This window comes from Parambassis ranga, chromosome 15, assembly GCF_900634625.1.
Source record: "Parambassis ranga chromosome 15, fParRan2.1, whole genome shotgun sequence".
In the NCBI taxonomy this organism is placed as follows: domain Eukaryota; kingdom Metazoa; phylum Chordata; class Actinopteri; family Ambassidae; genus Parambassis; species Parambassis ranga.
In genome coordinates, this window is record NC_041035.1 from 19,469,405 (window position 1) to 19,755,369 (window position 285,965).

Here is a 285,965-nt window from a genome sequence, read left to right on the forward strand (position 1 = left end):
TCAGTGAGTGCTTCAGTTTTTTCTAGGACGGCCTGTTGCAGTTTATTTTCCATAACGTTTTCTTTCCTTCACTGAAGAGCTGCTCACATTTGACAACAAGTGAGTCTCCCACTGAGCATTTAATTCCAGGCGCTCCTTAGCTGAAGACTCTTTGAGTTGATCCAACATCTTTTCCAGTGTCTCGTTGTCAGCAGGGACTTGGATGAACTCGGTTCGGATCGTTTGGTTTTCTCTGACCTCGATGTCCAGAGATTCTTGGAGCAGGATGAATCATGGATCATTTTTCAGTTTTTTCAGTTTTCTCTCAAGCTCAGTGTTAGTTGTTTCCTCCTTGGCCAGTTTCGGCCCTCAGCAGGGAACTTTTGATTTTTAGCCTGCAGGAGAGCTGGTCTTTGGCTCTGCAGGAGTCTAGAAGTACAGTGTGGATGTGTTTTTAACCTTGAACACCGGCTTCACTTCTCAGCCCCAGAGGTTGGTGCTTGTTGATAACCCACCTGAGCTGCTGGTGGTAACAGCAATCGAAATAGTTCAATAAACGTATTAATTAGTGCTGCTTTATATTCCTTTTAGCCTGCTCTTGTCCACTCTCGATGACACTGACCAGGCTCACAAACACACGGTGGAATACCAGACACCACTCTGGCAACAAAGCCCTCTTGGATTCATGCCTCCACGAGAAGGAAACCTCCAGGGGTGGGAAACAGATCGCAGGCATCCAGGAACACCCCACTTCCCCTCTGTAGCTCTGAGAATAGCAGGATCAGTGATGAGCTTATAATGCTCATGCTGCATGCTAATACATATTTACTTTGCATTCCGCACACTGTCGCACTAATTCACACACACACACACACACACACCCATCTTATCCAATTACTGTCAGAACAGGACTTACTCTAATGAATTATTCATAACTCAATAAAGATGCACCACAAAGGTTAGCATGTTAATCAGAGTCTGCTCCTCTGAATCCCTTTAAATGATAATTTCTTGAATTCTGCTGACATGATTGCCGCCATAATTAAGTTGCTTTCTGCGGGGGCAGAATTGGGGCACCAGTCTGTGACTTACTGTGATTAGAGTTTAATTCCAGCTGCCCTTAAAGCCGCACGTGGAATTTGAGTCTCATCAAAAAACAAAGAAATTAAAAATAGTTTAGAGGAAAATCTCCCTACAGTCTAGCTGCATATCATTTGCATGTTCCAGTCCGTGTGTAATATCGTTCCCTGTTATAACCTTGGATGAATCTTTTACTCGTCGGAGACAAAGAAGCTGCAGGACTCACACTTTCACTCGTTCTTATTCACACCGACAGAGCTCCTTTGGCAAATTCTCAAAGACACCTTGCAGTGACAGTGAGGGAATGATAACTGTCTCCATCACAGTGAGAAACGTCTCGTATATTTTGAGACTTAAAGTCTGAGCTCCATGAAATTTTTCCGCTTAAATACAGCAGCACGCCTGAAAATGTATGATTATTTTAGCTGGATGGAAACAGATGTGAGGAGCTTTAAAGCACATTTCTTTTTTCCTCACATGCACCTCATCCAGCTGCACCGCCCACTGTCCTCCGCATCCAAGTTCACATTGTCTCCTGTGTTAATCCTTCAGAGAGCAGGGATGATATGACACACATTTAAAAGAAGCTGTTTTTGAGCGCATGCTACAGAGATGAATGAGGTCAGAGGCGCCTATAGAGCCACTTCAGATGTGACAGCTCTCAGTGGATTCAGATGAAAACCTGCTACAATCTGAGAAGGAATTCTGAAGTGATGCATCAGGGTCATTAGAAGCAGGGAGGCTTGGCAGGTTTGTTATTTGGATCAATGAGACAGAAGCCAAGAAAAAAGCCTGTTTTAAAGGATCGTATATGTGATGTTTATGATAAAGGAACATGGTTGGATGATTGGTCATCCGATCGTGGGACAGATACAGCCACAAAATGCTGTACAAACTTTCAATTAGGAGTCAGGAGTCCGACTCCCCCTGACTCCATGAGCTGTTTTGTTTTCACTCACTGAACACATTTAAAGGTACGTAGGAGATTTCATTCTGATGCACGTTTTGTTAAATTAGTGTAACTTCTCTTTACAATCCGATAGCAACCAATTAGTTTGGCAGTTTCGCATTAAAACGAAGAATAAGAATCATCTGTGGAAGCTATAAAACGCTAAAAACATCAGCCAATCCTCCGGGTGGACCCTGCGCGGAGTATTGGCTGGTTGTCACTCTCTTCCTGCTCTGCGTGCACCAGAGAGGTACGTGCATGATGGCCGAAGTCACAGACCGCAGCTCGTCTTCAGGTGATGCGAGTCCATGTGATTGGGAGGCGTGGCTTCGGGGTGAGCTCCGAGAGAAAGGGGCGTGTGTTTACTTTCCAAATCTGGCCGACTCTCACTGAGTTTTCAAAATCTCCTACCCTACCTTTAACAAGGAGGAGCGCCATTTTTGGTTACTGTACTTTAGCAAACAAACATGAAAGTGGTGTCAATTTTCTCTTTTCACTTCCAGCAAGAAAGGGAACGAGCCTGTTTCCCTCCTCTGTCAGTCTTTGTTTCATCTCTCCGACAGTTCAGAAGTTACTCGCCGTCTTCTTCCAGCTCTCTCATGGTGCTTCTTCCTTTTCAGATAAGGATTGTTTACAACTTTAATAGTTGTTTTACTTGAACTTTTTTTTCAGCCCTGTGGTCATGAATAAAAGTGTCTCTACACCAGCTCATTCAGAGGTTATTTACCCAGCGATGCACTGCAGCATGAGTGGAGAGTGTCAGGAATCTTGACATTGATGGATGTACGAGTGATAGCATAGGTGAGAGAAGAGAGCTTTGTCATATCTGAAGTGTGGCTGTTTGTGAAAAAGGATACTTTAAAATTCATTAAAGTTCCAATCCCCAGCAGTCTACACTAATTGCATCTCAGGGGGTGCACAGCAGTGGATGATTATATGTGTGCCAGCAGATGTGCTTTACTAAAGACTGAAGGCTGTTCTGCTCAGAGATTACCTCTAATAAAACCCTGTGGAACCTATCAGCCCTTATTAAACCCAGAGAGACAGACAAACAATTGGAGAGAACTGCCAGAATCTTGACCTATTTACGGACACTCCGACCAGAAATAAGAGCAATCTACAGTGACACTACATGTGAGAAACTGCATTTTGCTGTTTGTTCAGCAGGTTTATTCATGGATCGCTGTGTCCCTGCATCACAGTCTCTGCAGACATGTCCCTATCAGTCACAGAAAGCTGTGTGAAGTCTTCCTTTTACAATGCCCATGGTGTAAAAAAAAGGGAAACACACTCTATTACAGTGTCAGACTGAAGCACAAATGAGGAAGAAAACTATGAATGAGCAGCGCACGAGTGAGTCAGCGTGTGAAGTGCAGCATGATTAAAACCTTCTCCAGCACTCGCTCTCATCGCTCATGTTATTTGACAGTGATCTGCTATTTGGAATCAACCTGTAGGCACACAGAAACGAGGTCAGGCACAAACAACGTCGCTGCTGTTTTTCCACGCAGTGACATTTCTCTGTCGGAAAAATGAGACAACCGGTGGAAGACGAGCACCTCGAAATGTCACAGGAGGCACAGGCAAAATAAAAATCAGCAGAGTGAATGTGCTCGACCACTGCAAGGCTTTACCACAGAGATGTGTGGTGCACATTCCCCAATCATTCCCTGTAAAAATAAACATGTTAGGAAAGGATTAGTAGGATCACAGTGTGTATAGGCACCGGCACAAATACATGTAACCTGTGATGTTAGGGTGTGAAGCTGCTGGGGTGATAGAAATGTGCATGTGACCTGTGCTGCAGGTGAAAAAATCATCAATGCTTTCTATGATTTAATCAAATGGAAGCTTTACTGGTTTCCAGGTGTACATTCAGATGAACAGCTAAGTGTGTTTACATGTGTAAAATCACACATATAAACATAAAAAAACAAAGATAACTGTCTCCATCAGAGACAGACAAAGGTATTCATTTACAAATGTAGCTCTTAGCGTACTTTCTGTCCCTCTCCTGACCAATCACAGCTTAGCATGAAATTTAAAAGTCTCCATCTCCTCCCCAGCTGTCTTCTGATCGAACCCAGCAACCCTCCTCCTTCCTCCACCCCAAGCTCCACCAGGTCCACGCCAGTTCAGGCCTCCGATCTCCTGCCCTCCAGCTCTCCACCACCACCAGGTCTAGACCCCCGGGCAGGTTTTCTGATCAGCAGCAGCCTCTCCTCTTGCGTTTTCTCCCCCTTTTCAGCTGTGGTCTTCACGACGGGGTCTAGGACGCCAATGCACATTTTAAATTTTGTACATAATAAATCTTTTTCATTCAGTTCGCTGAGTCTCTCATGATTGAATTTCTATTTCTTTAGCCTTATTAGTCAGAAATCACCAAAAACAGGAGACATTTCAAAATAAAAGTCGATATATTTTAACAGAAATTCGTGCTAAATGTGCACAAGGTTTCACTGCATTAGAGGAGAAAGTATCTGAATATTTGCGAACATTAAAACCACACAGAAAAAGTAAAAGCACACATTCCTCACAAAAACATGTAGGTCAGAAAGCATTTTATTTTGAAAGCCTAACCGGAAGCGCGCCGTGCCCCTGCTGTCTGACTTGACGTTGGTACATTGACCCACTTTCAGTGAACGCGCAGCCTCAGGTCGGTTTGAAGTGAGCGGCGCGCGGGGAGCCCGTGCGGGTCAGGACCTCGCGCCTCACTTTGGACCTCACTGACTCTCGAGCCCAGGACGCGCGCGCGCGCGCAGCACCATGCTGGAAAAGCCAAGTTTGTCCCCGCGCGATGAATCCTGCCAACGAAACCAGGGCGCACAGGAGCGCAGAGCAGCAGTACATGTTCGCAGTGGGCACCTACAAACTTCTGGCGTTCACCATCGGAACCATCGGACTGTTCGGCTTCTGCAACAACGTGATGGTCATCGTACTGTTCTGTAAATTCAAGAAGCTGCGCACGCCCACCAATTTGTTGCTGGTCAACATCAGTGTGAGTGATTTTCTGGTGTCTGTCATCGGGATAAACTTTACATTTGTTTCGTGCGTCAAAGGCGGATGGATCTGGAGCCAGGCGACGTGCGTGTGGGACGGCTTCAGCAACAGCTTGTTTGGTGAGAGTAAAAAAATCTGTGTGTTTCTGTTAAAATGATTTAATATGACTGTTTGTGGGTGTTAACAGAGGAAGATGAATGCAGCCTGATGTGAAGCAGAGGGGACTTTTTTCTATTCATTAACCATTATATGAACATTTTTTTTAGGATCGCAGGTTCATGTGTGGCTCTTGTGCGCACACTTTAAACGCAGCCATGACGCTCTCCCCAAAACGCAGTAATGTGTAAGTGAGATGTGACGTATCTCCCAGCATGAGTTAAATATTCTGATGCTGCTGTCCAATTATTACCAGCACAAGAGTGCTCAGGAGTGAAGTGTGATTGAACACTTGCACCACTGTAGGAAAAGCAGCTCATGTGTGTGTGTGTGTGTGTGTGTGAGCTCATTAGAGCGACCCTTCAAGCCTTTTTGCTGCTTCCTCAGCACCCAGAGATGCCCCCCCCCCCCCTCACCCCACCGTCCTTTAACTGACATTGTCTTCTTTGCACATGATCCATAGGAAACCCGCAGCACGGCCGCAGCGTTGACTTTGTGTTGGTCAGATATGCATTGCAAATGAGTCACACGAGAACCTCTTCAATCAAAAAGCGAACAAAGTTGTTGTCAGGTTTTTGTTGATTGGAGGATGATGGGAGGAGAGGGGGGTCTGCTTTCATCGCTGGGATGACATTGAGCAGAAAGGATGTCCCGCTGCGTTGGCCCACACTCACAGAGGAGCAGCACAGACCCGGCAGATTAAAGTTACACACACCTGCCCCTCCCTGCTTTGTCAGTCGCTGTACAGGACCAGCAGCTAGAAACGTCTCCTGTGTGACACTTTGATTACCAAAAAAAAAAACAAACTCAAGGTCACGGAAGTGACGTCAACGTCACAAGAGAGCCCTGCTGCAAGAAAAACTAATCCCATAGTTCCACCGCATGTGTCCTCTAGTCCTTTGGAAGTAAATGTCATCTGTGTGTTATTACTCAGTGGACATTGGTTAGAGTGTAGGGACACACACACACACACACACACACACAAACAGGTCAGTGGGGCTGCAGCTATAAGCCCTGGCTGCTCTGTCAATGAGCGTCTGTCCGGCTGAAACCTGAGCTGTTACTGTGGCTCAGACTCAGCACATAACCTGAAGCATCGCCCTCTGTGTGTGTGTGTGTGTGTTTATCTTCCCAGTGAATCAAGAGCATAATGAGTTAAAGACAGAGCTGAGAAAGGTACTGGAGAATGTAATTGCTCAGATGTACGGGTTGTATGAGCGTGTGTGTGTGTGTGTGTGTTGACTGAAAAGCTGCAGAATCCATTTTCGCTGCTCTGGCTGGCAGATGTGCTCTTTGACCCTGAGGCCACATGAACGTGGGAACAGGAATGATGCACAGGATGAGCTGACAGCAAACTCTGTGTAACGCAGACGCAGGTCTTTGAGGTGTGTGTGTGTGGGAGTCAAGTCTCTCTCTCTGTGAGTTTTCAAGGCTTTGCAACAAAATGATTGAATGTGAAGTTCAGCACCAAGATGTTCAGAATTCTTTTTATGATGAAACTCCGTCCGAAGAGACGCTGAGTAGCCGCTGACCCAGATCCTGCAGCCAGTGCTCTGCATTACTCAGCGTTGTCTCTCTCTCTCTCTCTCTCTCTCTCTCTCTCTCTGTTGTTGCTGCCAGGCATTGTCTCCATCATGACTTTGGCAGCCCTGGCTTATGAGCGCTACATCCGGGTGGTCCATGCCCAGGTGGTGGACTTCCCCTGGGCATGGCGGGCCATTGGCCACATCTGGCTCTACTCTCTGGCCTGGACGGGGGCTCCTCTGCTCGGGTGGAACCGCTACACTCTAGAAATCCACCAGCTGGGCTGCTCTCTGGACTGGGCGTCCAAGGACCCAAACGATGCCTCCTTCATCCTCTTCTTCCTCCTGGCATGTTTCTTTGTGCCAGTCGGTGTCATGATCTACTGCTATGGGAACATCCTGTACACTGTGCAAATGGTAAGACCCACTGATTAGTATTGATCATTGTATTTGAATATGATAACATAATATGTTTCAGATCCTTCCGTCACTCAACACTTCAGCTGACTCTTCAACTTTACTTTGCAAATAGCAAATCAGCTGAAAGACGTTACAGTGACACTTCACATCCTTTTAGGTCAGTGCCTCTACCCCTCACAACCACCACCGTTCTCCTTTCAGTCCACTAGGGCTGAACGATTTTAAGAATAAATTGAATTGCGATTTTTTTCTGGCAAATATTGCGATTTCGATTTCATCCACGATTTTTTTCAAATCATGTCAAACATGTTTCTGTGTAAATGACTTCAGGTAGCTACTCTGTCACTTCTCAAAAACTATCAGTAGATCTAAAAGTAAACTCTGATAACGTGCACTCAGTATTAGTTTTAATAAACATGAAAATTTAAATAACAATTACAGAACAAAATAAAGTTTTATTTCAAATAGGTTAAAAAGAAGACTAATGTAGTTCTGTAAAGTATTATTCAACAGTCATTTAAACAGACTGAAGTGTGCCTCCTAAGGTTAAACAATAAATACAGTATTGAGACTTAAGTAACTCTTAAAGTTCAATGTGATTTAGAACAAATGATCAAACTTTAATGGGAATCATGTCTAAGGACAAACGGAGCTGCTGCTGTCACCTCTGTCCACCGTTTACTAGAGTCCTCATGGAGCCTCTTCATCAAATGCCTGCGTTATTGTTTGGTGACGTCATTAGCTGCTGCCTCTGTCTGCATCTGATGTACACACACACACACGCGACACACACACACACACACGACACACGCGACACACACACACACAGGTGTAGAAGAGCTGCTGACGGCACAACAGCAGCGAACCTGAATATAAGGAGCTGGTGATGTTCAGAGAGGTGGGCGCGTACGTGCTCGTAGCATTTACACGCGGCCCTTCCACTGCGACTCACGTCGTGCACGCACACAGACACAGACACAGGCTTAGAAGACACGCCGCTGCTGCCGGCAGAAACAGCACCGAACATAAAGGTGGAGTTCATTTTAGGGACCAGTTCCTCCGTTTTCTTTTCGTTTTCAGCCGTAGCATTTGACAAAACAAAACCTGATTCAGTTAGGAGCAGTGCAAAAAATCGCGGCTTTGACGATCTCAAAATCGCGTCATCTGAGATCGCGATTTTCGGTCTAAAACGATAGATCGTTCAGCCCTACAGTCCACATACTTAAGATGTCTTCACTGCCCACACTTTCACCAAGATCTCACCCACTAATGACACTTCAACTACAATCATTTCTCAACTTTTTAAATGGCAGTACATCCTTTCAGGTGTTGGGACTTCAGTGTTAAGTAGAGTAGTGCCATCAAAACCACCGCTGATCATACACACTTCACTTTGGGTGCTTTTATCTTTCAGCTTCTGTGCAAACACAGCACTGTTTGCAGTCGCACAAAGACATTTTTACTTCACACATCCACTACTTTTACTTTTGTTCGAGGAGTACGTGAAATTAACACGTCAGACCCTTTCAGATTTGACTCCTTGTCCTGTCCTTAAATTGACATTTAAAATCCATCCAGTGATTACGCTCTGTTCTGTCCGCCATTTTAACTTTCAGCACGTTTCAGCCGCCCCTTCAGCCACTCTTTAAGTCCGTCAGTATGTCAGTAATGGCACTACACACACACACCCAGACACACACACACAGTGACCTCAGAAAATTACTTTTGTCCAAAGTCAGACAGATTCAGACTTTTCTCACTTTAATGAAAATTCTTGACCTTAACCGGCGCTGCCTTTCACACCTCCTTTATCACCAGCTCTATTATCATATATTCCCCTGTGCCTCCAGGACTCGTCCTGCACAGAGGAAATGATTGTTTCTCATGCCGGCACTGAATCACATCTTTAAGAGATGTGATAAATAAGTGAGAGTTTGTGTCAGTAGCTCCACGTTATCTCTTCTTCTTTTAAATCTGTTGGTCTGCATCACAACTTCTCTCCTTAAATATGCAGAATTCTGCAGGAAGTACAAAATGATGCTTCCTCAGGGCTCCACAAAAACTCTCTGAACACTTCAGACTCCTGAGAGATGAAGACTCATCCCTCTGACGTCACAGCGTTTCAGGAAAATCTTCAAAGAGAAGTTCTCTGAACCCTGCAAAGTATTTTCAGTCAGTGTAGCAGAGTCTGAAGCTTTCACCAGATCTGACTGAAGAAATGAAGAACAATTGATCATGAACGTAGAAATGGAACATAGAGAGGCCTTTTGAATTCATGAATAAAAATAGACGTCTTTAGTGATTCAGTCAGCTGCTGTACTCTGTCTGTGGACACGTCCCTTTCACCACATTAGCTGAAGGCTATGTCTGATCTGCAGTGTCAGGACACCGTCTGTTACTGAGATATTACCATGCTGTTTCCAGTGTGACCCAGCTCTCTGAGGGAAAGGGGGGCATCATCAAACCAGGAAGAACCTGGTAAACAAACAGTACAAAATAACAGCATGTAGGCCCTGATAAGTAAACAGGGACTTTCTTGAAGGGACTCGTTTGTCAAAATGTCAAAATAGACATCTTCACTCGACTGTTATGTGTTTATACTAAAACTCAGATGACACTTGTTACACATGATCACACATTAATCAGTGTAAACAATGTGCTGCCATCCACTGTTTAATCTGGGTAAAGCATGGAGTGAAGTCATAGTCTAAAACAGATATGACCAACAGTGTGTCATCTGCATAAGGACGTATAATTTAAACAAAAGGGAACCGAGAATTGGACCTTGTGGGACACCATATGGAATGGAAGCTCTGCCGCTGAGATAAACGGAAATAAAGTATAGAGCTGTTTCTCTGAGGCCGACACAGAGCTCCAGGCTAGGTGAAGAAGAACTGGGTGGTGCACTGTGCCGAAAGCTGCGCTAATGTCCAGAAGAACCTTATAGCACAACAGCTCTGAACCAGAACTCTCTTCTCCAAAGTTATCAAGTTATGACGACTGATTCCTTCATGTTCATACGCCCCCCTCCTTGGTCCCATGGCATGTTATATGTCCAAATGATCAGCAGGACCCTCTCAGAGGATCCAGGTTAGTCTCTCTGTGATGAAGGATTGCAACATGTCTCACCTCTTTCCCCCCTTATTTTCTGCAGCTGCGCTCCATCCAAGACCTCCAGACGGTCCAGATTATCAAGATCCTGCGCTACGAGAAGAAGGTTGCCATCATGTTTTTCTTGATGATTTCCTGCTTCCTGGTCTGCTGGACACCCTACGCCATCGTGTCCATGTTGGAGGCCTTCGGCAGGAAGAGTATGGTCTCTCCCACGGTGGCCATCATCCCCTCCTTCTTTGCCAAGTCCAGCACAGCGTACAACCCTCTCATCTATGTGTTCATGAGCAGAAAGGTGTGTAGAGGGACCGTGTGTGGTTCAGCCATCACATCGCTGTACTTTAAGTGTTATTATATATTTTCCAGCCTTAATACGTAATGAGTGTATTCATTAAGTGTGTAGGAGTGAAACTCTCACCTTAGTTTGCTGGCTGGTGTCTTGTGTGTTTGACAGACATGAGTGAGTAGAGGCTGCCTTTTCCTCCCCGTGTTAAATACCATCCTTCCCTCTGCTTCTCCTCCCACTTGTCCTCTGTCACAGTTCCGCCGTTGTCTGCTGCAGCTGCTCTGTTCGCGGCTCTCTTGGCTGCAGCGTAACCTCAAAGAGCGCCCCCTGGCTCCGGTGGAGCGCCCCATTCGGCCGATTGTGATGTCTGGTGGATCCTGCCACGGCCGAAACCGACCCAAGAAGAGGGTGACCTTCAGCTCCTCCTCCATCGTCTTCATCATCACCGGTGACGACTTCCGCCAGCTGGACGTGTCCTCCATGGGTAGCGGAGAATCCACGCAGGTGAACGTCATTCAAGTGAGGCCGCTGTGATCCACAAAGACTGGACTTCTCATAATAACCCACCACTCAGTATGCCTTAGAGGACCTAACCATGCAATTCCAAGCCAAAAATACTCCCGTCTGACCTCCCTGGATGTTTCAGCGTCCGCAGTTACAGGCTTGTTGGTGTAAATATCCACCTGTCGGATCTCAGCTAAACCTATTTGAGTGACATCCTCATCTGACATCACGTGGTGAAATAAGTTTTTGATGATGTAGTTAACAACTAGTTGTGTGTATCTCACACTTATTTGTCAAATATGCCATACAGTGTATGTGACTACTGTAGGACTGTGCTGAGTATTTAGAGGTCGGTGATGGATTCTCTTATTTATTTATTTATTTATTTTGGGTTGGTTGGTACCCAACTGCAAGTGTGTAAAATGGAAAACAAGCCTTAGCTTCTTAGCCACACACCATACCGCACAAACTGACGTTATTGTGTATGAATCAATAAAGAGATCCTATTTTAAGCTACCTACTTTATCTCATCTCATTTCAAGCTTAACGTGCAGCGTGATGAGAGCAGCCACTGTGAAATAGCATCTGCAGGAGTTATGTGTACAGGCGAGTAATTAGATAAGAGGGGATGAAACTGGGACCTTGGTGCGCTTTAAGATGCTCCTCTTATAACCTCCTGGGCTGTCAGCCATAAACAGGCCTGATGAATGGATTTCAATAGCTGATAAATCCTTTTTTATGGACACTGCTTTAAATGAAGTGGAAGTACCTGTACAGAGACGACATATAGCACACACAGAAGACGACGACTGAATGATACCAAGTAATATTTGTCTTAGCATGCACCAATCAGCTGCTAGCGTAGCGTGCGTGTAGAGTTTAATTACCCAATTTAATACGTTCATTTCACTACAGGAAAGGCTTGTTATGGCTCAACGTTCTCTGCAATAAGGTGGAAGAAAATCTAGTAGAGCCTGTTGGCAGCTGAAGGTATGTACAGATAGAAACATAAACCTGCTGTGTTTCCTTTTAAGAAGACACTTCAGGTTGCTTGTTGTCAAGTTTTGGAACTTCAGCTGAGGTAGGAGGAGAGTTTGATGCATTTACAGGTCGAATGCTGGAGATATCTGCAGAACTGATGGGGCAGAAATAATAAAATGTTGCTATACTTTGTGCACACAGCGTTCACACTGTCATAGCTCCTACAGTGAGCCGAGAGCCTCTGTGTTTTTTGGGGGAGTTTTCGTGAGCTCCTAAATTATCTTCACAGTATCATGATGACGACGCTGAGCTGCAGAGACAGCGTGAAGCACACAGACACACACAGCGTGAAGCACACAGACACACACACAGACACACACACATACAGCCATCTTTCAGAGGAAGATAAAACAAAGACAGGATTAATGATATGCATGGTTTGGCTCCCATCTGTGGGAAAGTCTGCGTGGCAGGAAATTCTTTTTTGGTTTATTTGCAGTGCTGACATAGACCATCCAGACCTTCAGTGGTATTTGTACCTAGTGAGGTTAAAATCGATCATTTTACACTAACTACAAATCCTGAACACAAACCCACACATGAGCGGTTTGTTCAAACAAGTCTTTCATTTTTCTGACAGCAGGCTCCATGTTTTTGTGAGAAATTCAGCCAAAGATTAATATAAATGAGCTGAGGTCATTTTTTTGCAGCTCTTAACAGTAAAGCAGCTGCATCCATATGCACCTTGAGCCTGAGTTTAATACTGACATATGTACATTAAAACTTATTCAATGACCTGAAAAAGCTGCAGCGCCGGGCTCCTTCAGTCCAACTGTCATCAGTTAAACTAATGAAATGATGTTAGGACTTACCATCAATTATTATCACTGGCTTTCATTTGTGTAGCAGTATTAATTTGCCTGGCAGAGTCTTCAATGTGAATTAGACCATTCCATCACAATCTAATTAAACGTGGACCCCCCTCAGTTCTCTTTGGCGTGTAGCACTCGGGTCTTGGCACGGCCCTGTCGGTGCTCAGGATGTTCAGGATGTCCTGAGGGCCACCAGCCTGTTCCACATTTTCTCAGCAGGGACGACGAGCTTGTCGATATCAGGAGGATTTTTAATGAGCAGGTAGGAGCTTCCAAAAAAAGCTCCTGCAGCACAGAAGAACAGGCCGCGGTTTATCACCTGAGAACAAAGCAGAAAAACCTATGAATAAAAACAAACCCTCACCGAGTGGATTCTGGTTTGTTAGTTTTATAAACATGAACTCGTTTCTCACATTCACTGCATATCTGTGGTAATACTCCCTTTATTTTTTCATTTTTTATTCCCTATGCTGCTGTTAACTGTGTAATTTAACATAAAAACAGACATCAGATCTTATTGGCTCACCAGAAATGACTGCAACATTTGACCCAACGACCCAATTTGACTCAACACAGGCTGTTAAATCCTCCCAATATATGTGGAAAAATGTGAGAACAGACATGCAGAATGCACCGGTTCTCACTTATTGTTCTTAATTAAGATTTTAAAACGTGTGCTGAACAGCTCCTGGGTAACCTGTGTGTGATGTCATCATCAATGGACACTTTCAATATTAGTTGATCTTTAAGAACACTTGTGTCACTTTGTGTTAATTTATTCATAATCATGAAGGGAACTTTTTATCTAGTTGTGTGACCTGTAAACCTTTACTTCAAATCATCCTCCACAGTCCTTCCTGCCTCTTATTTTTCTGTATCAGCGTCACCATGTATCATTATTTTGACACCCTCTTCAATACTGTCCTTTTCTTCTTTCCTCCATGAAGGTCATTTTGCCCTTTGCCCACGCATCCCTACGGGTTTAGACGATTTACAAGAGCGGCTGTGAAGGTCCCTGCTGCCCGTCTGACCATTAGTGCAGCGGTGGCCACATCAGACAGTTCAGCACAGTGCCAAGGACTAACTGCATTATCATCATCACAGCGTGAGGAATCAGAGACACTTCTCCATGTGGCAGAGCCGTGTGTTTGTGGGAGACTAAATCAAAAGTTGTGATGTGTTTACCCACCAAGAAATCACCTGACTTTTATGTGTGGTGCTGTTAATAATGCAATTACAACACACAGATGTTCTAAGGTATAAAAAAGTAAAATAAAGAGTATAAAGAAGCTTACTTTGTTCTGCCAGTGCCAGCGCTCCACAGCTTCATGGTATCTGGTCCTGGTGAAGGTGACCTGGAGACGGTAAAGGTCGGATATGATGTAGATGTGGTGGCAGACGCAGTGAGGCAGTCATTGTTTACTGCAGTCATACTGACCATTGTGTAAAGAGGAATTATAGTCTGTGGCAGGAGGAAGTGGAGGATGTTATCCACATGTTTCCTGAAGAGGAACCATTTGGAGTTGACATGCGCACGCATCTACCAAACAAAAACAACATGTGTGTAGGTGAAGTGAACCATCTGCTCTGCATGTTATAGTGACAATAAATACATCTGTCTGATCTCTAGCATCTCAGCAGTACATGAGCCAGGACGGAGCGCTGCAGGACTTTTAATGGACAGAACCTGAGCTGACGTTCTTATGGCTCTGAACAGCCCGTCCAACAACTACATCAATTATCAGGCTCACTGTAACGACAACAGTTAAATTAGGTTAATTAACAATCAAGAAGAGTGTACGGTGACTGCTGGACTGATTCTAATTGAGTCAACTGTGTTGTGAAGCAGAAAGTCAGCATGCAGAGGCATGCTGTTTTATTTTATAGTTTTAGGCCTAACTTGCTGAAACATAAATGATGATGAGGTGAGAATTTGAGGTATACAATGGGGTGTTTTTATACAAACACACACAGGAACGTCAATAGCTAATGTGGCAAAAAGCTGAGTGTCAGCATCCACCAAAAAAATCAAACACACATGTAAAAATCGATTAAATATTGATCATCTTTCGTGTATTTGTTGTCAGCATTTAATCAGAAACAGTCATGATAATGAGCCTTTTGTTCCTTAAAACAAAGAGAGGCTACAGAAACCTTTTTGTTTAAATGTTGCCTATTATTATCATTACATGGGCTCTGATAACACACAGACATGTGTTCTATCTATGGATGATAGGAGTGTTCTGGGGCGGAGTGACGTCTGTGCATGTCCTCTATACTGTTCACCTGAGTATTTGTATAATAACAATAACCCGAAATGTTAGGGAACAACCATCACAGTGAGAGAAGACAATTGGGACTGAACATATTTTGGATGTTTGGTTGAATCCATCCCAGGTGAGCACATGAAAAATATCAGGTTCTATTAAATTTAATAATATTATCTATATTTTTTTAGTCAATGATCTTTTTCACCACCATTTCCTGTTTGGAAGGAACTAACTCTCTTACTTCAACGTAGTTGTACATAGCCAGGTCTGCGATGGCGTGGTCGTCTGGAACCCTCACTCTGGTGTACTCAGGCAGGACCGCACCTGGACGGATAAACACGTCAGCAGCCAGGTTTTCATTTGTTTTATAGGCTCAGTCTCTCCTTTAATGCTTTTAAAAGTCACTTACTAAAGTCCTCATTAAACAGCTCCATTATCTCATCAAAGACAATGCAGTCCTCAAAGCCCTGCGAAGCATGAATGGATCAATGAGTCTCCGTGTGTCTGCGTGTGTTCATGTCCTCCGTTCGGTGTTACTTACAGCGTTCATCCCCTGCCCGTAGAAAGGCACCACCGCATGGGCTGCGTCGCCCATAAGGACGCATTTGTCTCCAATGTGGTACGACGAGCATTTGACAGACACCATGGCCTGTGCCGGCAGTCGGAAGTAATCTCTCTTGAGAGTATCGCTGCAAAGCACAGGCGGAAATAAAACAATTACAAACTGTGCATTATCTGTTAGTATTTTATCTTTTGTCGTCTGTCGTATCCTATTTTACTACTAACTGTACCTGTGCTGTTGCAATAATGCAAATTCCCTATTGTGGGACAAATAAAGATGTTCTTAATCTTCTTATTCTGAGCTATGCAAATTGACAAAGTGACAAACCACAGGCTGGTTTCTGCTTGCTGCAAAAGCATCTGTCACATTTGTGAATATGCTGAAACACACACGCTCCCAGGGCTGCCCTGCCGAAGTTAAACAGCCACACAGAGGCATGAACGAGTGCGTTCAGCCGTTTACGCCTGAGCACTCTGAATAAAGTCGGCCCGGGGACAATGTGAGTGAATGAAAGCCTTGAACGTTTCTACACCTCATGCACCATCCATCTCTCCGTCACCCGAAACATATGGTTCACCACAAATTAAAACCTCACTGCAGAGAATCCATGTGAAGTGTACGTCTGCAATTTCACACTTGACGGATCACGGCCACGGCTTTGTCGCTGGAGTCAAAGGGATGACGGGAAAGGAAAGTGTTTTTTTTGAGGACGGCTTGGAAGAGATGAAGGGAGAGGAGTGGTGGGGGGAGGAAGTCACTTACGCTCCTATTAGTGGTATGGCATCAGGGAAGTATTTCTGGAAAAACGTGATGACTTCATCTCCTGTGGTGATTTTCTCAAAGTCTTCAAAGGGCATGAAGAGGGTGCAGGTGAATGTCTTGTCCTACATGGTGAGATAAACAGAGTGTGACACACAACGACAGTATACAGGCGACCGCGAGATCCCTCACAGTGTAACTGTCATACAAAAGTATGTGGACACCCAGACACCATCTGAGTCTGAGTTTCTGTTTCTGTATACTGTATTTGTAAAGTCTGATAAAGGGCGATGAGGTCACATGTCAGGTGGCCTTCAGGTCAGGACAGACAAGTTCTTCCACAACAAACTGTGAAGATCATGTTTTCTTTTTTTTGGGGCCGACAAACACACATCTAATTCCTCATTATCTGCTCGAAGGCTGCAACAATGAGTCAATAAATGGAAGTTTGGTTAATGTTAGACTAAATTATCAATTAATCATGGACAATCAATCAATAATGCAATCAATCAAAAGCTGCAGTATTAACATTTCCACCTCTAACAGACCAGCTAACCCTGCATGTGGTGTCCATTTACTTTTGGTCACACACACACACAGTATATATGTTAATATTTTAATGAGTCTCCCTGCTGAGTTCACTACAGAATCTTTCCATTTTCCGTGCAAATGTGGTGCCGATATCCTCCCAGACACAGCGATGGATGAAGGTGCACTGAGGTTGTGGGCGTATCATTATCTGCACATCTGAGCAGGTGCCATCTATCAACATCACAAAGTCCTCCCTGCAGACCTTTTAGCACTCTCTCCGTTACCATGGCACTCACCGCAGCGGCCATGTTTTTGTTTTTTTTTTTGTCTGTGTTCCTGGGAACTGGGGCAGTGAGTGACGGCGCAAATGCACTTCAGAGTCTGCTGCTTTAACCTGGTCTTACTTAGGAGATGGGGACTGTTGTGCTGAGTCAGCCAAGCAGAAAAAAATCATTGTGGGATTAAAAAAGGACAGCGGAGACACAGAGAGAGAGGAGGGGGGTGACAAAGGGAGGCAGAGACGCTGCTGCTGGGAAAGTAGGATAAACCTCAGGGAGCTGAGAAGGTTTCTGATGAGCGAGCCGTGTCTGGATGTCAAGTGAGCCTAATTAACTCTACGAGGACATCCCAGAGGTCAACGTTTTTTTTTTCTCTGCTGATTATGTCCTACTGATTCCAGGAAACATTGTAAAACTCACCATGTTCGGCAGGGCGATCATCATGAATGTGTTTCGTGGCCAGATGTGCAGATAATTAGGCTTCATAGCAAACTGTAGGAAATGATGATGACACAAAAATGAACCACAAAGTTAACGTTAATGAGCCTCAAACGGCAGCATGTCACCCAAACAGCAGCATGGCACCTCTCCGTTGAGGGGGGGTATGGTGAGCTCCATGTAGCCGTGAGGGATGTAGGTCTGGCTGTAGTTGAAGCGGCTGCGACGAAGGAACTGCTTGCGGAGGGCAGAGAACGCTCCGTCACAGCCTACAATCAGGTCTGCATTGATCTGCTCCTTAGACCCATCTGACCTGAGGAAACAAACACAGCAAAGTGATTTCAATAAAAACCGAGCTGACAGCGTTTCACGCCTCGCCTCAGGGCCCCTGACATCACAACAAATACCTGAGATTTTAATGAGCAGAGGAAACATTTCAGTCACAGATCTTCATTAAGCTGGAGGTCTCAGCGCCTCCACACTTGTCACCCCGGCTGGCACTCGGGTTTGTAAAATTGCTCCCTTTGTAGCAGCTTAGCTGCAGAAAATGTGGTGCGCCCTCAGGCTCTATGCTTCAGACACAAATGTAACACAAAAGCTGGGTCTCTTTCTCACATTTCATGTCTCCTTCAGCAGAAGTTCACCTAAACAGTGGCTTGGAACTATAATTAAATAAAGTGAATCCAGAATATTCATACAGTACTTTTATCTATCTACAATCTATGATTAGTTTTACACCTGGACGCTTTTTATAGAAGAGTCTAATGAGCTGCTTGCTCTGTAATCTGTTGTCATTATGCTACATGTAAACACAGTAAGCTGTCTGCCTGCTGCCTTTAAACGCTGCTGGAACCAGCAGCAGTCAGTATTTTCTATGTCATTTGAAAAGTGCCTCATCTCCTTTAATGATCCTTTCAGAACACATGATGATGTTTAGTGCTGCCAAATTGCTCTCCCGTTATTTAGACACCAGTGAAGAATGTAGCAGAGGGTAATTTATTTTCATTTATTTATTCTTCATTATTCTCCTGTAACTGGTGCAGGTCACATCCTGTATGAGGCTAAGCAGAAAGAGTGGTACCTGGTTTCCCAGCTCCTATGTTGCATGTACATGTTATTAAATTCACAGTATGAAGAGTACTGAGGTCATGTACACCTTCATCTGAACATTTCCTGGCTATCAGAGTGGTATCAGGTGCTCCGTGTACATTTAATTATACAATCTAAAGAGAGCAAATATAAGCTGTCATAGTCCGACCACAGTGGAGGGGCAGAGACGTGCCCTGGATGTTTAAACTGCACGGCAGGGTGACAAGTAAAAACTTGATTTACTTGATTTGACTGGCAGCTGCACCACCCACACATTTTCAGCGTAGATCTCAAAAGGACATTTTAGATAAAATGAATGAATTTAACTAAAAGACTAAACTGAGTTTGTGCCTCTGGATGCTGTGTTAATTATTCACTGCATGAGAGCACAAATCCCCACAACTTAAAAGAACCTGGAGGTGTTTTGAGTGTTAACTGGCTTGTAAATTGTGTGTCATATTTACCTCAAGGACAACCTATTACAAAACAGCTACACAGCTACATGTTTATCACATCTACAGACCTCATGCACCTTTGTACATGCAAAGGAAACATGGCCAGTGAATGTGCAGGTAAAAGGAGGAATCTGAACAAACATGATCCGCCTCTCAGGTTCCCCTCATTGAAAGTGGGTGCACATGTTTAATATCAGTAACTGTTTACCTGACAAAGGTCATCAGCCCCGTTTCAGCGCTCCAACCCTGCAGTTTGTGGTCGAAGTTCAGCTTCGTGTTTGGAAACGCCTCCACCGCTGTGAGGGTCAAATGTTACAGTGAGAGCACGTTCAACATCATATTTAATCTACAGGTTAACTTTCGCAGTTCTAATATGTCAACCCCACCGCTGAGGGTGAATTGCATTGTTCCAAGGTACGCAGTGAGCTTATCTGGGTGTGTGAAAACCAAAATCTCTTCCATAATCTCTTTATCTCTCAATGCTTTGGCTCCAGGAGCCTGGATCGTCCTGATAACAGTGGCCACTCTACAATCAGCCTCTGTTCTAGCACGTGCAGTCTAATTAAAGAGAGATCCCTGCGTTCACACATTTATCTCCAAACATACAGTGAGGCACTTCATTAAATATCAGGCAAAGACAACCACATCCCGATGTGCTCAGAGAGGTTACAGGCAGACATGAGGCTGACTCACAGGGGGTATCTGCAGTGGTTCAGGCTCAGCTCGCTGGCTAAAAGCCTAAATTAGGACATCTGTGGAAAAGACAGTGTATGGCCTTTACAACTTCTGAAAGAAAAACACTTTCTTCTTCTTCTTCTTCTTACACTAAGGGTGGAAACCATTAGCAGTAAGAGGAGCCCTGCATTAAAGACAGGTGTACCATTAGCAGCACATCAGACCCACATGCTAACCTTCTAACATCATGTTTTCATCTAGCCAAACAGTAGCTTTGTTGTTTCTGCACACATTAAATGAGACTGCTTCCATCATTAACTGTGTATGTTGTAGTACTATTCTCTACAACAAGGTTACTACACTGAAGCTACTTTCAGCCTGCTATGCTATAACTGCACTTTTTTATTTATTTAGTTATTAAAACATTTTAGGAGACGTGCGATAAAGTTATTTTTTATATTATTTATATTATTATATTATTGAAAGTTATTCCAAGCAGGAAACAGGCAGGTTGACTGAGCGCGCTAGTGTTTGTTTTTAGCTTTTAGCCTAGCTAGATTAGCATGGAGCCTGCTTGCCTCCCTCTCTCTCGCTCTTTCCTTGGCTGTGTCTCTTCTCCTCACATATTTATTCAGTAACTAAAATTGAGTGAGTGCTGATGTACAGTTTCTAAAATTAGCTACGCAGCAGGACAGAATAGCGGGAAGAGAGAACTTAACTTCCGCTTCCTGGAGATCTGAGGCCGCGGCCTCCAGCTACACACCAACGCTGCTAACGCTGATAATTCTTCTTCGCCTGTTGTTGACATTAGGGCAGACTAGAAGCGACATTAGCTCAGTACACCACCCAGCGGTACAAAGTGGCATTACATGAAGGTGCAGGGCGCGGCGAGCTGATTAGCATGCTTACTCTCCTCTGATATAAAATAGACGCCTAAAGCATCACTGCTGTCTCTTCATCCTCTAGTAAATAGTGTATTTAAGTATTTTACATTTTATATATTACACAGTTAGCACTTCTTACCTGTTAGCAGCTCTTTGTTCAGATTGGCCCTGTCGACTGACAGGATGTACTGAAAGGAGAAGAATTTGTCATGAAGTGTAATTTTACAGGTTCTGTGGCTTCTGTAAGTGTGTAAAATGGAACAAAAATGTCTTCCTGCATTCATGACTGATATCTTATATATTTGTTGTTATAAGTCAGGCAGCAACATACAAACCTCCATTTATTTATACACTCGTGATGTGATCATCATTTGGTGAATCATTGAGTTACATCGGCTATCTATATGTGTGTGTTTATGAGTGTGTGTGTGTGTGAGAGAGAAGTCCAACACAAAGTCTAGGAAGCTGCAAAATGAATTATTAATCTGTGGACTGAGCATGTGTACATGAGGCAATACTTGCAGAGTGCTTACTATCAGCCAAAACAACACCAGCATGCAGGGAGCAGTGGACACGCTGTCATTTAACAACCCTCCAAGGCAAGGCACGGTTTATAGCACCATTCATTCACCAGGCAATTCAGAGTGCTTTACAGAGGACATCAAAATCACAGAATAAAAAAGGATGGAAACAACATAGAAATTAAAATCATAACAAAATAAATGAGAAAGATTAAATGGAAAAAGTGCAGGTAAGACAGCAGGCATTAAATAGCTAAGATTAATATATGTAAGAATTTACAAGTGTTTTCAGGCCTGACTTAGATGAAGGTTGTTCCACAGAATAACTGAATCCTGCTTCACTTTGTTTGGTCCTATGTTGTGATCAACTGTTTGTGAGAATTTGGATGCATCATTATTCAGAGGTACGTCATTTCAGGCCTTAATCAGTGCAGCCTCGGTGCTGTGGTGTGCTCGAAATCCACAAAAATGCACGAATTTGTTAAAAAACAACCTTTTCAACGATTTTCCCAGAAAAGGAGGGTTAGATATTGGCCTGTAATCATTTACAGCTGAAGCATCCAGGTGTGATTTTATTCTTTAGAAGAAGTTTAATTACTGCAGTTTTCAGGGCCTGAGGAAACTGCCCTGCCTGAGGAGAAGTGTTTACTACTAAGAAAAGCAGTTAAACAGAAAGAAATACTGATTATATTCAGAGCCAGTTACATCGAATTACCTGACACAAGCCATGCTATGTGGCATAGCTCTCTTAAAGTCCAGTTATTTTTAATTTGCTGTAAGGATAGTTTGTCAGAGGTGAAACATTTACCTGGTCTTTCTTGCCATAAGGAATCGGGGACTGCTTCCCCTTCAGTGAGTGGATCATCCTTGCATGCATGGGGATTCCCTGGGAGACGATCTGAGCAAAAACCAAACATCACATCTTAAACTGTAGGATAAACAATTATATATATAACCTGCAGCATCAAAGCTGAGAGGTAAAGTGAGTGAACATAGGACGCAGCACTAAAGGACAGCCTGCTGTAGGCTGACGGAGTCATCTGGCCTTCAGAGTGTGTGTGTGAAACCTGGCTACAGGTGTAAAACAGAGGGGCTGCTGCAGAGTTCTCAGGCCAGGCGTGCATAACATGCTCAATGTACCAAAAGTGGACCAACAAACAAAAAAAAACACTGCTGACCTCACACGTCAGGTGAAACATCCTGAGTGGGCTGTGAGCAAATAAAACATGGTGGCACGGTTGGTCTTATATTTACAGTTTTATCCCTAAAAATCAACCAGAAATGTTTCCAGCCTACACTTCGGTCCGTAATGTGTGGTACACACTCAACATTTTTACCTTCTCCTCCATTCCAACATGTTTCAGAGCCTGCCGGCCGCGGTGGGACAGGGCCAGGTTGATGCTTCTCCCCTTCACTACTTTAGCCTGTCGGATATCTGCCCGAATGATGCAAAATGTTCAGTCTTACTCTTGTAAAAATGTTTTGTGACAGATATTTACTTTAAAAACAAGCTGCTTTACCTTCTCTGATCTCATAGACTTCCACATTAAATCCTCTTTTGGCAAAGAAGCAGGCGTTCAGAGCGCCAACCTAAGGAGTGAGAGGTCATCATTGACTTACATGATCATATATAGAACATTATACTGTGACTCAATTCACAGATACATTAAAATACAGCCAGAAGGTTTTGGGGAAGTGCAGTGGGGTCAACAGATCAAGAGGGAATTCAGTGAACTAATAATTTACTTTCATTTTCTGCTCTTACCAAACCACCGCCCACCACCGCCACAACTTTCTTCTTGGTCGGTCTGCGAGTTGACTCCTCCATTTTTCTGAGGGTTCTCTCTCTGGGTCCGGCTCACTCAGCAGTCCTGTTAACAGTGATTTGACAGGACTGCTGGGTTAAGATTTAAAAGAGGAGGAGCACTTACAATCTCAGTTCCCCTTTCCAAGCAGGCGCAAGCAACTGATAACAGAACAAACAGAGAGAGCGTCAGACAACAACCTGAGAGGTCCAGAAACTTGAACCAGGGGGTCATAAGCCATAGGGGGAATAAATTTACATTACTCTCATGGTCTCAGAAACTTTTGACATGTCTGACAGAGTTTAACCTGTGCACACAAAAACAACTGAAGATGTATTTGGGAGGGTTCACTCTTATCTAATCAATCACTGCTCATGATGTTTACAGGGACACGTAATGATTGTCATATCAATGCACAAGAAAAGACATATGTCGCCATCTAGTGGCTATGCTGTGCAATGACAGCATTTTCAGCCACTGCACATGAGCACACAGGTTAATTATATTATTATTATTATATATTATTATTATTATTATTATTATATGTTAAATATAGTGTTGCAATTATCAAAACAATAAAGATGATCCTTTACATTATGCTCAAGAAGAAAGTGTTAAAGAGAAGGGAAACATCATCCTACTATAAGGATAAATAGTGTTTTTATCATTATTTATTTTTAATAGTGTTTATTAAGTTGCTTATTATAATTCCGTGCTTGTATCTACATCAGAGCTTATGGGACAAAAGGCTTGAAACCTGATCTGACATGCGAAACGTAAAAGGAAATCCACAGGCAGGATAAATAATCGATATTAGAATCAATGACACAACAGATTTTTTTAGACACGGGTTAGACAGTGTGACGCTCTCCGGCAGTTTTAACTTTCAGCATATGGTTATTTTAATGCTGCTGACATCATCTACTGTGTTAATGGCAGAATTCATTACTGTATTCATAACCTACCGCTGTAAATGACGCTCTGTTCTGTGATCCATTGCTCACGTCTGGTCAAAGATGGCGCCGTAAAAAGCCAAGGTTTGTTTTCCATGGGTGTAAAGTATGTTTAAGTGCATTAACCGATCGGCCCAGTTTACAAGATACCTCAAGTCAGCAGGCAGCGATTTCCATCTGAACCAAGATTTTAGGTGAGTGTCATCAGACATTTGTTGTAACTTTACTTAAAATAATTAAGGTATTTTATGCTAATCGCTAGGCTAGCTAGCTACCAAACTAATGTTAGCGGCTCGAACCGTTAAAGCCGGTTTGTTGACCCTGCTAACCTGCCTAGCTAAACAGAAATACTTAGCTGTGATGCTACACACGGTGGTAAAATGATTCGTATCTGAGGATCTTGTGTAACTCGCTGAGTTTTAGTACACTTTTCAAATGTGCGGAAATAAAGATTGCCACAGATCTGGACAGGACACGCCGGGTGCGCACGAAACGTTTGCTAACTTTTGGAGCTTATGTTGCTGATTGCTAACGCTAGTGACTTCAGTGAGGGGATTATTTTACGTCCTTACTGTGGCTTATCCGAGCTATCGTCTGAGTACTGCGTTTGTAATTCATTTTAAGAATACATTTATACATTTCATAAAGTTGGCCATTACACCAGTGTAGCTGGTTAATCGATTTTAATTTTAACTGATCATCCAAATTCGTGTCGTTTTTACAGAAACCAGAAAATATTTAATCTGATATTCACACATATCATTAACCATGTGATCGCCAGCAGCCATCGATCTCATTCAGTGATGGACTTCATTCATGTGAACACAGTCAATAGCTAACTTGTGCCAAATCTCACCGAGGACTCTTTGTGTATAAATCATTGTGTGTCTAAAGGGATATTGGATCTATCCCCAGCCACCACATCAGGTTAAACCAGAATACAGATATGTCAGAAATGCACTTCACTTTGATTCCCTGTGCTGCAGGCTGGTGTCATCCTTGCCACTCAGAATGACCGAACCGGCTGTGCAGAGGGTGGTCAGTGAAATAATTCGCTCTCCAGAGGACAAGCGGGTCTACAGGGGCTTGGAGTTTTGCAATGGCCTGAAAGCTATGCTCATCAGTGACCCGACGACGGACAAATCATCAGCTGCTTTGGATGTCCACATAGGTAAAGGGCTTTCTTGAAGTGCTTTAGCCAAACTAGTATTTCCTATTTAATTATTTGTAAGTAAGTAAGAGAAAAGATATGCAGTTAAATCTGCCTAATAGGTCATAGAGATGATTCACATTATAGTCCAAACCGTGTGTGTCATATCATCCGTCCCAAACTTAGAGTAAGTATTGCTAGATGTCTGTTATCAAGGATTCATGTAGGATTTAAGTTTTAATCTTCTCTGAATCAGCACGGACTAAATGATGAAATCTGTTGTGAAGCCATTACTCATCTGGGAGTGTTCCCCTCTTCCACCCTCTGCTTTCTTACTCAATCATCTGGCAGTGATGGAATGATGTCTGAATTCTGAAGAGCAAAGAGGATCAGCAGGACTGAATAAAATAAAATCTGTGGCCACTTCCTTTAAATTGACAGGTTCATTATCAGACCCAGCAAACATCTCAGGCCTCGCACACTTTTGTGAGCACATGCTGTTCCTGGGAACACAGAAGTACCCCAAGGAGAATGAGTACAGCCAGTTCCTGAGCGAGCACGCCGGAAGCTCCAACGCCTTCACCAGTGGGGAGCATACCAACTACTACTTTGACGTGTCCCATGAGCACCTGCAAGGAGCGCTCGACAGGTACTGTGATGGTATTTTTTGAACAAAGGATTCTGTGTGTGTGTGTGTGGAGGGGGGGGGGGCAGGCTCCATAGTATCTTTGTCAAATGAAGGCAGATGTTGTCTGTTTGCCTAAGTGGCTTTTTTGTTGTCAGTATACAGTGTTCCCCTCGGGAGTGCAGGTGTTAATCCACCAGAGCCGCCAGCTCATTGTCCGCCTGTCTTTGGTTACCAGAGCCAGCCTCATCACTGTGCTGTCTTTTGTAACCATCAGCATAGTTCCCCCCCACCCTCCACCCTCCAGGTTTGAAACCCCAGGCACAGGGTGAGACCGACAGCCTCACATGTCAGCTGTGGCGGAGGGACGGGACATTCGGGCGGTCAGAATTGAACCTATAGGGATAAGCTTACCTAATTACAAATGAATGATGGTCTGGCAGGCACCTGCTTCTGTGGCATAGGCTACCGGTAATTGTTCCCCATATGCCAGTGAGTTATGAAGGCCATCTGGACCTTAGTGGCAGGAAAGAACAGTGCAGAGGAAGCTGAAATATTGATGATGTTGTCTTTTTATATCTTTGTGCCTGAAAGGATCATTCTGACTATTTCACACCTCACTGTCTGGTTCCTTATTCACCTCGGTTGTCTGTGTAGCTGTTGATGTTGTTTGTGACAAACGCTGGGATGCACTGAGCTGCATGGGTTTGAGTGTATTACAGGAAATCATTAAACACCTTCCAAAGGTCACGGTGCAGCCGATTGTAAACAACCAGTTGCTGTCAATAAAGCTACATTTTGGTCGCAGGTGTTTTGTTGTTGGATTTGTCTTTGTGTCTTTTATCGTCCGCAGCACTTGTCAGCTTGCTCTTTCAAATTTGCATGGCAGTTGCTTCAGCCTAATAGGGATGCAAATTGATTTTCATAACTTCAACCGAATGTTCATTTGCGTGTCTGCAAACGGACCAATGAAACACAATTATAGAGCTCAGCGTTGGTAAAAATGATCAGGTCCCAGGTGTGTGTTATTGCAGTAATATAAGTCTGAAGCTCGCTTGTCTTTGTGGAATCTGTAGGTTCGCCCAGTTCTTCCTGTGCCCGCTGTTTGATGAGAGCTGCAAGGACCGTGAGGTGAACGCTGTGGACTCCGAGCATGAGAAGAACTTGATGAATGATGCCTGGAGGCTGTTTCAACTGGAGAAGGCCACCGGCAACCCGAGCCATCCCTTCAGCAAATTTGGAACAGGTAGAGACCGTTACAGGTTCCTGCCACACCTCATGTAAACACTGACGTCTGACTGCTGTCTGCTTTCTACATCTTTGTAATATATTAATAGTGTCCATGTCTCACCGAAGACATGATTATTTTATGCATATTCAGCTTAAAATAAACTTTATTAGTAGCTTTTGTGAGGAACATGTTTCAGGTGGTTCAAGTAATTTCCTTGGACAGGGTCTCGGAGCAGCTCTGGCCCAAAATAACCACCTGATGGCAGTCTTGAATTATATAATCTTCATTCCAGTTAAGAATAGAAGAGGATCAGAGAGGCCTGAAAGCCGTCCACACTCAGCAAGACCAGCATAATCTCACACTCTTCATTAATAATCACACGACTTTCCTCACAACTGCTGACATGTTATACTTTAAAAACAGGAAGTGACAGCTGGTGCTGTGAAACCACACGTCCGTTCACCACCATGGCCGTTCGTTACGTCTGTAACCTGGAAGCATGAGATAAGAGATACTGATCACTGCATTTATTTATTTTTTCTTCAAGGTAACAAATTGACTCTCGAGACACGGCCGTCCAAAGATGGCGTCGACATCCGCCAGGAGCTGCTGAAATTCCACTCTACGTATTACTCCTCCAACCTGATGGGACTCTGCGTGTTAGGAAGAGGTACGGCACAGATCTACTGTTCTTCAAGCACTGTCGGTTACCCAAGAGGGGAACAAACAATGCAACTCATGTATGTCTGAGCCCTGGTCTGTGTCATCACACAGATCGTATCAGACACACAGGCTGAGCCGCTCACTGCGGCAGCACATTTTTTTTTTTTTTTGTGCGTATAGATGGAAAACAAACATGTGCTGATCGTCATATGATGATCATTCATCATGAACATCCCCTCACGGTCATCTCTCAGTTCAGCTTCAGTTTCCATGTTAAATCTGAATGGGTCACAGCAGCAACCTGACTGAGTTATTTAACTGCTAAAACAATCAGCATGGGGGCAGGGATCATGATCATGAAGCAAGATGGTGGCAAGACCAACACGCCACACTTTAGTTTTCTGTTTGGTTCGACGCCTGTGATGTGAACGATGGTCCTGATCCTGATGTAAATGAGTGTTACCTAAGCACCCCCCACCAAACCCTGCAGATGTCTTTTAAACAGATGATAGCGTTTTCTCTACTGAGTCACTATTGACCTTATTCTTTGCACTATGGGGCCCTATGTCTCTAAATTCTGAATATGTTTAACCATTTCCTCTCAGAGTCACTGGATGAGTTGACGTCCATGGTGGTTAATCTGTTTGGTGAAGTGGAAAACAAGAATGTGCCTGTCCCTGAGTTCCCTGAGCACCCCTTCCAGGAAGAACACCTCAGAGTGAGCCATGCCGTCGGTTTGTCTGTCATTCTTGGACTTCTTGTGACTTTTTATTGTATGACTATATCTGTTTTTGTCACAGCAATTCTACAAAGTGGTACCTATCAAAGACATCAGGAACTTGTATGTGACGTTCCCCATCCCAGACCTACAGAAGTACTACAAGTCTAACCCGGGTCATTACCTGGGACATCTGATTGGTCACGAAGGGCCTGGAAGTTTGTTATCTGAGCTGAAATCTAAAGGTACGAGTGCACAGAGCTGCAGGCTACACGCGTATATGATCGAATCACTGCTCTTTAAATGTTGGGATCGACGTGCACATCTAATTATTATTCTGAAGCAAACGCTCAGCACTTTAAGCTGCCGGCCTCAGGAGCAGCGCTTTTCTGATTCAGTGAATTGGACAGGACAGAATGTTTTTCATTACCCAGGATGTTTTATTAAACTTTTTTTTATCAGGTTTAATTTTCCAACTTAAAGTGGAATGGAATTTATACTCCCTGCTAAGTGAAAGCTATTGTCATAATTCCTTTACAGGCTGGGTGAACACTCTTGTTGGAGGACAGAAAGAAGGAGCCAGAGGATTCATGTTTTTTATCATCAACGTGGATCTGACTGAAGAGGGCCTCTGTGAGTAGGCGCTGCACTCCTAAAGCTGGACCTGTATCCACCAAGCTGCTCACACGTGTGATGAATGTAAATAATATGCCATATATAACCTGTGTGTCACTGCAGTGCACGTGGAGGACATCATCTTCCACATGTTCCAGTACGTCCAGAAGCTGCGCACTGAGGGGCCTCAGGAGTGGGTGTTCAACGAGTGCAAGGTAGTATATGATGAAGTCCTGTCTGACAGAGAGGTCAGAGGTCAAACACAGAGACGACACAGGCCGATGGGTTAATGGAACATTTCTGCCGTTACCTCCGTCTGTCTCTGCAGGATCTAAACAAAGTGGCTTTCAGGTTCAAGGACAAGGAGCGACCCCGCGGCTACACGTCCAAAGTAGCAGGTTTACTACACGTACGTCTCCTCCTCCATCTGCAAAGGTTGTTTCCAGGGAGATGCGGCGCAGCCTGCTGCGTCTGTGTCTGCTGTCGTCATCAGGCTGCCCGGTGCTGCTGCTGTTGACTTTATTTGGTGGAGGCACAGCCGGAGCAGAGCTGTCGTCTGGTGTTTACTGCATGTTGCTACTACTGCTGCACAAATGATCGGTGCTGGCAGAGTGAAAATGGCAGAAAATACACGTCTTCGTACCTTCAAGGTTTTTTTTGGGGGCGTGTAATTAAAATGTAAATGAGGGAACAAAAAATGAGATGATATTATGAGTCCCCCTGACATTTTTCCACTCGCGTCTTACACTGAGCTTCTCCACCTTCAGAAGTGCGGTGCTAATACCTTTGTGTCCTGTGTGTGTGTGTGTGTCTGCAGTACTACCCTCTTGAAGAGGTTCTAGCAGCAGAGTATCTTTTGGAGGACTTCAGGCCCGATCTGATCGAGATGGTGCTGGACAAGCTGAGACCAGAAAACGTCAGGTCAGTGTGACGGCATCATGCCTCATATATATATATATATATATACAGAAACAAAAGATGAGGCTGTCTTTGCATATTTATGAATAAATACATGAAAACAGTTCACACAGTCAGATTTCACCGTTTGCATTATTTATTGATCGCTGCGTCGTATCCTCATGTGGCGTGGCGTGACTGCCGCCTCGCTCACAGACAAAAATACGATGAAACAGCTTTTCAGCTTTCTGCCTTTGGAAAGAAATGCCAGGCGGCTTTACGGAAGTGATTATCTCTGCAGTCTGAAAATAGGCATGGAGATGGAAACCTGTGCTGAGGAATACATTATCAGGTTCAGCGCTCAGTTGGAAATCCTGGGCGTCTCATAGGATTCTGTTAAAATATGAACAGTATGAATAATATGAACGGCGGTCAGTCCATAAAAAAACATGTTTAGCACCTGTTAATGGACATTTAAAGTAAAAAGCTGCTGTTCAGTTGCCTGTTATCTGAACGTCTTTTTGGACAAACATCCCCGTCAGCCTGCAGGCTTTTTTTAGAAGTGCTGATCCACTCGAATAACTCCACTAAAATGAAGCCACGTTAAGCAGGATTTTTAACCCTAATTCATTTTCCTGGACACTGCTGCCGTGTCGGACCAAGTGCAGACTTTAACTAGTCCATTCCTTAATGCTCCCAGAAGATGAGATGGTGTGCATATATTGGCTGACACTGGCAGCCTCTTCCTTCACACAACAGGCTGTTGAACCCTGGAGCGTCGCCAGCTCTGCTTTAAATCCATGACGGAGCGTTTCTTTATGTATCAATCTCATTTCAGTCGCCGGATGTGAGGTTGGGTCACATTTAAAGTGCCAAAAATTATGATTTTTTTTTAGCACCAATTAATATGATTATTTGCTGTGTTTACACACACGTCCTGTGGACTGACTGGCGGCTCTGTTTGTCTGTTTTCAGGGTTGCAGTGGTGTCGAAGTCATTCGAAGGGCAAACGGAGAAGACCGAAGAGTGGTACGGCACGCAGTACAAACAAGAAGCCATCTCCGAGGACACCATCAAGGTGAATGAACCTCCAATCGAGCCGCACACCATCATGCATATGATTAATGAGTCTTATCAGCGCAGCCTGAGCTCTGCCGCTCACTGGCTTGTTTTCCCTTTGTGTTTCAGAAATGGGCAAACGCAGACCTCAACGGCAAGTTCAAGTTACCCATGAAAAACGAGTTCATCCCCACAAACTTTGAGATCTACCCTCTGGAGAAAGACCCTCCTTCAGTCCCTGCTTTAATCAAGGCGAGTGTTGCAGCTGCTCATCAAAGTGCTGTCAGTCCTCGAGCTGTAACTGCAGCAGACTTCCCTGCTTTGCTGCACATTGTTCTTATCCTCTTCTCTTTCAAATGGAAATGTGGTGTTGTGATTGAGACATCAAGCATTTAGTAATGTTGCTGGCATCATGTGGAAATCAGAGGCGCTCATTAACAGCAGTACACACATTTCCCTGCCCCCTTCTCTCTGTTCAGGGGAACTCTGTACTTTTATTAAAATAAGAACTGCTTGTTCGTTCCTTCCAGGACACGGCAATGAGCAAGGTGTGGTTCAAACAGGACGACAAGTTCTTCCTGCCTAAGGCATGCCTCAACTTTGAGTTCTTCAGGTATGTCATTTAAAATCAAACTACTGAAAGCCACCGTAGCAGCAGAACACAGCTTCTTTAACCAGTTAATGAGATGTTATGCTACCTGGGTGTTTACATATATGATACAGCATATGTAGAATCCTGCTGGTGCTGTGAGGGGAAACATGGAGGCCAGCCTCTCTGCAGCTGTTTGGATGTGTTGTATGACCACTGCCGTTTTCTCTGCAGCCCGTTTGCGTATGTGGACCCGTTGCATTGTAACATGGCGTATTTATACCTGGAGCTCCTCAAGGACTCCCTCAACGAGTATGCATATGCAGCCGAGCTAGCTGGCTTGAACTATGACCTTCAAAATACCGTCTATGGGATGTATGTAAGTATTCAGAATCCCTCCCCATCGACCTCACGCCGCATCCCCAGACCTCCCGTCACCCATGTCCTCCTCTCCATCCTCAGACCGGGCTGCTGTGGCTCAGCCGGCCCCGGGTGTGTGGAGGGTTTTAGGAAACAAGATAAAGAGTTTTGTATTAATCACATACTTTATAACAACCTGAGACTGTTATGTAGTAATACAGTTAGAAAAATGTGGAGTATTCACTAAAACCTTCCCACCCAGGACCTGGCAGGTCTAGCCTCCATTCTGTCTGCTCTTCCTCTTCATTCTTCATCCGTGCTCCTCTCCCTCTTCATCCGCCTCCTGTGAACCCCTCATGACCTCACAGGTGCTTTGTTTCATTGCGTTTGTAAGGCGTAGATGTAAATAAGACATCAGGCGAAGCAGAACATGCTGACAAAAGTGAGGTGAGAGCAGGGGGCATGTCAGTTTTTATGGCGGGACTCCGAGCCGGCCATGTGGCTGCATATACATACTCTTCTCTTTTTTTTGTGTGTGTTTCTCTCTTTGATAACCACTTGATACCTACAAAGACATTTTTGTTTCTTTGTCCTTTCTTCCTCTCATCAGTCGCTACCTTTACGCAGACCCCCTGCACTGCAACATGACCTACTTGTTACTCAGGTTACTGAAGGATGATTTAAAAGAGTATACATATGCAGCCCGCCTGGCCGGGCTGGTGTATGGCATAGCCTCAGGGATGAATGCCATCCTCGTAAGTAAACTGTTTTGAAGAAAGTGAAGGGTCCACTCTACGAGGCTGGCTTGGCTTACGCTCACTTTGATTGTGTGAGGTGCTGTCCTGTTTGTCCAACCTGAAGCATTCATTAATCTGTCCTATTGCTGGTACTGCATTCACTGAACAAAAGCTGTAAAGTCCTAAATGTTATTTCCATGGACCCCCCCAAGGCTCTGAGCCCACCTGAGCACTAACAACCACAGAAAATGTGACAGATTTCACATCTTTAATGGCAAAAAGTGTTATTTCTGTAGCGTCTTGAGCAAGACAGGGTAGACAGGACAGAGAGGAAGAGGAGAGCGACAAACATTTGTCTATAAAAAGGTGAAAAATGTAAAATTAAAACGTGTAAATTAAAGTTAACAGCCTCATGCCCCACCTGTGAGTCTGCTTTGTTCTCTTCAGAGCAGCGCTCTATGGTGTTAAAATGATTCATTTAAAGTTGATAAATTCAGACTCACTTCCAAACTTTGTATTCAGGTTGAAGCAGGAAATAAATTAGAAATGCTAACACCCCCCCCCTCTCCCTGCCTGTGTAAGCAGTTTTTGGTCTGCATATTCTGCTGTGTCTATTGTTAGAGTCTTATATCGCACCTCTCTCACAGAGCACAATGAATGACTGTTTACAGTCACGTTTCTGCTGATACATTTGCTGCCGGGAGCACATCTGGATCACTTCCTCCGTCAGGCCTTTGTGTGTGTGTGTAACTCACCCGTGAATGGGACTGATCTGCGGTGGTGGCGCTTTGCTCTGATCTTTCAAGTTTTCCTCTCTAACCCTCTGCACCCTCTGACCCAGTAACCTGCATTCATTAGCTGCCCTTCAGCGCTGTGGCGGCGCGCCCTCAGAGACGCCCTCTGTGCGGCTGTGTGAGGCGAATTGATTCGAGTCAGCAGTATCGGTGTGGGCTGGCCATTTGTCAAGGTTAATGATGTTTGGGGAGATTACTTTTAACAGGTGTCACTGCAGGGAGGGTTCCGGACTGGGATGGGTCGCACAGCGTACAGGGACATTTCTGCTGAATCATGAAGGGCCATGAGGTGTGCATGACTTTGCACAACGGAGGCTGAAAATAACCTCGGCTCTTATTTGAAACGGGTTCAGTTTTATCATTATATGAGCACTTCTTTCTTTCACCTTCACATTAAAGACCACAAACAAGCATGAAATAAACAAAATCAGTCCGTACACGCTGCCGAACGGGAGCTAATGAATGCAGAATCCTTAAATCAGCGCAGGCCCGCGTGTCTTTCATGCCTGAAAGCCGTTTCCTTCTGTGTGTTGATAACCGGCTTCCTATCCTGTGTTGCCGTTCGCTGCAGCTGTCTGTTAAAGGTTACAATGACAAGCAGCACATCCTGCTGAAGAAGATCATCGAGAAGATGGCCACCTTTGAGATCGACGAGAAGCGATTCGACATCATCAAAGAAGCTGTGAGTCAGAGTAATGATGTGAAACTGTGTTAGTTTTTCACTCCTCCAGTTCTTTGGGTGTTGAACTTTGCCATCTCCCTCTCTCCCTCTCTCTCTCTCTCTCTCTCTGCAGTACATGAGGTCTCTGAATAACTTCAGAGCGGAGCAGCCTCACCAGCACGCCATGTACTACCTCCGTCTTCTAATGACCGAGGTTGCTTGGACCAAAGATGAGCTTAGAGAGGCTCTCGATGGTGAGACGCTGCTCTGAATCTTGTGCCTGTTAGCCTCCTGTTTCTGAGTCCACTCATGTACAGAGTTTAAAGTACTTCTTTATCTAGAAGTGCGAGGTCCATCCATAGTTAGTGGCACTTGACTGTTGTTTGAAAGTGGATGTAATGGTGGTCAGATCTAGCAGAGCGGCTCCTGCTCTCCTCTCACCTCTCTTCATTTGAATGCTGGTCCTTTCCTCCAGCGAACGCCTCGCCTGCTGCAGTCGTTCCTCTGCAGCGCCCGTCTGGAGCCTGAAGGACGGACTGTTATATTTTTTACCACCGAGTATCCTCAGACTCACATGAGTCTCAATTAAGCTGCAGGGTCACGGTCTGTAGCTCGGTCACCTGGGCCTCCAATTACTGTGGCTCGCTCTGTTATCGGTGTTCTTTCCCCTCCTGTTGTCCCCTGTCCGGGGTCTGTGTGGGACGGCGTCAGGAGTGTGTTGGTGTTGCCGTAGACAAACAATCATTTAGATGAAGTGTGTGTGTGTGTGTGTGTCCCTGTCGTGGCTCTTGCTTGAATCTGGGTCAGACGTTGCTTGAATTCCGATCGGCTGGCCCTTGTAGGGACAGACTTGATTTCTGTGCATGTAATTGAATGCTCGAGTGTGATTTTCAGCAGCTTCCATGACTGTCTGCGTGATGGAATCTCAGCAGTTCTTCTTCCTTTTACTGATTCAGTCTTGATGACAGCTTGGGAAAATTGCTCTTTGATTGATTGCTGTTGTCTGTGATCTGTATTCCAGATGTAACTCTCCCACGTCTCAAGGCCTTCATACCTCAGCTATTGTCACGGTTACATATTGAAGCCCTTTTCCATGGCAACATCACCAAGGAGGTTTGTTCACTGCCCTTTTTTTTTTCTTTTACTGCTATCTCAGTAGAATTTAAGACCCTTCATTAATATAATAGATTTGCAGCAGCTCCAACTTTCCCTTCAGCTTTTGTAGCATTTCTTTTCTTCATGAATATAAAATACACCTCGTGTCATACAGAGCTTTCATTTTGTCCTCCAGCAGTATTGCAAAAAACATTACTGTAGAAAACCTGCCACTGAATCACAGTTTATACGAGGTCCCGCGATCGCATCGCCTCCCTCCGCCTTGGAAATAATGACGGCGTCACAGTCTGCTGGAGGGAGAACTCAGCGGAGGGAGCGATGATCCATTGTGTCATCGCCGAGATACGATGCAGACCTGCTTTCTGTATCACCACACAGAGATGTGGTATTATATTATATGTGGCCATGTGTTAGAGGAGGAATGATGTTTTGATGAGAAAAGCAGGTTTTAACGGTCAGAACTTAAAAAAAAAGTTTCCTTAAACGATGGAGGACAAGCTGTAAGTCTGTCTTTTGTTTTCCCCTCCTTCCTGCTGTCTCCACAGTCTGCTCTGGGCATGATGCAGATGTTGGAGGACAAGCTCATCGAGCACGCTCACACCAAGCCCCTCCTCCCGAGCCAGCTGATTCGCTACAGAGAGGTGCAGGTTCCAGATGGTAGGTCCTCTACTCACACCAGTTAAGCTCTGTTAATCATCATCTGCCACTCATGCCTGTCTCCACGGTGACCATGCACACACAGTGTCCTTACCCAGCGCGCTCTCTCTGTCGTCATCTGTGACGCTGTCTCTTGCGTTTTTAAGGATTAGATTCAGTTCATGAACATAACGGTCAGTGTGTGTGTGGGGGGGGGGGACAACGTCACTGGACGAAATATGTACACACCTCACACACGCACACAGAGCGAGGTACCTGTGCTGCCTTTCTGATCTAATTAGGAAAGTTGAATGAAGAAAAGCAGAGCGCTGCCGGGCCACCTGGAGACTTCCTGTTTCTCTGAGGGATTTTCCAGGCTTGGCTCCAGACGGTCAGTCAGATGCAGAGCAGCAGAGGGACATGAAGCTGACCTCTGACCTGTGGTTTAATCAGCCGGGCTTGTGTGAATTATGAAGGCCTGCTATCAGCCTTTATATTGATGAACAGGCTGTTTATGACCGAGTCAAACATTAGAACGTGTTCTGTGTTACTGCAGCAAAGGCAGTTCATGTTTAAACCATTACATCACACCAGGCCTCCACAGTTGCTCCTCTTGGTGTGCCACAGTTGTGTTCAGCTGCAGAACGCTGACAGTTTGACACTAACACTCTGAGACAAAACACACACTGACTCTGAAATCTGCAGACGTCACATTCATGCTTTGATTGATCGAAGGACCGAAACCTGCCTGAAAGGTCTGACTGGTGCTTTTTCCTCAAGTTAAAACTTTTAAACATGCTGAGGAGGATGTGGAGGGGAGGCGCGCTCAGTCAGCATGTGCATAAAGACACACCTACCCAGCCGGTCCTCCATTTTCCTCTCACTCCAACATACTGTATGTGTGTCTGACGTGTTTGTTCCTGTGGCTCTCAGGCGGCTGGTACGTTTACCAGCAGAGGAACGAGGTGCACAACAACTGTGGCATTGAGATCTACTACCAGACGGACATGCAGACCACCCACGACAACATGCTGCTGGAGCTGTTCTGTCAGATCATCTCGGAGCCCTGCTTCAACACGCTGAGAACCAAAGAACAGCTGGGTGAGCCCACAGAACGCACAGCCATGCACTGCCACTACCTTCAGGTCCCTCGTCATCACATCACATGTGATGGAGCCAAATATGGAAATAATATAATTGAGAGTGTAGACGTAGTAAATATTAAAGTGGCATTAACCCCTTTTTTTATAGAGCGTTGTGAACATATTGTGCTTCCTGCTGAGCTCTCCCCCCTCTCAAACCTCTTCAGGCTACATCGTGTTCAGCGGGCCTCGGCGTGCTAACGGCGTCCAAGGCCTGCGCTTCATCATCCAGTCAGAGAAGGCGCCCCACTACCTGGAGAGCCGCGTGGAGGCCTTCCTCTGCACCATGGAGAAGGCCGTGGAGGAGATGAACGAGGAAGCCTTCCAGAAACACATCCAGGCGCTCGCCATCCGCCGCCTGGACAAGCCCAAGAAGCTGTCCGCCGAGTGCGCCAAGTACTGGGGAGAGATCATCTCTCAGCAGTATAACTTCGACAGAGGTGAGGCCTCCCCGCCGTCCACGTCACCTCTTCAGATACAGGTTCTCTAGAGCTCTCAGTGTTTGGGTGAATCCCTGAGGTGAGCAGGAAGCAGCTGAGCCGCACATATCGGGATCGATTAAAGCCCGAAATAATCTGCAGCCATAGCACACCTCTCCTCTGCAGCACTCTCCTGAGTGCTGTAATGGATTGTAATGGGCCAGATTCACTGGTAATCTTCCTAAAGCCCTGAGTGATGGCAACACTGAAAGGCTGCCAAGGGAGTGGTGGTGATTACTGATACTAGCAGTGTTGGAGGAGGAGAGAGTGAGGGCGGCTCACACGACCAACGCCAAGGACACACAAACGCACAGCACGCTCCGTTAACGACGGATCAGCAGCAGTCACTTTTTTAGAGACTGCAGTTTGTTGCTTAGCGACAAAAACACGACGTCATGAATGTGATGAATCTGATGGGAGCTGAAGTCTCAGAGATCAGAAGAAGCTGCGGTAAAACTTCGCCCATCTTTGACGATGATCCTGACTCTTCTTTTCCTCGTGTTACAGATAACCTTGAAGTGGCGTATCTGAAGACTCTGACAAAGGAAAACATCATGGACTTCTACAGAGTGAGTAACTGTGTGTCATGTGATGGTGCATCTGGACCGGACAGACAGCGGGCGCTCACAGACACGCCACAAGATGAGATTAGTTAAAGGCTTTCTTTTTAAAAACATATAATGTCGATGTTATCTAACAGGAATATTAGAGGAACTGGTCCCCTGAGGGTCGTTTCTCCTCCTGATTTCTCTCTACAGTGTTAGATGATGATGCTGATTTGACTTTGTGGTTGACATTACAACAATAGCCCCACATTTTACAGTATAAACAAGAATCTCTGCGGGTTCTGTCTGATGCCTCTGTAAAAAGACGAAGACAGATGTGATGTTTTAATGAATCATTTTCATTGTCATTTTTTATCTAGGACACAAGTTGATGACTTGGATTTTTTTCGGATCAATTTCTAGTAGTAAACTGTGCTAGTATTGATGTATCAGCATCATTTGATATATGTACAGTTTGCTCTTCACAAGGAAGTTGCTGCTGTGGTTGTTTCTCAGAGTGCATGCTGGGAAATTGATCCGATTCTGGTCATTCAAATGTAATTATATCAGTAAATAACAGATATTTCACAGCCACACAGGTCGGAGGTGACCCGCTTTTGATTAATGAGCATCATCACCCCGACACACAGCATCACCTGCTCTGACTCGTGTGTGTCTGTGTGTGAGAGCAGACACACCGGGTAGTGCTGTGTTCAGTCTGCACTCCGCAGCTTTCATCTCCGCCGGCCTCCTGCCTCCTGCTTCTATTCATAGCTGTGGAGGTGACACAGAGGCGGGACGCTCGCAGCATATCAGCGGCCGTAATGACAGCCAGCCAGCCTGTTTCAGGGGGGATAAAGGGGCCAAAGACACACGGCTGCAGAAAGAATTGGCATTATCTCAGCCCGGCAGAAACCATTACAGCCCCCATGCAGAATAAACCTAATGCATTTCTAATGTCATATCAGCAGCAATCGCAGAGGCTTCTTTTATTATGATTATTTTTTTTGGGGGGGGGTTTGACGCCGTCTGACTGCAGACGAGCCGAATCTTCAGTCTAATATAATCCTCCATCCGCAGACAGTGATGAGACCTGACTGTGGAGCTCAGTCTCCACAGGGCTGTCACAACTGATCCCAGACTCTGCAGGAGGAACACACACACACACACACACACACACACACACACACCTCTTAATATTTAACACTGCTGAGTCACTCCACAGAAACTATAGGAAGAGTTACAGTGTCAGTCCTCTGCCAGCCTCTATGCTTCATCTGCACATGTCTGTCTCTGTTTCCACAGCAACGGCTGACGGTCGACGCCCCAAAGAGACACAAGGTGTCCGTGCACGTCCTGTCCAGAGAGATGGACTCCTGTGAGTGTCTGAGCTGGCTGTGTTTTAGACACTCTGAGTTGATTCAGTGTCATGCTGACCTCTGTGTGTGTGTGTGTGTGTGTGTGTGTGTGTTCCAGGTCCAATAGTGGGAGAGTTTCCTGCTCAGAATGACGTCAACCTGGCCCCGGCTCCTTCCCTGCCACAGGTAACGATCCATTAACTTGACTGTTTCAGCTTCAAGTCCGTCTGTGTGTGAACGCCACTTTTCATTTTGGTATTTTTTTTTTCCCAGCCCACGTTGGTTCAGGACATGACGGAGTTCAAGAGAAGCCTGCCGCTGTTCCCCCTCGTCAAGCCTCACATCAACTTCATGGCGGCCAAACTGTGAGCGAAGCCGGCAGGTCGACACCCAGTGTGACCACCACCTATAAACCCCCCCCTACCTACACACTCTCCTCCTGTCATCTGACTGAGCCTGCGTGTGTGTGTGTGTGTGTAGGTGCATGTGAATGTGTGCACGTGTGGCAGGCTGAAGCCACTAGATGCTTGGAAACAAAAAAAAAAAGTAAATCTGCGGTCACAGTTACACTCACACACATCACAACACTGTAGGCTGTCGTAGAGGAAATAGAAACAAAAACAGAAGTTCACGTGCAGAAGCTTCAGATTTATTCGGGTTGCTCAGAGATGCTGCTTGGCGGGTGGGGTGTGGCGGCTGTGTTGTGATGAACTGGGGGGCTGAAAAACAGTAGCTCCATGAAGGTCTTCTATTTTTATTTGTAGGACTGGTATGTTGACAAAAGATGCACTCGGTCAAAGTGGAATATTTTATTCAGATTTATGCATTTCTGAAGCCTTATGATAATTCTGGTTTTAAACCCTGGTGTGTTTTTGGAATGTTTCTGCCTGGTAAAATGTTGGGACCCTTTGAGGAGGAGCTGTTTTTAAATCACTGAGCAGAGAATCGTGTTTTTATTTTTTATTGCATTTTACAGTAGAGTGTAATTCAGACATCTCAGGGGTACGTCCATGCTGTTTGTTTGTTTTTGTTTTTTTTTTAGTAATAAAATGCTTGTATTGGTCTACATTAGTTCTCTGTTCACTGATCAATAATGGCTGTAGAGCTGGACAGTGTTTGATCCTTGTACACTCTGTGAGAGTTCCTGCAGCTTGTGCCTTCCTGGGGTGGGGTTGGGTGGTGGTGGTGGTGGGGGGGAGCCATCCATCAGTTTGGTCTTGATTCAAAGCAGAATCCTGGAGAGTCTATAACCTCCCTGCTCCCGGCTCTTACAGCCTTAGATGTCAAACGAAGGAGGAAAGCTCCAGCAGTCTGGACTCTGTTCTCTGGTTTTCTGAATATATGCACTCTTTACTCTCACTAAGCAATAATCCTGCGTGGGGAACAGCGTGAGGCGGGATGAGCCGTGGCTGGGTTCCACTCCTCTCTCCCAGCAAGCAGAGAGGCCCGTCGGTGTTGGTGGAAGCGTAACCTGCTCTCTCAGGTGCTAAACCAGCTTTGCACACTGCTGGTGGAGCTGCCAACCCTCCGAACCACAAAAAAAACAAAAAACACCACCTTGTTTCTTTTTCAGCCCTCCAGAGCTGCTCTCAGGCAGAGTCTCACACAATGCTGCAGGGGTTTTCAGAGTGCTGGCACTCACCCACCACACTCCTAATGTCTTTGACCGTAATTATTACTATCTGGCCAAAAGTATGTGGACACCCAGCCAATGCATGTTTGCAGGAGTCTGATGAAGTCAGCTGTCAAGTTTCTTTTAGCTTCTTAATGCTGACAAACAGGCAAAAATATCTAAGTCTCCATGATTTGCTCTGAAGCTGCAATAATTAGCCAGTGAATGTATAATTGGAACTATAATTTTCACTTGATTGTCCATAAAATGATGGATGAACATATTGATGGATTGTCTGTGAGTTACTAAGCAATAACGCAGCCAACCATCAGTAGACTGCAGCATAAAGATTTCCAAACTACATCATGGTGTCAACATACTTTTGGTCACATGGTGTATTTTCTTTTCAGTAATGCATGAAAGCAGTGAAACCACAAACAAAAACCACCTGAACTTTGACCAAATTGAAGCTGTTCTCCGTCTTCTCCTTTCCACTACTGTAAAAAAAACGTTTCACTTCAGCTCACCGAGCTCCCGCCTCACGCTCTGAAAACCTCTGCTTTTGAAGGGACTTTTGGGAAGGGAAGTGTACCGGTCTGCTTTATCAACACGCTTCTTCAGTGCTTTCCAGCATTTTACTACCAGATCAAAACCATTTCGGCTTTTTAAACGCAGCTCCTCTTTGAAAAGAGGCAACCATTATCCTTCTGTGGTCAAAGCCCAAAGACAACCAGCAGCAGCAGGAAGCGTTTCACACCCACAGGCAGTAGCTCTGCAGATTTTCACTAGCCTAACATTACATATCAGGGTGATCCATGCACTGTTTACCTACATACTGAGTGGATTAGAGGCCGTGATTGGCTGATTGGGATACAGGGCCGGTGAAGAGTGCTTTTGTTTTTTTGTCTCCTGTGTGTGTTTCTTAATTAATAAACAAGTGAATGGATGTGTGTGTGTGTGTGTGTTTCTCTGCAGTGTCAACACATCAACATTTTGGAAAAATAACATTTATTCACAGAACTGATACCGTACAGTGGAAGTCTAAAAGTCAGAAGCAACACAAGTCACGCTTTAAACGTCTCTTTTGGCAGAGCTGGGGGGGGGGGGGCATCATGGTGGTGATTATGATGAATGGAGCTGCTGGCACGTTCACATGTGCAGGATACATAGTCCCAGTGATCCAACATATGAAAGTCTCACGGCAACACATGAAAAGGACCGTGATTTAGAATCAGTTCCCTCAATCAGAAGCCGCGTTTTCATCCTGAAATCCAATTTGTAGATCGCTTGTCGTTTGGGTGAACCGACCCTTTAAATGACCACAGCCCAATGTGCAGCGTTGAGAGGGAGGGGGAAAAAAAACAAAGATGGCAGAAAAAGAAAAAGTGCTGCGTTGGAAGTTGTGTAAAAACAAAACGCCGTCCAGGCAGGAACAACATCAGGTGGAGGCGGCATGAAGAACTGAAGTCTGGTCTGTGGTCAGTTTATCAAACGCTTCCTGTAGTTTAGTGACTCAGCTGTTAAACACAGTTTTATTGTTTTCTCTTTAATACATTCCATTCATTAAACATTAGAAACCCCTTCAAGTTGGGGACGACTCGAACCTGCAAAATAAACATTATAAAACAATCATTTATTATAATTATAAAACTCTAATTACACATGCCCCGCATTAAAATACAGTAAGTTTACAATAAGTATTAGTTATGTGATTGTTGAAGCGCGTCCTCGCTGCAGTCGCACTGTTCCTGGGACAGATGTGTGTTAATAACGTGTGTGTGTGTGTGCGAACATGCTCCAGTCTGCAAGTCGTGTCCGTGTTCACCATCAAAAAGCGCCACAAGTTAAAAAAAACAAAAAAAAAACAGCATGTAGTGGCGGCTCCTTGCGTGGGTGTGATGAGTCACTCCGGAGCGGGTGAGAGGGGTGAGGTGTTTGGGAGGAGGATGATGATTCTGAGTCCACTTCCTGCTCACTGATAGTCCTTCCTCACCCCTCGGCAGAGGTGTGACGATCATCCGTCCCTCTGTCGCTCCTCAGGCCTCCTCCTGCTCGGGGAAGTTGAGGATCCTGCGGTGGGCTTGCCTCAGGTACTGCTGCTGTTTGAAGTACACCTTAAACGCCCCCTTGATGGCCACGAAGGCGATGCCTCCCTGCGAGGACAGAGAACACACAGGGTGTGTTGAAAGACGGCTTAAAGACAGATTCAGCTCAACACATCAAAGCTTCCTCCCACTGCTGGCTTAAGGGGGATCTTCTCTAATTTCACACCGACTATCAGACACTTGACAGCAACAGCAGCCTCATAAACACACAAACAGAGCGGCGTGGCCGCTTCCTGTTCAGCTGCGAGCTCTGGAAAACACCCACTAACTGTAACTCGACTGTTTTCCTGATGGATGGCGAGGTGCAGCTTTAACATTCTACCACCTAAAACATGTCTGAGGGTGGCAGCTTGCTCTCCTTCCTGCGCAGGTGACCAGTTCTAAGTCGGACATAACACCCAGCTGGTGCACTGCATTGCTTGTATCACTCGGTCAGCTCCTGCCTCCACCTACCAGGATGGTCCTCTGCAGGTTGGAGTTTACGCTGCTGAACATGAGCTTGCCCACGATGGTGGCGATGGTGGGGAAGACCAGAGCGCCGCACAGGATCCGCGTGGCCGACACGTGGTCCGCCAGGGGGCTGGCCTCTGCGGGGATCCGAGGAACTGGACAGCCGATCCCTGCAGACACAATGACGGAGATGGTTCAGATATTTGTTTGTGTTGTACAGGTGATGAAAAAAGGGCGGACTGCGTTTAAAATGCACAGTGGTACATCATCATCATCATCATCATCATCATGTCCTGACCTGGGAAGATGCTGTTGAGGATCTGCAGTTTGTTGGAGTACTTCCTCCACAGACGCAGGACGTAGTCCTCCCAGCGGATCATCTTGCCGAGGATCAGCATGACGGGGATGGTCGGCAGTCCGATGAGCAGGAACAGAGGGTCGGCCCGCTCCATTACATCCAGGCCCTCCTTATGGCCGACCACCTGGACACACAGAGCAGAAGACAACTGCTCGACTCTTACTCGTAAATAAGAAAGGAGGGCCTGTATGCGAGTGCACGCTCTGGTCTTACCTGCATGACGGTGACGGCTCCGTATGTGACAGCCGTCCAGTAGATGGAGCCCACCATGATGCCAGCAGCAGCAAAGGGGCCAGCCTTAGAGATGAGCCTGTCAGCCAGGTCCAGCACGTAAACCACAGGACCTGAAGGAGGGCAACATCGGTCAGAACCGACAGAAAGCGTTTTCAATAATGTGCTTTAACTTGTGTAAAATCATCCTCGTGGTTCCTAATACTCCAACAGAAAACACCAGGATGTACATGTAAACTAAACATGTGCTCAGTAACGGTTACACCCGGTGAAGCCTCGAGGCAGTGGAACACCTTGACAGACAGGGAGGAGCTTTTCTGAGCAGGTTCCACCCAGATCAAAAACTAACCGGGGCCGATTCTCCACAGACATGTAAGAGGGATTAATCAGAAGTCCAAACTCTCCATCAGAGCGGTGACATCTCCGTCTGGCACCAGGATCACATCTCTGCTGCTTCCTCCTCTCTGGCATTCCAGGCTGGCTCGAGGGAAATCATGCAATATTTACAGGAAGGCAACCTGATTTCCTCAGTCAGACAGACCCATCCACAGCCTATTAATACCCAGCCCAGGAGCCAGAGGAGGGAAGGGGAGGCAGGGTGAGGACGCTACCAGAGGGACCGAGCCACTACACAAAGCACCGGGCTGCTGAAGAACTCCACAAAGGCTCTGAATACAGGATGAGGTCCTGAGCACAGAGCAGACCGAGCTTCAGGGCCACAAACAACAGTTTAGGTGTTTTTGAGCACATTTTACTGTAACTTCCCATAAATGCCGCATTAATCACTCCCCTAAATGGCACATTAGTAGTTCACAAAGTGGGACGTTTCTCAGTAATTATGAAGCATTAAGTTCAGAAAGGTTTGGAGAGAAGCTTCTGTTAGTTTCACATTCAAACAGGCGACTGGTCGTACTTGATCTGCGCTGCTTACACAACCAGGACAGACAGGTTTTATATTCAAATAATAACTTCCAGGATGAGGCGTTAGTGGAGTACAAACTTCCTCTTAGAGCTAATAAAGAGCAGGACTGTTGATCTTAGGTGCAGAAGGACTGAAGGTGGTAAAACAGGATGTGTATCAAATGACCCTAGCATGTGGAGTTATCCGAGTTATGATACAGACCATGGTTAGGTTTAAAAAGTCTCACTTTGTTACAAACAAATTGATTTTTGAGTAGAAATAAGACACAGCTCACCCTAAAATCTAAACGATTTAGGTTTTTCCTCGGTCCATATTCTGCAGAACTCAAACAGTAGCAGTTAAATCCCTTCTTACATTTAACATTGAATCATTCAGCGATGCGAACTTTGTCACAGTTTGATTAAATCTGGTTCAAAGGTCGTCACAGCAGGCGCTCTGAGAGGACGACATTTATAGATCAGATTCTTAAAATAGTGATTTTGACACGTCTGCTTTCGAAATGAGGCGTATTAACACAGTGCTGCTGAGTCACTGGTCTTTGTGAAAGCGGTCTGCTCATGTCAGCAGGGGATTGATAAATATATTATCCTCTTGTACAGCAAGTGGGGGAAACACACACACACACACACACACTGTCCTTGTAGCACATAAACCCTCCATCGCAGGCTGCATTCAGACGTGTGCAGATTTAGTGCAAACACCTGAGCAGATGCATTTGTCAGAGGAAGCCGGAGCGGTGACACTAAACATTTACATGAGCCTGCACATCAAGTGAAAAGAGCCACAGATTTCTAAAATACCTCTGCAGATATTTTAGGGTCAGTTCCGACATAGGACAGACTTTATTAAGCTGTTTGTGCAGCGCAGCCGCTGTGAGGCTGTTGCCCATAAGTACCTGCCACAAGCTGTGCACAATTCAGCCCCTGTTAGGAGCGCACCTATTCCTACAGCTGAGTACATTCAACTCTGTATAAACCTGGAGGGATGTGCAGCATTTTAAGAAGGCCAGGCTGAAGGGCTGAGGGAGGAACCCGAAGCGGGAACGGCACATTTATCACATTTAGAGCTACTTCACTCAGAAATATCACACTAACAAATGTTAGTGCAGCAGCTCTCTGCCGTCCTCTGCCAGGCGCCTGGTGTTTTCCAGAACTTCTTTTTACTGCACCTGTGTTTGCCGAGCAGACTGCTCTCTCAGCGCCTGAGAGCATTAATACGGTACATTTTGATGACAGCATTGGAATCTCTTCCGCTTTCTTCCTGCCTAAGCATTACGCCATCGCGGCCGGGGGGGGGGAGATCTGGGTCGCCCCTTAATGGCCGCTGGCAGGCTGGAGAAGTGAGCGATTCATTTCAGCCACTGGCAGCAGATTCCATAATTAAGATAATTAAAAAGGGGGGAGGAGGAAGGAGGGGAGAAGGAGAAGAGAGAGAAAGAAGCCCCTTTAATAGTGGGCACGCACATTAGCACAGTGTTCCAGCTGGCTTGTTTACGCTCTCTAGGAGTGTCAGTAAAGAAGCAGCAGCAAGGACAGGCCGTCCTCAGAGTTATATTGCCTGGCAAATCAGCATGATGGGCCGGCTTTGGCTCTGCAGCAGGTGCTGGTGGGACACCGGCCAGAATAGCTGCCCTGCTCTTTAAAGGTTACTCTGAGGTTTTACTGGATTCCACCTCACCAGCGCCAGGAGTCAGTGAAAACAATCAAAACCTGGGTTAATAGAAAAGGCTGAGCTGTGGCTCCCAACCATCTGATCCGGTGGCGGGGGTCCGACCCGGGGGAGGCAGGAATGAGTAATGCCCGTCAAGCTGGTAGAAATGAGCTGGGCTCAGCAGCAACCCTGAGAAAATAAGCACCGTGGCGGCTTCGCAGCAGTGCTCCCCGTCTCTACCTGTCCCCAGATTTAGCTCCGTCGCCCCAAACTGAAAGCTGTCATCACAGTGTCGTCACCAAGCTGTGAAACTGCTATTATTCCAAGGGTGCTAATTAAAGCTGCTGCAAATACCTCCACTCATGAAGCCAAACCACGAAAATTATATTTGACGGGGAAAGACGTATTCTTACTTTAAGTGTTCTTTAGGTGTCTGTGCAACATGCAGACCACAACTATGAGGTATCATTGTGTCCGTGTAACAAAAGAGGAAAAGAAGGACGGGGCTGGGACGGGAACACTGCAGCAATGATGCAGCAAAACAGACAGCACTGTACTCCTCCAGCTCACTTTGAAGTGCACTAGTGCCCTGCAGTGTACCCTGCAGCCTCAGGCAGTACTAATACAATCTACAGTTGATACTGCTCTGTATTCAAAGGTAAGAGTCCAAAAACCTCAGCACGTATAAAACAAGGTTCAGAAGCAAACCCCCTGGGAGCCGAGCTGTGAACGCAGATGTTCGGTTTCGGTGCCGTAAATTGCAAATAAATATGACTCTGAAGGTGAAACTCCACGTAACAAACCCGAATGGTTTTGCAAATATCTCCAGACTCTGACATCACACAGTCCCAGAGATGCAAAATTAGCAAATCACCATCCAGATTTTTTTTTTTTGCATGTGCAGCTCAGCTGGAAAGGCTTATGTCAGAGGAACATCCTGTCCTCCAGGAAAGGTCACATCACAGTACAGAACTCTAATAATGACCGAATGTGACGTTCGGGCCACAGGCAGGGCGGCTGCAGATCCATGAACTCAACTCACGTCCCTCCGCTCATCTGCTCCGTCAGCCTTTGATGGGCGGCTCCCGTCGGCTCCTCCTGTGACCCAGTTTCACTCCCACACATCATCCCTGCACTGCTCCCTCTCCACACCGCTGTCTGACACTTCCTAAAAGGATTAGGAAGGAAACGCAGACTTCTCACAGCCTCTGAAGCAAACACAACAGGCGCAGTGCATGTGACCGGCTGCTGGTCCACTTTCTGTCCAGATGCTATTTACATTTTGGAACAGAAGGGGCTGTCATAACATTTCCATCACGTGACTGATATGCCCAAAGGAATTTATTGGAACAATATCTGCAGACTTTAACCAAAAATAGCAGCAAATGACAAAAAAAAAGTTTTTTAAATGACGCCTTCCACATCATTCTCTGAGCAAAGGTAAATAAAGAAGTGTCCTTTCAAAATAATACCCCGTTCACACTGGGGAAAAAATGTGGCTTAAGCAGGCTTCGGCCGCATCCAGATCAATCCAGATGTGTTTTTTTCTGAGTGTGAACACCTCAAATCCGGCTCTATCCAGTTTGATTTCAATCCGGCTAGATCCACCTCTCGTGGGTGGATCTAGCCAGATTGAAATCAAACTGGATAGAGCCGGATTGGCTCAAATGTGGCTCAGGTGTGAACGCAAATGTGGCGAGCGAATCCGGCTAGTGACATGCTACTTCCGGTTCACGGGGCACGACACGGGACAAAAAACCCGCATGACGCATGCACATGCGCGGTCCTACCGCGGCATGAACGGACTCTGTATATTACGAGGCGCCACCTAGTGGTTTGGAGGACCGCAAACACTCTGGATGAAGCCGGATTGAGTGCGGACACAAGTGTGTGCTAGCCAGATTTGAAAATAGGTCTGAACGCATCCAGCTTAAAGGCTGTCTGGGCTCAATCCTACTCTAGCTGGAATGACTTTCTCCAGTGTGAACGGGGCCTAAAAGACTAGTCATTCCATTATAACAGAGTAGGAGTATCTGAACTAATGATAAAAGACCACAAACTCTGAAGAAGGCCCTGGGAGTAAAAACAGACAGTCTGGACCTTGAGTTATTTTTATGCCAGCCTTTCTATAAAGAGCGGGACAAAAAAAATAAAATCATTGTCCACAAAGTCTTTGTAAGGACGAGACCGGGCTGAAATCATCACAGCCTCAATGCACGAAGAACCTCAAACTCACGGCACTTATGTTAATAAACATCTTTGAAAACTCCAAATTTTAAGGGATTTTAAAACTTAAACATCGCGCATGCATTTGTTCCGTCCTCAGTTTACCATTATTTTAAAATCACACAGGAAGTAGAAGAAAAGGTGAATACCTAACTGAGAGACATGCGATTTACCATGTTGCCTGGCAACAAGGCAGGCATGGCTTCACCTCAGTTGCACTGAATCACAACATCTATGTGCGCCGATTCATTTTGCATTTATTGAAGCAGAGCGTTCTCTGGCATAGACACAAACAGACCGACGGACACCCGAAGTCGCTCTCGCTGCCAGTCCCACATGCACTGAATGACAGGCAGGCGCAACACGGAGTGGAAACTGAAGTGGAGACGTCATCGCAGCACCCACATCGTCTCCCATGACGAAAAACAACCCTGATGAAGAATCTTCATCGTATTAAACATCACATGTGTACTGAGGGCTGAACAGCCTACAGCATCACAGTGTGTACAACAGTATTTAGTTGATTTTTCTCATCGGATCTTAAACAAACTGAGAAAATCCCACCTCAAACTCTAAATAATCTTAGCACATAACTCAAGCTTTCCATGTTCCTCATCTCCAACAGATGCTTTTTTAACTTGTGTACTAATAAATGTGATACTTACTAATGCGAACTGTCACTTAGCACTTACAAAAAGTGTAGAGTTGAAAAGTAAGAGTTGCTACAGCACAGATTAACAGTCCTGTTCGAGACCTGTGAGCCAATTAATCTTAACTGCAGAATGACAGCAGTGTGACAGACATATTTACAAATAGCCTGACTGGCTTCCAGCCGATAATCAGCTCACAGATGCAGACACACACACTTGAGACCTTCTGCTTATACCAGCGTGAGTGAGTGACAGCACAGCCTTGGTTACTATAAATATAGATGAACCCGTTTACCAACCGGGGCCTGCCCTCCTGCAGGCTAACATTGTCTTCAGTCCAGCTCCGGTCTCAAATTGCATCTTCTCTCTCGGATCTAACGGATAACGGCCAGCCGAGTGACTCGTGGGCACTGTGAACTATAAACTGAACCCGCCCAGGTCTTCACATGGGAGAAAACATTGACACTAAAACCGCACTTATTAGTTTCTCTGTGACAGTCACGGTCGTAAAAATGCATCTGTGAAGTTAGAGAAACTGAAAGTGAGCAGGTCCTGACCAAACACGCACGGCTCTGTGCGGCATATTTTTACTAACCGAGTCATAGCTGTTGGGAACAAAGGCCGCCCTCGTCACTGTGACGTGTCCGGATAATTGAGGCAGCTGCTTCTCTAAACTGTGGCCGGTCAATCAGCCAGAAGCTGAGCTGTGTAACAAGTGAGCGTGCTTCTGTTCCCCGTCATGCTGAAAGGAAATATTTACCCAGATCACCACAGAAAACTATGCTGGCTCTGGAGTAAATAAACAAGCACTCAGGCAAGACAAACTGAACGTCTCTCAGAGCTTAGGGCACAGTGCAGGCAGCAGCTACCAACAGAACCCTCAAAGAGGAGCTTCACGACTCCATTTACATCGACATACATAGACGACCAGCTGAGAAGGAAACTTCCCAGAACATTTGAGAGCACAGTAAATCAAATTTAGACTCAATATTGAACTGTTTGTCATTCACATAAACAACAAACGGAGATAGAAGTTGTGTTCACTTGTCCTGAAGCCTTTAACCTGCCTTTGTGCTGCCCGCTGTGAAATGCAACGCACCTAGTTTAGGGAAGACGATGAGGTATTCTGCGTTGCACTGTGGGCAGGCCACACGTGCCGTGCTGTTGCCCCGCTGCTTCTCGTCCACCCAGCGCTGCAGGCAGGCCTGATGGACCCACTTGGTGGAGCCGCGGCAGCGACACGGACGCACCCACTCCGCCGTGCGGTCATCCTCGTCTGTGGCGAAGCACACCCAGCAGCTCCTGAAACCAAACACACACAGACAATGAATGAATGAGAACACAACCAGTGACATCTGATGGAAAAAATGGTGGCACGGCTGTTTTTCAGCATTCAGGAAACACTGATCAAATAGCACCAGGCTGAATGTAGATAAACACAAGGACAGCATCACTCTGGAGCCGGCAAGCATGAAACCAGCCAGGATCAATACATAAACCCTATGGGCAAATACGCTGTCATGCTGACTGCTTGTCATGCATATGTGACAGTGCAGTGCACAAACAAACAGACCCTTCAGGCTGTACATGTTCAGGGGGTTATATTTCAGAGGTGGAACGATCTACATCACACACACAAGTTCAGGCTTTGCCTTTACATGAGGCTACATTGTGTGAAGAAAAGGTCCTGTTTAACATGTGCGGTGCAAGCAGGATTTGGCCGCATCCAGATCAATCCAGATGTGTTTTTTTCCGAGTGTGAACACCTCCAATCCGGCTGAATCCAGTTTGATTTCAAGCCGGCTAGATCCACCCTCGAGAGGTGGATCTAGCAGGATTGGCTCAAATGTGGCTCAGGTGTGAACGCAAACGTGGCTAGCGAATCCGGCTAGCCACATTATTAGCCATATTACGAGGCGCCACCTAGTGGTTTGGAGAACAGCAAACACGCTGGATGAAGCCGGATTGAGTGCGGACACAACTGTGTGCTAGCCAGATTTGAAAATAGGTCTGAACGAGACCAGCTTAAAGGCTGTCTGGGCTCAATCCTACTCTAGCTGGAATGACTTTCTCCAGTGTGAACGGGGCCTAAAGGACCGGCAGTCTCTCTCGTGTGCCACATCCAGACAAACGCCTTGTTCTGGACGCCTGCCAAACCACATTTCAACCCCCCTCCTGTCACAGGTATCCCAACACATCCTCCCTCTACTCCCAGGCACAGAGAAGGGCCTTCTGAGTAAAACTGTTCCTCCACCTAAAAAAAAAAAAAAGGGGGGGTTGTGCCACTCAGGAGGTTAGGCCTGTCTTCTGTGCCGTCATCCAATTAACCGGACTCGTCTTGCGAACATTGCTTCTCCCCTTGTCGTCCTCTGCTACACGCCAACTCCAACATCTGGGAGGCAATATAATATGACATGCAGCTTCCCTGACCTTACCACAGTACATCTCCAACTGTGACATTGTATGGCTTTTCAATGATTAATCAGCAGCGTGCGACTGGCTTTTTGAAGGTTCACCACCCAAGTGCCTCGCTGCAGGAGGTCAAGCACACAAGAATGTAAAACAGTCCAACTTATTTTAGCTGCCATCTACATCAGACAAAGGCTGCCGCAGGAATCCACCCAGCTCAAATGAAAAATAGGAACAAACATCTTTTTTTTTTGTCTTGTTGAAATTAGGAAAAACAGCCAAACTGCCAACTCTCATTCATACTCATTTGGCCTGGGACTCGCCTGTTGCTAGGAGATCTGCTAGTTCAGGGGCTGGCTGCTGCTGCTGCTGCCCTCGACCCATTTTCAGCCTGTGATATTTATGTTCTCATTTTCATAATTACACTGAGCCTTCAACAGGTGGCATTTCACTAGATGAATGGGGGAAAAAAAATGATTAGCCTGCACGCCTCCTATAAACCTCTGACATATATTAAAAAGGGGGAAACGCGTACTTTAAGAGATTGGTTTTGCTTTTCTCTCAGGCTGGGATTTTCCATTTTATTTTATGGATCACTCAGATTAAGTAACGTTTGTTAAAATTGAAGGGCAGAAAATGGGCAGATTAATATTCATGGATTCCACATTATTCAGAGTCCAGACAAGAAACCTGCTTATTCAGACCTCTGTATACACAATCATTAATATATTCAGCTTCTAGTCATTTCTCACACTTTGCAAACTATGCTCTTTATCATCAGGGAATGCCGGCATGCAGCAGCATCCTCTTAGAATCAGTACCAGAACAAGACCATGGCCAGGATTCTAAGAGGAGAATAAAATGTTGTGTAAGTGTGTCACACGTGACATCAGTCTAACTTTTCTTGTTCTCCTCCAGCAGCACTTCCCCACTTCACCATTCAGCCACAGAGCTTGACTCAGCGAATCCCACCAGAACACCACGTACATTTCAACCCCCCTGGTCCCACAGCTGAATAATGGATGGCAAATCTGAGGCCTTCTGTCATCGTCATACTGAGGGGCCTGGATGTGCTCCGTTACTGGTGCCACAGGAGAGTAGAGGGGGTCCTCTGTCACAGCCTGGATGGTCAGCTTGGATTATTTGCTCAGGTTGCTGCCTGCCTGCCTGCCTGCCTGCAATGAATGATTTTCCAATACTCCCCTGGTGCTGAATAAAACATGACAATGCAGGAGAGGAGCGTTCAGGTCGAGGTGCTCGGATGACACGTCCGGCTAAAGGGCCACAGTGGGAACATGCGGTGAATCAGAGTCTGATGGCGACACCAGGCCTCCATCCACACCCAGGTCTACAGTTCTTACTGAGCACACAGTGTAACCACCTCCTCCTCTGTATTTTCCTGCCCCATACTGTTTGACATGCGTCTGATACAGTTAAGTCTAAAATATATCGCGTGGTGCACGTCTTACGCGGTGGATGGGGGGTTCCAAAGGCAGTGTGAAGCGACTGGAACGCTATAAAACATGAAAACGAGAAGCAGGGTAGAGCAGCGGACAGACGTCTCCACAGGAGCACGACAGCCGAGAACAAAACCCAGCGCTACCCTAGATTCGCTGGCTCCTGTTCCTGTAACCCAGCCCCGCAGCATGACAGGATCCAATACAACAGCACCGAAACGCTATCCTCTGTGCGAAACCTTAATCTCCAGCTCACTGTCGCCTCAGCCCTGTTTAACAGAACACTGTGGCAGACAGGTCCACGGTGCACATGCATAAAATGTCCGCTGCATACAGAGAATTCCTGTGCACATAAAAAACACCCATGGTCTGTATATCGGCAGATGTGATGTGACTAATCCCGTCCTGTTCACATATTACTGCACATTTATACACAAGAAAAACCAACTTTACAGATCACAGGTGAAACATTACCCCATTACTGCTAAACCAAGAACTGGAAGGTTTCCATCAAAACATCCTTCAAGAACATAAAATCCAATGATGGAGTCTGACCTGAACTTCACTGAGGCAAGGTGACCTGCCGTCTCAGCCCACTTATTTACACGTTAACCAGACAAACTCAAGTGGGGCTTTGCCGTTTTCACAATGAGCTTTAATCCACTCTAATGCTAACCGACTGCTTTGAAACTTCAAGGGTGGGCGAGCGGCGGTGTGTATCATCCTTTTGATTTCACCAGTTATTTTGGAAAAAAACTTCAAGCTACCAGGATCAAAAGAATATTCAGCAGTGAAGGACTGCAGGTCCTTTTGAGCTTGGCGGCGATCATGTGTTCCACCTCAGCTGTGGTTATCATTCTGACAATTGAAGAAAGCGCATACTGTCACATATACGTAGAAAAGTGGGGTCTTGTGGCGCACTCTGACGGAATACGGAATGACAGAGTGATTGACACCCTGTACAAAGATGAGTGCGACAGCGTAGCTACTTTCTCATCGTCTCACAAGTCAGGCTCCTGTTCTTTGAAAAAGTGCGTAAGCCACCCTACAAAGGCTCCTTTCACTCAGCGACAGTCACGTGACTGTGGGAAAACTGGAGGTTCCTCTTCACAAAGGCAGGAGCAATGGATTCTGGTCCACAAAGATCTTAAAAAGTGAGGTTAAGGCCCAGGAGAGCCTCTCCATGTCTGACTGTTTCAAGTCCCAGTGAGTTTAATAACAGCACTGGGTGTTTGCACACATTGATTCAGAAAGCTTTGTTTACTGCTGCCTGCTTTAATGAGCCTTTGGCAAAAAAAAAAAGGTGTCAGCTGCCACAGCAGCAGCAGCTATAGAGCATTTTCCTCCACACAAGGTAAAAATAAATAAATAAATAACAGCATGTCTCTACATCAACCTCTAAAATTACCACTTTGCTGTCTGACATTTCTAAACAGCATCATTCTCATTTAACCCGTTGGTCACAGAGACATTTATCCATGATCATGTCAACAGTGTTTCACAAGGGAACTAAGTTTGTCCACTGAGCTAACCAACAACAAAACTGTATCCTGCGGCTCCATTACACATAGCAGCACAGTTTTGGACATTGCGACCTTTGTATTATGTTAACACGTGCACAGGAGTCCAGGAAAAAAAAAGGCGTTTGTTTATGTTTTCATTGGCCTACGTGTGGCTGCTTCGCAAAATTCACAAGACTTTGACCAGTGGCGGCTTACGGTTTACTAGTCCAAACTGTCTCTAATGAAATGTACAGTCACATGGCTGACATCACTTCCTATTCACATGTAATTTTGTCTTAAATATCCAGGTGATAATTCTGTGCTGCCTGTAAAATTTACCAGCATGAAGAGCTATGAAGTGTTAGAACATCGTTGTGGTTTGAGTAACTCAAGCCTGCTAGCTAAACCACGCTGGCTGTGTCATTTGGCAACGAGCTTTCACTGAAGTCAGTGCCATGAATCACAGTTATTTATGCAAGCTGCAGATTACCAAGGCAAGGCAGGTCAGATGCTGACCAGCTATTGATCGCCGTTTCTGGAATATGTCCATAACCCATTACATAACAAAAATTAAGAGATTAGAATAATGAATACTGTACATTTCTAATCAAAATGTATTTTCAATTTTGTGTTTTGGTCTTTCTGTGATTGAACAACAATACAGACAAAATAACAGCTGAATAATTTGATCAAAAATAAACAGACATTTGAGCCAAAACAGTCTTATACTCGTAAATCTAAAAAGAAAAATCCATTTAAGATCTAAAATAAACTAAAAAAAGAACATACTTCGTTCAGAAACACACTATGATTGATAATAAAGAATAAAACCCTATCTGCAGAGTCAATCGGTATTAGCCTTTATGAAATAAAGCACATATTTATCAACCAATTCATACCGAGAGGGTCGGCAATCCGGACAACAAAACCAGGCAAGAAAAGAAAAGCAGGGAGGTGGTGCGAGAGCCAATAAAGGGGTCCGTCTGGATTGAAATGTGTCTCCCACATCTATTTGTGAAACACTGCATTGCAGGGGCAGTTGGCTGCCTGTGGCAGGCCCCGATAAGAGCCTGTGGAGCCTTATGTTTGTCAGCGATAGAGGCTGGGTACACAACTGTCTAGAAGCGAGGGGACATGACATACATCTTCGTGCTATCGGCTCCTCAAACACCGTCAGGGTTATTGCCTCTGCCACACAGGCACAGCACGCAGCCAAAGCACACTTCACAAACCTCCCATGCCCGTCCTTTCTTTATGCTACTGTACCATGCACTGAGGAAACAGTCACAACGTCCAAAGTTCAATATTGACAGAAAGTAAAGTGCCAACAAATGCCTTCTAGTGCGTACTGCAACACCTATCGGAAGGTGGTGACTTTGTCGATGGAAACGGCACGGATACGTGCTCTGAACCAATGTTCAGATGTGCTCACACACAGAGCACATTGTGACATAAGCCATAAGATCCCAAAGAAGTCTGAGGTGGTTTCATACAGGTAAAGTCACAGTATTTTATTATAACTCCTCCTAATAATTCATGTCAAGATGTATGTAACATCATCAAAATAAAGACTTTTAAAGGCTGATATTTAACTTGCAGTCCATCGTCTGTCCACATGAAGATGACCTGTTAAGTTCCATGTGTGTAACTTGGATGTCTGGGCAACGCTGTTGTTTACATTTGATCCCTGCCTCCAAAATAAGTCACATCCCAAGTTATTGGTTAGATTGCTGCAAGGCACATTATCCGATTTCAGCCATTCAAATATCAAAGTGTTCAGCTTATTGAGGACATTCCGGGTCAACTTCAACTTTTTTTTCTAAATATTATAATATTAAAAATATTAATCATTTTCTGATTTTTTTTTCCTCATAGGAAAAAAAGAGGAGCCTTCAAAACCACCTTCAACTTTGACATGTAACTAGTTCCACATGCTTTCAGCGACAGAGACCGTTCAAACACCATTCTGTTCAGCTCTGTACAGCAAATATGTTTCATTTTCAAAATATTAATACAAATTCAAAAGCCATTTAACATTGAAGTCTATGAGAGAGAGCCCTTCAACGAGGGTCATCTGCCAAATGTATCTCCTCCTACAAATTTCAAGCTACAGACTCCAGTTTAGTCTTAAAACGCTCATTAGATGCTGCTCTAATTTGTAATGCAAACTTGTATTCAGAATTTTCTAATGCCGACAAGACATCTCACTCACCGCCATCTCCACATCTTTGACATCATAGACATAAAAATGATTCTGTGTTGTAGAGCAAGAGCAGAACTTCTTGCGATTCTCACGGTGTCCATATTTTTTGTCTGAAGGCTTCGGTTTGGACAAAAACAGACGTTTTTACATTGGAAACGCATTAGGAGGGGGACAGAGAGAGCGGCAGTTAGGGGCAGGTGATAAAACATTCAGGTTGGCTGGATACAGGCAGGTAGGGCTGTTACCATGGTGACAGGCCAACACACACACACACAACATCCACATTCAAACCACACAGCCTGTGCTTCTTATAGTCTTATGGTATTATTCCAGCCTCAGACCTTTCATATGGTTTATTCACAGGCTGTTCTTTAAGGTCAGTGACTTCATACTGTTCTTCTCTTCAGCCGTTTCTTTTTCATATGCTCGCAATATTAAAACATGAAATGCTTTTCTAGTTTGAATTTGAAGCCTCATTAATAGCAGGTAAGTGCTTTTTTGTCTCCCACAAATACCTCACAAGGTAAATGCAGTTGTTGTCTTTCTGTGTGAAATATGATCACAATCCTGAAAGGTTGATCTGACTGAGTCTCTTTAAATGCTAACTAGTAGCTAACAGGTTAGCTTTGATTAGGAAGATTCATCAATGAAAGTGGTCACTTGGGGTGAGGAAGCTTTACAAAACTATACTGTGAACATAAAGAGTGGATTTTCCTATTGCACAATTTTGGGGGGGTCTGTTATTGTCCGCCATTATGAAACTGTTAACCTTATTTGACAGCATTAACTGCTACAAGACAAATCAACCTGATGAGTGTGACGTAACATTTGTACGTCCTTTAAGTGAGCAAACTTTTTCAAAGCTACTCTGTAGGTATCTGCAGCCCCAAAATGTTTGAAAAAAAAATATAATTGTATGAATTTATCACCCTGTGACATACGGCTGAACGATCTATCGTTTTAGACCGAAAATTGCGATCTCGGACAACGCGATTTTGAGATCGTCAAAGCCACGATTTTTAGCACTGAATCAGGTTTTGTTTTGTCAAATGCTACGGCTGAAAACGAAAAGAAAACGGAGGAACTGGTCCCTAAAACGAACTCCGCCTTTATGTTCGGTGCTGTTTCTGCCCGTCGCAGTGGAAGGGCCGCATGTATACGAATGTATTATAATGCTACGAGCACGTACGCGCCCACCTCTCTGAACATCACCAGCTCGTTATATTCAGGTTCGCTGCTGTTGTGCCGTCAGCAGCTCTTCTACACCTGTGTGTGTTTGTGCTGTGGGGCAGACAGAGTCAACAGCTAATGACGTCACCAAAACAACAACGCAGGCATTTGATGAAGAGGCTCCATATGAGGACTCTAGTAAACGGTGGACAGAGGTGACAGCAGCAGCTCCCTTTGTCCTTAGATATGATTCCCATTAAAGTTCGATCATTTGTTCTAAATCACATTGAACTTTAGGAGGTACTTAAGTCTCAGTACTGTATTTATTGTTTAACCTTAGGTTGAGTGTAAGTTTCTGTGATCTTTGCAAATGCTCATGTGCACTAAAACTTCGAAAATTCAAAATCGAAATCGCAATATTTGCCAGAAAAATCGCAATTCAATTTATTCTTAAAATCTTAAAATCGTTCAGCCCTAACTGACAGCAGATATCCTCTCCAAGTGACCCTTGAAAATTATTTATTTAAATTCAATTTGCAGGGTTCACGTCTCCAACGCGGCTTTTGTTCCCTATAATAACGCACGGCTGTGCTTCTCCACATTCCTCCCTCACAAGTGTTTCTTTAATACATCCTTTGCACCTTTTTCTCCCTCATCGGCTCCTGGAGTTTTTCTTTTCTACAACACAGCACACACATGTTAGTAGTGGATCACAAACTTCTTAACAGAATTATTACAGAACTGACAAATTAGTTATGAGACAACTGATGCAGATGGTCTGTCTAAGATTGCACAATCATATAGTCATTGAATATAGTATTTAAGATCTTATGTAACACATACAAAGCAGTGTCATAATGAATGTTTTTGTTCATAGTACAGTTTGTGATCAGTAGTTTACAGGTTTAGGAACAAACTGCTTTAACTGCTATAGCTTGGGAATCACAAAATGTATGAACGAGATGAGAACAATGTGCATGAAGGTGATATAGAAGTATTAAGGTTACTTAAAATCAGTATCAACTAATATTCAGCAGCTTGTACTGCACAACGACCTTTCACACACACACACACACACACAGACACACAGACACACACACACACACACCTGCTTTAGATAATGACGTCCAGTGACTCATTAACCCAACTGACGGGTGTTTTGAATATATAATCAAACCTTCACAAAGTCTCGGACAACAACGTCTGCTTTACGTAAAGCTGCAATTAGCATGTTAGCATGTAAACTTGAACTCACCTGTCCAGATTCTGCTGCATGACCACTGCACTCTGTTCCGCCATTGTCGCGATTAAGCACAAAAAAATAATAATAATAATAATCAACTATTATCTACACGGTAGAGGGGGGTTAACGACGTTACAGATAAAACATTAAAATGGGACGCCTGTTGATCTGCTGCAGCTGCGGACGCCGTTAAATCACTTGCTAACTAGTTAGCTTCAGGAGCGCTTACTAGCTACGCAGGCCTTGTGTTGCTATAGCGCGTCAGCTGCAAACGAGCCACCTATTGTGCATAAAACTATTCCTCCGCGGTCGCAGCAGTCTAAATTGCATTGATTTGCGACCGATGCACTATTTCCAAGTAAAAATCCCCTCTACAGCTGCTACGGCCTCGTTTAGCGTGACCGTTTGATTCCATTGACTGGCCGTCTCTGAGGCGCCGCAAAAATAGCCATCTGTGCGTAGCTGCGTCATCAAAACAAAGACGCGCACCGCAAAGTACACACTTCCGGGTTGATGGGAAATGTAGTCACTTCCTGTTCCTGTTAAATCCATTATATTAATGTAATGAAACCAGTCCAAAGATGGATCCTGTAGGCGAACAAATACAAAAAATATATATAATCATACTTTTAATTTAAATTAACATATTTGGATTTTTAGTCTAATTAGCACATATTTACTACTTTTGTCAGTTCAGAATATTTTCTACACACGTATTATGTGTTAAACTTTTCTATTCTATAAACAATTTTTAAATAAAATAAACAGGATTTTTATTGCCAACAGTCTCAGAGTACGCATGTGTAGTAGAGGGAGAGAGAGAGAGAGAGGCTGTTGCTGTCAGTCAGAAATATGACCATTGCTGCTTTAACGCCTTGCTTATTCGTGTAACCTCATCTGTAGTCTGTAGCTGTGCAGTTGAGACCTGGATGTGGACATTTTGTTTACCTCAGCAGTCAAGAAAAAGGCTGTTTGTTGAGCAGGAACGCTGCGTCCCCGAGAAAAACTACAATTCCCAACAGCCTCCGCTGCATCATCCATGCGCCGCAGTCAATCAGCTGTTGAGGCAACTGCTGACTACCTCGGCACACAAGGGTATAGCTCGTTTGTCATATCTAAAACCCAGACGAGGCAAACTGAAATATCTTTACAGAGTCCCAAAAAGGTGAACGATACAGGTAATTCAAACTTCACGTCAGGGCAGAGAGGCGACCACGCTGTATGTGCATGCTGTTTTTGTCGTTTGTATGGAGGTGTGTGTGTGTGTGTGTGTTGGGGGGGACACATATGGATTAGAGAAGGGGGATTTCAAGGCAAGACAGCTTGATGAAATGTATATCGGATGTCTTGATCAGAGCGATAAACAGGCAGTGGAAGGGCTCAGGTTTGGGCAGTGTGTGTGTGTGGTGAAGGGCCGCTGAGGGCTGCTGATTATGCTGTTTTGATGACCTTGGAAGCGTTGCTCTTGGAGGAGAAAACACGGATTAACTGCTGGGGTGTGTGTGCAACGCAGGCTATTGCGATTACCTCGGAAAGTCCAACTTGAACTGCTGCCATCGTGGTGCTGAGATGATCCCGGCATGTCATCTGGAGTGTTAATTTCCAAAGTCCTCAGACTGTGACACCCAGGCCTCTCTGCTTGCTGTCCTGCAGCCAGGCTCTGTCAGACTAAAGTCTAAAATGAGAATATTCTTTTTAACCTTGTCATGATTTGACATTGTCATATTCTGCCTGTGCATCCAGCTGTTACACTGCAGCTGCTTGCAAAATGTAAGAATATTGGGGTGTGTGTTTACATTTTTTCTGCCCTGCATGCTCACTGTTGAATTTTTGCATCTGAATATTTATTTGGCTTCATGGTGTTTAGGCTGTTGTTGTTTGTTTGTTTAAGGCGTTGTCTTTGAAATTAAATGAGGACTTTGCATGAAGCCTTCAGCTCATATATAGAACAGTGTTTTCTGTGATATAACATCCATGGCTTCATGTTATTGTACAGTGCGTAAAAAGGCACATACAAGTGGAAATCCGTGGCTGTGCCAATGCGGACCTCGGGCAGAGTCCCTTGCGCTATAATAAAAAAAAAATTATAATGCTGTACACACTCAATCAACTTCATTGCCTTTATTGAATTAGTCTTGTTCACCATGCATTGATGTCATAATAGGTCACTTTACAGTATTGCCGGTATATGTGAGAGCTGTGCGTAAAAGCTGTGATCCAGGTGCGTCACTGTGCTGCATGAGAAATAGGACGAAGTGTGCCTTTTCTTCTGGGAGTCATTTCAGTTTAACCAACCGCTCCGTGGTCGTGTCTCTCTCTGTGTGTGTGTGTGTGTGTGTGTGTCTTTTAACCTTGTTGAAGGACAGCTGTATTTACTGACGTATGTAAATGAACATATAGGGGAGGTCCTTGGGCTAAAAAACACACTGAATCAGTTTCACATTGCAGCTCCGGAGTTCCTGCGTGGAAGGAAAAACGAGACGTGGCGAAATCTGGTGAATATCTGCTGCCATATGCTCCGTGTGTAATTTGTGGGATTTATGAATCATTCTGTAGTCTTTCTTTGTGGAAGTGTGTGTTTTTTTTCCTCCTCTTCTTCTTCTTCTTCTCCTCCTCGGCTAAATGGGTGATCACGCATTCGCTTTGCAGCTGCCTGGTCTCTCTAACATCATTCCCTTGCCGGACTTGTCCCAGTTCATCAGATGCTACAGCAGCAGCAGCAGCAGCAGCCCGGTGTGTGATCTCCTCACTTACAACAACAATAATCATAATAACTCCTCGTGTCTGTTTCCCCCTGTTGCAGCTTGGCAAACCATGCAGGATGATTTACTGATGGACAAAAACAAAGCCCAGCCTCACCATCAGCAAGATCCGACGCAAGTAGACCCTCCTCCTCCTCCCTCCACACCGACCCCGTCATCGGAGCCCACTTCTTCATCGTCCGAGTCCGAGAGCCCGACGACCGGGAACAACCAAGCGGCTTCAGCGCTGAGCAGCAGCAGCAGCAGCAGCAGCAAGGACAAAGTGCCGATGGAGTCGCCGATCCTGCCCGGGTTGAGCTTTCACCACCAGCCGCAGGAGACCGGCGGCCCCCTTTCCTCCCCTTCTTCATCGTTTGGGAGCACTTGGTCCACGGGGACCACAAACACCGTGGACGATAGCTTTTTCCAGGGAATACCCTCAGTGAACGGGACGATGCTTTTCCAGAACTTTCCCCATCACGTCAACCCGGTCTTCGGGGGAAATTTTTCCCCGCAGATCGGCCTGGCTCCCCAGTCCCAGCAGCATCAACAGCAAGCCCAGCAGCAGCAGCAGCAGCAGCCCCAGCAGAGGAGATCCCCTGTCAGCCCCAGTCAAGGCCCCTTCCCCCAGAGAAACGCTTATCAGACCATCATGAACAACAGTAAGGGGTCGTCATCGACTTCCTCTGCCTCCTCGTCCGCTTGGAATAATCACCAGAACGCCGCATGGAGCACAGCCTCCAACCCCTGGAGCGGGCTGCAGGCAGGCAGGGACCCGCGCAGAGCGGTGGGCGTCGGGGTAGGGGTCGGGGTTGGAGTCGGCGTCGGAGTGCCGTCACCCCTGAACCCAATCTCCCCGATGAAAAAGCCCTATAGCAGCAATGTTATTGCACCCCCAAAATTCCCAAGACCCGGTCCCCTCACCCCCAAACCCTGGATGGAGGACAGCGCGTTTAGGACTGACAACAGCAACAACATACTGCCTTTCCAGGTAAATTCATTCCCAGGGTCAGGGACATGTTGTCATTAGGAGTGGGAGTCTCAAATGTATAAGACCTATATGTCAGTTTAGGCTATAACCAAAGGAAAAGGTCACCCTGAACTCACCACGGATTCATTATATTATACTGAATAACGGCGCCACGGTCATGTGGGGCAGACTTGCAATTATCGATATTGTCAAAATGTGGATTAATATCTATTTTAAATATGCGATATTGGCTATCCGGTGACAAATGACCGTGTGGGGATGTTTGCCGGTAGCTGTCAGCAGCTCGTCTGCAGGGAGATCACGAAGTGGAGGTCAAATAAATCGAATGAGACAGCGAGTCCTTAAAGTGTTATTCATCACTGACCGTTGCTATTTTTAAACACTCACAGACACGAAGCCGCAGAAACGGCTCGCTTTGCACCAAGCATTGCACCAAACGGTTAACATTTCTTCCGCCAGCTCACGCTCCGTGGGGTTTAAAGGACACACGGTGCATTCAGGTGCTTCTCGTAACATTCTCAACTTAGGTTGAAAAGACACGAAAAAACGATCAGCGAGTAACCTTCAAACTTCATGTGTTTTGTAAGTGAAACCTGTCGTGTTAGTCCACGAGGAATACTTTGCAAGACTCTACTAATTCTGAGCACTGAGCTAAATAATATACTGCTAAAATAGTTGATTGTTTTCTGTTAATATTTCAAATATTTACACAACTTCCTGATCGGCCTCCTCCTAATTGACAAACTTTCTACAGTCCCTGAAGGCAGCATGCATACACACATTTGATTGGCCTGTGATTGGCTAGTGGGCGGAGTTTAAACCCGAAATGAAAACGGAGGGAAGGTGGAACCCGGAAGTTAGAGAGAGTTTTTTTATAAATGACTATTTACAGAAGAAATATGCAGATATTAAGCACGTTTCTTAAATGTTTTGTTGGAATGTAAACTATTACAAGTGCTGACATTATATGTCTGCGTCTCTGCTGTTTATAAGCCAAACAACAGCTAACTTTATTCAAGGTAAAAACATAGCTAGTGCTTCATGAATTGTCTTGTTTGTGCTAAACAACGCAACTCATGACCTGTTAGCATGTTTGCCATGAAAATATCGAGTTTCTTAGGCCCCGTTCACACTGGAGAAAGTCATTCCAGCTAGAGTAGGATTGAGCCCAGACAGCCTTTAAGCTGGATGCGTTCAGACCTATTTTCAAATCTGGCTAGCACACAGTTGCTCAATCCGGCTTCATCCAGCGTGTTTGCTGTTCTCCAAACCACTAGGTGGCGCCTCATAATATGGCTAATAATGTGGCTAGCCAGATTCGCTAGCCACATTTGCGTTCACACCTGAGCCACATTTGAGCCAATCCGGCTAGATCCACCTCTCGAGGCTGGATCTAGCCGGCTTGAAATCAAACTGGATTCAGCCGGATTGGAGGTGTTCACACTCGGGAAAAAAACACATCTGGATTGATCTGGATGTGGCCAAATCCTGCTTAAGCCACATTTTTTTCCCCAGTGTGAACGGGCCTGCAGTCTGAATATGGGGAAGCACTTTTGGCTGTAGATACATATCACTAGCCTAACAAAACGGGTTTAGCATGACAATGCTAAAATGAATACCAGTATTAGCTTGAAACTGTGTTTCTAGATGATGTAAATAATTGTACTTCTTTCTGGACCACACACATAAGGTTTAGTGTTTAGAAAGCAGCTGCCTTAATTGACATGTTTGGTTGAATAGTTGCTGTTTGGCCTTTTTTCCACATAGATAGCCACTTTTACCTCTACAGAGAAGCCGTGTAAAAAAAAAAAAAAACAATAAGCCTGATACTCCTCCATGAAGTACTTGTTCACCTGATCAAAGAGTCAGCGGAAAGTTAGCCAAAATGTTAACCTGTAACCGTCTACACATGCAGACGAAACTCAGCTCAACACAGGGGCTGAAATTCCAGCGGACTTGAAACGTATATGTCCTTTTGAGGAGATAGTGATTGTGTGTGTCATTCAGGGCTCTCCGGGCTTTATTGCTCATTTTCCTCTGCTCGGAGCCTCTATTTGTGTTCTCTCTTGACCTGGCTGGATTACAGCCAGAGTTATCACCAGGAGACAAGGTCAGGGGGCCATGTGTCATGCTGTATATGTGTTCTGTTTACTGATGTCAAACTCAAACAAATAGCGGAGAAGTAGTGCAAGTTAACTCTCACTCAAGCTTTTTCCATTATTGGGAGTATATCTTAGAAATTGAAGTATTTTCTGTTACTATTAATTAATTAGGTCTGGCAATATATGCAATTTTAATAATCTGCCTCCACCCACTGGAGCCTGTGAGGACTATTTTCTGGCATTTGATGGACAATTAATTGAGAAATATCTGGAAAATAAATGGACTCTGAAGATGACAGTTGCAGTGCCAACTCTGATACTAATATAGTATAAATATATGCCCTTATGTTGCCGGTGCTTCTGTTGATACTTGCTTATATATCGCAGTAAGTATTGCACAGGCCTCTTTCTTCCTTGTGTGAGGTTGGTGGGGTTATCTGACTTTTTGACAAAACATTATCTATGAGTTAGAGAGAGAGGGTTTTTCTCCACTGTGGTACTATTACTTCTCGGCTATTTCTCACACGTAGCTGCTGAACAGTTTACACCCATAATTGGAGAAGAGTTATCACCAGGCTGCAAGGTCAGGGTGCCACATGTCAACTTGCCTGTTTACTGAAGTGAAACCGCTGAGCCGTGCAGCAGGCTCACACACCAGCCCTGCCCTGTCATGTGGACAACTGGTGACAGGTGTACCAGTTGTCAAAGTTTAGATCTTCCTCAGGTATCCTTCACACGGCCCTGATAAACCTCAGGCTAAAATGTTGAGTCACATGTGCTCCGATATGTGCTCATACTCGCCTGCTGCTGCTGGCTGCCACTTAAAGGCCGAGGAATGCGTGGAATTCAACTTAACATGTCGGCGTGAGGCTTAAGACGCGAAATCACATGAGCATCTCGGGAGATACCCTGATGTGAAACGATGGCCATTATTGTGTGGTCCTCTGTGATTGTAATCACATCAGATCAGATCAGGAAGGACGTTGGTAGGCAGACTGACAGGTCGAGTCCCGCAGTCAAATGCTGTGTGATGGTCATGCAAAACGGCAGCAGCTCCGAGAAGTTTAAGGTGTGACCAGTGTCAGTCACATGGGGAAGTTTGCAACTTAGTTTTTCTTAAACCTGCCACTTGTCTCCATCATTGAGCAAAAAAGCTAAATGCATGTGTCTGTTTGTTGATTACAACACTCAACCTCACTGAGCAGACTGTCTTTATTAAAACCAGGTATACATTTATATCCTAAATGCTACGTCTGTTTCTTATCTGCTCCTCTCTCTTGTTTGTGGGTTGTGAGGAAAGATGAGCTGCACTCGAGTCAGGAAAGGTCGACTTCAACCTGCATTCCTCGCTCTGGAAATTTATGTGATGCATTTAAGTGTGTTTGGGGTTTTGAGTATTTAGTATCTTTTCAGGCCATTTTGTCTACAGCGAGTTCTTCGACCCGTGCCCATCACTGTGGTCATCCACATGTGTCAGAGGGGAGAGGCGAGGGAACTAACTAGCTCAGCGTTTTAAGTGTTTACCGTTTGTACCAAGTGGGCAGATTTTTATCTGTGTGGCGCTGTCGGGTCCAGAGTAGGGGGAATAACGCTTTTGAATGCTCAGCCAAATGGGCAACAATAGCTGTGGTGTGCAAACAATGTGGCCCCTAGCTCGGGCAGCGGACACAGGACACAGCTGCCAAGGCTCCAGCCCTGCAGCTCCGGTTAGACACACTCTCGGGCCTTACCTTTGGCACACATGTCATTCTCATAAATTCATTCATGCACAATGGGAATCTAAACAGTTCCTCAGCGGTGAGTGGTGTAACTGTAAAGCGTTTGTTGTAGTATTAATTGTGCTGCTCTCAAGTGCACCAGCCTGCCTGCAAGTAAGAGCAGGACATTTTCAGATCAAAAAACAAAATGACAACAAACGTTATCTCTGCACCCGACAGCCACGTGGCTGAACGTTCGAGGGCTGTTTCAAAACTAAAGATTGACCTCCAGATTATGGGATTGTCTTTCATAACATCTTTACATAATCCTTCAGAATTATGATCATATTTTAGTTCAGTTCCTTCCATCTTTGGATTTATTTCTCAATACGTGACTCATTGATCACTGATTCATTTAGGCTTCTTTTCTAAATTGGAAGAATCCAGACAGATGGGGTTGCTCTGGGCCTGTCTCTTCCTAAAACTGTAGCTGATTTGGATCTAAAAAAGATATATCTCTGTTCACCATCACCCCCTGTGAGCTGGCACATACCTTCTATTATCTCTCTCTCTCTCTCTCTGTTTTTTAAACATGTAAACTTTAGTTGGTCTCATTATTTTTATGCGTCCAGCTAGATAAGGATAAATCCCTGCCTGTTTTGCCTTCTGAACAAAAAGGGGAGTTGTCAGTACTTGCCAGTGATCTGCCCTTCAGCAAGGTAATCAACCAACCAGAATTTCAACAGGGAGCTCTGTGTGCAAGTTCAAGTGTGAGCATCACACTCTGGATGTCTTAATGGGTGTTCCCACAACACGGGAAGAAACCTAGGAACTTCTGTACCATACATGACACTATGTATAATATTTTGTACTTGTGTATGCTGTACGGGGGTGTTAAATATGTCCTCCCCTGTGCTTGGTTTCCATATGATCCTCTGTGGTCACTCTAACCCCAGCCCTCTTCCTGTTTTGCTGTGTTTCTGCAGGACCGGAATCGGCCCTTTGATGCTTTTAGCTTGCACTCTTTGGAGAATTCCTTAATGGATATGATAAGGACTGACCATGACAAAGGTAAACCACACCCTGCCGGTGGCCCACCAATGACTATCGCTGATATTATATGGAGGAATCATTTTGCAGGTTAGGAATATTCATACATCATACCTCATGCTTACAGTATTTTCTTTTTTTTTTTGCTTCATGGGCATTTGATCAATATTTATATATCACCACTTTTTGATTTGCCAATCTCTTAATCAATATCCAGTATGGATCATCATGTTCTGCTTGAAATTGACACGGATATTAAATCAACATTTTGATCCTTACCTGCAAAATCTCACATAAGTGTTGCTGTTTGTGTGTGCAGTGGACCAGAGGTGCTCTCCAATGGTCTTCCGTCTTCATTTGTGATTGTGTGTTTGTGTCATATCAATGTTTCTTATTATATAGATGTAGTTTTTGTGTAGTGGATTGTGTTGTAGTTGTGTTTCTGAACCCTCTCTCCATGCCTTTTTAAGACCACCTCCATGTATGTCTGGACTTCTAAGTCAATATTTTCATAGCATCGGTCACATGTCTATTAAAAAAAACTTCTTTCTCCCAGACGGGGGCCCCGTCAGGTTAGGTGTGGGGGGGTTTTCTATCCTCTTCCATCCTCACATCTTAACAATGGAAAGATTGATGGGAGGGGTACATAATGAGCAGAGCATGTCGTTTCCCATAGCACAGAGTCTGTTTTCCCCATCTTCTGCTGAGCGTGCATTGTTAGAATGATCACTGCGGCTCTGGAAAGGTGTTGTAACGTCCTGCAGGGCTTCCCTCATGATGGGCGGTGCGTTCGTCAATCTCTTTCTGTTTGCTTGTCGTCATGTAGACATTGTGGGGCTGCAGTTAAGCCATCCGACCACACTGCAGCTCCACCCTGCTAGCACACCCACTCAGTGTCTGAGCTTTGCCGTCAGCCATGTAATATGCTGCAAAAGACACCTGCACACACGGCTCTCACTGGTATAATGTCAACTATGTGGCTGCATTTTTAAAAGTAATTAAGACATGTCTCTGTCTTTGTTGCTTTGTGTCGGTCAGTGGAATAAGAAATACAATGCACACTGGGAACAGGTTGTGCGGTGTCACCTGTAGGAGTCTGAGGCTCCAGCCTGAGTCTGCCTCAACTCCAAATTAATCCAAATACAGGCAAAGAAGTAAGGTGGACAGTTGAAGTCTGACCTGGCAGACACCACCTTAATTATGTCAACATTTTAATCTTAATATAATGAAACAAAAGTGAGTTATACAAAAATTCTCCTCCTGCATTTGGCACCAACTACTCACTTCTGGAGCCAGCCTCCAGAGGCCATATGTGGAACTGCAGTTTTTTTTATATTGTCAAATGTTCTCATATTTAGGTGCACCCTTCCCAACATTGTGTCTTTGTTGACCTCCTTCTCCCTTTGAGGTAGCAGAATGTCATCGTCTATTTTCCCAAGCAGCGCTCCCTGGTTGGCATCTAGAGCCCATTTTGAGTGTAAAATGTAGCCAGAAACATGAGAACACTGGCACTGTTAACTGGACAGGTGTGACCAGTCCAACCTGATCCAGCAAAGCGAGAGAATTCACATCAGTTGTACTGTTGTTTTAAACATTATACACTGTTCCTGATGTTTGCTCTCTGTAGTAGTCACGCCTATAATAAACTATCATTTTTTTCTTGGTCTCAGTTGTACTAAGGGTGGCCTCCCATTTCAGGGATGCTGTTGTTCACCAGCGTAAGAACCACCATTCTTAAGTAATAGGCACAGTTTTGCATTCCGGACTCACACCCACATCCATCCCATCACAGACATTTCTTGCATAGTTCTCATTGTGCTTGGAATAGTTGTTTTCCTTGCTCGTGTTTTATGAGTCCCTGTACGTACGCATGTTTTGTAATAAAAGGAAAACACTTGCACAGTGATGCGGATAGGAATGGTGAGGTGACCACACCCGCACCCCCCGTCGCTCTGAACAGGAAGAGGGCGAAGCCGTCTTGATTCTTTTGTTGTTGTTGTTGTTTGGAGAAGAGTCGGCTTCTGTGAGAGAGACACCTTATTCCCGCCGTCCTTTCAAACCTTCTTAAAGCTCTGTATCCCTTTCTGAGAGGGAGCAGGACCACAGGGGCATCTGAACAAACAGACCCTGTCTGAAGCAACACACACACACACACACACTGGTCTGTATGTAGTTTCTGAACTGGGTCAGCTGAGCTCACGTGTGCTCACACACACACACACACACCAGAGATTCTCCCCTCGGTCTGGAAAAACACCACCAGTCTGACAGCCAGCGGTAGTGTCTCACACATGCATACATCCAAATTGTTGCTGACATGTAAATCAGCTGAGACATTCCATGCAAAGCATTGTCACTGTGCACTTTTCTGCCTGCTGTGTGAGGACAGGATGGCTCAGCAGACGCGTGTCTGCAGCCTCTCCCCACACACCATCTCTAGATGTTGTCACTAAGACACTTGAGACGCTCAAAAGTGTTAGTAAGTCCCTTTAGTCCTTGTGGAAGCTGTGTGTGGATCCCACCCCACCCATAATGTCTCTCTCTGAACACACACACGTTGCCTCAGCCGGTCTGACTCACATGATCCTACTCACACGTCAGTTACGATTTCCATTGCCTTTTTGTGTGTGAGAGTGCAACAAAGGGACGGCATGTTGCATTTTTGGGGATGTAGTCAAGGCGAGGGCCGCTCTAACTATAAAGCGCTGCAGGAAACTCTGTGTTGACAGGAGCAGATATCATGGGAGAACATACATTTTTTTAATAATAGTCTAATTAAGCCATAAGAGAGGTTCATTCTTCCTGTAGAGGAAGATATTAGGTCACATCCACTTCAAGGTCAGTATTTATGTGGGTTAATAGTTCGGTCGATGATCCAGTTTTGACTCTCTAGACTCTTCCACCCTTATCGTTAACAACACATGAGAGAATTTCAGCCTTAGAGGCAATGTCTCTGCACTTTAAACGGTCGTGTAATGGCCGTGTAGTGACAGGGTGATGTGTTTATTAGCTGTGTTAAAGGTAAGATCGCACCTTGCTTCCAATAAAGTGCAACCTCAGAGCGCTGCGTTTTTTTGTATTGTGGTGGAAAATTCACGACTCCTGCAAGCATGACTGAGCTAATTTCCTTCAGGCAACAAAACAAGTCCGGGCTTGTTTTGTCTATTAAAAATGATTTGTTTGTCCCTTTTTACTGCACAACTTTGACATGCTGTTGTAAGGGTGACTGTCTCTGCCAAGGAGTGCAGCAGGGTAGATCCTCAGATATTATTTAAAAGGGACATAATGGTTTTATGACGGCTTTTATGAAAATGTGGGTGGTAGATTTGACACGTGTCGGGTGTTATCACCGGATGTGTCCTTAACATTCGTTTTTTATGCTTGACATGGTTAAGATAGGTATGAGGAACTTTGGCCCTGTTGTAGTCGCCTTGTTGAGGGTTTAAAGTGAAAAAAGTAGGCCATTCTGACAAACAGAGGCACACAAAATATCTCTCGGCTTGTTTTCTTACAGACACAAACATCCCTCTCAGGCTTTCTGTGCATCTGTTGGCTGTGTGTCGAATGTTTTGCCAGCATAGTGCTGGAAATTAAAGATCTCTTTGGCAGTAGTCAGCAAGAAGCGCAGCTTTGCAGCACCCTGCTGCCGAGGTGTTTTTTTTTTTTCATCATTGCTGACATTTCCACACCTCACTGTCGGCACACCCACTCTGCTCTCTCCTCGAAGGTGTTATTGGGGGCTTATGCTTGTGTTATAATGTGGACCAGAGGGAGCAAAGCATGGGCCTGAGGAGCAGAGAGGAGGACACATGGGAGGCTGTTAGTGGTGATTAGCAGCAGGGAAGCTAGTGGAAAATATAACATGAACTTGTAGTGTGCTTGATCATAAATGGGGGTTGTTCACCTTCACCAGATGTTCAGACGTTTGTTTGGCTGTGCTCATAAGTGGTGTTTCTCCTTATTATACAACATTTTCACTCACACTATCTGGTATGTAACGTTCAGGATTGGTTTTCCCCTTGAAGAAATTCAGTGAATCTCTTATAATTTAGTGAGCTTTTAGTTAAGTTTCTTTAAACTCATCGACAACATTAACGTCACTGAGAAGCAGATGCTTTTAATAGCACCAGAAAAGGTGCAAAAAAGTCCATCTGTCAGTCACCATCTCTTTACAAGACACAGAACAGGTTCTTTGAAAGCTAATAGTTAGCATACTGGGAGGCTATTTCTGCCATTTTTGTAGTTGAAGTTGTTTTTTTTCAGACCTATAACGTGACCATATGTGTAACTATAACCGATAAATACCCACAACTACCGCAAAGTCATGTGACCTGGGAGTTAACGCTGACAGCTTGAAAGCAGCTGTCATTTAAATGTCATGTCAATAATCTGACTCCTCTTAAAGGCTGTGCCATGGTTACGTTATGTTTGGAGCGCCAGATCTCAAATTCACGGCTTTATGCAACTAATCCATCGTTTACTCCACCCATTTCTACCGAAGCGGTCACAGCGAGGTCATCGTCCAGGCTGCGCATCAGGTCAGGCATGTGAAGGGGGTGGGGGGGGGGGGGGCATCGCCCATTGGATCAGTGCCCACGGGAGAGCGAATGGCGTGTGTCTCCTGAGTGGACACTCTGCTGTGCTGCCATCATGGTGAGGTTGAGAATAGCTCAGGCTGTCTGTGAGGAAATGTCACCAGAACAGCAGCAAGCAGCTCAGGGGGCCCCTCAGGCCCCGCTGCTCAGCTCCTGGGGGAAGCAGATGGCACATGCCCAGAGTTATTTAAAGGCTTTCAAAAGGGGCAACTGCCCCCCACCACTCTCCGTGTCTCTTTAAATGACTAATGTAGACAGAAAGACAATGCGTTTGTAGCAACATTTGCCCTCCAATCAGCAAAGTCACAGCTTTGATGTTTGATGTCTGTAGTCTCCCAGCCTGTAGTGTGTTAGGGGGTGTATTGATCGTTTTGCAGCAGTACTAGGTTAAAGTGCACAGCCTGATCTGAAGCTAAACACAACTTAATCATTCAAGGCCGCTTTAGCCAATCAGAAATTTGTGCTTACACCCTGTAATCTGGTTTGGAGACCCAACAAATAGACCTCCCACACGTTTACCGATACACTGTGAAGCTGTCCCGTGACAGCTGTTGAACTTAGATGACAGCCTGGAAGGAGCTGTGATGCAGAAAATGTAATGGGACGTTCTATAGAGGTGGAAACAGCCCTAAAGTGTCAGGATGGAGGCTTGTTCTGTTGTTAGAAATGGCTACACAGAAACACAGAAATGCAGAAGCTTGTCACCCTCCTCTAGTCCCCCAACTATCCCTCCTGTCGCGGGATTCTGACAGTGTGGAAATCCACATCTGTGGAGCTGCAGGGTGGCTGCCACTCCCTCCCTGGCCTTCTTCTCAGGTCTAACTGCTGGTTCCATCTCAGGAAGTGAGGCTCCCTCCGTGTCCCCACTGTGTATCTTCTGTGGCCAGATTTTGAAACATCTTGTTTGCGCCACAGCTTGCAACATGAAGCCGGGTGGCCCCTCAAAGTCCACGCAACACATCAGGAAACATACACCTGCAGTAAAGCCAGATATCCATTGCAGGAGCCCCCTTTTTAGCCATTAAGCCCCAGGTTTAACTGTCAAGTGAAAATGTTCCTTCATTTTCTGTTTTAAATGACTGCAGCTTGTGTGTCGAGCATAAAGCTGATGCTGGCAGATTTTGACAGAGGCCGTGTGCATCTGTAAATGTGTTGACAGCAGTGTGTCATCCTGAAGCAGGTGAAGCTATTTCTGCATCAGCGTGACGTTTCCTGTACGAACCGGACAATGGAGACAGACATGAGGAATCCAGGATGTTTAGACATCCCTCATCACCTTTTTTTTTTTTTTCCACGAAAACACTGATAGCCAGGGCGCGTGCAGCATGCGCACATTGATACTGTTTCTGAATTCTGAGGGAGGCTTTTGCTCGGGTGTGAGATTATGTGACAACAAAAGAATGTGTGTGTCCACTTCCTTTTTCACTTCTGTTGTCTTTGTTTTTCATCATGGCTGCCAAGATTATATGAATGTCTCCATACAGGCTGTTAATTAACTTCCATGTTTTTCCCTTCTTTGTAATTTTTCTTTTTCTTTTGTTTTTCTCCGATAGGACGCATGGGCCTCAACTTTCATCATCCGGGCGCGGACCACATTATGCCGCTTAATAGTAAGTCACATTTTTAATGTGTTTATGATGGTTTTTTCTTTGTCTAGTGTGTCCACTGCGTTACATACGGCTGCAATGGTCAGGCTCTGAAATCATACATGAAGCAGAATGTGGCTACAAATCATGTCAAGCAGGCAGGAGATGTAACCGTGGTAACCAGGACCAAAATAGCATCAAAAAGCAGGAAAAAAACAAGTGGAAAAGGTGTTTCGGGTCACCAAGTGAATGTAGTGTGTGTGTCTGTGTGTGTGTGTGTGTGTCTAAAATGAGAGGCTGTTACATGACAAACATATGTCCTAGCTGCAGGGTGCCTGTGTGTCAGTATGTGCTGCGTACACCTGCCTACCCTTATGGCCTGGATTCCCTGACACCATAAACTTAGGACAGACCTCTTAGCACTGTGGGAAGCACGAGCTGTGAATAGCACTTCCCAAAATACTTTGACATGTAAGACTAGAGTGTCCCGCCGGCCGGTGTCACCAGCAGTGACAGCAGAGGGAAAGCAGCCCTTTATCCCGTATGTTGCTTCATGGATGCCACGAAATTTTCCAGCCGCTTCTGAGCAGTCTTTGCTCTGCAAAGATATCAAGAATGTGATCAAACTAAATCAGAGACAGCCCTCATTTCCTCATGCTCAGTTTGCCCACGGGGTACAAAAAAAGCAGAGGATATCTAACATAAAAAAAAAACTTCCTCAGTGCAGCAGTTTCAGCATCATCTTGACAACACTGGTGCTCCTTCTTCATTTTGTTCTTTTCATCATCTGTATCCTCGGGATTGATGTTAAGATGTTGTGTCGTGGGAATTACGCTCAGGCGAGCACAGATCTGTCCAGATCTTCCAACAAGTCTGTCAGAGCGGGCTCCCTCCGTCGTAGCCTGTGATGTGTGTCGACGGGGAAGCTTTGGTTTTAACTTTAAAAGAGTTTCACAGTGTGTTTCTACTTCATTTCTTCCCATTAGCTTTGAGGCGTCATGCAGTGAAAACCTGTAAACGCTCCACTTTCCGTGTTAGCACTCGAGGTGAAGAAGAAAAGGGAGGAGAGCAGTGAGCGTAGGTCCTCCTTCCAGATTTATCTCTGCTGTTCACTTGACAGCCTCCAAGGCTTCAAACTCATCCTGCCCATCCTGCCCAGAGGAATCACCAAAGTTTCCTTCAAAGCATTCTCTCCCTCTCTCTCCCAGACCCACTTAGGTTAAAGTTTGTACTTATTCTTAACCCCTCGCTCGTCTCCGTCCTCCTCTCCCTCATTACCCTCTCTCTCTCTCTCTCTCTCACCGAGGCATCCGATGGTTTCCCAGCGTAGCGCTTTCTTCATTTCATCCCGGTTGCTAGGTGACTTTGTTTCTGCCGATGGCCAGACGGTGAGAGGGCAAAGCTGCAGAGGGAGAGACGGCCCAGGTTTTTTGATTTTAGAGCCAGATCTGTTTAATGAAAACATGGCAAGAGAGAAGAGGCTCAGAGACAATATATTCCCAGAGAGAAGCCAGAGGGGCAAGTCACATAATGGAGCCCGCACAATGCAAAGGCCCATATTGGGGGTTCTCTGAGGCATTGAGTCTGAGCTTTGTGACTGATGAGTTTAGAGGAGCAGGAAGGTCTGTTTAGTGCTGAGTTACCCCTCCTGCTGTTTGTTGGCATTTGAACTGTATTAAACCACATTTTGTCTCCATTGTGGTTTCAATTCTCAGCACAGCCAGACTCAAATGGAAAGAGCCTGTGGGAACATTTCAGGGATTAGGCAAGATTTGGTGTTTTCGCATGTACATCTCGAGCTACATTAAGCGTGAAGGTCAATTTTTAAATTGAATAACAGGAAAAAATAACAGGAGCTCTGCCATTTTAACACCAGACCAGGCAATACTAAACAAAAACAATTACCCCTCATGACATGGAGGTCTGTGCAGATTTGACTCACCTTTTCTTTTAGAGTTAGCTCCTAGAGGCTGCAGGTGGAACTGCAGTTTTTGGACTGGCTTCACTTCTCAGCTCTGGAGGTTGTCGTCAGGTGTGAACACAACCTGAGCACCTTTTACAAAGACCTCTTAGCGGGCTGCATTTGCTAATAATCCCTTGATTTGATCCCATGATAACTGGTGGTTGTATGAAGTCGGAATCCTGTAAGACACACTTAATTTCATGTTTGGTGCACTTAATAGTTTCTCACAGCCTTTTTAAAGACATTTGAGGATGGAGGAAGTCACACTGTGTCTGTTATCTGATAACTATAGAACTTGAGATAAGGACACTGGAGTGAGTTTGGGGGTCAAAGTTAGAGCTCAGACCCAGATAAAAGTCCAGGAAATAGTCCTTTAGTGAATTATTTATTATTCTAAGTCTACTTTTGTTAAATTAACTAAGTTGTGGCAGAGAAATGAGAATCGGAAAAGATCATTTTGGAAGCCGGTGCATGTGACCTGTTGGGTGCACACCTTTAAGTCTTTCCATAGATTTACATGGGTTTATCCCTGACATCAGAGCCTGCTCTCCTCTCTCTCTCTCTCTCTGCACGTTATCCTCCTCTCTGTGACAAGCCACGTCCGTGCACTCTCCTTATCCTGTGGGAAGTTTCCACTCGCACCTGGCCTGCCGTACCTGACCTGCAAGCAGCTTTTAATATTTTACCAAGGCCATGATAATGACTAACCTGCTCTGCCTGCAGTCCTGCGTGCGCACCGCTTTATGGCCTCATTTGTGAATATTCACAGATTAGCAGGAGCCGGAGCCATTGCAGGTTCATTAAACTGAGATTACAATCTCTGGCTACAGGGCGATGCATTATGCAGCTAAATATCTCCAGCCATTTGCGTGGAATAAACCTCGCCTATCGCCCTTCCCTACTTGCGTGGCATCAGCGTGCGCCCGTTGCCAGGGCAGGTGGAGCAGGTTTACTGTGGGCCGGTGCCAGGCTGTAATAATCGCTCTCGTCCCATTGCTGCAGCTTAGGTGTGGCCATCTGTGGTTTCACTGTTGCCTTTTAGAGATGTTCCTGGTTTGGTTTATTTCCACAAAACCCATGTCTCTGTATCTCTTTCCTATCCTGCCCCGACCCTCTGTCTCTCCCTGTGTCTCTCTCCTTCCCCCACTGTGCTGACAAGCAGCCCGGAGCTATGGCCGCAGAAGAGGTAACGTGTGGCATTTTCTCTGGGGTTCTGCTCGCCATGCCGGCCGCATCTCTCTCTCTCTCTCTTCAAAGCTGAGGGTTGAGGGGGGGTGGGAGGTTTAGTGTGGTGTCACTATCTGCTTTTTCATCTGTGCTGTGATTGAATGAAATCATATTAATTTTGACACGGTGTTTTCCATGTTGTGCATTTAATCAGGACGGGGGGCAAAGGTCCATCAAATCTGTTCATGTGAATCCTGTTTTGCTTGATGGGGGAGAGAAAAAAAAATCCGACCATTTTCTTTTCTCTCTATTCTGAGTCAGTTGTCTTAACTGTGATGTCTGCTTGGTAAAAAAAAAACATTTTCAGGGATGGACTTCCTTTCCTGAGAGCAAATCTCGTAGCATGTTTGGTTGGAGAGCTTCCAAAATTGATTTTAAAGGTTTCCTGACAGAGTATGCTGACTCAGAAGTGATTCATCATCTTGATGGCAAAGATGGGTGCTTCCACTGTGGCTCCTCTCTGATCTGGTGTGCTTTATTGTTATTAACTCATTCTGTCTTTCTTCAGTGAGGACGGAGGCTGCTGTGTGACATGTGTAAGGTCACTGCAGCAGATCTGTGATAGTTATAGAGTGTGAAGCTCCTGACATGATCAGAGCATGTAGTATTAATACTTAATTAATACAAAATTATTCTGCTCTAATATTGATTACATTACAGAAACACATAAAGGCCAAACGTATGTGGACACACTGACCCACATGACTCTAAAAAGGGAACTATTGCAGGTTTATGTCCACAAACGTTTGGTCACATTTTTTTTTCACTTCTGTTTTACGGATATTTTCATTCAGACTTTGTAGTCGTGGGATGGAAAGCCCCGCTCTAAATGAAAATAAGACCTAATTTAACTTTTTTTTTATACATATATAATCACACACAAAAGTCAAGATGGATGTGTTTAGAGGTAGAAGAAAGGAGGCAGAACTCCAAACTGCTGCTTCTACTTTAACTGTTTCCATGTGGGATTAATTCACCGTCTCTCTCTCTTTTCTTTTCGCACTCTTCCCCCGTTATCCCCGTCTGTCTTCCTGTGTGTCCTTTTGGTTTTTTTCTCTCTCCTCCTGTCCTCACAGGTCGTTCCTGTCTGTTTCCCTTTGAAGACGGTTTCCTCGACGACGGCCACGGCGACCCCTCCTTGACTCCGGGCCTGAACTCGCCAACCCGCTGTCAGAATGGAGAGAGGATGGAGCGCTACTCCAGGAAGGTCTTTGTCGGAGGCCTCCCCCCTGACATAGACGAAGGTGAAGGAGAGATTGTTTTTCATTTACACGTGTAGAGAGAAGTGTTCACGCCACTTCGGGCTGTTTCTGTCAGCAGATACATTTTGTACAGTACGTCCACAGTTAGAAGGCTCCCAGCGCAGTCTGTGTTCTGGCTGTTTGCCAGCAGTGGTTACAGCGACGCTGAAGGGCACCTTGTCACTTCTAGCTGTGTATGTACGCAGCTACTGTTATTAAAAGAACCTGTTGACAGTTCATCAAAGTTAAAGAAAGTTTTTAGTTTTTGAGATTTTCACACTTGTAGTTCAGTTCCCAGTTGGACCCAAGCAGAATCAAACCCTGATTTACTTGAGGTTCACTCTAACAGACCAACAGACACAAAACGAAAGGCACAACTCTGATCACGTGTGTTGTGCAACCTAACCCTGCAACAGTGCTGTGTACTCAGCTAACCATCCAATATTTGCGATGCTGGAAATTCGTTACATCCTCACTGCTCTGTGTGCACATACAGTGCATTCTGTGTTGTTAAATCACATGATCTTTATGGTCAAACATGTGACGGTCCAGTTTGTTCAGTCACATTTGGTCCTTGCTGTGTTCATATTCCAGTCTAACTGTATCAGAGTTCGTTTGGACTCGGACTGAGAATCCACCTTAACTCCAAATACAGGCAAGGAGGTGGAGCATGTGGTGAGTCAGGTGGGCAGTCATGGAAGCAGGAAGCTTGAGCTGTGATTTGGTCCCTGAGTTATAAAACCCTCCATATATATTTGTTACAAGAAGGGCTCTTATCGATAGAGACCAAAACCAGGCTGTAAACATGTTTATTTCTGCTGTAAAGTTAGACATTATAACATGGGAGTCTATGGAGATTTTGAAGCCGGCCCCTAGAGGCTGCGGTTCAAACTGCAATTTTTTAACATTTTCCAAACCTGGAAGTTGCCACTTGGTCTAAACCTCACACAGACATTTGTGTGGATGTGGTCATGCTAATGCCTGTTACCCCTGGCTAGCTAGGCTTGGGAGACGAATCATTCTCCTAATTTAACTCTGAGTGAGTAAATTTCTGTAAATGTCTGTAATTTGCTATCTGAAGCGAATCTGATGCCTCATTTTATTTACTCTGACTGAGCTCGTCTGGCTCCCCTCCTCCAGTTAAACAGATTACCACCTGCCAAAAACCAATTACAACAATTTAGCTAATGTGTGAGGTGCGTTTGAAATGTTGACTGTATGGAGGAGCGCTGGGAACAGTATGGCTGCATGACACAGCTGGGGTTGCATCCAGAGACATATTTTTTCTGCTGCCTTGACAAAAAGATGCAAAAGTGAAGATCAAGATGTGATGACAAAAAGATTAATTCCAGGCTGCTCATTTGTTTATTATTAGGCCAGAGAGGGAAATTAATAAAATTGACTTGTGAGGATCTGTCAAAGACTTAATGTGGGATTTATTCTCACATACTGCTGCTGAATCGATGCACCAAATACCTCAGCAGGCTGAAAAATTCATGAGTTTCCACAGCACGCATCAGCCCAGTACAGACTGGATGTGCCCGGCCTGTGTTCCTGTTTAATGCAGTGGCTACTACTGCAGCAGGAACAGGGCAGAAAATAGAAACCAGGGCTGTCTCAGCACAGAGTGTGGTTCTGCATCGAGTCAGTGGTATGCATATTACACGAACAGACGTGAGTGGATATTATAATGTTTTGTTTTTTTTGTCTTTATTCTTACAGATGAAATCACCAACAGTTTCCGTCGCTATGGGCACCTGGTGGTGGACTGGCCCCATAAAGCTGAGAGCAAATCCTACTTCCCACCGAAAGGTAACCAGCCGGTTCTCACAGCATCATCTGTATTTTCCCACCAAAGTCTACACCAACAAATATCGCCATCTGAGAGCGTTCTAAACACTCGTATTACCGTGAATTCACAGCTCACGCTGAGCAGCCGTACAGGTGTCTGTTTGTGTGAGCGGCCCTCTCATTGAGAGACACACACGGTGTATAATGACTTTATAATCAGCCACCAGGAGTTTAAACCCGAGGCCTGTTTGCTTGAATGAGCACCCGAGGAGTGTGAAAGTTTTTCTCCTTTTTTGCACAGACTCTCGGGTGTCGTTTTCAGGTGGGTGATCACCACCTTCCTCCTCCTCCTCTTCCTCCTTCTCCTTCTTCTTCTTGAGAGCTGCAACATCACTCCCTCTGGCCTGCTAGCTGCAATGTGTCATATTAGGGAAGCTATTAAAGACTGGAAATAACTGACATTCCATAGGCAGATGGTAATACACTGCATCTGGAGGACCTGCAGAAATCCCTGCCAGTTTCTCCCCCACTCTCATTTTTCATCATCATTTTTAGCTCGGGAGGATTATTTTGAATAGACTCGGCTCTACTAATATCCAAAGCCAGGAGGAAAAATGCAGCATCCTTTTAGGGGAATGAATGAGGACGCCGCCATGTAAGGGGAGGAGACATGTGGGACTGGCGTTCTGTGTAGAATTCATCTCTCGCTCTAATTTAAAACTCCTCACACTCCAAAACTCCAAGGGAAACTAAAGCTAAAATATCCTGTTTATATCACACTCTCCATATTAACTGGCAGGGGAGCTTGGACAGATGCCCGGTGTCAGAGTTCTTAGCACTAATAGCTTCAGGGTTGAGAGCAAGTGCACATATGTGTGTGTCGCACTGCTGTAGCGAGTGATTTACAAATGTGGGTTTCACGTCAGGAGGTCATTGGCCTCTCCTCGCCTTCTTCCAAGTTTGACCGAATGGAAGAGAGCTGTCACTTTCCACCCTGCTTCACATTAAACTGCCGACAATATGTGTCTGTGCAGTTATGAAAGTGTTTTGGTTTTGTGGATGACTCATGTCATTGGCTGGGTCTGAATTTAGGGGCAGGGTGAGACTCTTTCGGTGCTTTGAGAAGAACGGAGGCAGGGACCGATGAGGATAGAAGTCAGTTTAGGTTGTGTAATATTCCAGGTGTTTTCCCTTTCCTCAGAGCATCTCCAGCACACCTGGTGTCCTGGATGACCAAGAAAAAAAATCATGCCATAGAAGCCAAAATGGCCTCCTAGAATGCCAGAACATACTTCAAAAATCTGGAGGCTATTTTTTCCGTGACAGTGTAGATGGATGTGTGTGATAGGTGGAGAGAGAGCTGCGACTATGCCACAACATGTAAACAGACCGACACTGACGAGGAGGAGGAGGAGGAAGACATCTTGGCAGGATAGATGGATGGAGACACAAACACACCTGCTCTCTAAAAAAACAACTACAGGCCCGTTGGCTGTTGGCAAATGAAGAGTCGCTGATACAGTGGAGGAAATGAAGTGATGCTAATTTTGGATATAATCCCAAAACCAGAAGACAGCAGGGAGATGGACACACTGCTAATGTATGCAAAAAAATGTTTTAAAGATGTCACTGACTCTGCCTCGTGGCATTATAAAATGCTGCCTCAGTTGTCACCTTTTGAAACGATCAAACGAGTCTGACACACTGTTATTACTGTGTGACGTGAGCATTAGCATTTGCAGCAGTTTATAGCTCCCAGCGCTCCGGGTATGCCACACAAACATCACCCTCTTCCTCCTCCTCTTCCTCCTCCTCCTCCCTGGCCACAGACAGAAATAGCTCCCCAACATTTCAAGCTCATCGCCAACAATAGTGATGACAGTGTTTAGACGATAAGAGAGGGTGTGAGTGACAGCACCAGAGTGCCCACAGATTACTGCTTGTTTTTTTTTGTGTCATGCTGAGAACAATCAGCATCATTGTTTATGATTCCGCTGGTATATTTCTAAAGCTAGACGCTGACATCGCTTGGAAAGGTTAAACAGCTAATGTGTTAATGCAGCATTTACCTGTTTACTCCTCAGCCTGTGTTTTTTTTGAGTCATGTTTCCGGCCACCTGATGAAAGCGAGCGCGGTATTTTTAGCCCAGTTTTGCTTTCCACCAACTCCTGAGGGAAACATGTCTATCCTAAATGCTGCTAAATTTGTCATTTGGTCCTAAGCTTGACTTTTTTTAATAGCCAGCTGCTTGCTGTGGCTGGAAGTAGAAGAGGACGAGAGCAGCGGTGAAGGTACAGGCCGTGAAACCAAGACAAACTGCTAAAAGAGGCTCTGCAGGACAAGCCGAGACAGAATAGGATGACATCTGTGTCCTTGAGTGACACCTTTCGCATTCATTTTGTATTCTAAAAATGCTGATGAATGCAGCTTTAATGTCTCAGTTCAGAGGCTCCTTTTAAATTGAAGATTCGGTGTGAGCTGCTTTAAATTTGGACAGACGTTTTGAAGGGTTCAGTTTTTAAAGTAAGCATCAACTGCAGCTGTGAAGGTTGCTAGGCAACACAAGCAGCTGGCCATGTAAACCTTCATGTTCTACGATGCATTTGTAGACCAATAGTGTTGCCGCTGTGCAACAAACGTGTCCCATTTTGAAGGCTCCTTCAAATCCATCCGTCTGAGCAGCACAGGACGTCCTCCACAGACTAGACCGTCCAATTTAACAATGATGACGCTGACCCTCATTGGGACACAGCTAGCTACTTTGTGCTAAGCTAACTGGCTCCTGTGTGTGAAATCAGGTTTCCAGACATGGCTCCCATGTGTCAAACAAACCTATTAACACCTTAGGAGTTACCTTGCGGGGTTACGTATTACAGAAAATGTCATCATGTCGCTGTTGAGGTAACCGTTTCTCTCCTCTATGAGTCAAACATCTGGCCGCCGTTACAGGAAAGTATCAGTCTTGCATGAGGTCACTGGTCTGTGTGTGTGTGTGTGCGACCCACGAGGCGCGCTACCTGTCGTCTGTCTGTAAACAGCGTTCTTCTTACTGCCGTCCTCACACAGCTGGGAGCTCAGCAGCAAAAGCCCTGTAAATCAGAGGCACGAGCCACTGCAGATCTGCGCTCTCTCCTCCCGCGGCATAAGCCTCTGCACTGCGCAAGGCTGATGGAAGAAGAGACAGATCCTCAGACTAAATATCAGACCAGTAATGTGGCAAAGTGCCCTGTGGAATCTGCTTTAAAGGGGGGAGGCCCTGGGCATCGAAGCATAGCAGTGATGAATGAAGTATCTGTTGATGAGCACACAACAACCTGAGGTCATAAATAAGATTGCTGAGAAGGGGAAGTGAATAATGAAGAAGAAGTTAAGGACAGATTTTGATGGTATAAAGTCCATCTGGACGTCTGTGTGCCTCATTTTGCCCTGACCGGTGTGAATGATGTAATGCTCTTGTTTTTCCTGGCTACTTGCATCAGCTCTCCAACTTCCCATCAGGGTCTGTTATCCTTTCGTCCGTGTCCACAGCCCCTCCCATTTATCCTGAACCTCTATGTTTGCATGGCGGTCATTCATGCCGCTTCTCTTGCTACCTTTCCTTACTCTTTTTTTTTTATCTCTCTTTCCATCTGTCTCACTCCTCTCTCCCTCTCTCTCTCTCTCTCTCCCCTGCCCTGGGTCATGGAACACGTTGTTCCCTCCTTCAGACTGTATGAGCTGCTGGCGAGCTCTGCCTTTTCATGCCTTGCCTCTTCCCCCCACCCCCTGTGTAAGACTGCAGTTGTTGTTTTTTTCTCTGAGGGGGTATGTCGGTGCTAAACCGCATGATTTCTCCCAATGACAAACCCTCTTTATGTAACCCCGCAACACACACACACACAGGTCTTATGTCAGGTGACGATAGGGCACGTGGAGGAAGATGACACAAAGTGCACAAAATGCTCTTTGTATTGAGCGTGTTTCCTGTGTACGAGGGAGAGGTGGTGGCTCTGTCGAGTCAGACTTCACACAGCTGATTGCAATAAGCTTATGTTACTTTTGCACAATAATACATTCATATACACAGACTTCATATTGTTTATGCTACTGTGTTAGCCAGAGAATCAGGATCTGTGTCCTGCATCCTTTGAGGGACGCATTCATTAGAGGCATGTCCTCACAAGACTTCCTGTTTATCACAACATAGCTGCTCCTGTTGCCTAGAAACCTATAAATAATGCAAGTTTAAAATAAATTCATTAGCCAATCAATGTATTCTGACATTTGATGGACAAACCAGTCCCAAGCTTCCACTTATCCACTTATTGTTGCAGCTTTAGAGCAGATAATGAGGATTTAAATGAAAACTTTGTGTGTTTGTCGACACAAAAAAGCTCAAAGAAAGAACCTGCTAGTCCTGACCTCAAGGGCCCCTGATGCCTGAGCTCATCATCACCCTTCACCACACTTTACAAAATGCTTAAAGGGAACCAGAACACTTTAAAATGTTACACAAAATGTGCAAAGCTCCTGATATCAGAGCCCCCAAAATGACCAAAACAATTGTTAATCTGTTTTAAACTAACTCATTTAAGTTGCATGTCATAAATGCCATGACATGTCATGACGGCTCTGGGTGGTGTGATGTCACAAGGACACACACATCACACATGTACAGTCTCACAGTGACAGAAGCCATTGGCAGCTTTTGCTTCCGCACCTGCTTTTCCCCATTTGACCTTTGAAGCTTTTTTTGTCCTACCTTGCTTTTATTCCCTTTATACACTCACACACACTCACACACACAGACAGACGTTTCCACATACCACAGTCGACTGGCTTTGCTGAGTCACCACTTTTTTTCCACTCTCATTTCCACCCATCCGAGCTGCAGCAGCAGGAATGTTAGGAGTGAAACATGACAGTTGCACATTCCTCTTTGCCATTTTCACTCATGCATTTGGCCATGTATGTGTGTGTGGTGTGTGTGTGTGTGTGTGTGTGTGTGTGTGTGTGTGTATAGTTTCCAAAGACACATGGCTTTTGTAGTAGTCTCAACTGACTGCGAGTACTGTAAGTGTGATCTGGTGCACTTGTGCATATGTGTTTCTGCCCATCCCGCCGGCTCTCTTCAGACGGCTCATATTCCCCTGACTCATGGCTGCCGCAGGTGCCGCTGGACAACTAATAATAACTGTGTGCATCTGCTGCTTTTTTGACAGCTTTTCATACAGTTTGGGTCTTGGTTGATCCCCGTAGCACTGCGTGTACACCTCCCTGAATCAGTTTTCTGTCCTTCCTGAAACAGCTTAATAGCTCTGACCTTGAGGATGAGGTCTCTGCTAAATAATTCAGCAGTACAGAGTCTGAAATGCTCTTTATTTCCTGCTGCAAAAAAAAAAACGCACTGCCAAACTCTCTCTACCTGACCCCGAAGATCTGCAGTGTGTCAGCCCTGATCAATTTTGCATGGTTCCTTTAGGAGTGAGGCACTCCCAGCCACTTTATCTGAGCAAGGTGCCAGCAGCAGAGGACAGAAGGCAAGGTCGTCTGGCTGCGTGGAGCCCGACTTGTGTGGTGTGGTGGTCATGAGATTGGAACTTTTACACCACTGTAAAAAAAAAAAAAAAATCCAAACATCTATGAATCCTTTCCCAGAGGACAGAATTTAAAAAGTCATAGTCACAAAGCTGCAACTGTTAAACATGGACGATAGAGTTTCTGTTGTGTGTGTGTTTGTGTGTCGTGGCTGCAGGGGTTGTTTTCCAGATGTTGTCTTTTTCTTATGAATGTGATACCTCCGGCATACCTTGAGGGGATGTCTGTAAATTCATAATTATGACCGTGATGGTCAGAGGTCACTCTGGAAAAAGCAATCTTTGTTTACTTTAATGGGAAGATTCTGGTTATGATGATATAAACTGGTCATTCTGGTTTCTTCTAAAGTTCCTTCCTTCTCTCTTTCAGGTTACGCCTTCCTGCTGTTCCAGGAAGAGACCTCTGTTCAGGCCCTGATCGACGCCTGCATCGAGGAGGATGGAAAACTCTACCTGTGTGTGTCCAGTCCCACCATCAAAGACAAACCGGTGAGTCCCAGCAGTACAATGGAGACGGGAATGGGAAGTGTGACAAGTCAATATGTGCAACATGAAAAGAGCAACCGGGTGAGACGTTAGTGATTAGGCTGCAGGAAGGAGCCAGCACGCTGATGCCACAGGTGCTCCACATCACTTTAATTAGCTTCCTGCACAGTACACACACACACAATTAGGTCTCCCATCCAACTCAAGTGTTTGTTCACACATGTAATTTATTTCTTTTGGTCTGGACCAAAGCAGGAAATTATAATTTAGCTCGACATCCACTCACTGGTGTGTTCTTCAGTGGACTAAAAGACAAAGATGTTTGCCTGCCTCACCGCTGGCTTCTATTGTGGCTTCTCCTCATATATGTGCTAGTTTCTGTGTGAGAGAGTTGACAGTCATGCTCTGTACTGGCTAAATGTTAGCTTAGTTTTCAGTCATAAACAGGCCTGTGATAGACTGGCGACCTGTCCAGCATGTCCTCTGCATCTCACCCACTGACAGCTGGAAGGCTCCACCCCCTCCTGCCATCCTGTGTAGGATAAATCTGGATAAAGTGAAGGACTGACTAAGGCCCCGTTCACACTGGGGAAAAAAATGTGGCTTAAGCAGGATTTGGCCGCATCCAGATCAATCCAGATGTGTTTTTTTCCGAGTGTGAACACCTCCAATCCGGCTGAATCCAGTTTGATTTCAAGCCGGCTAGATCCACCCTCGAGAGGTGGATCTAGCAGGATTGGCTCAAATGTGGCTCAGGTGTGAACGCAAATGTGGCTAGCGAATCCGGCTAGCCACATTATTAGCCATATTACGAGGCGCCACCTAGTGGTTTGGAGAACAGCAAACACGCTGGATGAAGCCGGATTGAGTGCGGACACAACTGTGTGCTAGCCAGATTTGAAAATAGGTCTGAACGCATCCAGCTTAAAGGCTGTCTGGGCTCAATCCTACTCTAGCTGGAATGACTTTCTCCAGTGTGAACGGGGCCTAAATTATGTTGAACCAGGGATCAGTCAGGGCGATATATAATTCACCGTCAGGACACATGACTGTACTAAATGTAGCAGAGCAGCTGCAGGTCCATGTGTCCTTTCCTTGTATGTCCACACAGGAGACATTCTGGAGACTGAATTATAGGCTGCATTTTGGAAGTGGACACGTTGACTGTAGTTACACAGGAAGACATGGGAAGTTAGAGCTGAAGTGTAAAAATATGCTCTAGGTTCAGAGGTATTGTGTCTTACTGCACATGCTCAGTAGTGTGTAACTGTTGAGATGTGTGTGTCAGTATATGAACCTCTCTTTATTCATCCACAGGTCCAGATCCGTCCCTGGAATCTGAGCGACAGTGACTTCGTCATGGACGGCTCCCAGCCTCTGGACCCCCGCAAGACCATCTTTGTTGGAGGGGTGCCACGGCCTCTGCGTGCAGGTAATTTTTTATTTTTTTTTGAACCTCTAAACTGGCTTCATAACGCTGACCGGCATGGAGCTCGGAGGCCGGAGGCTGTAATGAAAGTTCTCCCTGTGAGAAAGCAATCCTCGGCTTGGGTTTCCAGGAAGCGGGCCAAGCGGTCATCATGTTAAGAATTCATGGTGTAATGGAAGGCTCAGTCTTTCTGTTCTTGGGATAAACATTGCTGGCTGATTGATTGCTGATTTCTATGGTTGTTGTCTGGCGCTGACCAGCTCTCTCTCCCTCTCTCTCTCTCTCTCTCTGGTGCTTTCTCTCTTTCCAGTGGAGCTGGCTATGATCATGGACCGGCTGTATGGAGGTGTTTGCTACGCCGGCATCGACACCGACCCGGAGCTGAAATACCCAAAGGGAGCCGGGCGCGTGGCCTTCTCCAATCAGCAGAGCTACATCGCTGCCATCAGCGCTCGCTTTGTTCAGCTGCAGCACAATGACATCGACAAAAGGGTGAGCGAGTTCAACGGCTTCATTCACTCCTCTGAAAAAAAAAAAAGGCCGAAAGAAAGCAGGCAGCGTCTCGACCACAGCTGAGGTTTCTCGCAGTCGTTCCCCTGCCCGAGTCCTCTCCCATGTATCAGAGCTTTCATTATAGCCGGGTTTTCAGCCAACTGCTCCACACAGCCTACAATAACGGAAGGCCGTGCCTGTCTGTGTAATCACTCTGGCCTTTGGCTGCCAGAGTCCCGACAGATGTTTCATGCTGCAGACACTTAGGGTTGGTTTAATTATAGTACTTCCCTATACATGTATATCTACTGCAGCCTGGTTATTTTAGGCACGTCGGCCAATTGCAGATCGTGACCAAGAGAGACTGGTCGTCAGCCAGGAAGCCGAGCCTCTGCAGGGCGGGGTTGGCCCACCCCGCAGCCTCAGCTATCAGCGTTCAGCGGGGGTATATTTATTATGACTGGGACTGGGTGGCATGTGCTTAATGCTCCAAAACAAGTCAGGGTTCACCAGTTATTTGGCAGCCATCTTCTGATTATATGCCATAAATGGATATTTCTATACTTTTATTGTCAACAAAATTCTTTTTGAAGAATGTGTGTGTGTGCACTGCAGAGCCCAGAAATGAGGGCACATTCTTCAGATTCATGAGGCGTGATGGGGAACGAGGATGCCACCGCTGCCACTTCTCTGTGTTTCCTTAGTGGACATCAGTATTTTAGCAGCCTGTGTGTGTCTCTCTCTCTGTGTGCAGTGTGGGGGCGCTCTCCCTTCTGTTGAAGGAATTGATAGCCTTTCATTATGTGGCTACGCTATAACAAGGTTAGCATCCACTTGTGCCCACTCTGGAGGCGTCTCCATGGCGACCGAGCTCTTGTCTCCAGGCTCGGTCTCCAAACTCATTTTCATATGTTTACGACGGGATACCTGTCAGGAGGGGCCAGCCATTTTTCTGAAACCATAGTCCTTAGCTGTCATGGTTTCAGCTGTGTTTCTGTAGCTACTCTCACTGCCAGAAGGGGGAGACAAAGAGTAAGTACTGTTGCTTTAAAATGAGTTAATAACCAGTGTGTTCCCCTGTTAGTTCACCCACACATCAGCTGTCAGGTAGCTTCTCAGAGTGGGTTCAACACTGGCTGTTTGCATGTACAATCCTCCATCAGGGCTGCACCTGGTCTGTTTAAAACAAATTACATCAAATACCTCCTCTCTGTTCTCAGGTGGAGGTGAAGCCGTACGTCCTGGACGACCAGATGTGCGACGAGTGCCAGGGGGCGCGCTGCGGGGGGAAGTTCGCCCCCTTCTTCTGTGCCAACGTCACCTGCCTGCAGTATTACTGCGAGTACTGCTGGGCCAGCATCCACTCACGAGCCGGCCGAGAGTTTCACAAACCACTGGTGAAGGAAGGGGGCGACCGCCCCCGACACGTGTCCTTCCGCTGGAGCTGAGGAGGGGGGAGGGGAGGGGGGGTCACGAGTCAGCTCTGCCCCGGTGAACCCACATCCGACCCCCAGATAACAAAAAAATAAAAAAATAAAAGAACACACCCACCGTGGACCCCCTACAGCCCCACCCACTCCACCCTGCTCCCACAAAAAAAAAAAAAAAAGCAAAAAGGATCCCATGGAATGAACGGGACTGTCCTCACAGCACGCGGCTCTGAACTCACTGATCCCCTCTGACGACGGGACAGGAAGTCCATCAGCTTAGAATTTGCACTTTGGCACAAAATCTCACTAAACACACACACACACAGGACGGTAGGCTCCTTTCAGATCCCTGTTCTGTCGACTGGGTGGTGTGGTACGTCCTGTTTGGACCCCCACCCACCCCCACCCCCCTTTCTTTTACTGAGACAGAGGTGGGGACCATAAAAATATTTAAAAAAAATAAAGTATATATTTTTTGTTTTGTACCTATCTATACATATATAGATAATTTAAATTTGATGTGAAAGGAGCATGCACTTATTTTGAAAAGCTGTAGTTGTAATGCCCCTAGTAAAAAAAAAAAAAAAAAAAAACATAAAACATAATTACCAAAGGCTAAAATTAGATGAATGCATAGGTGGCATAAGATGTAGCAGCTATCCGATAGTGTGGGCCTGTATCGCCCAGAGTAAAAAAAAAATAACACGGCTATACTTACTCTCAATTCTGACTCTGAAAATATTAATACCTCATACGCTCAATCAGATTAGGTTGCTCTCGATCTGTAGGTCTTTATTTTTTTATAATAACCTTATTTTTTAGTGTTATGTAAATGTAATGCTGCAATAGCTTTGCTGCTAAATCCATGGTATGAACAGATACCATCATATTCAGGCTTAGGGTGTAAAATAATAATAATAATAATAACAGCACCTGGTGGTGCCGAATGACGAGCTGTCATAAGGGGGCGCCTTAGGGCAATGATGGATGACTTTATATAGGGTGGGGAGGGAGTTGGGGGGGGGGGGGGGGGTTCAGGTTGCCCCCCCACCAAAACTGCATGTTTATTTCAATCAGGTTGCTGCATGCAATAGACTTTTCAATATCATGTCTACTGTTGGATTCTGCCCATGTTTGCACAGCACATCGTAGACGTACGCACGGACACAAACAGGGAGGGGCCGATCAGTGGAAACATGGCGGCTGTGGTGGCGGCGGCGGCGGCGGCTGTGGCGCCTCGCTGACACAGCAGAGAGTTTCTATAAAGGAGAGAAGTCCCGCTGTCTGAGCTGGGGGGGGGCGCTCTAGAGATGGGTCAGGATAAAATGGAGCCCAAGTTCAATTGGTGATTATGGGAAGTATTGATCATGTTTATTTATTTACAAAATCATCAGTTTAAGGCATCTGCCATTTTAAATTTAACACCTCCACAACAGCAGCAGAACCCCCCCCCCCCCACAGATCTATATCTGAGGACTCCAGCTGCCACCGAGAACAACCCGAGTTAACCATTAACCCATTAGCAGAATGCTAGCTGGGAATGCTAGCATTCTGCTTAGCTGTAAGGTTCAGTTCAGTATTAGCCAAAAAAAAGGAGACATCCTCGGACTCTCTCTCACAGCGCCCTCTAGGTGAACTGCAGCCAGTTTTGCTGCACTGGGCATGAGAACAGGAAGTGGGACGTCTCTCCTGGTGGAGACTTCCTGCACAGACAGGCTTCTACATGGCAACAGGGGGAGGGGGGGTTAAAAAATACAGAAAACAGAGAAACCTTAATAATAATCACAAATCAAGTAAAATGTAGGATTACCATTGACTCTGTCTCTGATAGGTGAAGTACTTTTTTGCAGTGATTGTTGATATAATTGTGCAATTTTTGATACCGTGTGTAGTCTGTAGGTCTGAGTATGCCTAGAACTGTGATTCGCTTTAACTGTCGTCAGTGTCCGACATAGAAGTCCTGTGAAACTTCATAACTAGTGTATGCACACGTATATATGTTCTCTTGTACACACACACACACACACACACACACACACACACATGCTCGGACAGCTGTCTTTCTGACGCACACACACACACACACACACAGGCCTACAAACACAGACTCTGATCTAAAGGAGGAGACGCAACAATGTGAGCTTGAACTGAGGTCTTTTTTATTTTTTTATTTTGATTTTTTTATTCGTTCCACAAGTGATTTAAAAACAAACAAAAAAAAGCACGTTTACGTCCCAGAACGCAACCAAAGAGCTCACATGTTCGACTTTCAGCAGACCACACGGAGCGGCCGGCATCAGACGGTCGGATGAGGAAGGAGGCGGCGTTTCTCTTTTATAGTTTTATTTTTTTATTTTTAGAGGAATTGGGGGGAGGGGTGGGGGAGGGGAGGGGGGGGGGGGGGGGCAGTAAACAGTGAAGCTACTGGAGACCTGATAAACTGAGCCCTGCACATGCTCACATCAAACCAGGGGAGGGAGGGAGGGAGAGGGAGGAACATGCTGGGGTCACCATGTTTATCCAGATTTATATTTTTTTTTTTCCTGCAAAGCTTGAATTAATGAACCTGCTAAAACATGTTGTGATATGGTGCAGGGTGGGGAGGGTGGGGGTGCAGGGTGGGGAGGGTGGGGGTGCTGCAGACTGGGCGGCTCTGGATTTGGGGCGTGTTGCTGGTGGAGGTGGTGGTGGAGGCGTCAAAGTTACACTGGGTTTAGCAGTTTTGTGGACAATCTGAACACAACATTGTGAGTTAAAGCACGCCGCCCTCCCTCCTCCTCCCTCCCTCCCCCCCCCCCTTCCTCCCCCCCCCCCTCCTTGTTTTTAGTCGTAAACTGGTTTCTGTTTCTTGTCCCTGAAAAGCTGATTGAATCTGAGCAGACGATACTTTTGTACTGATACATTAAACAAAGGCTTAACCACCAGTAATAACACAGTAATAACCGTAGTAATAACAGTAATACTAAGCATCCCTCTGGAGGTGGATTGTGGGTGTGTCCTGTGCTGGCTCCTCCTCTCTGACAGACATGTGTTGTGCACTACTCTCTCTGTGTGTGGAGCAGTCTTCAGCGGTCAGCCGGCGTTTTCCTCGGTCGGAGGATGAAGCGTCGCTCTGACTGACGGCATCTTTTGCAATACCTCAATTTTAAAAAAAATATATATTATATTAGGAGAGAAACAGATATTTTCTAAGTAAGTTTATTCAGAGGAAAACAAATATATATATTAATTTAATTCTTCAAGAGAAATGATTTAACAGATGGTTGATTTTTTTTATTTTTATCATGTTTTTTTTTTTTGCTTTTAAGAATTTATTTTTTTGAAAAAGACATCTGAAGGAGCTTTATGACTAATATAATGACGTAGTTAGTGTTAGTGAGACTTTATAAGGATGAGTGGTCGAACCAGGAGGAGGAGGAGGAGGAGGAGGAGGAGCTCTTTAGGAAATCAAACATCAGGTGCTGAGGAAGAAGACGAGACATCAGTTCCCACCTTTTTGTATATTTATAATCAGTCTATGCTGACCAGAGTCGTGAAAGATCTTCTGTTCGTTATTTTTTTAAAGAGAAGTTTTTTATGTTTCCTAAACGTGTGTGTGTGCTCCCTTTTGTTTTGTATAAAAAAAAACAAAGAAAAACCTGATTTATCAACAGAGAGAGAGGAAGAGGAAGAGGAAGAAGAATGTTCTTTTTAACACCAGTGTTTTCACCTGTAACTTGACCTGGAAGCCCCCCCCCTGTCCCCCCAAAGGTGCATCATGGACTGGTGGCCTTCTATATATATTCACGCAAGACTTGAACGAGTCCCATTTTTTTAAGGCTGACCTTGATTCTTTGTTGTAATGTGCAATACTGTTTGTACCGTTTGTAGAAAAGAAGAAAACCAGAAAAAGAGGCAGAAGAATTATTTTCATTGCAAGCATTGTGTGATTCACTACGATCATTTTCTACTGTGTCTTTACCTACTCTACCTGCTAGTACCTTCCAGTAGTGATGTAGCCTTTGTACTGAGAAATTTTCATTATTTTTAGAAAGTTTTTGCTAAAAAAAAAAAAGAAAAGAATTGAAACATATTTACATATTTTCATTTTTTTTTTTTTATTTTTTTTTTTCTTTCTCAACCATTAATAATACTTTTTATTTCTGGGGGAGACTTTCATATCTGGTCAATGTCATTATTAATATTCTTATTATTTTGTATTTTTACTTGGAATAAATTAATTTTATGATGCTAATTCTTTTACAGGTTTTATTTTTGCGTTTGTTTTGAAGCCACGTTTGTAATAACTGTTATAAAGTGTCGAAGCTTTCTGTGTTAACTCGCTGATGTCGCTTACATTAGTGTGAAAAACAAACGGCTCACACAGAGAAACAGGCAGAGTGCTGGGTGCTGATGTTTCAGTGATTCGCAATGTAAACAAATGAATGGGCAATAAAATAAAATCAATAAAAACATGACAGAACGGAGCAGACACACTGTATGTTTGTGATGATGATGATGATGATGAAGAAGACAACAACACTGGCTGCTTACACTTCTGCTTCTGCCACAACAATACCATTAATAATCATAATAATAACAATAATAATAACAGATCTCACATGTTAATAACTCAACAACTTCTCACTACAGTGTATTTACATTGGATTGGATCTTTCTGTCCTATAAATATATTTTTCTCTCATATATTTCTGCCTTAAAAAAGAAAGAAAAAAGAAAAAAAGACATAATTTCATAAAATTGAAGCCACTCTTATGACTGTTAGCATCAAGCTTAGCATTAGCACCTGCCTGCTACACAAATACACACAAAAAAAAATGCTTAAATTACTATACTACTATATTTTTAGGGATGCTAGTGGGCTAACTTACACCCTGCCTTCCTATGCTAGGCTAGGCTAAACTAATCATCCCTTTGTACACGTTACAGCCAGTTAGCTTAGCCTAGCCTAGCCTAGCCTAGCCTAGCTGTGTCAGGAGCTAACAACACAAACGTGATATCGCAGGAGCTAGCTAAGGTAAGTGGAGCGTCCACATCCGTTAGCACTTAGCATAAAGACGGAGCTAGCCTAGTTTAACGATCTTTAATAGACATCGTTTTAATACAGTGCACATTTAAAGTAACATTACTTTAAAAGTGCCCAATTAGTGGGGGAAAAATTATTTGAAGATTTCTTTCCGGATTTATTCTTGTTTTGTATACAAACTACCGAACTTTAAAGAAGCTTGACATCTAGGTAAGCTAATCTAAGCTAACACAGCTCTCACTTTTTTTGTTTGTTTTAGCACTCATTAATTGAAATATTACTTAAATTAATAAGTTATTTTGTAAGTGTACAAAGTTAGCCACGAAGCCAGCAGGGTTTATTAATTTATTTTCTGGTTTTATTCCCTAGCTCAGCAGCTAGCTAAGCTAATCTAAGTTTGATAGCCACAGTCATTAGCGCGGTATCAATCAATCAATTAATCAATCAATCAATCAATAAGCTTATTTCCTTAACCTCTGTTGATTTTAACACCTTCTAGTTTATTTAACTACTCCCACGCATTTTGTATTTCTCACCATTTAATCTCCTTTTTTGTCTTTTATTAAATTTGAATAAGCGTGTTTATATAAATGAAAAACATCATGATGTGGATGATGGTTTTATATGTTCCTCTCTGTGGTGTCATGTATATTCACCTTTGCTCCAGTCATCTCTGAACACTGAAGGTTTCCTCATGTTGTGATCTTAAAACACTTAAAAATAATAATAATAATAATGTTGATAATTTCTCCCACAAACATCCTTCTACATTCTGAAATGTTTTATTTCCTTTCACACCGGTGAGTGTCGAGCTGTGTCTGTCTGCAGTAAAACATGGAGCTCCATGCTGCTAATGCTAACTACAGCTACAGTCTGTAGTTCTTTCAGTTTTCTTTTTTCTGTACTAATAATCTTATTAAACGTTGCTGTATGATGCTGTGAAACTTTGTGGTCTTTGGAGTGACATCCTCTGCTGATGTGCACGACGCTCTCCATCACTGTCATTAACACTCCCAGAGGCTGTTGACCAGTCAAGTCATAACTTCCTGTCTTAGTGGGAAGCATCTGGCAGCAAGTGAGCTGAGTGACTCTGAAGATCAGACCATGTGTGGATGACCAGCTCAGAGCATCTTTAACGCTGCTGCAGCTCTGTGGCCTGGTCCTGGTCTACGGAGAAGTGAAGCGGTGACAGGCTGGAGGCTGGTCTGTGTGCTCTGATCCAACAGACGAGCTGCTGCTGCAGCTCAGCCTGCTGAAGAAGCTCCTGCTGGTTCTGATAGAAAGGCGTCAGAACACACAGAGCAGCACAGTGTGTGGAGCAGCTGCAGAGCAGCCAGGGTGTCCATGCTGACCCCCGTCCACTGCTGGAAGCTCCAACAATGGACGCATCAGGGCTGGAGCCCAGAGAAACAGGAGCGTGTGGAGGCAGCATGATGCTGTGGAGGATGTTCTGTGGGAAACTGTTGGTCCTGCCGTAAGTGGATGTTGGATGTTGTGGATGTTACCTAGCTTAGCATTAAAAATACGGAGTTAATTCAAATAACAAGTTTGAAAGGATGCTTATTGTGCATTCATAAATAGTTAGCATGATGACGCCTTGATGTGCAACCACCCCACCTAGTGGCCATCACTGTTCACAGACTCAGATGAAGGGTTCAAATGTTTGTAGAATTTATTTCAATTCAACGATCATAAACAAAAAGCAGCAACTGCAGAAATATGTACAAGTCTGTGTTTTTAAAATACTTCCTGGTACCAGTCTCAGCTTGGCCCCGTCTTCAGTCACTGACGCTGCTTTAGAGTGCAGTGCTGCTCCCCCCTTCTGGGTTTTTTTTTTTTTTTTTTTAACTCCACCTGTGGAGGAGGAGCTGAACACAAACAGAGCGGTTCCTCTGCTGCAGCCTCTTTAAGGCCGCGGCTCGTGAACGGACTCTCGTTGTATGGTACAGCTCAGGCGGCGGCGTGATGGCGGTCCGCATCTCTTTCTTTTTTGTCGTACAAAAACATGTTCTCATCTGTCAGTCAGGGCGGTGCTGACAGGAGCAGTGCTTTAAGACTTGGTGAAGCTTCGGTGACAGTGTTTCCTGTGTGGCTGTAACGATCCTGACACACTGTGCTTCAGAGAGAGAGGGCGGAGCAGCGTGGCGGTGCACGCTGATGGAGAGCTTTGGTTACATCCTCCGGGCTGTGTTTCACTTATTGCTGCTGGACATGTGCTGTAACGGAAAAGAGGGTGGGGGGGGGGTGGGGGGGGGGGGGGGGGTCTCCTCAGACGCTGACCAGGTCCTGCTCAGCCAGCAGATGAGAGGACTAGCGGTGATTCAGGTTCAGTGCTACTGCAGGGAGTGCATGAAGCTGTCCAGGTTGTACTCGGTGTCGTACTGCTGCTGGTCCCACAGCTCTCCCAGGTTGTCCAGCACAGACTTCATGGAGGTCTTTCCTGAGGTCGACGGCGAGTGCTCGGCCTTCTCAATCTTATTGTCCTGAAACACATCAACACACGAGAAGGTTCAGACAAACGCACGGCGTCCACAGCGTGCACAGGTGGAGGTGTTTTTTTTAAACTTCTGAATATATGTGGATTGTCAACAGTCTATACAAATGTTGCTAAATGCTAACGGTGTGCGGGCGCCACCTTGTCGAGAGTGAAGAGGTTGAGGAGCTGGTCCGTGCCCATGCTCTGCAGGCTGCTGTTGTCCTGGCTGATCACCGTGTTGGCGATGCTCATCTTGAACTTCTGCAGCCCCATGATCTTCTCCTCCAGCGTGCCTCGTGTGATCAGCCGGTACACGTTCACCACGCGTTTCTGCACAGAGCCAACATGGCGGTCAGAGGTTAACAGAATGTATCGGATGTGCCTTCCTGCCCTGTTTGAGTTCACTCATTTTGCGTCGCTGGTTTCAGACAAAGAGCAGCGGTGTCACACAACCCAACCCTGGCCCGAGGCTGTGTTTAATAATGCAGCAAGGAAAGACTGATGATCTACTCACTTCCTGGATTCAGTGTCAGCTGTGAAGATATTTATCAAAGCAAAATGTGTGTGTGTGTGTGTGTGTTTTCCTGCGCTGACAGTACCTGTCCTATCCTATGGGCACGGTCCATGGCCTGCAGGTCCCTCATGGGGTTCCAGTCGTGTTCCACAAACACTACAGTATCTGCACCAGTCAGGTTCAAGCCCAGACCTCCAACATGTGTGGTGAGCAGCAGCACGTCGATGGACGGGTCGTTGTTAAACCTGCGGCGCAGAGAGGAGTGAGACAGTTGGACACAGCAGCAGCACCAAGCAGAGGTGTGCGGCAGAAACGGTCCGCTGACCTGGAAACGATGGAGTGGCGCAGGCCGGCCTGCACGCTGCCGTCCAGCCTCAGGTAGGTGACGGTGGGCAGTTTGGGTTTCAGCAGGTCGTGCTCCACGATGTCCAGCATGCTTTTCAACTGACAGAAGATCAGCACGCGATGCTGCGCCACCACTGCCTCAGTGCCCCCCTCCGACCCTCCACCACCACCCAGACCGCAGTCCAACAGCAGCTGTGGAGCAGAACCAAGTCTTTAGTTCTGTAATATCACACACACACACACCCCCAGCAGTGCGTTACCTGTTTGAGAGCGGAGAGTTTGGGAGCGTGCTGGATGTCCCGCAGGCTCGAGTTCTGACCTGCCAGCTGCTCGGTGATGCGTTTGTACTCTGGATGCTGCGAGGTCAGGACCAAGCTCGGGTGGTTGCACAGTTTCCGCAGGTACTGCAGGGCCTGACAGGAGGCAGATATAAAGGTCAAATTTACAGCAATCAATGACTCCAAAGCAGGACACAGATTCTCCATCAAAGTTTGATCCATAATGGAAATGATTTAGATGTCCTGCAGTCCACTGATCTGCAGGTGGCATTAATGCAAATACAAACAAACCCACAGAGGCAGACTGAACCCTGCACTGGTCCTGCATCGGTTTGAATAAGGAGCAGTTCCATTTTACACCTCAGAGATACACAGGACTCATTTAACCTGTTTATATTTGATGCTGTGATTAAAAAAAAACATCCACCTGGAAGACGTGGCCTGTTGCTTTGAGCTTGGGCTTCTCCTCTTCCTCTGCAGAGGCCATAGAGATGCTGTCCTCCACGCTGGCTTTGGCTCTTGACTTTGCAAAGTCTTCATACAGCTGAACCTGCAGGCGGTGAGAAAGCAGAGGAGGTCATTACATGAAGTCTGTGTCAAAAAGCAGCCGCCGTACCAGAGGAAACACTCTGACACTACTGCAAGAAAAAAGGACAACCACAGGTACCTGTAGAGGGCTCAGGTTGCAGTAGTAGTCCTGAATTATTTTAGGAGGGAGATCCTGGAGGACATCCTCCTTCATCCTTCTCAGAAGGAAGGGTAACACCTGTCGATGTAAGGCCTCCATCGCCAGGACACCTACAAAGAGGAATGAACCTCAGCTCCACGTCGGTATTCATTAAGCAGAAAAACATGGATGTACGCTGACACACCTGCTTCCTGTTCCCGTGAGGAGCTTTTAGCATCCCGGCTGGCCAGGATTGGTTTCCCGTAGCGAGCCGCAAACTGACGCTCCGTTCCGAGGAAGCCCGGCATCAGGAAGTCAAACAGCGACCAGAGCTCCAGGACGTTATTCTGAGGAGGAAAATATTTGTTCTCAGACCAGCCGACATGCGGAGAGAAGTTAAACCTCCACAGGGTGGAGCCTCACCTGGATGGGTGTTCCTGACAGGATGACTCTGAAGTTAGCAGCCAGCTGTTTGATGGCTTTGGAAAGTTTGGTTTTCCCATTTTTGATGACATGACCCTCATCGAGGATACAGTAGTTAAATTTTATATTTCTGAAAAATAAAAGAAGTAAAAGACACATTACCAAAATTTAAAAAGAGAACAGGACACATAAGAACAGGCACTCACCTAAAAAAGTCGATGTCGTTTCGTACAACATCATAAGAGGCAACGATGAGATTGTGTTTTTTCACCTGGTGCTGCAGCCTGAAACAGAAACATGTGACATGTTGGTGACGCTGCTCTCCATCACGGTGCCAGTTTCTGACGACTTGGACTTCAAACACATGATTTATTACACCCTGACTCATCCTTACCGCATCCGCTCTGTGGGAGGCCCGGTATAGTGCAGTGGGTTGAGGTACTCTTTGGCGCAGAACTTGCCCACTTCGTCCACCCAATGTCCGGTCAGTGTGGGAGGACACACCACCAGAGAGGGCATGGGGCTGCAGTCTGCAGCCTTTGTCTTGGCATATTCCTGAGCCCTGAGTGACAACACAGTCAGATCAGCAACATTTTCTGCAATCGAGACACAAATGAAGAGAGAGCATCCGACAGGTAGGAGGGAGTACCTGAGGTAGTGATCGCCTGCCAGGATGCAGATGGACTGCAGGGTCTTGCCGAGGCCCATGTCGTCACACAGGATCCCATGCAGCTTGTACTTGTTGAGGAAGGACAGCCAGTTCACGCCATCCTGCGAGATGAAACAAAGCAGCAGGGCTGAAGTCCTGACAGCACTGAGCTGACCAACCGGACCAACAACAGCATGTAAAGCAGGGCGGCTACACTGATCCGTCAAAGAGACAAACGGCTGCTCTCAGCAGAGACATTTCCAAGAGGAACCAGCACATTTAGCCTGTCTCTGTCTGACACCATGTGCTGGCAGCATGTATGTGGCCAGCCTGCAGCCTTAAAAGCCAAACCTCTTCCCTGAATCTGGCAGAAATATGATCACACGGGACGTGAAGCGCTTTTCCAGCGGTTGGTGTCCCTGTGGACAAACGATGAAGCATCCTTCATCACACTGACACACACCTGCTGGTACTTCCTGAGCTCAGCTTTGATGGGCACCGGGATCTTGTAGTTCTCCAACTTCCTGCCATCGAGCAGCTGCTCCAGGAAGTGGCGTTCTCTGGCTTTCTGGCGGATCAGGTCAGCTGACATGGTGGGGGGGTCTGGAATACCCGCCTAGTAGTCAAAAGGGAAAATATGTTACCTTAAGCCTGGACGTGGTAAATAATAACATCTACTAACTCTTATCTGGGTGTTTATACCTCCAGTGGCAGCAGGCGGATGAGCGTGGCAAAACACTGTGTGGCCATGAAACGGATGCTGTCACTGGGGTCACTCATACGTCCCAGCACAGGGACAACGAGCAGCACGATGTAGGGTACAATGTCCACATCTAGCTGCTCCATGACGCCTGCAGAGACGTTAGTCAAGGACAAAAGTTTACAGAAATAGCAGCAACAAGCAAGAGGCTTTAAGGCTTAGAAGGTATTACTGCATATCCGTTATTATGCTTTATGGGGGGGAAAAAGGATACAAGCTAAGGCCTCAATGGCCCCCTCCTGTTTGGTGCAGTCATCAATAGCAGCTAACCAGAGCAGTACACACTCAAGGAAACTGTTCATGGTCTCCAGTGTGGCAATCTTACTGAGCACGCCCACACAGCGCGCGGCCATGTGACGCACGGCCGTGTAAGGGTGCTGCAGGCAGGTGAACAGATGGGGCAGGAGCTCCAGTAACTACAACAGAAGAGAGCAGCTGTTAAAGGAACATCATGTGAACATTAACACTGCCCCATTACACTGGCCATTCAAGTTCAATCTTTGTTTAGTACGTCAGAGGTCTTACCAGAGGTTTGAGCTCAGCAGCCATGGCTCCAGCCATGACTTCCAGTACTTGTAGAGAGTTGACCAGGTCCTGTGCTGCAGTGTCACCCCTCTCCAGCTGCAGCTGCCTGTCTGAGAACACACAAGAAATCCAGCAGTGAATCAGAGTGCCACAAACATCCAGAGATACAACCTGATATGTGAAAATGGAAAGAACTGTCAGTCTAATATGACAATCATACCAATGCGCTGACTCTCTGTTGCCACCGTCCTCAGCGGCCCCACCGTGTTCTCCCACAGGTATGGCAGACACTGGGTAAGGTCTGCACCAAAGTGCCTGGCAATGGTTGTTAAGGAGAAATCTGCTCCTCGTCTCTGAATGAGAAATGGCTTCTTGCTCTAAAAGGAAAACCCATCAAGAACAGTTACAACAACCTGATGTTTATACGAGCTGAAGTGAAGAACAGGCTCTTTATTAATGCTATGTACCTCATCATTATCAGTGCTGAGGGTGCTGCCGGGGGGAAGCTCTGTGGTCGGAGTCTTTGGAGCTTTAGGAGCTGGACCCCTCTTACTGGTGATGGCAAACGCAGCCCTTTGGTGGCGGTACAGGGTGATGATGCCTCGGGTTTTGTTGACCATGTGATACATGCCATCTTTCTCACCTCCTAAAAGCACGACAAACACAGCATGCAGTCAACTCCAGCCCCGAGGTAAACCGACCAGATGACACCTGCAGGTAGCTGACAGTCTAAAAATATGACTAACCTTTGGCATTGTCCTGTGGGGGGACCGGGCAGGCAGACGAGGGCGTGACCGCAGAGTCCACGCAGGCCGAGGCACAGAGGTTTTTGAGGATCTTGGAGTTGGGGCACGGTGAGCGTGCAGCACACTGCTGCAGTAGCTTGGCTATATAAGAAGCAGCGTAACCCTGGATCAGGGTGTTCTCCTCCCTCTTGACGGCCTCCATCAGAGGCCTGACCAGAGGGTTGAGTTTGTCGGGAAGCACTTGCAGGTTAATCACTGCACACGCGGCGAACATGTGGACGCGCAGGTGCAGCTGCTGCCACTCTGTGCTGGTCTCCAACACGGTCGCCTGAGCCTGCTGACGTTTGCTATCCAGCGCCTGCCACTGTTTGGACTTCACATTCAGACCCACTGTTGACTCTGTGAAGATGGTGGTTACCTAGGAAACAAGCAGGAGGGCAATGCAATATCTATCAGCCTTAGACTTACAGGAGAACTGAATTCAGACATGTCAACCTGCTCTCCATTGACCAAGATTACACAAAATAGTGTGTTCAAGTTAGTGTGAGAAATTCTTGCTTTATTTTAATCAGGTTGTGTAAGATTTACCAGGTCATTGGCTTGGTCAATGGTGAAAACGCTGCAGTTGAGGCGGTCCTGAAGGTCTATTTGGGCATCAGCTAGCAGAGCAATGAGCTGCTTGCACTCGTTCTGCATGCGTGTGAAGGGGATGGCGATCTCGTCGTAGTACAACTGCTCAGACAGGATGGCCAGAAGACGAGGCTGCACCATAGATGACACCACCTGACAATCCTAAAAGAAGAACGTGTTTAACTCTGCATGCCTTGTGCTGTTACATCAGTGAAACTTCAGTGTTCCTCACCTTCTGCAGTGCAGCCCACTCGCACAGCACCAGGGACACCGCTATACGCTGCAGGGCAGACTTGGAGTTGAGGTGGAAGAGCAGCAGCTGGCCTAAAGACTCAGCTGGTCTGATCTCCTGAGATGCAGCGTTGAGCTGAGGGTCGCAGATACACCTACACAGAGCCCCCAGCAATCTGCATTACAGGGAGAGCAGGGGAAAAAACTCAGCATTCATTTGGCAATTTCACTTTCTGTTTGTCAGATCAGAAGTACCGACTTACTTGGCCGACATAAGTCGAGCACGAAACACGACGTAGTCCCTCGTCACTGGGTCATCCGTCACCGTCTCTGCTCCTGCTATATACTCCTGAACCGTCTCCTTCACCTGATTGCCCACCTGACGTGCCTTTGATCCGGCCTTCTCCTGTTAAACCCACACAACGATTCATGATTAAAATGATCGGAAAAACCATGCAGCTACAAGAATGGCAGTTCTCAATTAGGTAGATTAGAGAAGCTTCCGACCTTGGAGCGGGCCTTGACCTCCAGCAACATGTTCAGGTCTATGGGAATGTGAGAGGCCTGCATCATGAGACAGAGCCAGGCACCCATCCACGGGCAGCTGGCTGCTACCACGTACTGCTGGGGGGCCTGAGACAGCAGCTCCATCCACACCTGCGCACAGGGACACACATTAACCAAAAAGTAATAATACAAACTGCTGTAAAAACAAGTGTGTCATCTGACAAACCTTCTGGATCAGCTCAAGGATTTCCTCGTTGCTCTCCAGTATGCAGGACTGGAAGATGTGGCGGAGCATGTCTTGCAATATGGGATTTATCCACACCGCACAACTCTGATGAAACAACATACCAAGAACCGTGCAAAGTCATCAAAATATCCCAATTTATGCTGCGACTGCTCATCAGTTATACTTGCTCAAAGTTACCTGGTCGGCCTTAGACAGCAGTGTGAAAAGAGTTTCCAGCGCCGCCCGTCTTACTGATGATATAGTGTGTCTCAAGAACGGCCAGACTCGAGGAACGAGGACGGTGAGCGACTGCTGCATGCTAGGGAGAAGAGGAAAGTGTGTCACTATTCATAAACAGACTGGAGGAGCCATGCCACCCAACTACCCCTTCAGAGACTGACCTGCACTGTCGGACTTGTGGATACGTCAGCAGTGAGGACAGCAGAGTCATAATACTGTTGGTGGAAGCTGTGAGGTCATCCAGGTCCAAAAGAGCGTCCCATAGTGTGTTGACTATGAAGGGTACCTGAGAGGTGTAGAATGCAGCCACTAATTTAAGATATTCAGAACGAGGACAGCATGATAAATAACCACTCGGAGGCGACACACTTCACACCACTGAAGGAGAGCGTTGACTCTGACCTTACTGGGCAGTAGCTGCACCAAGCCTTCCACCACAGGGATGAGAGCTGCAGCTGCTACAGCCCGGACATCATCATCCAGGTCCTGTAGACCTTCTGTTATAGCAGGGAGCACACGGGGCAGTAAAACCGCAATCAAGTCCTGAGACACAGAGGGACAGATGGACAAAAATCTGAGTGTCTACAGAGACGTCTCACCAGCAGCTGCACATATGCTGCCAGACCAAAGAAACGCTTTCATCATCCATGTTCTCCAACCCTCACAATTTACATTCGGGACCATATGGTGCATTAGTCAGATGCAGCGCTGAACCCTGCTATGCTGATTTAGCAGCGAGAACAGGTGGTACCTGACGGACAGCCAGGGCGTACTTGATGCCCAGCAGGCCTCCATGACGAACTTCCCACTGGTCCTCTTTCAGCAGCTTCAGCAGGACGTCCACCGTCATATAAACACCCGTTTCATTCATGTGCCGGAGAGCCACGCCGAGCGTCTGGGCACACGTCTCCCTCACAGGAGCCACCACCTGCCAGAGGGAGAGGCAGAATAAATATCACAAAAGAAACCAAAGCGGTTCAACTAGTGAAGCGGTTAGCCAACAAATGTTTGTCTAATAGCGACCATCATGATAAAGTGTTATATCCACAAATCCTCAACGTGTTCTGTCCTCTCATTATCACCTGCATCAAGGTGGCAGAGGATGGGTTAACGACTCAAAACGACTCTGCCATGGCTACCAGAAGGCACTTGGCACAAGTCACCATGTTATGAAACATGTGCCACCATAATCAGCATGACATTTTGTAACTTCTGATGAAATATTTTAAAAAGAAATGTAGGAGGAACATTATATAAAAAAGATCCAGTAAAAATACTGATGCATTACAACAGCAATGAGGATGAACATTGCCAAACAAGGCAACTGTAACACAAAGACATCTCACAGAAATCCACCCACAGATCCAGATATTCCCTAAATTAGACTGATAGGCTACATCTCCTCATAGCTATCAGTTATCAGTGAAGCAGCCTCCGTACCTCATCAGACACAAAGTCCCCAAAGCGGTCCAGAGCAAAGACACAGAGCAGCCGGATGACCAGGTCCTCGATCCACTCGTGATGTTGTCGCGACATCTAAACCAAATCATCAGGACACTTAATTAACCTTCTAACCGATGAATAAAAAAACAGAAATAAAAATCTCTTTAAGACAAACCTGCTCTGCTGTGCTTCCCACCAGCTTCCCACCCCCAGCACCGTGAGACTTGAGGATTTCTCTAAGACCTGTGCCTGCACCGTGACGAACCTGCAAACAAAAAGCACCAACAGAGAACCGATTTGTCCGCGTTCGTGGAGATGCGAGTGCACAGCTACAGCTACCAGCCGGCTGATGAAACGTCAGCCTTCCAGCTGGTTGTGCAGTTAACCTGAAAGCATCTTTAACTCAGCTGACACCCTCATCTGACTGAAGCCAGTGCTTTGTTTTTACCTCCCATGAAGGATTGAAGAGGTCATTGCAGAGCTCCTCGCAGAAGCTCTCCAGAGGCCACTCATTAATCTGAAGACAACAATAACACATCATTATATTTATGTCGTTTGTTCACAAAAGAAATCAACACAGTCATTTCTGATTCCTCACCTCCTCTAGAAGACCGGAGTTATCTGGAACATTGTCGATTAAGACTTTGTGCTCTGTGGCTGGTTGGTCAATGACGACGTTGGTGGTTTTTCGGCGTTTCTCCTCAGGTTCACCCTCAAAGCTGTCATTACTAAAAGAGAGCAGCGTCACTTCGTCACAACGTGTGTTGGGCTGAGACATTTATTTGTGAAAAGCATAATGATTTCTACGCAGTGATCGTCAGAGCTGTAATGATCGTACCTTTTTTCATTAGGATCCACGTCTCTGGATCGTTGCTTTGCCACCAGTTTAGCCATCCTCTTAGCCTTGTTCTTCTGACGGCTGCTCATGCCTGGCCGGAACTCCGAGTCGATCAGTTCAGCAGCCTGAATGGTCTGAACACAAAGCGGTGGATGAGACGATGATACAGTTTGCCGAACACAAAGATGCACCCGCACGCTTCATCAGCCGTTCCACGTTACGTTAATTCATTCACTAGTTCAAAACGTCATGAATCACTGCTGGAATGAAAAGGTAAATACGTTCTCCCTGCACCGTCCAGCTGTACGTGACTTTCTGCACGCACAGCTGACAGCTTTGGAGCTTCATAATGAAGATTTCATCACAACTACCCGTATCACACAAACCAGTGAAGAAGAATTTCTATTATATGTGTGGTCTTCACACAACACGGTGAGGAAGCCGAAATACAGAAGGTGTTATTTATGAGGAAAAGCACACATGAATCATAACAGAGAAAAGGATGATTCACCAAAGAGAAGATGGCACAATCGGAACACATTTAACACAGCTTCCCGGGCAGATAACCTGTCCAGACAAGCCAATAGCTGCACAGCATCATAACACGTTAGTCACATATGAGACTGCATGCCTGAGACAACAATACGCTGCCTCCTCTTCAATTAGTGACACTCAGCTTGACTTTCCCCAGGTAAGAAATGACTAAGCCACCATGCAGAGTTCTCAAAGTCAGAGTCCAAAGTAGACCCACCACATGGTTGCGGGAGCTGGATCCAGCTATGCTTTTACTTCCACTGGCTTTGAGCCCGCTGGTTTGGCACGTATAGTCCAGGTCCTCATCGTTGAACAGCTCCTCTGTGTCCATACCGATAGCAGCACCCATGTCCAGGCCCAGCTTCTTCTGAAGCAGCTTCCTCTGGCGCGCAAGACGCTCCTTAGGGTCCATCTCACCTGGGAACAAACGGCACGATGACAAGGAACTTCAGATCACAGTGTACACAAGAATATGATGTAGGTAGTCCTGGTGTCACAAATAAACCCAAGTACAGCATTATAAATATCTCTGTGTCGCCTAGGAGTGCTAAATTTAGTAAACTCGGACAGTAAAGGGAACCTACGATGAGAAGTGAAATCAGATCAGGGAAGCATGACGGGTACATACAGACAGGAAGTTCAACTGGATGTCAAACGATAACAAGCAGCTTTACATATTCAAATCTCTGTTAAAGTCAACACTAAGCGATCATGCTTGTTTCTTGAGTTTAAGCAAGTAGAGACAGGAAGTAAGTGTGGTGCACAACATCAGTTTAACAAATACACACTAAAATCTGTCAAAACAAGAGAGTCAAAAAAACAGAAACTAATTCCAGGCTGTGCAGGTTCAGACGTGTGTGTGAGTTTAACAGTATATAAAAAGTGCCACTACAAACCCGTTTTGTCATCCTGCAGCTCAAACTCTGCCCCAGCAGATCCCAGTAAAGACGCCCCGTGCTTGAGTAGGCGGGAGATGTCAAAGTGGTAAAAACTCAACCGGTCGCAGGAGGAGTCCTCTGGAGAGAGATCCTCACAGGACTCTGCAGGACAAAAAACACAGGTCTGATGAGGTCATAGCTGCGAAAACAAAAGATGTTTTCACATCTTGTTTTCTGATCATCTTATGCCGTCAGCTAGGATTAAAAATATATATGAGTTTATCAGAAAGTGTAATGCAGCAGTTTGGGTACTGAATCAGAATGATCAATATCTTTGGCAAAAGAACAGCAGTTGGTGGCCACAGAGCAGGGTTTAATACTCACCTTCTTTAGGTTTGGGTGTCGGGTTCCACGCAGGAATATTCCTTACAATGGCCTCTACAGCTTGGCCCGCTGCTATTCGAGTGTCCCAGTTGGGACTCCGTAGGTAGGTTAAGACCTAGTAATTGACAAAAAAAAACATTTTTCTTTACAACAATTGTCTCTTCAGCATATGAAGAGAAGGTAGGAGACAACTTCCACAAACTTTAAATTCAGTAGACAGCAACATCCTCATACAGCACGCTGACACAAACCTTTGATAAGAGACTGTTGAGTTCGTGTGGGTGGAGTTTGACGACTTCTCCGAGCTGCTGAGCCGCTGCCTTCCTGGTTACTGGTGTTGTTCCAGTGTCGAGCAGGATAAACAATCGATCAAGTCTAAAAACAACAACAAAAAAAACAACGATGAGGTCAAGACAACACACGCAGTTATCACAAAACCATGGCGCCTCACAGCCGGAACTCTGTAGTGCGAGGGTCTTTGGAATGACTGAAGAATGTTAGGAGCAGGCTGATTTCATTTCACTGGTCACCTGCCTAATGAGCCTGGTCTTTCACCCGGGTCATCAGCTGTCTATTAGTGCAGTAAGGTGGATTAGAGATGTACAGGCTCTGACCCACTCCCCCGGGTACCACACTAATACTTGAGATGAGTGTAATAAAAGAGCAGAAGAAGGAGACAGTTGACAGTTAGGTGTAGGTGAACTTCAATCCAACCATTAAATCGAATCAAAACAACCTGAGCGCATCTCTGAGGTGATGCTGGCATCAGGGGCAGACTGCAGCCATCTGTCAGCCGCACTCAGCTCACTGCCATCAGCAAGCGGCGCCACAGTTCAGGTTAATAACGTTATCATAACATGCTGATCTACACAGGAAGACAGACAATGGTGGCATCTCCGGCTTCACTGACAACTTTTACCAATGACGTTAGTTAAGTAGTATTTACCATCAGGGCGTCAGCAGATCAATGAGGAACAATAATGGAACAATTTTAATCAATGTGCATTTTTTTTTTCCATCCAAGAGCATTGAACGAAGTTCCACCATGCTAGCTTTTACACGCTAACTGCCCGTCGCCATGCCATTCTCCACCAAATCAGAGGGGATTAGCAGTTGTAGCTAGCTAATCGTTAGGGGGAAATCGGCCAGTTTAAACAGGATTATCTTACCTTGATACGGCCATGATCAATTACTGTATCAGCGTCCCGCATTCAACAGACAGCCAGCGGCGCGACGCGTCTCCTCCTGCGCTCTTTACCGTTCCCAGTGAGACAGATAACAGTAAACGAAGTCATTAGCTAGTTAGCAGCTACTGCTAGCTAGCTAGCCGAGGCCCGAGCCGAGTGAGCTTGTGAGCCACCCCAACTCTCAAGTCTACCGAAGCCAGCGAGTTCACAACCGATTCATGTCTTCAAAGTTGTCCCCGTCGTCCCTCTGGAAGCCTCTCCGACAAAATATTGTCAAATATCATCAATCTAAAGCTCGATTTACCCTTCAGAGCTCTTCGCGGATAAATATTTTAACCTGATTAGATTTAAAGAGTTATTTAGTTGCACGTTGAGGGCGACCCAGAAGACTGTTTTTATATGAGGAGCCATCTTGCATTTATTCCTTCCTCCATCGCAGGCGGAGGCTGATTGGCTACAAGCATCAGGGAGAGCCAATCAAAATGCGCGATAAAAGAGGAAACGAATAGAAAGAAATAAAAGGAATAGTTTTATTCTCACACACACACCAGATACATTAATCCACGTTTCACACATTTTTAATTAATAAAATATAATAAAAAAATATAAAATAAAATAAATAAACACACATGTTTGTCTATTTGCTTGAATATGTAAAAATAGATCATTATTTAACCCTCTCAATGGCCTTACAATGTTACACCAATTTATTTATTTGTAATTTATTGATATGTTTCCTGGTGTTTTGACGTAAGAATTTTATTTTATTTCAGTTAACATCACAACTGAACCCTGAGCTGAGCTGACCGTGGTCCTGAAAAGGTTAATCAGCTCTGCACAATCCTCCACCACACGGATCACAAAGTGTTTTAGTGGCATTCAGCAAAGGTTAATCATGCTCAGAGCTTCAGGTAGCTCCTGGTTAGGTGACATTAGGAGGCATTAACATGCTGGGCAGATACACAGAGACTTTAGAGGAAAGCAGCTGTGCTGTGGCACTCACAACAATACCACACAGCACTTCCTAAACATGTGGATATATTTATATTTCAGTAGCTTCTTCTCAAAGCTGAAGTAGAAGAACGTTAGGAGTGACCTTTCTTAGCCTGTCCTCATAATATTTACATCATATTACAGCTGCTGAAGGAGTCTGATGCTCATCCTGCCATAAAGGTGATGATTGAACACCACCTGTACAGTGTGACCTCTGTTATCTGAAGGTATGTCCTTTGCATTCTTGTAATGTGAACTTAAAGCAGTGGCTGTATGGTCTTCTGATGTAAAGTTTGTAAAACTCTGAACTTGTCATGCGACACGGTGCGTAACCAGACGGGCAGGTTTTTTTTAATGTAATGTAATGTGCATGAAAAATGTGGACTGATCTTATCACAACATGAACATCCTGCCTGTTTTCAGAATTTCGGTTATGAAACCTTGTTATGCAATGTCTAAAATAAGCACAATGCAGCGCAGTTTGGAGTGTGTGTTCACATTTAGATGACTGCAAATCCTGTTTGATTCTCAATTACAATTATTCAAACTGAAAAATGACCCATGACGTGTGGATTGTGGTACCTGAGGTGTAGCAGTGATCAGTTCTTGTCACCTTCCATCCTCCGTTCAGCAACAGCACGTTTATATCGTGCACATTTAATCTAAAACTGGCAGGGGAACACAAACTGAGCTTCACATTCAACACGTGTGGAAAAGAGGAGTCCATTTTTAAATGCTTCATTTCTTATTTTTATTAATGGTCTGCAGATGCTCCACATCCCTCTGGCCAGCTTGGAGCAGTGGGTGATTTAAACACTGCTGCACATCCAGCGCTCTCTCTTTTTTACACACACTAAAGAAATGACAAAAAACATCTGAGGCTGATCAAACACACCCACATGACAAGAACCACAGTTTAACAAAGGTTTGTGTTTTATTTAAAATCTATCACAGCAGAGCTTGACAGCTCCGCCTGAAATCAGAAAAGCACCGATTCTTTCTGCATCTACGTTAGGCTTCTTTTTATATATATAGATATATCCAAATGACATTCTTCAAAAGAAAAAAACTGCACATAAATCCCTTTTTGCTTCTGCTTTTTAACCAAGCAAAATAATAATCCCGACGGCTACAGACACACACAAAGTACTTGTGCATTTAATCCTGCCGATACATTTGGCCTCAAATAAATACACCACGTTTGGACACAGAGGAACAAACCATCCCTCTGAGCTCCTCGTAGCAACATTCACACCTGATATCTCAAACATCTTGAAGAAAAAAAAACAAAAAATCCTCATGCCGGCTCTACACAAAACACTGACAGCAGAGCAGGCATATTGCACATTGCACACACCGTACGGTTCAAAGTGCTGCACCGATCTCATCAAGTCTCTTCAAATTAAAAACAGGCTTTATTCCTTCAGTGTTTTTTGTTTTTTTTTTTTAGATCTGTACATCGTATCTCTTCCTCACAAACATGACTAAAGCTCAGAAAAGTCATCTGTCAAAGCACGGAGCAGTGCAGGAGTAGTGCATGCTGACTTGGTAAGCCCTGTTGGGAATGTTAGACTTCGGATCCAGTGAGGCTGTGATGGTTTGAGTGTTGCCGTGTTGGGGGACGGTGGAAGCCGGCAGGCTGCTGCTGCTGCTGCTGCTGCTGGAGTGGCTGAGGTAGGAGGAAGGGCGGTGGTGGTGGTGGTGGTGGTGGTTAGGGGCCAGGCCTGGCTGTGGGGCCTGGCTGTGGGGATACTGCATGCCGGGCCGGTGCAGGTACTGTGCCACAGCGACTGTCTGGCCTGAACTGTGGTACACTGTCTGGCCCGGCTGCTGCTGCGTCTGCTGGCACTTTTGTTTGTTGGCTTCTTTGACATCACTCTCATGTGTACTGTGGGGAAAAAGGGACAAAGAGTTGCACTGTTGATTAGTGAAAAGAATCAAAGCTGTAAGATGACGTGTGTCGCCGCAGTTTGGATCTATACATGGTGGATGAAGCGTCCATGATGTCACGTAAAATGACTTCTTAAAGTAAAAATTCTCTGTTGTGCGACTGTCACAAAGTAACAGTGTTAAGTTTTATCATGGAGGTCTATGTGTATTGGAGGCATCCCCTAGAGGCCGTGGGGAGAACTGCAGTATTTGACACTTCCACACTGGCTTCAGTCCTAGCAGGAGCTGCTTGCATGACATAATATATCATCTATTATCCTGCACGGCATTGTTTATTTTCAGTACATATCAATAGTAACGTCCTGTTTACTGATTGTCGTGATAACGTAGATACACACATGAGAAGCTTCTCGGCACATGGGACCAGGTTCTCCCATGTGTAGCCCGTGAGGTTCTGCAGTCGAGGAGGCCATGTTGGGGACAGGTGCAGGATGAGGCGTGAGGCGGCCACACACGCAGCAGCCACCAGCGAGGGCGCAAAACACAAAAACACGTGATCTGAGGAGACACAGAACAATGGCCTCAGAGGTCATATGGGCTTCAGAAGTAAACAAAAACACACTGTGTGTATTAAGTGTGTGTTTCTGCAGGAGCTTCACACCAGTCATTTGCTTTCTGCGGCAGCTGCACTGGGCTATGAGCTAAAGCAACATGCAGTGAAAACTAGCTTAAATCCTGCTAACTAGCTTAGCAGTGCAGCAATAAATCACTGTTGTCATAGAGTAGTGCACTAAAGAGCCCAATGCTGGAATGTGTTAATGTTTTAGCATTAGCAGATGCTACAAAGCAGCCATAGGTTTCTCTGTGCAAAGGATTGTGGGTAAGTACAGCTAGAAAAGCATATATGAGGTATCATTTGATCTGACCAACTCTAAATGTTTTTAATGTGTTATTTCTACACAAATCCACCATGAAATGCATCGTACCTTGCAAAGAAACCTCCAGGAAGTAATCGGCATACTTGGCCATGTACAGCTTGGTCTTCTCCATGCAGGTCATAGGCCAGCCGTCGTGCAGGTCTCCCTCGTGGACTGCGATGGACAGGTAGTACTCTATGAAGTGCGCGGCGGTGGGGAGGTACAGGTTCCACTGGAAGGTTTCCAGCAGGAGGAGCTCCATGTGCAGCAAACCCTGCTTGGTCACAACCACGTTCATGGAGCTCATGCAGCCCAGGCCGTTCAGCGACTCCAGCTTCGGAACCCGGTCCTCCCTTTCCTCAAACTTGCCTGTAGCATGAAGAGAAAAAAAAAACCCCAGATCTGCGATGATGCCAGTGTGGCGCATAAAGAAGACGCTTGCTGAGCTGCACACTCACTGGCCAGAAGAAGACATGACATTGAGACCACATGAAGCTGCTGCATGGTGACGTCATAGCGGTCCATGAAGAGGTCCAGGAGGTAGACGGCCAGGTGTCTGGCTGCGGGGCAGAGCCGGAAGTGGTTGCTGACGATGGCTATGAGGTCAGCAAAGTAACGCCTGAGGTTGAGCTGAGGGGACTGAGCTTTGTAGGAGGGCAGCTTGAGCTCCTGTTGAAGAACACTGGACATGTCAGATCCAGACCACGGACACACACTTCACTCAGTACCAGTCATAAGATGGGGTTAAACATTTTAGGAGAGATATTTGTTTTAAAATCAATACTCTGGTCCTATAATCACAGCTGGTGTGCAGTCTAAGTGAACTGTGATCTTGTCATGGTGTCTCACTCACTTTGTATCGCAGCGTTTGGTAGATATCTGCAGCCAGTTGTCCTTTCCACCATTGGTCCTCTAGCTCCATTTAACACAGTGCTTTGGAAACCTCTGAAAGGCAAAAACCGGGACAGGAACTCAGATAACTCTTGGTGTGAAGCTGTCCCTGCCCCCTCTTTCTTTTTTTTTCTGACACTTTCAAACTTCGGCCATTTAACTCCACACATCAGAATAGCGGTGGTGGAGGAGGTGGTGGAGGCAGCACAGCCGCCTCCATTCATTGTGTTGTTTTAATGTCATCCGGATGTTCTACGTGAACGTGAGGCTGCTGTCGAAGTGAAACTCACCCACTGCGCACATGTAGTGAATGTTACGGGCACTTTTCTTCAGTCGGAACCAGCCGGACATGCTTTGCTCGCACTCGTTGTTGTAGTGACTGAAGCTCCTCGACTCAGCAGCACGAGTTCAGCAAACACCACTGCTGCGTTCAGGGGCCGCACGAAAAATCAACTTCAGTCTCCAAATCTAACTTTCTGTCGTAAAACTAGGTCTGTATGGTTTAATAAGTTTATTTCATCAACACACATCAGTGTTACAATTAGAAAGGACAAAGTTTGATACAAAAATCACGTGATTTGATTGATTTAATTTTGATTGATTTGATTTTGTCATTATTTTTTTTTTAAAATAGTCCTTATATGATGAAAACAGGCATGTTTTTTTATTTAGTTCCATCATACGTTCATCATATAATCATTCACAAAACAAAGTTACCTTATATGATTTTAGGAAAGAGGCTTTAATGGTTGGAGTAACAAAACATAAAAGAAAATGTAAAAAAATGGACTGATGAAAATACTTCCAAATTTCTAAAAAAAAAAAAAAAAAAAAGAAGACGAAGAAGAAGCGATTAAAATTGTTCTGACACTCAAATTACAGACGGTTTATAAAAGAGTTTACAAAGAGCAATCTGTTCATTCCGCCTGAGTTACGGAAGGAAGGCCACGCCCACTTCCGGGGTCAATGCGGAAGTGTCTTAAAATGCAGTACCGCTATTGGCCAGTGAGGAAAATCCGTCCATTCAGTCATAATGGTGTCTACATATTTTTGTTCTTGTCTTTGTCCTGGTGGTCTGAAAATAATTTGATAAATAAAAAAATATTAAGCCTCAAAGATAAACCTGATTGACACGTTTCTCCACAAATCTCTGACAGGTTCTTTGAAGGCTCAGACACCGCTGTGTGCTCGTTGTTTGGATTCTGTAGTGATAGTAATGTTAGCTGCTGGACTCTAGAGCAGTGGACGGGTGACGAATCACGCTTCTCCATCTGATGGATGAGTCTGGGTTTGGCGGTTTGGCGGAGAACCGTACTTGTCTGACTATGGTGTGGGTTGTTTTTCAGGAACCAGGCTTTGGCCCCTTAGTTCCTGTGAAAGGAACTCTGAACGCTTCAGCACACCTAGAGATCTTTGTGGGAACAGTGTGGAGATGGCCCCTTCCTGTTCCAACATGGCTGCACACCAGCAACAAGTGTTACAGTAGACAAGGGATACTCTGCTCACAGACAGCACTGACACACGTCTGTCATCCATCCATGTGCTATTATCTGTAGCAGTGGCCATGGCTTTGATTCTTGTGGTGTTACAGGTGGTTTATTATTGTTTTGAGGACTATCATGTCCTGCTGAAGGTTTCCTGCTGACAGGGATTAATCATGTCTGTTGCTGTTGCTGCTTAAATGTGTGAAATTAAGGGATATTTTCTGCACTTCGTCTGTCTCTCAGGTCAGCCTGACCCCCCGCCCCCACAACCTACTTTAGACGAACAGTATAAACACATGTGTGTGTGTGTGTGTGTGTGTGTGTGTGTGGATTTGTAATTTTTCTGCATGTGTTTTTCCCACAAAAGAAGCCCTGCCTGTTAAATTTCATGCTGACAAAGTTAATTAAATGAGAACGAGTATAAAATGGGTCAGTTTGCCCCGGCAGCACAGCAGCACTCAGTTTGACCTACATGGGTTAAAGTGACATCACAGCCCCACAATGGTCTCTGTGGAGGAGAGAGACGCTGATGTATAATGCAGAAAAACTCATATCATTAAAACATCAAGTCTATAAAGCATCTATCCAGAACTACAGATGAATTCCACCTGCATAGAGCCAGTAAATAAATACATTTATCAAGTGCTTCTAAAGGATAAAAGTATTCTAGCTCCTCTCAAAGGCAGGTATATGGACAAAAGTATGTGGACAGCCCACCGCTGTCTGTGTGTGCTGATTTTTCTGGTCCGTTAAGGATGATGAAGGGGCCTAAATCCTCATTATTTGCTCTAAAGCAGCATTTATTAGTCACTGAATGCACATTTGGAACTGTTAGTCTGGAAACAGGAACAGTTTCCACTGATGTCTTCATCAAATGTCAGAATTCATTGATTGTTTAATCATGGACAATCAATCAATCAATCAATAATGCAAACACTCCTCTGCTGTAGATCCAGTCAACTACAACAAACAGACCAGCTGAAGCTGTCCACTTACTTTTGGCCACATGGTGCATCTTCACACTATCATCAGCTGTGTCAGAACTATGGACCAGCTGAACAACATCCTGTAGAACACCCCACAGAGAAGCTCCTGAAGCTCGGCTCTGCAGCTCACACTGTGTGTGTGGGTGCAGGGCTGATGCTAACGGCTCTGTGCTGAGCCGGCGGGTAGCCTCGTTCCTAATGGACTGAACCATCTCCCAGGGGAAACAAATGGAGCTCTGGAGGGGGGGAAGGGCGTGGCTGACATGCTTTCAGGGATTCTCCCCCCGGATAGGATCTGCTCAGGAGTGTGAACACACACACACCACGGCTCTCTCAGAGCAGAAGGTAGAGGCTGGACTCACATTCTGGGCTTAGTTTCCTTCAGTGGGGTGCTGTTGACGTCTTCAGTGACCCACCTGGTTTCTGTATCTGAGCCATTGATTTGTCTGATGTTCTGTTGACAGGACAAAGGTCACTCTGCCCACACACACTCATCCACATGATGAACCACTAATGACATAATGACACATACCTGTGCTGGATTATCACTCAGCAGGGTCCAAACCCTCCAAAATAAGAGCCTTACTAACATCATCAATGGTGGGTTAATGTCATTGATGAAGTCCTTTAGAGTCCCAAAGGACGAACTCAAGCTTCACAAGAAGTAAAACACACCTGCTTAGAATAACGATTAGAGACATTATCGCCAAGTGAGCATCAAAAAGGGAACAAAGGCTATTTTTTATTATTTCATGTGAGGCGTGTTTTTAACAGGACTGCACAGATATCAGCTTTAAATTAAAATACAGGCACTAAAATGTCAGCGGTGTGGAGGCTTCATCAGAAACTGACAGCAAATGAGACGAAGCAGGTCAAATAACATTTCACAATTATTTAATCAGGTTAAATAAAACCATAAATAAACCATATTAATACCATAATAACTACAGGAAAGGCCCTCATACAGTATATCAACATAAGGCAGTCGGCCTAATGGGGAACTTATATTATGTAAATTTCTTTATATTGTGTATTTTATTTTTATTTTTAGCTGTTTCAGTGGAATTTGAAATGGTTGTGTAGCCTCATCTATTTAGTTTTTATAGTTTTTTGTATTTATTTATTGTTTGTTTACGCTCAATTTTAATAAAATAAACAATTTAAATGGACGTACTTGTCGTTACTCGATTTGTATCTGTATCATCGTCCATGTTGGCTCATCATTGATCTACAAATGAACTACACAAATAAAGACTGATTGATTGAAAATGACAAGACAATGTCACAGAATCAAACAATGAGGATAATTAATTTGTAGAAATACTTAATACTGACTTAAGGGGGAAATGGTTTAATCAATGTGTTATTTCTACAATATTCTTGGTTGTTTGTCATCATGCTGACAAACGTGAAATATCCACAAAGCCACACAGTGTGTGTGTCTGTGTGTGTCTGTGTGTGTGTGTCTGCAGGCCCGGGACAGGACGGAGGCACCAGGCTAAAGGCTAAAGGAGCTCAGAGGCTATAATCCCCGGATGAAACCATCATGGCTGCCACTCGCTGAGCTGTCAAGCTCTCCACAAAAGAAAAGGTAAAAAAAAAAAAACACACGACACAACTACACCAACAAACTCCTGCTTTGTGTTTTAAATCCACCGCCCGGCGGTTTTTGTTCGCATTAATAACTCGATGCAACATTAGAAAAGCGAGTGTGGTGTAACTTTGTTGCCCCGCTTTGTATTCTTCAAGTTATTCCGTCTTTGTGCGTCACGTTAATTCAAATCAGTCGGAACGCTGTCTCAGTTTTAGCAGTTAGCTCGGATGCTAAATAAACCGCATGTGTGTTGTAGCGAAAGCAAAGCGGCTGTAATGTTTACTACTTGCTGTAGTTTGATCGTAACTTAATTCCCAAGGCAGTCGTTCCTCGGTACAAAGCCGAAGTCTTATCACTTTGTTGTGGTAAAGTCAAACTGCACAATGGCTGCACGATTAATCTGCTGCTAAAAAGTGCTAGCTCAATCTGCTGGAGGTGCATTTGTTATGTTATAATGCTGAGTTTTTTCATTGCGTGTTAATATGTGTAATGTGCGGGTTATGAAGTTGATTATTAAACCGTGCAGGTGAGATTTTAAGCGCAGCTTCCCGCCTCAGGTGGAAGATGAGTGTTGTTTTTAGGTAATGAGTTTAGCCACAGGTAATATGAATCATGATCAGCAACAGGTGGACTAGTAGCATGCAGAGCAGGGCAGTGAATGCACCACGCTCTGTGGGTTAACTGCAAAAACTCTTGATAAAAATCATCCGTGTTGTTGATTGTTTATGTTTCCCTGGTTTTTCAGAAACCTGGAAAAAGCATGGATCCGGTGGACGTTTGCACAGCTAGCTCCACAGGAGATAAAAAACGGCGCGTCAACAAGAAGAATAGTGTTTGGCAGAAACGGCTTCACCTCAGGAAGACTGCTGTTCGGCCCCCAGCTATGCAAAGCCAAGATAAGCAGCACGGACCAAAGAAGATAGCAGAGGAGTGGGAGCGGAGCACAGCGTGGCCTTCATCAAAGAAGAAGCCCCCCCAGGAGACGCGACAAAGTCGGCGCAGGACGAGTGACAGAAACACGCTCAGGTTCACATGCTCGCAGTGCAAGGACGGCGTGGAATACCTTCCCAGAGACTTGGTGAGCCACTTTGAGGAGAAGCACAGAGGCAGCCCGCCGGTTTTCTCCTGTCACACATGTACCTTTAGTACACCTGAGTTCTCCTACTTTCAGGTTCATCTTCTAAGCCACAAGGACACGTTTTCTGGCTGCAGCATTTGTAATGACGGCGTTCAACGCACATGGCCTGAGTTCAGTTCGCACCTGACTATGTGTCACTGCCTAAATGGCAAATATTCATGTGAAATGTGTCCAAAATTCTCCACAGGGGACGTTAGAGGATTTTTAGAGCACATATACGTACACAATTTGGAAGGAACGAATGATCTGCCGCTGCACATAAAGGGTGACAATCAGTTGGGGCCGAAAACAACCACTCAGACCTGTCAGCACTGTGGCTACGAGGCATCTCAGAAATGGTTGATTACAAGGCACATCAAGGCTGTCCATGTATGCCAGAATGGCAGCCAGAGGAAGAAGACGGCGACAGAGGCTCATTCCATAGCAGTGAAACCAAATGACACCATCCCCAAAATAAAGTCCAGATTAACAAGAAGTGCAGTTAGGGAAATGTGCTGGCTGACTCAGGACTGCCTTTCTCTGCCAGGCAGAGAATTCCTGGATAAATACTGCCACCTGTCAGATCCACAAACAACACTAGAGGAGACGCAACAGTTTTTAATGAAATCTGTAGAAACCGGTGACCAGAAATGGACCAATGCTCTTAAAACTGTTTTGTCAAATGTCCCGCAAGATATGAATCTTCACCCGAAGTCGGAGAACGGGCTGATGTCGAATTCATCGGATCTCACCGTCCTCACCGTCAAGAATAAGATAACTGTAGCTCAGAATGGCGCCACGTACGCCAAAAGGTTGAAGATGATGACGTCATCGGACAAGGACGCCGTCTCTCCGCAAAGTGCCGACGATGATCCTCAGTGTGCGGTCGACCTGAACGGATGTCCGTCGGATTTGATTGATCGTACACCCGAACACAAACTGCACAGTGACGTGTTGCAGAATGAGCCATCTGAGCGCGCTCACACGCAGGAAAACAGGGAGAACCAGGAAGTGAAGACTGAACAGGAAATGGAGGGGCCTGTGCACAGCGATGGGATTCATGTTTTCAGTGATTTGAAGTTGGCGACTGAGGGTGAAGAGCAGACAACCGTTCACAAAGCTCAGCCGAAGAAGAGGAGAAAAACGCGACGGTGGAAAAGAAAGACCAGATTCAAAAAGGTGGTCAAGACTTCGCCAGGACTGGTTTTAAAGCTGGTGCTGAAGAAGAATCCTGTGAAGGAGAAGCAGTGGGTGTCACAGAGCCCTTTGTCTGAAGAGATAGATGGCCAACATGGAGCGCCAAGTCCTCAAACAGCAACAGAGGAGGAGGCAGTTCTTCAAAACTTGCAGCCAACAGAAGAAGACCAGAAGAAACAGACAAAGACGGACCCATCAGAAGCCATTAGTTCACCTCAACGGTCAAATCCAGGAGAGGAGTTTAGCACTAAAAACATGATGGAGAGCACGGTTCTCATGCTCGAAGACAGGCCATCGATAGATAAAGAGGTGCAGGAGGATGCAGAGAACTCCGAAGTTGACAAGAGCAGATCAGCTGGTCGGACAAGCCGGACAATTTCAAGGGCTCCATCGGTGACTGATGTAGAGATGTCCCCTGAGAACGCACGAACGCCTCACAATGACACCAAGTGTCATGAGTCAGGAGATGGTTTAGCCATTAACGGAGCAGCGACTCCTCTTTCCCAGCCTGCTGTTATATCACAGGGTAAGACTGAAATGACTCTGTCTACACACAATGGTCAAAGGATTAATGGGATTTTCTTGGCATGCATTTGGTTTAAATGTTGCATTCAGGTGCATTCAGTCATTTTTTTTCCACCTTTTTTTTTGCAGATCAAATAAGCGTGAGAGATCCCTGCTCCGTCGTCTCAGCAGAGCAAAGTGTAGGAGGAGTGGCGGACAGAGAAGTGCCTGCAGACTCGTGCTCAGACCTCGTCAGCAGCGTCCATGTGCCTGCAGGAAAAGCCATCCAACACCAGGCCCCGCCAGCGTCTGGGCGTCGCTGGCAGCCGGCCCCAAAAACCCTGGTGAGGAGCCTGAAATTAGTAGCCATAAATCCCTGTCAGCTGGTAAAGCGTCCAGCGGGAAACCAGCCTGTTGTGGTGCTAAATCACCCAGATGCTGACATCCCCGAGGTGGCCAGGATCATGGAGGTGGTCAACAGGTACAGAGAGGTACAGAGGGTGGTGCTGTCACGCCGGACTCTGCGGGCTCTGAAAGGGTTAGAGCCAGATACAGACGCCCAAACCCAAAACTCTGTCCAGGAGAGGTTCACTTTGAAGCTGAAGTTTCGCCGGCTGAGCAGGAAAAAGTATGAAATCGTGGGCGCGGAGTCCCCCGGCAGGGACGCTGAGGAGAAGAAGAAGAAGTTTTGCTGCTGGTTTTGCGGCCGGCTCTTCGCCTGTCGGCAAACGTGGATGACTCACCGGCAACGACACCTGATGGACTGGAACGGGACAAACTGTGAAAAAAACTCTTGACTGTCGCACACACTGGATTTAAGTTTTGAAAAAAAGCGACTTTGCAATACAACAAAACAACAATGAGAAGAGGTTTTTAAAGTCTTAAGTACGATTGGTTGTTTTTGAGACGAATCCTGGAGGGATCACATTCTCAGGGTGACTTTTTTTACCTGTCATCTCTCTCCTGTTCCGAGTAGCTTGATACAAACTTTTTGTAGTTTAGTAATTATTTGTAAAGCCACGAGGACGTGGCGTCATTAATTAGTCCTTTGTACTGTTTGTATATTTTGTCTACACAATAGCTTTATTTAAGGTGATTTAAGTACACTGTTATAAAATCTTTTATAGAACACTGTAATATGTATATTTGCCATACCATCTGTTTTATGGATCAGTTTATGTACGGGTAGGCTATACAGTGTGGTAGCTGTCATATTTATGTTTTTGGAAGGGGATGCAGAGACCCACAAGTTACTCAGATATACCAAAACTGTGTAATAAGCTGTTTTATTCATTTATTTATGACTTTTAGGTTTATATGCTTCCTTTTGGGCCGTTAGAAGAATCAATGTTTTGTTGTATAAACCTAGAATTCTGGTTAAATATAGTATTAACTGTCATATTTCCTAGCATTCAGTGGGAGCTGATGTCCCTGAAGACACGATTAATTTCCATAAATTTGTTTTTTGATGTGACTGACTCGACCAGAATCATCTCGATTTTTCAACTACATACATGTTTTTTTCCTTCCTCAGTGGGTTTCCTCTCCTTTGACTTGAAATGACGATAATCATTGAATTGCACTATGAAAGGAGGATTTTCGATTTTTCCGTTACCTCACCTTTTCAGGCCCAAGCCTTTGACAATCTCAGCTGTGGCTCGACATTTCCTTATGCAGCCGTGATCCTTCAGTATTCACAGCAGCTCCTCTGTGTGTGTGTGTGTGTGTGTGTGTGTCTGTGTCTGTCAGTCAAGGACCATTGGACAGATGACCCTGTAGAACCCCTGTCTCTTAATGCTTAGATGTTTTATAATTGTACATAGTCCCACTGGAGGTACTGTAAAAATATGACCTGAACATTTTCACCAAGTGCCTAGGAATTATTATTATTATTATTATTATTATTATTATTATTATGCAGCACATGTGCATGAGTATGATAGCATTACATGGAGAATAAATGAAACAACTTGTCAGTTTCCTGATGGCATTTTGTTGTGACTGAAGAAATGAGCTGTGCAACAGAAGAGTTTTATTAAAACAAAATATACAATTTCACACAAGTGCTTATTTTGCTACACGTGTCTCATTTCTCACATTAATTTCAATACCCTGACATTAAAATGTTTTTTAATAACCTTAATGGTGCTACTTCAGCAGCATTTCCACTTCCTGTCCATGTCAGTGTACTAAAACTGGCTGCAATTCACCTAGAGGGCGCTGTTAGAGAGTAGGAGTGTATGGTACAAAAATAATTAACCCCTGCTAACATTTCATTTAATTTTTGGCCAACTGAACAAAACTATTGTGTTAACATCATGAACTTTACAGTTTTTAGCTCCATAGGACCCCACACATTATGAACTAGGCCTGTCCCAAGAGCGCCCCCTTATGGAACGAGAGTCAGTGAGACAGTGGGCCAAAAAAAAAAAGTCAAAAACACATGAAAAATAATGTACAACAGGAAGTATCAGCGTAACGACAAGCAAGAGATGCTGTCAATATTACTTCTGTGATGCTTCCTCTAGGCCTGGTGCATGATGGGAAGCCCTGATCAGCCCTTCCACACCTGTGGAGGTTGACTGCTGTGCTTGTTTTGACACAACACTCATGTTTGGATTAGCACGTAGCAGCTGTGCAACTTCCTCTGAACCGAGTGACTCTGTGATCAGTTCATCTACGGCTTCACAGGGTAGCACAGTTTAGTGGCGTCCTTAGAGTTGTTCTGGCTATCGATCAGCACCAGGGGATTCCTCTGGTGGTTCTCAATGATGTGGGACACGCTGCTGAAGTGCTGCATAAAGAGAAGGAGAGCGATGAGTTACAGGCATGCAGCCTGGCATACTGTTTGGTTCTTACCCACAATCCTCTGCACCAAGGAACGAAGCTACATTACATGACCAAGCTGCGGACATGAGGCAATATTAAATAATAATAACCGCAGCAGAGCGTAAGCCGCCATGTTGGAATGTCACAGTGAGTCTGGGAAATAAAATCCCACAATGCATTGCTCTCACATCTCAGAGACATACAGCTGGCAGTGATGATGCAGAGCGACTGATTGATTTGATTGAAGTGTTTTCATTAAGCTACCTGAAGAGATCAATACTCAGATCAACCGTTGAAGGACGCCAACATGTCTGCCGTTCATCTTTACATAAAACCCTCGTTAGATAAATTAAAAGGAACAGTACCTCCTCGCCTCTCTTCTCCCTTCCCAGTGCGTACTGCTGGATGTTTGGTATGCAGCGGATGGGGATGTTGTACACTCGGCCTTTGTAAAACACCACCAGTGTGTAGGGCTGCTGCGCGTCCTGACCCGAGCTCTTCCTCACCATGAAGGCTCCGTCCTGCAACAGAACGCTCTCACACTCAAACCCAGCTGAAGAAAATAAATGGGAAACTATCAATCAACCATCACTGGTAAGATTCTCACTTTGTTTGTGTGCATTAAGCAATCGTCAGCAGTCTTGCGGTCGCATGCAGAAGCGTACCAGGGTTTCTTGATGACGTCTGCGTCCTGAAATAAGGAGGAAAGCATGTAAACCAGCATGATTATCTGATCAGCTGTCAGAGTATACACACACACACACACACCTTATTAGAGTCCAGGGACCCATTTTCAGCAGCAACACCTCCTCTCTCAGACGGTTCTGGAACAACAACAAACATCTGTATCATTTCACGTTAAAGCACAAAAGGTTTGTATCCATGACGACGAGACAAGAAGGAGGCGGCACTTACTGGTGAACTGTGGAAGAGGGATTCTGTGACAGGGAGAGCCCGCAGAGAGAGCAGAGCACAGTAAATATACAGCAGAGAGCTGTGATTAAAGGCAGCTTCCCACCAGTGTAAACAGAATGTGCTGTGCTGTGTGTCTCACTTTGGTCGTTTCAGGTCCAGTGTGAAGGCTTTGAGAGGAGGTTTCTGCTCCGTCTGCACCACAGGTAGCGTCCTGCCTGTAAACAAGACAAACACACCGGAATGAACCTCTTTGCTGTTTTTTCATTTGTACACTTCTTCCTTCCTCTTTTCAAATGCTACATATAAATAAAACTTACTTTCCCTTGGTTTTAAATCTGGCTTCTGCAACACAAGTCATTCAGCATCATAAATCAATGTGGGTAACTTCACATTTGTGTACATAATTCTTCATAAAAAGACATGCTTACCGACACCAGAGGGGGTTTTGGTGACTTACTGAGGAAAACAATCCATGAATTAGATGCTTCATGTGTTAAATATGAAATATTTTGAAGTGTGAAAGCGATGCTTACTCTCTGGGTAGAGGTTTGGGTAGACGCAGAGGAGGACGTCCCTCTGAAGGACCTGTGGGGACAGAGCAGTCATGAGTGGTGCTGACCTCTAGATGGCGCACCTTGGTTCATGTTAAAGGTCTTCAACACTCACCATCAGCGTCACAGACTTCATATTCATCTTCATCCGTGGGCTCCTGCACCTGTGAAACCACAAAGTCTTCCTGAGTCTGTCAAACACACAGTTTAAATGGAGCTCTGCACACTTACAGGAGGAGGAGGAGATCTCCGCACGTTCACCCTGAAAACAACAACAACAACAATTATTAGTGTAAGTTTTTGCAAAAAGATGATTGGGCTCTCCTGAAGTGAATGCTGGTACCTGGGGCTGGGCTTCGGTGGTAAGGAATGTGACTGTGGCTGTGGTGCAGGGATCGGACACAGTCTGCAGGACAGAGGCAATGAAATGTAGGATTTAGTCATTAGTGTCATTTTACCCGGAACAATATAACAAAAAATTAATGATCTCTAATTTGTTAACATTTTGAACTCTTTTGGGCTAAAATAAAAAACAAAACAAAAAAAAACATTCCAGACTGACCTGGTTGCTGGAAGACTTTTGGTTGAGTTCTCCTGTAAAGATGGAGTCACATGTTATATTCCACATGCAAACATGCCTCATAAAACACATGTAATTAGACTTAAACAACTCACCGCTGTATCTGGGACTTCATAAAAGTCTGAAACTTAAGCAGAACAGACATTAGATCTGCAGAAGACTAATGAAAACAACCCAACACAGGACCAACCTGGACCTCTGACCTCTCATGTAGCATTTTGTCCACTGATGCTAGCAATGTTAGCATGCTAACGGCAAAGAAACGACTTCCTGTCTACACAGTATTATAGCTTATTAAAAAATGGTTGGTTAAAATTAAACGTTTGATAACGTCACACGTAAAAACGTCATATTTATTTATATTCAGATAAAAAAGTTTTTAATTTGTTGAGCGCTTGTTTTCTACTTAACGTATCAGGTCACATGGTCTCGATGGTTGATGACGCGAGGACGTAAGTGGCGGTACGGTGCACGACAGGTGCGTGAGAGAGAGAGAGAGAGAGAGAGAGAGAGAGAGAGCGCAGACCGGAAGCAGCTAATGGTCAAATTACGAAGTTGTGAAGAAGAGTTTATAGTTGTGCGTGTTTTAGGGCGTGGCTACGTCAAGCTGCAGGCTTATCAATTGTAATAGTAACTTCTCTCCGAAGTTCTGTGCTCGTTAATTACGTGAACAGGCTAATTAGCATAACTGCTACTACTGCTAGCTATAAAACAGCTGGACATGGCGGGCTGCGGTCGACTGTTCACCACCTAAAACAGCGGACTGCATGGACAGGTAGCCACCACCAGAGGACCAAGCAACACTGACAAAGGTACATTTAAGCTTTATTTAATTTTTCTCAAGTGTTTGGTCACCAATTTCAAAAAGATATTTGTATAAGGAGTGTTTTCTTTTTCTTCTAAGAGTTAAGAAGGTGAGCTGCTAATCATCAGCCCTTGATGAAGTGATCAGCAGCTGTGCAGACCTCTATAAAAGCAGATGTTTTGGCAGTTTGCTGCTCTGGAGCATCCAGGTGTGTGCTAACACAATGCCAAGAGGAAAAGAAGCATCTGGCAGCTGCACAGCAATCTGGGGAGGGTACATCTCAGAGTCTACAGGCCTCACTGAGCAGGTTATATATTAATGTCCTTGACAGCACAATTAGAAGACCACTGAACATGTTTGATTGGTTTGGAAGGAGAAACACCTGTGGAACAATGTCCTATGGACAGATGAGACCAAAGTGAAGGAGTTTGGTCGTGGAGTGTCTTGTGAAAACCAAACGCAGCATTTTAGCAGAAACACCTCACACCCACTGTCAAGCATGGCGGTGGAGGGTGATGATTTGGGCTTAAATTAAATAAGAAACCTTTATTAGTCCCACAATGGGGAAATTGCTTAAGGCAGCCCAGCAAAGAGCGCCATACACCAGTGAGTACACTGGAGGCTATGCAGGTAAAGTGCCTTGCCCAAGGACACACAACAGTGACTAGGGAGGAGTTGGGATCGAACCACCAACCTTACGTAGAGAAGATTGAAACAAGGCGTCTGGACTTGTAGAGTTTTCTTGAAGACGTTTCACTGCTCATCCAAGCAGCTTCATCAGTTCTAACTGTAACAGGTAAGTATGGAAACATTTAGTGCTATTGTTTATTTAAGTTTTACCCAGACCCACCCACATAGGTCTGTAACCACATATAAACCATGTTTCCCCACCAAACAGTTAGAACTGATGAAGCTGCTTGGATGAGCAGCGAAACGTCTTCAAGAAAACTCTACAAGTCCAGACGCCTTGCTTCAATCTTCTCTACGTATGATGACCTGGATGACTGAGAATCTTCATCAACACCAACCTTACGGTTATTGGACAACCCTGCTATACCACTGAGCCACTGCTGCCCTGTTTTGCGGCCACAGGACCGGGACACCTTGCAGTCAGTGAGTTGACTATGAACTCCTCTGTATACCCGAGTGTTCAAGAGGCAAACGTGATCTGTGTGACAGTTAAAACTTGGTGGAAAGCTTTGCTGTGCAGCCTTTCCTTAACTGTTGCATAATGACTTTTGTTTCAAAGCTAATGTTTTTTTTAGTAAATAAGGACGTTTGTATATTTTAAATTAACTATGTTGTTTAGCTGTAACATCATTGTGCTGGGATGACTATACTTGTGCTGTATTTACCTGGACTGGGTGAACGCTGTGGAGGCAACATGGGATGACCTCTTACTGTTCTGTTCCCGCCTTTGAGCCCAGGTTCTGAAGAGAGGCGTGTGAAGCATTAACTCTTTTCTAACTTATTTTATTTTCTGAACTTATGGTCATAGTGATATTATATTATTATTATTGTTTCTCTTACTGGCAGGTGGATTTTCTGCAGGTTCCACATAGTTGTCATCTTCAGTATTAGCATCTGGATCTATGTAGTCTTCCTGTAAGATGACATTGCATACTGGTTTGTAGGTGTATAATACATAGACACTGTGCTATTTAAAAGCAATTGAAGTAGCTTTACTTCATCACTTGGCGCGTGGCTGGGCTCAGGGGGCAGTTGTTTGGAAGGTTTCGCTGGGCGGAGGGGCTTTCTGGGCAGCCGGCTGGGCCGGTTATGGCAGCTGTCTGGAAAGGAGAAGCAGAAGCAAAAACAGGACTTTAGCATTTGCATAAAGCACAGGTCTGAGACCTGCCGTGTGTTGTGGCTAACGGTTCATATTGTGCCTGAATCTGTCTAATAAACCTAGTTACACTTCTGCAAGAAGGATCAAAACAGGACAGGAAGAAACACTGTAGAGTTCAGGTAGAATGAAAAAGGTCAAGTAACGGAACTGACCAACATATTCCCCTCTTGGGAAGGGAACAGAGGGAGTTGGGGTGAAGACTCTGTGGCTGGGAGGAGGCTCGTAGCTGTCGTCCTCATGGGGATCAGACATGTCATCATTATCCTGTGAACAGCACGCATGTAATGTTTCAAACAACACCTAAGACAAAAAAACAGCTGTTTTACTGAACTTACATAATCCGGATCAGACTCTTGATCATCGCTTTCCCTGTTGCCACCTGCAAAGATGAGATCTAAATGCATTTCAGTACAAAGAGGGGGGAAAAACACCCAAAGATATTTGAACCTGAGAACATTTGTAGAACAAAGTCTTGACTTGAGTAAGTTCCTCTGTAGTGAAACCAGTGAAGCATGTCTCCTCACCTCCACAACAATCGAGTTATCGAGTGTTTTTATGGTTTGAACAGAAACGGCAAACTATCAGTCATATTGAAGCATTGTTCAGTTGCACAAATAGTCTTAAACACTGTATGCTAAGCTAACCTGGCAGTGACGGGTGAAGAAGGGCACAAAAAAAATGAAAAAAATGTGAAAACAATTAAATTAATTGTATAATAAAATTGTACAAAAAATGGCAAAATAAATGAATGTGATCCAATTTAAAACCCTCTTTAATGACCTAGATAAATGATAAAGTGGACTGAGGCCTCCGTTCTTACCTCTGTAGTCTCTGGCAGGAAGGTTTGGAGCTGGTTTGGTCTTCAGTCTGTTACACACAGAGACACAGTGATTAAGGACACATCCTCGGGTCAGTGTGGTGGTCTTATTTTTATTTATTGAACACATTCGGGGCAGGTGTTACAGCGAGAGCAGTTATAAATGTCCCTCTGTGCATATTTTCCAGACAGGATGAGAGTTTCTCGGTTTCTGTCAAATCGTATGTGTCACTCTGTGTCCTAATGTCTTATGAGGACTCATTTCAGGAAAGGAAAGTGAGAGCACAGCCATCTGTTTTGGTTATTTTTGGTTTGTGTGTGTGTGTGTGTGTGTGCCTCTCTCTTATTCCAACGGTTGTGAAAGAGGAATTGGCATTGTCCACTGATGCATGTACACAAACCACATGGAACTTTTTTTTCTGTAGATCACCAGAGTTCTCACAAAGACGCCTCCACTGACCTTCTTAGTTTGTTAAGTAAGCTGCCATCATTTTTCCTGATATCTTGAACGATCTTCTGAAGTTGCCTGTAAACAACACAGAGTTCTGGCATCATTTTAGTCAAACATTTATCAACTAACAGACTGTCTGATAAAGGAAACATCGTCCTGAGCCTTTAAAAGGATGCATTTTATTACACTTTCATCTGTTTTGTTCGCACTTTTTGTTGTGAAATAAACATTTACTGACATAATTTTGTGCAAATCAGTTTTAAAAAGCAATAAGCTACAAACCCTGAGAATAACAGTGAGAAAGCCGTGAGGTGAAACTTCTTACCGGATCTTTGCTGTAGCAGGAGCAGCAAGTTTACCTAATGTGTCCATATTCATGTTTAATCCGTTTACATTTATTTTAGGCCTCTCGACTGTAACGCGTGCCGCCAGGTCTGTTCACAAAATTGTAAATGAAGCTGTGTTTGTCATGGAGGGGAGGGAGTTCATTCTAGCTGCCTGTCACTTCTCTTTTCCACTCCCCCCGCCACACACACACACACAGACGGACAGATTTAGCATTTTCTCTTGCAAAACACCTCTCTAGACATTTTCAATTCCACCTCTCTAGAGGTGGGTACATGTGACTACGTTCCGAGCACTTAGCATGGCCATGTTTTGTAGCAAAGATCTTCTGCTGGCATAATTCATCATCTGATCATCGCATCGTTTGCCCTCCTTTTTGCACAGAGTATTTTAAATCATTGGTCGTTAACGAGTCACTTTTTTTAGCCGTAAAAGGGAGCTAGAGTGTACGGTCATGAATGTGTCACAGGAAGTGTTGTAATCCTAAGTATATTTAAAAAATGTCTTTCCTGTTTAACATTGATCGGTCAGTGGATGATGAAAGATGTTTGTGGTAAGAAATTAAGAAAAGTACTGAAGAAGCAGTTATAGATGTTCTAACGGAAGCATCTGCGTATGATTCACAGTGACAACAGACAGCCCTGTAGTAAAGCACAAATCATGCATGAGAATATTAGAACATCACTTTACATGACTGCTAGAGCAGGATGTCACTGTTGTAGCTGCTGGAGACGGAGAAGCAGATAAGTCTGATGGTCACATGAGAGGAAAAACAAACTGCCGATACACAACAGATACACATCTGTCTTCAGTTTTGAAGATTCTAAAAATATCTGTAGTCAAGTTTAGAGTCATTTTTTTATAAATTTAAAAAATGCCATAGAGACATCACACAGCGCCGCGTTCAGTCCTTTGATTTGACACACTGGTGTGTGTGTGTATGTATGTATATGTATGTATATACAGCTGAGGTTGGTTTATTCTTGCATTTATTTTTGAACCGTCCTGCTGTGATTGACTCTTCCAGTCCTGTAGTTTGGTTGTATGTGTACAACAATAACACTGCAGCGACTGACAGCTGCTGTTCGTATAGAGGAACAGCGTCTTCGTGCAGTAGCTTGTAGAACTTCTTGGTTTAGCCAAACACATGACCAACAGGAAATGGAAAAGAAAGGAAAAGGTCAGCGCTGACACACTGAAATTTGTTGTTGCTATTTATACCAAAAAAATCCCAAATTAAATCAAATTCTTCAAGATGAATTATTTAATTCAAAATCAAAACGTTGATCTTGGAAATGTGTTTTAAATTATTATTATTATTTTAAAATTTATTAGAAAGAGAATTGACATTAGTTAATACTTAATATTAAATAACAATTATTCTAATACACACACACACACACAATAATACACACATTATGAAATGACTTCGTAGTACTTATCTTAATTACTTAAGTAGATAAGTAGCCTTTTGACCTTTTCTCTGTTGTGATTCATAGTAATCAGAAATAGATATTGTGGGAGGCAGGCGGGGATAATGACAGATATGACAGATAGTTGTGATGATTTTGTAACTTACGGCTGCTGGATGAGAGTGAACTTGCTCATGTCACAGTCGGACAGGTTCTGAAAACAAATATCAGGGAAACGGATCGTCAAAATGGGAGGCTTCAGAGACGACTGAAGGTCAGTACTGCTCAGCTAACAGTAGATGGCAGCATCTCACAGAAGGCCATTCAACAAGCACTTTACATGTAATCCTCATTTCACAGCCTGCTGCAGCGCCTTGATCTCCGTGTACACTTGTATAAGGCAAGTGTGTTGTTGTACAAGCCCACCATGCTTCAGACACACACAGCAGAACATCCAAACATAGGATTATACCCAATATACCCATGAAACCTCTTCTGTGGCTTTTAGAATAGAAGAGAATATACTTTATTAATCCCTTTGAGAAGGTCCCTCAGGGAAATTTGGGTGTCAGCTTTATTGTGTCAGTGACGGCATAGTAAGTATTTAAATCACATTTTCCACTTGCAGCTTTTAAACATCATACGACAACGCTCTACAAAGCTTAATGTAATGTGAAGTTTCCGTTTTTACCTAGATCCTGCACATAGATGGCCCCCACTCTCACTCCTGTTCATGTGGGGTTGCATGTTATAACAGAGAAAACGACTTGAATTAAAGTTTAAGGCGTTTGCTCCTTTAGTCCTTCATAGTAGGGCAAGATAACCGTGTCAGAATTCAGCAAACCAGCTGTTGTGCCATGGAAACTCATGCTTTGATCGTCCTTTTGTAATAATGAAAGTGACTTCCCCACACACACAGGCAGCCTCACACAGCTGGAAGCTGTCTATATGTGTATCTTAAAGGATTCCAGGAAAACATTTCCCCTTCAGATGTTTGGAAATGTAGCATAAAATATGTGTGTGTGTCAATTTCAGTGGTTTGATTTGACCGACATTTAATCATTAAACGCTACAGGCAAGTTGGCAGCTTGCCAGAAATGGAAGAGGAACTTATTAGGACTTATTACGATGAGCTCACAGGATAGGAGAAGTAAAAACCACCACCTCCTGACACCTACTTAACAACAAAACCACAACATACTTTCCCAAACTGACAGCTTTATTTACAGTCATTACTATTTACAGTGAAACGAGTACGGATGACTCGTACCGTCTGCAACCTCATTTGCATATTGCAGCTCTTTTAATGCAGACAAGTGGGTTGGTGTGTGAGAGTGGCTTCAGATTTATAGACTGAGGACCATGAATACATACTGACAGCATGCAAAGCTTTACTACTTTGGTTTAATGTTAATCGGCCCGTCATTGATGGGTGGACTTATGTTAGCAGACAGTAGCTAACAAGTTAGCTAACTAATGAGCCAGAGCACTGGCATCATGAATGAAGGACATGATAAATTCACAGCATCCAGTCTGAACTCTCAGTCCAGCATCAGGCTACAGTCCTCTGTCTCTCTGCCCGCAGCATTCGAATGTCTGTCCGGTTTGTTTACATGGACCAAAGACACCCTTCGATCATTCATGCTACTACATACACACACAAACACTCTTTGATGAACAAAAGTGATCAAAGTCAAACCTGTACTCTCACTGTCTGGCCTCAGAATTCTCACACCCACCTTCATTTTCTCAAGATTACATTGCTGTACTTCCCTTCCTCAACTCAAAAGTTCTTCTCACACCTCCATCAAATTCTTCAAATAACAGATGACAACACATCACATCACTCTGTGTCACCTGTGTTAGGATTACTGTTCTTTACATTCTCCGTCAAACATCTTTGTTGTCCTATAATCTGTGACTGGACTTCACTCAAGTGATGTTTGCTGTGTTTTCTAGTGGCACTTAGGCAGATATTGCAAAATTAAAACAAAGTCAGACAGTGTCTCACCATTATGGGTCTCATATCTCCATATTCCATGCAATCTCCTCTACAAAATGATGAAAGTTAATCTCTACTGACAACGTTTTATGAAGAAATAGAAGTAGAAATAATACAGTTTCATAAGATTCATAAGATTAGCTTGTAGACTGCATATGGAAATAGATACAGATGCAGCATGTATTACACTGAGATGAGTGATATTAAAGCAGAAGTTGCAGTAGATTTACCAACTTCCAGCAGAGACCCTACATTTACACAGTGTGTGGGAAGTAATGCAAGCGCCTAAGTTCACCTTTTCATATCCTGTAAACTCTTCTGTTTAAATTTTGTCATGTATAAGTCACGTATAAGAAACAGCATTTAAAACCAACAGATGCAGCACTTAGCTCATTTCTGATGAACTCACCAGAAGTCTCTGTCCGTTCATTTTCAGTCTGGTTACCATGGCAGCACATTCTTGCATTTTGTTCTGAGGACAGTAAACACAATAACTTAATTTTCATCATCTAAATCAACTTTAACTCCAGTATGTACATAGAGGAAAGGAAACATGCCTCACAGAATGAACTACTGAACCTTTAACTAGTCAGTCGATCAGTGTGCCTCCTCGGTGTTTCCTCGCTGGATTTCTTAGGTTTTCTTGCACTCACCTTGCACATAAAGAGGGCTACTTGTGTGTGGTCCCAGCCCTCACATTCCTCTCTGGATGGCAGGTTCATGTCTGACCTCAGCAGTGTGCACTCGTTGAAGCACAGGAACAGACTGACTGAGCCGCACGGCCTCAGCAGGAAGAAGCAGAAATGGAGGTGTCACCATATTGAATGCACATTCTCCATTTCTCCCTCTCCCTCATCCACATGAATGTTCTCTCAGACTGTACTGAACCATCAACAGAAAGGAAACGGAGACTTCCTTAAACTCAACCTATAAAAACCAAAGTGTCATAATAGTGGAACTTGATTTCACCTCCTCTCTTCATTTACTGTCAGACGGTCATTTACTGCACATGCTGCAATACATTCAGTCTAATTTTAAAGGATGTTAAAACAAAAATAAACTATGATCTCATCTTAAATATGTCCTATTGAGTGGCAGATTGAGTGCCCTGTTTTACTTTAAAAGGGTGTATAATGGTACAATCAAAGACCCATTAACAGGTGTTGCTGCTCAGACTGGAAAATCCACTAACAGACAAATCCAGACAGGCGGATTGTGTCGGAAAGTTGGGGAAATTCAGCATTGTTACTTTTCCCAGGGCTGTTCTGTGCACAAAGATTACTCCACAAAACAAGTTATGTAACAGGCTGTGAGGTTACAAAGGAACCAGCTGAAGGCCTCTCTCACATAATGTTAATGTTAATGAATCCAGCATGACTGAACATCCACGGTGTGCACGGCAGAGCTGTGATGTGGACAAACCCAGAGGACCACTGGGAGAATATTCAGTGCACAGATGAGACCAGAATTGATTTGGCTCGAATGAGAAGCCTAATGTTGGGAGAAAGAAAGACACTGCAGATTCTAGTGTATGAACCTATCCCCTCTGAACCTGAAGGATGGTTACAGCAGAGCAAAGTTGATGTTCTGAAATGATCCAGTCAAGGTTCTGACTGAAATATTGAGCAAGCACCTGAAACAAGCAGTTTTCAAGCACCATTGTATGTCATCAAGAAATGCATTCTATGAATTTACATCAAAAGCACTCCTGGCACATTTCATTTTGACTCTCCATGTGTTGCTTGTTATGTTGATTGTGCCTCCGGTACAGGTCCCGTAGGTCTGCAGGGCAGCCTGTAGTTACTTATTATGACAGAGTGAGCGACCTTTCTCCTCTCTGAGGAACAAATCTCCTCCCTGTCAGCTTTACGCCCACTTCTGCTTTTTGGACCGTACGTGCTCAGGAGTCACAGCAGCACAGAGGTTTAATACTCAACAACAACACAAACATGAGCAGCACAACCCCTTTGCTGGTGAATGTAGAACAATGGATTACAGAGAACCAGAATGCTTTCCTGCCACCTGTGTGCAACAAGCTCATGTGAGTAACATGTTCTGCTTCAAAGTGCTACAGCTCGTTGTTAATATGAACAGCTACACATGACGTGCACTTCTTTTTCTCAGGCACTTTTCCCAGGTGCTCATCATGTTTGTTGGCGGTCCAAACACCAGAAAGGATTACCATATAGAGGAAGGGGAAGAGGTGAGAGAGAAGTACTGAGTTATGCTGTCTTAAAGAGACAGACTCTGACTGTTTGTTAATGTGAGTAATACACTCTGTTCTACACGTGATTAACTCACCCCCCCCTCTGACCAGGCTAAGTGTTGTAATGCTTGGTCAATTCATTTTGGTTGGTGGCCATTTGTGTCCTCTGTCCTGTTGATTAGGCGCATTCAACATGGTTTTCTATCATTAAAACTGAAGTATGTGATGAAGAACAGTGCAAAATAGAATCTTCAATTTGTGTAGATTCACCATCAGTCTGTATCTGGTCACCAGCCTTAGGAAGTAGGTGCTAGTGTAAAGTGGTAGTGTAGTTTTTTGGTACAGCACTGGCCTACTAGTTCCTAGTCTAGATATGCTAGTCACTGGCAGAGGGGTGACCTGACCTAAGGCCCCGTTCACACTGGAGAAAGTCAGTACAGCTAGAGTAGGATTGAATCCGGATAGCCTTTAAGCTGGATACAGTCAGACCTATTTTTTCAAATCTGGCACATGCATATCCATGCTCAATCGCTCGTTCTTTCGTTTTTTTTCTGTTCAAAAAGCAGTTTACTCGGGGCAAATGTCATAGTTCGACTGCTGGCAGGATTCGCTAGCCACAGTTGCGTTAGGACCTGAGCCAGAAGTAAGCCGGATTGATTTCCCCAGTATGAACGGGGTCTACGCGTACTGGTCTCTAGACCAATTGGTCACCAGTCTAGGGCAGCAGGTTGCTGACCTGATGGTACTACGTAGTTACTACCTGGCCTGGGATGTAGCTGTAAATTCCTTGGCTTGCTGAATGAGCAGCTGACTTTGGTGATGATTGACTCCTCGTGTAGTGATTATCAGGAGGAGATCCCTGCTGTAGCTAAACATGTCACATGGTTTTGACTTTGGCTCTGTGTCTTCCAGACAGTTCCTCCCTGCTGCCTGCAAACACACACTGATGAACAGTATTTAACTCTGTGTTCTCCTGTCTTCTACTCACATAGCTGTTTTACCAGCTGAAGGGGGACATGTGTCTGAAGGTGATTGAAAATGGTAAACACAAGGACGTACACATCAAAGAGGGAGAGGTGAGCTTTATTTATGTCTCTGCAAATGAAAACAGGGAACTTGTTGCACTGATTCTTTCTTATCTGCAGATGTTTCTGCTGCCAGCTCGTATCCCTCACTCCCCACAGAGACAGGCCAACACTGTTGGACTGGTGGTGGAGCGGAGGCGGCTGCTGACTGAGACCGACTGCCTAAGGTTTACTCGAGCTTCCTCACCTCACGACATGTCTAGAAATATTCTTCAAAAGACCATAACAGTCAGGACCTAAAGCAGCAAGCGTTTAAATTTAACGTCTCTCGGTTCTTTTAGGTACTATGTGAACAACACCACTGACATCCTGTTTGAGAGATGGTTCTACTGTGAGAACCTAGGAACCCAGCTGGTGCCAATAATCAAAGAGTGAGACGACCACCACCCTCAGAGACAAACTGTCACGTTGCTTCACTTGTTTTAGCACAGCTTGTTGATTTTTCAGGTTCATGGCGTCAAAACAGTGCAAGACAGGCAGACATGATCCCAGTGAGTTCTTCAGAAACGGTGTGTGTCTAATCTGAAGGCTTCAGCCTGTAAACTGAGGTTTATCTCTGCACAGATGAGGTCTTCAGAGAGCCTCCGTTCCAGATGAACACCATGAACGTGATGTCACCGTTCTGCTTCAAAGACTGGCTGGACAAACACAGAGCGCTCTTGGGCAACGACAAGCCCATCGACATGTTCGGAGCTCAGTTTGAGACAGAGGTATCAGGAGGTTTGTTTGTAGGTGTAAACACTGAGCCTGCATGAAATGCACACACAGCTGGGGTAAAAAAAAGATCCCAAGTCTCTCGGATAGCAGTTCACAGAGTTCAGGTTCCAGTCTGGTGTTTCCATGGACAGTCGCATTGCATCATTGCCGTCGATATCTCAGTGGTTAACAATTAAAATTACAAGTTGGATTTTTTTTCCTTCTTAGAACTTCACCACAGTTCAGTCATATTTTAATCAAATGATTCTGATGCGCTGTGTTTACGCATGTGTTTATCAGATATTCATTTGTTTTATTACACGTGACTTCTAGCTGACTGAAATCAATGCTGTTATCTCAAGATGACAAAGATCATTTTTTCATGATGAGTTATTTTTACTGACTGTCAGAGTGTTGCTACCATGACAGCTGGAGCGTCTATAGCTGAACATTAGGACATAAATGTGTGGTTTAGATCTTTAGATCTGACATAAGCCTCTCTGCCTCAGGTAGCAGTTAGCTGTCGTCTTTCAGATGCATGTGTAGCTGATCTGTGTATGGGCCTTCTGCGCTAACATGGCTGTGCATTGATTTGTTAGACTGCCACGCCAAGCTCGGTCCTCATTTTATTTTTCCACACGGAGCTTACTGACGGCTGCACCTTCTTCTTAACTTTTTTGTTGTGTAATCATGATGCTTAAAATATTATAACAAGACGGAACAACTTGAATATTTTTCTTGATCATCAGAATCATTTCTTAGTAATGAAACTAACTCTTGATATTCAAGATAACATGAAAGAAATACCCTTTCCAGGATGGGGGGGGGGGGGGCGGGCAGGGTAGTACTAACATTTACCCACTGTGGAAATCCCCTCCTGGCGTTACAGATGAAAATATGCACAGTGTGGTTAAATTGTAAATTTACACCACGAAGGCAGGATTTTGTCGAGATGTAATGTGTCTGGATGACAAGTAGAGGAGAGTCTCATTCTCATTGCCCCAACAGGCCATGGTGTTCGGACCTGGACTGACAGAGACGTCGGTGCGACAAAGTGACGTGTGGATCTGGCAGCTGGTATGAGTAGGGTAGTCAGCATGTATCCAGACCTGACCGTCTGCTTCCTGGGAAACCTTAATAATCTGTGTTTGTCTCCCAGGAGGGGTCCTCAGTGGTAACAATGAAGGAGCAGGAGTTTCCTCTCTCTGCAGGAGACAGTTTCCTCATTCCTGAGCAGAGCCAGTGAGTCTTTATGAACACCTCATTACAAAGCAGCAACAAAAACAACACACGAAGCTGCTTTCAAGCTTCATGACGTCTTCTTTATAGATACCAGTGGCAAAGAAATGCAGGAACCGTCGCCTTGGTCGTGGTCCAAAACCCAGAGAGGAAGAGACCCTAACCATCGATACACCATTCATGTAAACACAGTGTGTATACAGAGGAGTCTGTCAGTCAATGGAAATGAAACTGTATCGTCACTAAGATGCTATTAAAACTACACTCAGTAGCACTTTTAATCACAGTTTAATCTGTTTGTGAAAACAAAAACATTCATAGAAATGAAATCAGTGGATGTTTCTATGGCTGATCTGGAAGCACATAAATTCATGTTGTTGTGTTCGGAGGCGTTCAGCTCTGCAGTCTTATCCTCAGCGTGTTCCTGATCACATGCTGCTCTGCTATGAACGCTGCCACGGCCCAGGGCACGGCGTACTCCAGGGTCACCAGCCCTCTCAGGTTGTATGTAAAACCTGAGTAGTCCCAAGGACAGGCCCCCAGCAGTGTCAGCCCCACCCCCCAGCTGAACTCCCACAGGTAGATGAATGCAGTGTAGGCCATCAGGCGCACAGGCAGCGGGTGACGCCCCGCCAGCAGCCGGGCCCTCAGGCTCTCCATCATGTAGATGGCGCTGCCGTACATTGGCAGCGCCCACAGGCTGGTCTGTCCTGCCAGCCTCCTGTCCTGCATGGTGCACCAATCCCACGCAGCGGTGAAGGCCACCTCACAGAGGCAGCCGTGCAGCGCGTACACGTAGAGGCGGGCGAGAGCGGGGAGCGGCCGGGGGGGCGCGTCGTCTTCAGACCCTGTGACATAGAAACCAGATCCATGGTGTTTGTGCAATTAATGCAAACAAGTTCATTTTCTCCATTTCATGTCACAATTCAGCTGTTGTCATGTTTATGTAATAAGTAATGGGCGGGAGCAACAACGTTTTAACAGGTAAATGTGGCAAAATGAGCTTTAGCAGCTAGTCTGCAGAACATTCTCGATTCTGTAATGATCAGAACAGTGGTCTCTGGTCTCCCTGCCTCTGCAGTACATTCTGTATGGATGTTTCATCCACAGGACACATGGCACAGGCAGCGTGTGCGTTCCTGTGGATTAGCAGCCTAATAGCCCTGATTAGCAAATGATCAGCTCGTAATATCTTCAACAGGTTTTCACTCTGCTACAAAACACTGTCAGGCTAGAAGACGGTGACTCTGTCTCCCCTGAAAGAGCCACATGTATCATGTTTACCATTAGCACCGAAGTAAAGTCCTTCATGTTAAACTCTGTGTAATTATGATGCACCTGTGGTGTAAGTAAACGCCACATAAAGCCGTAGATCTGACGTGACCTCCTGCGGTCACTGAACGTTACATTAGAACTGTATTAGAACTCTCACCTTGGTCATCACTACCTCGCGTTCTCCTCACATGCAGTTTTTTCATGTCCATCCCTGACCAGCATATGTGTGTCTCTGCGTTTGTAATCCACTTGCTTTCCTGTGTGTGTGTGTGTTCTGTGTGTGTGTGTGTGCCTTAAGCTAAACATTAAGCTGCTTCCATGTTATCAGTGAGAGACAGTGATGTCCCAGTCACAGGCTCAGGCCATGAACTCAGGTAGAATTCCAGGAAGCAAACTTGGACCATCTGATGAAAGTGTGTGTGTGTGTCTGTGTGTGTAGTATCAATACCATTAATAATCTCTAACTGGCTGCCTGCTCTGTGCACAGGCAGTGTGTAAATAAGTGTATTGATGTGTGACGCTCCTTATAAAACTGTCTGGGTGATGAGGAGGATCTGATCGGGGGGTTATCAGTGAGCCACAGAGCCTGGGTGTGCCAGAGAGGCTGCTCAAATATGTACACTTATTGATAGATGGATGTACTCTCCCTGTTTATTAGGCATTATTAGCATGCTAACCATAGACATGGAGCTGGTGATGAGTAGAGCTTTGCTCCAATAGTGCAAGTATGAGTAAAGAAGAGATGACACCGTCCTGCACCGTTTGTTCTCAGTTAGCCATGTTAGAATTCTCTCTGTACATATCTTGTTATTCAGCAGCTAAATGTCACAGTGAGTCAAAAACAATCAGAGTCACTCTAAATGTTGGAAATAAGGAAGGACAGACTGAGATTTAGAGAAGCATGTGCAGAGATCTGTGAGTTTCAAATGCAGAACAGTGAGAGCAGATGTCCGTCCTGACACAGTGCCACAGCTGGTCCCGGTGCCGCACCTGGTCCTGGTGCATACACTGATAAAATCGAATAAATGAGTCCAGTCATTCCAGCAAGCACGCCGTTAGGAACCGCTGAACGGGAGTCAGTGACCATCAAGTTATCCAACTGTCAAAGGTCGGACATGCAGGGAGGTGTGTGTGTGTGTGTCTGTGTGAGTGTGTGTGTGGTTTCCACTGAAAGTTTGTTTAGGGAAATTATCAGTCTCTCAGAAAAGCTGCTGGTTGTTGCTCAATAAGCTGTTAAGATCAGTGGTGAGGTGCCATGAGGCAGAAAGAAAATAACACATCTTTACGTCATGTAGTCTTTTCTGATCGGTGCGGTAGATTGGTCTCTGTCGTGTTGTTACATACATACATTATTTTGCATCTCTTTAATTGTTGAATTTCTCTTCAGTTGTATTCATGCATGTTTACATGTTTCGTTTCTGTATTTTGATCATTATTTGTGTGTGTGGTGTATGCTCAGGTCAGAATCAGAATCAGAATGACTTTATTTATCCCCGAGGGGAAAAGGTTAAAGGTTAAAGGTTATATTTTAGAATAAGAGGGAACGTGATTGATCCTTTGGAAGGAAATTCTCTCGTTACAGCATCACAGTGATCAACACCCACAGCCGGCAGTGAAACAATACACGATATATTAAACAGGAATAAAGAAGAATATAATATATATAAAATAAAATAACAAGCGGCAGGTTCAGGTGACACGGCTTTGCCATGAAAATATACATGATGTGTAAAATATACACTGTAGGTGTAGAGCTGGAGTGTTTTTGATTGAAATCCTGATTCTCTGACAAATTCAGCAAAGATGAGACACTGACCTAAAATCATATATGTTTTTTTCTCAGCGTCTCATTTATGATCTGTATCGGAAAACATTTCCTGACACATAATCTGCCGCGTAATGAAAGAAAAAAATGTCACAGTCTGCTCTGATGTGTCATAAGTGCGAGCTGAAAACACCAGAAGTGATTGTGTTGCAACGAGTTTCACAGGAACTGACATGACCCTCATGTTAGAACAAGTCCTCGCCTAAAATACGAGAGAGATGTTATCTGGCTCACTTTCACTGCCACAGCTTGAGATGTTCACATTTGTCTTCATCAGCTGAAGGGACGCATCTGTCTGCTGGTGAGTACTAACAATTACATTTACATTCATCCTAATACTCAACGCAGCGTTTCACTGTCCTCTGTAATATGAAGGGTAGAAGGGTTTATACGACATACAGAAAGTAAAGTTCTGAAGACGTCTAGTGTTGAATGATGTCCTGTAGTTGATCTGAAAAACGGGTTCTAGGAGTCAGAACTTCCAAATCTGCTCGTGAGGCTCAGGTAAACAGATTAAAAGCCTAAAATTCTTTCTTATGGTGCAGAATGGAGTAAATAAAGCAGGGTTGTGTCAGGAAATGCCTGGTGGGTTAAAACTTAGATATGAAAACAGATTAGTGTCAAAATAAGTCTGCAAACGTGCAGCTGCTTGTTGCTCAAATGTATATTCAAAACAACCCCGAGGGAAGCTGCATCACACGGCGACAAATGTAATGTTAGCTTTGTCATTTCCCTGCTGATAACAATGGTTTAGAGTGAAGTGTTTTCTCACACCGTGTTTCTCTCCTCCTCTGTTAAAGCTGCTGAAAAGATCAAAAATACCAACGATCCAACTCGGCTGCTGCTCTGATCTCCAACATGAGTAACTTCACCTCGTCTAACTGCCTGTCTGACACAGACCCGAAGGACACGCACTTCCTCTGGTTTGTGCTGATTGTTGAGGTGGTTGTGGGGGTCCCGGGAAGCATTTTAGCATTGTGGATTTTCTGTTTCCGGATGAAGTGCTGGAAAACCCACATCATCTTCCTCTTTAACCTGCTCATGGCCGACTTCCTGCTCCTCATTGGCGTGCCGTTCCGCATCCACAACCACTGGGGGGAGGAGAACTGGGTATTTGGACAGGCCTTCTGCCGCATCAACCTCTTCATGCTGACGGTCAACCGCTCAGCCAGCATCGCATTCATGACAGTGGTGGCGGTGAACCGCTACTTTAAGGTGGTCCGTCCGCATCACTGCATCAGCACCATGACTTCAACTCAGGCGGTGTGGGTCTCAGGCCTGATGTGGACCGCCGTGATCGCTGTTCACGTTCCACTGCTGACCACTGACCTCCTCCACCAGCACAACAACATCTCCCTGTGTCGCAGCTTCAGTTCCTACGATGAGCCCCCCTGGCAGATAAAGATGCATTATGCGGCTTTTATCGCAGAGTTCGTGCTGCCCTGGTTCTTGTTGCTCTTCTGCACAGCCCAGATCATCTGCCACCTGCGCAGGCGGCGAATGGTCCAGCCGAAGAAGGTGGTGAGGGCCATCCGAGCGGTAGTGGTGATCGTTCTGGTGTTCACCTTCTGCTTCATGCCAAGCGTCATCACAGGACTGACGGCAATGTACATCAAGAAATTCTACCCCGCAAACTGCGCTCTCTACAGCCAATGCACTCGCCTCTTTGTGATTTGCATCGGCTTCACTTACTTCAACAGCGCTTTGGACCCGGTCATCTACTCCTTCTCCAGCTCCATGTTTCTTAACGTCCTCAAAAGCTCCATCAGGTTCAAGAAGAATGTCAGAGCAGTCGACACCTCACTTTGAGTGACGGCTGAAAGACACTGATGATCAAACGTCATTCATTTTTGTAGAACTGTAATGATGCACCCTCCACGTGTGCACGAACATTGCACCTGCATCCAAACACAACAGCTGAACTAATATGAACTCATTATATAGTCGCTGATGTTTGTGAATAGAAACACCATATAATAAAACTATATGTGTGTTCTCATGCAACACGTATGCTAACACCACACTGTGAGAAGATGGGTGGTATGTGACAGGGTGGTAAATTTCAACCTAAAATGGCTGCAGTTCACCATGTGGTCAGCTAGCTCACTTAGCATATATCAACTTGAAATATGATCTTCTTTTCATTAATACTGGGAAAAAAGTGATAAAACACTGTTTTCCCTATCAATTCCACGTGACGGGGTGGTGAGGTTAAGCTCGACGGACCCCGTCTAAAATACAAAAGCAACAAATAATAAACAAAAAATGAGGTGGGAACTTGCCTGCTTTTGAATTTCGCTGGTCCAAAGGCTTAAGTGATGTCACCTCTTTTTTTTAATGTCATTTAAAGGAACAGTACATTTTTTATAGACAGACAGGGAATGAGTGACAGGGTGGTAAGACAAACTGAGGGACGCACAAAAATCAACATTTTTTTTATAATATTAATGCTTTTATTAAGAATTTATATCATTTATAGTATCGGGGACATGTATTTAATTCTGAAAATGACAAATGTTTGATTTAAATTTTTGTTGTTGTTGAAATGTTGGATGCAAATTCTTATGTTGGCCATTGCGGACATGGCAGAAATGCCACTATAAATTAAAAAACAATTAAAAATTATATCTTATTGTTTTGAAATAGAATTAATTCATATATTGTGTGATTAAGAAGACTTTAATTAATGATATTAATTGATATATTTTTATAACTTTTACATTGCATCAAATGTTGAGGACTCAAATGGCACCCGTTTTGTAGAATGACCCTACACTCAAATGTGAGGTTTAGTAAAAGCAATACAAAGTGAATGGAGTTAGCATTGAGTCTACTCAATCTATAACTTTATTATTATTAGCATAGATTTACTGCATTTGATTATGCTAAAGTTCCAGTTCCAGTCATTTTTGGATGCTTTTGGTGCTAGCATGGAGGCAACACTTGGTATGTTGTCATCATGTAGCCTACTGTGCTAAGGTATTAGCAGGGAAACTACTATCTATGTAATGTTAGCATTGGCATGGAGGCTGCTGTTACACATCCACACATGCTAGTGTCCCTATAGTTTATTTCGTATGCAGTCATCATGGGTCAACTCATTTTACTGTGCTAGTGTTAGCATTGAGCCAGCAGCAATACAGTTTACTGAGCTGTTTAATGTGCTAAAGATAAGAGTTGACTGTATTTGATTTAATATGGTATTAGTGTGCGGCAGATAAGCTGAAGTGTCACTGTGCAATCTGCTATAATTCATCTGGTGTGCTGTCATCACAGAGTCTAACTCATTTGATACCCTAATGTATATAATGCAGTTTCCTCATTCCTCATCAAATAAAGGTTCTTCTTAATCTTAATCTTTAGCATGTTAAGAGTTTAATTTAACCTTAAATTACTCACACTTGTGTTAGAATGCTAAAGCGGCTGCACTGAGCTCATTCATTTCCATGTGCATTAATAAAAGGAATAAAACGTGATTATGTGATTGGTGGTGTTTTTAAATGGGTTTGCAACATAATAATACAGGTGTGTCCCAGCAGCCCCTGCGGTTGTGACATCACTGGCCCATCCTCCATTCAGCAGCAAGTCTGGTGCCATTTAACCGTAGAAATATCTTTGACACCTGTATAGTTATTTGTGTGTTTGTATTTGTGCTCCATAGCTCTGCTGTTGTAAATATATCCCTCCGGTTAACACGTTTAAACATCACAAAATAACTGTGCTATAAGTGGTTTGCATTTCCTCTTTAATGTAAACGGTTGTTCAGAGCGATTTCAGCAGCGTTAACAAATAAACAATCAAAAAACGAGCAAATGTTAACTGTATTTCCGGGTTGTCGCCTGCTCGTGTCTCGTTCATAAACCCTGATGCTGAGTGAACGCAGTGAGCTCCAGTGGCGCAATCGGTTAGCGCGCGGTACTTATATGTCAGTACACTGTAGAGCAATGCCGAGGTTGTGAGTTCGAGCCTCACCTGGAGCAGTCTTTTGATAGCTCACCGTGTTTATCTTTTAGTTTTTGTTTTAGAACAATACAAAAACTTCTTCCTCCTCCTCTTTTAACTGACAACAGATCCTCAGACGTTAATCAAAATGTGCATCTAAAAGGTTCATACACTAAAATCGTATTTGCGCTTCATTACCAGCAGGGGGCAGCATCTCATCATGTTTGCACAGACTCACGGTGTGACAAACAAATGTCCACTTTTATAATAAATATCAAATCCTACATTTACTAATACAGAATTAATACCAGGCTTGAGCCACATCACATATCACACATCACATTCAAACTCTTAACAATAAACAAACAAAAACAACAACATAACTTGAAGCCCATGATGAAGTGCAATGCAAGTTATGAAAACATACTAAAAGTGTTGATCAGTGTTCAATTAAAAAGCCTCAATAAAAATACAGATAAAAGAGCTGACTTGGCTTTTCACCCACAGACCACCAGGTGCCGCTGTCGTCCACTGTGTTGACATGCTGCTGTGTTTGTCCTGCTGCTGCTCTCTGACTGGCTGTGTGTGCAGTTTGAATGAAAACAGTGTGTTTTCCACGCCCTCCCTCTCCCCTCTTCAGTGTGTGTTCTCATCCTTCTGCACATGTTACACAAAGCTGCACAGGTTGCGCCTTTTGTTGTGAATGATCTGCTCCTGCAGCTCTGTAAAAACAAATAAGAAAAGAAAAAATTAAGATTGATGGAAAGAGGGGGGGGACGGGTAAGAATAGGTATGATGAGATAATACAGCTTTAACTCCGAGATGCAGGAGGGCAGACTATCATCACTGCACTCTGCATGTTTGTCCAGACATCAGCTTTTTTCACTCTGTAAATGTTGTGTTTTCTTTCCTCCCCTCCCATCGCCTTCATCTCTCAACATGTGCAACTGTGTACACTTCAGAGTAATGGAGGCTCAGAATGAGCTCCAGTGTGTTATCATTATAAGATAACAGCCATTAACATGCAGCCTTGAATAGAATGAGATGTAGAGGAAAAAAGGAAAAATAAACTAAATGTGGACTTTATGTCACACTGAGCAACTTTTAGTGTGTTAAAAGTGTCATCACAGACCTACAGCTAGGAAGAAAACCATGCCAATACTCAAATTTATAAAAGATGCTAAATGCAGGTTAGCATATGCTTCAGTGCGGCTGTAAACCAGTACTACGGTTCAGGCTAGTTAGCTAGCTACTGGTAAGCAAAGCTGTAATTTGTGTAGGTTAAAGTGTCTGTCACACAACATAGCATACTGAGTTAGCATGAAGACTAATGTAACTTACTGTAATTTTGTGCTAAAAAGGTGCTATTAATAAAGGTAAGTTTACCCCTGTATGCTAAAGTCCTAGCATACATGCTACCGTTCAGTACATGCTAACTTTCTGCTACACTACAAATTATCTTTATGCTTTATGCTATGATAGGAACAGCTATGTCATCCAGGTCAGTGCTAAAGTGTTAGCTTGGCGTCTGTTGGGTTTTAATGCTAAATCATTAAGAAAGAGTCTACTGAAGCTTATTTTAGTGTGCTAACACGTTAGCATGGACACTGCTAACTCAGTATGGTAAAGGATTAGCGTGGAGCCTAGTGCAAATTCTGTTTGTATAATAAATGCAAGCATAAAGCTTACTTTTAGACGTATGCTAATGTGTTAGCAGGGAGTGTTGTGGACTTGACTCAGGTCATGGGGAGCTAGCAGCAGTTATACATACACACAGTTTTTTGCTTTGTTTTGCGTTGTGTCTGAACATTCTGTGCAGCTAGTACATCAAGACTGTCGGTTCTAACGTAGAATCATATCAACCAGCACATTCCTGTTGGAAGACATTTTGTCTGTCTGTGGGTCATCCTGCCTTCATCGGTGTTACAGCTTCAGTTTGTTATGATTCAAATGTCTTACGTTTGAAATGAGTGAGGGAGAGCTGAGAGCGAGTCTGTAGATGCTGCTCTTATCTGTGCCCTGATCCGGCCTGCGGCACTGACAGCACGAATCAGAGCCGTCTTTTTCAGATTAACACATCACATTAGCCACACAGATTTTTATTTGATATGCGATAAATAAACATGTCAGGACTGTAATTTATTTTCTGGTTATGACATGTTTTTCACCAGCTTTAGAATAATTGCTTCCCGTAAGTGCCCGGAAACACTGTGTGGCAATGCAGAGATTATTATTTTATTTTTATATATAATGCACCAAAACAACATCAAACGTGTGTGCAGCCTTTCAGAGGTGTCCTGTCCCCCACCCGGCCTGTTACTAACCACACAGCTATGTGTCACACAGGCTGTAATTCACATCTGCCTCTGGTTAGCGCTGAGTGCTCACTCACTATCTCGCCGTCTGACAGCTCCCAGGCCCAGCTGGTGTGTATTGTGGCCCGTGGGCTCTGCTGCTCATTACGTGTGAAGGAATAATTATTATCATTATTTCGGTTTTTTTCCCTCTCTCTCTCTCTCTCTCTCTCTCTCTTCCACCGCTCTCTCAGGCCTGGAGCAACTTCACTGATGAAGCGCCTGTCAAGTCGCCAAAAGGAAGTGATGTCATTTTGCCCGGTCGCACAGCGCTGAAGGGTCGAAGGTGTGTCCTGTCAGAAGTGGAAATGTGTGTGTGTGTGGAGGAGGAGGAGGTGTGTGTGGAAGGTGAAGAATTCCCAGACGGCCATTTACATTTTTAAGCCTCTGCTTTCATGAGGTAAAACATGAGCATCTCTGACTTCGGCGTCAGATCAACAGCGTACCCCCAGAGCCCTTCACAAAGGTGCAGCTACACGTCCAGGCTGATCATACCGCAGGCAGTGTGAGTGCTGTGATTGGGTGGCTTGGTAGCAGTAGCAACGCAGGCGCTAGGCGCTCCTCTGCCGGCATCTCTAAAAGCTCCTTGTTGACTACAGACATGATTATGGAATGATTAAGGAAGCTAAACTATCAACCAAAGACTTTACTCTTCATCATCCTCATCATCATGCTTGTTTCTGCTGTAGAGTTGGACACAGCCTCTAGGGGATGACTCCAAGTGTGAGTCTGTCTCCATAGACTCCATGTTAAACGTTCATAGCTCATAATACAGGCTCGTGGTTGTCGCCCACCTGCTTTAGCATCATTGCCTTTATTTGACTGTGATGCTGCCAACATGGCGCCTGTCCACTACGTGATACGTCTATGATGAGGCCGGAACACCCCCCACCCCCACCCCCCATAGGCCGCATGTGGATCTGCAGTGTTTTTAGACTTCTTGATTGGTTAAAACCCAGTTTCAGATACCTTAGTCACGTTGCCATGGTGACCTCTGTCAGCTGTCAGACTGTGTGTGGGACAGAGTGGTGGCTCAGCTGACGGTGGAGGAAATGTTGAAGGAGTTTTAGACTGATCCTGATTCTCTCTCCCTCTAAAGCAACAAGATCTAAGGCTAGCTGCTAACGGAGAGGGGGTCAGCTGATTGCTGAGGACCATGAGAACCATGAGGACCATGAAGACCATGAGGTAGGCACAATCAAGACATCTTTGGTGTCCACCTTTCTCCTGGTTGTCCTTCATGGCACCGTCCAGCTCTTTACCTCCATATAATACAAAACTGTGTGTTTAATGTGTGTTTAATGTTTACGGTGCCCAGTCATCAATCATCAGTCATCAATCATCAATCATCAGTCACGCCTAAGTAAATCCTTTATTTTTCTATTTTAGTATTTACTGTCAGTATCTCATCTTATCACAGTAGGAGTCATGTATGAACATCTTTCTTTTGTGTGGATGGGACAAACCAAACCAGACTGTTCATCTCCTGAAACAGGTCGGGCTGTGGCAACATCTAAGAGCATATTCGATTTCTCTGTTGTCGCTGTAGCCCTCTGCATTGGGACCATGTGTCATAAAATCAACACAATCACAGTGAAGCAGAGGTTAACAGAAAGCACTTCACTGTATGGAAACTAAAAATAAACACGGTGTTGCTTTCCTCTGTAATCCCTGCTTCAGGAGTAATGAACAGTGATGACCGCAGCAGGTGGGAGACGGAAAACTGTGCAGCGGTCCAACTGAACGGTGCGCTGCGCCTGCAGAGCCAGATGCACTTAAGAAGTGGAGTGTCTACAAGTGTGTGTGTGTGTGTGTGTGTGTGTGTGTGTGTGTGTGTGTGTGTGTGTAGGACGAGGGTGTGTAAGACTCGCTGGCTGTCTTCCCTGCTGCACCTCCTTAACCTAATTAAACATCCCTCCAACAGGCGGGCTCTTTTGCCAACACACACACACACAGACACACACACAGATTGCTGTTCATTTAATTTGCAGCTCTTCACTCTTCATTTGAAGCCTCCTGGGGCAGATATATGCAGCATGTTGCACACATCAGTGTTATAACTGCACACTGTTCTACATCCAGGAAACTTTTCAGGGTCCCATGACTTCCAGGAAATCTGAAACTCCTGCAGCTTCCTGTATCTTCCCAGCACAGTTTAAGGCCTCCATTTGTCAGAGAAGAAATAAAACTGCATGGGGAGTATCCCCCCCCCCCTCCCCCACTCCTGGACCCCAGGTCCTGACCTGGCAGGTCTGCTGAGTGACCACATCCTGTACGACTGCCTGTCCAGATAGATGTCACAAATAATGAGACAAAGGGGGAAAAGCACTACGACTGTGTTTGATTTATGAATGCACAGAGAGAAAGAGAGTGTGTGTGAGACCTGGTGGAGGGCCAGGATCCCTGAACTGGTCCTTCCTGAGAGGAGCCGCGGTCCTGGCTCCAGCTCTGTGGATGTGCTGCTGCTGGTCTCCCTGCTCTGTTTCCCATGAACAGTTTGCATGTGCAGATAAACACACACGTTTATCATCTCTGAATTCTTTAAAACATCTGCTTCTGCCACATAAACACACACACGTGGTCCCCTCCGGTCACTGTGACTGGTGTATTTGCTGCTTTGTTGCTATGACACAGCGTAATCTTCCTTTTGGCTCGAGCCAGGTGTGTCTCATCAGGCCTCCACACACTTAATGTGGACCTGCTGATCTGTAACGCGTCCAGTGTGTGTGTGTGTTTGCTCGCTGTGTGAGATGTGGATGGGATGGATAACAGCAGGATGACCTGTGGTGGAGGAAGCAGGCTGTGATCCCGTGCCAGTGGGAGTGTGTGTAATACCTGTGCTGCCAGTGTGACATCAGTGTGTATTTACAGTATTCATATTTCAACATGCTCTGATTTTGTGTGTAAGAATGCACGGCTACATCACCACCGAATAAGGCTGTGAAACATATGAGTGCTGCACAATAGGAATTATGATTTATATCTGCCATCAAAAAGCAAATAACCTGAAGACCGTCTGTGACAAGTGCGGCTGGTTTCCTTCTACTGGGCATCAGGGAGACTTGAAAGTAGTCCGAGCATCAGTTGGAACAGTGGAAAAACCACTGACTATAAATAAACAGGGACTGTTTCTGAAAAGTGGTTTTATGTCCAGGCAGCACAGTGAGAGGGGTCCTGGTTCGAACCTGTGCAGGGGCGGGGGCCTTTCTGTGTGGAGCCCAAAGACATGGTAGGAAGACTGAAGGCTGTTCCATACTCCACAAAAACAAAGAACTTTCTTCTCGCTCTCGGCGTCCTGAGAACAAAATGACGTCATTTTGTTCTTGGAGCGCTTGTTCGACACCTCTTGATCACGGTGTTACAGTGGCTCCACGCGCACATTAAACACCGGGAGACGGGATGTAGGCAGTTATCCACACGTCCACAGAGTTAATGCACACATACCTGAGGTCAAACAACAGTCAGCTACACTAATCTTCTATTATCATGCTATGAGGACTTAATACACCCACTCCCTGAGCATTATCGGCTCGTTAGGCCAGGTAATCACCACATGTGACATGACGTGTGACGTGCGCTGCAGTGGGAGGGCCGTATCGTATGAGGAGTGTGGAAAGAGCGCGCTGAAACGAACATTGTTCTTGTTCTTGCCAAGAAGTTCGTTCTTTGTTCTGGTGGAACAAGCTTAAACTGGCCGTCAGTGTGGGTGTGACTGGTTGTCTGTCTGTTGCCCTGTCCATGGTGTACTCCGACTCTCACCTGTTGGAGATGTTGGAGAAGGCTTCAGCAGGTCCAGGTAATGAATGGATGGTTTTGTGTCCACCATGTTGACATCGACTAAAAACTCCTGGTTATTCCCAATACAGGCAAAGAGGTGAGCATGTAAGCAGGCAGCCCGGTACCATTCCAACATGGAGGTCTGTGAGGATTGGCGTGTTGTGGCCACTTGATTTTCTTTTCTGCTTGGAATAAACAGTCGTCCAGCAGCTAGCGGCTAAACTGTGAGGTGTCACAGTGCAGAAGCTTCAGGACAGGACCAAAGAAGACGAGGCTGTAACGCTGCAGCAGTCTGTCAGATGGATCCTTCTGTTCTGTTGGAACAGGAAATCAAGCTTCAGTCATTTTCCAGCATTAGAGCCGCTAAGTGAAGTCCTGTTTGCTAGCAGCCTGCTAGCCTCCGCTGACTGGATGAGGTGTTGCAGTAAGGAGACATTTTCTGGTAATCGGTGGTATCGGTGACCTTTGGCTCAGATCTGGCAGCAGTGGCCTGTGCTCCTGTGCTCCTGCTGCCGGTCTCCGTCTCATGTGTTCTGCACATGGCTGTCTCCAGCAGACAGACAGGGTGTGTGTGTTTATGTGTGTGTCTGTGCATTAGCCCTGTATGTTGTGTGGATCTGTCGGCGCCCGGCCTATCGCTCCCCGTGGGCACATGAAGGGCGCGATGGTGGCTGGGGGCTGGGGGCTGCTGACATGGCCGCCCAGTTCAAAGAGATGGAGCAGAAGATGTAGTCAGAGCGGGAACACAGGAGCCTTTATATTCACCTTGGCCGAGCCTGGGAAAACTCTGCACCCCCTCCTCTTCCTCCTCCTCCTCCTCCTCCTCCCTCTGTGGTTACAGGCAGGGAGGCAAGTGGACGTACAGGTGCTGCACAGTGCTGCTCAGGTCCTGTAAAACCTGCGGCTCACCGTATCCCGTGTATTTTAATGGGAGCCGAGCGCTGATGGATGGCACGGAGTGAAGTGTGTGAAAATACCACAAGCCCACAGTCAGAGGCTCCTTTCACACAGAGGCTGCTGCTCTTTACTCCACCTTTGCTTGTTCACAAACTTCAAACACAGCATGCCTCTCTCTGTCTCCTAGGGACACTTTCCATCGCCCCAGCTGTCACAGCAGCACCCACAGGAAACTGGAAGGTGCAACAGGTTGTGCGCATCAACATGATCTGACCTCCTTCAGTCTGTCTGTGGAGGAATGAATCCTTCAACCTGGAAATGTGTTAGCATTTTAGCATGACCTGTCCCCTCATCCTGAACTCAGAGAGTTGTTTTTGGTCAGAGGTCTGGAATACGGTCAATAGATTTTAAAAAAATACGCCAGTAAGAACCTCACTTCTGTATATGCAAATGTAGGAAGTTGGTTGCTCACGAGCCAAATAAGAAACCAGGAGGAGACAAGCTAATGCTAAATGGGACTACAAATGTTATCAAGACGTAGAAGAGGTCAGAACAGTCAACTTGGTGGTGGTGACGTTGTAGTCATGTGACCGTGCTGTAGTTGTTTTATAGCTTAGCTTTAGGTCTTTTACTTCCAAATTCATAAAATAATGATGCAGTATGACCCTGTTCACACTGGGGAAATCAATCAGCTAGAGCGGGATTCAGGCTGTATCTGGACCTATCAGGATTGATTTCAATCCACCTCTCGGAGGTGGATCTAGCCGGATTGTCTTAGATCTGGCTCAGGTCTGAACGCAAATGCGGCTAGTGAATCCTGCTAGTGACGTCATACTTCTGGTTCACTGGGACAGTGTCCGGGTCGTGTACAAAAGCCGCATGTAAACAACCGTCGAACTACGACAGCTTTGACCCGAGTTTATTTTCCACAGGGCTACAAAGGAATAAACTGCTTTTTGAACCAAAAAAAATGCATAACGCATGTGCACATGTGGTTCTACCTCTGTATATTATGAGGCGTCACCTAGCGGTTTGGAGAACAACAAACAAGCCGGGTTAAGCTGGATTGAGCGTGGACACAGGTGTGTGATAGCCAGATTTGAAAATAGGTCTGAATGTATCCAGTTTAAAGGCGATCTGGATTCAATCCCACTCTAGTTGAATTGACTTTCTCCAGTGTGAACGGTCTTTAGGAGAAAATCTGGATTAGCTACCTCCTGCCATGAAATTCTGTGACCACCATGAAACATGAAAATCAGAGCATGCAGTTCTTTTGTGCCCGCTTTCACTCAGACCGCCTCTCGACTGATGGCGCTGCACATTCTGATGGGCTCAGGTTAACACACAGTCGTTGAGGTGGCGCTGTTACCTCTGATGACAGACCGTTCATCCATCTTCCATCAAAAAGTCATTTAAGGTCTATGACAGCTGTTCTAATTCAGCTAAGAAGACCCCCTCCCCTTTATGCTGCCTTTGCCTGTTCAGAATCAGATCAACGAAACCGCCGTCACGCCGCCGCTGCTCTCAGCCTGACTCATCATCAGCTCCTTCCTCTCTCGTCCTCTCCGTCTGGCATGACTTCATGTTCCATTGGCTTTCTGCTGTGACTCCATGGGCTGTGTGTGTGCCACCATTCTTCCCTGTATGCAGGCTGGCTGTCACCTCCTGCCGCCCCCCCCCCCACCCCCACGCCGGGTGTTTATAGCCTGCTCTCACACCTGGACGCAGACACTGTTGTATTTGTTGTGCTGCCATCCTGCAGTGCTGAACCCTCACACACAGAGAACCCTCCAGGAGCTTTATTTTCCTGACTCACTTTTTATGACACCGTCCTCAGGGCTGACTATGATAACACTTGTTTCTGGACGGAGCTTAAGTGTACGTTGGCAGGTGTCACTCAGCAGGCCCTCACTGTTTTATTAATAGCGTTTTATGTTTCGATGCTATGAATGTGGCTATTCAGTGAGGGCAGGGCTCTGTGAGCGGAGCCGAGGAATCTGTGTGTGTGTGTGTGTGTGTGGACTAGCTATGGTAGGTTGGTGTGCTGTGCCAGTGTGTGATGTGAGCAGTCCGGGGGGTGTCAGATGTTTATGTGTGTGTCTGTGTGTGTGTGTGAGGGGAGAGGCTGACATCACTCCTTCCAGGGAGCTGAGGGGGTTGTTATTGTTGCCATTCTGGGCTTATAGAAGCATTTCTTCCTCACATCACAGAGGCTCCATCCTTTCCTACTGCACACACACACACACACACACATTTTCACACATACGTAACCATGAAAAGGAACCAACACACACACCAGCAGTTAATTCCCAGTTTAATGACAGAGCAAAGGGCTGACACTGCTGCATTATCACTTCTGCTGAAACCACCAATTACAACCCGACATCAGCTGTAAACCTGCCCATCTTAATCAGTTAAAGCTGCGGGGGTGCGGGGGGTTGGAGGACAGTGTCTCGGTGCTGCATGGGTACGGCACTGGTAGGCTCTTGCTTGCACATGTCGCCCAGACTTGAGGCTGCATGTGAAGAACATGCTTTCAGGAGGGATTTATGAGGCCTGACGGCACGGAGCGAGTTTAAAGGTTCAGCCTGGTTTTCATTTGACCGTCCACACTCAGAGAAAGGATCCTTCTTGGTGTTTCTGGAGCAGATGTTTAATGTAATGTTATTTAGATCTGTGGTAGAGACTAGAGGGTCTGATCATGGAACAGCTGAGAGCTGAAGTAAAAAAAACTGCAGTTCACCCTGCAGCCTCTAGGGGCTGGCTGCAAAAATTGAGTCAATTCTAGTGACAGTAAAAAAAACTATGGTAGAAGCTAGCATGGCATCAGGATTCTGAAAAGCTGTAGTGATGCCGACCAACAGAACTTCTCATCAGACTCAAGACAAAAATGAATGTTATGGATGTAAAACTGAGGCGGAGTCGCTGCGTATGTCTCCACTCCAGTTACAGACATGTTTCTAAATGAAATACCAAGTTTGTCTGAGACCATTTGTCCAGTTAGATGCAACCAGGAAGTGTTTGTGCTGCTGTAGGAGGGTGTAGACAAAAAGGATTTCTCTGTCAGTGCAGTGCAGCGTCAGGCAGTGTGGATGAAACATACTGCAGCAGCATTTTAAAGTTGTTCAGCTAACATTTACCCTCAGAAATGCACTGTGTGTGTGTGTGTGTGTGTGTGTGTGTGTGTGTGTTATAAAAGTGTTCAGCAGAGTGTTGTGTATTCATGGTATTCATGCATTAATTTCTGACAGGGTAGGTGTTGGTTATATCACATGGAACACACACATTTCCTCTTCCTTTCCTTTTCAGTTTGGAATGAAAACATGGACCCCCCCCCCCCCCTGTCTGTCAGTGTGTGTGTGTGTGTGTGTGTGTGTGTGTGTGTGTGTGTGTGTGTATTCAGTGCCCAGGGTGAAGATTAGCTCTGGTATTAATGGGATGTCCCTTGCTGCATGTCCCCCTCTCCTGCCTCACATTCCACTGCCTCAGACACACTCACATGCACGGCCTGGTGTGACCCTGCCCTGCCACAACACACACACACATATATGAACACACAACCACGCACACACACACACACACACACATATATGAACACAAAACCACGCACACACACACTCACACACATTTCCCTTTGGCAAAGCTTCACTCCCTTCTCCCTCCCAGGCCTTTGGACATCAGAGCAGCCCCCCCACCCCCCTTTAGCAAGCATCCAGACCTGTTAAACCAACAGACGGGCAGGTCTATTGTCCCGCAGCTTGATCTGGAGTGTGTGTGTTGGTTTGGCCCAGCCGGTAGGTTAGGATAAGGTTTGGACAGCGCTGGATCCTCGCTAATCCTAGAAAAGCAAAGAGGTGAAGCCGAGACCAGGAGGACCTCTGATGGTTTCAGTGCTACACGCTCCTTCACTTTCACACACACACACACACACATGACTTTTCTGTTAGCATGCTTGATAGCTTGGTTGCTACTAGGCCAACTAGGACAAAAACATATCTGTACCAATAGCTAGATGTTAGCAGGTCTGATGTAAGAATGGGTGACTAGATGTTCTCAGGTTTCTGGACCGTTCCCCTTTGTTGGTGGCCTTTCCCCAGTTGATACTGCTGGTTAGACATGTAGTCGGCTTACAGAGGGAGCTAGCTGCCCGTTACACAAACCGTGATCCTTAACGGCCTATAACCCGTTTTAACACCAGACTTAACCAGTAGGTTTAACTCTGAAACTAAACTATGAGCAAAAATAAAACAACAAGACCGAACAGTTAGCGGTGTCAGGTCTCCTGGGTGAAGGTCCCCATCACCTCAGGCGGATCAGCTCAGAGCACGCAGGAGGTCGATAAAAAAGATATTTCTACGCCGCGGCATGATGTCACATCTGCCCTGTCTGTGGTTTCCAGGGAGAATGTTGTTGATTTGTGAGGATGTGTTGTCTAATTACCTAAAATATGGACTCTGTCTCCCTCACAAACCAGTGAAGAGATGGCTTTATGGATGCAGATGTTGCTTTGAACTGATGGCAGCCATTCAGCTGGACTGAACTTTCTCCTGACATAAAGACTCCTATGAACTTCTTCTGACCTGGACCTTCTTCTCATCTTAACCATGCAGTCATGTCCAGTCAGAAGATATATTCGAGCTGACAGTGTTACACCAGCCTCTGAAAAGATGTGGCTAACCATGCTCCGAGGAACAAAGAGGCAGCAGAGACGCTCACATCCTTCACACTGAGCCTGGACCATGGAGACATTTCCACTGCGTGTCCCCCCCCCCCCGTCTCTGATCATCACACACTTTCTCTGCTGCCCTCTCACGCTTCCTGTTTTCATACATAAAACATCATACGTATTCAAACAACTGTACGTTCAAACCAAGCTTTAACCCCATCCTCCTCCTCCTCGCTGCGTCTTCCTAACCTCCAGCTCCTGAGCACTTCTCTTTCAGAGGAAAGGGTTAAGCCGTGGGGTGTCAGTGTAATGCACACTGCCCCAGCGAGTTGACTTTAAACAGGGGGAAAGAAAGTCAGAACATGGTGAACGGTTTTGATTTATGGGAGCAGAACCACATTTGATATTCATTTCCGCAGCTGTGGCCAGCTAAAAAAACAGCCCGCAAATAGACCCATACTGACAATGGTGCAGTGTGTGTGTGTGTGTGTGTGTGTGTGTGTGAGAGCCTGCGTGCGTCACTCCTATTTTAGGAATGTTTTGGGGCTCTTTCAGTCAAATTCACCGCAGATGTTTCTGATTTGCCAAACACATATAAGAAGTAATTATTGAAAACACCTTTCGGTTGCCCAGGGTTGTGCGGCGCTTCATTTTGTGTAATCGAAGCTGCGGTTTTCTCTCAGAGAGAGAGGCGAAGGATCCAAGAGTTTATTGAGAGCCAGCAAAACAGCCCCACAGTCAGAGTTTCCTGAGAGAAGACGAGAGAAAAGAGGAGCTTTAAGAAATACTCCCAGGAGGGAGGGAGGTCTGGAAGAGGGAGAGAGGGATCAGCAGCAGGCACAGCCAGTCAGGTGGAACAGAGATGGAGGTGGAGTCCTGGGAGTCAGGAGGACCTGGAGCATTTGTTAAAATATAACTATTTTTGACAAGAAAGTGAAGGAGCAGTGACGCTCTCCATACATGAAGCATTCATGACATGTGAAGTGAATCATGTTTAAAACTCAAAACACATGGAGAGTGATTATCTTCCATAAAAAGACAGACTTTGTGAGACGGACTCTGAGACGGACTCTGAGAGACAGACTCTGTGAGACGGACTCTGTGAGATGGACTCTGAGACGGACTCTGAGAGACAGACTCTGTGAGACGGACTCTGTGAGATGGACTCTGAGAGACAGACTCTGAGAGATAGACTCTGTGAGACAGACTCTGTGAGACAGACTCTGAGATGGACAGAGACAGACTCTGTGAGACGGACTCTGAGACAGACTCTGTGAGACGGACTCTGTGAGACAGACTCTGTGAGACAGACTGAGGCAGACTCTGTGAGACGGACTCTGTGAGACGGACTGAGGCAGACTCTGTGAGACGGACTCTGTGAGACGGACTGAGGCAGACTCTGTGAGACGGACTCTGTGAGACGGACTGAGGCAGACTCTGTGAGACGGACTCTGAGACAGACTCTGTGAGATGGACTCTGTGAGACAGACTCTGAGAGACGGACTCTGTGAGACGGACTCTGTGAGCCATTAGAGCTGTCAGAACTGGCAGCGGTCGGTGGACTTTCCTGCAACTTCGATGAACTTTGACACAAAAATGGAGCATGTGGCCGACAGAGGCACCCAGAGGTCACTGCAGGCGTGTGGATCAGCTGTTTTCCCAAACAGTTACAGCACAGTTTGTATGACAAATGTGAAAAGTTCCGAGTTCATGATGTGATGACACTGGCCTGGGCCTGAGATGGATGCAAATGAGCACGCTCAGTAGGCTCAGGAATTACAGTAGGCCTACTGTTACTCAATGCATCCATTACAATGAAGGATGAAAGGCCAAAGCCATTCATGCCATGGTCAAATCTGCAGTTCCTCAAGTGGCCACTCGGGGCTGGCTTCCAGAGCGAGTCCGTCCTCAAAAAGCTCCAAAGACGGAAGTAAATTACATGTTGATGCTGCACGTGAAGCTAATAAAACTGTACTTAATAATCCGGAGAAGAAAAACTTCTAACAAGCAAGCTTGTTGTTAAGAAAATATAACGGTGTTCCGTCCCATCAGCTAGCTAACCTTCTAAGCTAACATACCTTTGCAAACTTAGCTAAATACAATTGTGAGAATAAACAGTCTGGCTACAGGGAGAAAATAGATCAATAGATGGCTATAGATGCTAACCGCTAACTGACAATCTTGCTAGCTTAGAGCTTCTTTTCCCACAAATTCGAGTGAAATGAGCGATCAGGAAAGTATCAAGAAAATCTTCTGTGCTAAGCTCTGCTACATTAGCATGCACACGTCCCAAAATATGCACCATCTAACCTGGGTAAAGGGAGGAAAGCTTACTCACAGCTTACTGGTAACTCTTTTTCACTAATTCATCATAATAATACGAACATCTTATGAATAGAGCCTTCTTAGCTTTGCTAACGTAGCATGCAAACACACACAGCCCTGAGACAAAACACATAACAGAGTCTAGCACTAGCACGTCTTTAAGAGTATTCATTTCCTGCTTCATCTGACAGATGCTCTGAATATGTGGAATTGTTTGATTTAATCATGGTATCATTTTTTTACGCCGTCCCAGGGGAGCTGCATTTACTTGTGACTTTAGAACCTTGTTTGTACAAGCTAACATGTCTACAAATTGATGTCTGCAGTTCTGTGTGGGTGTCTGACTTCTTGTTCTGTATGTGGGTGTTTGTGTTCTGCGTGTGTGCATGTCATTTCAACAGAGAGAGAGAGAGAGAGAGAGAGAGAGGGGATTGAGGAGAGAAAAGAGATCGGAGACGGGATGGGGGATGACAGGCTGGATCTGATTACGGGTTGGAATGGCTGGAAGGGTTTGCGGTGCAGCGCTTTCTCAATAGTACATTCCTGTGTGCAAGCCGGGGCAGGATAGGCCGGCGGGACTGAGCCGAGAGAACAAAAAAAAAAAAAAAAAAAAAAAAAAAAAAAAAAGGACGCTGTCAGAACAAGCAGCGGGTCAGGACTCACATTTAGGAGGCCCCCTTGCTAGATAGCGGGATAGAGGATGAGTCATTCACACATCCTCCATGACACCGGGTCGGCTCTCCGGTGTCACACGCTGAAGTTCTCTGCAGCTCGGAGGTCTGAGGTTGGAGCGAGGAGGTTATTGTTTCTGGATGCTGGGTGGATGTTGAATTTACATGCCCCCTGAAACTGTCAGCACCGAGTGCAGTGACCTTTACTGAAGGAAGCCCTGTACTCTGTGTGTGTGTGTGTGTGTGTGTGTGTGTGTGTGTCTGCCTGCCAGCAGGAAACGTCTGACAAACTGTGCAAATCAGCGCTTTTAAAAGTCAACAGCTGTATGCCAGCATGACCCCCCCAACGCTGGAAAATTCAAAGACTCACCTGCTCTGTCGGGGGAAAATGCTAAATGACGCCAGCGGGCTTGGCATCGCACACAAACACACACACACAACTTACTTTAGCCTGTCTGTCATGCTTATTGGGAGTTAGCCAGACATCTTTCTTTCTTTTTATTAAACTGTTTTTGAGCCACACACACACACACACACACTTCCCTTGTGCTCAGTTCAGGCCAAGGTTTTGACACAAGTTGGTGAACAACACAGAGGTTCCCATGCTGAAACCTGATAAGGAGACCTTCCTCCCTTTGCCAGCTCTTTTCTCCATGCTGTGCCAGGCTAATTGTGTGTGTGTGTGTGTGTGTGTGTGAAACAGCAGCTGGGAAATGTAAGAGGAGGGTGCTACAGGTCTTCATCCAGGCCTTCTGTTCCCTCTGCTGCTCCTGCTGCCACCGTCGCTACCGCTGCCGTACAAAAGAAAGGAGCTTCTCCTCCTCCTCCTCCTCCTCCTCGCCTTGTAGTTTGATTTACTACATGAAGGAAATAACATTAACTTGTCTGCACGCCGTGGCGCTCCCACCCCCCCTGCTCTTTGTTCACAGGTTTGTTTACTATTCTCTGTATGGAAAATCCTTCTGGAATGTGGAGGAAGTGGGTGTTTCCTCCAGGAGTTTTTTTTTTAATGGGGTTGGGTGGAGGCGAGCAAGCGATGCAGGGAGGATGGGGGACGGCTGTTCTAATATCCCACAATGCTTTAGGTGGTCAGGCAGTGTGTGTGTGTGTGTGGGGCTTCAGGTTACCTGTGGCCTACTCTTCATCATTCCTCAGGCCGCATTAATTAAAGTTGTTAGTCCAATAAGTGAAGCTTCAGTCTACACCTGCAGGGACGTGGAAGATGGATGTTCCTGTGAAGTTCAGAAAACATTCCGCTTCAAAGTCCGAAGCACTGCAGTGCTGTAAAGAGGCTAACTAAGAAGAATTTACTCTTTACTCGTTTCATTTTTCTGACACCATAAAAAGAGGCTTAAAAAAGGAACAATGTTCTGACTTTCCAGTGGTCCCTGAATGCATCATTAGTTTCTTCACTATACACGATGAAGCACCAACATGCTGCATCACTGACTGTGTAACAGACCGACAGCATGATCCCTGAAAAGTGAGGCCAAAACATCACCCCCTGGTGGCAACAGTAGTCAGCAGCTAACGGAGCTTGAGGTGTGCGAGTGTGGTTCCAAGATGGCGTCTTTTTGTCCAACATGGCAGCGCCTATAAATCAGATATCCTGGCATCTGTTATACAGTCATTGCTCTGCACCGACCAGGTGTGTGTGTGTGTGTGTGTGTGTGTGTGTGTGTGTGGAAAAAAGTTGTCACGTTTACATTTTTATAAAACCAGTAATCAAAGAAACATTAAATCCACATGTAGCTCTCTGTCTTAGTTTCTGTTGTACTGTTCACACAGTGTATGCAGCCTGTTACACACATCTGTTACAATAACCATGGGTTCAGGCTGTTACTGTGTTAAGGTAATGGTTAACACTTCATTTCAAAATCCCTTAAATTCAATGCAAAGCAGACTTTAATGGGTTTAATCTCTCACTGTAACGGTCAATCAAGGGATTAAGAGGTGCCTCCTTAAGCCTGAACGTAGCCTAAAAAACAGATGGTTACAAAAGTGCCATTTAACACTTTGTGACCCATTGAAATGTTTGTGAAGGATGTGTGTGAGCACCCGATTTCCTCGTTAATTACCGTCCTTTAAAACTAACTATTGGTCAGTCGTTGTCTGCAGTTTACTGTTGGTGTGGTGTGGCAGTTGTGGTGTTGACCTTTGACCCCACCTCTGCCAGTAAAACACACCTCCTGTGATTACACAGACACACACCTGTGGTCACCTGCAGCCCGACCTCTGACCTCAGCCTGTGGTTAAAGCACGTGTGAGGAGCTCAGCTGAGGAAAGAACCTCCTGGTAAAGAGCCGGGAAACAAGGAGGAAGATGCTCACACACACACACACACACACACACACACACACACACCACAAAGATCAGATCATCACCTGCACAAGATACCATACACACAGATTAGACTCCCTCTGACACACACAGACACACACATGAGTCAGAGGGGAAAAAGAGGCTGAATCCTCGCTGCTAACGAGGGCCTTACGTTACACACCACTCTCAAACTGACTGCGTCTGCGACTTCAGAGACCACAGATGTAGCTGGATCGGCTTACATCTGGCTCGGGTCTGAACGTAAATGCAGCTAGGGAATCCCGCTAGTGACGTCATACTTCCGGGTTCGCGGGGACAGTGTCCGGGTTGCGTACAAAAGCCGTATGTAAACAACCGTCGAACTACGACAGCTTTTTTTGAACAAAAAAAAAACGAACACGGGACAAAAAAAACGCACGACACATGCACGCACGTGGTCCTACCGCAGCCTGAACGGACTCTGTATATTACAAGGCGCCACCTAGTGGTTTGGAGGACAGCAAACAAGCCGTGTTAAGCTGGATTAAGCGTGGACACGCGTGTGTGATAGCCAGATTTGAAAATAGGTCTGAACGTATCCAGCTTAAAGGCTATCAGGATTCAATCCTACTCTAGCTGGACTGACTTTCTCCAGTGTGGACCGGGCCTTTAACTTGATGGAACTTGTATTATGAGCAGTGTGGTTTGAGTCAGAGTACCTGTTGCTGCAGCCTGTTCGGTTTAATCCTTCAGGTTTACACTCATTACAGCAGTTGGTGTGTGTGTGTGTGTGTGTGTGTGTCAGAGGGAGTCTAATCTCTGTGTGTGCATCTTGTGCAGGTGATGATCTGATCTCAGGTGTGTGAGATTGTGTTGGAGGAATCCGGACCCCCCTGTCCTCTAGTCTGTCCATCTCTCAGCGCTCTTGTAGCAGCAGATGAGCCCCGCCCGTCCTGCAGCAGGTGATCACAGGACTCCTTCGCTGTTCTGTGGAGGCGGCCTGTCACAGCGGTATGTGGTGGTCTGTTAACACTCAGCACCTGAACACTGCCAGTGTTTATCTGTTTACAGAGCTAGTGCCCCCTCGCCTTCCTCTCATATTCTACAGCATCATTTCTGTGTTTTATTCATTTTCCAAAGGGAAATTCCTGCTGCACGATGACTCAAAGTCTCCTCTGCATATTCCATCTGAACATACTGAAGACATCATTTCATTTGTCATAAAATGATGCTGCAGGAGCAGAGAAAATATTTCAAACTTCAACACCCAGAAGGCACTGGGCTCATTGCTTCTTTAAGATAAATATGTTACATGATGTCTCCTGTGTGTGTAGCTCTTTGTGCAGGCAGAGGAAGGATTATGGGAATTCTAACACCTCGCATGTAGTCCTCTGACCTGCCCACAGCTCTGCACCGCCCTCCTCATCAGTAGATAGTGAAGATTTCAGCTCTAACAGCACATTTTTATTGTGTTTTGCTGAAGAAAATCACCTGAAAAAGGCTCATGAAGATAGATGCACACCCTTCAGTTTACCTCTGTATGAGGACGGGGTCAGACGCTGGCTGTTTTTGACATCACTCAGACTGCTCGCACTCGCCAAGTACACATAAATCCCGCTCGTCTGTGTGCTTGACAGCAGTACATAACCACAGCAACGTCTGAAAAGACTGAGCAGCAGAGAAGCCTTTCTGGCGTTCAGGTTCTGGCGGGCGGGGACAGCGTGGACGTATACGGTGCGCGGGGCCGCCTCAATGTTTGTGGTCGATCCTGGAGATATCGTGTAATGGTGGGGTTAGGTGTGTTTTTGATCAATGGGATTACTGTAATTGGCCGGCTGGATTGCAGGGGTAGAACGTTCTGGATGTCACGGCTGAACAGACCATGACCTAACGGGATGATGGAGTTAAACACATGCTGCAGACCGCGTGCACGGCTGCAAATTGAATTTAGGAGAGGAGGAAAACAAAACAGCCTATAATCTACTTTGAAACGCAAACAGGGTTATGAGTGTGTGTCGCAGCCTGTAAGGCAGAAGAGCTGGATTTGCTGTGCTCCTACATCTCCTACCTTCTCCCCAACCAACACACACACACAGCATTTAACCACAGAGTTCACCATTATCAGATGAACCTGTAATCTGATCTGAGAGAGGAAGAGGCTGAGGAGATACAGGAGGGGGATAGTGGGGTCATCGTCAGGATGGTGTGTGTGTGTTGTTCAGGTAGGCGGTGGCTATAATTGCTACCTATAGACCCCCTGGGGGGTTGGGTGGGGGAAATGGGTGTTCCAGATGGGCTTGAGGGTGTTTCTGTAATTAAACCGAAACACTAACCGCTAAACCTCTTAGCTTCTGCTACTCTGCACCAAATGTTCGAATACTAATATGTTTTAAATGGTGATTTCCTGCAGTTATGATAGAATACACCGGGCTCAAACACAGAGGCAATGAGGCGTCACACATATGAAGAGGTTTCGGCAGCGATCTGATCATTCAGAGTGTTATTTCGGCAGGAATAGATGCCGTGTGACCATCAGTTGGACTTCTTCAGGTAGAAAATCATATTGTAGGAGGGATGGGAGTTGTAACCACGGTAACCACGACCCAAAACATAATGTTTTTTTCCCCTAAACAAGTCCAGTAATTGAATCTCTAAACCTGACCATTCTGTGCCTAAACAAAACCAAGAGAGGCTCCCACTGTTGCCACTGAGTCCACCTCGACTCCAGGTTAATCCAAATACAGGCAAAGAGGCAGAAGTAGCCCAAAGGTCAGTATAACATACTGTATCTGCATGGCCGCCTATTGTTTTTGCGTTTTCATCTGTAAATGCTTATGTTCCAGTTGAGTTCCCTCTGACCAACATGTCTGATCCCGCTGGGTCCAACAATGCCGCCCTGGTGCCAGGGGAAGTGCAGCTCGGGTTCATTGTTGTTCTAATATGCCACATCCACAATAGCATGAAAGACGTCTCCCTTTGCGGGGGACAGGGACAGGAGGGGGAGACGGGTGAGGGAGGAAACCGAAGCAGCAGAGGCGCTCTGAGCCGATGCGTCTTCCATTGCGACGAGAAAAATGTTTCACTTTAGTTTTGCTGTATCGTAACAAAACAAAAACAACCATCACTATGCTGTTCCTCCCCCCTCCCCGTGAGTTTCACAGCTCCGAGCTCATCCGGTGTCACACAGATTCAGGTCCTTCCTGCTATGTGGAGAAATAATGATGTGATGGTGTCGATGAGAAGAAGGCTGGAGGGCATTTTCTGACACACAGCGATAAATAAACAACATGTCTGACCAACAAACATGGCCACCCAGCTTTCAGTCAGACACATTAAAAACACCACAAGGACGTAGCATCTAAATAAGAAACGTACATTCAGAACAGATGTGTCTCAGCGGGGACACGCACCTTCACATTTTCCATGTTATTGAGGTTACACACAATTGTGTTCTAATTAGCCTTAATAATGAAATGTCAATGTTTATGTTCTTATCCAGGTCTGACTCAGACCCAGCTGGATCAGTAGCAGCAACAGCAGGCTGTGCAGGAGGTGGAGGGTAACACCAACACAGGGAACTACTAGAAAATATCACATAGTTCCAACAAAGAAAGTCCACACAGGACTAGAAACCTTATTAACGGTTAGGTTCAAATCCCTGGCTGGGTGCACGTGTCCTTCATCCAGCCAGAAAGGTCCTTTTAAATGTGGCTCATTTACGTCCTTCTTTGTGTCATGTGACCTAAATTGTTGCTGAAATGTGCTCAGAACGAACATGTGGAACATGTGCAAACAGGTCAGTAATAGATCTGCACCCATCTGCAGCAGCCAGGAAGTCACCAGCATGCAGACAATTTTCAAAATAAAACACGTGAAAACATTTAAAGCCAAATTTACCATAGAGTTGCTGCCATTAATGTGTGTGTGTCCATGCACAGATCAGCCATCTTTACAAGAGCGACTCGCTGTGTTTAAGAATGAGATATAAATACAAATACAGAGGTTTATTAGGGATTTGGTTGCATTATAAAACAGTCCATGTGTTTACTGAGAGAGAGTAAATCCCCACAGGTCCTTGATATTTCAAACTTATGTAGTGAGTGGAGTCCCCCACAGTCCGTGGTCCGAACAGGCAGTGCTTTAAAGCGCCCAGTGGGACCCCAAGTCACGCTGAGGACAGAACAAAAATGCAGCCGGAGCCCAGCTCTAACAAAGGTGCTGGAACCTCGGCCTTGCTCCGGAGTTCAGCAGATGACAGGTTTAATATCACCCAGCGGACCGATGGTGGCAAACAAGAGCTCTGAGCGCAGGGATGGAGGCAAGAGAGAGAGAGAGAGAGAGAGAGAGACGCTGTTTATTTAGTACACAACACATTCTGATCACACGGAGCTGCTCCAACCTGCAGAGTTTCCCTCTGACTGAAGAATCAGAGTGAAACAATGCGAAGTGAAAACAGTGTGACGTTATTAAAACAAACACACAGCTCACCTTTTTATAAGGTCAGAGAAGATTGACTGTTGTTGTTAAGCTTTGATTGATTCAGGCAAATCACTGCGAAAGGTGTTATTATGGGCGAGTGAGTCACCCTCATCACTCCGACCGCAAGCCCGAGCATGTCTCAGAACATCAGTTGGTAACCAGTAAAGTCAGTTACGAGGAGCTCGAGTGATGTGACAGTTATGCACACACACACACACACACACACCGTACATGTGTGTATAACTGAAACAGACTGAAATCTATGGAAGTAAACATCTGAGACATTTGTTTACATGTTTGCTAGCTGGCTAATGCTAAGTGGATGGTATTCATTTCAACTTAGAAGCTAAAATGCTACAAAAACAAAACCTTAAGAACCTGCAGAATTCAGGCTTGAATCTTTAGCTTCCACCGATCACTGACTGATCGTCAGGTCGGAGGTGCCTCCCCTGATCCTCTTTATGTGGCGAGTCCCTGCAGTTATAACGTGAGAATTGATTGATGGGCAAACAAGTGCGAGTTCCACGTCAGCATCAGGAGAGAGCGTGGAGGAGGAACGCTGACACGCAGACGTACGCTCACAAACACATGCAGATTTACGGCTCTGCTGCAGGCATGAGTTACTCGCTGTCTCCCCCTCAGACGGAGCTGCTCACCCAGAAAATAATGACCCTTGGAGCGGCAGTCAATCACTTCTGCTGCCCAGAGAACGTTCAGTCCGGAAAGCTGTGAATTTATGAGAGGACTCATATTATCTGGGTTTCCCATAGAAGGCTCTCACACAGCCAGGCTGGAGGAAACAGACACACAGCGCTTCAGAGTTCATCTGACTTTTATTCACTTCCTATGAGCTGTGTGTGTGTGTGTGTGACATCCTAATGTGGAGATACCCTCTAAACTCTGTGACGAACCATTGTCTTGTAGGAAGCTGCTCACCTGGCTGACCTGTGCCCCCTCTCCATTCACTGCTGCCCTCAGGCTGCTGTTGTATAAGAGAAGCAGCCTCATCCTGACCTGGCTTTGTCCAGTCCCTCCCTCTGGTCCTGGCTCATAATATTTATGAGAACATTTAAACCAATCAGATCTATACATATAATTACCATTACACATCCAGCTGTTCTGTTCAGAGCCAAAGTAAACCCGCTCCGATTGTTTGTGGATGAAAAAGCTCTAATTAAACAAGAACGGATCCAGTCATGTAATAATAATCCAGGTCTGGAGCAGGTTGAGTCTTGTCCGGCCTCACCTTCAGCAGTGGGTTCTTCTTCTTGTGTGCATGTTAGCATTAGCTTAGCTTTGCTAGTGTTGCTGTCATGGTTTCCTGAGTTTATAGCACGCTGTGTTTGATTTTAAGTGACACGATGCTGTGTGTGTGTCTGTGTGTGTTAGGTGGACTCTGTGTGCGTGTGGAGACCCTCTTTGCCAACAGTGACAGGATCTGTCAGTGCTGCCAAACCCAGAAGGAGATCAAATCTCCAAGTCTCCAAGCGTTCCTCCTCTTTTATCTTCATCATCATCTTCATCATCATCATCATCATCATCATCATCACTCTGTGGATTCACAGCAGCTGTAAAAGTGTGTGTTTCTGTGTTAGTGTGCCACAGTGTGTTTTACCAGCGGTGCGGCGGACTGGCTGAAGGCCCGGCCATGAGGAGCAGCAGGATGACATCAGAGGACAAACTGTACTCATAACAACGTCGGTTTCCACGTAAACGGAGAGCCGCCATGGCCTCGCCTCCGCGGCACCGACCCTTCACCTCCCAACAACTCGCCTTCGTTTGTGTCGTCTCGTCGGCCTTGACCTGCTCGCTCTCCATCTCGCGCTGGCTTCCGCTTGTTTTCCATTCGTACCTCGCTGTCCTTGTGCTTCTGTTTCTCTCTCTGCGTCCTTTCCATCGCTCGCCGTCTGTTTCTCTCTTCCTCTCTCTGCGTTGCTGTTTTTCTTGGCAGGTGGGGGAAGCCTGATGGCGGTTTGGTCCCAGTGACACTGCACATTTTCCCCTCGTCCCCTCTTTCCTTCCTTTCTCTGACGGTCTAATTCTGGCCGATGACTCTGCGTCCTCAGCAGTTTATAGGCGTTGCTCTCCCCAGGCATTGCGCTAATTGTTATTCCATTTCCCCATCACTACATCACTGTATCTGAATGTGTGTCTAATGGAGTTTGTGCGCATTTGTCTTTTTCTGTGTGTGATCAATCAGCTCTGTATATTTGTACGCGCCCCCTTCACTCCTCCCTGTCGCTTTGTGTATTTATTTGCGCGGGCATCGTCCAGCCTGGCACGGCTGCCAGTGTTCCACAAGTGTTATGTAATTAGACCTGCTTCTAAAGATGCTGCAGATGTCTGTGTGTGTGTCTGTGTGTGTGTGTGTGGGTGTTACGTTAGCTTTCCATCTGCTTTCCATTAAGCTTTAATGGATGTCAGATAAGAACATGACAAACGGATGCAGAATGCCTGAGAGACGCCTCAGCTGTCCCGCTGGGGGAGCCAGAGACTCGTGAAGGAGGATGGCTCCTCCTCTCTCCTCCTCTCTGCTTTCCTCTCTTCCCACCAGAGGCCTAAAAACCGAAGCCAAGTCATTTTTGACGATAATTTTTATGATTTGTGTTGGCTCTGCTTCTGTGCCAGATGGGTGGGATTTGCCACATAGAACAATACAGTGAGTGCCAGAGCTATTAGACAATCATTTCAACGTCAGTTTGTTGAACCGTTCTGCGGCTGGCAGCTTGACTTTACAGTGTTTGTGCTGTTTTATTGCTGTGAACCCCACCTAACCTGCTGCTCCTCCAGGCAGGTTAAAGTAAATGTTCGACCCCGGGGTCTGTTACTCTTTTCTGTCTCTTCCCATTCATATCATAATTTCTTCCTTTTTCCCTTCAGCCATTTTCTCCTCTTCTGTTTTACAGTCATAGTTTTACAGCCAGCTAATTACTGCTGGCACGCATCCACAGCACACTGACAGCCCCAAGAAGAAAGAAGTATTGGTCATAAGTTTCAAAATATTTGTATATGTGCCATTTTTACCTTGTGGTAGTGTTTTATTAGTATTAGAAAACGTCATGTTTTAAAGTTCCATCCATCCATTTTCTACCGCTTATCCGGGGCCAGGTCGTGGGGGGGCAGCAGTCTAAGCAGGGACACCCAGACTTCCCTCTCACCGGACACTTCCTCCAGCTCCTCCGGGGGAATCCCGAGGCGTTCCCAGGCCAGCCGAGAGACACAGACTCTCCACCGCGTCCTGGGTCTTCCCCGAGGTCTCCTCCCAGTGGGACATGCCCGGAACACCTCCCCAGGGAGGCGTCCAGGAGCCACTTCAGCTAGCTCCTCTCGATGTGGAGGAGCAGCGGCTCTACTCCGAGCTCCTCTCGGGTGACCGAGCTCCTCACCCTGTCTCTGAGGGAGCGCCCAGCCACCCTTCGAGGGAAACTCATTTGGGCCACTTTAAAATACAAAAAGGTGGGACAACTTTAAAACATTCCCGAAATGTGTCCATATTTTCCACATTGTGAACTTCATAGGTTAATGTTGTACTTTCAGGTCTATTTATTTTAGCATGTTGAACTGTGAGAGTCACACACTTCTAGCTGGAAGAGCTACCTGGTACCGGGCAGGGACGTCTGCCGCGGCCAGTTTCTCCATGATCCCTGAAAGAAACAGGATGAAATGTGTGCAGCACACAGTGAGAGAGTGAGAACCACGCTGTGTGTTATCAGAGTTGAACCTCACTTTAACGCCTCTGACCAGCTTCTTGTGTAGCAACCTTTGTCTTTGTTTTCTCTGCTAGAGTTCAGCATGTTAATATGACTGCTCACTGTAGAGAGAGACTGCCAGAGTCCTCAGGTGTAAAGAAAAGATATGGAGTCAGGGTCCAGAGCTTGGCTTCGGCTGTAAAACCTCCTGGTCTGCACGGAGACCTACTTGAAGACCTGTGGGCTGACTGGGAGCAGTGTTACATTTCAGTCAGTCAGCAGTCATAAACTGCGTCGTTTCCAGGACAGGAGTCTGACCACTGCACCTGATTTGTGTCAGAGGAGGATGGTTACTGGAGCAGTGCTGGGTTTAAGTCATGTGTCTTTATTTGAAGCTTCTGACGCATGCTGGCGCTCCAACAGAGAGCAGCAATCAGAACCAGACCGGGGTCGGGCAGGAGGTAAAGGGTATACAGAGAAAGTGTGTGACACGTCTTTATGGCTGTAATATAACACCGCATACAACTGATAAAACACTAAAGCAGCAGCACAGCCAGAAGCACTTAAACTGACCCACATCCGAGCAGTAAGAGCAGCACAGACTCACAGTCAACTCCATCAGAACTTATTCTGTTGGCCGGTTTCACAGAAGATCCTGGAGAACCCAGAGTTCCAATTCATTTCCAATGGGTGGATGCGCACCCAAGGGGGTACACATCCACCTCCCAGCCTCCCTTACAGGCCTGACTTCCTGCCGTCCGGGCAGAATGGATGGAGTGTGAAAGACCATCTGGAAAAATGAGACGTGATCCATGAGGGGAGGGACGGAGAGTAGAAGGGAGGATGCTGGGAGACGTAGCTCAGATGTAGCTCTCATTTAGCCTGGCCAGATATCCAGTCAGTCTGAAGGAATCGGTCTGGTCTCTGTGGGAATGGCAGCAGTTGTGATGTGTCTACGGACCTTTACACATTCATACTTATTACTGACTGCAACACTTGAAACAGGCCCTGACAGATTTTGTGTGTGTCAGAGGAGCCTGATCCTTCCTTAGAGATGCAGACCTGATTGGGGCATCGACAGACATGATTCTCTCTCTTTGTAGCAGCACACATCGCCTGTCTGTGTGTGACCACAAATTCAATTATGTTATCAGTGCCAGTTATTTCTTTTAATACGATAATAACTCTAAATCACATGTGTCAGCCTCAAGGCTGCGTTAAGTGCAACCTCAGATCCAGTACATGGTGTTTAGGGCTACTTTTATTCAAAGACAAAGCGAGAGAGAGTCATGCAGAACAGTGGGCAGTTCACAGGAAGACAAGGTCCCGAGTTTGACCCCCCCCCCCTCTCTAAATGCTTTAAATATCTTGTCATGAGCGGCCTGTAGACTATTAAATGTCCCAAATCAACATGAGATTCACTGCACTTGATCAACATGCGGCCCACACTCTCCTCCAATTGTCTGCAGCAAATCAGCTTCTAAAGTTGCCACCAGATAAAAACGAACGTTGCGTCATGGATGGAGGACGCAGGTTATCGGCGGTGCACTGCAGCCATCCTGCCAGTCTGCACTGATGTGACGGGGTGGGATGTGACCCTACACTTACCTTCCATGACATTATCTAATGGCTTCTTAAAGAGACAGTTTGGGTCCACTTAATCCAAATACAGGCAAAGAGGTGGACTGGCTGGAAGATCACATTCTGAGGGGGCACCTGTCATAAGAAGTAAAGATCCCCAGACCAGACTGTAAACATGGAGGTCCATGAGGTTTGACTCACAACCCCCAGAGGCCACAGGGGGGACCGCAGTGTTCGGAGTGTCTCGCTGCAGCTCCATTCCAGCAGGAGGCGGGACACTCTGACTCCAGAACCAGCAAAATGGAGGCTAAATGGATATACTGCAGTGAGACAGTGTGGAGAAGCTTCATCTGTGATGTATTTAACACATCAATGCACAGACAGAACAATAGCACTCCTCATCTTTTGTAGCGCCGTGACCCACGGGACCCAAAGTTCCTCGCTGCCTCTCGGTCTGCTCGCCACTCCATCAGCCTGTCTTTGATTATTGAGTGGTGGGCGTTCTCCATCTTTTGTCTGTGGTGGTTGGAAATGCAGATCCTTGATGAGGCAAAGGCATGAGGTAAACTTTTTGGAGTGTTTATAAAGGGGCTATAGGGGACTTACAGAGGATTAGGTGGGATTTCCAAGGGATTGCTTTGGTTAATAAATGCAGGCTTGTTGGGTCCTGCATCTCTGAGCGGGCAGAGAGAGAACGCTGGCTGGCAGAGAGGAGCGGCACATCCGTGCACGTACGCACAAACAAACGCACACATACCTCCGGCTCTGTGCTGATGTGGTGGTGGGACAAAAGTTTGCAGGAGCGTTCCTCCTCATCTGATAGGCCGACTCGTAAATCCAATAACACATCAATAGAACCTACACACACACACACACAAGGAAGCGTACACATCTGTAAAGTATCACGGCCCGCCCCTCCCCCACCTCCTTTCACCAGGGAACTATCGCTCCTGAAAACAGAAAGCAATCACCATGTGAGAGGATGAAGAGAGGCAGAGCATGTAAGGAGCAGGGAGCCGACACTTTAACCCCTGCTCGTTCAGATGATTGGAAATCAATCAGTCTGGTTTGTTCTGCCTAAGGCCCCGTTTACACTGGAGAAAGTCAATCCAGCTAGAGTAGGATTGAATCTGGATAACCTTTAAGCTGGATACGTTCAGACCTATTTTCCGTTCAGGCTGCGGTGGGACCGTGTGTGCGTTTTTTTGTCCCGTGTCGCTCGTTCCCTCGTTTTTTTTTTCGGTTCAAAAAGCAGTTTATTCCTTTGTATCCCTGTGGAAAATAAACTCGGGGCAAAGCTGTTGTAGTTCGACGGTTGTTTACATACGGCTTTTGTACACGGACACTGTCCCCGTGAACCCAAAAGTATCACGCTGCTAGTTGCGCCACTAGCTGCATTTGCGTTCAGACCTGAGCCAGATGTACGCCAATCCTGCTAGATCCTCGTCCAAGAGGTGGGTCGAGATCAATCCAGATATATCCAGATTTGGCCCGAATGTAGCTGATTTTGATTGATTTCCCCAGTGTGAACAGGGTGTAATAAAAGAATTCTCTAGGCGTCCCACATGTGGGATCGTCAGGAGATATAAAAGTTTTTATTCAGCACAAGGGGACACACGATGTAGTTCACAAATAAACTACACATAAAGCACCGCCTCAGGAACGACAAACATCCTCCGGTCACATGTGGGCCCCAGTCAGTACAGGTCCATGTCAAGTTTTTCAATTAAGGTCATGACCAAAAAAGTAAACACAAAATTATGAACATGTACATACCACAGTTTTATCATTCCAGATTTTTACGAATAAACACATGATAGAAACTCAGATAACTGTCGGTCAGACAGCCTGATTTAAACCAGCCCCAGCAGGTCTGAAGGTGGTGCAGCGCCGCTGCATTGCGTGCATGTGTGTGTTTGGATTTTGCAGCCCCCTGAGTGCATAGAACGCTCCACGGCTTTGTACAAAAGGCTTCAGAACAGCTGTGATTGGACGCAGCGCTGCACGCTGATCTGTGATAAATCCCACAGAGACGGACTCACACGCTTTTATTTCATGATGTAAGCTGCTCTCTGACGCTACGTTGACTTACATTTCCTGACTCATACTCGCATTTAAACCTTTAACATTCACAGGTTCTGGACTTTTTTGTCCCTAAAAGACACACACACACACACACACACAGACACACACACACAGTTTTCTGACAGCTCTCAGCTGGTCTGAGCTACGACCAGCTCAGGGGACACTTAAAGTAAACACAGTGCTGATATATTTCTGCTTATCACCTCCACTCTCTCCTTTCACAAACACACCATCTTGATAACTCCGGGTTACAGTCTGCCTCGGAGTGTTTTACAGTAAGGGACTGACCCCTGCGAGATTTATGAGTTCTTGGGTTGTGGCCTGCTGTTAGTGACGGTAAAGCTTCTTTTTTTTATTTCAAACATGGCTGATAAGCACCGAGCCCCTTTAATTTATAAAGGTTTTAACTATGACGTTAAAAAAAATCACTGAAGTGTTAACCTGATACACATACATGCATTCAAGTCTGTTGGTAAGAACGACCAAAAAGTGTTTACAGTAAAAAAGATTCGGTAAAAATGACAAAACTTCAGCTAGCATTTGGCTAATCTGCAGGCTGTGTTTCATGTGAAGGAAAACTGACTTAAAACGCAACTGTTTGATTGGGCTGCACTCACTTAGGCCCTGTTCACACTGAAGAAAGTCAGGCCTGCTAGAGTAGGATTGAATCCAGATTGCTTTTAAGCTGGATATGTTCAGACCTATTTTCAAATCACACACGTGTCCGCGCTCAATTCATCTTAACCCGGCTTGTTTGTTGTCCTCCAAACCACTAGGTGGCGCCTCGTAATATACAGAGTACGTTCAGGCCGTGGTAGGACCGCGTGCATGTGCGCATGCATCATGCGTGTTTTTTTTTGTCCCGTGTCGCTCGTTCTTTCGTTTTTGTTTGGTTCAAAAAACAGTTTATTTCTTTGTAGCCCTGTGGAAAATAAACTCGGGGCAAAGCTGTCGTAGTTCGACGGTTGTTTACATACAGCTTTTGTACGTGACACGGACACTGTCCCCGCGAACTGGAATTATGATGTAGCTAGCGGGATTCGCTAGCTACATTTGCGTTCAGACCTGAGCCAGATGTAAGCCAATCCGGCTAGATCCACCTCTGAGAGGTGAATCGAGATCTATCAGGATATATCCAGATACGGACCGAATCCCGCTATAGCAGGATTGATTTTCCCAGTCTGTTCCCCAAGTCTCTTCAGACTTGTCTAATCAATCCGTTTTTTTTTTTTTTTTTTCAATCTGAACATTGCAAATCTGGTTAAAGATTGATTGATTTCAATCTGGCTAAGGTCTGAATTCAAATGCCGCTAGCAGAATCTGCCCCCCCCCCCACCCCTACTCTCATTCACTCCAGCTCTCTCTGCCCCAAAAGAATGCTTGTTTATCTTTGGCCGTCTCCAGATAGGGCAGAAACAAAGATGCTTTTTGCGGTAATGTTTGTGATGTAGAGAGAGAGAGAGAGAGCGAGAGCATGTGCATGAATGGAGTCCAAAAACAGAAAGTGTGACATTCAGTGGATGAATGAGGCTTGATTTGAATAAATGTGTGTGTGTGGAATCAGTTTGAGATACTGCCAGTGCTTCAGATGTTGGTCATGAACACACACACTCACGCACGTTTCCATAGACTTATTTTGACAGGCTAATATTTCAGGAATCGTTCTATCATCTCCTCTGTGAAGAAAAAGAAAAATATTTAGATATCAAGAGATTCTATTTGAGGCCCAGCCGGCGAGTGAGTGAGTGAGTGATACAAGGAGAGAGAGTGAGAGAGAAGCCCTGTCAGGTCTGAGCCTGTGTGATGCTCGTTTACCTGAGCTGAGCTGTTTACTCAACACACTGCAGGAAAACAGCGCTGAGCACTGTTCTCCATGTCAGGAGCTAATTGGACAGAGTGTGTGTGTGTGTGTGTTCACAGGCAAAGAAAATGCACACACACAGACAGAACGTGTCTGGGAGGAACTCTGTTGTATTGTGTTTCTGTGGGTTTGTGTGTGTTTATGTGCACGACGAGCCAATCAAATCAGCCCTAACCTCCAAGACCAATCATATGAGTTCTGTGTGCCTCCACCCTTCCTGTTGCATGCACGTGTGTGTCTGTGTGTGTGTGGGGGGGATATCAGGTAGGCTCTGCAGCTGAATGTTTGGACGGAGGGAAGTGATGATGGAGGAAAGACTGGAGGTGGGGGTGGGTGGATGGTTTGGACTGTGTGTGTGTGTTCAGAAGACAGATAAGAAACAGCGGGTCGCCCTGAGCGGCTGGCAGCCTGTCACACAGGGACAGAGAGGGAGAGGAGGTGGTGTCACTGATGGATGGATGAATCATTTCATCCATGATGTTTGGTCTCCACGGTGTGATGCTGGGACTTCTCCTTGGGGTAAAGCTTGTGTCTGAGCTGCTCCACCCTCCCTGGCCTGGGGAATCCTCCCCAATACAGGTGTTTTAACAGGGGAACCAGGCTGTGGACATGTTCACATGGAGGTCCATGAGGATTCAGTCATTCACTTTTTTGGAGCCAGCCTCAAGTGGTCACTCAAGGAAGTGCAGTTCCCCCCCCCCCCCCCCCCCCCCCCCCCCCCCCCTTCCTGGTCCTGACTTTTTTCAGGGAGTCATTAGTACTTCGGGACTTTGTGGTTCTATTATGCCTTCCTAGAGGAAGTGAGACTAAAGGAACAACAATAGAGAAAGCTGGAAAGAACAAGTGAGGAATGGACCAACAGAGAGGTGCATCAGTGTTGGATCATACAGTGGAAACATAATGCTGAGTTCCTGCTGTGGAAACGAAGCGGAACGTGGATCTTAGAATGATTAAAACCTTGGTGCTCGTATCTTTGTTATGTTCCAGCCTGCAGACAGGAGGGACGAAGAGTTCAACAGATTCCAACAGTGACTTTCATCAAAGCTCGGCTGTAGAGAGAGAGAGAGAGAGAGAGAGAGAGAGAGAGAGAGCACCATGTGATGTGCACCACAGCATGAGGCTGAGGAAGATGAGGAAGATGCTGGATGGTTTGAGGTCGTCCATGTTCCTCAGCGAGCTGCTCAAGTTGCAGCGTCAGACCTCACGTCCCCCCGTCCCTCTCAGGACATTTCATTTGATTCCTGTTAGAAGGACTATATACACTAATTTCATATGGAGAAGTCGGTAATCACGCAGCTGTGAACTACAGATCCATGTTTTCACACTCCATGAATCATGCTGTGACTCCTTCAGGGGGCATGAACCATAGCTTGAGCAGCTCTGCGTCAGAGGAAGCAGCTGAATCTGGATGGTTCTTGAATTTAGCGGATTGTACAGGGACCGGTGACCCCTCACAAAAACAAAGTGGAGTGTGAGTTTGGTCCATTAGTGGTCAGGTTGTGGCCATCACTCAGAGTCCACCCCCCCCCCCCCTCCTTCTCCCAGCTTATTTTTGCTCCTCACCCCCTGACTCCTCGTCCTATCTGCCCCACACTCAACCCTGTAATTTGGGTGAAAGATTCAGCGGCTGTTGTTTTTATTGAATTCCCAATAACGTCTCTGAGATTACAGTTAAATGCAGCGACCGGAGCTGGCGGCTCTGCTGCGGGGGCCGCTCTGGGGCCGGTGGGATGCTGAGCCTGGTGCCAGGGTGGGAGGCAGGAGGGTCACTGGCTGCTCTTTACACGGCGCAGGGGAACACGCAGGGCAACAATCATCGCATTTATAGATGTCTCGCCACGCTCTCTCTCGGTGTCTCTGGGGCCCGGGCTGGTGCCAGGTTTAAAGCCAGCCAGCGGGCTACTGGCCACTAATAAAAGGGTTCCATCCACAGGGAGCTGCATCGTGTACAGAGAGCGCCATGCACACATCTAGCATGTATAGCTGATAGAGTGTGTGTGTGTGTGTGTGTTCTTCGCTGCAGCGTGACTCAAACATGCATCTTTCAGAGCTTCATGTCCTCTTTTGTGAATTTTCACTGAATCACAACGACTCATTTGTTCCACAGCGTTTGTGTTTTCGCTGCCGTTGCCAAGCGACGCCGCTCTGATTACTGATCATGAATGGACGCTCTTCGAGGTCGACACGGTGACGTCATACAGCGGCTGTTATTCATCCTGTCTTTGACTGTACGGGCTAACATGTGTGTGTGTGTGTGTAATAGACACGAAGTTGTGTAATGTCAGAAGTCTGATTGATTGTAGGAGATTTCCATGAAGACTTGTGTGTTATTTTTTCATCAATATATTTATTTTTCATTATTGGATTGTTTATTTTTATTATAATAACTTATTTAAATTGATCTCACAACATGCCACAGCACCCTGTCTGTCTGTTTATGAGTGCAGCTCCTGTGAGTGTGTCTGTTGTGTGTTGAACCTCTGGGGTTCCACTTTCTCACATTTCCTTTCACACACACACACAGACAGACACACACACTCGTACATAACACAGTGAGGCGGCGGTTGAGCAGGTTTGGTTACAGCTTTGCAGGAATCCCGCTGGTGACACTGCAGACACTCGACTCCTCCGCTGAGGTTAGTTTGTGGCCAGCTCGGCCTCCTCCAGCAGCCCACCACACATCTTCCTCCCAGACACAACACTGTCTCTGTGATGAGTTTGACTTTTCTCACGCTTGAGGTGACGTGATGGTGTGAATCTGACCCTCGGTTCCCAGGCCTGCCAGACCACCCCGCACAGCACAGCTGTCTTCAGAGTAACATCCTGGATGATCCTCCCAATAAATCCACCTTCAGTGATGCACCCACTCTGTCCAGCCGGGCTGATGCCTTCACACACACACTTACACTTTCCTTTGTGATCATAGAGTTTGCTGTTGTATGACGCAGCAACGCATCAACATGCCTTCTCCATAAGGAGATGAAAGGAATAATAATATAGCTAGCAAAGAGTTAGCATAGCTTAGCTTACAGGCAGGAGGCACCTGTCCAGGGTGAGATACAGCAGATTAGCTTTTAGCAGATTGCTAATAGCTAAAGGCTAATGGCCTCTATGAGGCTTCGACAGATGTATGGTACTTAGTGATGAGACTCGTGCAGATGTAACCACTGCAACTTCTAAAACGTCCTTTAACTTTATCTTCATAGTCAAGATGAACTTTACTTTTTGCGCTGGAACTCTGATCAGAGTAATTACCGATGTGTCAGACTCAGTACTCGGACAGGTTGCTGTATACATTCCTGTTCTGTGTGTCACTGTGAGAACGTGCAGCTGTCTCAGTGTTTCCCAGACATTTGAAGATCGGTTGTAACTGAAGCTTTGCAGTTTCTGTGCCCCCTCAGTGGCCTGTAGTGTAGTGTAGCTGTGTGACCTCTGACCCCCCGTCCACACACACACACACACACACACACACACACACACACGGCATGCAGCTCCTGGCAGCGCGGTGATTTACCCGAGCTGCTGCTGACAAAAACAAGCAGAGTGGAGTTAAACTTGTCCTTGGCAGAGAAAGACGTCTGATTCCTGATTGTGCTTCGGCCAAGAACAGCCCCCCCCCCCCCCCGCCTCTAGTGTACACAAACACACACATATCAGCCCCGTCAGTGTGTGCTCGCTCAAGCCCAACATGTGTTGTGGCTCATCAGGCCAGAACATGGAAACTGTGAGCGGCTGCAGATGTTGCTTTTAACATGCCTCCTCACACTCCGCTAAGATGCTCCAGCAGACCTTCGTCTTATCCGCAATCACTGCGGCTTAGAGGAGGATCTCAGAGCCAGCACAGCTCTCACTGTCCATCGCCTCCCACCTCTGTGTGCTGATCCTCCAAAGATCAGACCAGAGCCCCACATGTTGAAGCCAAATGGACTCATGGAAAACATGCAGGAGCAGCAGCATCATGTGTCAGCAGCTCGCCTCTCGCTCGCTGCTCCGCCATCACTTCACTTCAGTGTAATTCTTCTGGTCTCCACGGTGTGATGCTGGGACTTCTCCTTGGGGTAAAGCTTGTGTCTGAGCTGCTCCACCCTCCCTGGCCTGGTAAATCCTCCCCTGTACAGGTGCTTTAACAGGGGAACCAGGCTGTGGACATGTTCACATGGAGGTCTATGAGGATTCAGTCATTCACTTTTTTGGAGCCAGCCTCAAGTGGTCACTCAAGGAAGTGCAGTAGTCTAAAGTTTTATTTATATAACGCTTTTTATCAATGATAATGCTACCAAGCACGAAAGCTACGTTTAGTAGCTACGTAAGCTTTAACATAAGCTAGTTAAATAATTTGCAACCAACTAGCCGATTTAGCTGCAGGAGCATGCTAACACTGTATTGTGCTATGATAACATTACAAAGCAAGCTAGCTGGAACTTAGCCACACTGCATTTAAGTGGCGCTGGTGACTTTAACAACAGCTCAACATTTGCAAAGTAGGTCATTGAGCAGCAGCATTGGGCTTTTATCTGTGCAGCATGTTTGCTAAAGGAGCACAGAGTATGTTTGAATTAGCCACAAGCTAGCAGAACTGAGGCGAGGCAGGCAGTGAGCAGCCATGAAGTCACACTGGAGTTTCCTTCCACATAGGTAGTACAAAATGTATTCTTAAATACTATATAACTAATAATTCTGAGAGAAAGTAAGATGGCTTCCACCAGAGGAGTCACAGGCGGACAGTTGGACGAGAGAACAGAGTGGGCGGACGGAACAGACGGTGTCATCCGTAGATAATGGAATAAACAGGCGCTCATGCTATCAGCCGTCATGACTAATCCTGACATGTCACAGCAGCCACTCGGGAATCCGACCACCGTATCCCCGTGGTAATCGCGTCGGCATCCGGATGGACCGCCGGACGGGCTGCCGCGCCGCACAGAGGGTCGGTTACCAGACGAGACGTGTGGGAGAAGCAGCCTGACCTTGGGAACCACACATTAAGCCTGTGTCTCTCAGCATCGTCGTCACACTGGCAAAGATTCTCACACTGCCCCCCCGACACACACACACCTGTCTGTAAGCGTTAGTCTGGGACTTGATGTGGCGATGGTGCATTTGGGGGTCAGGAGGTCGCCCTCTGTGGAAGTGAGTGTGCGCCTCGTTTCATGGACGGAGCAGTTGTTGTGTCTGCGCCGTGTGAAACGAGCTTTCTGAATAAATCAGCAGAGCGGTTTTTATTTCACTCAGCTGCAGCTCCACATTTATTTTGGATGTACGGACCGCGAGGCTTTACGGGGCCAAATATCTGCAAAAATATTCTGTGATACAAGCAGTCATGGGAAGGCCGCGCTCAGGCTCCGCTTTCTGACGGTGTCTGCCAGCAGAAGCTTGTTTAAGATCTCATATTTTACTCAGGTGCACTGAAAGAAAATAAACGGATAACATCCATTAAAAAAAGCAGACGATGGATTTTATCCTGCTCTTAAAATCATTACTGTGAGTCAGATTTCACCAAATTCCTGGACACGCTTCTCCGACTTTCAAGACTCCAAATCAGCTCTTTTACTGAACTGTTCAGTTTTGATGGATTCAGTGTTGATGGAGTTCATCCTAACGTTTCACTGTAACACTGAACGGGTCAGAAACACAAAGAGCTGAGGAGCAAAGGAGGGAAACGAATAAAAAGTGTGTGTGATCTGTGACACATTGAATGTTGATTGATCTATCCATAATACAACAAAAAGTATGTGGACGCCCCTCTGTGTCTGCTGGGCTGGTGAAGGGTGATGAGGTCAGATGTCAGGTGACCAGGCAGGTTCTTCCACACACACAGTGTTGTCATCTAACTCCTCATCATCTGCTCTGAAACTGGAACAATCTGGAGACTTTCTCAGCTATTTGTCCATAAAATGTCAGAATACACTGAATGAATCAATTAATCAATCAATTAATAACACAAACAATCATCAGCTGCAGCTCTAGGGCCCCGTTCACACTGGACAAAGTCAATCCAGCTAGAGTAGGATTGAATCCAGCTGTCGTAGTTCGGCGGTTGTTTACATACGGTTTTTGTACGCGACCCAGACACTGTCCCTGTGAACCGGAAGTATCCTGTCGCTAGCGGGATTCGCTAGCTGCATTTGCGTTCAGACCTGAGCTAGATCCACCTCCGAGAAGTGGATCGAGATCTATCCAGATATATCCAGATACGGCCCGAATCCCACTCTAGCTAAAGGGTCACGTGGTGTCCACTTACTTTTGGTCATACAGTGTGTTGCTGCCTGCTGTGCTTCCTTTTGTCTTTAATCACAGATAGCTGCTCAATAAAAAAAGTTTGATCATTTTCTGATCAGCGGCTGTAGTTTTGTATTTATATGTGAACAGTGTGTTTAATTATGAGTAATAATCATGGAGGGACCCATTTGTTTTGATGTTACACAAGCTGCCAGATCGTATAGCCAACAGTGTGTCACTATAATTTTGAATGAAGTATAAGTTTTGGTGGACTCAGACGGTCTATGCTGCAGCTGGACTGGCTGTGCCCCTGCACCGTGACGATCTGACTGACATTTCTTGTTTTCAGCACCTTGAGTGCTGTTTGTGTGACTTGGACAAATAAAGATGAAACCCGACCCTAAGCCCCCCCCCCACTCTCATTATTCTTTCACCCGCTCCTCTTCATCGCCCCCTCCTCCTCCTCCTCCTCCTTTCCAGTGAGCCATTATGCAACCCAATCAGGACGCTATTTAGGGAAATGAAGTTAAATAAACTGTGATGTGAACTGAATCCAAATCAGGACTCTTATATAAGAATGAGGTTGCTTCATAGATGAATGGTCCTTGGATTGGACACGGATTCCCAAAGCCTGTATTTATTTTCATCGCCGGCGCCCAGCCGAATGAGAAACTCGTTTCATCAGTCACTCCCTGATCCCACAGTTCAAACATGCAGCTCACTGATTGATTTCTCAGTGGGTCTTCCACGGTGGGCAGCTGACGGGGATGGAAAGCGTGTGCAGGTTTTATCTGTGTGATTCTGGATCGCGTTGCCGGGATGTTCTGGCAGATCAGGGTCACACCTGTGAATCTGATGTTGACTCTGGATGAGGCTGCAGAGTCGCAGCGTTGTGCTCTGACAGGAGGATCATCCCAGAGACAGAAGACCTGTAGATACGAGGGGTGCTATGTGATGTTGGATTATTATTATTTTTTCGGATACAGATGCACAACGACACATGAGAAAAGGACGCCATCTTGGAACCTGAGTCCATGCAGACGAGATTTAAGCACAGATTAGCATGATAACAACTAGCTAAAAAGCCATAAACCATCTCTGTGAAAAGGGACACCTGAGGAATACTTTTAGTTTTTAGCTGGGTGTTGTGTCCCATCTGCTAACATGGAGGAGGCGGGGTTTATGACCTATACTACAGCCAGCCACCAGGGGGCAGGCCAGATATTTTGGTCTCACTTTTGGGGACCTATTAGGTCGTCAACCTCAGGTGGGCGCCAGCAGCTCCAGCATTATCAGCTAGCTAGCTAGTAGCTAGCTAAACACCAAAAACGTTGCCATCTCTTCTCACCATTCTTGGTTACCACGGTGATGAGTCCTGCCTTCAGCATATGTTGACACATTTTATTGTCAGTCATTAGCTTCCTGTTTACATCTCTCAAAGCATCATGGGAACTCTTCCTCCTCATGTTACTGTGTTAGACGTCACACAGGTCCACAGATGAGGCCGACCATCAGAACGTTGTGTTGCTGAGCTCGTTGTTGTGCGACATGGATTCATGTGTTTGTTGTTGCAGTTCATGCTCCTCCACTTTTCATCTTTGTAGGAACGGTTTTCAACAAACTAGTAATAAGATGTGTTTGATGTTAGGGAGTAAGTGTGAAGAACCGGTCTGTGTGTGAATGTGTGTCAGATTTAGACGGTGATATCACTCCCCTCCTCGGAGCGCTTGGCCGGCTCGCCTCGGCCTAAACATTGACGTTGGCCGTGCCGACGAGCGGCTGCAGTAGATTGGAACAGGAGATTACTGCTCCCCCAAACTCAGACTAAACTCGGCCCCGTCTGACTCACTGATGAATGACACGGAGGAGAAAGGATGCAGATGAAAGAGGAGGAGGATGATGGAGGCGACGCTGAGGAGGAAGAGCTGCCTCTGACAGCTCACTTCAGCCTTCGTTCCTGTCACTCCTCTAATCCTGCTCTCTGCGAGCGAGGCCTTGTTCCCGAAAACAAACATGGCTGAACGACCTTTGTCCAGCTCAGCTGTGAATGTGAGATGCAGACGCTGCACTTTCCCCCCAGCTGGCTGCTGTAACTCTTATCTGTGTATATAAATACAGATATATTAATGATCTATAACGCTCAGCACTGAGGCCGTGTTTATCTGTAGTGTAAGCATGACAACGCCACACAGCGGCCTCGTCACAGGGACGATGAAAACATTCATCATGTCTTCCCCTCAGGCTGCAGCTGAGCTCAGCACTGATATGCGCCCGGCCCCGCCCACTGCCCCGACCTTTGCCTCAGAGCGGCGGATGAGGAAGTGTCAGTGGGAACCCGCCGGGTCAGGTCGGGTCTCCATCCTGGGATGCCTGGTTCCCGGCTGCTCGTCCCTCCCTGTATCAAGACCTCCACATGTGTTTCCTGTTGTTTTTCAGACTCGCAGCGCTGCGCCGGCCCTCCGCAGCAGAGCAGGGGCCTTTTCCTGAGGCTTTGTTTGGCCTGGCCTCTGGGAATGGCTTAAATTTAGGTGTGTGTGACAGAGTAATTGAACCTCTGTGTACTTCCATCTGTCCACCTAACAATGTGCATAAAAACCTCAAACCTTTCCAGCAACTAGCTCATTTCAGTGGAGACCCAGACTCTGAATAAATACAGACAAACCTTCTGTGGCATCACTCACAGGTGGGAGACTCCACCCCTCACCCTCCATGTTGGCATGTCCGTGTGGTGGAGGAAGTACTGAAGCTTGGTACTTAAGTAAAAGTACAATTACCCAGCAAAATATTACTTAAGTAAATGGAGAAGTGCTACATCAACAATCCTACTTAAGTAAAAGTCTTAAGTACTTTTAAATGTACTTAAAGTAAAAGTACTCACACACTGAATATATATTATTGATTTCCATTGCAAAGGATCTGAACAGGTTAAAATAATCAAAGAAATCATCTTAACATTAGAATTGACAATGTGTAGTTTAAAATATAATTAAATAAAATGTAACAAGTACAAACACTGAAGAAATGGAGTAGAAAGTACAGATAACAGCTGCAAAATGTAATGGAGTAAAAGTATAAAGTATGCACTATTATTTTTACCTAAGTAAAGTATAAATACATAAAAATGTACGTATTTAAGTACAGTAATGAAGTACAAATACTTAGTTACTTTCCACCACTGCTGTAGTCCACCAAAACTCCCTAATCAGGACTGGAGTCCAAGTGGAGCTGATCAACAAGTTTTGGTTCCAGGCTGTGATCCTGGACTGCTGACGCTGTGCATGTACCCCTGACATTAGGTGTTACCGGGCAACACGATCATATGTTTGGAATATGAGTATAATTTCTAAGTTGGGCAAATACAAACATGGCTGCCAAAACATCCAGGATCATCACCACTGCAGCGTTTACAGCACTCAGCCTTTTATGGCCGTGTTGAGGCCCTCAGTGAGGGCAGGCCTGTGGTCCACGCTGACTGGAGACACAATGGCTCCATTCACTTTGTACCCACACAAACATTCTTCAATGTTTTTGTTGCCTAAACACAGACGGGACTCAAACCCAGTTCTCTGCCGAGGCCCGTCAGCATCATGGAAGGTGAGCGCTGGATGCTCAGCTCAGTGTTGTAGAATGAAAATGTGACTGTGGCGTGTCCCACTTCTGGAGACACGAGTCAGTGGGACAGCACCGCGGCTCTTGGTGGAAATTGAACATCTATTTTTACCTAATTGTCTCCAGCAGAGAGCGAGCTGTTGGTCCCGCCTCTGATTTTCCCTTCAGTGTGTTAAGAGTTTATTGGAAGCAGCAGGACGGCTCTGCTCTCTTTCTCTCTGTCTCTTTTTTTTGGGCCTCTTTTAATCTGAAAAGACACCAAACACACACACACACACACACACACACACACACACACACACACACACTAAACATAACATGGCTCTCTCACAATTCGGGGCCCCTCCATGTTGCCCCCCGAATGTTTTCCATCAAGGAACCCTAATTTACAGTGTGGCGAGGAAGAAAAAAAAACTGGCGGCTCAGCATTTCCCTCCTCCTGCTGACCGCCATCGGCCCCCACACCCCCTCACCCCTGCTCTCACCCCCTCACCCCCATTTTTGGTTCTGTCTTTCTCCTCCTCTTTCCTGACACAGCAGTCCTTTGCCAGCGTGTGACATCACAGCACTCATCTCCAGAAAATGCCAAAACATTCCCAGCAGCAAACAGAGGGGGGAGCAGAGAATGGCTTCCATATGGGACACACACACACACACACACACACACACACACACACACACCTTTCACCTCTCACTGTTTTTCCATCGAGTGTTCTGGTGGCAGGATAAGAAGGAGAAAAAGAGAATTGGCAGCTGATTTTGAAACGGAGCTTTCATCTTCAGCTGGTGTTCACTCAGTCGATCCAGATCTATCATTTTGTCGTCCCTGCGTTGACAGGAAGTGCTGCTCATCAGCTCGCCCTCGCTCTTGCTCTCGCTCACTTTTTTTTCGCCCGGTGATTGAGGAAACGGTAACTGGATCTCGGTGCTGGATCGTGCTCCTTCCAGCCGCCGCAGGTTTGGCTTGGCCGCGGTCCAGCCGGCTGCAGCCTGACTCTCCATATCATGGGAACATCCTGCCTCCTCTGAAGCACCACACACACACACACACTCACACAAATCACTCATTTATTTGTGTCCACATCAATGGAAGATAAACAGTAAGGATGCATTTTTCAAGAAGCAGTGTTTCCATATGGGGCTGATTTACACACACACACGGTGGAGAGGCAGGGTGTTACAGTGTAGCTGTGTGTGTGTGTGACTGTACTCCGATACATTGGAGAAAATAGAGGCCTGCACAAAGAGATTAATGAATGTCTGCCCTTTGTTCTCCTTGAGCACATGGGTTTATGGCCCTACACGAACCCTTAAATCTCTCTCTCGCAAACACAGAAACACACACACACACACACACACTGCCCCTTTATATTGCAAACACAAGCCCAGGGCTCCGTCTTTGATTTATAGGTCCTCAGTCAGAGCTAAAGACGGCCCACAGATGTAAAAATGTGTGTTTTGTGTGTCTGTGTTTGCTTGTGTGCGTAACTGTGTGTACATCTGTGCATGTTAGGGAGCGGTGTGTGTGTGTGTGTGTGTGTGTGCTGGGAGCCCTTCAAAGCAGCTTCGGGATGCCTTGTTATTTTTCCCATTAATCATAGTTAATGTCCATCTAATCCTTCCTGCTCGGCTCTGCTCCCGACCGGGGGGTCATCATCAGCAGACAGAAGAAAAATACCACGAAGAAGAAGAAGGAGTGGGGGGGCACTCGCTGCTCTTTAACCCTCACCTTGGCGCTATTGTTCTGCTAATTGATCACTGCTGATTGGGTCCGCCGTCCTGATCAAAGAAAAAAACTCCCTCAATTAATCTGCTGGCGTGCTCGGTGGATTAACACATTCTTGGCCTCCTGTCAGCAAACAATGTAAAAGAAAGTGAAGGAGAAATGGCAGCGCATGAAGGGAGGAGAGGGAGGAGCTGCTGCAGCAGCAGGTGACCCAGGAGAGTCGGAGGAAAAGGCAGCAATCAAGAGGACTTAGCTGTATTTTCTCTCTCTTCAATGAACTCCTTGTCCCAGTGTGTGTGTGTCTGAGTGTGTGTGTGTGTGTGTGACGGGGTTGGAAATTCAGACTTTTAAAAACATCAATATTGTTCCATTGGATTTCCATTGGATGTGATGATTTTTCCCAGGATGTATAGTAGAGCTCGAGCATGTGTGTGTGTGTGTGTGTGTGTGTCCTTGCCAGCAACATGTAGACCTTTTAATTTAGCATTTAATCAGTTAGAAAAATAAGAAGTCGGCTGGAGGTCTGGAGTCAGTGTGTGCACCTGCCTGGTGCTGACACCCACCCATGAGTATGTGTGACACGACAGTGTGTACTGTAGGTCATCATGTAGGTCAGCATTCTGCTCACAGGCAGGTGTGTGATTCAAGGTGGATGATCAGGTGAGGCGCCTGAACTCCAAGCTGTCACATGATCAGTCAGTGTGTGTCCCCTGTTCACTGCACTCTGTGAAAACACTGTTATGAAAACATGATTTGATTTTTGTGAGGAACCAAATGTCACACGTGGTGCATTCTGGGACCAACGGCGGGGTCAAAACAAAGCAGTCCATGGTGTCAGGGAGGCGTGAACCCTGGACTGCTGCCTGAAATACCCCGTTCACACTGGGGAAAAAAATGTGGTTTAAGCAGGATTCGGCCGCATCCTGATCAATCCAGATGTGTTTTTTTCTGAGTGTGAACACCTCGAATCCGGCTGTATCCAGTTTGATTTCAATCCGGCTAGATCCACCCACGAGAGGTGGATCTAGCCAAATTGGCTCAAATATGGCTCAGGTGTGAACGCAAATGTGGCGAGCGAATCCGGCTAGCGACATGCTACTTCCGGGTTAGCGATGTGCTAGTTCCGGTTCACGAGGCGCGACACGGGACAAAAAACCGCGTGGCGCATGCACACACGCGGTCCTACCGCGGCGTGAACGGACTCTGTATATTACGAGGCGCCACCTAGTGGTGTGGAGGACAGCAAACATGCTGGATGAAGCCGGATTGAGTGCGGACACAAGTGTGTGCTAGCCAGATTTGAAAATAGGTCTGAACGCATCCAGCTTAAAGGCTGCCTGGGCTCAATCCTACTCTAGCTGGAATGACTTTCTCCAGTGTGAACGGGGCCAAAGTCCGCTGTGCTGCATACACACCCCCGCCGTACCCAAGGCGGCTTCCTATTGTGGACTTTTATGGCTGTATTAGTCCCATGATTGGATGACATCAGTCAATATGATCACATATTCTGTTACTATAAACGTAACCATGTGTTGTCTCTCGGGGAGGAGGCGTCACATTCTGTCATAAGGACGTGTTGTTTCCTGTTTACACTCTCGTATTGTGTTTATCAGGCCCACATGCTCAACAGAGGAGGCAGGTTGTAAAACCAGTTCAGAATCCAACCAAGGTTCAAAAACAAGCATCGATGAATCAGACTGAGGCCGATCAGCAGCAGGAACGCGAAGGTTTTATTTGACTAAAGATGAATGTATCATTTGTAGCCACAGTCACGTCAAAGACTGAATAAAGGAGAGAATTTGTGAATGAAAGCAGGGAGTGAACAGAACAGAGTCTGTGTTTGCCTTTCCTGCCTCTTTGTGGCATGTTTACTCTCCAATATTTACTGTATAGGAGGAGGAGGAGGAGGAGGAGCAGTGAGAGGAGGTTAATGGGTTTGATTTCAGAGGAATGACAGACTCTGTTCGGGTTTGTTTTGGAACCAGCTCTCAGAAATGTTTGGCAAAATCTGTCTGCAGCTCCGTCTCATTAGATCAGCTACAGAATTGGAGCCAATTGAAATCACAGAGTGCAATAAAGATGGTGGATTTTCAGGCTGTTACATCGACGCTGACATGCGGGCGAGCAGCTCTTCACAGGACGACACACAAAGCTCCAACATGAGAAACAGCATCACTGATGAACCATTAATCACGTGGAAGGACAAGTGTTCAATTAACGCAGCCATAAATATTTACATACAGTTAAGGCTGGATAAGAAATAAAGAAACACACGCAGGGATTCCAGCACAAACAGACCGCTGCCAAGAGCAGCAGAGGTTAATATCTCAAGCTGTCATGAGATTTTATATTCTGTAAAAACATCTACAGTCTGCATCTCTGATGTTATGATTCATTCATCGTCATGTTGTGGGTTAATCAATGCCTGTGTGGTTTTGGCTCCATTTGGCTGCACTCACAGAACTTTACAATGGTAAGTGAACGCACCGTGTGGGACGAGCGCTGAAAACAGAAAAGCTGTTTTCATCATTTACGCCAAAATCTGCCCTCTTCAGGACGATAATATGAAGCCATGATTGACTGACATGTGATCAACAGTTTCGCTGCTCCTCCAATCAGCTTCATCAGGTGGTGGTTCTTTAAATGTCCCAAATGTACCTGAGATTGTTCTTGTGTCTGTCTGTCTTCTAGCTGGCTGAAGAAACACTTTTAGACCCCGTTCACACCGGGGAAAAAAATGTGGCTTAAGCAGGATTCTGCCGAATCCTGATCAATCCAGATGTGTTTTTAATTGAGTGTGAACACCTCGAATCCGGCTGTTTGATTTCAATCCGGCTAGATCCACCCATGAGAGGTGGATCTAGCCGGATTGGCTCAAATGTGGCTCAGGTGTGAACGCAAATGTGGCGAGCGAATCCGGCTAGCGACATGCTACTTCCGGTTAGCGATGTGCTACTTCCGGTCCACGGGGCGCGACACGGGACAAAAAAAACGCATGACGCATGCGCACACGTGGTCCTACCGCGGCGTGAACGGACTCTGTATATTACGAGGCGCCACCTAGTGGTTTGGAGGACAGCAAACATGCTGGATGAAGTCCAATTGAGTGCGGACCCCGTTCACATTGGAGAAAGTCAATCCAGCTAGAGTAGGATTGAATCCAGATTCCTTTAAACTGGATACATTCAGACCTATTTTCAAATCTGGTACACAAGCGTGTCCGCACTCAATCCAGTTTACCCCGGCTTCTTTGTTGTCCTCCAAACCACTAGGTGCGCTAATATACAGAGTCCGTTCAGGCTGTGTGCACATGCATTGTTTTTTGTCCCATGTCGCTTGTTCTTTTGTTGTTTTTCAGTTTAAAAAGCAGTTCATTCCTTTGTAGCCCTGTGGAAAATCGTAGCCGTAGTTCAACGCTTGTTTACGTACGGCTTTGTACGCGACCCGGACACTGTCCCTGTGAAATGGAATGTATGACATAGCTAGCCACATTTGCATTCATACCTGAGCCAGATGTAAGCCAATCCAGCTAGATCTACCTCCGAGAGGTGGACTGAAATCAATCCGGATATATCCAGATACGGCCTTAATCCTGCTCTAGCTAGATTGATTTCCCCAGTGTGAACGGGGTCTTGGAGTGTAACCTGTTACAGAAAGTCCGATCCCTGACTGACCCAGGACGCTTCTTATACTGTGAAGCAGCAGTGCTAACCCCTGTACGCCCCAGTGTTGACATCCATCCTCCAGACGCTTCCATCCAGGTCACACCTGTCTCATCAAAACTACAGTCTGAGAGCTTCTGGAAATGGATCCTGATCTAACTCTGGACTGCTTCGCGCCCATCGGCCTCCCTGAGCTGACCACCAGCATCAGCAAGTCTAAACCTACTACCTGTCTTCTGGATCCGATCCCTTCACAGCTCCTCAAGGATGCTATTCCTCTGATCGGAGACTCTATATTAGGACAGATCAACTTGTCTCTGGAAACAGGATATGTACCACAGGCTTTTAAAACTGCTGTGATCATTCCGATACTTAAAAAACCTTCACTGGACCCGGACGTCCTAGGAAACTACAGACCGATCTCCAACCTCACCTTTATCTCCAAACTACTTGAAAGAGCTGTTGTAAGTCAGCTAAACGACCACCTGTGTAGTAACAGTCTGTTTGATGCTTTCCAGTCTGGTTTCAGAGCCCATCACAGCACAGAAACAGCACTGCTTAAAGTCACCAATGACCTCCTCATGGCATCGGACCGGGGTCTCGTCTCTGTACTCGTTCTACTGGATCTCAGTGCTGCCTTCGACACCGTAGACCATCGCATCCTGCTACACAGATTGGAACACGAGATCAGGATTACAGGAACAGCACTGCGCTGGTTTAAATCATATTTATCTGACAGATTTCATTTTGTTCACACTAACGATGTGTCTTCCACAGGTACAAGGGTTAACCACGGTGTTCCACAGGGTTCTGTGCTCGGACCGATCCTGTTCACCCTCTACATGCTCCCTCTAGGATACATCATCCAGAAGCACGGCATAAACTTTCATTGTTATGCTGATGATACCCAGCTGTATTTATCCATGAAGCCTGAAGAAACGGAGCCGCTAGTCAGACTACAGGCGTGTCTAAAGGACATAAAGGACTGGATGTCCTCCAACTTTTTACTATTAAACTCGGACAAGACTGAGGTCATTGTTTTTGGACCGAAACATCTCAGAACTAGTTTATCAGATAATACTTTCTCCCTGGATGGAATTACTCTGGCCTCCAGTACGACTGTGAGGAACCTTGGAGTTATCTTTGATCAAGACATGTCGTTTGTCTCTCATATTAAGCAGGTCTCCAGGACCGCTTTCTTTCACCTGCGTAATATTACTAAGATCAGGAGCATCCTCTCTCAGAGTGATGCTGAAAAGCTCATCCATGCTTTTGTCACTTCAAGACTGGACTACTGCAACTCTTTATTGTCAGGATGTCCACATTACTCCATCAACAGTCTGCAGCTGATCCAGAACGCAGCAGCTAGAGTTCTGACAGGAAGCAGCCAAAGGGATCATATCTCTCCTGTCCTAGCGTCTCTTCACTGGCTCCCAGTGGACTCAAGAATACACTTCAAGATCCTTCTTCTAACCTACAAGGCTCTTCATGGACTTGCTCCATTGTATCTGCAGGACCTGATTGTACCATATGTTCCTAATAGGACACTCAGATCTCTGAGTGCAGGTTTACTAGTAGTTCCTAGGATTCATAGAAGTAGAATGGGAGGACGAGCTTTCAGCTATCAGGCACCGCTATTATGGAACCAGTTACCAATCTGGGTCCGAGAGGCAGACACTGCCTCCACCTTTAAGACTAGACTTAAAACTTTTCTGTTTAGTAAGGCGTACAGTTAGCCTTAGACCTAGTGTGTAGCACAGCTATGCTGCTCTAGGCCTACGTTGTCGGGGGGCACAAACATGATCCACTGAGCAGTTTCCCTCTCACCCTCTAACCTCTCCTTTTCTCTCCTTAGTCTGGCTCACACTGGTCTCAAGACCTGGATGATGACCTGCAGTCCGGCCCGTGAAGTCTCTCTTGCTCTACGTTGTCGGGGGGCACAAACACGATCCTCTGAACACCCTCTGACCTCTCCTCCACTCTCCTTAGTCTGGATCATACTGGGTAATATCGTCTCATAATCTGTGTTAACTGTCTTCCTTGTAGTTCTGTGCCTCGCTCTCGCTCTCTCTCTTTGCAGGTCTCAAGACCTGCATACTGACCTGCAGTCTCTCCTGTGCTCATCGACTTCACTAGCCCCTGCTGCTCATCTTTACTATCAAATTACTATTCCTACTTATGGACCGACGATATATATAGATATCTATTACAATATAATCACTGTTTCATCTTGCTGTCATGTTTGCTCTGTACTGTATCATGTTTGTATCATGTTTGCTCCTCTCTCCCTCTCTCTCTTTCTCCTTCATCCTCTCTCTCTCTCTCTCTCTCTCTCTCTCCCTCATCCTCTCTGACTAGCAGCAGGACTGGTTCCCCCTTAAGTTGACGGGTCCTGCTCAAGGTTTCTTCCTCTTAAAGGGAGTTTTTCCTTGCCACAGTGCTCTTAGGGGGGTTCCTGTGAAGCGCTTTGAGACAATGTCTGATTGTAATATGCGCTATATAAATAAAACTGAATTGAATTGAATTGAATTAAATAGTCAGAATTCAGACTATTACAACAACAATCTCAGGTACGTTTGGAACATTTACAGCTTTAATCATGTTAGTTTCACATGGATCCTCAGACAAACATAAACCTGTGTTCCCACCAAACAGTTGTTGAAGCTGTTTGGATCAGTGAAATGTCTCCACATCCACCTGTCCTGCTTCAAGCTAAGTTGTATAAATCTTTGTACAGTCATTAGTCGAGGAAATGTTATATTTATTTGATTTTTATTTGGTATTTAAACACAGATGTGCCTCAGTCCTCTGTGTGTGCAGCCATGATTTAAAATATGAGCCAAAACTGTCTGAACATGTGACAGGAAGGAAAAAACGCCCAGCAAGTACTTCAACACCGTCGGCCGGCCTCCATCCTTCAGCTACAGGCTGCAATTACTCTGTGAGTGATTGGTTTATTTATACAAAGCTCTCAGCTGTTCTGAGGTATCGATTAGAGCCTGACAGGAAGAGCGTGGACGTCTCCCATAAGATAAAACCAAGCGGAGGGAGGAGAGCCGAAGCTCCTCAGAGGAGGAAGCTGAGGGAGAGACCTGGCTGCAGCACCGCGCGCAATGATTCAGCCCAAACCACCACTATCATCACACAGATATCTCTGCCATCTCTGCACACACACACACACACTTCTCTCTCTCTCTCCTCCAGTGGAAATTCCCTCATCATGACTCTGTTAAGATAATACTTGTTATGTCCAACATTTCCATAGCAATGTTAACAAACATCACCACCAGACAGCAGAACTGCCAAACTTCAAGACAGATAAAACATCCGAATGTTTGGCAGCGATGCTATCAGGCCGCCTACACTTGCTGCAGAGAAGTTTAAGTGAATCCTCAGACGAGGATTTCTATTCGGCGACCCTGCTGCTGCTGCTGCTGATGAGGTGTTGAAGGCACTCTGAGTGAAGCAGGTTACCCCTATAGAAGTCTCTATATAACCCCAACATTAAAACAGCATTACAGCCACATCTGGTCTGCTGTTAGTTCTCCCTGAGGGGGGATCAGGCCCGCCTGAAATAGCAGCGTGTGTGTTTCGAACAGTGCGTGAGAACCTGGGGAGCGATGATCGGCATGTGTATCCCAGTAATCTGTTACACCGCACCTTTTCCTTCGCCTTAAAGGAAACCAAATGGCCGGTCGGAGCGGTGCATGTGTGTTTCAAGGCCACAGGTCGAGCCTTTTAGCACAGATCACTGAGATTAAGAGCATAATCACAGTCATGAGGGATCCCGGTACAGTAAGTCTAGACTGGAAAGCCACAGGTTGCTCATTCTTACAGCTGTGTGACGAGGTTTAATAGTCAGGGTGACCCATTAATGTTTAAGAGCAGTGGGACTGATCATGTTGCAAATAAAAGAGCAGTGGGGCGCCGACCTGGTTTCATGCTGAGCACAGCCTGCGGTCAGTGGACAGCAGCATCACCAGGTGAGAGACAGTAACCGAACAACAATCCAGTCCTTTGTCAGAGCTCTGGCACTTTATTTTAAATATCTGAGAGCCCTTCTCTTAGAGAAGTGAGAGCCATTCCTATGTGGTGTTAAAGTGAGTGGTTGGTTTGCTGCATCCTCACCAGCCTCTCATGACGTGTTCTGGTGGAAGGAAAGAGCAGGAGGAGGTCTGGGTCTGGTCCACCTCTCCTGAAAAACTGCCAGAGAAATGAAAAAATAAAGGAACGTGTTTGGAGTGTTTGGAATGTGAACAGAAGTATTGACAGTAAGGTGTTTGTTTGTGGAAATGTTTTATGTCATTTACTTTTTTCCATCTAACAAAAAAGAAAAAAACAATTTAAACAACACAATAACCCTCAGGGGGTTAAAGCAGAATCTACCAAGCGGCAGCCTTCGGGGCTCAGACTTGACACGATCGCCCGCCCCCCTAAACTCCGCTCGTGCTGCCCCTCTTTGTCCATATTTGGAGTTTTGGTGGACATGACGCTGCCAACATGGCGGCGGTCATCAACGTCCTGGAACCTCCCACCGAGCCTCAGAACGGCTCTTCAGAAACAAACGGGTGACGTCACGGAAGCTCTGTCCATAGTTTTTACTGTCAATGGAATCTACACAACAACAACAACAACAACACCCCCGACATATTCCTCTGGTTTTGTACAGTGACGTTCTTCCAATTAATTAAACACTAATAGGAATTTTTAATTTGATGACAGCCTCCAGGACAAAATGGACCAAAATGGAGCCACAGAGGGACGAGATGGTTCGCAGATGTATGTCCACAGAGCCTGCAACATGCAGCTCGGTTAGTCTTTGGAGTAGAGCACATAACGAGGATGATAACACCTTGCCCTTCATCATACCTTGTTCTTTACAGTGTATCATGTGTTTGCCAGTTAGACTTTATGAGAACCATCTAGTTCTATATGCAGATATGTGAGACGGAGGCAACTCGAAAAGATAAAATAGTTCCAATAATGTTTGGGAGGTTTTAACACGGTCAGTGGTGTAATCTGACAGGCGTACACTGGTCTGAAAAAATGCACATTGAACCACTTTCTCAGCGCGTGCACATTGATTTATGACCTTTGTTTCTATGTATACTCTCTTTACAACCATATGCATTAAATACTGTATATGTGCTCACCGCACTAAACCTCAGGAAATCCATTTATTTCAAGTGACAACCAAAGCTTTGGCTGGCTGATGCTAACCGCGGTCACCTTGTTTCTCCGTTCGGTGGGTTTGAGAGTTTGGCAGCAGCTGAAGTTTGGAGTGACAGCTCGCATCAGCAGCCAGGAGCAGAGCAGCAGCAGCAGCAGGAGGGGCGATGCTGTATATGAGAACGAGCTCGGCCTCCCGATAAAGTCGATGTTTGAGCAACAGTGCAGACGAGACGGACCAGGCTGAAGATAAACAGAGCTGCCCTCCATAGCCGTGTTCATACATGAAAGCACATATGCAGTCAGAAGCACACAAGGCGCTCGCATTCCAGCAGCATGAAAGTGCTTTCATGTTTACAGCAGAACAAACAGAGGAGGGCTTCACCTCCTGTGTTTATCTGTAATATGCTTGTTTCCATGACTGCCTTCCCTCCCAGCAGTAAGAAACAAAACATTTGCTTGGAAGGATTATAGCTCAACAAGCATCAGGAACGACTGAAACGTCTTCGCTGTAATTCGTCACGGTCATAACATACAAAATGGTGTTCGTGAGCTCACGTTATGTCACCAGTATTTAGACAAGTCAAAGTATTGCCAATGAATTTTAGATTTCTGGTATGTTACTACTATTGTTGGAGAAACGACATGACCTCAGTGTGTGTTTAATGTCTTTTTTTTCTATGTACTGAACATCGATCAAACTCCACTCATATAATCATCTAAACATTTGTTCCATTTTGTTTCATTAAGGGAAGAATTTTGAATTTTTTTATGCCCCATTCTTTATTAATTATGTTATTGTTTTGACATTTCTTCTATTTTTATTCTATTCATATGTTTACTGCTGCTGTAATCGCCACATTTGTTCTAAAATCTTATCTTATCTACATGTGATTTTTATCTTTCATCTACTTGTCGAGTCTGCTTGTGATTGATTAGTGATGCCTGCAGAAGCCGGAAGGGGGGTGCTCTCGGTCCGCGATACGTCGTTCTCGATAAAGCTACCGCAGAGGGAGAACCGTGTCTTCAACGGCTTCGTCAGGTACAAAACCAGTATATGTGTAAAATATGTGTGAAAGATGAAACTGTTGGTTTCGTGTTTTATTCACGTGCTGAGTAAAAAAGTTTTGTTTTGATTTGGAGACCAAGCAGCTAGCTTAAAAGTTTGCTAGCTGTCAGGCTTGTTTAGCTTATTGAGACACAAAACATGTTATTTATTTATTTAGAATAAATCATTCGTTTTTTTTTTATCAATCTCCAGACAACAACAGTGCAACATAGAAGAGACAAATGGTAAATGTACATTTTAAATAATTATTAATGGGTTGTTTTTTTTATAACTTCTCTGTATCAGTTGTTTAAATTAAATGGAAATAAATGTGTTTATCTTTTGAAATATGCTTCATTTTAAATTAACTTTTCTATATATGTAAATATGTGGGCACTGTTGACAGTTGACCTGATCCCAGTAACTCACTGCCAGTGTTTGGAGCATTCTTGCTGCCTACTCTAGTAAAATATTGATTATAAGTAGTAAAAATAAAGTAGTTATCTCCAACAACAACGTACCTACAAGTGCTAACATAATTCAGTTTAATTAAAAGTACTGTACCCAAACCTACTAACTAGGCTTACCAACATTATGTTCCTCATAATGCAGCTGGTCAGGAAGCAGTAAGTGTTTCAACATCTTATTTCTTCTTTCTCAGGATGTAACACAGGCTCCAGTGGAAATCTGTTATGGACCAAGCAGCCAACCTGTGAGGCTGTGCCTAAAGAATCAGACATTCACCTCAGGAGCTGGTGGAGACCAGAACACACAGGTAAAAATAATGAATACAAAGACGCTGACAGGAGGCCAGAAACTATGAATCTGTTGATGCACATTTAATTTTGGTCTTTGCCTCTTGTTAATATTAATGTCATGAAGAAGAATTGAGCCATATTATCCACATCCCAGTTCCACCCTGGTCTTCCTTCCTCATTATTTACTTTGCAGATACTGTAGTAGTTTTTCTGCGAGGATAGATTTGTTTGTTTACATTTTCTCTGACCGTCATAGCAGGCTTTTTGAGACTGATCAGTGTTCTTCTCCCTCGTTGTGTAAAGGTTATTAAAGCATGCTCACAGGGAGAGTTACTGCAGTGGTTTTTACATATTTAAATGTAGTTAAACTGAGCGTGTGTGTAGATGTTTTGGTCGGAGAAAGTAGTGGTGAAGCTTGTTAAATTTGACCATGTAACATGTTGTAACTTGCCTGTATGGTCACACGTCTTTACTGGTGGGAAGCAACAGATTCTGCCACACATAGTTTGGTGAGTTATGGTAACATTATTGTATATGTTGTAATTTCTCATCATTTTCCTTTAATGCTTGTCGTGGAAAACTTGATCTTTTATGTATGACACTGCAGGGTTCTGGCTAGATGTTCTTTTCAGTCTTTCAACCAGCTAAAATGACAAAAAGAGATTAAAAATAATTCCTTTCACCCTTGTCAGTCAGCGTTGTTTGCCCTTGAGCAAGGCAGGAAGTGGTGCTCAGGAGCCAACAGTCTCCTGGCAGCTCTCAAGCCTGTAAATGATCGAATATGAAACAGATTGTTGCTCCTGGAAAAGAAAAAGTGTTCTCAATTGCCTCCCTGGGATGAGTGTAAGCTCCAATACGTGTATATTCATGGCTTCGTAAGGCGGTCCCACATTCCTGTAAACCTCAGTGTCTTGTTGTATTGTCATAAACCAAATCTAGGTAATGTAATAAGTCCAAACTGGCAGCGGGGTCTGGGAAAGTACAGTCCTCTGCTCTGATCGGCTTGTGGATGTGGTTGGTGGAGGGGGATAGTGGGAAGACTATGTACGTCTTTTTGTGCGTGTGTGTACAGTACTTGTGTGTCGACTAGAAGGCCTAGCCAGATCTCGCCTCGCTCCATTTGCCATCGAACCCCAGCTGAAATAAGGAACACATGGGAGCTGTTTTGAAGCTCCCTCGCTGCTGCTTAAAAAACTAAATTTCCCCCGTGACTTCTCACTGTCTGTCTTCAAACCCCTGCCCATCCCTCATTCTACCCTTTTGTGCTTGTAACTGTTCTCCCGGAACAGGCAACACCAATCGACCTCAAAATTTCCATTCGGAAAAGAAAAGAGGAGAAAAAAACCAAAATAAACAGATGATGAGGAAAGAGGAAAGAAAGAAGTGAAACAGCTTTTGCGTGCACGGCAGTGATGGGAGGGCAAATGCTGTGCCAACCGTGTTATGGTTGGCAAACCTTGAAGTGCCTGATCAGTGATGGGGGTTGGGGGTTGGGGGTGGAGGGTGGAGCGACAGGCTGCCATGCAGTGCGGTCACCAGCCGCTGTATGTTTGAACCATGGGAGAAATTTCATGTGGTTGTAATTTTCATATTAAAGTAATGGGGTCTATCAGTGTCTAAGATGTACAGATGAGGGGGGCTAAGCACCAGCTGCTGTGTGTGTGTGTGTGTGTGGGAGTGCATGTATATTTACCATATTATTGAAGCTAGCTGTGTTGGTAGATATACTCTAATTCACCTCATAATAGCGCCTAATAGTGGCACTTTAGAAATGCCACAGCAAGCGGCTTGAAGAGGAAAACACAGAGGCCCTGAGTACTGTTCTCAGTTTCAGTGTTACAGAAATATAGCTCAACATATAATCACATTTCAGGCTCAGACTGACAGATTGTTTTGACAAAATCTGATCCTCTACTTATATATAAATGTGTGAACTAGTATTAACCGCTACAGTTTGTAAGAGGGTTGGTCCCAGAAAATTTGGAAACGGTTACACGTGTCAAATACATCTATCTATCGTTTTATAGAGTGTTGTGTAATACAACATTCGGGGGTAATTTGTAGAACAAGATGGCTGCAATGCTTTGGCCAGTGTAGTTTTTATTTCTGGTCAAAGACTCACTAATGTAGAAAAAAATAATGTTAAAGAGAAACCCACTAAATATCCTGCCTGCTGTCTGTGTCAGACATATACTGTTGGATATTTTTGTGTGTTGTTTATCACAAGCTGCCCGGCATGTCCCAGATATGTATAATTATGTATAAGGCATAAGTATAATTATGCTGTGTTGTGTCAGGGCAGCAGATATGATCACATCAGGGCCTGCTGGCAGTTCGACCCTTCAGGACGGGCTCTCTCCCTCACTTAAATCTGGCCTTATTTGTGTGGGAGCCTTTGTGGAATGGGTGGTCCAATGCTGTGACTCTAACAAAGCAATCTGACACTCTAAGGCTTCACTGTGGATTTGTCCTGACAAAGCCTAGTGACCTCTCACCTCTTATCTGCTGCTGCTGTTATTAAGAAGACGATGCTAATCATCGTGGCGTCTGAGCTGCTTTTTTATTGATCGTTCCGGCATGACTTTTGCTCAATTTCTGCCTGCGTGACTAAACATATGTTGAAATCAGTCTTCCCATAAGTTTTGTTCCAATGATGGGAAACGGGGATCTTTGTGTCTCTAGAGTTGTTATCCTAATAAAAGAATGTCAACCAGACTTTGTAAGAGTTCTGGTCTCGAATCTACTTCAGGCATACAGGCATTTTAAACACTGCAGGAAGAAGATCTGTGGACAATTATACGCGACACATAACGCAGCTTTTCTGATTAATTTTGCACGCCAGGCATGCTGTCGTATCTTTAAACAAAGAAAGCGGAGTGTTTGTGTGTCGCGCGGTTGACTGCTGGAACTCTGGTATTTGCTTTTGACTCGTGCCAATAAAAATTAGGTTTGATACAACTATCAGCTCCATGAACGTACCAGCAAGGCAAACAGAGATCCACTGATACATGAGGGAAAAGAGCCAGGAGGAGGAGGAGGAGGAGGCAAGAAAACAAAACAAAGAAAGAAATGTTTCCGTGCTATACATCAGATTCCCTCTCATTACTCCAAACCCAGATATTTGCAGAGTTTTCACACGTCCTTCATAAAGCTGTGTGGTTTTTGGTTGCCCACACCCAGATGGGTTTTCTCCCCCCGTTGGCTGTCCGTGTGAAGAGGGTCCCAAGCCTGAGTCAGGCTGCAGCAGGATTAGTGGTAACAGAGCTGTGCCATGGAGATAGACGGATGGGATGGAAAACTTGTAAATTCCAACAGACGTCACTCCAGATTAATGACGATGCATTTTTAATTTGCTCCAGTGGGGTTTAAATAGCTTTCGAGGGACCTGAGGGTCACTGTACCTTTAAGGGCCGTGTCAGACTTCATTTCTTGTGAAAACATGAAAATCCCTGCGGTTGTAATTATGAGGTTTACACAACAGATGGAGAAGGAAGGAGGGATGGATGGATAGATAGTGGAGTGAGGGAGGTTTGTGCTTTCCTGCTGGATGAAGGCCAGCAGAAGAAGACCTGGCAGAAACTGTAGGATATCTGTGGTTAGAGGAAAGGACGAGAGGTCTGTGTGCTTTTCAAACGCAAACAGACAGAGATGGGTGCTGTGCTGACCTACATCCAGATCCTCAAACTGTGGTCGGAAAAGCATCCTGCGACATCTAAGTCATTTCTTCACATCGCCGCAGTTGACACTAATCCTCGGCTGGTCTGCTTGTCTTAAGCAAATCTTCTTGTTTGTTTGGTTCTCGGATGGAGTTTGACTTTTCTCTTGAGCGGAGAGCCCCCCCCCACCCCCCCCCCACCCTCTTCGTCTGCGGTGGGTTTAAGAGTGTTTGAAAAGGGGGATCTGTGTGTCACTTGATCACTTGATTCACTGCACATGTCATTATCAGAGAGTAGATTTTGTGTGTGGGTTGACTGTGTGGCCTAAACCCATAACTTAAAAGATCTGAGTTCTGTTGAGTTTGGCTGCGGTTTCTGATATTTTAAGATAGTTCTTGATGTGTGTCCAGCAGGGCAGACATGCCTGGTACTGGGGAGGGACAGCTGGAGGAGTCACTGCCTGCAGCGGCCGGGATTTCACAGGGCCACACATGGACATTAGACAAACTTCATAATCCTAAAGGGAAACAGGAGTTTACCCTCACTTAAATGCCTCTGATTTGTAGTAGTAAACAGCCCAGTGCATTCTGGGTGTTGAAGTTTGGAATACCTCAGCCCCTTTTGATGTTTTATCCAAGCGGCAGCCTTCAGGGCTCAAACTTGAAGCCCATGCGGAAGTGTCAAAACTTGTAATTCACGCCGCAACCACTGGGGGCTGGCTCCAAAAGCGAGTAATTTCCCATAGACTCCCATGTTAAAATGGCCGACTTCACAGCAGAAATGAACATGTTTACAGCCTGGTACAAAAAACCACTCTGGTCTCAGATGATAGGTTCTCTTCTAGTGTCAATTGTAGGGGGGGTGAATTTTTTTACAACTCGCTCATTTCAATTGTATTCGGACTTAAAATTACACATAATTATGGGCGTTGCCGCTTGAGTGACAGTTGACGTATCACAGCGCGAGATTCCTGCTTCCACGATCGCCCGCCCCCCTAAACTCCGCTCGTGCTCCCCCTCTTTGTCCATATTTGGAGTTTTGGCGGACGTGAAGCTGCCAACATGGCGGCGGTCATCAAAGTCCTGGAACCTCCCACCGAGCCTCAGAACAGCTCTTCAGAAACAAACGGGTGACGTCACGGAAGCTCTGTCCATAGTTTTTACTGTCAATGGTTTTATCCTCTCCTGTAGGATAAAGTTTTTCACCTCTCTGTAGAAAATGTAAAATCTAGGCAGCAGTGTATCCCTTCTGTGATACAACAATAACCGTGATGAAGTCATACTCATCATGACTCTGGCCGCATGTTTGCATTACACACTTGGGTTGTGATTGAATATTTAAAGATGTGGACAGTCACCAGGCAGGGAGTGTCTGACAGAAGAGGTTATCGAGTTTTGGAACGTATTGGATGACGTGTCTTTGGAGATTTTTCTAAAATCTGTCTCTTGTGAAAATTATGTAAGTGCAGTGCTAAGTGCATTGGGTGGAGTGCTGCTTTTATCTTCGACAAATCATTTAAAAAAAAAAAAAAACACTTTTTAATGGTCTAGTGGTGGATTCTGTCTTCATATCTACTGTGTCTACACACCCTATTGGAAATAATTTGACTATTTATTTTCCCTTCTTAAAACAGCCTCTGCGTCCTCTGAGCTCACTTCTCCCTCCCTCTTGTCTTTTGTCCGCAAACGTCTCCTCTGTGAAACCCGACCACAGGGACAATCATCATTCCTCAGCTATTAGCACCAAATCTTTGGCCGGCTCTGAATGTGAGGAGATGTTGTGTTGTCAGGTGGGGGGCTCTGGTTTCTCCCCAGATGAGTGGAGAAAAGGGTCAGCGACGCCTGTCAACGACCCCCAACGGCCCCCGGTTTCCTGTCCAGGGACCACTCAATGACCTCCATTACGTGTCATTGAAGAACCAAAATGGCCTCTGCTCTAGATTTCCACCCCAGGGTCTTTATCATGATAGTTGCTCTGCTGAAACTCAAGAGTTTTCATAATGAATGCCCACTGGACGGAAAAGCAAGCAGTTGAAGATATAGCTAAGATATGCATGTGCTGATATAGGTAATTTACTATGAAAGGCAATAAGGTTCTTTGTCCAATTTTGAAGATTGGACATCTTTTCAAAGGTCTAATTTTTCTGCACAGATTTCAGAGATAGACAGCTGCAACATGAGATGGATGGGTGAAGAAGTCGCAGTGAAGTCTGTATGAAACTAAACATGAGTTCTGAGGAAGCAGCAGTTCAAAGCGGCCTCTTTGGTTTCTTCTTCTGTCTGCAGGCTCTGTTGTGTTCATGTTATGCATGGCACTGCTTGATGCTGTAAATGTCAGAGCGATTTCCATCTGAGCTGAAATAAATTCCTCCTGCCTGACTCTGTGGGAATAAAAAAGGAGCTTGCACTTGAAATAGTTGTCTCATTGCTGGAAAGCTAAAAGCCCACATAGAGATGGAGAGAGTTGGACCTGCGGTGTGGCTTTCTTTGCCTGTGAAAGTGGTCCAAGCAGAGCTGTTCTGTGAACCAGCAGTTAGAACTTTCCATGTCTTCTGAGTCCGCTGTGGTCACCTGGCTCGTGTTGTGCAGCCCTTGTTTCACGTGCTTCCTGGTGTCGAGTCAGTGGGTCAATATTTGCCTTTAACTTTTGACCTGTGTGTTTACCCTCCTTTTTACTCAATTACTGGCATCACTGGGGTCTAGCTCAGAGAGAAGCAAAAACCCTGTGTTAGGACAGCAAATAGGGAGAGAAAAAAGACATTTTGTGACATATCATGATTTATAGGATAAATATGGAAGAAGCACTGGGTGTGTTCACACACCTTTCAGAACATAAAGCTGGGCACATACACTACATGTTCCTAACACCAGAGGTGGTGATTTACTGGATCACCGTCTGTGGTTGTTTTACCCCTCAGGAACTCAGATATAAGGTAGAGGAATGATCCCATAACCAGTTACTGTTGACTTACAGTCCAGTTTTCCTTTCCATCTTCTCTTTTTGTGTTCATCTGCTCTTTGTCTGTTGTGTTTATTTTTTAAATACCACTTTCTTGTTCACCCTGCAACCTTTTCAACCTGCTCTGAAGTTAGGGTTGGTTCCAGTGGTGGGAGGGGTATGCATGGGTGCAGGCCTGTTAGTTCTTGCAGTGAAAAAACACCTTATGCCATTTAAATGCCATATTAAAATATTTTAGTTGTACTTGATTGGTTTTACAAGCTTCAATTGTTCAATTCTGAACAGGCCGATCAGGGAACCTTTACTGTCATGTCTACCCTAAGTTCCTTTGGTGAATCCTAAATCTGTGTCAGCTAGCTCTCATCTTTTTTTGTGCAGTTCAGTGGTAGAATGTTAATATCACATATGTATAACTGTAATCTGTGGTCCAGTGTCACCTGTTCTAAGACTGGCTAGCTAATCTCGAGCTCCTAGCCAGGCTGGCGTCTCAAAAACTGCAGTTTCACACATGGCCTCTGGGAGCTGGCTCCAAACGTGTTTCAGTCCTCCAAGACCTCCGTGTTGAAATACCACCTTTATGGCAGGGATGGGAGTGCTTTGAGTGACAGGCAGGCTGAGAATAGCCACCCAAGGTGAGAATAAAAGCTAGCTGCAATTAAACATGCCTGCACCTAGGGATGTATAACATTACGTATTTATGAAATGTGAGAGATTAAATTAAAAACCTGACATGACACTGACATATTCTCTCTATTACCAAAGCTCCACAGCCTCAACAACACTTTCTGTTACTGCTGCTGCAATTGCTTGTACTACCACATCTATCACATGTCTGTGTGTGTGTACAGTCTGCTGTTAATAATCCAGACGGCTATGACCTCCTTTAAATACATCCCTAGACTAATAAGCTCATTACAGCAGCGCAGTGGGTCAGGAGTGCACACTAATACTGTGAGCACACACACACACTCTCTCTCTCTCTCTACATGCCTTTGCACAAACAGAATACCCATTACTTTCATGGCTGAGATGCAGACATGAATGCAGAGTGGAGTAAAATAAGGTGCATGCTCATATCTCCTCATGCTACTCATCCGTACCTCCATTCATCCTGAGCTCCGTAGTCACCCCGTGGCACAGCCAAAGCTGTTTGTGTAAAATTAGAAGTGAAACCACATCCTCTCTGATTGAATCTGTGGACCTGCTGGGTCTCTGGGTGGCTGTGCAAACAAACTGAGCTGGATCATTACAGCCTGGCTCCTCTGTGGCTCTCTCTCACACACACACACACACACACACACACACAAATACCAGGTAAACACACACTGAAATTGGGGTTGAAATCCTAAACCTTTATCTCTACTTGTTATCCATACCCGAAGCCAATCAGCCACACACACAGTTTGTCTTATTGTTTGCTTTGGGTACAATTCAGCTGTAAGGTAATAGGTTTGTTGGCAAGTGGATGACACACATGTTGTAACAAATGTGCGATCAGCAGCTTCTGTGTCGGAACCTGCATGTGACAAGAAGGAAACTAAAGCGATTACAGCAACAAGCTTTCATCTCAAGCAGCATCATGAGGTCACGGCCAAGAGGCCATAAAACAGAGCTTCATCATCTCTGCCTTACTCCTCGTTTTGTTCCAAGCCTGTCTGTCTCACAGCTCTGACTCATTTATATAACTTATATAACCGACTGATGAATGCTGCCCTCCGCCAGGCCTCTGGCTCTTCTCCTGCCTCACCACCTCCACGTCTGTTATTCTTTCCTGTGTCTGCAGGTCATTCATCTGTGACAATCTAACAAGCAAAGTAAAAATCACAAAAATAACCATTAGACAATGAAGAAGAAACATGTCTGTGGGGGTAAATCCTTCCAGATGGTTTAACCTCAGATTTGGTTGGGGGGTTCAGGAGACATCCAATCAGCTGTCATTCGAAAGGAAGAGATGTAATTTCTACTGGATGACTGTGACAATCAACAAATGGTGGTTTTGTATCGCTTCAATTTTAGAACTCTGTGGCTTGGCCTTTCATAATGTAGAGATAAACAGAACTGTGGGAGACCTGAATGAGACGCTTAGAGTTCAGACGCTTAGAAATGTCAGAGTTTTAGAGTTTAGAGTTCAGCCTTGTCAGACGCTGTCTGCAATGTAGCGAAGGGAGTGAGGACCAATGAGCTGCTCTTGAACAGTTCTTTCACATAACGGCCTACTTCTGCCCGGAAAAAGAGAAACTACCACATGACAGGCACAAAAGGAGCTGCCTGCTGAAAGAGGCCTTGCTGGCTTTAGTTGTTTTTTTCTGATGATTCCTTCATGGTGAGGGATTGTCCCATCAGACATGTGATGATGGAGGTTAAGCATCAGGCAGACCTTAGCAGGATGGTCTTCTCACACATTGATCCGGGAAGATGCACAACTTAACAGAATTCTATATCATCCTCAAACCTCAGGAATGCCTCTGTGACCTTTGATCTGGAAGCTGCTTAGTAATGGCGAAGCCAAGCAGTGGGAGCAGTAGCTGTGGGAAAGTGTCGTTGGCGATAAAAGCGAGGAAGATGAGTCAGATGAGTCAGAGCCGGGTGTCAGCGTATCTTGTTTGGACAGCAGTTTCCTCAGTTGTACAGCGAATGATGTGCAGGTTAACTGCTGCTGCCCTCAGTGGGTCAGCAGAGGATGTTTGTGTCTTTGCATGAATCTCTTTGGTGCTTCTCTGTTGAGGGATCGTCCAAGCTTATTAAAGCTTATGTGCTACATGTAAATAATAATTTGATAACGATATATATATAAAAAGAGGAATAGATTGAAATAAGACCAAAATGATAAGCTAAAAAGAAAAAAGTAAAACAGCTCTGTAGACTTGAGAGGAACTTTTTACATTGCATGTATAACTATGACCTGCTGTCTCACACGTAACGGAAAGAAGTTTCAGCACTTCACCTGCTGTTCCCAGCATTCCCCACTTAGCTGCTGTAATCCCGGGGTCCATTCACATTGTAAACATACACAGTGGATTACACTCAGCAGTGTCGTGTGTGTGTGTGGGATAAAAGAGATGAAACAGAAGATGACTATTCTCGGTGCAGTGTAATCCATTTGCAGGCAGGCTGTATGTGTGTATGAGTTCATGACAGCCTCTCACCAGGTAGGCCCATTCATCACTGATGACGGTCTGTGTGCACGGGGCTTAGTGTAGATTCCCAGCTCTCTCACACACACACACATATAACAGTATACGACGGGGCCACCCAAACTTTCTGTGTTCTGCTTTTACTTCTTTTTTCGTGGTTTTACAGACCATCTCTATTCAGCGGAGATCGAATGCCTGAAATAGTGGAACATTTAAATGCACGAATGGCCCACCCAGGGACAAACGTTAGCAGATTAATGAAACATGCAAATATTCGGCGGGCTCGTCCAATTCTGTCCCTCCTACTGTGTCTCTTTCACATGCATAAGGTCCATTAATATGGGCCTGTACTGTATGCACCATCTGAATGGTAACGCTTGAGAAAAGAAGTATTGTTTTGCTGTTGCAGTAGATGGGAGTAGGTGGGGGTTGTATCAGTGGAGAGACCTTGAAGCAGTTTAAACATGTTAATGAACTTGAGGGTTTTAGCACCAGACCTGGACAAAAAAGTCCCCTGTGATTGAAATGGGAGGATGGGTTTCCTGCACACACTCCATTCTCCTCTCTGCTTCCTCCCCTGGACCTCCTTCAGCTGTCCTGACCTGAGAGCGGGAGGGGAGGTGGGGAGGGTTTTTAGTGGATGCCGTGTCCAGTCCTTCTCCTCGACCCGGCCCGACTCAACAACAACAGCTGAAATGGCTTGCAGATGTGGCTCTGCTCGGCTATTAAATTCTTTGTGAACTCAGCAGACATGGGGGGGGGGTGGAGGTCCAGGACCTTAGGGAGCTGTTTATGTGTGTGTTTGTGTGTGCACATGTGTGTGCAGCGACCTTACGTCCATGATCTTGAACCGTTTGGGTTTTTAAGTGTACACGTGCATTATGTGTGTCTTTGTCCACCCCAGGTCTCCGTAAAACATCAGACCCAGCATATAAATGTCTTTAGCTGCTGCTTTCATTGATTTACAGAATTCTATCAAGTAGTCCTGCAGAGACAAAATGGGGAAAGAACAAATCCTCATCTGCTGGCTACTGATACAGCCCAGGATTTATTTAACAGCAGAAGGTATGTAGAGTAGGTGGGCTAAGAAAATACATGTGTGCCACTTTTCTAAGACCTACAATTTGTGTGGACACATTCCTAGAAGATACCTGGTCTAGGACCAGGGTCATCTTCCAGGCTTTCTCTGTCACGTTCAAATTCTGCCCCATACTTCTTCTCCTTGAAGTGTGAAGTTGCACCCTCTCCTGGAAATGTACATAAAGATAGACGGACGTCCAGCCAAGCAGTTTTATAGGTCTGTGTGGTGACGTCCACCTAAACGGCTGGTTAATCCAAATACAGGAAAGAGGTGGAGCTAAAGCTAGCACATAAGCAGGAAGTTTGCGATCTTAGATTCCACCCGGGTGTAACTCGCTCTGCAGAACTGTGCAGGGATCACAGGCTGTAAAACATGTTTATTTTTCCATTTTAACATGGCGGTCTGTGGGGATTGACTCACTTTTGGAGCCAGCCTCAAGTGGCCAACCAAGAAACTCTGGTTTGGCACATTGGCTTTCTTACTGTTTGGTGCTTGTGCGTTGCCCATATGCTGTAAATAAATATGAACACACCCCCATGATGTCATCTAAAGCTTTCTGAAGAGGTGCTTATATCTGTCACCATGTTGACAGCATCTGAGTCCACCTAAACTCCCAGTTAATCCAAATGCAGGTGAAGGTGGTGGCCATTTTGCTTAAGCAAACGGCTCACAATCTGAAAAGGTTGCATTGTAACATGGAGGTCTGTGTGGGAGCTTTCAGTGGCCACTCAAGTGCAGTTTTTAGTTGCCACTAACAGAAAGGCCACAACAATTCTTGTGTGACCATTTAAAGAAAAATACAAAAACAAACAACAGATTGATTTCAGTTCACCAATCCTGCATGACTTCTATATACAATGCAATGTTTCCCATCATGTGTTTTCCACCTGTATGAAAGATATTTGACTTTATAATCTAATCATGTGTCCACTGCTGCAAGCTTCAGCAGGTCCTGGTCACATGTTCCTTCACTGTACAAAAGCCACTTTCTCGTAGGGGATTTAGACTGTCACCACTCCCATTACAGTTCTCTTTTAACATTAACACACACCATACAAATCATACACCTTAGTGTTGCAGCACCAGCACACAAACCCCACTGTTCTAACAGGCCTAATAATGTACGCTCAAACACACACACGTATATATGTAGCTCTGCAGGGTTTGGATTGAGGGAACGCTGTTTTTCTCTCAACAAAATGCAAAACTTGTGTTCATGTGCCAAGATGTTGGTATGCCTGGTTTTGCTCAGCAAACTCCCTCCCCTGAAATACTACACACACACACCACACACTTCTCAACACAGATCTAATCAGCAGCTCTGACTTTCATGCATTGCCTCCCTGCTATCCGTTGCTCTGCTTTGCACACTCTCCCTTTTTTTTTTTTTTTTACAACTTATGTAAAGACAGTGTGTGTGTGTGTGTGTGTGTGTGTTCAGGCCAGAGAGATGCCTTGGTGACATTAAACACGGTTGACGGGGAGTGGGCAGAATAAACAACGTCCTGAGTAGAAAGGCTGCCCTTCAAACACTCCATACTCGGCACATAGGCCTAGGATCAACTGTGTTTATCAAAGTCCTGGAGCTACAGAGGAGAGAGACAAAGAGAAAGAGAGGGGGGAGGTTTAGAATGGATGAAGTGAAATGTTGAGGGTCTGTGGACCCAGCCGTAGGGCCCGAGTTTAGCATTTATAGTGCACTTTTGTTGCCTGTAGTTTCAACTTGTTGGAACTGTCAGCTGATTCAGCATGTTTGGGGGGGGGGTGTTTAGTGACACACTGCTGGATGACTGTTCAGTAGTGAATCAGTGTGTTCACCCAGATAGTGTTAAGTCTTAAGTCTGTATGTCCTTTTACGTGAATGAGCTTTAAAGATGCTATAATTTTAAAATGTGTGTGTATTACATCTGGTGTGTTGTGCTCCTGTGTGTCAGGGCCTCAGCACAATGACGTGAGAATCAGAAGAACATCTGATAAGAGCCCACGTTCTGATTCAAATCTGCTCTGATCCTTAAGATTTTACCATAAGACAAAGACACACAAATCACTGCACTCACTGGAATGCTCTTGATTACTCTGATTCTGAGGGCAGGAGGATTCACCTTGGAGAGTGAGGACTGCTGATCTAGCTGATAACACTCTCCAATAAAGATAACAGAAGGTCATTCCTAGATGATTCTTTGGCCTGAGGATAATCGGTGCCTTTTAATAGTTTTACTTTATACTACAGCAATCAGAATGTGCCTTCTATTGGTTTGAGAAACCAAACCATGTGTTGAAATGTGATCAAGTGGTGTCCGAGTACTCTTGTCCATATGGTGTACATCCCTTTTTGTACAAAAATAATCATAATTTATCATAAGAAGAAGTAGAAACCTTCAGACTCTGAATGTCAAGGAATAATTCAGTCAACTTTGTCTACCAGCTGAGCCACAGTTGTGTTGTTGTGTACATTAAAAAAAATCCTTGTTGTGATTGTAGAACCTGTAACATTTACACCTGCCAACACTGTACTCCAGCATTTTAGAGGTTTTTGGAAACTCTTGACACAGACTTTGCTTTCTCGTCTCTGAGTGTAGACTGTTTCATTTTTAAAGAGTAAAAAAAACATAAAGTGTGTATGTAACCTTAGTTCAGTTAAAAATGACAACACATGCCGGACATGGCTTTAAGAATGGGGCAGTCTGCCAGTAACTGTGTCTGTCAGTCCTACTTTGGTCACGACTGAAATACCTCCACTGTAGATAGATTCTTTGTGGGCGTTCATGATCCTTAGAGGATAATTATTCTGACATTATTGATAGTTTTTACCAGATGTTACCCCTAGTATCACCACAAGAAGAGAACAGTTTTGCTCAGGATTGATGTCCATGAAATTTGATACAGATGTTCATGGTGCTCAGAAGATAAACCCTTTTGACTTGGGGGCATATTTAGTGTTTGAAAACTGCTGAATAAATTGTCAAGATGTTAGAGAGGTTAGACTCTAATAGTTACACAAGATACTGAAACCTTGTTTAGTTTACCTCCTCGATTTCCTGTTCTGATACAGATATATATATATATAATATATATATTACATTGAAAATTACATTGAAAAACACACTCATATATATATATATCGAACTTGTGTGTTTTAACAAGTGTTAAAAATCTAGGCAATTTTTATTTTACCACCAGCAAACTGATGAGGCCATAAGGGGGAGTGGCAAAACATCTTCAGAAAACTCTGTTACGTTTCAGGCTGTATCTGGATATATCTGGATTGATTTCAATCCACCTCTCGGAGGTGGATCTAGCCAGATTGGCTTACATCTGGCTCAGGTCTGAACACAAATGCGGCTAGTGAATCCCGCTAGTGACGTCATACTTCCGGTTCACAGATACAGAGTCCGGGTTGTGTACAAAAGCCGTATGTAAACAACCGTCGAACTACGACAGCTTTGCCCCGGGTTTATTTGCCACAGGGCTACAAAGGAATAAAAAAAAATGAAAGAACGAACGTCACAGGACAAAAAAAAACACATGACACATGCGTGCATGGCGGCCCTAACGCGGCCTGCAAGGACTCTGTATTTTACAAGACGCCACCTAGTGGTTTGGAGGACAACAAACAAGCCGGATTAAGCTGGATTGAGCGTGGGCACACATGTGTGATAGCCAGATTTAAAAAAAAAAGTTTGAACATATCCATAGAGAGTATTAGTCAGTATCCACTCCTTATTGGCCAATGGGAGATATTTTATGTTTCTATATGAGAGCAATGAATGCTATGGCTCCAGCTGCTAGCTGTCAAGTTCCCATTTTATTAGAATTGAAGATGAACTGGATGAGAATGTTTTCTCAGCAGGTAAATGTGATAACACCAAAGGAACCCATACAGTCTACATAGACTAAAAGAGACAATTATGAACACAAGATGATGTGAGGAGTGTTTTACTGTCTGCACTGTACATGCAGCCTTTTGTCTTGTAAGCCGGTGTGTCAGGTTGGCTCTGAGTTTTCTATCTGGATCCCCTCAGGCCCCAGAGTGCATGTAATCAGTCTGTATAACAAGCATGTCTGGGTTAGTGTGCGTTTATAAACATATGTATGAGATAAACTGTGTGTATTGTGGGTTTTCTGTACGTGTTTGACTCTGATCTCATCTCCCAATCACAAAGCTTCTTCCAGTGGGACAGGAAATTGTGCTGAAATTCAGAGTTTATTACACAAACCGCAGTTCAAAGGCAGAGCCAAGAACAGAATCAGTCAAATCTGTACATTTATGAGAGTGGAATCCATTCACAGCATACATCACTCTTGCTCTGAGTACTCTTAATACCTCTGTGCTAGAGCAGCAGTATGAACTCATAAATCATAAGTCAGCCTCAGGATTGGGCAGAGGTCAGATGCTTGTGCAGTAAAAGCCTGAGAGGTTTAACCAGCCTGCTTCTTTGCTCTTTTCTTGACACATAAAGGGCTCAGACTTAAAAGGTCAGTTCACACAAGTTACAAATCACTTAAACTGGGGTTTATTTTGACTTGCAGAATATCTACACAATATGCACAGATATTACATTTTTTGCCAACAATAGAAATGATGAACTGACCCATTCTGACTTGCCATTGATAAACACAGTTAAATATGAATTAATATAACCTTTGTTAGCAAACTTTTACATATCCAGTACGTGCAGCTACATTCATAAGCATTTTTGTCTCTCACACCTTTAACCAACTTTAAGTCAGTCACTCTCACACCTGGTTCTAACCTGCTGTCCAAGAGGGGGCACCAGAGATCACATGTGAAATCAATGTAAGTTCTCCTCTTTAGACACATATTTAACTGAAAGTGGATGAACCAGGAGCAAAGGGAGATGACTGACATAGAGTTTTGATCAAGCTGCAGCCCCCGAGGCTGAGAACTGAAGCTGATGCTTAAAAACTCTAGTTCACCCTGCAGTGTATAATGATAATGATAATACATTTAATTTCAAGGCACCTTTCTGGTAAACAAATATATGCACAAAGTAATAAAAGAAAACTGCAAAGAGGATTCCAAAGTTGGTGCCGAGGTGGGCTGTGGGGACGGCGAGATGGATGGAGGAGGAGGAGGATTTGAGAGTCAATCCCCTTTTTACAGCAGCAACATGTTTACAGCCAGATACATAAACCATTCTCTAATGATAAGTTCCATTTTTTAATTGGATTACCGGATTAATTTTCTTATTATTATTAATTTAATTTAATTGGATTCATTAATCACCGTATTTTCCGGACTGTAAGTCACACTTTTTTTCATCCTTTGGCTGGGTATGCGACTTATACTCAGGTGCGATTTATATATAAAAAAATATACAATTAGTTATCCTTGTGTCCTGACGTCCCATCACAGATATAATGGTAGCTGTTCTGTCCCTCTCCTGACGGTTCTCTTCCACCTCCAGCTTGTCCACGCTTTGCATTCCGAGCATAGGTGACGTGCACGTTCATGGAACGTGTGCTTGCAGCTGAGCTGATATGTCGCTAATTCCAGACAGCTATAGCGCACAGTAGTCTGCCTTTTACTCAGGATATTTATAGGAATTTCTGGCCCACTGGTGCAACTAATACTCCAGTGCGACTTATCTATTGTTTTTTCTTCTTCATTACGCATTTTTTGGCTAGTGCGACGTATACTCCGGTGCGACCTATAGCCTGGAAAATACGGTACATTAGGACTTAAAATTATGCAGAATTATGGGAGTGACTGCTTTTGTGACATCATGAAGGCTTTGCATATAGTGATGTAGTGTGGTTGTGACACTAAAGATAACACACAACAATTAGCTTGATGACAAAAACTGTCTGTCGGTTACATTCCTACATTCCTCCCTCAGAGATATATATTACATGTATTACAAGGTTAGGTAACACGTGTGAACATTGGCTGTTGGGCTTCAAAACGTTTGTGTGTATAGTACTCTTCTACTTAATTATACTATACAGACAGATATCCACTGAAAATCTGAGAAATCAGACAATCTGTAACAGGAAATGCATATCGCTGCTTTTACTTTTTATTTACAAATGTTCAAAATTATAGTTCAGGTTACAGCAGGGTTAATCTCACAAGGAGAGGTGTGCACACACACAGACACACACAGTGTGCGTGTTCTGGAAAGTTGATGGAAAACAAAGTTAACAATAGAAATGGGTGTCAGGTTGCTAAGAAGGTGTGAGACCTTGGCATTATGCCAACCCCCCCAAACAAACACACACACACACACACACACACGCAGATCACTAACTGTTTGTTAGTCAGCGATGTTTTTCACCCTCTCCCCTTCTTGCCAACACCTCCTCCCTATCTTTTTCATTGTTTCTCCCTCTCCTCCTCCCTTTCCTAATACAGCCTCAGTAATCAAAGAGTTAATCATAATCTCCAGACTTTGCAAACGCACAGACATCCTTTGTTCCAGTATGGAAAAAAACACACGGTGGAGCACAGATAGAGAGGAAAATCTAAAGTCACGTTCGTGGTCAATTAAGCTTTAAAAATATTTAAAATGTTCAGCACTGAAACAAGCTCTCCGCACTTAAAACGAAAATCATGAGAGGGCTTACTCCCAGAGTAATCTGTCAGGGTTTAAGTGTTTTAGTGGGGGTCGCACATTAATGACTTTTGCATGTGTGTATTTATGTGCATGTGTGTGTGAACATGCGTGGCTGATTTGAAGCCTAAATCTGGCCTAAATAAAGTCAGTCAGACATGAAGGCTGTGAGAACATTTGGCCCCGCTCCAAGATAAACACAGGAACCACACTGTTAATTTATGGCCGGTCAGCTACAGAAAAGCAACGTATGAAATGTGCTGCTTTCATCATTCGGATTGTGTGTGTGTGTGTGTGTGTGTGATGGCAGAATGATAAGATTATTCCAGATGCATCAGTATGAGCTGTTAGTGCGTGTGCAGACAGGTTCCAGCCTTTAACTGTGTCACATGTCATTCAAAGAAAACAAACAGCAAACCGCCTGCTTTCATTTTGGCACGTTACCTGCTGTGTAATTACACTGCATAGACTAGAGTGAAAAGCAGACTTTACCCGTTTGCTCTAGAAGTTTGAACGTGTGTGATTTATCTGTTACTTAAAGTCACCCCACATTAGGCCCCGTCCACACGGAGACGAAGATGTTTTTGTTTCCAAAAAGTTCTCCGTAAGAATGGCGTCGTTTCAGTAAATGCGTGCGTCCACACCAATCCACACAAACCACTGATAAGGCTGTAGTACATATGCCGGGCCTGTGAGTGGCGCTGTATTGCTACCACAGAAGCACGTAGAGAAGATTGAAGCAAGGCGTCTGGACTTGTAGAGTTTTCTAGAAGACGTTTCGCTGCTCATCCAAGCAGCTTCATCAGTTCTAACTGTTTGGTGGGGAAACATGGTTTATATGTGGTTACAGACCTCAGTGGGTGGGTCTGGGTAAAAACTTAAAAACTTAAAAAACAATAGCACTAAATGTTTCCATGCTTACCTGTGATGTTCTGGCTGACTGGGCCAGGTGTGTCTAACGACTGGGTAACGACTATGAAACTGCCGGAGGGGGACTGATTGACAGCCCTTTGTTCTTACTGTGAGTATGTGCAAACTTCCTGGGAATGGATGGAATCACTGCATTGTATGTGGTAGAAAGATGATGTCTGAGGCCACCACCTCTGTTAAGGGAAGGTTTTTCCAGCTTAACATAGATGGCCAGTCCACCTCCGGCAGTTTCATAGTCGTTACCCAGTAAACCATGTTTCCCCACCAAACAGTTAGAACTGATGAAGCTGCTTGGATGAGCAGCGAAACGTCTTCTAGAAAACTCTACAAGTCCAGACGCCTTGCTTCAATCTTCTCTACGTATGATGACCTCGATGACTGAGAATCTTCATCAACGTGTTACCACAGAAGCACTCCAAAAACAGAGAAGACACAGGGCATGCACACAAAACTTGTGCGTTACAGAGTAACACTGAGCTAAAACCTTCTTAGTTATTGTCCACTTGCTGCTCGCTGTGTTAGCAGAGGAGCAGAAACAAGCTCCGTAGTTTGTTGTTGTTAGAGTGAGGGCGTGCGGGTTGAGGGGGAGGTGGAGACATGGAAACGGCGTTTTCAAACTTATCCACCCTGGGACAAGTTTTCAAAAGTTTTCGCACCTCTGAAACGGTCCATGTGGACGAAACGCCTGAACCATGCAAAACTTTAGGGGATACGGCCATTTTCATCTCTGTGTGGACGGGGTCTTAGTCTTGAATTTTATAACCAAATATAATCACAGTCACACTCATCACGTCATGCTGCTTTACTACAGAACTGCAGCAATGAACCTTTTTATTTTTACCATTTTAGACGTTCCTTGTCCTGAAGCCAGTGTTCTTGTGTTTGGTATCTGGAAAACGGTCTGCAACACAAAACACACTACTAAATTCCCCACTGATGATTTATTTTACATCCTGTCGGTTGCTAAGAAGGGGCTAAATGGGACTCCGAATGTCATCGACGTGTTTGGAGTGTAGGATGAAACTTGTGGTGATGTTGTGGTCATGTGATTGTGCCGTAGTTGGGTTCCAGCATCGGATTAGCTTTTTACTTCTGGCTTAAAAAAATCATAAAATTTTAAAGTTCATTAGTGAACAAAACCTGTAAGTATCATAAACTTTTGTTTGTTTTCGTGCAGTAATGGAAAAATTCTGTCAGGTGTTTGTGGAGGAAAACCATGATGATGATGATGATGATGCTATCTTCAAGATTTGCCAACAAAAATATGTCATCCTGTCATTATAGACCTACTAAGTGTTAGCATGCTATCAAACTTATGCTTCTTCTTTCACACAGTTGCTATTTTGAAAATATCAATACTGACAAGTGTGACAATTTAGTGTCCTCTAAGTACCAGGATGAGAATGACTCCAATGACTTTGTTGTGTACTTAGTGACAGTGTCAAAGAATCAGCTCCCGTGATACTGAAAATAGTCTGCACCATTTCCTGTAGAAGCAGTGAGGAGATGTAAAAGAAAATACAGCCCCCCCTTCTCTCTCTCTCTCTGTCTTAACTTGTTGGTTTTATCCTGCTGCGTGTACCAGGAAATTGCCCCATTCTCCACAAGATTGTTTATGTCGCTGCCTAACTACACACACACACAGGCATACACACATAAAGGCAGATAAACTCGCATACAATCATGCATGCACAGACATGCTCAGATGCCCACATGCACTCCTCACACACGGCACAGATGCTGACAAATGTGTGTGTATTTTTAGGGTTTAGCTAGTATTGTTCTGCAGTGTACTGAAGCTTTGGGAGGTCTGATGACGAACCTCCAGGTCCTGCGACAAGCTTCCTGTTTACACTGCTCTACACAATTACTACCCAGCTGACGCACTGTGTATGTGTGTGTATAGTATTGTCCGCCTGTGGGTCTTGGCCTGGGAGTTCTTGCCCGCCTGTTTGTGTGACTGCCTGCCTGTGATTTGCTGCCTTGTTATGCTGAAGGACCTCAGAATTGGTCCATATTCCATAATTCTAATTCAGAGAGGAAAAAATATTATTGCGGAGATAACTGAACAATGGTGAGCGGTGAGGCAGAGTTGTTGTTTCTACTGGAACCAAACTGCATGTGGAATGATAATAGAGGCTGGTGGAATGGTGTTTTATTATTCAATGGATCAGCAGTACAATAAACTCTTGTGAGTTCTACTCGATAGCGTTAAAGATCTGGTTAGTTGGGGTTAGCCTAGGGTTACCCTGCCACAGAAATGTCTTCTGTAAAGAAAATAATAGATGTTTTGGAAAGTAGTGAGGTCTCTCATAGAAATCTGTGCGCTTTTTCTCCAGATTCTGTCACAGAATGTGGCGGCATGTGTGCCTGAATGACACTGTTCTAAATACACCTAATAATATACAACAAAAGCTACCACATTCTAAAACCTGGATGTTGACAGCACAGTTTGGTGCTTAGTTAGGGTATCCAGATGTCTCTGTGTTCCAGGGACAACCCCAGTTTTTGGTGCACGGTCCCAATGCTGATGCAGTACTCAAACATGTCCCTGTTTTTAAAGTTGATGGATCGCACCATGCATGTTGAGTTTCTGACCCACACTCACAAAATCCCATCCATTAAGCTAATGCTAGTGTAGTTACATGGCTAATTGATAAAATGACACATTTAGTTTTTGTTTCTGTTTCCAGATGTTTCTGTTTTCAGGGGACTTATCGTCTGTCGCAGGAAAGTCTCAGTAACCATGAGGAATGGTGTATTAACATCTTACGGTGCAAAAAATCATGCTGCACTGGCATTATCCAAGGACTGGATAGGAGCACAGCTGCATTCAGTGACCTGTACACACTTTGTTACCTAATATATAATGCAGTGGAGTGAGGTGTGTGTGTATTTTGGAATGAATCCACAGAGAAGCCATATATCTGACCATACTGACAGATAAAACACATTTCTCTGCACATGCTCACGTATTGTTGCATTAGTCACCGCCTTAGCATTTCCAGGTCCCAGGACCCTGACTGGACTATTGAGTAATGGGGCCAGCAGATGCTCTATCAGCAGCAGAAGACAGCTGTGTTTGTGTTCTTCCTTTTAAAATAATGCCTGTCTGTGCAGCACCAAATACTTCACCCAGTCCCGGTGTAGGACAGGGGAGTGAGACAAGTTTGTGTGTTGTTGTTGGTGGAGAGGTTGGAGTATCACAGGATATGATTCTGGTAACAATTGACAAGTAGTTATAAAACATTGTGAGATTTTTCCTTTCCTTTCCTTTCCTTTCCTTTCCTTTCCTTTCCTTTCCTTTCCTTTGTCCCATCCTGTCCTCCTCTAATGTCACTCTCAGCTGTAATTAGACCTGACTCCGCTTTGATTCCCTAAAACAAGGACTCCTTTTAAAGGAGACCCATCGACAGTCCATCTGGAAGAACTTTAAACGTTGTTCCAACAATCTGCCAAAATGTCTGTACCGTCAAAGCAAAGCAGACAGAAAAAACATGAAATGAAAAACAAGTGGCTTCTTGCAACCTGTCTGACATGTAACAGGGCACAGCGGTCTGTCTTTTAAGTGTAGTAAGAAAGTGTGTGTAGCTGTATCAATCTGTTGGAAAACAGATGATAAAGTGTGTATATGTTATGGCTTTGATATAACTGACTCAAGAAGAACAAGCATACACGCCAGGAGGGAAAGGAGGAGAGTTGGGGTGTTGTTGAAATGAAGATTTCTGTCGGCTCTTCCTCTCCGTACACTCACAAACACACACACACAAACTCATAGACACACACTTTTGTGTTATGAAGGACAGCACGTTAATCTGATTGCTGCACCCCTTTTAAGAGATGCGCCGGCGAGCTGTGTGAGGACGGTGTCAGAGGTACAAGTGTTTAATGCAGCTCAAGTGTACACTTATAAGGTGCGCCCGGGCCAAGCCAAACAGTTGTGCAGGTTTTGATTTCAGACTTGCTGCAGCCTTTAATGGCTGAGTAAACAGCAGAGTATTACAGCTGCTGAATGCTCCGGCTGCGTTCAACCCTTTTACACACTGAACCTGCTGTGTGTGTGTGTGTGTGTGAGTTGAACTTTTAGGTTGCATTCTAGGTAAAACCAACACTGATGCACAGAAATCATAGAAGGTAAACCTGTTGTCTGAATCACTCAGGGCAGATGTAGAAACAACAAGAAACAACTTGAAGCTCTAATGCCTGGGGCAGAGAGCGTATTCCAAGTCAGCTGGTCAAGTTCCCTCCCCAGCTGCTGGCATTCATTTTGATGAGCTGTGTGCCTGTAAAATAATAGATAGCCCAGGGCTGTTTGCTGTCAGTTATTATCTAACCCAAGTTAGCCCAGTTAGCATGTTGGTGGATGGTGGACAGACACGGGAGTGTTGGATACAAACTTTACAATCCTCAAGGAAACAGCAGAAAGAGACAACGGTAGAATGAGAGCCATCACCACAGGTTTTGTTACTGTTTACTGTGGAAAGATGGATGATACCCATTGACAGTAAAAACTATGGACAGAGCTTCCGTGATGTCACCCGTTTGTTTCTGAAGAGCCGTTCTGAGGCTCGGTGGGAGGTTCCAGGACGTGCTGACCGCCGCCATGTTGGCAGCTTCACGTCCGCCAAAACTCCAAATACGGACAAAGAGGGGGAGCACGAGCGGAGTTTAGGGGGGCGGGCGATCGTGGAAGCAGGAAACTCGCGCTGTGATACGTCAACTGTCTGTCGCTCAAGCGGCAACCTATAATTATGCGTAATTTTAAGTCTGAATATAATTAAAACGAGTGAGTTGTAAAAACATTCACCCCCCATACAACTGACACTAGAAGAGAACCTATCATCTGAGACCAGAGTGGTTTTTTTGTACCAGGCCGTAAACATGTTCATTTCTGCTGTGAAGTCGGCCATTTTAACATGGGAGTCTATGGGAAATTACTCGCTTTTGGAGCCAGCCCCCAGTGGTTGCGGCGTGAATTACAAGTTTTGACACTTCCGCATGGGCTTCAAGTCTGAGCCCTGAAGGTTGCCGCTTGTTGATACCACAGCTCCCAGACAGTGAGGCCAAATCATCATGATTCTCCCCCTTGTGGCTGGCTGCAGTATAGGTCTTAAACCTCGCCAACTATGTGTTCATGACGGGACACTAATGACTAAAAACTAAAACCTTTCCCAGAGATTGTTTATGGCTTGTTACACTGATCTGTGTTCAGATACTCCTTTTTTCAGTACTTTTGTATTTAATTAGTCAATGTTGGCTAAAAAGAAGGTAAAAACTAACAATCAGCAGCCATTGGAGCAGCCAAGCTACTGGCTCCTTTCAGCTTTTCCTGTTCCACATTTATCACAAGCCCGTCTTTCAAAGAGAGAAGCGTCCCTTTTAAAAAATGCAGACTCGAGGAGCCAGGTCTTGGCCTAACAAAGATTTTCATTTTGTCATGCGTGGAGAAGAGGCCATTCAGAGCGAGTTAATGTAATGTAATGTAATGTTGGATAGCCAACCTAAATATGATAGAATATCAGCAACAACATCAGCAGCACTCTGTTTGTGTCTGTCCAGAAACCACTAAAACCCTCCAGAGTTCAGGTTGGGGTTGTTACATTCCACTATTATTGTCACTTACATATGCTACATTACACTAATAGGCTAACAGTGACTGACTGTGTGAGAATGGTGCACTTTGTTGTTTCTTTTGGCTCTCGTGTGTTCCTTCGCTTCGATCATCATCCGCATCACTGTTTCAGGTCGGACACTTATGAGCCGTCAGTCAGCACTGGCTGACTTTCCTCCAGTCACAGCGAACAAATGAACTCCACTCCTTTCTCTAATTGCTCACTGTGCTGAAATGCAGGCTAATACTCTCTTCTGTTCTGTTCACATTGAGCTCATGCTCTGTTTATAGCTGCGTGCTGTACAGCACATATTCCTCTGTCATCATAGTCTTTCCACACACCCTCACTAATAACTTATAGAAGCTGTTACTGATATACGCCAGCATTGAAAATACCTTTTTAACTGTCAGATCTGTGCTGCATAATGCCAATTTCTACAGTTTAATAAGTGGTGTTTATGGCACGGCAAGGCCAATGGAGAGTTCTGCTACTTCTAATATATTTCTAACAAAGAGGCTTTTATTGATTGCTGGACTGAGCAGACTTTTGTGCACCATGTACTCACATAAATATACACATTTAAAATTTCACACACATGCAGACCCAAAGGCCAAATACTGAGCAAAATTATGCAAACGTAGAGGAAAGAATAGAAGTTTACATAATGAAATATGTAACTGCATAAAATACACTTGTGTGTGTGTGTGTGGAAACAAGAGCTGTGTGATGGGTGCTCCTAGCAGTCCAGGCCACAGCTGGTTGTGTTTAGGCTGTTTGTTGTGTGGTTGACGTAGGCAGAAGGACAGACAGACAAAGAGTCGCACAGACAGACAGGTAAATATACTTTAAACATATCCATTAACATGTCACGCAATTTAGTGCAAACTTTAAAGCTGCGAGTGACACCGTCTCGAGTGGGGCGGCGTTCACTTCTCCTTAGGTATCACACATTTGACATCTTGGTGGGTTGAAAATACATTTGCATCAATTAAACTGCTAAAGAGGTCTTAGACGTGTTAGAGTTCGGAGAGAAGGAATTTGAAAAGGCACAAGGGTTGACATGACTTTTTTTCTGCTGATCTATATCGCTGCTAGCTTCACTGTTGTCTGCACATGTTTCCATTTTTGCAATGAGGAGCTTTAGAAGTCTGAGCTATCACCTGCCAGTCACACTTCTCTCACTGAGGCCGCCTTGATCGTTTAAAGTGACACCTACGAGCTGGAAATATGGACCTGTCATAAATGTTAAGTGTCTATAGAGCAGAACGATTAAAGATATTTTGAACTCAGTGCTACTTGACTAGACATCTCTGGTGTGTTCCCATTTTCAACACCCTGAATTAGGGCTGAACGATCTATCGTGTTAGACCGAAAATCGCGATCTCAGATGACGCGATTTTGAGATCGTCAAAGCCGCGATTTTTTGCACTGCTCCTAACTGAATCAGGTTTTGTTTTGTCAAATGCTACGGCTGAAAACGAAAAGAAAACGGAGGAACTGGTCCCTAAAACGAACTCCACCTTTATGTTCGGTGCTGTTTCTGCCGGCAGCAGCGGCGCGTCTTCTAAGCCTGTGTCTGTGTCTGTGTGCGTGCACGACGTGAGTCGCAGTGGAAGGGCCGCGTGTAAATGCTACGAGCACGTACGCGCCCACCTCTCTGAACATCACCAGCTCCTTATATTCAGGTTCGCTGCTGTTGTGCCGTCAGCAGCTCTTCTACACCTGTGTGTGTGTGTGTCGTGTGTGTGTCGCGTGTGTGTGTGTACATCAGATGCAGACAGAGGCAGCAGCTAATGACGTCACCAAACAATAACGCAGGCATTTGATGAAGAGGCTCCATGAGGACTCTAGTAAACGGTGGACAGAGGTGACAGCAGCAGCTCCGTTTGTCCTTAGACATGATTCCCATGAAAGTTTGATCATTTGGTCTAAATCACATTGAACTTTAAGAGTTACTTAAGTCTCAATACTGTATTTATTGTTTAACCTTAGGAGGCACACTTCAGTCTGTTTAAATGACTGTTGAATAATACTTTCCAGAACTACATTAGTCTTCTTTTTAACCTATTTGAAATAAAACTTTATTTTGTTCTGTAATTGTTATTTAAATTTTCATGTTTATTAAAACTAATACTGAGTGCACATTATCAGAGTTTACTTTTAGATCTACTGATAGTTTTTGAGAAGTGACAGAGTAGCTACCTGAAGTCATTTACACAGAAACATGTTTGACATGATTTGAAAAAAATCGTGGATGAAATCGAAATCGCAATATTTGCCAGAAAAAATCGCAATTCAATTTATTCTTAAAATCGTTCAGCCCTACCCTGAATGTACATGTGTGGTGCAACGTTTTGCTGTAAACTGTCATCCAAAAGCAACCATCTGCTGCAGACAGCAACTCCATCAGCTGTCACTGCCTGGTACCAGGCAGCTCTGCATTCTTCTGCACTGTCTTCTGGGTGTAGAAGTAGCTCCATAAATCCATAAATAATAAAGTATGAAGTCCATGACGAGTATGTGGAAATTGTGGAAGCAGGATTTTCAGTATGAGCAGCAGAATGTTTACATTTCTGAACAGACGTACCAAAACTTTAGCAAATGTATTTTTAAAAAGCACTTTTACTAAAACTGAAATAGTTGTTTCTTTCGATTTTAACACCTTGAACACACCCATAATTGCCAGTACTTCCTCAAAGGATACAGAATAGTAAAACCACCTGTGGTTCAGGCACAGTCTGAAGGCTGGCAGATGCAGTTTCTTAAAACATAAGCAAAATGAACTGAAAATCATTGAATTATTTTGGACTCACACACCAACATATACAAGTCAAACCATTACCACAGTGTGTTCTACTGTGTTAACACAGAGAGCTGTGAGAGCAGGGAATCCTACAGACAGTAACTGAGCAGAGAAACAGACAGGAAGGTCAGCTTCATGAGGAATAGAAACGTATTCTCTATTTCCACAAAGTCCGGTACAGAATGTTCTTGGCTGATAGCCAGCGAGTGAATGAAGAGCCCGTCTCTCTCTCTCTCTCTCTCTCCCTCTCTCTTACTCTCTGTGTACCTCACTCGCCCCATGCTCCCCTCCTCCCTCCGAGCTGAAAGATGAATGGTTGACAGAGGAATGGAGGAAATATCCAGCAGCCAGATTCCTCAGCTCTTGTAATGCCATTCACACTGCTGTGAGTGTGTGACCATGCTATGGCCGTGTGCATGTGTGTGTCTGTGTGTGGAGGCTCTTTCATCACAGCTACAAACATCTGCATGTCTAATCCAGATAACACACACACCTGCATCTGCAGACACTTCTATATGTAGTCATTTACTCACACACTCTCTACAACTGATTCTGCCGGCTCTTATATAACACACAGAGGTTGTATCAGAGGGGACTGGGCCATGAAGTAGAACACAGCTGGAAGGACACACACACACACACCGTGAAGGCCTAGATTTGTAGCTTTGATTTTTCTTCATTCATCACAACCACTGAGCTACAGTCCTGCTTCACTGTAGATGGATCTCAACAGGTGTGTGTGTGTGTGTGTGTTTCCCCCTCTCAGCCAGTTTGTCCTCAGAGTTTCTGACATGAACCCAGAGGGGGCAGAGTGAGGTTAAGTTGTACAAGTGAGAAACCCCTCTCACCTCAGGCTACATGATCTCTCTCTCTCTGTGTCTCTGTGTTTCACCCAACCTTCCTCGTCCTCCTCTGCTCAAATGTTTTACTGTTTATTTGTGCAGGTCTTTGACTAATCAGGCTGATGTTTTGTCTCTTGATTGGCTGCAATAATAAGGTCCAGCAGGTCAGCAGATCCTTATCCCTCTGAATCTGACTGTGTGTGTGTGTGTGTGTGTGTAGGTGGGTGTGTCACCACTACATATGGATCCACGCTCACAGTTTACATGCTGGAATGCTATCATAGCCTAGCACATGGCCAGTGAACATGTTCAAACACACGTACACACACACACACACTGATTGATGACCTAGTTAATGTGGCTGTGTGAAATAGAGGAGACACAGGCAGGTCATTGCCTTCTGACATCCATCCATCAACACCTCTCACTGTGGGACTATTCTAGCTGCTAAGTTAAACATACACTGTACTGTTAATGTGTGTGTGTGTGTGTGTGTGTGCACTGAAACCTGACTGGCTCAGGCAGATGAATGAGTTTTGGAAAGTGCCACGTAGTCTTGTGAGATGTGTGTTCCAGGTCAGGAGATATGAACCAAAAACCAGGTTTCCTCTCGCACACACACACACTTTAGAAGCCATTCATATTGGTCATGTTTTAACATTCCAGCTTCCGAAACCATGTGTTCTTGTGTGCAGCTCTGTCCTGTGTATACCATCATTACATTTACCCCAGAGGTAAGTGACAAGTGGGCAAAGCATTAAATAAACATCCTCTCTTGCCTGAAATCAGGAGATAACACTGGACACACCGGTGCTGTTTTGTCATGTATGAATGCTTGGTAATGTAACCCTACTGGTACATTGGTAGTTTATGCTTTAGCACCATTTTTCAGTGTGCAGGGTGGTAACTCTTCCTGCAGGATGAGGTCGTATAAATACTGTGACAAAACTAAATTGTGGATGTAAACAGGATGAGATGTATATGTAGAGATCTATGCAGTCGTTGGGTCCACGACAATCCAGTTAAATTCTCATATTTGTTCTTCATCCTCATACATTTCTCGTCAATAAAGCCCAAAACAGATTTTGTACTTGGCTGTAAACATCCTAATTTCTGCTGTAACTTTGGACGTTGGATGTATCTGCTACCAGAGTCAGTCCGACTAGTCTGCATTATGGATACAAGGGTATTCTGTGTTACAATGTGACCAAGGATCATTCAGGTGAGGTTAGAGGTATCCGCAACAGAAGATGAACCTACTCCGCAGCTGCAGCGGAGGCATTTCTGTATAAAGAAGTCCATTAAAAGTCCATAGAACATTTATTAGCTTTAGCTGGATACATGCACAGTGTGAGCTAAAGAGAGTTAAAGGTGCAGCTGTCAGTTTAATCCAGAAGAGGAAGGGATCTTGTGAAATCTGGTGTGTGTGAGGGGAAAAAACTCCCTCAGAATGGAATTACTCAATTGCATTGTGGTAGGATGACTCCACCTGTTTCCAATGCTCCAAAAATGAAACATCTTGAAAATAAAGGCACATTCCAGTTATTATTGATTTGACAGAGGAGTGAATTACAAGCTGACAAAAACAGGAAATGAAGAAATCGATCGCTGACATATCTGTTTAACAATGACTAAAAGAATCTGTCTCCGTGTCCCTGGAAGAGCACTGAAACACAAGGGATTGATCAAATAACACAATCTTTCCATCTTTCTCCGTCCACATGTACTGTATGCTCTGACTCCCCGAGCACTTGTTGTTCTTCAGATTCAGCTGACTGAGCACATAAACTCTGGGAAAAGTCCCCGAGCCAAGGACAAGAGGACTTTGAGAGTCATTATCACCTCCACATCTGCTAGTTTCACTCAAGTTAAGATTCCCCCCGGCGCTAATACCTGTTAGATAACTTCATGCACAGAGACAGAGGGGGAGGCAGGGGGTCATGCCAGCACTAGGGGGCAGTCTAATACAAAGCATGAGCAGGGCATGCAGTTGTCATGATTCAAACCTGTTGAACAGAGTTGTATCACACATAGACATGTTGCTAACTTTTCAGTGCTTCTTATGAAAAGACAGCCCCCAAACGGCCTTCTTTTTGTTTATACAGATGATAATCAGTTTGTAATTGCCCAATTTTTCAGCCAGCTTTAAACACACGGTCGTTTTTTGTCCATAATGGCTCTGTTAAGCACTCATTAAGCCGTTGGACAGAGGGCTGCAGAGTAGCGCTCACCCAGTTACACAAAAAAAAAAAAAGGCAGAGAATAGACGGCTTTATTCTGTCTCCGGCCTCCACTGTTCTCTGTTCAATATTCTCCTCTTCACGGTTACATAAACAGCATCTGAGATAGCCAGCCACATCCTCCACATTAGATTCCATTGAATCTGCACATAATGGCTGCGGTGTGGCTGCGCTGTCTCTCTGTTTCTCTATGTTGGTGGGACCCAGCGGCGGGGCTGCGCTATAAACCGTCTGTTTAGCAGGGAAGCCAGCTCTCCTTCATGTGGCTTCAGAGGAATGAGAGCCGCTGCCGCAGCAGAAGGAGCTGCTTCAGCGAGCTGTAATATGAGTCAGAAAACAACACCAGGCACCTCCAGCCACGCTCACTCACCGAGTGTGTGTTTGCTCTCTGAGTGTGCATACCTGTGCGTCTCTGGGCTCACACCAACTGGTATTCTATATGTCTGTACCTGTCAGTGCAAGCTCCACCGTGTGTGAGTGTGTGTGTCTGTGTGTATATATATGCATGATGTACAGATTTCCTGATCCCAGATTCCCTAACAGGAAATGTGTCTGCAAACACACATGTGCACAGTGTGTGTCTGAGTATTTGGAAATTAGGTGCTCACTTTAAGAGAGATTTTGAAATGAAGGTTTGAGAGCTAATACTTATTTTAAAAGTTAGCTGGTCTTCATAAAGATACAAACACACACCTGTGTGTGTCTAGATCTATCTTTGTGAGCACTGAGGTGAGGACACTTTTGGCTCGTCCTTCTCAGTGTCAATGGATTTCCTCACAAATATAGCTGTACTAAGGTGTGTGTGTGTGTGTGTGTGGCTGATGAGCTGTAGGTGTCATGTAAAGGTATTTTGCAATGACAAGAACATTCCATCCTTCCAGTACATTCAGTACCATGATAGTGACTCAGACTTAGATTGCATAGTATTGCCTCAGGACGGATTTTGAGAGTTGTTGAGTATTAATTCAGATGTATTTGCATCAGCATACGTTCCATTGCACACTATTTCAGATGTATGTCTATCCAACTGTGTCCAGAGGGAGTTTACTCTGTGTGTGTTGGTACTGCCCCCCCCCCCCTGGAAGTCCAGCTTGAACTCACCAAACTGATTCATTGTATAGAACAGGAGTTAGATAAACAAAGATTTTGTGGTGGCACATGATTGCATCTTGTGTGTGTCAAGTCTAAACTTGGCGATACTTATCACAGCTACGTTCTGAATTAAAAAAGTCTGTCAAAGGAAAGCATCGACAGCAGTCACACACAAAATCTGTGAGTATTTGGTCGATCTGCAAGGTCACCTTAGTGGATGTGAGTGAAAAACAGGTTTTTAGATGCTGTAAAAAAACAAATAGTTAAAAAATGTTGCCCATTCTGACTCCAGATTATTTGTATTTTTGTTCAATTCATCAGATAATCAGACAATTTGGTTCTTTTTGTCTTTCTGACTGTGTTAAACTACACGTTTGACTTCTCTTTGTTCCAGCCATAATTGTGAAAAACCAACCTGTGCTATGAGTGTACTGTGAAGCTTCTCATTCATGTCGTATCCCAAAGCTTAAAATCGAGGTACAATGGGCTCGTAGCATTGTTTTTTTTTTGTTGTTTTTTAAGACGTTTCACCCGAGTGGCTTCATCAGTTCTGCTGTGACAGGAGGGAAAAAAACGCCCAGAAACGGCTCTGAGGGATAAAAACATTAACAAAACATATTATACTAAATCATTAAAAATATATCCTCATATAACTCAATAGGAATGTGTGGAGAGCAGTCCTGGAACCAATGATTGCTAACTGGGACAGCTGTTAAACTTTTATGGAGTCTATATTGTAGAGTAATGTGAATACTGCAGCAGACTGGTGTGACTGTGAATCCTCTGCTGCCATGTTGGATGTGACAGCAGTGTGGAGATGTCTGCTTTTAACAGAAACCACAACACACACACACACACACACACACACACAGTAAATCCTGCTTTTCCCCTCAGTGACACACGCTAAAATGCTCATACTTCAGTAATGCAGTCATCATTAGTTTGTCCAGAAATCGACACACTTTGGTTTTGTTATTTGTGGCTTTGACTTGTTTCGAATGAACCCAACATACCAGTACTTGTTTGCTGACACCCCCCCCCGCCCCAAACATAGCACTGTCTTCCTTGTATCCCCATTTGGGAAAAGGGACCCAGCTGCTAACAGTGGTGAAACATTCATGCGGTATTGAGATGAATAATTAGAAGCAAACTTGTCTGCAGTTGGGAGACAGACAGAAAATTGTTGCTGCTGCGTTTCTCTCCTTCTAATTTATTTTGCGACTGATCGCAGCATTTATTCATTTATTTATCAATCAACATCTGTTATGGATTAATTAGGGGGACAGCCATCCTCTTCTTTAGTGTGTCCTGACTGGGCCTTTAGGGAAAGACTGTCCCCCTTCTCCATCTGTTCATCAAATCAAAATCATTTCTCTGCAAGATGGCGGCTGAATTCTTGATTACCACCGAGTTTAGATTCTTATCATTATTATTTAGATTATTACTTTACAAACTGGTTACAGGGGGCAGTTTACATTGGAATAAGGCAGGTCAATAGCTGTAGTCTCATTAATTTAGAGGCACAGTGTTCATGGTATATAGATTTCTCAACCTCTGATTTGACTGAGATTCTTCATTGACATCTTGCATGGCAGGCCTGTAATTGTTGCTAGCATTGTTTACAGTGTGTGTAGGAGCTTTCTACCAGATGTCTGTTGTACTCCAGCAATGTAACAGGCCCCTCCTCCTCGCTGCTTTGTTTTGAAACTGTAGCCTCCATTATCTGGTGGTAAAGTGAGCTTTTAAAGAGGTCTGAGAATCATTAATTTAACTGGCCATGGTCGAGGGCTTGAATAAAGAGAAGGGGAGTGCACTCTTAATAAGGTTTCATGGGTCTAACTGGAGGATTTCAGGCTTGGTGGGATACTCAGTGTGGAAAGTCCCAGCAGTCACCTGCTGCCGTATCCCTTTCAGCTTAAAGAAACTCCTGCAGTCCGCCTCCTTTCTTTTACCTGTATCGCCTCACCTGTGTGTTTGGCCACCAAGGTGGGGTCCTGTGGGTAGACAGGACAAGTTGTGTGTGTGATCAAACACACCTGGTCACAGCTAACCCCACCCACTCAGTACAGCAGCAGTGTGTGTGTGTGTGTGTGTGTGTGTTAGCACGCACACATGTTCCTAGGAGGAAGCTTTCAGCAACTGGTGTGAAGGAATCCAGCTCCAGTGGCGGTGACCCCCAAGATATACTCCTCCTCCTCCTCCTCCTCCTCCTCTTCTTCTTTCACCCTCTTCATCATATCACCCTTTCACTGCTGGCCCCAGAGAGACAGCTGCAGAAGACATTATGTTATACTGTGTGTGTGTGTGAGAGAGAGAGAGGAAGATAAAAAGAAAATGAGAAGATAAGGAGTGAAAAAACAGAGTGTGAGAAGCAGAGAGCGAGGGGATTCGACACACTGAACTTTCACCGATTCATACCAACGTGTGACTCAGAAACATTTGGATGTGGTTCAAAAACATCCCCTATGTAGGCCCTTCAACATATGTCCTCCAGATCTACATCACATGGATAATGTATGTGTGTGTCTGTGGGGAGGAGGAGGAGGAGGAGGAGGAGGGCTCCCTTTGTGCTCATTCAAAAACACAATCCTTCTTATGCATGTGAACATTTGACCAGTCTTTGGCTTCCTGTGCATTGAGCGGTATGGGTGGTGGTGGGCTGGAGTTCAACTCTGATGTGAGTCTTTATGGTTACTTCACCACTATGTGAAGGGTCACCTCACCCACAATTTCAATATTGTCTTTTCATCAAAGAAAATTGCGTTTCTGGGAAGGGAAGAAAGAACAGTCATACTGGCCTGTCATGTGTGTTTGTCATATTTGAGTTGTCTGCAATTGTTCTCTGTCAGAATCAAAGCTGCCTCCTCCGGTCGTCTATATGACTGTGGGCAGGAAAACTGGACATTTAGGTATATGAATTAGTAACATATGTCTGTGTTGTGTATGTTAGGACAATGGTTTTACAATATTAAAGGAGAAGTTGGGAGTTTATTGCATTCAGTCTGGTCTTTGAGAATTCTTCTGACTAGAAGCAGCAAAGGTTTAATCAGCAATGATCTCTACAGATCTATAGATCTATCAGCAGATAAATGAAGCAGGGTAACGTGCCTTCCTTTAAGCTCTTGGACTTCTTGGCTTTCAGTCTATGTTACGTTCTTTTGGGGATCATGAAGTTTGTCCCCGGTACCTGGCCTCTTCCTTCTACTAATTTCTCTGCATTGTCTTCTGCTCTTAGAGGTCCACATTAGGCAAAGAGTTCCCTGACAAGCAGCAGCTCTGGAGTCCACCAGATGAGATGACTGGTGGACCTTTGCTGACAAATGAATGAGGAACTCTTTGTAGCTTCTCTTCTAAATATTTTTTTTTCCATTTACAGAGGCTTGTGTGCGTCATCCAATGACAAAATTAACACAGACCCTTGTAGATGCAAACGTATGAGCTCAGAGTAAGGGTGAAAGTATGTCTGACCGTGGACTTAAATCGGTAAACAAACTGGAGTTGACCATGTTGAAACCCATTATAATATCATCCATTCATCATTCACCTGACATCCTCCTGACTTCTGTCTTTGTTACCATCAGAATGTCCCTAAATTGTGGTACTATAAGATGTGTATTATGCTAAGCTGCATGTGTACAACACACCGTCAGCATCCCCAGCTTTAATTTTTGAATAGTGTCCCCCAGCTTAAGAGCTTTTGGACAGAAAAGAAAGAGCCGGCCACCTAACTTTGTTACATCAGTTCCATTTATCGCTGAGATTGCTGGTTCAGATTTGAACAATCATTTGTTCTGTAATAAAATAAAAGCACCACAATCATTTCAATGATCTTCGAGCTGTATTGAAACAATCAGAAAAAGAAACATTCAACAGGCTTTGAAATCTGATTGTGAAATAAGATCCAGCCAGTTGTGGAGGCATTAGTGCACATCCCGAGTGTAGCTGCCACGATTATCAGCTGCTAATGAAAACCATTCCTCTCATGTGTTTGTGCTTTTCTATGATCATTGTTAGCACAGACTTATCTGTTATCGCTATACAAGTCATTTTTGGGGGGGTCAGATTTTGCACCATTAGCTATGTAAATAGAGTCCTTTAAATCACATCTGGAGTTTAGCCGGGAAGAAATCACGTGCAATGACAGATGCAGACAAACAGTTGACCCTGTGATTTTCTTTTACATATTCATGCACATGGATCCTGGTGTGTGTTTGCAGGTAGAGGGTTTGTGTGTTTTATTGGCATGGCTCCGCAGTGAGTCTATAGGTGTCCATGTCAATGAGTTTGCAGTTGGCTGCGGTATTGTCTCAGTGTATTTGCAGTGTGTTAATCATTGTGTGAGTCAGTGTGTAGTTTGTGGCAGGACTGTGGATGTGGCTCCTTCATTAAAATGTTAACCGGGCCACTTGGACAATGGACGCACTGTTCGTCCTGCTGTCCTCTCTCTCTCTCTCTCTCTCTCTCTCTCTCTCTCTCTCTCTCTCCCCTCCTTCCCTTCCAGTATAAGCCCCACAGACTCAGGCTCATTTTTTTTTTGTATTTTTTTGTTTTACCTTCCATGTCGCCTTTTTTTCTTACGCTCCTTTGTGTCAGTCTCTTTTCTTCTGCGCTGCGGTTACTGTGTCAGTCCTCTTTAGTTTCAACCTGAACACATTTCAACTCCGTATGAACCGTGCAAGTCATAAATCTGATTATGCTCAGGCACGCTAATGTTACTGAATTACCTTTACATGAGTGTGTGCGTGCATGTCTTCACATACTCACTCGCTCACTGTGGCACATTACAGCTAAATACATGAATTTCGTGTGTGTACATGTACAGACCGATCAGTAAAAACCCAAACATTAACTCATATGAATGAGAAACATTAACGCTACATGTAGCCAGTTGGGTTAGCTTAGTTTAGCTTAGCTTAGCATCAAACAGTAAAGAACAGTTGGCTTAGCCAACATTTGGTTAAAGATTGTAGGAAAACAGAATGTTTACTTCTTCTAAAGTCTGCATCATGTGACACAGGTACAGGAAGTGGCTGCTGTGTAAACATGTCATGTTTCTTAACCATTATTTGCTGTAAATAAACCTGATAAAAATACAGATGGTTTTGTAGCTTGTTGTCCTCAGACTTTAAAGCCAAGATGGCAACCGTTCTGGGTGGTGGTCCATCGAGCTGTTTTTAATTTTTCCACTTTTTTGACAGATTAATCAAAAATGAGAATTAATAGAGATAAGCCAGAGTAGCTTTCCAGTTTCTATAGCAACCTAAGCTAACACTGGGCTGGCTTTAATACCATGCTACTACTTCTAGTGTTTGTGTACATCGGCCATGCATGCACATCATTCGTGTATTGTGAGTTCAGCACATTCCAGCAAAAATCGGCGCAGATCTACCGTGAGAGTGTCTGTGTTTTTTCCCAGGCCTGGTATCTGGTTCACCTGTCCCTGAGGATCAGCACTGGAGCTGGGGCAGCCTGGGAGTAAGTTGGTGTAAAGAAGGGGTGATGGAGGGGGATATGGTACTCCCTCCAGAGAATGGTACTCTACATGTAAGGGGCGTAACAGGGATCAAAGTGCCCCGACACCCGTGTGTCCCATGGGCCGTGTAGCCCTGTACCCAAACCCACCTCCCCAATCGCCCACACACTCCCAACCTTCAAAGCGACTATCGATCGTGGTGGAGGAACAGGTGTGTGTGTGCTGCCTGTCTATTAGCACCGCAGCTGGGCAGCTATCTTCTGACTGCTGCCACAATAAAAGTGAGAAGTGAAGGAGACACTTCCTCTTTCCTAACCACAGTTTCCTTTTAGAGAACACACACACACACACACACACAAACACACACACATACCTAACTGACACATATCACACTAATACATGATTAAAAAATGTTTCCCCACATCCACAACAATTGATTGACCTTTGACCTCATTCCCAAAGCTTGCTCTGTGGACTGTAATCATGCAGCTGCTTAATGTGGGAAGAACCTTTCAGCTCCCTGGCCACAGGAGGTGGAAGAGGATTAAAGAGGAAGTGATGTCATTTCTTAGTTCAGGCTTTGAGTGCGATTATAGAAAACGTGCAGTCATGTGGAGGGTAACATGAAAAAAGGAAAGAAGCAGAACAGTATCTTAGATCTGCCTGCAAATTGAGCATGTCTGGCCCACTCTCACATGGCTGTTTTTCCCTCAGTCACCTATATTTCCACTTTGCAAATTACAGCCTAAATTACAGTCCCCACCAATCATGGCACGCATCTGTCACCAGCCCGCCAATCACGGGTCTCTAAGGGTGCTTGTCGCCATGCAGGGCGGTCGAGGCAGACTTAAGGTGGTCATTTTCTGCACAAGCCTGTAGTTAAAGTCCCTGGGAACAGGAGGTCGGCCATTTTAGCGCCCTGCAGACCCTCGCAGAAAGCGGCGGGAATTGTAGGGTTTTAAAAATGTAAGTCGTATCCTAAAAACTGCACACTGCACTTTACAATCTCATTTTGTTATGAAGACATGTTTTTGCTAAAAGCACCCTGAGGAGACATTCATCTCTGACAGATTTTATAGCAACATATGCTCCAAAATATCTCAGTGACAGATGCCAGATTTGACATGGGAGCTCTCAAAATAGATGTTTCTGCAAAACTGCTATGAATGTTTGTGATTCACCCACAAACTATGAGTGAGCGCTTCCAAGCCGCGGAGAGCATTCAAGGTTGTGGACATGTGAGACTCACAGTAAAACAGGCAATTTAATCATTTACAGGAACAATAGCGAGTACAGCTTGTACCTTTCCACAGCAGCTTGCTGCGGGTATTTATTTGTTGTCTTCACCTCTATTCATCATTAGAGCGCTCACCTGACTTTAGCCCCGTCTTATCTGACTTGAAGTCACAATTTAACTCCAGGAAAAGGGTTGTCATATTCCAGACTTCAACACCCAGAATGCATGTGGCTGTTTAGTGTTACAGTTAGAGGCATTAATGAGAGGTTGAACTCTGATAATTAACTGGGTCAGTGTGCTAACAGAGAGCAATAACATGTCTGTTCTCACACAGTGACAGACTCTGGTTGGTTGTTTTGTTTCTTCCTGTTTCTTTTGTGGATCATGAAGTATGTATTCAGCGCCCCCTTGTCCATGTGTGGCCCAAATTTTCCCGTAAAGTGTTTGTCATCTAACAGAAACTGGACACTGCAAACGGAGACTCCTCCACCAGCTGTCCCAGCCCGGTACCAACTTTGCGACGCTCGTCTTTCCTCAGGTGGAAGAGTCCTTCCCCTGACTTGCACTGGACTGTCTTCTGTTTGTATAAGTAGCCCTGAAGTCCAGACTTGTAATTAAAAGTCTAAGAAGTTGTAGCTTGAACAGCTGCTATAGAGTCCAATGATTTATGTTACCCTGTAGGTGACATACAAAGCTGCTTTTAAAGTGGCGAATTATCCCTTTAAGCTGTGAATCAAACCAGGAGTGGATCGTCCCAAAGCTATAAATAATGCCCTGATCTGTTTTGACTTGGACACAGTGAAACCAGCTCTACACAGAATGTAAATAATGATTACAGTGTGTTTTACCATTTTGTCTTCAACTCCCCTGACCTTGTGTTTATGACGCATCGAGTCGGGAATGAGTGTGTGTGTGTGTGTGTTGGGATCAAGTTCCCTGTATAATCTCCTCGGAGTGTGATGAGCAATCCCTCATCATGACTTACCTCACAAGCTCACGGCTCAGGAAATTAGAGAGCATCCAGAGACGTGTGTGTCGTGGTTTGCTTCTGTTTGTGTGTGTGAGCAAAGCTACTGCTGGTGGTTTGTGTGTGTGTGTGTGCGCTCACAGTTGTCCTTCTAATCACAGTCTTTAAGGTTTTGTGATCACAGGCCTTTCTGAGCTAACCTCTTGAGTGACGGACACACACACACACACACCCAACAAACACACAACATAGACACATATGTTCTCACACACCACCGTTAGGTGATGAACACATAGATAATTCTCTTCCTCTTACACACTCACATACACACACTCATCCATTTTTACAAGGACCAAAACAAACACCCACCACACTCAACGTCTGTGGGATCCTGTGGTTCCAAACGGGCAGCCTGGGACAGAGGGGAAGAGTAGGGGGCTGTGTGTGTGTGTGTTACCGAGTAACCTTTAAATAAGGCTAATTAGAGAGGTGTTGTGTCACCACTGTTGAAAAGCAGGGAGCCAATGACAGGCCAGGATCGTCCTGGGTGTCTTGAGGACATGTTATGATAGGGATGCGGTGTGTACGGTCCTTGCTGTCATGTGGCCCAGGTCATGAAAGCACTGTGTGTGTGTGGGTGTGTGGGTGGATTGCTTGTGTGTTTAGAGTTACACACAGAAGTTACGAGTTTGTTTGTCCCTTGCATTAGCATCAGAGGAAGTTTACACACAGTATGAAAATGTGTTGATGGAATTATGTTTATGCAGTTTGGTGCACGTGTAAAACGGAAGTTACAGCTGAAACTCATTCCTGCACCAAGTATGATAAGCATTTATCACCTCAGCATGAGCGTCAGCCTAAAACAAACAGGGTCTGTGTGCTGCATGTACAGTCCTGAACTTACCTTGATGGAAGCTCGGCAGAGTGACGAGGAAGACAGCGGAGGTGAGGGACAGGAGCGAAGTAGTGCCGGCATGCCCAGCTCGTGTTTTGCTGGTTGTGAGTGCGAGGTCAAGGGGTTAGGTGCTCAGAGTGTTTGTGGTAGGGGAGGGTCTGGACTGGGTCAAAAGGGTAAACCGCAGGCTGAAGGGAGTGAGCACAGGGTGGTGTTTGATGTTTGGAGATGTGTGTGTTTTAGGGGTTTGGTGGGGTGACTCTGGGCAGCGGGTCTGTGTTTCCTTGTCAGTCATTTTCAGAATGTTTTGTAGTGTAACATAAGCAGCATAGAGCGTGGGGGGGTCTGAAGTAATTACCATGGAGATAGTTTTACCCCCCAAAAAGTCCCGAATCCAGGGGGTATCATGTATGGTGGGTTGAGAGCCGCACAGGCTTGTCAAACACACCATCCACCTTCCTCCACATGGTTATACACAAAAGCCATAACTGCGAACACTTTACTTGTAGTTTGTGGCCAACAATAAACGGCCATCTTCAGACCCACAGTGAAGTTCAAGCTCTGTTCAGACTGTCCCTGTGATGTGTATCTCGTTGACTCATTTGCTTCCCATGGAAACACAACTCAAGCACTAGAGGAACTTTTACACGTGGGAGGGTTCCTAGTCTTTGGTAAATTAAAAAAGTTCCTGGAACAGCAAAAACATGCGGCGCTAACCTGTCATCAACAGGAGTACGTACATTGACGTCGATATTTCCATTCCTGTTTGATCACCTGTGTCAGGGGCCCACCAGTGGCTGTGGTCACTTTCACACAGATATTGCTCTTTAATGCACAAACATAGGTCTTGCTGGCATGGTGCGATCTGGCAATGTGCCTTGTATCAGTTGTTTTTTCAAGACTGAACCCATATGGAGGTGTCCAAAGATGCAGTTCCCCTTGCGGCCTCTGGGGGCTGACTCTAAAAGTGAGTACATCCCTGTAGACCTCTGGGCTTGCAGGGATTTAGGTACATTCAGATGCTGCCAAGATAGCGCCGTCAGAGCCTCCCACACAAACTCAAAATAGCTCTGTGATGTCACAGGAGCTTCCTCCATATTTATTTACAGTCTATGGTTCCACTATTGTGGCTGTCCCTTGCACACAGCCCCACACCGAAGAGGCCGGAATAATATGTCAAAAGCCAACACTGGTGGCATCCATTTGTGAGGATGTGCTGACTTTACTCACCCATCCTCAGAGATACAGTCTGCATAAAGGAATACACATATGGCGTGTGTGAGTGTGTGTGTCTGTGTGTGTGTGTGTGTTACTGTCAGCAGGTCAGTGAGATAACCACTGGCCTCCTGTCAGATCCCTCCAAGTGGATGACCTGTCACTCCACCACCCCCACCCCCATCAACACCACAGACTGAGTGTTGAGTGGTCAGGAGTCTGGATAATATCACACACACACACACACACACTTCACAGCACACCACAGGGATTCTACTGGTTGAAACTTTTCACATTCAGCTTTTTTCCCTTCACCTCATCCCAGGTGTGACCCGGCCGCTCCTCAGATATCACATCCAAATCTGAATATAGATCAGCTGCCGCTCCAGTTCTTTATCCGCTTCAGCTGTCGTGTGTTTCTGATTAGATCCTCTTCTATCCTCTGACATCAGCAGGGCCGCTCCCCTTGTGTTAAAACACACACACACACACACACACCTGGGAGATACCCTGCACAGCCCTCATCTGTAGTGCCGCCTCACAGGAAGTGTTGCAGGATTAAGTGCCTGTAACTCTCGCGGCACTCAGCAGTGGTTACACATCTAATCTAGGATTTGATAATCTGTGATCTTTAACCGTGGGTTTCCACTAATAAAACCCCGTCTAACTATCATATCACACGACGGCTGCCCTCCTCTCTCCCTTGATGTGTTTTTGATCAGATTCCGTCCTCTTCCTTGACGTCAGTGCGGCTGCTTTCCTGCTGGGCTGTTTATTTTCATACAGATCCCAGCGCGATGAGAGTTTGTACGATTCTGATACGGAACAAATGAGAGCTGAGGAGCTCCACAGGCCCGTGGAAGGAAGCAGAGACCTCCAGATACCTGCTGTCAAATGTTTTCACGCTCAACTCCTTTCGAAACAGATGCGCAGACGGACTGCTGGCTGAGGACTCTCATATCTGAGCAAGAAGAGTCAGACATTCTTCTGCTGAGAATTCCTTGCTGCATTTTACCTTTCAGACCGTTTAAGAAACATTCAGTAAATTAATTAATTAAAGTCCCAAGATGGCTGAAGTAGTTTGAAGGTGACCTGTCTGATACAGAAAATTGTTACTAAGCCATCTTTGAAATCTTTGAATTTTTGCTTCAAATGTCCATATTTGACCAAACACTGGTGCACCATTGATGATATAATGGTATATTAAATTATTGATGAATGACTGTGGCTGTCTTGGTTCAAATCTGGTGGGGTCTCTCTGTGTGGAGTTTGCACATTCTCCCCCATTCTTCAGGTACTCCAGCTTCCTCACACATTCCAACGACATGTATGTTCTGTTAACCGGTGTGTATGTGTGAAGCAGACTGGTTGGTTGGCCTATTAACCCTGCAATACACTGCTGACCTATTCAGGGTGTATCCTTCCTCTGGCACATTGACAGCTGGGCTTAGCTCCAGCCCCCTATGACTCTTTAGTACAGAAAATAGTGGCTTAAGAACGAGTGTCGATGAATGGATTTTAGATATTTTTCTGCACCTTTCGTCTCATTCGAAGAATGTTGATGGATGAATGGATGACATGTACAGAGGCTAAACAGTTATCATATGGCAGTAACTGAGATGATAGTACATTGGAATAAGAAAAAATGTTTGCTTAGTGGAAGTCTTAGATGCCATTCAACAAATATGGGTTGAAAAAAATGGCCGCTCTCCTTGATTTAAAAAAATCATCCACTGTGGTTTGAACAGCAGCCTTTTCTTCACTGGATGACCCAACAGAGGTTGAGCTGTAATGATAAGATAAGATAAGATAATCCTTTATTAGTCCCCCGCAGGACTAATGGAGGTAATGTAAAGGTAGAGGTCGATGAGACTGTGAGACTGTGTGTTTCCTGCTCTTGATTTTAGCCCCTCCATTCTGCTGCATCCCTGCCTTCTCCGGGACACTAAGGCCCCGCTCACACTGGAGAAAGTCAGTCCAGCTAGAGTAGGATTGTATCTGGATAGTCTTTAAGCTGGATACGTTTGGACCTATTTTCAAATCTGGCTATCACACAAGCGTGTCCGCACTCAATCCAGCTTAATCCGGCTTGTTTGCGGTCCTCCAAACCACTAGGTGGCGCCTTGTAATATACAGAGTCCGTTCAGGCCGCGGTAGGACCGCGTGTGCGCATGCGCCGTGCGGTTTTTTGTCCCGTGTCGCACCCCGTGAACTGGAAGTAGCATATCGCTAACCGGAAGTAGCATGTCGCTGACCGGAAGTATCACATCGCTAGCCAGATTCGCTAGCCACATTTGCGTTCACACCTGAGCCATTTTTGAGCCAATTGAAATCAAACTGGATACAGCCGGATTCGACTTGTTCACACTCAGAAAAAACCATCTGGATACATCTGGATGCGGCCCGAATCCCGCTTTAGCCAGATTTATTTCCCCAGTGTGAACGGGGTATAAGTATGGGAAGTCCTGCTTCAATGGGCACACCGTGTGATGTGGAAAATTGTTGCCTGATTTGCACAAATCTTGAAACTTTCAGAGATGTAGACCTTAGGTGTTTTTTTGTTTTTTTTTAATGGAAAAAACATGTGAGACACAAATCATTATTCAAAGCAGGGATGAGGGGATTGAGATTAGAAATTTACATCAGTATAAACTGTCTTTCCACTCGAGCTCTGTGCAGCGCTGCAGAGGATGCAGGAGCAGACAGCCGAGAAGCTTCGGGCTTATTGAAAGCATGTGGGAAACTTTGCCACCAGGATCATTATATCAAGGTGTACTTAGAAGCTTTTCCATCTGATTTGTTTACATGCTGTCTTGTAAACACACTGCACAATGTTGCTGTTGTCAGCAGTTGCCTTATGCAAACCATAGCTGATCTAATCACATAGCAGAAAGTTCAGCCACAGCTTTGACTAAACAAATGAGAGTGACTGCGCTGACGTAGCCCCTCTAACCCAGATACTCCGACAGGCTTACCTGAGTGCATGTTTATCTGTCTCTTAACACCACCCGCACCCCCTATAGGCCACAGTCAGTCATCAGCCCCAGGGTTGCTGTGATTGATGACTTCAGTCAGGCCCAGGCTGCGACCACAGACACACACAAACACACATTACTCACCCCAAAGATAAGCAAATGGTCTGCAAGCCGCCAATGGCCCTAAGTGCTCTACAAACACAGGTAAACTGGCCTCATTTCAAACGGGCTCATTGCCTAACCACAGCCAGCGAGAGGGGGTAATACGCTGGTCCGCTTCCATCTCCTGATCTGGTAGCACAGATCAAATCACAGGATCTGTTTTCAGCAGGGATGCCCTCGGCAGTGATGTTCACTGTGTTTGATAATAGCATGAACTGCCAGAAAGATGCTGCTGGTTGTGCTCGTGTGTAAACAACTGACTGTACAGCACAATACAGGTAGTGTATCAACAGTCAAGGGATGCAGGCATGATGAACATATGACATGGTAGAATCAGTCTGAATTCCCGATGATGCAATGCGTCTGACAAGTTATGTCACAAGACCGAGTCTGGAGGGAGAATAAGGAGGCCAGATGTTAGCAGAGAGTTCAGTGTAACTGTCCCTAGAAGCATGTTCCTGGATGCGTTTTGAACTCGTCTGAGAAAAAAAAAATGTAATGGCACAGCAGTAAATCAAAGATCAAAGAAGAAGAAGTGATTGATGTTGTGGTTTCAAATGATTTTTGGACCCTGGCTCTGGGTCTCCATTAGTATCCAAAACAAAGAAGAAGGTCTGCCAACCTCTTGCAAGCAATATAGTACACACAGTTCTCACAGCTGTGCATCAACGTTCACTACCCCATTATCACCTATTTCTATACAACTGGCTCAGCAGAAAGCACAAAATAAACTCAGGCTGCATCCCACAGAATAACCGACCTTTATCAAGTTATTGAAGGACCACTTATTCACATTCCTCACACACACACAGAGGCTTGGTGAGGATTACTTTGCCTCATATTGCAGAGGCAATATACCATCCTAAGACAGGACCAGACTTTTAATGACCTATGGACTTATTTGGATTAGGTTTTGTTGTATAAACTGCTTAGTTAAGTTGGGGAAAAGTTTGTGATTTGGTTGTTACAAACCCTTATACTGTACTGTACTGTAGAGCAACCACTGTGTCCTTATGGTGTCCACTAAAGCTCTTCAGTTGAAGTATACCTAAGTTGAAGTGAGACTGCCTGGTTTACTAGATGCATCAGTAAACTGAATGTTTTATTTTCAGTGGAGCACCCAGGACTCTGCATTACTTCATCTTCTGCATCCCCCTTTTTGCGCAATAGGCCAACCTAACCGCCCCACCTTCCATCCATCACAATCAACGCCAGCAGTTGGCCCAATTAGGCCCCCGGAACACTCAGGGCCACGGCTTGATTGTTAACACTGTGAAAACACAGAGCAAAGGGGGTGGATGTGGGGCGATGACGGGATACTGAAAGCTTAGTGGGAGTTTGGGGAGAGATGGGGGGGAGGAAGGTCAGATAGCTGGCGGCCCCATTTCCTCTCTAATGGCCTCCAAACGAGGGAATATGAGGGAATGTTCCCCTGTAAAACAGGTGACCCAGAGGAAAGGTGGGGGCAGCTGTGCTCACCTCTGAACCCTCACTTTACTTGGACAGCACACACACACACATCTGCACACAAACCATTAGAAGAAAGAAATGAATGGTCATGCATGAGCATAATTATGCATGCAAGGCGCACACAAGGGAAAGTCATAAACACAAATTATGAGCAAGCAAGTACGCCAAGAAGAGGTTGTTCTTGAGCATAATTGTGCATGTAAGACACACACACACACACACACACACGCTTGTAGCGTCATTTCCAAGCAATAGCATAACCCCTGCACCACTAATCACTGATTTGTCTCTGGTCCCTCATTGGAAAGCTATTAGGAGCAGAGGCGCACTTGGCTGTGCTTGTCAGTCTAATCAGTTTCCCTTCTTAGGGTGGAACACCTGGATCGGGTTATACCGTTCAGGAATCCGACGGCTTTTCTTAATAAGTACTACTTAGTTTTTTGAAGTGACTTCAGAATTTTGTGGCACCGTTAACTGCACACATAGAGCCACAGGAGCTACATTACGCCAAACACGCTAGGTCGAAATAACCCGTAATTATCCTATAAATGTGTAAATTGTGAATCAGGAAACCAGAAAATCTGACACATTTAACCAATCAGTAAGCACTTTTGCTTTAAAAGTTGTAACAGTCAGAATTTAATAGATCAGGTTTTTTAAAATGGCTAAAGCACCAGGCCCACTTCGCCATATGAGTATGTAGTTTTACTTTTGTACAGGCTCAGCCAGCTGTTTCCTCTTCCTTACTCTGTGTTTTGTTGTCTTATTTAACATTATTAACCATCATTTCGACCATCAGTTCTGTCTCAAAAAATGTGTTACTGTCCACTTACCTTAACCAGAGATGGACTCCAAAACACATGCTAACAGGTACTTGCTTGCATCCAAAGATCCTGTTGTTGTTTCTGTGGTTCTATGGTGCCTGTCCCAGTTTTGCAGTTTCTTAGGGTGACTTTCCAGATGGTTCTGCAGAACAACACATCTGGTTATTGGTCCACAGCTCCATGTGACTTGAGAAATAGTGCTTTTTAGTGGTTAATGTTGTTTTATTTTAACCAGACCATCTGATCTGACTTTTTTGTTGTTAGAAAACACATTCGAAAACCTAAACTGAACACTAAAAATAAAACTAAAGAGTAAACTCTGGAAAGGATCGTTAGCTTTGTCAGTGGGTTTTAGTCAGTCTCTGGGTGCAAATCTATTCTCATTGTTATTACTTGGTGTGAAGGCCTGCTGTGAGAAAGGGAGAGAGAGAGCGTGCAGTTTAACTGAGGTGCTCTGACATCCACATGTAGCTCTGTGCCATTTGTTTCTGGTGGATTCTGATGAAATGGGGTGTATGAGTTGTGACACACACACACACTCTGGTTAGCTCATTGACTGAGTCAAGGTCTGTTTTGAACCGCGCTTTTTTTGCGTCCTTGTTGCTTGTGCCAAGCTCTAAGCAGAACCTGCTGTTCTTACCATTTCTGGTAATATAATCTCACTTCATTTGGGTTAATAAGTGAAACCAACTGGGCTCCATCTCTCTTTTTTTTCTGTTTGTGTGAGAGTGGGTGGGTGGGAGCTGGCATGTACTGCATACAGTGTGATGAAAAAATAATCTTTTATATAGCCTATTTCATGCATTGTGTGCAAGTGCTGTTTTTCTTGTTGGCTTTTTTTTTTTTTTAATCCGTCAAACGGCTGGCTAACAATCCAAAACTAAAACTTGATTTACATTTCTTCGTTCTTCTATAGCCTCTGCAAGTGACCTATAGTGTTGTGGAGAGCTGAGTTTGAACAGCACTGTTTTCAAATTTCTGTGGTGGAGTTGGAGCTGATATTAGACATTAGAAGAAGGTTGGAGGTTGGAGAAGATTTGGAAGACTTTTCCAAAGCTTTCATATGTCGGCAGGTTAAACGTGACAGTTTGATGTGTCTTTATTACCTCCAACCTGATCTGCTCCATTCAAAAGCTGAAAATGCAAAAGAGGAACTGACATTCTACCAAACTGAGCAATCACACTTTCTTGTGATCTTTGGTCTTTGTTGCAGTGGCTTGTGTTTACATTTCTGGTGAAAAGATTCAGGACTGAGGTCCAAATTTTTAGGGAAGTGATCCTTGGACTGCATTTCAGATGTTGGGGGATTGTTGAATCAGGACAGGAAACTTTCAAGCTGCACACTGGTTGTGCTGCAGTGGTGTAACCCTGTGCTTTCCTTGCTGCATCTCCACGGGTGTTTTCTGCCGTCTTCTGGGATGTGGTCCTGAGTTTTTCCTCCTAACCATGTTTTTCCTTCATGGATTATCCTCTCCCTCCCTGTCTCTGCCATGGCTTCTTCTCTGGTAGAAGCATCAACTTGGTTGTGTTTTTTTTGTCCTCGCTTGTGCGTGGCTGACTGTGGTTATTGAGTAATAAATGCCCACCAGATGTCCTATTTTTAGCGGAGCCAGTGAAGTGTGCTCATTCTTTCTCCAGTGTTTGTCCCGGAAGTGAGTGATAATGGGCTGATTTGTGTGAAATTTAAATCCATACCTCCTCCTATCTGTCCTCAAAGAGGCCTCCTTGTTGAGAGGGGAGATGTGATGGATGAGAGAACCTGTTTGGGTGGAACGTTGAATGGATGTACGGGTGTCGCTTAGACCCCTATTCTCTATACAATACAGCGTAACCAGCCCCCGCCCTGCCCATATCCACAGACAGCCATATCTGACTGGGCTGACAACAACAGAAAAGGTGTGGAATTGCGATTGTCTGTGGTGACTTCTCCGTGCCTTCACGCTTTGTGTGTGCCAGGATGTGGCCTGTGTGTCCACACATGAGATTTAGTGAACTTTTGGAGAACACACTAAAAGGCATTCATGGTGGTGGTGGTGGTGGTGTTACTGACCACTTTGGATCTCAGTTACCCGCGATAAATGCAAATAAACACGCATCATTAAGGACCCCTTGCTTTTAATGTGTCTGCAAACATCCTGCTGTGAGACGGAGAAATGAAAACCTGTTTACATACATATATACTAAAACACACATATATACATTTTTCCGGTCTGTCACTGAGTTACAGTTAAAGCAAAGCAAAGTGCTGGTAGGGACCTGGCTGTTTTTAGCGACGTGTTTATATCCTTGTTTTTTCTTCAGTTGAGAGGTGTATCTAATATTCATGGGTTAAAACCAAAAAAAATGAAAAGTTGAGCTGCTTTTCTGCGGAGAAGGGGTTGATCCGCCACATCAGTCCATTGTTTTGACTTCCAGGACACCACGTACATCAGGCAAAACTTAGCCTAAGCAAAGGCACCTGCCTCTGAATTCACTCTGAGTGATCCAGATCATACAGCAGGTCTGAAGAGAGGCTTAAACAATCTAACTTCATATGTTTATAAAGACCTGCTTGGCTGGCTGCCATGCAGTTACGGGGAAACCCTGTTCACCTATGGAACACACACACACACACACAGAGGATGTACTGGCTGCATGTAGGAAGACTGACATGTCACGCTAAGTGGTTACAGAGGGATAATGATTTGCTATTAGTGGGGATGTACAAACCGAGTTCCCTGGGAGACTGTGCCGGATTTTGCTCCATTGTACTGTATGTGAGTGTGAGTGTCCGTGAATTCCTTCACATTCCTGAGGATCAGTGTGAGGAAGTTCAGTGTCCTGCCAGCTGTGGGTAGATTTAATGCATCTGCCACTCACTGCTGCAATACCTTAGCACGAAGATGTTGCTATGGAACTTCCTCTGGGAGACATTTAATCTCCTTACTCATCAGGGGGCTCAGTGTGAGTGTATCTTGAGGCCTTGTGGAAGACACATGCATGCCTGCAAAAAACTGGAGACAACGGAGGCCAACAACCACAGCAAGAGAGCTACAGCATAATGATGCTTAAGTGGAAACAAAAATTCTGTCGCAACACTCACCTGAGGTGTGAATCCTTTCCTTCGCGCAAGCAGAGAAGTGAGTGACGCAGTAATTATTGGTTGGGATTCCAATAATTGAGGTGCAGCAGTTTGCGGCTGCATTTACGGCGGTAAAACCTCTCCTCTGCAGGAGAAGGGGGGCTCCATGAGCACTCTGCGAGGGGAAATCCACCCTATAAAAGAAGTTGCGTGCTACTGCGGGCTCTCCAACTAGCTTGTACCGTTCAATCCAGATGTGCAAACATGACAAAAACCTAAGCAGAGCTCAGAAGAGAGGTAGTACTTTGGATGTTACATCAATGAAAAACATTGGTGCAATGAATCATAAAGCGTCACAAGGCACTTTAAGACTTCACCACCGTAGGAGGATGAAAGTTCAGGCTGCAGTCAGAATAAGGGTCTCTGTACTGAAGGTACCTGGGAGAACTTCAGTGAGATTTATGAGACCTAGATGAGCACCCTGAATATGATCCACGTTCTGCCGGACCTCACAGATGTAAAGCTGATTTTCCCACTGACGCAAAGTTATTTTTGGAACGACGCAATCAGTTTTGGATGCTTCTCAGGGGCTCTAAGGAAATTTTCTGCTATAAACCTCATAATGTCCCGGAACATTTTGAAACACTGCAATTTGACTGTTGCAATGTATTTTTGTCAACATAATGTTTTCGTTCTGAGCCATCGATTTTACAACAGCTTTAACCCTACCACCCCTGTATGTCTCCAAAACTGCTCCATCAGGACAGATGTGGGCATTAAGGGAGGAAGTTGACCTCTGACCTCAGTCCCATGGGTTCAGCTGGTGTCATCCCATCCATGTGCGACATTAAACCACCAAATAGGATTATCATCATCATCATCTTGTTGCGTGTGCAGGACCAGGCACTGTAACACAGATGGAAATCCTGGAAACAATTGAAAAAGTTTTCCTCAAAATTATGCTTACGTGTTTCTTCTCAAACACGTTTTCCAAGAAAAGAAGGCGGACGCACAGCAACATGTCTCAAATAAATCATTAGGGGCCATATTCTCCTCATGAACTTACAAGCAAATTGCATAATTCAATAGGAAATCATGCATTAGTGGGGAAAATTTCATTTGGATCAATGGAAGGTATTGATGTCAACATTAATGGCCGCGCTGACTGTTGTAACCCAGTTTGCAATGAAGCGGAGGAAACAGTGGGGGAGGGAGGAGGGGGGGAGGAAGGGGAAGAGTCAGCCCAGTGTAGAGGCTCTTTGTCTGGGATGGGACTACAGAGATGCGAAGCCCAGCCTGGTTCTGGGAGCTGGAGGTCGGCCAGGGCTTGAAGGGCATGCCAAGTGGCCAATCGGTCCCATGCTGACACAAAGAGGCCTTTCTGTGCACCGCAGGTCTGCGGCGGCCCGGCGACTCGCACATGGGACGCACACACACATGGACAGAGAACACACACAGTGTCACAGGAACATGTAATGACTTTGTGTATGTGCTGTAATGCAGCTGTATTAAGGGTCACCTGCAGCCCCGCTCTTCAGTGTTATGTAACAGATGTGACGCCACATATTTTTGGGTGGACCTCTGTTCTCTCCTGCCTTGTTCTTGGGCAGCTTAAAAATGGGGGTGCAGGTCTGACCCGGGTTAAGCAGTCCCAGCCTCCCCCTCCCCCCGGCCACTTAATGAAGCTTAATTAGCTTGATTAAAGCCTAATTAGGAGCCGATGGTAAAAGGAGAGCAGGCCTTGTAAAGATGACCCTTCACCTTTGACCTTAGCCCCTTTCCCCTTAGATCAGAGCGACCTGGGAAGAAGCACTAAAAGACCCAGACAGCTGTATATGTGTTGTGTGTGTGTGTGTAGCTGGACAGGCAGTGATGGTGTCCTGTTGAAACAGAACAGCCTTGGCCTCCCTGCCCAGTTAACTCCAAGACAAGAACACACACACTTTATTAACACACTCGTGCATGCTAAGGAAGTCTCATAAGAGAACGTTTAGAGGATCATTCTGTCAACGAGTTCCCATGTGTTAATAATAAAAGAAGGCCGACACCTTTTAGAGCTGAAACTGCTGGATGTAACACACACATTCAGGCCCCGTTCACACTGGAGAAAGTCATTCCAGCTAGAGTAGGATTGAGCCCAGACAGCCTTTAAGCTGGGTGCGTTCAGACCTATTTTCAAATCTGGCTAGCACACAGTTGTGTCCGCACTCAATCCGGCTTCATCCAGCATGTTTGCTGTCCTCCAAACCTCCAAAACTAGGTGGCGCCTCATAATATACAGAGTCCGTTCACGCCACGGTAGGACCGCGTGTGCGCATGCGTCATGCGGTTTTTTGTCCCGTGTCGCGCCCTGTAAACCGGAAGTGGCACATCGCTAACCGGAAGTAGCATGTCGCTAACCGAAAGTAGCATGTCGCTAGCCGGATTCGCTCGCCACATTTGCGTTCACACCTGAGCCACATTTGAGCCAATCCTACTAGATCCACCTCTCGAGGGTGGATCTAGCTGGCTTGAAATCAAACTGGATTCAGCCGGATTGGAGGTGTTCACACTGGGGAAAAAAACACATCTGGATTGATCTGGATGCGGCCGAATCCTGCTTAAGCCACATTTTTCTCCCCAGTGTGAACGGGGTATCAGTGTTTCTCCTCACATTCTTCTTCTTGGTGAGAGGCAAGTAAAGCATGGGGACATACATAACTCTTACACCAGGGTTAGATTAATGTGCCGTGGCGAGGAAACTGTACAACTGCAGCAGGAAACAGTTAAATAGCAGCCAGTTGTGCTACATAAATGCAATCAACTGAAAAAATTACACTGGATGGTGTGTTATAGTTGAATCACCGTATGGATAACAGCATCAAAAGAGCTGAAGGAGAGACGCCAGTGTGGAGATGTAAAAGGTTTTTATCATATTGACAAAAGTTGGGCAGCACTGAGGGAATGTGATCTAAACAGAAATGTGTGAATGACTGAATTTTACTTTTTCAGCTGCAGTGTAACAAAACTTTTAGGCATTTCTGAACCGCTATAAACCATCGTAGGTCATTCAGCGTGGTTGCCATGCTTAGCCAGTGTTTACGTAGCTAAGCAGCCAAGAAAATGGCAGAAAAGCTTTTTGTAGATTCCTGGATCCTGAAGCTGGGCGCATTGTGACGCCATTTCTGAGCTGATGTTTGAGTTTGTGTACAGCAGGATACATGTTGGATGCTTGGATCATTTTTTGATGTGTCAGAAATCTGTCCGGGATTTTTCAAGCTCTCATGCAGGTCCACTTTAAAGGTTTTTCTTTTTTACAGCACATGTCATAACAATGAGACATGTCCTCTGGACAAATATGGCTGATCTGACTGTTTCATCTTCCTGGCAGAAATGATGTGAAACATGGACACTAAACAGCCACTAGTCTTCAGCTGCCTTGTTAACATCACTCCTCTTGCTGTCAAACTTTATTGACAATGCAGCAGTCACAAAATTGTGCAGTGAGAAGTTTATTGATACATTGCCAATAATTTATGGGGACAGTGGGAGTCAAACCGTCATCGATTCATAAACCTGTTTGTGTAGTTTGGGTGCTTTCATATGAGTTGGACAGCTGCACTGTATGTAGGGGTTGTGTTAAGACTTCACCAAGGCAAACCGATCGATCCGTTTTAGTGCCTAAAGTATTGATCCAACATTTCATTAGCATATGTGTTTTCATTGATGTTCATGTAGCTACAACAATGTTGTACTCAAAGTTGTGTGTTTGCATGAGTTTGTGTAACATGACGGAGGTCAGACTGGCCTGGAGGTGACAGTTTTGTGTGTTTGTGTTTGTCTGAGTATGTGTGTGCTTTATAGCCTGTGAAATGAAGATAGGGGGGTAAGGTGATGCAAGGAAGTGGAGGAGGAGGAGGAGGACAAGGGGGCCGAGGTCATGAGATAATCAACCCTCAATCAACTCCACCCACCAACACACACACACACAACCACTGTCTCTCTTGGGTCTGAGATAACCAAGTCAAGAGCCTGGGGGTCGGAGGTCGGGGCCCTGGCTCATAGGGAACACATGGAAGGGATAAAGAGGCTCTGGATTCCATAAAGCATGAGCAAGGAGTGACTTATTTATGGCTGCACGGAAACATAACGACCCAACTCCTCTCCTGTCCTCTCCTCTCCTCTCCTCTCCTCTCCTCTCCTCTCTTGTCCTCTCCTGTCCTCTCCTCTCCTCTCCTCTCTTGTCCTCTCTTGTCCTCTTCTGTCCTCTCCTGTCCTCTCCTCTCCTCTCCTCTCCTCTCTTGTCCTCTTCTGTCCTCTCCTGTCCTCTCCTCTCCTCTCCTCTCCTCTCTTGTCCTCTTCTGTCCTCTCCTGTCCTCTCCTCTCCTCTCCTCTCCTCTCCTCTCTTGTCCTCTTCTGTCCTCTCCTGTCCTCTCCTCTCCTCTCCTCTCCTCTCCTCTCCTCTCTTGTCCTCTCCTGTCCTCTCCTCTCCTCTCCTCTCTTGTCCTCTCCTGTCCTCTCCTCTCTTGTCCTCTCCTGTCCTCTCTGCATCTCTCTGCTTGCTGTCCAAATGTCTCAAAGGCTTTCTGTTTTTTTCCCCTTTCAAAAAGGGAGATTTTAAACAGTCAAACACTGTCAGCCACAAACTGCACGACTAAAGAAAAGCCATGTGAGCGTGCACTAAAACAGCGGGGTATTGTGACAAGCGGTGGTTTTGATTTAGACCACAGAAACTAATGGCATGCTGTTTGCTTGCTAAAAGGCACATGGACCGTTTGGTGCTTAGTAAGCGGCTGCATCGCGTGGAATGACTCACTCACTGTCAGTTTCACATTCTGTGCTCGTTACACATCTGAGTCTGTTTGATATTTTTAATATTAACTGTAATCTGCTTCCTGCTCTCTCACTGTGGCTTTGACTAAAGATGTCACAGTATCGCTGCATCAAGCAGTCTGTTGGGCTAGTTTCCTGCACACAGGGAGAGGTTTTGTGTTCAGTGTTTTTTCCCAGGGAGACTTCAGCATGTGGATAAAGAGATGCCTGAATGGACGACAGCAGCAACAGTCCTGACTTTCTTACATTTTCTGTTGTTAACTGCAAAAAGTCTGTCTTCTAGAATGAATGTCAGTAAGCCCAGGATCAGTGTTACCGGTGTCTTAGCCCCAGATCAAGGTGAAACTTCTCATAAATCCATTAGTGTGTGTGCACATCTCATGCTAGCACCATATCTCATGTTTCAGGGACAAGGACTCACCAACCAATCACACATCATGTTTTACCTTTATTGGAGGTGGTAGACTGATGACAGGCTGGTTTGGACCTCATTTATTTTTATTTGTTTCATGCAGAACTCTTCAAAGGCTGCATTGTTCTCCTGGACTGGTCAGCCATCCTAATTCTTTTTCCATACAAAGAATCAGTCTCTGTGGATTTGAGTTGGATTTTCAGGGGGCAGCACCAACAGACGCAGAATAAACTCTGTCTGGATTCATTTGGATACACATCCATCCAATCAGGATGGATGGATGGATTTAAAATGGTGCAGTGGAGGAGGTGCAACAATGAATGACTGTGTGTTATTAGTAATTCTGCAATTACTTTTTGAACAAGGCAAACAGCAGCAAGTCATCACATAAAGGCCCCTACATGTAGCGATGCATATTTGTTCTCTGGATGTGGAGTGTTTCTTCTTCCAGCCTGGTTTTATCACAGTTACTTTTCATTGGATAAACAGGTCTGCTTTAATGGAAGAGTTCTCCTCTGGCCGAGGAGGAAGAGCCGACAGGAGGAGTTTGTTTGGTTTGAAAGGAGAGGTTTAAAGAGGTGATGGACACAAACACAGGAGCGCTAAAGAAAGAAAGATATACACCAGCAGAAGAAAGACTCGACAGTGGCCATCTGTCCTGTTTTTACTGTAGCTCAACCAAGGGTGGCACTCACACAGACGCAGACACACATCTCACGGTCATTACTATTCTGTTTCCAGTGTGTTTCTGTCTTTGTCTCTTTGTGTGTGTCCCTGTCTTCGCGTGTGTGCGTCCATGGTTGTCATCGGGTCGTTGCGCTCATCACCTTAGGGTCCTGAGACAATAGCAGTGAGATAATAAAGACAGGAGCCAGGCTGACAGAGAACAATGCGGCGGTAATGGTTCTGGCACAGCAAGTGGAGTTTACTGTTTCTCACTGGGACGCTTCCTTCCTGTCCTGCTTTATCAACACACAGGAAAGAAAACAACAACCCCCACCGTCACCTCTTTTTCATCTTCTCTCCTGGTCGTCTCGTCATTTCTCCCATTTCCTTCACTTTCTCCCCCTTTTGTCCTTTTCATACTTAAAAAAAAACACATTAATTGATTAATTGATTGATTTTCCCTACATATAAGCTAAAGTACAGAAACTACTCAACTTGTGACCACACTTCTGTTGGCTGTAGCTGAGGCTACTCAGAGTACAGTTAGCTTCAGCTAAAGCTAATCTGGAGTGGAGTCTTGACAGTGTTAAAAAATTTGCTGGTATCTCTGAGGCTGGTTTGTTAAGTAGCTTAACAAGCTAGCCATTGTGCCATGGAGCTGTTTAGCTAAGTATCTAAAAGAAAGAAGCCAGTTCACTTCATTCATCATTTGTGATGCTATATAAATAATAAATATCTAATGTTAACAAAATCTAATAAAAATACTGAATGCAAACATAACTTCAATACTGTGATGTTCTGACACGTCTGCCAAGGAGCATGTGGCATTTCAGTCGTTTAGCGTAATGTGCTACTTTGGTATGGATTGTCTAGCTAGCTCACTGTGTAACAGTTTGACCTGCTTTAATGTCAGAGTGAAACCTCCCTTTTTTCTGCTGTTCCTTTTCTCCTCTTCCTCCTTATCACTGCTGTGTTTTCATTCTCCAAGGGGAAGTAGGAGACCCTCCCTCCCTCCCTCCCTCCTCCCCCCTCCTCCCCCCCACTCCTTTCCACCCCCATCCTGCTCATCCTCTTCATCCCTTGTTTATCTACATTCACCCTCCCTCTCTCATTTCAAAGCACCCTGAGGTGCAGTGGAAAGGGAGTGCGGGGAGGAAGGCCTCTCAGGGGTTACCATAATAACTTTGGCTCCGTTCTATAACTCATGAGTATTGCTGCCTGTTTTACCCAGGGCTGGGTGTGTGTGTGTGTGTGTGTGTGTGTGTGTGTCTCGCCACCATATTACAGGACACAGTCTGATACTTGAAAGAAGACGAGGTTGTTACCCTTGCACCCTCTGGAGAGACAGCAGGTCAGGAGACTTACAGGATGTTGTGTTTTCGAAACAGTGTGTGTGTGTGTGTGTGTGTGTGTGTGTATTTTCCTGTCTTAATGCCCATTGTCACTCTGGAGTTTGGAAGTCATAAATACAGATGTGTGACATGAAGCAATTTATATCAGAAAGCAGAGAAAGAGCAGGAAATGCTCAGTGACGTCACTGTAAATAACCTCACGGCTGAATCATTGTTCCCATTTGCTGATGTCGGGGTCACATCGGCATCAAGCAAAGCAAAGGCCGTCTCCATATATGTTATGTAATCCATTCCTTTAAGAAAATCCTCCCAGATTCTTGACCTACTTCATCTGCCTTCTTTTGAGGATAAGCAGCAGCTGCTGCCTTCAGATGTCATTTAGACTGCCCTGTGATAAAACTCTGCACAAGGCCAGCAGAGTCCAGACTGAAGGGTGATGCAGATACATGAAGCTTTCAGGCCCTGAACACAGTGGGAGTGAGAATGCTCTCCAACACCAGCTGAAAGAATTCATGGGTGTGTTTTACTCCACTATGAGCCGTTCACACTGAGGAAATCAATCCGGCTAGAGTGGGTTTCGGGCCGTATCTGAGTCTGAACAATGTGAATCTGGATATATCCGGATTGATTACAGTACACCTCTCAGAGGTGGATCTAGCCGGATTGGAATCCCGCTAGCGACGTCATACTTCCGGTTCACGGGGTCAGTGTCCAGGTCACATACAAAAGCCGTATGTAAACAACCGTCGAACTACGACAGCTTTGCCCCGAGTTTATTTTTTGACAAGGCTACAAAGGAATAAACTGCTTTTTGAACCGAAATAAACAAAAGAACGAGTGACACAGGACAAAAAAATATGGAAGGTATGTGGACACCGAACCCCCATGTTTCTAATGTTGTTTGTAATGTCTGATGAAAGGAGATGAGGTCAAAGGTCAGCACAGACGAGTTCCTACACACAAACTGTGAAGATCCTTTCTTTGAGCTTTAGATAAGGTGTCATCTAAATCCTCATGATCTGCTCTAATGCTACAACAATGAGTCAATGGATGGACATAGGAGCTGTGAGGAACATGTTCAGGATGTTTGTCTATCAAATATCCGAATACATTGATTGATTAATCATGGACAATCAATGAATAATGCAAACAGTGATCAGCTGCAGATCTAAAAGGCTGCAGCATTAAGATTTACACCACCTACAGACTGCACATGGTGTCCGTTTGCTTTCAGTCTGGTAGTGTATAAACACACTAACGAATGGTGGATGGATGGGACATTGTTCCAGGACAAAGACATTCTTTCTGTCAGTCCCTTTATTTACTTTCGCTTCTTGCAGCCTGTTGATTGATGGGAGTAGAAATGATTTGGTTAAACTTTAAGCTATGATGCAGGCCTGCACCAGCTCTCATCATGTGTGACGTGAATACACACACTCACATGTACACACACACACACACACAGGCTCACACAGTGTGCTAATCTCTTTAGCATCTCCATGGAGACTTTAGTGTGAAGGTTCTGTGGGGGTTCAGCTGTGTGCTGTCCTCAAACCACTCAGGCTGGGACTGTAAGGGGAAAGCTAGGCACTGGGCCATGAAAGCACGCCACTGTGTGTGTGTGTGCATTTGTGCGTGCCTGCCTCCGTGCCCCTTTGCATTTTCATGAAGTTAATCCCGGCTCGGCCAAGCGAGTCTGGCTGTGCATAAATAATCACTTTAGGAGAAGTTCAAACAGCATCAGTATGCATGACCCTACATCTCCCTGACACCAGCAACCAGGACAACAGGCCTCCGAGCCAGCGTCATCCTCTGCACCAGCACATGGTCACTGCCTGCTGAACGGCTGGTGTTATCCTCGTGAGGACGAGAGAATGAGATGGGAGAGAGAGAGAGCTTTGGACACTTTCATCTCTTAGACACCTTTTCTTGGGATATTTATTAAAAGGATGAAGTGAAAGAATAAATCCCTTCCATATATTCTGAAATGAAAGAATATAGGGAAGAAAGGAAGACATGAAAGAAAGAAGGCTTAGAGGAGGATACCACCTCATGGCCTCTCACTATCGGCCCACGGTTCGCTCCAGTGATCTAAGCCCGACTCCCCAGCTTGGTCCCAATTGGCCCTCTGTGGGTCAAATTAGCTCCAATACCAGGAGCTTAGTTGGGCTTGAAGAAACAGCTGGCTCCATGTGGGGCCTTACAGATCCAAAATGGCTGACCAGAAACAACAGCATGCTCACACTACCCTACACATTCCTCTCCCATAGGCTCAGCTCAATCCGGCCCAAAGTGGGATATTTGAAACGTTAACACGGAGATCTTATGCTGCTCCTAAACCCAGTGAGGCGGTTTCTCATGGTGGAGCTGAGGGTCAGATGGTGACGGTGTTTAAGATTGTGGGACTGAAAGAATCCATGACCGTCCTGGTATGCAGATGAAAAATCTGATGGATTCTCATTGTTTCGTTGGTTTTGGTTCAAAAAGCAGTTCATTCGTTTGTAGCCCTGTGGAAAATAAACTCGGGTCAAAGCTGTCGTAGTTCGACGGTTGTTTACATACTTTTGTACGCGACCCGGACACTGTCCCCATGAACCGGAAGTATGACGTTGCTAGCAGGATTCGCTAGCTGCATTTGCGTTCAGACCTGAGCCAGATGTAAGCCAATCCAGCTACATCCACCTCGGAGAGGTGGATTGAAATCAATCCGGATATTTCCAGATACGGCCCGAATCCCGCTCTAGTCGGATTGATTTCCCCAGTGTTAACGGGGTCAAAGTGGCCACGCCAAAGTTCCCCCTTACAGAAAGCAAACTTATCAATAGAGATCAAACACTCATTTGTACCAGGCCGTAAACATGTTTATTTCTGCTGTAAAGTTGGACATTTTAACATGGAGGTCTATGATGATTGACTCACTTTTGGAGCCAGCCCCTAGAGGCCACAGGAAGAACTACAGTTCCATATAGTTTTATATTTTTGTTAGTAGTTTGTATACATATCATGATCTCAGCCCTTGTTTATGTGCGCTGAGAGGAATGTGTTTTGACAGGAGTAGTAAAAACAGCGAAGTGTGTTTTGGTGTGTGTTCTGCCGTCTGGAAAAGAAAACATTTGAACATATTTCGCTAAGTGCTCAGACCCAGATTGAAGAAAAAACATTTACAACCATTTAAACCTAATAGTCGTTATTTAGACATTCACTGAGTCATGGAACAAACTGTATTTTGGCTCAGGGTTTAAAGTGGTTAAAATCAGGCAACAAGTTGTTGGCATGAAACAGCAGTGCACCAGTCCAGTGCAGACTTCAGTGACCTGTAAAAACACACACACACACACACACACACACAGCAGCAACACAGCAGCCAGAATGATTAGTCACGGGGTCCCGTTCCCTCCCTGTGTTTATCAATTAACACTGAGAACGTGGGAAAGGCAGGCAGAAAAAATCCAAAGGGATTAAAGGACAGACTGACAGCAGCACATGCTGCCCAGCTCCTTCCACCTCTCCGTCTCTTTCCTGTGTCTCCTTCCTCTTCGTCCGTATCGTCTCTCCATCTGTCCCACTGTGTAAATCCCTCTGTCCTGCTTCTTGTTTGTTTCATTGATTTCAACCCTGGCACATGACACTGAACTTACTGTCAGCGAATCGTGTTTGTTTCCTTCAAAGTCAGAGCCCCATAAAGATCTTCAGAAAATGTGTTATGAGCCATCAGGAGTCACTGTACGACACCAATGACAACTTTATCCCCATAAATATAAACCAGAGACGCTGACGATGTTTCTGCTCGCATGCTGGATTAAACAGAGCAGGCTCCACAAAATCCAGCTATGGCTCCAGAAACATTTCAAAATAATATAATGTAATAATGCGGGGATAAGTATGTGTTGACGTTCTTGTCTAAACTTTGGAAACAAGTTTAAAAATATGCTGAAATATTTTGAAGTGCCACAGGGATGCCCAACATTCAGCCAGTGACAGCGAACACACAAACAAGCATTTCATTTGCATGCTCTTCTCTGGTTGGACAGAGGTTTTCTACACTTGTGTACTGCTTAGCAGTTGAACATCAGATGATACTAGGCCATAGACTGTATATATAGATGGACAAAGTGGGTCTGTCTATCTCACTTGGTGCCGCCATGTTTGATAAAGATCTCTAAGCCAGAGTCAGTGCACAGTAGAGGCTGAGAAGTGAAGCCACATCGTCACACCACCTCCAATTCGAGCACACAAGTTTTGGGATACATTAGCTCCTCCATTGGCTGCTAGTCATTAAGAACAAATGTGTTGCTCTTGATAAAAGATAACTAACAAGCTTTTAAGCATCGTTAGGAAAAATGATTTGAGGAGTACTTTTAGGCCCCGTTCACACTGGAGAAAGTCATTCCAGCTAGAGTAGGATTGTATCTGGATAGTCTTTAAGCTGGATGCGTTCAGACCTATTTTCAAATCTGGCTATCACACAAGCGTGTCCGCACTCAATATGGCTTAATCTGGCTTGTTTGCGGTCCTCCAAACCTCTAGGTGGTGCCTCGTAATATACAGAGTCCAGTTCAGGCCGCGGTAGGGTCGCGTGTGCACATGCGTCGTGTGTTTTTTTTGTCCCGTGTCGCGCCCTGTGAACCGGAGGTAGCACATCGCTAACCGGAAGTATCACGTCGCTAGCCACATTTGTGTTTACACCTGAGCCACATTTGAAATCAAACTGGATACAGCCGGATTCGAGGTGTTCACACTCAGAAAAAATACATCTGGATGCAGCCCTAATCCCGCTTTAGCCAGATTTATTTCCCCAGTGTGAACGGGGTATTAGTTTTTGTTCGGTCTATGTCCCATTGACGAACATGGTGGGAGGTGGGGTTTATGACATTTACTGTAGCCAGCCACCAGGGGGACAATCCAGATGTTTTTCACTCAGAGCTGGCATGTCAGATTTTACAGTTATAATTATAGTTATAGAAAAACTGCAATAATTCGCTGATGTACCGACTCCACTGCACCATGTTTTGGTGTCTTTTGTTGATGCTAGTCTGGTTGTTGCTCTGCCTGCGTCACATGCTTCGGCTCTCTGCTTGATTTTATGTCCAGTTGCACCCAGAGGCAGTTTATTCTGCATCTGTTTGTACTACACCCTGGAAATCCACCTCAAATCCAGACTGGTTCTTTGTATAGAACAGAAAAAGAATAAGAAAGACTGGTCCGGCTGCTTAGTTTAAAGAAAAGACAAAATAATGTGTTTTTCCTCCCCAGTTGTTTAAAAGTTGTGGCCAAAAGAGTGAACAACCCACCTGTGAGCATGTGCCTTTTGGTTTAGCTTATCTTAGCATAGCATAGCATTAAAAATGTAGTCAAGAGAATAATCTAACTTACTTCATGCAAGTCATTTCACCCTGCTTCCTGTGTTTAGGTTAAGCTAAGCTAACCGACGTTTAGCACAAACTCGAGCTGTTTTTAATTTTTCGACTCGGCCAGAGAATAAATATTTGTGTTTCCCCAAACCCCCACATTTACGGTAAGAGCTGTAAAGATGTTACTGCAGGAATAATCTCATTGTGTTTGTGCAGTTTGCACAAACTGGCCAATCACATGTCACCGTATGAAACACACCCCTCGCTCTCCCTCCTCTCACACAGACACACACAGATGCATTCACCGACTCATAAGTTGCCCCTTAGTCACACAGTCAAGACCACAGGGCTCACACCCACACACACACACACACAGACACACTACTCCCACTCACACACTCCCACACGGCTCTGACTCACTCGCACGGCTCCGCCGCTGCTGACTCACAATCAGGAAATTAGCGGACATGTTGGATCAAACTGCATAACGGCTTATTCACTGGTTCTTAAAGAAAGCGTCTCCAAACGTTGTTTTCTTTCTCTTCAACAATAAAACCCTCCGACCACTGAGAACAAAAGGAAAGCCCCAAATGAAAAGGAATTCAGGCCTCTATTATGATTAAGTTGTTGTGCGCTGACATGCGGACAGATAATTGATGTATTTTGTTGTGACATAACAAAAATGTGGTGAGCGGTTGTATTATAATGAGACCAACATAGAAACTGCTCCATCAGTTCAGCACAGATGTTTGGATCAAGATCAGTTTAGAAATGATGGACTGAACAGAGAGATGGCTCTTAATCAATAAAGAGCTGCACACTGTGCTGTATGACTTCATGTAGAACTGGTTTTTGATTCTTTGAATGTGAAAAATGCCGCTCAGTATGTCAGAAAATGACCCAAATCACAGAATCCCTCTTGTTTTTTCTTTTCTGCAGTGCTGCCTTGCCACACACACACTCTAAGGGATGGAGCGATCTTGACCTCTGAGGATGCAGCAGAAAATAAGGTTGGTGGAAATAATAATTTTGTGCATTATTCAGGAAAATAATTGGAGAAAGTGACATGGATGTTAAATAGTTAGCATGTTAGCAACAGTACTCGGTGTGTATTTAATTATTGGATGGTATAATACTAAAGATGTGCTGTGTTATAAGTATTTTGATAGAAGAACCTTGTACTAACTTATCACACACACACCAGACACGAACACATCAGCTTTATGCCTGATGACACATTGAGACGTTTCGGCCGTCATCATCCGGTCACAGGCGTGACATCCAGGTTGTGTACGTGCACAGAAGGAGGCTCCAGACATTCACTCATGTTTTTCAGTGTGTGTATGTCCGCTGTCCAGCCTAGAAAATCTGTGACTAACCAGGTTCCTGCCAATAAAACCGTTATCTTATTTCAAAGCTGATGAATAATTACTGAAAGTTGGACCTTTTTGGCTGCTTTGAGCACCCATACTGTCACACCTTGTAAAGCTTTGCATTTAAAATCCAATAATTTAGACGTTGCACTTTGGACTTTGCATTACTTTACTCTCTCTCTTTATCGGTGTGATTTGTGTTGGTGTCTGTGTGTCCTGTGGCTTAGTGTAAACCTGTAGACTTGGCTTAGCTTTAAAGTCTAGTGTGACTTTGTACATTAGAGCTGCTTGACCCTGGTTCAAATGTAGTCTTTCAGTGAAGTGAGCTCACTTCAATAATCACCAAAAAATGGAAACATAATCCATACTGTGAGTGAAACTGGAATTTCCCATTTCACTCCACAGTGTCTTGGATCACTTTTGTTTTCTGCAGAGACACATGGATGAAACTCAGACAGACAGACAGACAGACAGACAGACAGACAGACAGACAGACAGACAGACAGGACTGGTTCTGTGCTGCTTTACAGCTAATTGGAGCAATCATAATAAAAAGCCAGTAAATCCCCCACCATCGTTAAGGACAGGAAACAGAGGCGGCCTTTTATCGCTGCTTCTCCCCACTGCTGCCCATACCTGTGGCAATATATCCACACACACTTATTTACACTCCTTTCCTGGCTCTTTGGGTTGTATTAGCTCAGACTATTTTTGGGTACTGTTTTATTGTTTTAACTACCAGGGAAGGACTGCTCTTTGGACACGACAGGGAGCTTGCACCCACCAAAAGCCCCTCCCGGGGGGTTTGGTCTGGGCTCTCTGTGGGCCTCTCTGGCTGGAGCTTGGTGGAAAACACAGTGCTGCGTACAGGCCGCTGTGCTTTAAGTCATCTCTTTCTTCTCTGCCTCCTCTCTCTGCGCTGTCATTCCTGTACTTAAAGGGGGAATTCCCCAATTCTGTGGCCATGGTCGCTAGCTCTGAATGGGCTGGGATGGGGAGATGTGTGCATGTGTGTGTGTCTGTGTTAGCAGTGAGGGGGGAGCATTAATGGCCCAGTGAATGGCCCTTTTGTAGGTCTCCTGCTGTTTGACAGTGGGGCTATCCTCCCAGGACTCATCTTCAGTGCTGCCACACCCACCCAGCCTTTCATATGGTAAGGCCTCCTAATGGCTTTAACACTCACTCGATTGCTATGGAACTCCCAAGCAACCACTGTGCTGTCCAGCACTTTCCTCCTCCTCCTCCCTTGGTAACCAACCACTGCCCCAGCAACTACTTCTGCCCCACTGAACCTGTCCAGGCAACTGCTTTTGACTCTCAATCAGTTCAGGTTCATTTCTGACTCCCTGGCTGGGAGGTGGGAACACAGAGAGAAGAATAGGGATGGGCATGTTGGTTGGGGGGGGGGGGGTGCGCAACTCCTGTATCCTTAAACACACACACAGACACACACACACACACATCTAAAGTAGGAAATCAGGAGTCCAAAAAACACACACAAACACAGTGTTGAGGTAGTGTTCCTGTCACACACACACACACACTCACGCACACACACACACTCGCACACACACAGATACACACACGTGCACACACACAGATACACACACGTGCACACACACAGATACACACACGTGCACACACACAGATACACACGCACACTGGGTCTAAATTGAGGTTGGACTTTCCACTGGGTGCTCGGCAGGATTTGCATTTGAATTCGATTGTGAGTGGCTGGATTTATGCCTCTGAGTGGTGCCCAACAGTGACTTTCTCTCTCTGCAGCCCATCCTCCTCCTCCTCCTCCTCCTCCTCATCTTCTTCTATTCTCCTCACCCTCATCCCACACAGCTCACCCTCCTCCTCCCCGCTCTCTTGTTTGCCAGGGCAGGACCCACATTGGATGTGGATTTCATGCTTCCCAGGAAAGTTCTTGGTCATTATTTTCTGGTAATGACAGAGTTATATATGGAACACTGTATGAAAGATTGTGATGCTGATGCAGGGACGACAAAAACAAAAACTCAAAAGAGCATTCGAAAGATGATGACCATACACACACACAATAGCATGCATTCCTGGTAGAGTACCCCACAGCAGCTGCAAGATAGGATAAAGCATGCACGCATATAATTATACAGTACACAAAGTGCTTTAATAATCACTCTGACATCTGGATCTGTTTAATAAACCTGAACTTTGTGAGTTACACTTTATTGTCTCACCTGAATATCAATAAGCAGTGCTTGTGTCAGGCCTCTTAATGGGGATTTACAGTCTGCCTTAACTGCAGGTCAGAGTATAAACACAGTTTAAGATGAAAAATAAAACAATACTAAGGTTAAAACCAAAGCAATACAGAAAATCAATAAATTGAATCATGCAAGAAATTAAATTAAAATATGAATTAATAAAATAAGTTTAAAGTTAATTGAAATAAAAATGCACCAGGTACCAAACTAAATAGATGAACAAATAAACAGACAAATAATGGAATATTGAAATATTGACCTAACCTTCTGGTTAATCCAAATACGGGCAAAGATGTGGAGCATGAGCTTGTGATTGAAGTGGGGCAGATTAAAAAAGCAGTGTTGGTACCAGGCTGTAAAAACATGTTTAATTCTGCTGTAAGGTGGGACATTTAACATGGAGGTCTATGAGGATTGACTCACTTTTGGAGCCAGCCCCTAGAGGCCACATGGGAAACTGCATGGGATAATTTTTCAGCCCTCTTATAATGGAATCTTTCAGTATGCATTACATAAAAAAATCTCATCATATTTGCCATGAGGCAGAGATATGAGGCTGAATGCTTTGCACTTCATTATGAAGGCTCTGTGGATACGGCCATTAGGAGTCTTTGTTCGCAGGCTGAATCACGTCAGTCACACATCAGTGCTGGAGACATGAATATATTTCAACAATGGAGTGACTTTTCCTTCATGAATGAACATGGCTGCATGTGAATGGCCGATGTGGAATATTAAACCACAAAGTCAGAGCCATTGATAAATATAGAAAAACAAAACTCAGCAAAGCTCAGCAGAGGAGCGGCCTGAACCCCAATCAGTGCACATTCCTTCCAAAACGAACCGCTGCACATATAACCCCACCACCACCATCACGGCTCTCCACCTCTGACTGATTGACAGGGCGCTCTCCAGCATGAATATTCATAACCACAGCTCCACCAAGCTTTCTCACAGCCAGAAGAAAAGTAAACTTTGCCAGGGGAGAGAAGATCACTGCTGGCTGTTCACTTCATGTGGAAATGCGGGGGCTTCTATTCAGCTCCCTGCAGGCATTTCCCAAAAGAATAAGGAATGGGGAGAGAGCACTGGGCTGTGGGGTGGTGGCAGCGGTGGTGGTGGTGCCTGAGTGATAGTTGACAAGATTTAGGATTTGCCTGGCTCAAGCTTTGTCTTTGCCTCCATTTAAGAGCAAACATACACATCTTTTATTCATGCAAATGAACAATCATAAAACCAGAAGCTGTACAAAAAGAAGAAGAAGAGTTAGCAGTTTAGTGCAAAGACAGACAACTCCAAACATACAGGATGGAGTAAAAACTGTAGTGAGATTGATGGCGATGGGTGACAGCTGAAACCCTGGGAATGAGTAGAACTGGTGGGTGAGGAGGGGGTAAGATGAGGAGTTGACAGAGGCCTCTTAGCAGCAAAAGACCACTGTGTGTAATCGCTTTTAATTGGAATGTATGGAAGACAAGGCTCTCCGAGGGGATCAGTTGGCCTTAAACCCGCTTAATTATATGGGATCATGTTAGACGGTTGGGTTCGGTTCGAAAATACTGCCGCGAGGGTGAGGCGATACAAGAGGAGGAGGAGGAGGAGGAGGAGGAGGATGCTGGCACGCCATGTTCCCTATATGGAAAAATCATTCTGGAATTTCTTGTGTGGGATTAAAGAGATAAAATACATCTTTATCTTACTCTTTATATAGTGTGTCTAAGGGACAGCGACCATATGTACGTTTGCTGCCTTCTCTACTGTCACAGTCCAGTTATGTTACCCTCTTCTCAGGACTTTGACTTGAATGTAGCTGCTGACATTGAAACTTTTGTGATTCTTTTGTGATTTTCAAAAACATTGGCTTATAGTCACACTTTGTTCTTTTGAGAGTCTCCTGTATGCAACTTTTAAAAGTCCTCCTCGCAACCTCTGGGGGGGTTGTCTCTGAAAGTTAGACCCCGTTCACACTGGAGAAAGTCAGTCCAGCTAGAGTAGGATTGAATCCAGATAGCCTTTAGGCTGGATACATTCAGACCTATTTTCAAATCTGGCTGTCACACACACGTGTCCGCGCTCAAACCGGCTAAATCCGGCTTGTTTGCTGTCCTCCAAACCGCTAGGTGGCGCCTCATAATATACAGAGTCCGTTCAGGCCATGGTAGGACCACATGTGCGCATGCTTCGTGCAGTTTTTTGTTGTTGTTGTATGTTTGTTTTTATTCCTTTGTAGCCCTGTGGAAAATAAACTCGGGGCAAAGCTGTCGTAGTTCGATGGTTGTTTACATACGGCTTTTGTACACGATATCACGTTAGCTAGTGGGATTCGCTAGCTGCATTTGCGTTCAAACCCGAGCCAGATGTAAGCCAATCCGGCTCACAGTCTTAGTCCATCCTCATAGATCTCCCTGTTAAAATCCAGCTTCACAGCAGAAACAAGCATGTTTGCACACTGTGTTAGTCTCTGTTGATTAGTTTTCAGGGTTAAAAATTTATACAACTGACTTTTTTTTAAATTACATTAAGTCTTTAAAATTTCCTCTCGTCATGAATACAGAAGAAGCCAATTTGAGACATAAGACCAGACTCTCTGGGACGCTCTGTCTTTATGTCCAATCCTTTGTCGTCTCTTCATTATGTCCCAATATTTTTGTGTTAAAATGTTCAATAAATCGTATATTTTCATCACAATATTTGGATCATGGTATCATTTGTTTTTTTTTTTATGATCATTTTAGAAGCTGGACAGGAAACAGGGATCAGTAACAGTTGGACCTCTGTCTGACTGAAGTTCACCTCGGACGTATACATTTGCAGAAAAGACTGTGATTTGTGTTTGTAAAACTTGTACACACACGAGCTCACTGCCAAACACGTTTCCTGCAGATTAACGTGCAGTGATGGACAAGTCGCCTCACATGGCATAAACAAATGTGCGTTTGCTTACATAATTGTTAGAGATGTGTGTCCCTAACACACTTGAGCTTCAGATAAGCGTTCTAAAGATGCTAATACACAGACACACACACACACAGGGTGGGGAGCTGTCTGTGTGTTTTGCTAGTAATATGATGAGTGCTTGGTTGGATTGAAGGAATGCACTGAACTCGGAGCTTGTCTTCCTGTTCTTTCTTGTTTTGTGCCATGCAGCCATATTTCCCATCTCTCCATCATTGTGTCCGCCTCAAAGGTTGCTCAATGTTGTCTGGGTTCTTGGTCGACATGGCGACGAGGTCGGGGTTGGAGTTGGCGACTGTGGCGAGAGCCATTTTCCAGAGGGCAGCACGAGCGGTCAGTAGACTTTTGGTTTGTGGAAGGAAGGGGGCTGTGGGGTGGGTGAAATGGTCGATGGGGTCTGGCATCTCAATCCCCCACCCCGATAATGATCCTCTGCGGCAGGGTGACCCGGTTCTGGCTTCCAGAGTCACAGGACTCGATGCTGGGCCACAGCGAGACGCACCAACCACTTTCCCATGGACCCAGCGCTTCAAGGCCCATCATTACCATTTAATATCCTATAATATAAACCCCCCCCCCCCACCCCACCCCACCACCACCACTCTTCTCCAAAACAGCCTCCATTGGGGAGGGGGATAGAAAGGGGGGAGAGGGCTGCCCACACCGCAAATAAGGCAGGATACCCAATATCCCCCCCTCTTTTATTTGGATCTAACCAGCGCATAGCTGCACAACGGCTCCCAGTCATTACACACAGCCCACTAAGTAGGGGCTACTGCGGACTGGATAAATAAGCATCAGGGCGGACGGTGCAGGCAGGAGCATCAGGAAATCAGAGCCCAGTGTTGGGAAATAAGGTCCTGGGGTGTTGTTTGTGCTGATAAATCAGAGCAGTGTCAATATTTTGACACGGTGGTGAGTGGCGTGACTTCCTCATTTGTCTCGCTGTTAGTAAGCCTTTAAATGAGCGATGTTGATGCTCAGGCTTGATTGGGCTACAGCTGCTGACCTCACACTGGAACAAGTTGAGTTGAGAGACAGATTACATTATACATCACAGGATGATTCAAAACTAATGGAAGGTTTGTCTGCTGAACCAGCATCATGACAGTAGTGTCAGCCCTTTTTTCTGAATGATCCGTCATGACAGCACACAGTGATGAGGGGAGGTGTCAGTTCTGTTTCCCTCCATGCGGGGTGCTCAAAACATCCCTACGTATGCACAAGCAAAACTTAAATGCATCATCTGATGGACATCAGAGTTTGGTGCACAGCTGCCTGCCTGGAGTTGCCGTCTGCTTTGCGCCACACATGGACAAGGGGCTGCTGGATATCAGCTTCATGATGAAACAGACATGCTTATCTTCTCCCTGTTAGCACACACACTATCCCCAGTTCGTTATCAGTAGGTTTAACCCCAGTTTAATGCCTCTGATCAGCTGTTTGGAGCGGGACCTGCTCAGTGCATTCTGGGTATTGGAGTTTGGAATACCACAGATATATTTCTCTGCTTTCAAACATGTTTTCTGCTACATAGACAGTGTCTGAATGTCCAACTTGCCCCAAAATGTCACTTTATGTTTAATTGCCTTGTATTGTCTGGCAGAGATAGAATCCTATGGACACTCATCTTTAAGAATATTTTCTGAAAAATGTATTTTTTTAAATGTTAGACACAGTAACTGAGTAAACATCACAAACTTAGTGCAATGCAGACTTATCAGGATGTCACTTTGGGCTCTTGTATCAGTCATTTTAACTCATAACAATTCACTCCTTGATGCTTCTTTCCTTCTCTTCATCCCCTCTATATAAGCTCAACATGTGTGTACGTGTGTGTGTGCACGCAGTGGGGATTCAGAGATAGCTTTGGAGGCGTATTGGGTGTCGAGGGGTGAGGAGCTCCTCTGAAGAGCTTCATTCACAGAGCCAGGATACTGATAAGAAGCAGAGCAGAGCCGCCATGAATCCAGCCTCTGTTCGGCCTCTCTCTTCTCCCCGCTCTGTCTTTCCCCCTCTCTGCTCTCCTCCAGCCCTTTATGCTCGCTGTGAGAAAGTCGTGGAGATGGGGAGGGCTGTGGTGTGTGGGGAGGGGGGGGGTCCCCTGCAGGCTCTCAAACTTTAATTAGCAGGATTAGAATCAAGAAGCAGAGAGGGGGGAAGAGAGAGAGAAAGAGAGCAGTCGTCAGGGAAAAAATCAGAACAACATGGTCCGTGTGCAGCTGTCTAGTATTATCTATTACTGTCTGAAATATTTATTTCTCACGAAACAATAATAACTGCTAACAGGAATGACCTAACTCTGTGTGTGACAGTGACAGGAAAAGAGTTGACTCATGTCTTAGCTGAATTCTATGATGATGGGGGGGGGATGTGAGTCCTCTACTGGACCGGTGAACCGCTGAGAAAAGCCGCCTCCACCATTGTCCCATGATTATTTGTCTGGCATAGCAAGGGGCAGCATATAAGATGTGTATATGGCTGACCTGCCCCGGAGGGGAGGGGATCCTGGGTAGTAGAGGGGACTCCCGGTGACCCGTGCTCTGCAGATCAACCCTGACCTCTGACCTCACCCGCTGGATAAACTGCACATGGATGGACTCTGAGGGAGATAGTCAGTGTTTGTGTTTCTTTCTTCTTATCTGGAAAGTAAACGCACACAGAGGATGTAGCTAACATCAAGATATCCTTCCCTTTTACTTTTCAGTCTTACATGCACTGTGTTGGTCCCCGTTAAGAGTGTTCACACAGCTATTGTTGGACTGCCTGCATGTGTTTTTTGAGGTTTTAAAAACCACTGAAGTCACTGGTGCCTGCAAGAATGACAGATTTCCACACTGAGCCCCAGATACAAAAAGTTTTTGTTCGCCACAGACTGTGAGTAAACATGGATGGACCCCCTTTGATGTGACTCGTTGGTTTTTAAAGAGTCATTTTGAGTCTGTGTGGGAGTCTTTGACCTCATGTTGGCTGCATCTTAACACCTGGTTAATCCATAAACAGCTAAAGCAGTCAAACCCTTAATATTGTGCAACTTTAAGTCTTAATTTAATGAAAGTTAGGGACAACTAACCTCAGATTTGCACCAGCCCGTGGAACATCAGTTCCCACCTGACGCGTTTTAGAAGCGTTTCTGAAGCGGTGCATGTCCGCACGTATGTTACAAGCTCCCACACGATTCGCTAAATCACTTAGTGCTCTGCCTGGTTACCTGATGGTTAATGTCCTCTCTGCATGTATCAGGCTGGGTTACAGAGCACATGACTGAACACTGTGTTTACTCCATCAGCACACGTACACACAGGGCAGCTTCTCACCTCCCACTCCGAGAACAGCTGCAGCTTCTCTCCCTTCATTTATTGCATAGATTACATTTTGTTCTTTTAAAGTCAGCTTTTTTTACAAACTGCCATTTTAACTTAACTTTAACTTTCACTGTTCCACCATATTTCAAGTGCAGAGATCTTGTTTTGCGACTCCACATGTGGTCTACAGACAGTTAAATGATTAAAGTCTCTGCTGTGGAATGAGCTTTATTGTTGTCAGGATGATTATAGACGCGTTAGAAGGAATTTTCAAAATCTCCATTAGGGGTTTTACTACTGCATTTCTTTGGTCATGAAACATCTGCTGCAGTACTTTGTCATAAATACTTCACTGACAATATTTTGTCATCTGCAGTATCCATGGCAACAGTGTAATCATCATCCCAGGCCTTAAGTCATGGGAACAGTCCGGTCCAAGTCTTGGTTTGGCTTTAAGAAAGGGGCCAGAATGACTGTGTTGTCTCTGTTATTTGAGATGGAAGAGGTCTGATGTGTGAGTGTGTGAGTCTGTGTGTGTGTGTGTGTGTGTTGAGTCTGAGTGAGCATTGTCCAGTATATCTTTCCATCCTGCACCTGTACCAAGGACTTCTCCTAACCTTGAATGGACCACACAGTCGAACATTACATTACATAAATTCAAACACCACGTTCATATCTTTGGTCCACTCTGTGTCGGACATTCGAGGAGCTGAAATCCCCCCTAGGCCGTGAGGACGAGGTCAGGCTTAGTCATATATGAGGTCACAGCTGCTAAAACACATAGCAAACAAAATTAGCCCTGTTTGTTTTTGAAGGAAGCCTATATTACCCGCAGCCAAATAAACTCCATTCAATCCCCTCGGCCCCCCTGGACTCTCAGTCAGTCCGTAGCCTTGGTCAGCACATTTCTGCCCCATGCTGAGGCAATCTAAGGCCTGGCCTGTGTCAGTTCTGCTTGGCCTACCTCTGGACTTACATAAGCCTGATGCCCCACCCCCCTTGCTCTGCCTGCTATGTCGACCATCACTTTAATCAGCGTAGCATGGCTAACCTCAGCTCCTGGTGACTGACAGGCAGGGCAGAGTGATGAAGAAGTCAACTCAAGGTTTTTTTGTTGAGCTAGATGTTTGTTGGTTGATTAATGGTAAACAGGTTGGATCGTTTCTGGGCTAGATCTTTCAGTATTTAGCTACATTGTTGACTCTCTTGGCTGTTTATATTACACATTAGTTCATTCTTTTGTTTAACAGCTGCTATCATCCGCCCACTGGATGTGTAGCATTTTCATTAGCACAGCTTGTAATGTGTCATTTCATTGCTTAGGTTGGCTAACTGTTTTCCCGACTTCCTGACTAAATAGCTAACATGTTGAATTGGTTAGCGTCTTCTCCAGCTGATATTGTATCCAGCTGCCTTCACTGATTGTTTGACTGGCTGTGACCTCTTCACAGAGAGGCTCCAGCCTCATTTAGTCTCATTAGTACCAAGTCTCAGTCACCCAGGGACATCACCACAGTTCCCTGATACGTGTGTGTGTCTGTGTGTGTGTGTGCACGCAAGCCAGAGCACTCTTGGAGCCGGAACACGGCATGTCCTGTCTGTCATCGAAGCACAGATGTCCAGCGGATTACATCACACTGACCGCACCCTGATCTCCCTTACATCCCTTATCCCCAACCATTGACCACCATATACCCCCCCCCCACCACCACCACCACCACCACGCCCCCCACTCCCCACCATGTCCACCCTTTTCCCACCGCCCAGTCACAACCCCTTCACACACACATTCTCTGACATAGACAATGAGCTCTGATTTATGACTCCCAGCACCGTTTTCCCATCGCCTCCCCTCCTCCTGATGACTTCATCTCCCATCACACCTCACCTCATCTTCATTAAGCTGTGTGACTGTGTGGCCCATGATGCACTGGAATGTGTGCTGCTGAGGCAGGGTCGAGATGGAAGTCCTCAATCCTTATTTAAGCAGGCAGGTTCAGTTAGGAGGGCCTGGTAGAAGGAGCACCTCCAACTCGTATTAAGCTTTATTTCACTGCTTTTCTCCTTTTCCAGCCAAAATCAGTCACAAATACTCCACTCCTTCCTTCCTGTAACACAAGGGGAAAGAGGAGTAATTCTGGAGCTGGATAAGGAAAAGGAGACAGGGACTGAGAGCCTCGCTGATGGTCCCTAAGCTGAAGGGTCATCCGATTTCATCTGGCTCTGTTTGTTGTTATGTAGTGAGGTGATGTCATGATTCAAAGTGTCAAGCTGCTGAAATGAAAGCTGGGGGAAAGTTTGGGATTCCCTTGCGGGAGAATCAGGAACATGGCGAGGCCCGGAGACCTTCAAGCCTTCAGCCTGTAAAGTCCAGTGTGGGTTTACACCCCCTGCTGTGCGTAACACTGGTTCTCTGAGGGAAATGCATACATGCTGAACAAATAAAGTAACTTAATCAATGTAAGAGAAAGCAGACAGACCCACTGGAACCTCACAACAACAGCCATTGTGCTGTGTGATCTGTTGAATTTTGTTCTAAAAAAGACCCCCGAAAGGCTTCTCCCATGATGTGAACACTAGCTCGACTATTAGAAACAGACAAAAGAGAAAATACTGAGCAAGAAAGAGCGATGATGGTCCAACACAAGACCGCGATCCACTTCGTTCCAGCTTACAGTGCATGAGTACCAATATTGTCCCAACGGCATGAAAGGTCCAGAGCGTTCAGAAGTCGGTCGGATGTGGTGCCCCATCCTCTTTCCTCCCAGATGACCTCAGAACCACTCTTGGCCTTTTAGTGTCTCTCCCTTTCTCATCCTCACATTCTAACACAATACGGTCATGTCCGGTCGATGAATCGACAGCTCTGTTCGGGGCCATGAATGGACGGCGGCGAGTTGTTGTGGCGATGAAATAAATGGACGTGGCCGACTTGTGCAGATGGAAGACAGAGGAGGTCAGGGGGAGTTAGGCAGAAAGATGAAGACAATAACTGTGCTGCAGCCCTCAGGGGGGCTTCAGGGAGGAGGTCAGAGGTTGCCGTGCATGGGCGAGATTCATATCCGAAGCCCTGTTGGCCCTTAAACTCTGAACGCTGGTACCAGTCTTTATTGCTCCAGACGTCCTCTCTCATAACCCCCCGCATTCCCTCGCTCTCTTTCATTTTCGATGCATGTGTAAAGTTCCCTCGCTCCCCCGAGTGTACGCCTGTATGTGTGTGATGTATATTAATGTTTATATATTTATAAAGTTCCACCAGGATCGGCCATTATATGTGTACAGTATATGCTTTCTTTGCCCGCTGTGTTGTATCAGCCCATCTGCAGCAGGTTTATATTGCAACCAGAGCTCGTCAGACGGAGGGCCCATGTCTACGCCATGCCAGTCAGGCGGAACAGGGAGGTAAACTGGAAGCACTGGGTTATGGACCAGGGGACTCTGGATTGTGGGGACAGCCTATATAACTAACACACATAGAGGGGGGGGGGGGGGCTTTTGAATTACAGCCCCAGGTTTAGGTTTTAGGCCTGTCTTAAGTTAAGTGCCTGTTTGCAGTCTGGTCTGGAAAGGACCATAAAATACGAGGATGGTAACTTAAAACGTAAATTTCCTTTTTTTTAAAAAAATCATAAATTACTTAAATCAGGAGTCTCAAGAAGATGAAATGAAAGTTTAATCGCCTCAGAGGGTAAAGCTGAATGAATGCAGTAAGTTTTATAATCATAGAGGAAAAATATCATAAATAATCTTTAACAACCTTCATGAGGAGGTAGCAGCAGAATGAAACGTGACTGTAAGTCAAGGAAATGCCATATGAGAGAAAGAATGTTAGATGATATTTAAGCTTTGTAGAAATGCTAGGACATTTGGTTATTTAAATATAGGTGAACCTTCCATGATGTCAGCCAGTTGGAGGCTCTGACTGTCGCCATGTTAGCGCCCAAATACTGGACTCCAGTAGAGTGGTGCTGAGGTGGGCGGGCAGTCATCCATCACCTGTGTGTGTTATACTAAACTACAACTTATACTTACTTTAGGCACTTAAAACACCTGGTGAAGGTGAGGCATTGGGAGCCCCACCCCAGCAACACATGCAGTATGTAGACATCAGGTGTCATGGTTTTGTCATGGTGCAACATATATAATTCTATGTGTCCATACACTTAATCTGCCCACAGAATGAGCATGCATGAACATGTAGCCGGTGTGAGTGGGGGGGTGTAACTGGAGTTAAAGGTCACGGTGATGACTGCAGATCTCTCTGACCCAGGCATGGACCTCGGGGGATTGGCGAGGTGTGTCGGTGTTGGTGGTGTTTGGCTGTAACTGAGCCAGACTGACAGCTGCTGTCTGCCTGCTCAGAGTCTGTCAGCAGTCCCAGTCATGTCCCAACACTGAGGGCTGCAGAGGACCAGCCCCCTTGGCTGTACTCAGGGCCAATATATATTCTGTATATATAGCCAGGATCGCTGTGTGTGTGTGTATAAATTTCCGTATTGAAGAAGTATATTAGCTTTTATTGTGTGTCTGCCTGAACTGTTGACTTCTACAGTGTGTGTGTTGATTAAATGACCCAACAAGGTCACATGCAGTGGTATTAACATGTCTATAGGCACCAATCATGTGTCACACATGCTCAGTCTATATTTGTACACGCTCAGGGTGGTTTGGATGCAAAGGTCAGCTGATATGTGCGCGTGTGTTGTGGGACACATGTCTGTGAGTAACATACAGTCCACACACTGCTGCTGTGAAGATGGACCTGTCATACATTCTGTCAGAGCAGCAGAAAACATGTTTGAACTTTGGTGCAACAGGACACGAGGAAATTCCAAACTCCAACTCCCAGAGTGCACTGCTGCTACAATTTAGATACATTAAAATGACAGACAGAATATATAACGTCTGTTTTCACCAGTAACACCTCATGGTTGACCTGCAGATTGATAATTCTGACTACAACGGCTTGGAAGATGAAGCTCCTCTTCTACCTCCTCCTGACTCCGCAGGCGGGGAAGGACAGGAAGCTGGAGACCTGCTAATGTCCCTCCTGATAAACAGGGTCATGAAGAGGCTGCAGCCCAAACTGGACTCTGTGATGGTCATTTCAGTCTCAGAGGCTGGGTTTAGAGAATGGACTTGCAGATCTGTGCACTCTGTTCAATAATGTCTGTCTTTAATGGACAGGACACGAGACAGAGGAGCTGCTCCTGCAGAGGAGGAACAACTGGGCCCATAGGTTCTACCAAAGAAAGCAGCCACGAGCGATTAAGCTTTCCTCATGCGTAAGATAAACCTGTGCGGGCTTGAGCTGCTGATTTAAAGTTATCAGCATGCATGCATGAGCATCAAGTCATCTCTGAGTTACACTTTATTATGCAATAAAACTTTTGAACTTTCTACATTTTAAAAACTAGAACTAGATGTATTTTCTACTTTTTCTTTTTTCTAAACTTATCCGGACCTTGAAATGACTAAGAACTAATTCCATACTTTTGGAAACTGCAGTGGAACCCTGACTTACCTACTAGTTTCAAAATTTAACAATAAATCATAGATCACTGCTGTAAACATATGGATCATATCATGTGAACATGTTGTGATTGTTGGACCACTTCACCTTGGCTGAGATGCATGTAAAACAGAATTGTTGCTGAGTTTGTGGGGTCAGGAGCTCAAGAGTTGTGGGAGTATCTGTTTCCACACACAAATCACTCGGTCTGCTCTGATCCCGATGTCCCCTCTCCCCTCAGAAACGGCTCCGGCCCTGTCCTCTGCATAGGGGCACAGGGCCGACCCCGGGCAGGGTTAGGGGGGCCAAAGGGTCAGGGCGGCTCCTTGAGCTGGACAATAGCCAAAGCGCCACCTGGAGTAAATCAGAGGCCGGCTCAGGCGATTGGCCATGACAGCCGCCATTAATGAGGCCGAGTAAACAGACCAGCGGAGAATTGTGGGTAAATCCGAAGGGAGAATCGCTCACACGTGTGCACACTCGTTCACCAGCTCTGTGTCTGGCGACTGTCCGAAGGGCCACAACTCACCGTTGCCCCAGTGTCACCCCCAACCCTGTGTGTGTGATTAACTGTTGGAAGTGGAGAAGGTGAAAGGTCCACTCCAGTGTGTGTGTGTGTGTGTGTGTGTGTGTGTGTGTGTGTGTGTGCTGTTTTTTGAGGGGTTTGGCTGAAGGCAGAGCTTTGTTTTTGGACTCGTATTTCATAGAGCAGACCTCTTGTTTGTTGGTTCAAACCCGCTCTGTGTGTTGATGTGAGAGCGATGGAGCCTGAGCTGAAAATAGTCTGTGTGTGTCTGCATGTTTGGACAAACGGACGGATGGATGGATGGATGGATGGATGGATGGATGGATGGCTGACTGCAGATGTATGTACACAGGATACCTTTACATATTTACTAGTTTTTATTACCTTTTGACCTGAAAGGAAAATAACACCATAATGGGCTAGCTGATGTTAAAAGTGTAATAAATAATCATAAAATAGTGTCACTGGGCTAAAAAAACACCAGAATACTGTACATGGATTTACAGTGTATACACTCTGTCTGTCACACAGCTGTTTTTTCTTTGAATACTGATGTGCTGTTAAAAAAAATGTTTTATTTTTGGGGAAACACATAAACTATCCACCTGGAACATTTAGCCAGTCACAGCCTCCCATGCAGACTCTAAGATTGTCAGTAAATAAAGGCACCCTTCCTCTGAAGAATAAGTAAACATCGGATCTGTTTATATGATATAATATAGATTTCAATGTAGACCTGTTTGACATAATCGACCACACACACTTGGTCATAATGGCCTATAGTGGAGCAGCGGTCACACTAAGCTGATTAAGAACTGATGTAAAGTTGTGTTACGCTCTTTCAGACGTCTTGTTTTCACCACTTGTAACAATTTACTGAGGCTTCTCTTCTTCAAGTGAAAGTGGAAAAGATCTGATTTATTGTCTTTTCATTTGAGGCTTCATAGCAATAAAACTAACTAGAGGGTCTGAGGGTGTGTGTGTAGAGATTTGAATGGATTTGCCTCGGTGGTTGGAGGCCTGGAGGTCTCTGTGAGGGAGGGGGCTCTGTTTTGGATTCTAAGACACAGTGATAACCACAGTGGTCTCGCTGGCTCCAGCCAAACCTCACTGTAGCTGGTCAGAATCGGCCGCCGCCACCGGGCTGCAGCGATGTTTTGCAATCTGTGTGAGACATCTTTTCACCCGTTCATAGGAGAGTAAAGGGGGGAGATAAAGCTGAGTAGGAGGAAAGAGACACTTGATATGTGCTTATTGGCTTTTGAATGGTTTGTATAAATACATGTTGTGAATTTTGGAAGTCCTTTCACTTTATTATTATTATTATTATTATTATTATCATCATAAGGAAGTGCTGGTGGAAAAAAATCAGATGATGGTAAAGATTGTGGGGCTGAGTGCTTTTTGGGCAAAACTGTAATCATGTGGATAAAGGAAACAAATCTGAGACACTCCAGGAAGGTTTCACACCAATGTTTGTTGAAGATATTGGATGTGTATAGGAAATTGTTATATAGCATAATGATATTATGCTTTCAAATAAGACAGAGGGATCTAAACTGCACAGAGGTCATCAAAGTTGTAGGACCAGTTAAATCACTTTGAGATACTAACGCTACTTAAATCATGTATATAATCAAATACTTATGTCATCAAGACTTTCAAGGAGCGAATAAAAACAAAGCTAGCTGATGGCGCTGAATGGTGCCATCCAGAACTTTCTGTCTCAGTCGCCAGCAGCCTGCTGAAGTCCAGTTTATTCCACAGAGGAAATATGCAGTAATGACTGACTGACTGGGGTTTGTTTTTAGCATTTAGCCTAGCAAAAAAACACATTCAGGATTCCGCTGAAATCAGACACCATGGAGGAATCTGGTCCTGCAGCAATTTTAGGGGGTGAAGAAGAAGAAGAAGAAGAGGGGCATGAACAGGATGAACATGTACCCCAGGGTCTAGACCTGGTGTTGGTGGAGATGAAAGGATCAATCAGCTGGCAAGAAGTGAGTGAGTGAATGGATAAGCATGAAGCAATGATATTAGGAAACGATAAAGGAAGTGAAACCTTAAGGCTGAAGGATGAAGTGGTTTTTGTCTACTGGATACACAACAAGATTATTTCTATTCATCTTCCGGTTGTTTGTCAGTCTGTAAAAGTGTGTTTTTTGTGTGTTTACTCGTGTGCTCATATGTCCGTATTTATTTGTGCAAATGTTTCTGTACTTGTTTTCCTATCTGTCTGTGTGTATCTGTGGCTCCGTATTTCAATACCGCAGTTTTATTTGTCTCCTGCGGCCGGGGAACCGGAGCGTTCGGAGTCCACGGGGGGATAAGGGGGGTGGTTGGTGGTGTGTGGATGGATGTTAGTAGTGGTGAATCCGCCGGAGCTGTTTGGTGGATGACGGTCAGTGGTTTAAGCAGCCCACCTCCCCTCCTTTTTCCCCCAGCCCTCAGCCACCCTGTCATTAGGGTGACAGTCAGGTCCTGTTTAGCCCCAATTGGCCATGCTAATAACAGTTTTAATAACCCAGGCCCATGTAATATTTCACTGCCGTTTGGACCGCCATCACGCTAAGAGCGCAGAGATGGAAAAACAGCTTCACAGCCGCAAGGATGGAGTGACTGGGTGAACTCTGTCCGAGATGTTTGTGTGTGTTTGTGTTTGACAGACTGACCGTAGTATAAATTCTCCTCCTCTGCGTGTCTGCATAGATTTGTTTGTCCTTTTTGTACATGTGTGTTTGCATGTATGTACTTTTGCACAGATGCACGCCTGTTTCAGCTCAGCTCCGTCCTCAGTGAAGATTTGTGCGCTTGTTTGTGAGCACACCTGTTTCTGTGTTTGTGTAACAGATTAACTCTGTGACTGCATGTTAATCTGTTACTGTGTCATATGTTGTATAAGGCTTTTCCTGTTTCCACAAGAAGCAGCTGTTGATTTGAACGTGCACATGTACCGCTCCTACAGTCCTCGCCACTGTCATCGCATCAGAGAAAGGTCAGACTTTGCTCCTGACAGCAGAGTCTGAGCAGATGTGGAAAATAACATCAAAGTTAGGTCATGCAAATGTGTCGTCAGACTCAAGATGAATAGCTCGCATTAACTAGCATCGGTGATTTCTGTTTCTATTTTTGTTCAAACTGGTATGTGTAGTTTCTGAAGAACAGCACTCGCACTCAACATGCAGTTTCATTCTCATTGACCATAGTAGATGTCTTTAAACATCAGGAGTAGCGACCATGGTTCCATCTCTTACATGGGGTTTCTATAGCAACCATGAACCTCACATCAACATAACCAAGTAGTCTTTGTGTAATCAAAGCCTTCTGTGACTGAGTGAGGAAGAGTGATGGAGAGTGATGGAGAGCCACCACCCAGAGACACTCTCAAGTCATTTTGTTCTGGTCCAAGTCTCATAGTTGTAATAAATGTTCACTACCTGTGCATGCAGTCCAGACTGCTTGGAACACAACAATGCTTTGAGGTCTTCCAGGCGTAATTTCCATTGTCATCACTTCTTTATCTAATGTAGCCAACGTTAACCAGTAAATAATTTAAACTGATGACAAAGCCAGTACTCAGGGAGCCAGAATAAGTAAACAACAGCCCTTAGCTACAAAACTACAAACATGCTAGCATTAGATTTTGAGATAAACCAAGTGAGGACTGACGGACCTCTTAGGCTGTATTTTGAGGCTCCAAAAACAGGTCGCTCCCTAAAGGCATCCATAAATTGACTCAAATATGGATTATATTTGGATTAACAGGCACTCTGACATGACCAAGGTGGCAGTGACCAGGGCCTGCCACACTGACTGAAACACTGCTAGAGCTAATAACAGCCGACTAATAACAGGACATAAAGAATCTTTGCACTCGTATGAAAATAAAAATCACTCAGCATCAACATTCAAGCAGTTTCCTCACCTCAAATCCACTTTGAAGGTTCTTTTTTAAAAATGCTTTTAAAGTTTGGCTGAAACTAATACAGACTGCTGAGACGTCCAGACCCTGCGAGCCCTGAATCTGCCCTTTAAGAGTTATTTCAGGATCCAGATGACTTGTTTTGTGAGTGTGCAGTTTCCAAACATTCTATCTTCATCTGAATGGAAAACGCTAAGACGTGCTTAGACACACACACACACACACACACACACACTCCTCGAGCTGCTTCGGCTCCTTCCACCCTGGATTTTCAGACAGTCTGAGTGAAACCTAAATCTCTGGCAATCCCTCACACTCAACCATCGCTGTGAAAGATAAAGACTCAGGGGGAAACTGGGCCTGGGAATCCAGCTAGCGTCTGCTTTTATTGGGCAGCCCACATCACAGAAGGGAGACCTTGAGCAGGTCTCAGCCCACCGGGGAGAGATGGAGACGGAGGCCCAGAGAGAGAGAGAGAGAGCGAGAAAGAGTTGGACGGTTCGTGGCTGGGGAGCATCAGGGAATGAACCAGGGAGCTCTTTCATTCCCTGCCAGCCAGCAGATTGTTTCCAACTGGACCCACAGACAAGACAAAAAAAGAAAAGAGGCAGACAAACCCAGTCACCCAGAGAAACCTGACGATACTTCAGACGGCATCAACAAACTAACAAATAAACCTTAATAAATAAATAAAAAGTTTGTAGCACATCCTTCCTTTGAATAACTACAAAATTCATTTTTGAAAAGTCAAAACTGAAATAAACAGACTACATCATCAGGATTATCTGACCCTGTTCACACTGGGGAAATCAATCCAGCTAGAGCAGGATTCTTGCTGTATCTGGATATATCCAGACTGATTTCAATCCACCTCTCGGAGGAGGATGTAGCCGGATTGGCTTACATCTGGCTCAGGTCTGAACGCAAATGCGGCTAGTGAATCCCGCTAGCGACGTGATACTTCCAGTTCACGGGGACAGTGTCCGGGTCGCGTACAAAAACCGTATGTAAACAACTGCTGAACTGCGACAGCTTTGACCCGAGTTCTTTTTCCACAGGGCTACAAAGGAATAAACTGCTTTCACTGATAAAAAACAAAGAACGAGCGGCATGAGACAAAAACAACGCACGACGCATTGGCACACCGCGACCTGAACAGACTCTGTATATTACAAGGCGCCACCTAGCTGTTTGGAGGACAACAAAGAAGCCGGATTGAGCTGGATTGAGCGTGGACATGTGTGTGTGTGATAGCCAGATTTGAAAATAGGTCTGAACGTATCCAGCTTAAAGGCTATCTGGATTCAATCCTACTCAAGCTGAACTGACTTTCTCCAGTGTGAACGGGGCCTATGAGAACTACAGATGACACTGTTTTCACAGGCTGGAGTCATATTATAAGAGTTTAAAAAGTCCCTCATAGGAGACAAAACTTCATAGTTCTGAGAAGCTTTCTCATGTGACTTTTGAAAGGTTTTGTGAGATTTTCTTTAATGAGTGATTTTGTATTGTAACCAAATGAAGATCACAGACTTCCTGCCATGTTTTTTAACCATCGCGGCTTGTAACAAGTGTGACAAAGAATTTCAAAGCTCAGTGGTCTGTGGAGAGCTTGCTGAGGTGACGGCCATAGGTCACGAATCAGCCGCCTCTCCGTGGAAGCTTTTGAAGAGAACATGAGCCGTTTATTGAGGCTTGCATAACAGAACCCAACACTGTGTTAAAAAGCAGCCTCTTTAAGGATTTGGTGGGGAAGCTGTGTAAGAACCGGAGCTGAATCAATTAGCCCCAGTGTGTGATTTATGGCTGAGGTGAGTGACTGCCTTTTCTCCGTGGAAACACACACCTGCTGCAGACAGAGCAGCAGATAGAAGCCTGAAGCCTGAGCCCGCCACTTTAACCATGCCATCATACTCGGACATTAATCACGCATGACGCGCACACACACATGGATATACAGAGCGCACACTGTGAGCTCATTTTGTTTACTGTTAAATACATAGCATGTTCCTGATACTTTGAGGCTGCAGGAACACTCTGTTCAGTGTACGTTATGCAACATAGCATCAGTGGCCAGGCAGTCACCTTCAACATGGCTGCAGCTGGTGTTCTCCAGCTCCATTACTAACCAGGCTGAGCGTTCAGATCCACCCTCTGGTATGCGCAGTGTTTTCCACTCTCCATGTGCTGTAGATTAATCTCTTTGTTCTCTGCGGTGCTGCCATAACACTCGCTCATTAATCACACTCTTACAGTAGTCCGCTCTTCCACCATCACCCCTCCCTCTGTTGCTGCCAGCTATTCCCAGGGTGTGATCTCTCACCGCTGCTAAACCGCAGTTATCCAGGCAGCAGGCAGGAGAGGAAAGTGGGTCAACTGAAACCACGCTGGAAAGCAGCAGGACTGCAGGACCACCTCCTGTTCCATCTAACGCAGCGGTCACTGTTGTGGACCGACTGTAGCAAACCGAGCTTACAGTGGGTCTTGTGGTGTTTTGACTGCAGGAACCATTGGGGCTCTCTTACGGAGGTTTTTTACAGGGTGATCTGCAGGACTTCCTACTAGTTCCTGCAGTGGAAAAGTAGCTTTTGATTTTGTGCAGCCTCCTGAACTGGATTACTGATAATTGCTCGTGCTCATTATCCTGTAAACAACTGCACCACCTCATAACAGCCATGAGTTCCTTTTAAATTCTGCTTTGTGTTATGTTGTCTTAAAGGGATAGTTCAGTTTGACCAATTAGCATTTAGATCTAAGAGCTCCAGCAGTTTAGACAAAGAAAAACTACCTGAAAATGGCCCACTAGTTCCTGCAGTGTAAAAGTACCTTTTGATTATGTCCACATATTTTTTCCACTTTTACTTTGAGTAATTTACTGTTGGACTGAAGCTGGTTGTGCAGAGTTAACATGGGGCTATGGGGCTGCGCGCACTTATTAGAGCTTTCAGAGGGACTCGGTGTTTGTTAGTGTTTCTGTCACTGTCCAACAGTCTCTGGGTTAAATCCATCATGACTTTGGATCAGAGCAGCATGCAACGGGGGGGGGGCAGTTTCTCTGCAACAGGAGGCCCTCGGAGTCCGAGGCCTCGCTCGGTGCTTTTGTTTCCAGCTTTCAGCTGTGCCCACACTCTAGTGCACACACACACACTCTCTCTCACTCTCTCGCTCTCTCTCTCTAAGCCCCCTTCCCAAAAATATCTCTCGCACGCTACACTCTTGCCTTTCGTTCCACCTCCACCCCCTGCCTCTTTGTCGTCCTCTGTCCCTTACCACCACCACCACCACCACCCTTTTCCAAGCCAATGGTGAATTAGCATTTTTCCACAGCTTTACTTTTGTCTTAGTTAACCCTCCCCACCAACACCACACTGCCCCCCTCCACCCTCTCCCCTCTCTATCCACTGGTATGTGGCCCATCATTAATGTGCAGCACAGCCTGGAATGACCCCCCAAAAAAGCAGCCCACAGGGGCCACTGCTGGGAGAGGGAGGCCCTTCACTTCTCATTAAGAGCCAATAGATACCCCCCCCCAAAACCTCCCCATTGCTAGCTCAGTGTGTAGCTCTAATCGCATGCGCTCATTAGCATGGCGCCCGTATTTGGGCCCTGGCCGTGCATTATTGTGTCAGGCAGGGGAATGGACGCCTCTCTTTTTGTCACTGCTGGCTTTTAGAGATGCTAAATATGATCCCATTCAGGCCCTTCACCTACCTTCACTACCTCTTCAATGCCCCCTCCCCTTTATGCTCGACTCCTGCTATGAGGCTGCCCAAACAGCCCGGCTCTCATCCCTCCCTCCACCAGCAGCCATAGTTTAAGGAAGTTCACCCCTGATCCAGGGAGCTGTGCCAAGTCTGAGCGACTGCTTTGCCAGTCTGCTGACCCCCACCCCTCTCTCTCTCTTTCTCTCTCTCCAACTCTCAGTCAGACGTGTTGATGAGACTCGAAGCCATCCGAGCCCGGGCACACTGCACAAGTCACAAGGCTCTCAGCTGAGTCAGTCTCAGCCCTCAGACTGCCACCCAGACTGCGGTGGACTCAGCCTAACACCTAACAAAGCCAACACAGCTTTACTTTACTGCGGTTTTCAAAGGTTTAGCTAAACTCATGATGATCAGCGAAGGATGAGGCATGGGAAAAACTTGCTAAAAGTGGACACACACACACACCCATACGCACACACGGTGTGTACACGTACACACAGATGTTTCTTAATTCCAGTCAACAATAATGTAACCATGATGTAACCAAAATATTATTTTGTAATTATGTTCGATACCTTCCAATGACGCCCTGGATTAAACTGTAAATCCCCATCACATTATGGAAAGTGTAGTGAGACGGCTTAGGCCTGTAAATGACTGTTAAGAATGTAGAATGTTACAGTGCCAGATGGCACACACTGGTCCTGAAGTGTGCAGACACACAATGATTTTAACTGAACACTAAACCAAAAACTACCATCTACACCAAAGAGCTTCAAGTCTGAAGAGCTGCTGTGAGAGGTTCTATCAAGAAGTTCAAAGAGAGTCAAACAGAACCAGACTGTCAGAGACAGGAAGAGAAACATGTGGAAGGAGCCTGAAGAGCCGAGAACAGCTGCAGAGACACCAGTACCAGGTCTAGACCTGAAGAGTCAGAGAAGACCATCCCTAGAGTCCTGCACAGGAATGGACTGCCAGACTGCAGAGAAGACACCTCCAAACCAGACTGAAGTCTGCTAGAGACCACCTGGAGACAGAGCACCCAGACTGGAAGTCATTTGGTCAGATGAAGCTAAACTAGAGCTCTGTGCTCACAGAGATGTTGTCTTCACGTGGAGACAGAAAGGAGAGGCTAGAACCCAAAGAACAGGCTTCATACAGTCAGACATGGTGGTGGCAGTATGATGCTGTGAGGAGGATTCAGTCAGTCTGGATCTGTGGATCCTGTCAGGGTGGAAGAATCATGAAACAAGAAGACTGTCTGAACATCTGAAAGAAACCCTGAAGCAGTCTGCGGTCAGACCGGGTCTGGGTCCTGGTTTTCTCTCCAACATGATGACGACTCAAAGCAAACGTCTCTTGTAGTGAAGAACTCCCTCCAGGAGAGCAAAGGGTTACTGACTGACTATATTGATTACTTGAAAACAAACTCTACAGCATTTAACGGTGGTGTGACTTGGTTTAGTCCTGATTTGGACTAAAGGAAGGAGGTGGGGAGGGGGCAGCGATGTATTTATACATTGGAACAGTATGTGTTGGGGTGTTTATATAAGAGAAGGAGCAAGGAAACTGTGTTGATGTATGAATGAAGGAGGGCAGAGAAACTAGGCCTCTGAAACGTATGCATACTCACACATACCTCAGACAGCTCTCCCTGCCTCACTCTCTTCTTCTTCTCCTCCTCCCTCGGTCTGACCCTCGCATCTTTTTCCCCAGAGAGGAGGTTACATAACATATTTCCAGCACTCCCTCACCAACACACACACTCCAGCTACACTTCATCAGTTCCTCACCCCCC

The 285,965-nt window shown here is 45.2% G+C and overlaps 12 protein-coding genes and 1 non-coding gene across 28 annotated transcripts; 7 read left to right on the forward strand and 6 right to left on the reverse strand.

Moving 5' to 3' along the window:
* Positions 1–4,623: 4,623 nt before the first annotated feature.
* On the forward strand, positions 4,624–11,524 carry opn3 (opsin 3). 2 transcript variants are annotated; one of them, XM_028423441.1, is made up of 5 exons: positions 4,624–4,953; positions 5,068–5,127; positions 6,785–7,104; positions 10,262–10,513; positions 10,760–11,524. In XM_028423441.1, exons 1-5 carry the CDS (start codon positions 4,806–4,808, stop codon positions 11,036–11,038), a joined length of 1,059 nt encoding a protein of 352 aa, XP_028279242.1. In that variant the 5' UTR covers positions 4,624–4,805; the 3' UTR covers positions 11,039–11,524. The 2 variants fall into 2 exon arrangements, with proteins under 2 accessions (XP_028279242.1, XP_028279241.1); XM_028423440.1 differs by having other exon boundaries at positions 4,624–5,127.
* A 348-nt stretch (positions 11,525–11,872) lies between these two features.
* Positions 11,873–23,249, reverse strand: kmo (kynurenine 3-monooxygenase). The gene is made up of 15 exons (XM_028423439.1): positions 23,089–23,249; positions 22,844–22,913; positions 22,661–22,758; positions 22,132–22,221; positions 20,942–20,990; positions 19,452–19,539; positions 17,847–18,012; positions 17,682–17,753; positions 16,456–16,577; positions 15,673–15,820; positions 15,541–15,598; positions 15,373–15,455; positions 14,300–14,401; positions 14,157–14,216; positions 11,873–13,180 (listed from the first exon to the last, which is right to left on the reverse strand). The coding sequence occupies exons 1-15, from the start codon at positions 23,149–23,151 to the stop codon at positions 13,034–13,036; spliced, it is 1,416 nt and encodes a 471-aa protein (XP_028279240.1). The 5' UTR covers positions 23,152–23,249; the 3' UTR covers positions 11,873–13,033.
* Positions 23,250–24,124: 875 nt separating this feature from the next.
* On the forward strand, positions 24,125–40,025 carry ide (insulin-degrading enzyme). Of its 3 annotated transcripts, none has more exons than XM_028424145.1 (25): positions 24,125–24,275; positions 25,068–25,252; positions 25,673–25,880; positions 26,933–27,102; positions 27,635–27,757; positions 28,356–28,468; positions 28,551–28,713; positions 29,009–29,101; positions 29,207–29,298; positions 29,412–29,492; positions 29,901–30,004; positions 30,956–31,058; positions 31,169–31,291; positions 31,570–31,652; positions 31,863–32,007; positions 34,091–34,201; positions 34,314–34,434; positions 35,202–35,293; positions 35,842–35,953; positions 36,866–37,033; positions 37,242–37,514; positions 38,061–38,122; positions 39,404–39,476; positions 39,575–39,642; positions 39,730–39,825. In XM_028424145.1, the coding sequence occupies exons 1-25, from the start codon at positions 24,190–24,192 to the stop codon at positions 39,823–39,825; spliced, it is 3,048 nt and encodes a 1,015-aa protein (XP_028279946.1). In that variant the 5' UTR covers positions 24,125–24,189. The 3 variants fall into 3 exon arrangements, with proteins under 3 accessions (XP_028279946.1, XP_028279945.1, XP_028279947.1); XM_028424144.1 differs by lacking the exon at positions 31,863–32,007 and adding an exon at positions 32,599–32,743; XM_028424146.1 differs by lacking the exon at positions 24,125–24,275 and having other exon boundaries at positions 39,730–40,025.
* Positions 40,026–42,059: 2,034 nt separating this feature from the next.
* marchf5 (membrane-associated ring finger (C3HC4) 5) lies at positions 42,060–60,102 on the reverse strand. Of its 2 annotated transcripts, none has more exons than XM_028424148.1 (6): positions 59,657–60,102; positions 50,760–50,962; positions 44,195–44,325; positions 43,922–44,105; positions 43,627–43,793; positions 42,060–43,221 (listed from the first exon to the last, which is right to left on the reverse strand). In XM_028424148.1, exons 1-6 carry the CDS (start codon positions 59,698–59,700, stop codon positions 43,105–43,107), a joined length of 846 nt encoding a protein of 281 aa, XP_028279949.1. In that variant the 5' UTR covers positions 59,701–60,102; the 3' UTR covers positions 42,060–43,104. The 2 variants fall into 2 exon arrangements, with proteins under 2 accessions (XP_028279949.1, XP_028279948.1); XM_028424147.1 differs by lacking the exon at positions 59,657–60,102 and adding an exon at positions 55,928–56,273.
* A 426-nt stretch (positions 60,103–60,528) lies between these two features.
* Positions 60,529–90,657, forward strand: cpeb3 (cytoplasmic polyadenylation element binding protein 3). 6 transcript variants are annotated; one of them, XM_028422733.1, is made up of 11 exons: positions 60,529–60,822; positions 62,448–63,376; positions 68,162–68,315; positions 74,374–74,430; positions 77,532–77,555; positions 78,673–78,840; positions 80,560–80,649; positions 86,576–86,694; positions 88,009–88,123; positions 88,431–88,612; positions 89,833–90,657. In XM_028422733.1, exons 1-11 carry the CDS (start codon positions 60,684–60,686, stop codon positions 90,058–90,060), a joined length of 2,205 nt encoding a protein of 734 aa, XP_028278534.1. In that variant the 5' UTR covers positions 60,529–60,683; the 3' UTR covers positions 90,061–90,657. The 6 variants fall into 6 exon arrangements, with proteins under 6 accessions (XP_028278534.1, XP_028278537.1, XP_028278535.1 ...); XM_028422736.1 differs by having other exon boundaries at positions 68,162–68,246; XM_028422739.1 differs by lacking the exon at positions 60,529–60,822 and adding an exon at positions 61,010–61,414.
* A 6,217-nt stretch (positions 90,658–96,874) lies between these two features.
* btaf1 (BTAF1 RNA polymerase II, B-TFIID transcription factor-associated) lies at positions 96,875–109,953 on the reverse strand. The gene is made up of 38 exons (XM_028423499.1): positions 109,532–109,953; positions 108,614–108,737; positions 108,363–108,477; positions 107,997–108,140; positions 107,318–107,517; positions 106,567–106,700; positions 106,327–106,456; positions 106,177–106,245; positions 105,904–105,993; positions 105,726–105,821; positions 105,037–105,213; positions 104,688–104,828; positions 104,447–104,571; positions 104,244–104,364; positions 104,046–104,150; positions 103,820–103,969; positions 103,576–103,718; positions 103,314–103,488; positions 103,040–103,243; positions 102,452–102,869; positions 102,173–102,351; positions 101,926–102,082; positions 101,706–101,815; positions 101,395–101,596; positions 101,123–101,271; positions 100,884–101,036; positions 100,421–100,542; positions 100,166–100,333; positions 99,978–100,055; positions 99,772–99,901; positions 99,554–99,695; positions 99,349–99,479; positions 99,109–99,231; positions 98,664–98,816; positions 98,384–98,595; positions 98,144–98,303; positions 97,704–97,874; positions 96,875–97,551 (listed from the first exon to the last, which is right to left on the reverse strand). The coding sequence occupies exons 1-38, from the start codon at positions 109,543–109,545 to the stop codon at positions 97,402–97,404; spliced, it is 5,565 nt and encodes a 1,854-aa protein (XP_028279300.1). The 5' UTR covers positions 109,546–109,953; the 3' UTR covers positions 96,875–97,401.
* A 2,025-nt stretch (positions 109,954–111,978) lies between these two features.
* On the reverse strand, positions 111,979–114,657 carry ccnj (cyclin J). Of its 2 annotated transcripts, XM_028423619.1 has the most exons (6): positions 114,531–114,657; positions 114,203–114,294; positions 113,808–114,018; positions 113,419–113,718; positions 112,831–112,990; positions 111,979–112,430 (listed from the first exon to the last, which is right to left on the reverse strand). In XM_028423619.1, the coding sequence occupies exons 2-6, from the start codon at positions 114,269–114,271 to the stop codon at positions 112,043–112,045; spliced, it is 1,128 nt and encodes a 375-aa protein (XP_028279420.1). In that variant the 5' UTR covers positions 114,272–114,294; positions 114,531–114,657; the 3' UTR covers positions 111,979–112,042. The 2 variants fall into 2 exon arrangements, with proteins under 2 accessions (XP_028279420.1, XP_028279421.1); XM_028423620.1 differs by lacking the exon at positions 114,531–114,657 and having other exon boundaries at positions 113,808–114,031; positions 114,203–114,297.
* A 3,583-nt stretch (positions 114,658–118,240) lies between these two features.
* Positions 118,241–123,180, forward strand: znf518a (zinc finger protein 518A). The gene is made up of 3 exons (XM_028423066.1): positions 118,241–118,301; positions 119,050–121,144; positions 121,273–123,180. Exons 2-3 carry the CDS (start codon positions 119,065–119,067, stop codon positions 121,917–121,919), a joined length of 2,727 nt encoding a protein of 908 aa, XP_028278867.1. The 5' UTR covers positions 118,241–118,301; positions 119,050–119,064; the 3' UTR covers positions 121,920–123,180.
* Positions 123,138–134,562, reverse strand: blnk (B cell linker). 6 transcript variants are annotated; one of them, XM_028423072.1, is made up of 25 exons: positions 134,258–134,370; positions 134,088–134,150; positions 131,844–131,890; positions 130,245–131,747; positions 129,929–129,994; positions 129,472–129,518; positions 128,987–129,045; positions 128,804–128,915; positions 128,489–128,592; positions 128,333–128,405; positions 128,158–128,232; positions 126,093–126,124; positions 125,980–126,011; positions 125,761–125,823; positions 125,649–125,679; positions 125,533–125,581; positions 125,400–125,451; positions 125,295–125,322; positions 125,184–125,208; positions 125,006–125,081; positions 124,867–124,889; positions 124,720–124,775; positions 124,559–124,642; positions 124,317–124,472; positions 123,138–123,916 (listed from the first exon to the last, which is right to left on the reverse strand). In XM_028423072.1, the coding sequence occupies exons 4-25, from the start codon at positions 130,295–130,297 to the stop codon at positions 123,800–123,802; spliced, it is 1,413 nt and encodes a 470-aa protein (XP_028278873.1). In that variant the 5' UTR covers positions 130,298–131,747; positions 131,844–131,890; positions 134,088–134,150; positions 134,258–134,370; the 3' UTR covers positions 123,138–123,799. The 6 variants fall into 6 exon arrangements, with proteins under 6 accessions (XP_028278873.1, XP_028278874.1, XP_028278870.1 ...); XM_028423073.1 differs by having other exon boundaries at positions 128,987–129,030; positions 134,258–134,366; XM_028423069.1 differs by lacking the exon at positions 130,245–131,747 and having other exon boundaries at positions 128,987–129,030; positions 134,332–134,562.
* A 972-nt stretch (positions 134,563–135,534) lies between these two features.
* haao (3-hydroxyanthranilate 3,4-dioxygenase) lies at positions 135,535–139,185 on the forward strand. The gene is made up of 10 exons (XM_028424239.1): positions 135,535–135,719; positions 135,803–135,881; positions 136,877–136,960; positions 137,030–137,136; positions 137,251–137,340; positions 137,417–137,460; positions 137,534–137,679; positions 138,674–138,742; positions 138,825–138,907; positions 138,995–139,185. The coding sequence occupies exons 1-10, from the start codon at positions 135,628–135,630 to the stop codon at positions 139,065–139,067; spliced, it is 867 nt and encodes a 288-aa protein (XP_028280040.1). The 5' UTR covers positions 135,535–135,627; the 3' UTR covers positions 139,068–139,185.
* On the reverse strand, positions 139,177–140,491 carry LOC114447784 (transmembrane protein 229b-like). Its single transcript, XM_028424240.1, has 2 exons — positions 140,337–140,491; positions 139,177–139,752 (listed from the first exon to the last, which is right to left on the reverse strand). The coding sequence occupies exons 1-2, from the start codon at positions 140,386–140,388 to the stop codon at positions 139,298–139,300; spliced, it is 507 nt and encodes a 168-aa protein (XP_028280041.1). The 5' UTR covers positions 140,389–140,491; the 3' UTR covers positions 139,177–139,297.
* Positions 140,492–142,131: 1,640 nt separating this feature from the next.
* hcar1-3 (hydroxycarboxylic acid receptor 1-3) lies at positions 142,132–145,326 on the forward strand. Its single transcript, XM_028423363.1, has 2 exons — positions 142,132–142,305; positions 142,805–145,326. The coding sequence occupies exon 2, from the start codon at positions 142,863–142,865 to the stop codon at positions 143,811–143,813; it is 951 nt and encodes a 316-aa protein (XP_028279164.1). The 5' UTR covers positions 142,132–142,305; positions 142,805–142,862; the 3' UTR covers positions 143,814–145,326.
* A 564-nt stretch (positions 145,327–145,890) lies between these two features.
* Positions 145,891–145,984, forward strand: trnai-uau (transfer RNA isoleucine (anticodon UAU)). The gene is made up of 2 exons: positions 145,891–145,928; positions 145,949–145,984. It is a non-coding gene; the product is annotated as a tRNA-Ile (tRNA).
* Positions 145,985–285,965: the final 139,981 nt, after the last annotated feature.

Coding starts and splice junctions, on each gene's coding strand:
- opn3 (XM_028423440.1), top strand. CDS start 4,806: ATGAATCCTGCCAACGAAACCAGGGCGCACAGGAGCGCAGAGCAGCAG. Junction 5,128..6,784: donor CTTCAGCAACAGCTTGTTTG/GTGAGAGTAAAA, acceptor TGTTGCTGCCAG/GCATTGTCTCCATCATGACT. Junction 7,105..10,261: donor TCCTGTACACTGTGCAAATG/GTAAGACCCACT, acceptor TATTTTCTGCAG/CTGCGCTCCATCCAAGACCT.
- kmo (XM_028423439.1), bottom strand. CDS start 23,151: ATGGAGGAGTCAACTCGCAGACCGACCAAGAAGAAAGTTGTGGCGGTG. Junction 22,914..23,088: donor CGGTGGTGGGCGGTGGTTTG/GTAAGAGCAGAA, acceptor CTCACTCCTTAG/GTTGGCGCTCTGAACGCCTG. Junction 15,599..15,672: donor ACGGGCAGGGGATGAACGCT/GTAAGTAACACC, acceptor CATGCTTCGCAG/GGCTTTGAGGACTGCATTGT.
- ide (XM_028424145.1), top strand. CDS start 24,190: ATGTTTAAGTGCATTAACCGATCGGCCCAGTTTACAAGATACCTCAAG. Junction 31,292..31,569: donor CAGTCCCTGCTTTAATCAAG/GCGAGTGTTGCA, acceptor CGTTCCTTCCAG/GACACGGCAATGAGCAAGGT. Junction 39,477..39,574: donor GTCCAGAGAGATGGACTCCT/GTGAGTGTCTGA, acceptor TGTGTGTTCCAG/GTCCAATAGTGGGAGAGTTT.
- marchf5 (XM_028424147.1), bottom strand. CDS start 56,169: ATGTCATGTCCCCTCGCTTCTAGACAGTTGTGTACCCAGCCTCTATCG. Junction 43,794..43,921: donor CCTCAACAGCATCTTCCCAG/GTCAGGACATGA, acceptor TTGTGTCTGCAG/GGATCGGCTGTCCAGTTCCT. Junction 43,222..43,626: donor ACCTGCAGAGGACCATCCTG/GTAGGTGGAGGC, acceptor CTGTCCTCGCAG/GGAGGCATCGCCTTCGTGGC.
- cpeb3 (XM_028422733.1), top strand. CDS start 60,684: ATGCGCCGCAGTCAATCAGCTGTTGAGGCAACTGCTGACTACCTCGGC. Junction 63,377..68,161: donor ACAACATACTGCCTTTCCAG/GTAAATTCATTC, acceptor GTGTTTCTGCAG/GACCGGAATCGGCCCTTTGA. Junction 74,431..77,531: donor CCACATTATGCCGCTTAATA/GTAAGTCACATT, acceptor GCTGACAAGCAG/CCCGGAGCTATGGCCGCAGA.
- btaf1 (XM_028423499.1), bottom strand. Junction 98,596..98,663: donor AACTCTCCGCTCTCAAACAG/GTAACGCACTGC, acceptor TCTGCTCCACAG/CTGCTGTTGGACTGCGGTCT. Junction 97,875..98,143: donor GTGCCCATAGGATAGGACAG/GTACTGTCAGCG, acceptor GGCTCTGTGCAG/AAACGCGTGGTGAACGTGTA.
- ccnj (XM_028423619.1), bottom strand. CDS start 114,271: ATGGAGCTAGAGGACCAATGGTGGAAAGGACAACTGGCTGCAGATATC. Junction 114,019..114,202: donor ACCAAACGCTGCGATACAAA/GTGAGTGAGACA, acceptor GTTCTTCAACAG/GAGCTCAAGCTGCCCTCCTA. Junction 112,991..113,418: donor CCTGGAGGTTTCTTTGCAAG/GTACGATGCATT, acceptor GTGTCTCCTCAG/ATCACGTGTTTTTGTGTTTT.
- znf518a (XM_028423066.1), top strand. CDS start 119,065: ATGGATCCGGTGGACGTTTGCACAGCTAGCTCCACAGGAGATAAAAAA. Junction 121,145..121,272: donor GCCTGCTGTTATATCACAGG/GTAAGACTGAAA, acceptor TTTTTTTTGCAG/ATCAAATAAGCGTGAGAGAT.
- blnk (XM_028423067.1), bottom strand. CDS start 134,400: ATGAACCTGCCATCCAGAGAGGAATGTGAGGGCTGGGACCACACACAA. Junction 125,824..125,979: donor AAAAGTCTTCCAGCAACCAG/GTCAGTCTGGAA, acceptor TCTGTCCTGCAG/ACTGTGTCCGATCCCTGCAC. Junction 125,452..125,532: donor TGAAGTCTGTGACGCTGATG/GTGAGTGTTGAA, acceptor CTGTCCCCACAG/GTCCTTCAGAGGGACGTCCT.
- haao (XM_028424239.1), top strand. CDS start 135,628: ATGAGCAGCACAACCCCTTTGCTGGTGAATGTAGAACAATGGATTACA. Junction 137,461..137,533: donor GACAGGCAGACATGATCCCA/GTGAGTTCTTCA, acceptor ATCTCTGCACAG/ATGAGGTCTTCAGAGAGCCT. Junction 138,908..138,994: donor CTCATTCCTGAGCAGAGCCA/GTGAGTCTTTAT, acceptor TCTTCTTTATAG/ATACCAGTGGCAAAGAAATG.
- LOC114447784 (XM_028424240.1), bottom strand. CDS start 140,388: ATGGACATGAAAAAACTGCATGTGAGGAGAACGCGAGGTAGTGATGAC. Junction 139,753..140,336: donor GCGAGGTAGTGATGACCAAG/GTGAGAGTTCTA, acceptor TCTATGTCACAG/GGTCTGAAGACGACGCGCCC.
- hcar1-3 (XM_028423363.1), top strand. CDS start 142,863: ATGAGTAACTTCACCTCGTCTAACTGCCTGTCTGACACAGACCCGAAG.